Source organism: Eschrichtius robustus, chromosome 14 (assembly GCF_028021215.1).
Source record: "Eschrichtius robustus isolate mEscRob2 chromosome 14, mEscRob2.pri, whole genome shotgun sequence".
In the NCBI taxonomy this organism is placed as follows: domain Eukaryota; kingdom Metazoa; phylum Chordata; class Mammalia; order Artiodactyla; family Eschrichtiidae; genus Eschrichtius; species Eschrichtius robustus.
Window position 1 is genome coordinate 71876376 of NC_090837.1, and position 243793 is coordinate 72120168.

The following is a 243793-nucleotide window of genomic DNA, read 5'->3' on the forward strand; positions in this document are numbered from 1 at the left end:
GTCCTTTGCCACCTTCCTCTTGCCGTCTAAATGCTTATTTGTTCTACTCCAAAGCTTTGGGCTCTAAGGGATTTTTTAAATGACTATTTGGTCAAAACTAACTTTTCCTCCTCTTTTCTTAAAATCTGCAGTGCTAACTCCAGAGTATACCTCCACTGAAATTCAGACACTCTATTTCAAACTTGGCCCTTATTTGTGGGGTATGATGGAGACCAGCCCTTGAGGCAGGGGCCTCCAGCCTGGTGTTAAGTCCTCCCTGACCTGCCTCCTCCAATCAAAAGAACTGGCTGTTTACTGTTAGATCCTGTTGCAGAACCTCTCTATTCTGCTTTTTCTTATGGTGGATCTCATAGAATACGTACAGTAATTCAGATTTCTCAGGCTTCGGAGGCATAAGAATCACTGTTTTTTAAATACTAATGCAAGCTCCATCTCGACTCCCTAAATCATAATCATCGGGGTGGAGCCTAGGAGCCTGTATTAACAAGCTCCCCAAATAATAGTGACGTGGGCCAGAGTTTGAGAACCACTATCCTAGGATGTATGCTGTGTATTTCATTACAGTTGTGCATAGAGAGAGCACTATTTTTAAAAGCCTGGTTAACACAAATCAAATTCCAGCTCTTTGTATTGCTGTTTATTTAATAAATCTGTTTAAGGTTTCTTGATTGTTTAAAAAAAGAAAAAGAAAACACTTGAAATCAGAAGAAAACCAACCTTACCTTTTTTAGGGTGCAAGAGACTGGTTTTTCCGCTATCAGGTTATAAAATACCTTTTGCTGTCCTCTTTGCTGAGCAGTCAAAACATGTGAGGAGTTCAAGTAGACTTTTCTTTAGCTTCTTGCCCAGAAAATGAATGGGAGCATATAGAAATAACTCAGAAGGAAAATAAAAAATTTATCAAAACTGCCCATGAGAAAATAGCATTAGTTAAACTAACTAAAACTGCCCTATCTAATACAGTAGCTATTTTAATTTAAATGTAAAGTTAATTAACATTAAATAAAATTTAAAATTTAGTTCTTTAGCCTCACTAACCACATTTCAGGTGCTCAATAACTGCACGTATTGGACAGCACAGATACAGAATATTCCATCACCACGGAAACTGCTAGTGGACGGTGCTGACATGGGGAAGGGGGGTCTTGTCCTTCTCCTCACTCTGAACTACCTCTCCAACATCAGCATACTTATTTCCCATCTCATCAACGCCCCGTTTCCCTGGCTACCTGAGGGATAGTTCTGCTGTCCAGTTCTGCGATAAAAGACCACACGGTCTTTGCCTGTGTCAAGTTCCCTGATCTAGAAGAAACAGGAAATGATCCTGTGTAGACGTGAAGATCCAGCATGGGCTGGAAGAATTTAGGCCCATCTTAGGTTAGAATCAAACTCACAGTATGATCCTGTGCCCTGAGCAAGGACCAGACTAGCATCAGAAACCAGCACTGGATCCAGCCTAATTCATGGAAGGAGCGGACACTTCCTTGTGCCAAAGCTGGCCTCCCTGCATCAGAGTCACTGCCTCCCAAAGGTCCTTGCCAAAAGGTGGAAGGAGTGAGATGGGAGGTAAGGAGGGCCCCTTTCACTGATAGCCTTGGTCAAAACAGAACTAACACAACTAATTATGCCTATCCTAGCCCTACCAGAAGTGTTGTTATAAGGAATTATCATTTGTTAGCTTGAATCAAACCCTGTACCTTGTTCCTAAGAACTGCCACTCTGTGAACACATTACCTTAATTCAGAACTCAGCCAGAAAGCTAGAACTGTGATATTTACATGTATTTTTGTGTTCTGAGGACTGGCAGTTGTTGATAACTGGAATAAGCTAAGGATATCTCGGTTTAAATTAATACAAGCTCTCTAAAAATGTATATATAATGAAAAATAAAAAGAATTTTTAATTTAAAAAAATTTTGATAAAAACTAATAAAAATTAAAACAAAAAAACATAAAAAGTAAATAAATAAATATAAATTTTAAAAAACAAAAAATAAAGTAAAATTAATTAACTAATACATGTTCTCATTAACAACAGAAGTGTAAATATGGTCCTGACTCATGAACCTGCCAATAATTGCTTCTGAGTTGTGGATAAGATAACCCGACTTTGGGTCTCTGGCCTTAGCACTAATAACTAAATTACGTGGGAGTAATAATACTTCTATTGACCATAGAGATGCATTGATTTATTGGCCTCAGAACTGATGGAGAGTTGAAAGCAATAGAAGTGTAAGCTGTGGTCCCTGCCACCCTCACTGGGAGGCATGGTCGATCGTCACAGGATCAGTGAGGAGCAGTGACACAGCACTGGGAGCTTATCAGTGACCAAAGCCAGGTGCCTGTGCAAGCAGTAGAGCCAGAGAGTGAAGGGTCCAGGAAAGGCATGCTCAGCACGCAGCAGGGAAGGGCTGGTGTATCTCTGGGGATAAAGCAGAAGAATGACTGAGATTTTTCCGTAGAAAGAGAGAGAATTTTAAAAATTAGTAGCACTGATCTTGAAAGATAAGATATGCTAAATCTAAAATGACATCGCATTGTGTTTGTGGGTGCCCTATGAGTTTCTGTACAGTAGTTTTAACGACCGCATTTTCTAAATTGTTTCTGCAGTTACTGAAGTCCCTGCCCGTGGGTGTTGGCCAGATATATGGCTGTGATAATCCGTGGACAGGGGGCATCTTCCTAGGCGCCATCCTCCTCTCCTCCCCACTCATGTGCCTACATGCTGCGGTCGGGTCGTTGCTGGGGATGGCAGCAGGTGAGTGTAAGACTTGTTACCAGATACTGAGCACCTCCTCTGCTCCATCCATTGTCTCAGGCATCTTCTATACCCCAGACCTTTCTTGAAGGTCTGCTTCCAAGGGACCAGTGGGAGTTCTTGGATGACTTCCCCACCCCCAGACTCCTTCCAGAGCATCCTGCATTTAGTCCGAAGTTCTGACTCCTCCTGTCTTGCCTAATAGGCCTCAGTCTTTCAGCTCCATTTGAGAACATCTACGTTGGACTCTGGGGTTTCAACAGCTCTCTAACCTGCATTGCAATTGGAGGAATGTTCATGGCACTCACCTGGCAAACCCACCTCCTGGCTCTTGCCTGCGGTGAGTATCCTGTGCATCTGGGGAATGGTTGCTTATGATTATGGGATCAACATCAAGGACAAACAGTCAGAAAGGACTGTGTGAGAAACTAGAGCAGGAGTTCTAGTTTGAGCCCCCTGCTATCTGCTGAGGATGGGACCAGGGCAACTGGCCTCCGCTCTCTGGGAGGATTTGGGTCTGCTCTGTCTACCTCGTTACTCATTTTGAAGACGAGAGAACCATTTTACAATACGTGTATGTTGGGGGATAGAAACTTGACTTGCCCTATGTTCTTCATACTAATTGTTTGACCCAAGAAACTAAAAGGAAACAAGATAAGTATAGAGTTGGTTCTCCTGGTGAATCAGGTGGTATTAATGGGCCCTTAGAGAATCACCTTAATCCGGCTGTTCTCGAAATGAACTAAACATCAGAATCACCTGGAAGCCTTGTTAAAACCCAGATTGCTGGGTCTCACGCCCAGTCCCTGACTCATTGTTAGAAGTAGGGGGAGGAGTTTGCATTTTCAACAAGGTGCCAGGTGGTGCTGATGCTGTAGCTCTGGGGACCACATTTTGAGAACTACTATATTAATCCTTTCTAACCTCTCTTTTCTAGCCAGACTCAGCCTATGGGAGCTAGAAAGGGTTCTGGAGATCTCCACTCCATCGTTCTCATTTTACTGTTGGGGTTCTACATAAGGGCAGAGAGAGAAAGTGACACACTGAAAGGCATCCATTAGGGGTAAATGTAAGTCCAGAATCCACATTTGCTAACAACTTCCAGAGTTACGCCCACTACACTACTCTCCTTCCCTTTAGTACCATTCAGGCACTTAGGTGAAAACAGACCTCAAGTGCTTTGGATTTGAAAAGCTACCATGGATTTCACTGGCCATTGGAAGGGGAGCTTATTCACTTATAGCTTCTGGCATCCCTAATTCAACACAAATAAAAGTGTGTAAGATAATGTGCTAGAATGAAGGAAATGACACTTCCTTGGGGACAAAGGGGTGGAGGGATATTGGAACATGCAGAAACTTTTGTAATCTCATGGAAATATTTGTCTAGAGTCATTTTATCACCAGATTAATCAATCCAGCCATTATTAAAGTGATGGGCTACATGTCAGGCAGGATTTAGAGTGAGTTCCTGCATTGGACAGGACATGGGATGGAACCAAGGATTTCTAAGGCCTAATCCAATTTTGATTGTCTAATGCTGTAGGAAGATTAACAAAACTCAGGTTGCTGTGGTGTTGCCATTCACATGTCATTTTGTCAGTTTCTTTATAGTTACATAACTATTTCACCTAATAGTCCTGTCAAAATTTTTGCTCATTTTCCCATACTTGTTTAAAGCTTAGGGCAAAGGAGAAGGGTAGAAACAGATTATGTGGCCTCCTGAGCTCACCTGGGTTAGACTCTTTATTCTGAGGTTGGTTTGAGGTTTCAAACCTTTATTCTTTCTGTATTGGCAGTAGCAGCAAATACGTATTAAACACTGATGGTACAACCCAGACAGTACTAGGAAGAGCTAGAGGTTCAGAAGCTTTAGATCCCAGGCGGTTTTCTGTACAGAGAACAGAAGCCAGGTGAGTAAGAGAGAGAAGCCCACGGAGACCACAGGGTGCAGAGCCAGGAAACACCTACAGTGCAGAGTGCGTCCCTGGGGGAACATTATAGTTCAGAATCACCAAAAAGCACCTCCTAGAAAGGGTGGCTTTTCTGTAAGTCCTAAAAAGTAAGAGGAGGAATTCTAGTTGGTAGAAAGCATGGTCTGGGCCAGCATAGGGACAGTCTGAGCACATCCTTAAAGGTAAGCAGAAACTGTCTTGGTCACAGGAGTTGTTGATAAGGTCTGTGAAGGTCTTCACAGACTATGGGAAAGGAAAAGCCAAAGATGTTTACAGATGTGTGTTTCCCAAAGCTGTGATATCACCATTATTTTCTTTCTATACTTCTATAGTTGTACAGGCCTATTGTACCAAACAAAACAAACAAAAATTCAATCAATACAGAAGAGTATAAAGCAAAAAATGAAAATACTCCATCCTACTCCTTAGACAGAACTTTCTTGCCTCCTTCTTATAAGGACCCTGTGATCACATTGGGTCAACCTGGCTAATCCAGGATAATCCTCCATCTCAAGATCTTTAACTTAATCACAACTGCAAAGTCCCTTTTGCCATGTAAGGTGACATATTCACAAGTTCTGGGAATCAGGACATGGACGTCTTTGGGGGCCATTATTCTGCCTATCACATCTCCCTTCCTTTGGATAGATCAGATTTTCATTATTAGTAGAGCATACTGGTTAAGTCAGTATATTGAGTTAGTTAAGAGCCCAGACCCTCCCTGGTGCCCAAATCCCAGCTCTGCCTATTTTAATTTCAATAGATGCCAAATGCACCCCACAAAGGCCGTACCAATTTCCTCTGCCACTGACAGTATATGAGAGTGCCTGTTTCATCCACACTGGGCACTATCAGTCTTTTTCATCTTTGGACATAAAGTTTTGTGACAGACCTCTAGTCCCTCTTATAAAGCAAATCTCACTGTAAAATCACACAGCAAGTTTATGCTTGCCCATATCACCCCGATACTGCCAAACAAAAGATCAACCTTGTCAGCCAAGGTAAATAAATAGCAGACATTTATCACAGAGGTGTTCTTTTATTAGCTCCTATGGCTTTATCAGAAAGAGGACTTGGGAATCACTGATAGAGCCTGGTAAAGCTGCCTTCCCTGTGCCCCTAAGCCAGAAACTGCATGGCCAGGGAACTCCTCAATTTTGTTATTTTATCAGTGCAAACTGTAAACACATTTTGTATCTCTTCTTACAGGTTGGGTTATCATAGTAGGACTCACACATGGTGGTCTGTGGGGAGGGACGTTGTCTATGAAAAACTAGGATCCAGTCCTCCCTTCCACACTCAAGGGCCTTTTCTCTCCCTCAGCTACTCAGAATGCTATCAGGGTCATCACCTCCAAACCATGGTGTACAGAACTTCACCTCTAATGTAAGGCTTTCCCAGCCCAACCCAGCTAGTCCTAAGTGATGGGCAGCAACTGTTAGATAATCTGATACTCTTACTATAGAAAGAAAAGCAACAGGGAATTGAAAGAGCATTACAATATGAGACTCGAGCACCAAAATTGCGTTAATAGGTATTAAGCTATTGCACTTCTAGAAGAGAAATGTCAATAAGGTCTCATGTGCACAAGAGAGTGTCATAGAAAAGCTGGCACTCAGGAGAGAAGGGACAGAGTGTCCCCTGTACTTAGCCAATGGCCAGTGAATATTTCTTGAATGAGTGAATGAATGAATGAACTAAATGTGGGGAAAAGAATGAAATTATCAAAGCCAAGCAAAGAAAATCTTCCAACCCTTCTGCTCAGAGCAGTACTTCCAACCCATGGTGACAGAGATGAGTTTATAGCTGCTGTTTGTGAAAATATATGATTTCATTTGAGATTCATTACCTCCCTGTAAAAAAACTCTTCAAGTTGCCTTTTTACAGATGATGAAACTAGATTCCTAGTTCAGTGATTTGTTGCACAACAAACAAAATTGCAGAACTGGGATTTGAAGCCCAGATCATTTCCAAAGATGAGCCTTTCCCATTAGCATGAGACGATTCAGATGTGAAAGAATTAGGTATACTGTTGAACAAAAAATATCAGGATAAAAATATAAAATATCGGTAAAAGGATGGAAGTCTATAGTAAAGTAAAGGAGGATCACAAGGTCCCTCCTGCCACCGCTGCCCAACTCCCCAGAGTAGCAGATGTGACTTCTCGATGGACTTGAGGACCAGATGATGAGTGTGTCTAACACTGAGTGTTGCTGGCCCAAGTGACCATGTGGCCATTATAAGAAGGTTATTCTTCAGGCTGCCTCTGTGAAACCTAAGGGCTTCCGTGAGCCCCCTTGGGGCCAGGAATTGAGTTAGCTAGTTGAGATCTTTGTTTTTGTTGTTTTACATGGAAAGTCATACATATAACTCAAATTACCTACTCTAATTGTGCTCAAAGTAAATAAAAACAGGATATTAATTAATTGACCTGTATGCCAACCTTAATGGTATTTGGGAAAATGTTATTATGTGGAGGAATCCCAGGTCTGTGTTCAGTTTCTGCCAATTTCTGAGTTACTACATATATATTTATACATATATATATATATATATATATATATATATATATATATATACCATAATTTTTTGGAACTGTGAATTCTAACCATTGATCTGAGAATCCCAGATGCCATGGGATTGTATGCTGTCTCAAGGAACATTCATAAGCTTAATTTTAATTATTATTCTTGGATAAAATAATGGGGAAGTTTATTTACCATGGAAGGCCTTTTCCTTAAGTATTATTAATAATAACAACAAAATAGTACCACAGAAAAGCTACCTTTATTGAGTACTTACTGTGTGCTAAGCCCAAGCATTATCTTCTTCACACTCACACCAACCCGTGAGAGAGAGATTCCTATTACCTCCTTGTACAGGTGAGGAAATGGGGACTTCGAGAGGAGGCATCAAGCTCCTACGGGGTGGATGCTGGGAATTTGAACCCAGAGCCGCTGGCTCTAAGCTCATACTTGTAACCAGGATACTCGGCTCGCTGGTGAAACGCACAAGTTTACATTCCAGGAATTTATACCTAAAGGCAGTCTTTCCTGTAATGAAAAGTGCACCTACCAAGCATTCTTCTTTCCTTTTTTTTGTAGCCCTGTTCACTGCCTATGCTGGAGCTAGCATGTCCAACCTGATGGCTGTGGTGAGTTTGCTTTAATCTCATTTTCTCATCAGTGTGATCGATCAGTTTTCAATGATATGGAAGCCCTCCTGAAGTCCACCTCGGTGGCATCCCGGGGCAGGATCCATGACAGATAGCCATTACTGTCCATCTGCCAGACGCACCTGTCCTCACTTACCCTCCAGCAACACAGTAAACCTTAGTCCAAACTACAATCACCAGGCTTGCTAAAAATATCAGATTGTTTGATTTTAAAAAGTGAAACTTAGGGTGTATAATATATTATCAAGTTCATACTTTAACTCTGAGTGTCAAGAAGTTGACTTTAGAATATCTTTCACTTAAACAGAAAACCAGGACTATGTATTAGTTGATAAATCAGAAAAGGGAGGAAAAGAATAATTGGTTAAAGACCCAGATTTTTTTTTTTAATTAAGCCAACAGTTTTTCATACCCCTTATCTTCTTTTAATCCCCAGTCAGTCATCAGTAAGACTTTTTTAGACCCATGTCCTGGCTGAATTTTTTTTTTTAATAAATTTATTTATTTATTTATTTTTGGCTGCATTGAGTCTTCGTTGCTGTGTGCGGGCTTCAGTAGTTGTGGCATGTGGGCTCAGTAGTTGTGGCTCTTGGGCTCTAGAGCGCAGGCTCAATAGTTATGGTGCACGGGCTTAGTTGCTCCACAGAATGTGGGATCTTCCCGGACCAGGACTCAAACCTGTGTCCCCTGCATTGGCAGACGGATTCTTAACCACTGTGCCACCAGAGAAGTCCCTGGCTGAATTATTTAGTAGCCAAAATGGTTGCCCATTAAGAGCCTCCTGCTACTCTCTCCTTCCTTTGACTTTGTCCTTCCCCTCCCCTGAGGAGCCCAGTATCCCGAGTATTCTGGGGTCCCCCACCTCTCAGTGCTCTTGCTCACCAACCACTGCAGGTGATGCAGGGCCGGTTCATGATAACTTTATCCATGTAGATGTGGTCATGGCTGCCACTGGGTTAGGACAGCATGTAGCCCTCTCAACAGCAGCTTCGAGAGCTTACCTGGGAGGGTCCTTCTGGAGACACAGTATCTTTATGGTGGAATATCAAAGCCCTGTTACAGGCATGATGGGATGCCTTAGAGCTTGTGGGGCCCTTCACATCCCAACAAAGGTTCACAGACCTTGGCCTGTGGGCCAGAATTGGGCAGGCTGCAAAATAGAGTCAGCTAGGGAGATTTTGAAAAATGCAGATCCTCAGGCCCTGTCCCTTGGCATTTCTGGTAGAGTAGATCTTGTATGATGCCTAGGCATCTGTGTTTTTTTAAACTCTTCCAGATGATTGATGTGAAGTCAGGTTTGTGTACCATCACACCCTGGGGGTCCACGTATAGGGCCAAACCTAACCAAGTACATGGTGTGTGCTCAGAATTGCATGAGTTGCCATGGACGCACAGAAGGAAGAGCTACCATCAAGGAGCTTACAGTCTTTTTGAGAGATGGAACAAAAAGAAGTAAAGCAAGTAGAGTCCAAGACCTAGTCTGGGTAGAGGTCAAGGGGAGAGAGGACTGAACTAATCAAAAAATGGCTTTGTGGACCTGATGAGTGGTCAGGAGCCATTGGTGGTTGGCGAAGTGTCATCTCTGGGAGCAAGGTGTCATGTTTGCACTTCCGGTGTAGGAAGTCTGGCTGTATGAGAGGGAGGAAAAGACATACATCAACCCTAAGGAATGCATGCTGACATTTCAGCTGCAGAATGCCCTGAGATCTTAGACTCATTCTCCACAGGGACAAGCAGAGTCCAGAGCAGTGCCCCCAGCGAGTCATCCCCTGAGCTGAATGACAGTGGAGTGAAGCGTGGTTCCTCTGAGATCCTCCAACAGGATCTCAAAGGAACATGTGACTTGTCTCTTTTGCTCCAGGTTGGATTGCCATCTTGTACCTGGCCCTTCTGTTTGGCGACACTACTCTTCCTCCTGCTGACCACGAAAAACCCCAACATCTATAAGATGCCCCTCAGTAAAGTCACTTATCCTGAAGAAAACCGCATCTTCTACCTACAAGCCAAGAAAAGGATGGTTGAAAGCCCTTTGTGAATGCAACCCCCATCCACAGCCATGGTCACAAGTCATTTCTGACTAACTGCCCCAGTTGACTTCGAGGGTCTCAAAACTGTTGTTTTTACTAGTAACAAATTTTATACTAAGCCATCGGTGATCTGTTCTTTTGCTCATTTTGTATTTTTCTTTCAGACTCCAAAACATGCCCAAACAAGTGACAAGACACATCAAGGTGATGTGCTCTGGCTATGGAATTTTAAACCCCAGTGGGGCATTGGCACTGAGACTGTACTGTATTTATAAAGTCAGAATGGTCCACCAGAAAGAGGAAGTAAGACCAAGGCTAATTATTGATATTTATTGATATTCTTGGTGTTTGGTTGTACATGATGTTAACAGTATTAAAAAATTAATCTCTATAAACCAGCTAAGCCTTAAGTGAATGGAATTCAGAGTCACAAAATCAAAGTCAACCCAGAATTCTCAGATAAGCCATTTGGCTTATTTAAAATCAATGCAAGTTACACATTACAGCTGTGGTCAACATCGCAGGGCCCATCACTGAGCTCTTTCCCCAGCTCCTCAGCAGAACCGCCTCCATGCTGTCCCATGTGTGTGACATTCTCTTACAGGAGATGGTCGGTTTGTTTCAGGCTGGCAGAGCTGCAGGAGGGAGAATGGGATCCCATCCTTCAAAATTATTCTGTATTGTCACTTTTCTTGGATATTGCAAAGGATTTTTTAGGTAGTTTATTATCTTTTTTTTAGGAGAATAGATTTGTTTTCAATGAGGTAAAATAAGAGAAGTTCCTGGCTTTACCAGTTCCTAAGTATTAAAAAAAAAAGTTACATTTTTCTAAAATACTCAGCATAGCTATTTTTACTTTAATCTACCTAAACTGATTTTGTAAATGCCACAAAAGCAGAGAATCGAATACCAAATCATCAACATCCAAGGGCCCTTTAAAGTCACATTTTCAATTCATTTAAGGATGTCATATATTATAAAGACTGAAAGTTAATGCCAGATTGCTTCTGGGTGTTTAGAAGTTGTTTAATTCTTACTTTTAAAAACAATCACTATTTTCTGCACACTTACAATATTCTCACTCAGAAACCAATGGTATCTGAACCATCAAAAAGAAATACAGGTAGGGGGCTTCCCTGGTGGCACAGTGGTTAAGAATCCACCTGCCAATGCAGGGGACAGGGGTTCAAGCTTTGGCCCGGGAAGATCCCACATGCCGCAGAGCAACTAAGCCTGTGCGCCATAACTACTGAGCCCATGTGCCACAACTACTAAAGCCTGCACACCTAGAGCCCCTGCTCCACAACAAGAGAAACCACCGCAATAAGCCCACGCACTAAAATGAAGAGTAGCCCCCGCTGACCGCAACTAGAGAAAGCCCGCGTGCAGCAAGAAAGACCCAACGCAGCCAAAAATAAATAAAAATAAAATAAATAAATTTATTTTTTTAAAAAAGAGAAAATCAGGTAAAGGAGTCTCCTGTTTTGCTTTGTTTGTAAGTTATCAGTCCTATAAAGATTCTATAACCAAACATGGGAGTGGGAAGCTCCGGAATTTTGGAGAATTGGAAAGTGACACTGGAATCCTAAAGGTGTTTTCCTCTTTGGGTTTGAAGTACTCAGTGCAAACTATACAGTTTGCTGAATGAACAAACAGAAGAAGGGAAGTAAACCTACAAATATTGTAGGGAAAATTTCACTTCTTCATTTTCTCAGGGAAACACTGTTCCAATTTAAAAACCCTGTGACCAAAGCCTTTTGAAACCATGACTTTGCAGCTGTCATAGAGTCATGTATATTCCTGTGGAAAAACTAAATTTTCAGTGTTGGAACTGAAATCTCCCTTGTTAGGGAATTTGTAAAATAAGAGTCGGGAGGGGGGGACAAAAATGCAAGCAGACCAAAGATCACCAGGACTGGAGACCCTGGGGCATGGTTGAGGGAACCAGAGCCTCTCAGTGTCTCCAAGTCCATGTTCACAGGGAAACCCTAGCGGACTGACCACACGCCCTTTTCCCATGTGCTCACACAGACTTGTAAATAGGAACATTTTAAAACCTTGTACATTGTCTAATTTAAATAGTATTCATTTTCTCAAGCTATTTTTGTTGCTAAGTATTATCCTAATAATTTTAGTGAATATTTTATTGATTTTCCTACGGAGCGCTTGTATTCTTTTCTATTGCCTGTATGACAAATTTCTATGTAAGAATATGAATAAATTATATGCACAGCTCAGTTTTGTGTAAATTTTGTTTAGAAGTCATATATGCCTTTTATAGCCATTGTGTACATTAACAATCACATGCATAGGTATGTATTGCTTATATTTCAATGTACTAGAATCCTTATTCCTTTCTTATACTTCGTAGTCGCACCAGATGCATAGTTGAGAAAACCCTGTTCAATTTCAGATTTATGAGCCCATCCCCTTGGTTATCTCCTCACTCAGGAATTAAAATGCATTACTGAGGACAGTTACAGATGCTCAGGGCACTCTCCTAACACTTGGAGAAGAATATCCTGAGAGCCAGCTTCCATGCATTCCCAGACAGGCCGTGGGTACCCATCAGGACTGACCCTGGGCCGTGACCTGCCTCAGGGGTCAGTGTTCTAGGACAAACTACTGTTCAGAATGTCACCCCCCGAGGATGAAGGCCAGTGCTTGTCTCTGCCTCCTTTCAACCATGGTTAGCATATTTGAAAGAAAACACACTAAAAATGGAAAGTTAGTCCAACCAGTTTCAAAAAGCTGCCCAAACAGGAAACAAAAGGAGGCCACAATGACTTGGCCCCTTGGAGTGCTCTCTGTCAAAACAAAAGCACTCCCACCTATCGTTTCAAGATAATAAATTTTACAAGAGTGATCTGCCTCCTTTGGTATGAAGTAGAAAACAGAGAGAAGGTTTTGAAGCTCTTTTGCTAAAGACTCCAGACACTATATACCTTTCTGAGTTACAGGTGCCAATTTTCTTGCTACCCAGACACTTGATTACTGTGGAATATGTTGAGATTGGAAGGTTAAGCTCCAGGAGATCAGGAATTTCCAAGGGGGCTTCTTACAAACAAGTTTGCAAGAATATTTTCAAGCTTGTTAAGTATAGAACGAGGTTTTATATATGTGACTGTGTTCAGCCTCCCCCTTATCTAACAACTTCCTTCCAAAAAGCTTTTATCTTTAGAGTTAAATATCCTTCTTGAACGTGCATTGACAACCCCCCAGACCATTAGAAGGCTTGTAGATTCACAGCTACAGAGTTCCGTTTGCTAAAAAAATCAGCAATGCAGATCTTGAAGGAATCTAAACAAATATAGTGAATAAAAGACTCTTAAAGAAGTGAATATAAGTCCTATAATAGTCTGCTTTCACAGCTCTTAAAATTGAACTATGAAATACATATAATAGGTCAGAGCAGACATATGCAAAGTCATCTAAAAGAAAAGAATACTTCCAGATCTGACCTTAACCTTATTAAGTATTAACCAGGTAGGTGTTAACATAGCTGAAGCAAGCTTACATCTGATGCAGTAACAGGTCAACCACTGAAACTTAGGATTTGGAGGCAAACATACGCAGGGGTCTTCAGCACAGGGGGTGGTGGTCCAAGAACAGGTGTCAAGGGAGATCCCTGTGGTGGAAAAGGATGCACTGGGGTATCATGGTTTAGCTAATGATCATTTAATCAAGCAGCAAATGCCTCTTATATAATCCTGTATGCACAAGCTATCTGGCTTCCTGTGTAGATTTGTCTTCCAGAGGAAAAATGTACTTGTCCACACTCATGAGTTTCTGATCCTCGATAGTTACATTTCTCATTTTAATTAATAATTTAATTCAGATACATAAGTCTTTTATTTGACAGTATATGTCAACAAAAAGCAAATCACCCATGGTGTTCCAACAAAGTTAAATTTCTGAGGCTACCAAGGTGGGTGGGATTGGGGTTAGTTAGGGAAGGCCTCCCTGAGGACATGACATTTAGGCTGAGACCTAAAAAATAGACTGGAGTTGCGCAGGTGGAGGAAGGTAGAGGATGGAGGGAGCAGAGTTCTTGGTGGAAGAAGTCCTCATGGCCTTTGAGCCTTGAGACAGGAAGGAGATTGGTGCTCTCAAGGAAGGAAAGAAGATCAGTGTGGCTAGAGCATGATGAAGGGAAAAAGCATCAGAGTGAACTCAGAAAACCAGTTAGAAGGCCACTGCAATAGCGCGGAAGAGAGGAGGTTGGATTGGACTCCAGTGGTGGCAGAGGGGATGGAGAGAAGTCCATGGGAATGGAGGGTTATTCTCTTCCCATGCTCCACACTCTTCCTGAACAAGCCCATCTTTCTCAAGCTCCAACCCAGACCCTATGTCCAACTGTCTACAGGGACCATGCCAAAAATGTCCCCTCAGTTTCAACACATCTAGGGCAAAACTCATCTCCTTCAACTATTCTGCTCCCTCCCATGGTGGCTCGGTGGAGGCAGCACCCTCCAGCCAACCACACAAGCCAGAAACACTGTGCCAGCCCTGACTCATTCCCTCACCTCTAGGCGACAGCCACATTCTAGGGATTCTACCTCCTGGACAGCCCCATTCATTCATCAATTGGCAAATATTTATTGAATGACTATTTATTACATAATAGGAACCAGGACTACAATAGTGCACCAGACAGTCATAATTTCTTCCCTCAACCAGAGCTTTATGAGGTGAACTGACAAGTAAATGAGTAGATGGAGGAGTGTGGTGATGAGGATGAGAGATACCAAGTGACAAGTTTGAGGGAAGAGTATTCCACTAACCTCTCCTTTCCAAGAAACAGAAAACAGGAACATATCATTAAATATCAGGCATGCATACCAGTCAGGATGCTTTTGGCTGCCAGCAACAGAATACCTGATAAAAAGTGGTTTAAACAGCATCCTAAAAGTAGGAAGTTCTGTTCCAAGTTCGATGTAGCTGCTCAACGATGTCATCAAGGATGTGACTTCTTTCCACCCATCATCATTCTCAGCATACTCAGATGACTTCGCTTTCATCCTCAGGTTTGTTATCTCATGGTTCCAAAATAGCTGCCTTATTTTCAGACATCACAACCACATCAGGAAGAAGGAGGAAACCAGAGCTGCAAGAGAGTCATTCTCTCACGTTTCTCTCTTCTTATCAGGGAGAAAAATCTTTCCCAGAAGCTCTCCAAAAATACTTTCCCTTGGGACTTCCCTGGTGGTGCAGTGGTTAAGAACCCGCCTGTCAATGCAGGGGACACAGGTTTGATCCCTGGTCCAGGAAGATCCCACATGCCGAGGAGCAACTAAGCCCATGTGCCACAACTACTGAGCCTGCACTCTAGAGCCCATGAGCTACCTCTTGGACAGCCCCCATTCAGTGGGCAACTACTGAAGCCCACTCGCCTAGAGCCTGTGCTCTGCAACAAGAGAAGCCACCACAATGAGAAGCCCGTGCACCCACTCGCCACACGCAGCAACAAGAGCCTATGTGCAGCAACTAAGACCCAACGCAGCCAAAAATAAATAAAATAAAATAAATAGTTTATTAAAAAAATAAAAATACTTTCCCTTGAGTCCTTTTGGCAGAACTGGGTCATATGGCCATTCCTGGCTACAAAGGAGTCTGGGAAAGCATCTATCTGGCACACTTCTATTATTTGCAGGACACTTGTCAGCCTCTATTATTGCAAGTGAGCTCTGCCATATTGCAGCAAAAGCAAGAGGAATGGCTACTGGACAGGCGCCAACATGCCTGCCTCAGTGGTATATGGTACCACTATACAGCATACAGTATCTTTGTGCCCAGACCACACTGGAGAGAGGCCATGGTGACAGACAAGACTGTCTATTTTGGGATTCACAAAGATTTGGGACAGAGACCTAAACTAATACCTTTTACACAGTGATACTTTGCTGAATACTTACTGAAATATTCCCAGAGTACTTTAGATATCCCAGCCTCATACAAGGTTTTATAGCCTCTGACTAATAGGATTCTAAACAAAGGGTGAGACAACCAGTGATAATGATCAAAGCAAGGAAAGTTTAGGGTCCATTCATGTTCTAATCAGCCCTCCTAATCCAACAGCTGAATCCTCTAAATCATTCCACGTTGGAAGGCCCTTTTGGAAACAGCTGAGTTTCAATTCAGTTCCAGCTCAATGAAACACTGAAAACAAATGTCCGACATTTTCTACTTCTTGGTTCCAAATAAACAATGAGAAAGCCAGTTTTTTCCTGTTTGGGTTGGGTCCGTGGGATCCTAGTCCATAGAAGCTTTGAATTATAGCACAGTGACATGCAAGGACTTGAAGGGATAGAAATGAAGCACAGAGGAAAGTTGGCACAATACCAGGAAACCTGGTTAAAATTAAGTCCATCAGACCAAGGAAACAATAGCAGCCAGGACATGAGTTAGTGACCCAAGAGCAAGCACATCTTAGGCCAACAACACAGGCCAGCCACAGGAGGAGCCAATCCAACAAGGAGGACTTTCTACATTCTGAGACCCCAGGTTGGCCTCTCAGTAAGAGGCTAGATCTGTGATAGCAACTAGCCACACACAGCACTTGAAATAAAGCTAGCCCAAATTGAGGTGGGCTTTACATATAAAATACACACTGGATTCAAACATGAAGAACAAAAAAACATGTAAAATATCTCGATAATTTTTTTTTAAGATTTATTATTTATTTATTTATATTTATTTTTGGCTGCGTCAGGTCTTAGTTGCGGCACACAGGATCTTCATTGAGGCTTGCAGGATCTTTAGTTGCAGCGCGCAAGCTCTTTGTTGTGGTCCACGGGCTTCTCTCCAGTTGCGGTGTGTGGGTTTTCTCTTCTCTAGTTGTGGTGCGCAGGCTCCAGGGCATGTGGGCTCTGTAGCTGTGGCGTGTGGGTTCCAGAGCGCGTGGGCTCTGTAGTTTGTGGCACGCAGGCTTTAGTTGAGGCTCGCGAGCTCAGTAGTTGTGGTACGCAGGCTTAGTCGCCTCGCAGCATGTGGGATCTTAGTTCCCTGACCAGGGATCAAACCTGCGTCCCCGAAAAACAAACACCGTATGCTAACACATATATATGGAATCTAAAAAAAAAATATATGGTTCTGAAGAACCTAGGGGCAAGACAGAGATTAAGACGCAGACGTGGAGAGTGGACTTGAGGACACGGGAAGGGGGAGGGGTGGGCTGGGACGAGGTGAGAGAGTGGCACGGACATATATTCACTACCAAATGTAGAATGGATGGCTGGTGGGAAGCAACTGCATAGCACACAGAGATCAGCTTGGTGCTTCGTGACCACTTAGAGGGGTGGGATAGGGAGGGTGGGAGGTAAACACAAGAGGGAGGGGATATGGGGATATATGTATACGTATGGCTGATTCACTTTGTTATACAGCAGAAGCTAATGCACCATTGTAGAGCAATTATACTCCAATAAAGATGTTGAAAAAAAAATCATTATGATGTGACAGCCACCATCATCCATTTTAAAAGTACAAGACAAGCTCTTTAACAATCAGACATTTTACATCATTCCTTTTACTCCTTATAATTATATTTCCATTTCACTTCTCCCACAGAATTTTATCCTGATGTAATACATTGATATTTTTATGCTTGACAGTCTTTTATTGATCACTCTCTCATATATCACAGCTACAAAACATGTACACAAATTTGTTTAAAATTTGTTTCCTATAACCGTAAATAATAAATAATTATTAAAAAAAAAAGTGTCCCCTGCATTGTAAGGTGATTCTTTACCACTGGACCACCAGAGAAGTCCCTCGATAATTATATTGATTAAAAGTTGAGAGGACAATATTTTGGATACAACGGGTTAAATAAAATATATTATTAAATTAATTTTACCTTTAAAAAAATTTTTAATGTGGCCACTAGAAAATTTTAAATTATATATATGACTTGCATTTGTGACTCACATTATATTTCTATTGGGCAGTACTGAGCTAGACCATGCCCAAGCCCTGGGCTCTAAGAGGTACCAAGACCCTAAGATGCCTTCACCAGCAGCCCCCTCCCATAGAGCCTGAAATTTCTCCATTGAAGTCTCAGTAAAAGAGCATTACGCTGTGACAGCAGCAACTCATTAAGATCTCAGATATTAAAGCCCTGGTGGAATTAGTTTATCTGGTCTCTTCCCATCTAATAGCTGGTAAGAACAAATCCTACAGGAAAGAGATTCTAGACAGATTAGTTTTGATGGGAAATCCAAGAAGGTGGTCATCCAGAACTAAGACAGTGATCATGCAAAGGGAGGGAAAGAGGAGGAGAGACAAATAAAAAGAAAGCAAGGACAATGCATGATTAAAACACATTCCCCACTGAGCACATCACCATGAAGAGAAAAGGCAGTAGAAAACAAAAGAGAGAAAAGGCAGTAAGCGAGGACCAGGGAGTTTAATCAGGTGTGTGCCTATGCCAGCAGGGCAGTGTATGGGGTCCATGTGGGTTAAGAAGCAGCTTTGTGTGCCTATGCCAGCAGGGCAGTGTATGGGGTCCATGTGGGTTAAGAAGCAGCTTTCCTCCTCCATGCCATTTAGAACATGGTTACTTCCTCTTCTCCTAATCTTGAAATCCCAGCTTGCCTGCCCTAATGGCCATTTGTTGTTTCCATCTCCCCAACATACTTCCCACCTTCTTCTGGTAACAGCACCTCCCTTTCCTTAGGAAATCTGTTTCTTCCCCATCTATGGGATTCTCTTGGGGCTGCCAGCCTCAACACCCTGCTCCCAGGCACAGGAAAGTCAAAGGACTCAGACCTGGTTTATCATATACGCCAATCCCCTGGCCACAGGGATTGGCCCAGGGAATAGCCCCCTGACCCAAGCTGAGCCAATCAGATTCTGCCCTGCAGGAATTTGAAATCTGAGCAGACATCCAGGATAGAAGGAAATTGGAGCTGGGTCTGACAACAGTGATCTGGAGAAAGGCTCTGAAATACTCGAGTCACCATGGCTTCTCCCCGCAGCCCACCTCCTGAGGCCAGGTGACTATTACTTTCACATAGTGAACTATCCCCATATCTTTCCATTAAACTCACTTGGTACTTAGGTGAGTCAGAATTTGTTTCTGTTGTTGCAACCAACAACCAAAACTGATACAGAATATTGCAAGTGACATACCTAGAAGATGAAATAAGCTAAGATGGGGTGGGGAGCTGAGGGAAGACCCTCACCCCCATAGATCCCCAATCCAGGCTGGGAATCTGATAATCCCTGATACATGGTTAAACTATTAACTGATGTATGTCATGACCCAAACCATGTGTCCCCATGGTGAAAGCTTTAGAAAAGGCTTTGGCAGAAAAATGTTAGCACATTGGAGTACTCTGGTTACTTTTGGGGGCTTACATTAAAGCAGGATGCACGGGCCTGTTGAGATTGTCTTTCTGCCTTTAGCAAATGCAACAGATCCCTGGAGTTGAATAACTGTGCACTCCTCCTGTACACGTTATTAAGCTATTGGTTCTCAGCTCCAAATGCACCCTTCTGCACTCTGCTCTGTGATGCCGGGGCTGGAACTCTGCAACCCCCATTTCTCCCTTGCCTGTTGATTTCTACCGATGAAGTAGATCAGAGGGAGACTGGGAGACAAGATGAAGGGAGAGGGATTCGCTATTTTCATCAGTAGTCTCCAGTTTCTTGTCACTCCCCAAAATCTGACCCAGCAGGCTCCCTGGGAGGTCCCTTCCTTAGCTGAGTTCTGTCCTTGTGCTGAAATTAATGTCCTGACTAGGAAACAGCTATCTGGGAGGATGAAGAGAAATGGGGAAGTCTGATCCCCAGGCTAAATACCTTCTATTATAAATTCACCCCTTGCCAAAAAAGCTTAGTAATTCCTAGCCATGATTAAGTGTCAACTACTAGGGAGTCACCTGGGCACAGAGGCAGTACTGGCTTTAGACCTGAGCAAGAAAGGTCCTGTCCTGATTACCCCCCACCCCCCGCTTTAAAGTGTCCTAATCTGACCTTCCTCTGGCCATGTCCTTCCCCATGGGACTAATAACACGGGCCCAGGGGATATGTCCACCTGGAGCCTGGGACCCTCTTCTAGACCACGCTTCAAGCACCTCAGATCACAGAATGTCCTTCCCAAGTGTCCTACAGCCTGCTTCCTGGGCCCGTGAAGGCCACTTCCCTACGTTATTCTTCTGAGTAGATCCTGAGCTCCCAAGTTACACACCCCTTGACCCCTTGCTGCTGAGAGATGGCTGATGGAGGGTAGGGGCAAACAGAGCTTGGATGTGCTCACTGAGTTGACTACATGAGGGCATGAGGTCCTGTTGAGCAGAGCTGAGTGGAAAGAAAAAGTGGGGGGACCATGGTGTTCTTGCTCCAGCCCCACAAATGTTAGGGGAGGGCCTGACAGAAAGTAAATTGTCCCTGGATCCAAGGCAAAGGCCAGACAAAGCCATTAAACTGAAGACTGGGGGGATGGGCTAAGAGAAGTAAGGCAAGGCTGGAGCCAGACTCAAACATCATGACTCACCAGTCGATGATGCTCCCTCAAATGTAACCGGTGAGAGTTTTATTAAGCTTTATTGCCAGAGACACTGCAGACTGGACAAGCAGAAGCTTATGATTATCAACCTTAAGGCAAACTCAGGCCCCAGAGCCCATGCCAGGAGGGAGTGGGCCTCAAGGCAGGTTAGTCCCAGCAGCAAAACCTGCCCAGTGCCCCTCAGGTGTGGCCGAGGTGAGCCCTGGAGGGAGGGTGCAGCAAGCAGAGCGCAAGGAGACCACACTGGCTGACCGAGGACTCACCCGTGGCCAGGGCAGTGAGTCAACAAACATGTGTACCCACTTACTCACCAGCCAGCAGCCATCATCTCCTGTTCCCTTTCTCCTTTTTTAAGTGGACGTTTTTATTGTTCTCCTGCTCCTCCCCATAATGGCTACATATTGGCTGTGTTGTGGGTGGTACATTTATCCCTTCAGGAGGTCATGAGGAGTACATCCAGACCTGAGGGGGAAGGGTATTCAATAGACTTCTGGGTGTCTCCCATGGGAAGGAGGTCTGAGCAATGCGTTTTACCTTAAGCAGGGACATTTTTGGAATTGTGTATATGGGAAGAAGAGGGTGTGTGAGCTGAGTGGCAAAGTGACTGTCGTCTTTGTCCAGTCTGTGCCCACCTCCCCACCCTGACCCTCTGGTTACAGACCTTGAACCCCTGGCCACTGAGGGAGGCCCATGAGCCAGGTTAGGACAATCACTGCACTTTACCACAGTGATTGATTCAGGAGGTCATACGACAGCAGTTGCTGGAGCCGGTGAGAAAGAACTCCTTTCTTTCACGATGATGCAGCTGCTGAAATGTGAGTTCAAGGCTGTCAGTAGCCACGTTCCCTGCTGTGGGGAGAAAGTCCCCTGGGAGTAGGAGAGAATGAGGAACAGGTAGAGAGAGACAGAGAGTATGCTCTAGAAGGCTCAAGTCCCTGACGTCCCTATAAATTCACTGATTCCTGCGTGTCTTCCTCACCTTTTCTGCTTAAGCTCGTGTAAAAAGTATAACTGTCTCTTTCACCTAAGACTCCCAACTAATCAACCAACCCTGAACATTTGAGTTGAACTTTCTTAAACCATGACCTTTTACAATACTTTTTCATTGTTTGTCTGTCCTTGCCAACCAAATAAATTTTATTGAGCTTTATTTTCAATAGTTTGTATTTCAAAAGAAAATAGATAATTGACTTAATTAGAATTAAGTATGACTGGAGGGATATTTCTGTCTCCTCGTGGATAAGTCTAGAGGTAGGCTGTCCACAGTTGTGTGCCCCCAACTGCTCAGGGACCCAGGCCCCTTCTGTCATTCCCAAGGGAACCTCCCGGTCTCAGGTGACTGTTCTAGATCAGCGGTTCTCAATGAACCGCATTTCCCCCCTGAGAACAGTAGGCAATGTGTGGAGACAATTTTGATTGTCACACCCCGGGTGAGGGGGAGGGGAGGGGTGCCACTGGCATCTAGAGAGTACAGGCCAGGGATGCTGCCAAATGTTGTACAACAGCACACCCTGGAGAATCGTCCAAGCCCAGAGTGTGAATAGTGTCAGGGCAGGGAAACCCTGTCTAAATCTAGCTATAACACCTGTGATCCAGCACTGTTGGTGGGAATGTAAATTGGTGCAGCCACTATGGAAAACAGTACAGAAGTCCCTCAAAAAGCTAAAAATAGAGCTACCATATGATCCAGCAATCCCACTCCTAGGCATATATCCAGACAAAACTATAATTCAAAAAGATACATGCACCCCAATGTTCATAGCAACACTATTTACAATAGCCAAGACATAGAAGCAAACTAAATGTCCATGGACAGATGAATAGATAAAGAAAATGTGGCATACAAATATACATGTGTATATATATATACACGTGTGTGTGTATATATATATATATATACATGTGTGTATATATATACGATGGAATACTACTCAGCCATAAAAAAGAATGAAATAATGCCATTTGTAGCAACATTGTTGGACCTAGAGAATATCATACTAAGTGAAGTAAGTCAGAAAGAGAAAGACAAATACCATATGATATCACTTATATGTGGAATCTAAAATATGACACAAATGAACTTATTTATGAAACAGAAACAGACTCACAGAGGTACAGAACAGACTTGTGGTTGCTAAGTGGCGGGAGGGGTAGATTGGGAGTTGGGATTAGCAGATGCAAATTATTATATATAGGATGGATAAACAACAGGGTCCTACTGTATAGCACAGGGAACTATATTCGATATCCTGTAACAAACCATAATGGAAAAGAACAAAAAAATCTGAAAAAGTGCAAATGACCCAAATGGAGAGAGTGGAGAGGAAAAAGGGAGCTGGCGAGTCCCTGGGGTTGCTTCTGTATGCGGAACAGAGGGAGGTAGAAGAATCAGTGAAGAGAGCAGGTAAATAATTCTGAGTAAACCTCAACTTAATTAAAAATAAATAAATTAAAAAAAATAAAGCACTTTGGGAGGTAGAATTAGGACTTAGTGATCGATTTCATGTGGGGAATAAGACAGAGGAAGTCGTCAAGGATGACTGTCCTGGACAACTGAGGTGGAGGTGACACTCAATGAAAAGCGAAACACAGAAAAGAAGCAAGTTGCAGCAAAATCCTAGTAGAGGTTTCCAGGAGGCAGTTGGCCATAGTGGTCTGGGCCTTAGGAAAGTGATTTGGACTGCAGGTGATAATTCAAACCATGAATCAATAAAATGACCTCAAGGAGTGAGAAGATGAACAAGCGACCCCAGAGAAAACCAGCCTTTAAGCTGCAACAGAAGAAAAAAGGCATTAGAGAGGCCGAGAAGGAGTAACCAGAGAGGTGGGAGGAGAACCAGGAGAGTGGGCACTGCAGAATCCAAAGCAAAACAGATTTAAAGAAGGGAGTGCTAATAGTGGCTTCTGTTTCTGAGAGGTTGTCCATGAGATTCCACAACAAGGAGATCCCTGATGACCTTGGGAGGAAGAGCTTGGCATGGTGGGAGCAAAAGCTGGAGAGCCCTGGATTTAGGGGAGAGTGGGGCACAGGAAGTAGAGACAGTGAGTTGGAAAATGTTCGCTAATCTGTAAATAGTTTTTAAAAAGAGGAAGAGTGCAGCAATTAAAGCTGGATGAGAGATGAGAGAGTGATTATCTTAAAGATGGGAGACACTTGGGATAATTTAAACTGACTTAGATTTTATTGGGCACTCATATGTGATCTCGTTTGAACCTCATAATAACCCCATGAGGAAGTTTTCCCATTTTGCAGATGTGGAATCTGGAACTTAGGCTAAATGACTATTAGAAGGACAGGGAGATTGGTGGTAGGGTTTGGAAAAGACACAGCCAGTCCTTCCTTCCCTGTACTCCGGCTGCCTCTGCATCACACTGGAAGCCAAGGCAGGAAGTGTGGAGAGTAAGAAGGAGAGGAAGATGAGAAGGAAGACTCATACTCCTAAAGTCTCTGTTAGGTGCGGGAACTGGTAGACACTTTATGTTCTTTATCCCCTTCAATAAAATCCCACCACCCTCTGAGGCCGGCACAGTTACAGTTTCACGGTACCCATGAGAAAGGACCCTGAGGCTGAGAAATGTTATATCTTCACCAGGTCACACAGCCAGTAAGTGACAGCATCTGGAATTGAACTTGGTCTGCAGACATTGACCTGCAGTGTTCTCACCACTTGCAGCGAGCCCTTTATCTCAGGTCCCCGGGCCTCTCCTCCAGCAACTGCCACCTGGCCTCCACACCCTCCACATCAGGCTGCTTACAAGTGTTGATTTTACCTCAGTCTGTGCTCATGCAAACCCATGTGACCCCAGGTCTCACCCAGGGGCAGCAGCCCAGCAGCACTGTGAGCTGACGTGCCTGGAAGAAGGGAAGATAAGGGGTAACACACTAGGTCCTTCCCTCCTACTAAATAAGAAGTCACTTAAAAGATCATTTTTATATTAGAAATAAAAATGGAGAACTAGATTCTGCGGTGCCCACTCTCCTGGTTCTCCTCCCACCTCTCTGGTTACTCCTTCTCGGCCTCTCTAATGCCTTTTTTCTTCTGTTGCACCTTAAAGGCTGGTTTTCTCTGGAGTCGCTTGTTCATCTTCTCACTCCTTGAGGTCATTTTATTGATTCATGGTTTGTGAACTAGAACACAAAAATCACATGAATTTCTGAGATAAAACCTGAAATGCCTTGCTTGCAGTTGCCACTTTGGATTCCAACCAGCTCCTGTATAGAATATTTCAGAAGAAAACTATGAAGAACAACTGGTCCCCCTTCATCTCCTGTTTCCCCTGCAGCCCTGGAATGTCCTCCTTCTGCTAACATTTTTTTGAAACATGCTCACCTTCCACGAAGCCCTCGCAGTATCTCCCTTCTGCTGAGCTCCTGTACTAAACCTGCACTTGTCACAGCTGCCTTGGGTTGTCACATTATCCATCTGTGGTGTACAACTCATCTCACTAAGCTGCTTGAGAATAAGGACGGCATCTGCTTACACCTTTGTGCCCCCAAACGTGGAGCAAGATTTCTTTCCAGAGAAATAGAAGCTACAACAGCAGCACCAACTTAGATTTTATTGAGCATTCATATGTGATCTCATTTGAACCTCATAATAACCCCATCTACAGATGCGACAACTGACACTTAGAGAGGCTAAGTGATTCCGGCAAGACAACGTGGGTGGGAAGAGACAGCACCATGCTCATTCCAGAGTCTGTGCTCTCAACCACTGTGCTAAGGAGGTGCTCAATAAATATTTATTGGCTGATTTTTTCTTTTTCTTCTTCTTCCTCTTAAAAAGGCACCAAGTACCATCAAGTGACCTTCAGAGACTCCACATGGACCAGAAGAATCACCCAGCAGAGCCCCACCCCCATTTCTGACCCACAAAATCATCGGATATAAATGGTTATTGATTTAAGCCACTGAGTTTTGGAGTAGCTTGTTCAGCAGCAACAGAAATCTAGGACACCCTCAGGAGGTCTGAAAAAGCCTCCTCCTCATAGTTGGCACTAATGCTTTTTGTGTTATAATCACTGACTGCACATTAGGCAAAGTTTGTGTCTAGTGCCCTCCCAGCTCCTTGTCAATGCCCTTTCTCAAGATCCAGTGCTCTTCTACTGCCACACCCAAGTATCTCCCTGCACACACCCACCCAGATCCCCCTCCTTCAAGATGCCCCACACCTCAGAATCCTTATCTCCATCCCTCTCACCTCCCTTTCCCAATCTCCTGTCATCCTTTCCCTCTCTCCTTTAAGGAGTGTTCCAGGTGTTTGTACTTTAAAGGAGGACTTTGGCAACCCCAAAGGGACTCCAAGTTGGAGGCTAGAAAGAGGTAAATTCAAATGGCATCTTTTGGGGAGGTTTGGGAGGAGAGCTCTTGAACAATCAGCAGTCTCCCTGGTGTGTCTTCTCCATCTTCTGCCCATAGCCTCCTACACGAACCAGAAGACCATCAATTTTACACCAGCTGTGAGAAGATACTTACTCCCACCCCCCACCCCCAGCAGTAGGTTCTCATTAATACTTGCTACCTTCTAAATCTAAAAATGACCCGGGGACTTCCCTGGTGGCACAGTGGTTAAGAGTCCTCCTGCCAATGCAAGGGACACAGGTTCGAGCCCTGGTCTGGGAAGATCCCACATGCCACCGAGCAACTAAGCCTGTGCGCCACAACTACTGAAGCCCACACTCCTAGAGCCCATGCTCTGCAACGAGAGAAGCCACCACAATGAGAATCCTGCGCACTGCAACAAAGAGTAGCCCCCTGCTCGCCGCAGCTAGAGAAAGCCTGTGCACGGCAACGAAGACCCAACACAGCTAAAAATTAAATAAATAAATAAATAACATGTTTTTAAAAATGACTTGACACTTCCTTTCCTTTGAAGTTGAGGTGTTCTTTTCAGGGAGTAAGTCTGTTAGGATAAATAAAACATTAGTATATATAAGTATTTTTCAAAGCGTCTCTGAAACATCAGTCCTTCCCTGGGAAACCTCTCTCTTCCAACCCTGCTCTGATTATTAACTAAGAACCCATTGAAACTGAGATTTCCTTCAGCCCTGCATAACTGGCATTTGAATAAGCCATTAATGGTGTCTAAACAGGCCTTCTTAATAAAAAGGATCACCCTGGAAGATAAATGTCACGCTTCTATTATGCGGCTGCCCATAAAACCCCAGACAGCTTCCTGCTTCCCAGTTTGGACCTCCTGTGCCCACCCAGGGCAGGCGCCATTTCCCCAGTGGCTCAGTCTTTGTCCTAGGTCTCAGGTGTCACACCCTGTGGTCTTACCGAGGTCACTTGAAATTTAAAGGCAGCACCGTATCTGCTGGAGGAGAGGAGGTCTCACAGGCCAGCACACACTTCCCCCCAACGAGAGAATCCCCCCACCCCCGCCTTGGTCATACCTCATTATCCCTCAACTCGCTCCCGTCCTACTCCACTCCCAACCTGGAAAAGCCCTCTCCTTCTGTCCACCCAGCTAAGGGCTACCTATTCCTCCGCAGTCCGCTACAAGCCCCATCTCCTCTCTGAAGCCTCTGTTGCCCACTTAAGTGACCTTTCTTTCCAACACTCACACTGCAGAGGGCAACGTGTGTTTGGTTTGTGTCGTTCCTGGAGGCACCTCCGCGAAGGTGGAGTAGAATGGAGGGCGAACTCTGCCAGCAGTACCGGTCTCCCGACATTAAGTTCGCGGAGGAGAGGAAGTGCGCGCTGCCACATGCCTAGCAAAGGGCGATGTAAATGGCAGACACATGATAAATACTTTCTGGTTCAGTTATTTGTTCATAATATAACTAATAATATTAGTTGCTTAAGGCTGTCGTGGACTGAGGACATCAGGACAGACACGGGAGCCGCGCTCCAAGCTGTAACACTCCGAGAACTCCGCCAGCTTGAGAAACCGCTCCGGGGAAGGATGCTGCCCTCGCTGGGGGCTGGGGGGCCGGCAGGTGGGGACCCCGGCGGGGCGGAACCACGGGTCGGGCAGCGGGCGGGAAGGAAGGGCGCTCGGGCTGCTGCAGAGGCCCGTCCCCGCCATGCCCAGCCCCCTCTGCAAAGTCGCTCTTGCGACCAAGAACTCAAGACCCCCGGAGCCTGCGGCCGGCGCTCGGCGGTGCGAACCCGCGGCCGACGGGGCGGCACCCGGAGCGGCGGAGGCGGGAGCGGGGCCTCGAGTGCGGGGGTCTCGACCGTCCTGCCGGCCCGGGTGGTCACCGTCTGCAAAGACGGCTTTTCCCGGCGGTATCGGGAATCGCCTGCCCCCGTGCTGGCTGAAAACCCGACGGCTTAAATGCATTTTCTTAGGTTCAAACGTTGCCTTCTTTAGGGACCTTTTTAAAAACTGAAATAAGGCCACTTAAGGCCCTCACTAGTCTGGTACTCACGAAACTGCCCAGTCCCTTAAGTCAACAGACCTCCTCAGATGCATAAAACTGCTAAAAATTTCCTTAAGCACACTTGCTCTTTGAAACTCCGTGCCTTTTACATGTTATTCCTTCTTCTGAAACAGCCTTTTTCTTCTAGCTCCTATTTGTCCTTCAAGACTGTTTTAGTGGTCACCTCTTCTAAGAAGGCCTCCTAATACCTCCCTTTCCGGGTCAGGTGCCTCCCCTCTGTGCTCTTTCAGCACTTTAGAAATATCTCTGTTACATTACTTGCCACCTTTATCTGGTCTCTGTCACTGAAAAATTATTTACAACCTAAAAGTTGAGAGTTATGTTTTATTTGGCGGGAATTTTTAGGTCTTCAAGCCTGGGAGGCTGCATCTCAAGTAACCCTGAGAGAACTGCTCGAGGAGGCGAGCAGGGGAGCCAGGATACATAGGAGTTTTGCAGCAAAGGGCAGGTAGTCTGAACGGCAAAATATTATCGTTAATTAAAGAAAACCAGATAGCTCAAGTTAAGGAATTTAGTGCTTTTCTGTGTATGGGAAGAGGCAAGAGTCTGGGCTCGCTGAAATCATTCCTTTGATATGTACCTCAGCTATCTGGGGCCAGTATCCTGTGTTCTCCTGTCCTGAGTTTCCTCAGGGCTCGCTGTGGGTAGTGGCTGCAGTCTGATGGCTGCTAGATGGCAGGTATTCTTTTCCTTCCTGAGTTCCCTCAGGGCTCACCAGCTCACCACAGGCTGTGGCTGCAACTGTTGATGACTATGACATCCTTTATTTCATGATGTGGCAGTCAATATTCCATTCCTCATCCCCAGCAAACTGAGCTGGGTGTCGGCAGAAACTGTTTATTTCTGCACACCCAGTGCCTGACCCAATGCCAGGCACATAGTACATCTCAGTAAACATTGCATGCATGAGGGAATGGATGACTTGAATCCTGGTACCAGCTACCCAAGGGCTCAGAGAATGACTTTTGGTTCTTATTAATCTCTAATCATTGAGAGTTTAATGTTCTTCATGTTATAAATTTCCAATAATTGCTTAATCAATGCTTTATAGCAAATTTATAATCCAGGTTCTTTCACATCTATTAGCCCATTTTCTGGTCTTTCACCGAGTTTGATTTGACAATTGAGGAAACTGGGGGCTTCCTGGCAGAATTGAAGCAGCTCGTTCTCGGAGATGTAATTGGTTTGTCTCGGTGCCTGAATGACATCTACATCTCCAGGGCCAGAGAGGAGTAGAAGATGACGTGTTAAATTGCGCAGTAGCACCAATCACTGGTACAGGAGACCAAAGAAAGGAGAAGTCCTCAGAAGCAGCAGGAGCCAGAGCAAGGTTCAGGGAGAAGGTGGGACTTGAGTGAGGTCACAAAAGATGAATAAACCCCAAATGGATCTGTGGTTCCATTGTCCCCCAAGAGATATTTGGCAATGTCTAGAGACAATCTGGATATCACAACCAATGGCAGGGGCTGGCATCTAGTGGGAAAAAGCCAAGGATGCTGCTAAAAAGTTCTACAGTGCACAACACAGCCCCTGCAACAAAGAATTACCCAGCCCAAAATGTCAATAGTGCTGAAGTTGAGAAACCCTGAAAAAGATGGAGAGAGGAGGGAGAGAAGGCCGGGCAGAGACAATGGTGTGAGCAAAGGCACAGAGGTAGAAATGCGCAACAAGTTACTTGAGAGCAGAGACTGCATCTTCTCTGTATCCTCAACACATCAATATGTGCCTGATGGGTAATTATTTGTTGGATAAATGAATGAACACTGGCCATCCTTGAATCCTATCCTACCTCTTTGGCAGCAAAATCCTCTGCTCAGAATAAAGAAAGAAGTCAGCCTGGCTGATGGTTCTTTTCCTGATTTCACCTGCCCTGCTTTTTTCCTCAACCCGAATCTTCAGAAAAGGAAGGTTGCCTCTCTTACCCAGTTACTCATCTTCCTCAATTCACTTACCTCCTCACACCCAGCCCACTCTCAATACTCATCAAACCTGATGCCTGGTGTCATCCTGCAGGTTTCAGGAAAGGGCGGTGCCAGCCCTTAACCCTCACTAAGCAGGCAGGTAGCAGGTGCTGGGAAACGGTAACCATCCATTTCATCGACTATAGGCCTTTTGTGACTCCCAGCGGCTCAGCCCGACCTCCCAGCCCCCAGCGTGTCACCAGGGTGGAGCCTCAGGCCCAGAGAGTTCCACCCTCTGCTGGAGGACTTTTGAGTAAATGATAGGTGCCCTGTGGGCCCAGATCCATTGAACATCTTTTTATGCATATCCCAATGAGGGCCATCTCCTTAAAATCTAATTGCTTCACAGAACTTAACACCACCCATTTTAATGTGTACAAAGAGTGGCCAGTGAAACTGCTCAGGACAACAAATGTAGGCAGGGCAAGCCCATGCCTCAAGGCATCTGGCTCAGTAAACAACAAGTCCGAGAAACAGCAGAGGATGAAACACCCATCAGCACATGCAAAGCCAAGACCCTGTCTAGTGCCTGCCTCCAATCTGTCTGCTTCCTGATTTTCCCACTCCTGCTCTCTTTTCAGGCCTCATAGCCCTCAAGATATCTCTCTCTCTCCCCCCCCTTATCGAAACACACTTTCACAAGATTTGCTATCAGTCACCAACCCTCAGGCTAGTGTAGCGTGTAGCTCCAGAGGGCTAGAGTCTCTTATCTCTGGTTATAGAAGAAAAAACAGTTTGTCCTCCACAAAATTTATTTCAGGCTCTGGGGCACAGAGAATGTGGGATTTTGTGTGGTGTTTGTGTGGGGTTGGGTGGGGGACCTCCCTGGGATTCCTGAGGGAACAGCATTATCACCTCCTCCACAGAAGCCCAACTCTGACTCTTCTAGATCAATTCATTCCTCAGATGAGCAATATCAGTTCCAAAGGCAAAGTCACATAGCTTAGTGGCAAAAACAGTGTTTAAGTTCAGCTCTGTTCCACCCCAAGGGCTGCAGCCATAACTCCTAAGCAGGGGGAACAGGAAGTGGCACCAAAGAAGACAGAAGTATGCACGCAGATTGAAATCTATTCTCCTGAGCAGGCCTGTCAGTTCAGGCAGGGTAAACGGAGTTTCAGAAGGGCACTCATACACACACGCACGCACGCACGCACGCAGGCAAACACGCAGGCACACGGCCAGATCAAGGGAAGGGCCTGGAATTTCCTCCCCTAATAGACATCATAGAACCAGATGCAGCAAGCTGGCTGGTGGGGATATGGGAGGAGCCTCCATAAGCAATCACATTCTGCGAAGTATTGCCTTATCTCTCTGACAATTTTAAGTTAGAAAAGAGAAACATTAACAAGTAGAAGTGGTGTGGCAACATACTCTGTAATGACCTATATGGGAAAAGAATCTAAAAAAGAGTGGAGGGCTTCCCTGGTGGTGCAGTGGTTGAGAATCTGCCTGCCAATGCAGGGCACACGGATTTGATCCCTGGTCCGGGAAGATCTCACATGCTGCGGAGCAACTAAGCCCGTGCGCCACAACTACTGAGCCTGTGCTCTAGAGCCCATGAGCCACAGCTATTGAGCCTGCGTGCTGAAACTACTGAAGCCCGCGCACCTAGAGCCTGCACTCCACAACGAGAGAAACCACCACAGTGAGAAACCTGTGCACTGCAATGAAGAGTAACCCCCTCTCGCCGCAACTAGAGAAAGCCCGCATGCAGCAAAGAAGACCCAACACAGCCAAAAATAAATAAATAAAATAAATAAAATAAAAAAGAGTGGTTATGAAACAGGAGGGAAGGAGGCCGGGCACAACCTTTGAAAGAATGATATAGCCCAAGGACACGACATAAACTGAATAGAACCAAATGGGTCCAAGATGGCAGACAAGTCGACTTCCATGAGAACTTGAGCCTCAGTATACACTCACGTCAGCAAGTTAAATGACACACCCATAGGTGCCATGACAGTTCCAAGACCAACCATAAGGATCAAAAAGTGGGCAGTGGCCCAATACCTGGAAATCCCCGCCCCTTCCTAAAATAGCTGGAATACTCCTCCCAGTCATTAGCCTATGAAATTACCCACCCCTGTAATAACTGACAACCCCATACACTGGTGCCTTTCTCACCTTCTGAGGTGGCCCACACTCTGTCTGTGGAGTGTTTCTCTCTAAATAAATCCACTTCTTACTTGTCACTTTGTCTCTCACTGAATTCTTTCTGTGATGAGACATCAAGAACCTGAGCTTCATTAAGTCCTGAAACCAGGACCCTGTCTATTGCCTGCCTCCAACCTGTCTGCTTCCTGATTTTCCCACTCAAGTGTGTGATCTCAGTTGGAAGACCGTGGGTTTGGGCTGGATTCGAGTCCCAGCTGCGCAGAGTCAAGTCCCAATCTGGGTTTTGGCCAGGTTCAAGTCCCGGGCGTGTGGGTTCAAGTCCCAATCTGAGGTGCATGGTTTCAGATATATGTATGTGTATAACTGATTCACTTTGCTGTACAGCAGAAACTAACACAACATTGTAAATCAACTATTCTCCAATAAAAATTAATTACAAAAAAATGGTGTGACTTCTCAGTACTTCTGTCTGAGTACAAAGAAAGAACTAGCTGAGGTCATGAAAGTGACAGGAAACTTGGGAGACGGTGATTTCTCTCCTACTGTTGAAAGTGGACTTTAAAATACATAGATGGATTTTAAGATACATACATGGATACATAAATATGTATAGAAAAAATGACAAGCCCACATAAAAAAATATTAACAGTATTTTTCTATGATGCAGGGATTACATTGTTTTATTATTTTATTATTTTTCTCTTTTGGATTTTCTGGATTTTCATGTCTGTTATACTAAACAAAAATTACTTTCATAACAATATATATAATATATAAATATATATGTGTTTTGAAATTAATGATAATAAACAGCCAGGACTTGCCTATCTGTCTCCATCTTACTACTTACCTCTGTTTTGTCCTTTCCCTCACTTTTGCTCTCTCTTGATCTGTCTCATCAAGACAGCCTCTAGGAGGCAGAGTCCCTGGCGCACTGGGCGGTGCGGGTGGCACAGATTGCCCGGCTCTGACCCTGAGGACACCAGGCCGCCTTGTGCACTGCAGGCTACTGCCCTGTACCTCCAGCAGCTCCGGGTCCCCATCACGGAACACCAGCCAGGCAGTTCCAGGGATTTGGATGTCCGTGTCTTTGGGAGACCATTACTTCGCCTGCCACAAGCCATGTGGCTGACAGGGTCTTGGTGCTCCAGCCGGTGTCAGGCCTGAGCCTCTGAGGTGGGAGAGCCGAGTTCAGGACATTGGACCACCAGAGACCTCCCAGCCCAACATAATATTAATTGGCGAGAACTTTCCCATAGATCTCCCTCTCAACGCTAAGACCCAGCTCCACCCAACGACCAGCAAGATCCAGTGCTGGACACCCCATGCCAAACAACTAGCAAGACAGGAACACATTAGCAGAGAGGCTGCCTAAAATCATAATAACTTCACAGATACCCCAAAACACACCACCGGACGCGGTCCTGACCACCAGAAAGACAAGATCCAGCCTCATCCACCAGAATACAGGCATCAGTCCCCTCCAAGAGGAAGCCTACACAACCCACTGAACCAACCTTACCAACTGGGGTCAGACACACAAAAAAACAGGAACTACGAGCACGCAGCCTGCAAAAAGGAGACCCCAAACACAGTAAGTTAAGCAAAATGAGAAGACAGAGAAATACACAGCAGATGAAAGAGCAAGGTAAAAACCCAAAGGACCAAACAAATGAGAGGAAACAGGCAGTCTACCTGAAAAACAATTCAGAGTAATGAGAGTAAAGATGATCCAAAATCTTGGAAACAGAATGGAGAAAATACAAGAAACGTTTATCAAGGACCTAGAAGAAATAAAGAGCAAACAAAAAATGATGAACAACACAATAAATGAAATTAAAAATTCTCTAGAAGGAATCAATAGCAGAATAACTGAGGGAGAAGAACGGATAAGTGACGTGGAAGATAAAATAGTGGAAATAAATACTGCAGAGCAGAATAAAGAAAAAAGAATGAAAAGACTTGAGGAGAGTCTCAGAGACCTCTGGAACAACATTAAACACAACAACATTCGAATTATGGGGGTCCCAGAAAAAGAAGAGAAAAAGAAAGGGACTGAGAAAATATTTGAAGAAATTATAGTTGAAAACTTCCCTAATATGGGAAAAGAAATAGTCAATCAAGTACAGGAAGCTCAGCGAGTCCCATACAGGATAAATCCAAGGAGAAACACACCAAGACACATATTAATCAAACTATCAAAAATTAAATAAAAAGAAAAAACATTAAAAGCAACAAGGGAAAAACAACAAATAACATACAAGGGAATCCCCATAAGGTTAACAGCAGATCTTTCAGCAGAAACTCTGCAAGCCAGAAGGGAGTGGCAGGACATATTTAAACAGATGAAAGGGAAAAACCTACAACCAAGATTACTCTACCCAGCAAGGATCTCATTCAGATACGATGGAGAAATTTAAATCTTTACAGACAAGCAAAACTAACAGAATTCAGCACCACCAAACCAGCTTTACAACAAATGCTAAAGGAACTTTTCTAGGCAGAAAACACAAGAGAAGGAAAAGACCTACAATAACAAACCCAAATCAATTAAGAAAATGGTAATACGAACATACATATTGATAACTACTTTAAATGTAAATGGATTAAATGCTCCAACCAAAAGACATAGACTGGCTGAATGGATACAAAAACAAGACCTGTACATATGCTATCTACAAGAGACCCACTTCAGACCTAGATAAACATGCAGACTGAATGTGAGGGGATGGAAAAAGATATTCCATGCAAATGCAAATCAAAAGAAAGCTGGAGTAGTAATTCTCATATCAGAAAAAATAGACTTTAAAATAAAGAATGTTATGAGAGACAAAAAGGAAATTACATAATGATCAAGATTTCAATCCAAGAAGAAGATAAAACAATTGTAAATATTTATGCACCCAACATAGGAGCACCTCAATACATAAGGCAAATGCTAACAGCCATAAAAGGGGAAATCGACAGTAACACAATCATAGTAGGGGATGTTAACACCCCACTTTCAACAATGGACATATCATCCAAAATGAAAATAAATAAGGAAACACAAGCTTTAAATGACACATTAAACATGATGGACTTAATTGATATTTATAGGACATTCCATCCAAAACAACATAATACAATTTCTTCTCAAGTTCTCATGGAACATATCTTGGGTCACAAATCAAGTCTTGGTAAATTTAAGAAAATTGAAATCATATCAAGTAACTTTTCCGAACACAACACTATGAGGCTAGATATCAATTACAGGAAAGAACTGTAAAAAATACAAACACATGGAGGCTAAACAATACACTACTTAATAACCAAGAGATCACTGAAGAAGTGAAAGAGGAAATCAAAAAATACCTTGAAACAAATGACAACGAAAACACGATGACCCAAAACCTATGGGATGCAGCAAAAGCAGTTCTAAGAAGGAAGTTTATAGCAATACAATCCTACCTCAAGAAACAAGAAACATCTCAAATAAACAACCTAACTTTAAACCTAAAGCAATTAGAGAAAGAAGAACAAAAAAACCCCAAAGTTAGCAGAAGGAAAGAAATCATAAAAATCAGATCAGAAATAAATGAAAAAGAAATGAAGGAAACGATAGCAAAGATCAATAAAACTAAGAGCTGGTTCTTTGAGAAGATAAACAAAATCGATAAACCATTAGCCAGACTCATCAAGAAAAAAAAGGAGAAGACTCAAATCAATAGAATTAGAAATGAAAATGGAGAAGTAGCAACTGATACTGCAGAAATACAAAGGATCATGAGAGATTACTACAAGCAACTATATGCCAATAAAATGGACAATCTGGAAGAAATGGACAAATTCTTAGGAAAGCACAACCTTCTGAGACTGAACCTGGAAGAAATAGAAAATATAAACAGACCAATCACAAGCACTGAAATTGAGACTGTGATTAAACAACTTCCAACTAACAAAAGCCCAGGATCAGATGGCTTCACAGGCAAATTCTATCAAACATTTAGAGAAGAGCTAACACCTATCCCTCTCAAACTGTTCCAAAATATAGCAGAGGGAGGAACACTCCCAAACTCATTCTACAAGGCCACCATCACCCTGATACCAAAACCCGACAAAGATGTCACAGAAAAAGAAAACTACAGGCCAATATCTCTGATGAACATAGATGCAAAAATCCTCAACAAAATACTAGCAAACAGAATCCAACAGCAGATTAAATGGATAATACATCATGAGCAAGTGGGTTTTATCCCACTAATGCAAGGATTCTTCAATATATGCAAATCAATCAATATGATACACCATATTAACAAACTGGAGGATAAAAACCATATGATAATCTCAATAGATGTAGAAAAATCTTCTGACAAAATTCAACACCCATTTGTGATAAAAACCCTCCAGAAAGTAGGCATAGAGGGAACTTACCTCAACATAATAAAGACCATATATGACAAACCCACAGCCAACATCGTTGTCAATGGTGAAAAACTGAAACCATTCCCTCTAATATCAGAAACAAGACAAGGTTGTCCACTCTCATTGCTATTATTCAACATAGTTTGGAAGTTTTAGCAACAGCAATCAGAGAAGAAAAAGAAATAAAAGGAATCCAACCTGGAAAAGAAGAAGTAAAACTGTCACTGTTTGCAGATGACATGAAACTATACATAGAGAATCCTAAAGATGTTACCAGAAAACAACTAGAGCTAATCAATGAATTTGCTAATGTAGCAGGATACAAAAGTAATGCACAGAAATCTCTTGCACTCTTATACACTAATGATGAAATATCTGAAAGAGAACTTAAGGAGACACTCCCATTTACCATTGCAACAAAAAGAATAAAATACCTAGGAATAAACCTACCTAAGGAGACAAAAGACCTGTATGCAGAAAACTATAAGACACTGATGAAAGAAATTAAAGATGATACAAACAGATGGAGAGATATACCATGTTCTTGGACTGGAAGAATCAACATTGTGAAAATGACTATACTACCCAAAGCAATCTGCAGATTCAGTTCAATCCCTATCAATCTACCACTGGCATTTTTCACAGAACTAGAACAAAAAATTTCACAATCTGTATGGAAACACAAAACACTCTGAATAGCCAAAGCAATCTTGAGAAGAAAAACGGAGCTGGGGGAATCAGGCTCCCTGACTTCAGATTATACTACAAAAGTACAGTAATCAAGACAGTATGGTACTGGCACAAAAATAGAAATATAGATCAGTGGAACAGGATAGAAAGCCCAGAGATAAACCCATGCACATATGATCACCTATCTTTGATAAAGGAGGCAAGAGTATACAAAGGAGAAAAGACAGCCTCTTCAATAAGTGGTGCTGGGAAAACTGGACAGCTACAGGGAAAAGAGTGAAATTAGAACACTCCCTAACACCATACAAAAAAATAAACTCAAAATGGATTAAAGACCTAAATGCAAGGCCAGACACTGTAAAGCCCTTAGAGGAAAATATAGGCAGAACACTCTATGACATAAATCACAGCAAGATCCTTTTTGATTCACCTCCTAGAGAAATGGAAATAAAAACAAAAATTAAAAAATGGGACCTAATGAAACTTAAAAGTTTTGAACAGCAAAGGAAACCATAAGGAAGACATAAACACAACTCTCAGAACAGGAGAAAATATTTTCCAATGAAGCAACTGACAAAGGATTAATCTCCAAAATATACAAGCAGTTCATGCAGCTCAATATCAAAAAAACAAACAAACAACCCAATACAAAAATGGACAGAAGACATTTCTCCAGAGAAGATATACAGATTGCCAACAAACACATGAAAGGATGCTCAATATCACTAATCATTATAGAAATGCAAATCAAAACTCCAATGAGGTATCACCTCACACCGGTCAGAATGGCCATCATCAAAAAATCTACAAACAATAAATGCTGGAGAGGGTGTGGAGAAAAGGGAACCCTCTTGCACTGTTGGTGGGAATGTAAATTGATACAGCCACTATGGAGAACAGTATGGAGATTCCTTAAAAAACTAAAAATAGAACCACCATATGACCCAGCAATCTCACTACTGGGCATATACCCTGAGAAAACCATAATTCAAAAGAGTCATGTACCACAATGTTCACTGAGCTCTATTTAGAATAGCCAAGACGTGGAAGCAACCTAAATGTCCACTGACAGATGAATGGATAAAGAAGATATATCCAATGGAATATTACTCAACCGTAAAAAGAAACAAAATTGAGCTATTTGTAGTGAGGTGGACGGACCTAGAGTCTGTCATACAGAGTGAAGTAAGTCAGAAAGAGAAAAACAAATACCGTATGATAACACATATATATGTAATCTAAAAAAAAAAAAAAATGGTTCTGAAGAACCTAGGGTCAGGATAGGAATAAAGATGTAGACGTAGAGAATGGAGTTGAGGACACAGGGAGGGGGAAGGGTAAGCTGGGACGAAGTGATAGAGTGGCATGGACATATATACACTACTAAATGTAAAATAGATAGCTAGTGGGAAGCAGCTGCATAGCACAGGGAGATCAGCTCTGTGCTTTGCGACCACCTAGAGGGGTGCTATCGGGAGGGTGAGAGGGAGACGCAAGAGGTAGAGGATATGGGGATATACGTATACGTACAGCTGATTCACTTTGTTATACAGCAGAAACTAACACAACAATGTAAAGCAATTATACTCCAGTAAAGATGTTAAAAGAAAAATAGACAGCCTCTAGCCTTCGTTCTACAAAGACCCTCTCCACATGACAAGGAAGGTGACCACCAGAGCCTCTGTCACACCTCCCCTCCCCCAGCCGAGCAACCTCAAGGAGAGAGAAGATTTCTCTCTCCCAGCGTCCATAGACAAATCCCAGGCTCTGACCATACTTCAGTCCTCACAGATGAAACCAATCACTGTTGCCAAGAATGTGGGTTCCACAATTAGCCTTTGTCATGACAAGCCTTGTCATGACAATTAGCCCAAATCATGAGCCTTTGCCTGTGGCCAGGTACCTGGATGATATCCCCAGTGCCGACAAACAGCTTAGGTCCATACACACATAATAGAAGAGAGCCAGAAAGCTCCTACTACTCTACCTGAGTTTCTCTCTAGGATCAAATATATTGCACCTTATTGTTTAGAATAAATGTCCAGAGTGTCATCAGATTCACCAACAATAATGATTGATAAATTACGGAAAATAGAACACATGCCAAATGGAGACATATTTCCTTAAGTGAAACAAGTTGTATTTTGAAAGACCCTCTGGAAAATCCCCAACACAGAGCCTGAGTCCCCCTGACACTTCCACGCAAAAGTCTTCTCCTTCTCCAGGGAAGTAAATTTAGATCAATGGTTGTCATTGTCTATTGTTCTTCCATAAGGTCCACCAAGGCCACTGTGACCCTTCCAAGAAACCGGTTGCACATGTGCAGTGAGACAGAGAGCATGAAGCATCTGCAAACCTACCACTCAGTGTCCCTTTTGTTTAGAAGTCATGCTGGCTATGTTTCTAAAAAGAAATCATGGAAAACTTGTCTATCAGTGTTTCAAATAAAAATAAAAGAAGGTTGTGTTTGGATGTCATCTTCAACCCCTAACGTCTGCCCTGAGGGCCATAATAAAAGAATTCAAAACATTCTCACCCCTTCCCCCAGGAATAGTCAGTCAAGGGACAACACTGGCTTCAGGGCAGGCCCTGAACAAGCCTCTGTCCTCTCCTTCACTATGGAGTGAGCTCTTTTTAAACCTGAGAGCGCATTCTGATTGCTGGCAAGCCCCAGGGAAGGGGGGAAGGACAGGGCAGCAACACCAGGCATTAAAACTAACAGGGAGTAAAGGTAAGTGAAACCCCTTGACCAACCTCAGATACTTGGGTTCTCAAAATTCCCATTCATTACAACCAAGGAATTAAAAGAGGACTTGCCTAGGAGGGCTTCCCCAGTTTGGGCTGACCCATAAACAAGGAAATTCGCAAAACTACAGACCTTTTAGTTTCATTTGACTGCCTGCAATATTATAGGATGATTTGTTGCCTAAGACACATGATCCAATATTCCTTTATCAGAATGCCACACTTCAGGGAGAAAGTGTAGCTGGTGTTGGGCACAGGCTCAGACAGTGATGAAGTGCATTTATTGTCATTTGCAAGTGTTCCTTGCAGGGACATTTCTCTCAGGAACCTTGTGGAAGGAATCCAGAGTGGGCATAAACAAACTAGATGTTCTCCTCAAATAGTTAATGTCTAACAAGTCATTCATTCCTGCCACTGCATGGCGGCCACGGTGCAGAACTTGGGAGATGTAAAGATGAAAGACAATTCAATGTTCAATGTTATTTCACAGATGGAACGATGGACTGAAATGAACAAGAGAAAATTTAATGTGAAGTCTTGCATTTCAGTTGTGAAAATTCAAATCATACCATTATGTAGAAGGAAGAGCACATTTATACCCCTCTGCCCACCCTTTCTCAGGCTTCCCCTAAGAAGAAGGAATAGCAATCCTATTGGTGACATTTCAGGATGTAGAGTAGACCATGTCACTATGGTACAAAGATCAAGGTCACTGAGAGTCCCCCATGTACCAGCTCCTGATCAGACCCCATTTGGAGCAGTGCTCAGCTCTAACCCTGCTTACTGGGACACCACTTAAACAGTGAAGGATCTAGGAAGTGACTGTTGGGTTTAGAAAACAGAAGACGTGGGGGTGGTAAGGAGGATGTGGGGAATAAGACAGTTTTTGTAAGGACCTTAGTTCTTGTCAATAATAAAAATCAACTCTGGCTAACTTAGGCAAGAAAGAACCTATTGGTAAACAACAGAAATGACTGGAAGGCTTGGGAACTAGGCTTGGAAAAGAGACTGAAACAGAGAGACTGGGCAGCAAGTGATGCAGCCAATGTGCTGCAGTAAAGAAAGTGGGACTGGAGAGGATGGTCACATTCCAGGTCTCAGGTGAGTCCCTGGGACTGCCACCAAGTGTCAGTTCTTGGCTTCACGCAGGAAAGAATTCAAGAGCAAGCCATAGTAAAGTGAAAGGTTTATTCAGGGAAATGCACACTCCATAGACAGTGTGGGCCATCTCGGAAGGCAAGATGCCCCAGGGGATGGGATTGTCAGTTTTTATAGGGTTGGGTAATTTCATAGGCTAATGAGTGAGAGGATTATTCCAACTATTTGGGGGAAGGGGCGGGGATGTCCAGGAATTGGGTCCCCCACCCACTTTTTGGCCTTTTATGATTGCCCTCGGAACTGTCATGGCACCAGTGAGTGTGTCATTTAGCTTGCTGTTGTCACTTAGCTTGAGCGTATACTGAGGCTCAAGGTCTAGTGGAAGTCAATTCGTCCGCCATCTTGGACCTAGTTAGCTCTAACCAGTTTATGTTGTGCCCTCAACGGCTATGTCATTCTTTTAAAGATTGTTCCCTGCCCCTTTCCTGTCTCAAATGCAGCCCCAGGGGACAGTCTAGTTGGGACAGCAACGTTGGCACTGCTGGTTCCACTGCTGCCTTCTCTGAACTCATCTCCACTACAATGGTTCAGTTATCAATGACTCATTGCTGCATATTGCAGCACTCCCTCCAGGTTCACAGTCCAGAGGGGGATACTCCAACTGACCCAGCCTTGGTCACAGACTGATCTAAAGCTGCCAAGGTCCTGGAGTGGAATTGGCACATTTCAGATACCATGTTGGGAAAGAAAGAAACTTCCCCTAACTCCCAGCCTCCCACTAAGTCCCACAACCTGGGGAATTCTCCCAGAGAAGAGACTGAGAGGCAGCCAAATACAAACCACCACAGGCTAACTATAAATATCTTCAAAATCTGCAAGGCTAGGTTTATTCAACATGGTCCTGAGGGCAGAGCTGGGATCAGGGGAAGCAGATTTCAGCTCAGATAAAGGAAAGCCTCCTTCACCCTGAGAACTGCCCAGACACAGGCAAAGCCACCTCCTGAGAGGCAGCCATCCACACCTCAACTTGCTGGAGCAATTTAGAGCCGACCTCTCCCACTCAGCACATCCTTCTACACATCTCTTCTTGCACCCCAGTTTTCTCACTTGTTAGAGTACAAGCTTCCTTGAAAAAAGAGACTGATTGATTGTATCTACCTTTGTGTCCCACAGCATCTGTTGAGTATAGCACACTTAGAGAAACTGAACAAAAGTTGGTCGCATCAAAATAAGCAGCCCTTTTCCTGCAGCATCCCACTGTGTGGCCCTGAGAGAGGTGCCTGTCATCTCCAAACCTCAATGTCAACTGGTGGTCAGGAATTCTTTTTCCAGCCACATGACCAGCAAGATACTCAGCAAAATATCTCCGTACAGCATATCATTAAAAGGGTGGATTTTTAAAAGGTGCATCCGAGCTGGTGGGAAAGGAAGAGAATTCCCCAGAGACTAGAAGGATTAGAAAAGGCATATCCAGAGGGTTAAGAAAGCACTGGAGTTGGGGTTTACCAGATATCTGCCAATCCCTGGGGCCTAAGGCACATGGGGGTGAGGGGAAGAGAGGGATGAAAGCCTGGGGGAAAAGCAGGGTGGGGGTCATATTAGACATGCCTGCATAAAAGGATGACACCCTCCTGGATGAGCCAGGACAGTTATGTGCCTGCCTGGGCCTTGGCTCTAGATGGAGTCGGGGGGGAAAATACATTTTTTTAAAAAGAGAGAGAAAGAATTTTTAATAAGCTCACAGGCATATGGAATGGCCACAGGGGGTCTGGGCAGCTACAGCCCCCAGAGCAGTCACTCCAGGTACAACAGCTTCATTGATTTTTCACCAGTTTATGATAGAAAATTATGTATGTTGTGACTTAAAAAAAATTGAGAAGCACTGAATTAAGAAAACTAGGATACAGGCCTATACCCTCAAGAAAGAGACCACAGGATATTTTTCTGAAGAATATCCTCAACCCAAGGGGAAATATCTAAAGACACTGGCAGTGCAACAGTCCACTCATATTATCCTATAGTGAAAACCAAAGTTAGCAAGTCCCACCCACACAGTGGGGCTTTAAATTCCCTTTTTAATCCAGCAGACAACCAAGCATCAGTAGATTTTTGAGGAAATCATCTATTATGAAAGACAGACTAAAACAAACAGATTTTCTTAAAAAGCAATGTTGAAGAAACAGAAAGCTATGCAAGGAGAAAAACACTTGAAACATAATGCTATCATTGATAACCTCAGAGAGATTTTTTTTTTAACATTTATTTATTTATTTATTTATTTCGGCTGCACCGGGTCTTAGTTGCAGCACACGGGATCTTTGTAGCGGCGTGTGGGATCTTTAGTTGCAGTATGTGGGCTTCTTAGTTGCAGCATGCAGGCTCTTAGTTGAGGCATGCATGTGGGATCTGTTCCCCAACCACAGATCAAACCCAGGCCTCCTGCATTGGGAGCACAGAGTCTTACCCACTGGACCACCAGGGAAGTCCCAAGAGGTTTTTTAAAGTTAGAGTAATCATGAAGTAAGAACAGGAAACTACAAAAAGTAATTTGGGGGGAACAATAAAATGTTTCTGGGTATTAAAAATATAACTGTAGAATTGAAAATTTGAATATTACGTTTGGAAGATATTGTTGAAGAACTCTTCCAGAAAGTAAAGCAAAATGACAAAGATGGAAAACAGCAGAGAAAGATAATAAAATTAGAAGATGAGTTTAGGAAACTGATATCCATGTAAAGGAATTTGTTTATTCTGATAAACAGAAAAGTAACAATGAAAAGATTCAAGAAAATTTCCCAGAAGTGAAGAACATATTTTCTAGACTGAATGGGCCTACCAGACACCCAGAGTAATACATGATAATAGAGCCACACTAAGGCACAAAATTCAAGACACTGAGGACAAAGAGAAGATGCTTGGGGTGGGGGTGGGGAGGTGGGAAACGAGTTACTTACAAAGTAATAACAATCAGAATGTCATCGGGATTCTCAGCTAAAAGCTAAAGACAATGGAGGAATTCCCTAAAATTATGAAAGAAAATGACTTCAACCTAAAATTCTCTTTTTTTAAGTCATGTTAACTAAGTGTGAAAGTAAAACAAAGATACTTTATATGCAAAAATCTCAAAATAATTTATGCTTTGTGTACCCTTTCTTCAATAATTGCTGAGAAATATGAGCCAAGAGCACAAAGGATTGATTGATGGGAGAAAGAGAAGACATGGGACCCAGGCAAAAAGTCAAGGAAACTGCTAGGTAACTGGAGGGAAGCTATCAAGACAACAGGTGTAGACCCAGCTAGGCAAGCAACCAGTCCCAGTTAGAGCAGGACGGAAGACAACTGGAAAGATATTGTCCAGATAATGGGATTTTTGGAACAAGAATGTGGTTGAACGCATGGAGATCAGATATTCACCAAGGGGGCCAGGGTAGGTTTGGTTTCAATTAGTGACAAATACATAAAAAATGAAGAACATAAAAAGGAAAAAAATATCTTAACCATACAGAACACAAAAAGTACAAGAAAGGCAACATAAACAACTGTGAAAGTACTTATGTCATTATAATATTCATCTAGAAAAAATTACAAGATGTGGAAGGATGAGGAATGGGAACACAACACATGCATTGGGGTGAGAGGGTTCACATGAAAAAGAACTAAATTCTCAAAAAATCAAGTAGCACTATATGCATGTTATTTAGACCTGTGGAGAAAAAGAACAAAATAATCAGTTAAAATTTGAAAGTGGATGGCTCTGAGGATTAAGAAAAAAGGTAAGGTGGAACTGGAAAGGAAAAAACCGCTCTTTTTTATAAAAAGCCTTGTGTATCTATTTACCCTTTAAACTATGTGCATGTTTAAAATTGATAAAATTTATCAATATTTTTACCTTGATAAAAATTACAGCTAAATTAAAAATTTTGAAATATAATTTAAAACAGATATTCATAGCATGGGAGCAAAATATTAGAACAATCCAAATGTTACCAACAGAATGCAATACAGCATTGAAAATGAATGAACTACAGCTAATACATCCATTTGGATAAATCTTAAAAACAAAATATTAAGCAAAAAAAGTGACAAAGCATATATACTGTATAATTCCATTTATATAAACATCAAAACTAAATCTTACTTTCGGGTGCATACGTAGGTGGTAAAATCAAAAGCAAAGGAAGGATTAACTGAAAATTCAGGACTGTGGCTATCTCTTGCAGGGAAGGAGGAGGATGTGATCAAGGAGCATTAAGTAACTACTTAATAATGTTGATTGCTAAGCAAGATGGTAGTACCAAGTGTTTGTTTCATTGTGTGTGTATGTATGTTTTTAACTGTGATATATATATGCAGACAGTCTTTTGTGTTTCAGTTATGTATTGATTCATAACAAGCTACCCAAAAGTTAGTGTCCTAAAACAAAGGTTTAAGATTTTCTTATGATTGTGCTTGTTGCCTGGGCTCAGCTGGAGCTTCTTCTGCTCTCTGTAGTGTTGGCTGGGGTCACTCAAGAGTCTGTGTTTAGCTAAAAGATTGGCTGGGACTGGGAACATCTAAAACAGCTTCACTCACATGTCCGGTGCCCTAACTGGAATAGCTGGCAAGGCTGGGGTCTGACTAAGCCTCCCTCTGTTTACATGGTCTCTGTCCCTTCTGTGGTCCAGCCCAAGCTCCTTTAAATGGCAGCTGGCTTCCAAAGGAGCAAAAGCAGAAGTTGACAGGGCTCTTAAAGTTTAAGGTTGGCAGTCACAGTGTGTCACTTCCACCATATTCTATGGGTAAATGCAAGCCATAAGACCAATACCACCTCTTAATAGGGATGTCTCTATGATGCAGGGATAAGCAGAATTTTTGCAGACAAGAGACTGCAGTAGTATATCAGAGGATCTAAGGATTAACAGGCTTTTAAAAGGTACATTTCATAAGAAAGCACAAGAAATAAGAAGGGAACTATAAAATAAATAAAGGGTTGATTTCATAAAAGTACCACTTCTCCAAAAGTCAATATGTAAAGCTCATGTAATTCCATTTTGAATACCAATGGTTATTTTTTAATTGGATAATTAATTTTTAATTAGATAATTAAAATTTTAATTGGATAATAAAGTTTACAAGCCAGGAAGAAAGCCCTAACCAGAAACTAAATTTGCTGGCACCTTGATCTTGGACTTCCTAGCCTCCAGAGCCATGAGAAATAAATTTCTGTTGTTTAAGCCATCCAGTCTATGGTATTTTGTTATGGCAGCCTAAGCAGATTAAAACACAATATATATGGAATAATGACAAAGAACACATTCTTATCTAAGATTGAGGATATAGAAGCTATAAAAGAAAAAATAGGTATATATGGCCATGAAAAATTGCAAAAAAAACCATGAGCTATTTGAACAGTAAAAGATCTCACAAATAAACAATAGTAAACAATAGCCCAAGGAAAAATATTTCTAATATGGATGATATAAAATTAATACTTAAAATATGCAAACAGAGCTCAAAATGTCATAAGAAAATGACAGTCATCACAGAAAAGTGGACAAATGAAATTAATTTAAAATATCCACAGAGGAGCAAATCCAAATGGCCAACAACATGATAAGATGTTCAAACTCACTATCAGGCATGGAAATAAATGTTACATAATAACTAAATATCACTGTATCTCTTTCTGATGAGCAAAAAAATCAAAAGCTGAAACTCTTACTCCTGATATGGACATAGAGAAACAGTATTCTCCTACATTGCTGGTTGAAATGTAAAGTATCACAACAATTTTGGATAGCCATCTAGTGCTATCACTAAAATTGAAAAAGCTTATGCTCTTTGACCTAACAATCCCACCTCTGGAAATCCATCCTATAGAAATAAAATCACTAGTACATAAGGACATATATTCTGGGGCATTTGTTGCAGCATTATTCACAGTGGGAAAGAAAATGGAATCAAATAGACTGAGGGCTAACTAAGCCTACCAGGCTGCCCACAGTAGTCAGCCCACCACAAAAAAAGGACCCACACAGCCCACATAGGGAGCATATAGATCTGGTGATGAGAGGGGAGTGAACTCCTGAGATGCATAGGACGTCCCCTACAAAAGGCCACTTCTACAAGGTTGGGAAACATAACCAACCTACCAGATACATAAAAGTAAAAACAGCAAGTTAGGCAAAATGAGGTGACAGAGGAACACGTTCCAAATGAAAGAACAAGACAAAGCCACAGAAGAAGAGCTAAGTGAAGGAGAGATAGGCAATCTACCCAAGAAAGAGTACAGGGTAATGATTGTAAAGATGATCAAAGAACTCAGGAGAAGAATGGACCACAGAGTGAGAAGTTAGAAGTTTTTAACAAAGAGTTAGAAAATAGAAAGAACAACCAAACAGAAATGAAGAATACAATAACTGAAATAAAAAATACACTAGAAGAAATCAGCAGTAAACTAAATGATACAGAGAAACGGACAAGCAAGCTGGAAGACAGAGTAGTGGAAATCACTGATGTTGAACAGAAAAAAAAGAAAAAAGAATGGAAAGAAATAAGGAAAGTTTAAGAGATGTCTGGGACAACTTCTAGCACATTAATATTCACATTATAGGGATCCCAGGAGAAGAGAGAGAGAAAGGTGCTGAGAACATATTTGGAAACACAATAGCTGGAAACTTCCCTAACATGAGAAAGGAAGAGACATCCAAATCCAGAAAGCGAAGAGAGTCCCAAAGAGAATCAACACAAAGAGGACCACACAAAGACACACTGTAAATTAAAATGGCAAAAATTAAAGATAAAGAGAGAATATTCAAAGCAGCAGGGGAAAAGCAACAAGTTACATACAAGGGAACTCCCATACAGCTATGAGCTGACTTTTCAGCAGAAACTGCAGGCAAGAAGGAAGTGGCACAATATATTTAAAGTGATGAAAGGAAAAACCTACAACCAAGAATACTCTACACAGCAAGGCTCTCATTTGGATTGGAGGGAGAGCTCAAAAGTTTTACAGACAAGCCAAAGATAAAAGAATTTAGTGACACCAAACCAGCTTAACAAGATATGTTAAAGGAACTTCTCTAAGAAAAATACCCAAAAAAACCCACAATTAGAAACTTGAAAATTGCAAAAAGAAAAAGCTCATCAGTAAAGGCAAATATACAATTAAGGTAGTAAATCATCCACGTACAAAGCTAGCAGAAAAGTTAAAAGAAAAAAGTAGTAAAATCATCTATCCACAATAAACAGTTGAAACACAAAACAATTAGATGTAAAATATGACATCAAAAACAGTAATCATGAAGGCAGGAGAGTACAAACGCAGGGCTGTTAAAATGCAATTGAAATTAAGAGATCAGCAACTTAAAACAATCACACATATATAGAGATTGCTATATATAAACGTCATGGTAACCACAAAACAAAAATCTGTAATAGATACACACAGAAAAAAAACCCAAAAAGAATCCAAACATAAAACTAAAGATAGCCATCAAATCACAAGGGAAGATAACAGAAGAAGAAAAAAGGAAGATGAAAGAACTACAAAAATAATCAAAACCCAATTAACAAAGTGACAATAAGAACATAAATATCAATAATTACTTTAAATGGAAATGGACTAAATGCTCCAATCAAAAGACATAGAGTGGCCGAATGGATACAAAAACAAGACCCATATATATGCTGCCTATAAGAGAATCACTTCAGATTAAAAGACACATACAACTGAAAGTGAGTGGGTGGAAAAAGGTATTTCATGCAAATGGAAATCAAAAGAAAGAGGGTTAGCAATTCTTATATGTGACAAAACAGACTTTAAAACAAAGACTATTACAAGAGACAAAGAAGGACATTACATACTGATCAGGGGATCATTCCAAAAGGAAGATATAACAATTATAAATAAATATGCACCCAACATAGAAGCACCTAAATACACAAAGCAAATATTAACAGACATAAAAGGAGAAATTGATGGTAACACAACAATAGTAGGAGACTTTAACACCCCACTTACATCAATGGATAGATCATCCAGAAAAAAAATTAATAAGAACACTGGCCTTAAATGACACATTAGACCAGGTAGACTTGATAGCTAGATAGATGGATAGATAGATAGATGATAGATAGATAGATAGATGATAGATAGATAGATAGATAGATAGATGATAGAACAGTCCATGAAAAAGCAGCAAAATACACATTCCTTTCATTTCCATGTTCCACTGCACATGGAACAGTCTCCAGGATAGATTACATGACAGGCCACAAAACAAGTCTCAGTAAACTCTAAACTTAAGAAAATTAAAATGAGGGCTTCCCTGGTGGCGCAGTGGTTGAGAATCTGCCTGCCAATGCAGGGGACATGGTTTCAGCCCTGGTCCAGGAAGATCCCACATGCCGCAGAGCAACTAAGCCTGTGCGCCACAACTACTGAGCCTGCGCTCTAGAGCCCACGAGCCACAACTACTGAAGCCCATGTACCACAACTACTGAGTCCACGTGCCACAGCTACTGGAGCCCATGCTCCGCAACAAAAGAAGCCACTGCAATAAGAAGCCCACACACCACAGCAAAGAGTAGCCCCTGCTCAATGCAATTAGAGAAAGCCCACACACGGCAACAAAGACCCAATGCAGCCATAAATAAATAAATAAATAAATTTATATATTAAAAAAGAAATCTATGGGATTCAGCAAAAGCAGTTCTAAGAGAGAAGTTTTATAGTGATACAAGCCTACCTCAGAAAACAACAAAAAAAAATCAAATAAACAACATATAGGTAAACTAAAGGAACTAGAAAAAGAACAAACAAAACCCAAAGTTAGTAGAAGGAAAGAAATCATAAAGATCAGAACAGAAATAAATAAAATAGAGATTTAAAAAAAACAAAAATATCAGTAAAACTAAGAGCTGATTTTTTTAAACACATTATTTATTTATTTATTTGGTTGCACTGGGTCTTAGTTGCAGCAGGCAGGCTCCTTAGTTGTGGCATGTGAACTCTTAGTTGTGACATGCATGTAGGATCTAGTTCCTTGACCAGGGACTGAATCTGGGTCCCCTGCATTGGGAGTGCAGAGTCTTAACCACTGCACCACCAGGGAAGTCCCACTAAGAGCTGATTTTTGAGAAGATAAACAAAATTGATAAACCTTTAGCCAGATTCATCAAGATAAAAAGAGAGAGGGCCCAAATCAATAAAATCAGAAATGAAAAAGGAGAAGTTACAACTGACACCACAGAAATACAAAGAATCATGAGACTACGACAAACAACTATATGCCAATAAAATGGACAGCCTGGAAGAAATGGACAAATTCCTAGAACTTACAATCTCCCAAGACTGAACCAGGAAGAAATACGGAATATCAACAGAACAATTACCAGTAATGAAATTGAATCACTAATTTAAAAAAAAAAAAAACTCCCCAAAACAAACAAAAGTCCAGGAAGAGATGGCCTCACAGGTGAATTCTACCAAATATGTAGGTAAGAGTTAACACCTATCCTTCTCAAACTATTCCCAAAAATTACAGAGGAAGGAATGCTTCCAAACTCATTCTATGAGGCCAGCATCACCCTGATACCAAAACTAGACAAAGGTATCACAAAAAAGAAAATTACAGGCCAATATCACTGATGAACATAAATGTGAAAATCCTCAACAAAATACTAGCAAACCGAACCCAACAATACATTAAATGGATCACACACCATGATCAAGTTGGATTTATCACAGGGATGCAAGGACTTTTCAATATTTGCAAATCAATCAACGTGATACACCATGTTAACAAACTGAAGAATAAAAACCATATGATCATCTCAATAGATGCAGAAAAAGCTAAAAAGCTTTTGACAAAATTCAACATCCATTTATGAAAAAAACTCTCCAGAAAGTGGGCATAGAGGGAACATACCTCAACATAATAAAGGCCATGTATGACAAACCCACAGCTAACATCATACTCAATGGTGAAAAGCTGAAAGTCTTTCCTCTAAGATCAGGAACAAGACAAGGATGCACACTCTTGCTACTTTTACTTAGCATAGTATTGGAAGTCCCAGCCACATCAATCAGACAAGAAAAAGAAATAAAAGGAGGGAATTCCCTGGCAGTCCAGTGGTTAGGACTCCACACTTTCACTGCCATGGGCCCAGGTTCAATCCCTGGTTGGGGAACTAAGATCCCGCAAGCTGCGCAGCATGGCAAAAAAACAAAAAAAAAAGAGAGAGAGAGTAAAGGAATTCATATTGTAAAACTGTCACTCTTACTATACATAGAAAATCCTAAAGACACCACCAGAACACTAGTAGAGCTCATCAATGAATTTGGTAAAGTTGCAGGATACAAAATTAATATGCGTTAATATACATTAATCTGTTGCATTTCTATACACTAATAATGAACTATCAGAAAGTGAAATTAAGGAAGCAATTCCATTTACAATCTTATCAAAAAGAATAAAATACCTAGGAATAAATCTAACTAATGTTTGTACTCAGAAAACTATAAGACACTGATGATAGAAATTGAAGATGACATGAACAGTTGGAAAGATACACTGTGTTCATGGACTGGAAGAAATAATATTGCTAAAATGACAATGCAATCTATGCATTGTCTGCATATCTACAGATTCAATGTAATCCCTATCAAAATACCAATGGCATTTTTCACAGAACTAGAATAAATAATTTTAAAATTTGTATGGAAACATAAAAGACCCCTGATAGCCAAAGCAATCTTGAGAAAGAAAAACAGAGCTGGAGGAATCAGGCTTCCTGACTTCGGACTATACTATAAAGCTACAGTAATCAAAACAGTATGATACAGGCACAAAGACAGACTTATAGACCAAAAGAACAGGATAGAAATCCCAGAAATAAACCCACACACCTATGGTCAATTAATCTATGACAAAGGAGGCAAGAACATACAATGGAGAAAAGACAGTCTCTTCAATAAATCGTGCTGGGAAAACTGGACAGCTACATGTAGAAAAATGAAATTAAAACATTCTTTAACATCATACACAAAAATAAATTCAAAATGTATTAAAGACCCAAATGTAAGACCAGGGCTTCCCTGGTGGCGCAGTGGTTGAGAATCTGCCTGCCAATGCAGGGGACACGGGTTCGAGCCCTGCTCTGGGAAGATCCCACATGCCGCAGAGCAACTAGGCCTGTGAGCCACAATTACTGAGCCTGCGCGTCTGGAGCCTGTGCTCCACAACAAGAGAGGCCGCGATAGTGAGAGGCCTGCGCACCGCGATGAAGAGTGGTCCCCACTTGCCACAACTAGAGAAAGCCCTCGCACAGAAACGAAGACCCAACACAGCCATAAATAAATAAAAAATAAATAAATAAATAAAAAATTTAAATGTAAGACCAGATACTATAAAACTCCTAGAGGAAAACATAGGCAGAACACTCCTTGACATAAATTGCAGCAATAGCTTTTTTGGATCCACCTCCTAGAGTAATGAAAATAAAAACAAAAATAAACAAATGAACCTAATTAAACTTACAAGCTTTTCCACAGCAAAGGAAACCATAAACAAACCAAAAAGACAACCCACAGAATGGGAGAAAATATTTGCAAATGATATGACTGATAAGGGGTTAATACCCAAAATATACAAATAACTCATGCAGCTCAACATCTAAAGAACAAACAACTCAATTAAAAAATGGGCAGAAGACCTGAATAGACATTTTTTTCAAAGAAGATATACAGATGGCCAACAGGCACATGAAAAGAGGCTCAATACTGGTAATTATCAGAGAAATGCAAATCAAAACCACAATGAGATATTACTTCACACCTGCCAGAACGGCTGTCATGAAAAAGATCACAAATAACAAATGTTGATGAGGATGTGGAGAAAAGGAAACCCTTGTATACTGTGGGTGGGAATGTAAATTGGTGCAGCCACTGTGGAAAACATTATGGACATTCCTCAAAGAACTAAAAATAGAAATACAATATAATCCAGGAATTCCACTCCTGGGTATATATCTGAAGAAAACAAAAACATTAATTCAAAGAGACATAAGCACCCTAATGTTCATAGCAGCATTACTTACAATAGCCAAGATATGGAAGCAACCTGTGTCCATCAACAGATAAATGGATAATGAAGAGGTGATGTATATATACACACACATATATATAATTATATATATGTGTGTGTGTGTATACACACACACACACACATACATACATACAATGGAATAACACTCAGCCATAAAAAAGAATGAAATTTTGCCATTTGCAGCAATGTGGTTGGACTTTGAGGGTATTACGCTAAGTGAAATAAGTCAGACAGAGAAAGGCAAATACTGTATGATATCACTTATACACGGAATCTAAAAAAATAAAACAAACTAGTCAATAAAACAAAAAAGTAACAGACTCACAGATATAGAGAACAAAATAGTGGTTACCAGTGTGAAGAGGGAAGGGGGAGGGGTGCAATAGGGGTAGGGGATTAAAATAAAATGTTGTTATGGGATTGTATGAAATCATGTGTGTGAAACTTCTGTAAATTGTGAAGTGCTATAGAATTTAAAATATCTTTCATTCAATAAAAAAAGTTTTATTAAAAAATGAAATAAAAAATGAGTGAATATAACAAAAAAGAAACAGACTCACACATATAGAGAACAAACTAGTGGTTACCAGTGGGGAGAGGAAAGAAGGGAGGGGGAAGATAGGAGAACGGGATTAAAAGGTACAAACTACTATGTATAAAATAAACAAGATACAAGGATATATTGTACAGCACAGGGAATATAGCCAATATTTTATAATAACCATAAATGGAGTATAACCTTTAAAGGTTGTGAATCACTATGTTATACACCTGAAACTTATATAATATTGTAAACCAACTATACCTCAATTAAAAAAATAAAGAAAGAAGAAAAGAAAGCATGGTTAGGTAATAAAACCGAGCAGTCAATAGGTCATAACTTGATTCCTTTTAATAAATTAGCACCAAAATGCTGTATATGTGATTGTTTGTGTTTGAATGTATGTAAATATAAGAATATGCATGTATTTTTGCATATATATTATATACACACACATATATGTCATTCCATAATATGAAGAAATATGGCAGGGTGATGAATAGTAACTATAAAAATGGGTTACCTGATTGTGGGTGCAGGACACTGATGTGGAAGGGGGAAGGGAGGAAAGGGGGAAAGAAGAGCAAACTGACCAAGAAAAATGGGGGGAAAACTGCACACAGATAAGCTTATATATATAAATCATATTTTTTCAGCTATTAAATCTGTGTTTGCAAGAGGTTAGATGTCCAAGGATGTAAATTAAAAGTTTTTTTTTTTTTTTCAAAGCACTAGAGCAGTCACCAAGGCCCTGCAGCCTGGACTGTGGGACAGAAGCAGCAGTTTTACAAAGTCTCTCCCTGCTTTGCAATTACAACAATTACAACAAGAACTGCTTTGCAATTACAACAAGAACAAGAATTTCAAAAATCACAGTGAGATACCACCTCAAGTCTGTTAGAATGGCCATTGTCAAAAAGACAAGAGATATCCAGTGTTGGCAAGGATGCGGAGAAAAGGGAACCCTCATGCACTATTGGTGAGAATGTAAATTGGTGCAGGCACTATGGAAATAGCATGGAGGTTCCTCAAAAATTTAAAAATAGAACCACCATATGATCCAGCTGGGTATATACCTGAAGGAAATGAAATCACTATCTCGAAGAGACATCTGCATCCCTACATCCATTGCAGCATTAGTCACAATAGCCAACATATGGAACCAACCTAAGTGTCCATTGACTGATGAACTGATAAAGAAAATGTGGTGTATATATACAATGAAATATTATCCAACCATAAAAACGAAGGAAATCCTGCCATTTTCAATAACATGAATGAATCTTGAGGGCATTATACTAAGTGAAATAAGTCAGACAGAGAAAGACAAATACTGTATGTTCTCACTTATATGTGGAATTTTAAAAAACAAAACTCAGAGAAACAGAAAGTAGATTGATGGCTACCAGAAATGAGTGGGGGAAATAGGTAAAGGTGATCAAAAGGTATAAACTGCCAGTGATAAGATAAATAAGTCATGGGGATGTAATGTACAGCCTGGTGACTACATTTAACAATATTGTGTTGTATATTTGAAGGTTGCCAAGAGAGTAGATTTTAAATGTTCTTGCACACACACACACACACACAAAAGTAACTATGAGGTGTTGGATATGTTAATCAACCTGATTGTGGTAACCATTTTGCAATATATACGTATATAAAATTACTATGTTGTACACCTTAAACTTGCACAATGTTATATGTCAATTATATCTCAATAAAGTTGCGGGGAAAAAAGAACTTTGATAAGATCTGTGCTTTCAGGGACACAGTCTTGAGCAGACACTCTTCAGCCACCGGCTGGCCTTGATCCCAGAGTCAGGTGACCCAGGTGTTGAGGTCAAAATCACGCCGGAAACCAAAATCAAAGCAACCCCACCCCATGCTCACCCCTGACTCCCAAACCCTTAGAAAGCCCAGCCTCAGCATTCAACAGCATGATCTCCCCCCATTTCTATGATGCCCTGTAGTGTGTGGCAAGAGCATGGGTGTTACGGACCAGACGATACACCTCCCTCTGCCTCTCACTACCTGTGTGCCTGGGTGCATTCCTTATCTTCTCTGAGCCTCTGCTTCTTCATCTGTATAATGGGACTGTTGCTATCTCTCAGCGTTGTTGTGAGAATTTGATTATAAATACGGAACACTCAGAACAAAGTTGGCACTTACTAAAGAGTTGTTGATTCTCTTGCGATAGTTAATATTGTCATTATTTGGGGACAGGCTCGGGGCACTGGCCATGATGGGTAAATCAGGATGTGTAACTTTCCTTGCGATCAAAGAAATATAAGGGTTTTCCCAGCTTGCAAATGACCTCTCAAAATAACCTGGATTTCCATCAAGTGCTGGTGGAAGTGTGATCTGGTATGAACTTTGGGAAAGTAATGAGGTGCAATATAATATATGACTTAAGAATGGGCCTGAAGCTCGTAATGGGGCTGAAGGAATAGAGGTTGGGAAAGGCTCAGCCTGCCTAGGATTAAGGGAAACTGATCCTTTCTGGTAGTCCCACTCCTGAGAATCTGTCCCAAAGGACTTGTGCACCAACATGTTCATTTTAGACCTATTTATAATAACTTAAAAGTGGAAACACCTCAAATATCCAAAAAAACAGGCCCATTTGTTGAGTAAAATAGGCATATACTTTTGACAGGATGTTATGCAGCCATATAACATGACGTTTACAGGAAGAGCTTCAAGATGGCAGAAGAGTAAGATGCAGAGATCACCTTTCTCCCCACAAGTACATCAGAAATACATCTACATGTGGAACAACTACAGAACACCTACTGAATGCCAGCAGAATACCTCAGACCTCCCAAAAGGCAAGAAACTCCCCACGTACTTGGGTAGGGCAAAAGAAAAAACAAAAATAAAAACAGAGACAAAAGAATAGGGATGGGACTTGCACCAGTGGGAGGGAGCTGTGAAGGAGGAAAGGTTTCCACACACTAGGAAGCCCCTTCGCGGGCGGAGATTGCGGGTGGCAGAGGGGGGAAGCTTCGGAGCCACAGAGGAGAGCGCAGCCACAGGGGTGCGGAGGGCAAAGCGGAGAGATTCCCGCACAGAGGATCGGTGCTGACCAGCACTCACCAGCCCGAGAGGCTTGTCTGCTCACCCGCCGGGGCGGGCGGGGCTGGGAGCTGAGGCTCGGGCTTCGGTCGGATCGCAGGGAGAGGACTGGGGTTGGCGGCGTGAACACAGCCTGAAGGGGTTAGCGCACCACAGCTAGCCGGGAGGGAGTCCGGCAAAAAGTCTGGAGCTGCCGAAGAGGCAAGAGACTTTTTCTTGCCTCTTTGTTTCCTGGTGTGCGAGGAGAGGGGATTCAGAGCGCCGCCTAAATGAGCTCCAGAGACGGGCGCGAGCCGCGGCTATCAGCGCGGACCCCAGAGACGGCCATGAGACGCTAAGACTGCTGCTGCCGCCACCAAGAAGCCTGTGTGCGAGCACAGGTCACTATCCACACGTCACCTCCCGGGAGCCTGTGCAGCCCGCCACTGCCAGGGTCCCGTGATCCAGGGACAAGTTCCCCGGGAGAACGCACGGTGCGCCTCAGGCTGCTACAACGTCACGCCGGCCTCTGCCGCCGCAGGCTCGCCCCGCACTCTGTACCCCTCCCTCCCCCCAGCCTGAGTGAGCCAGAGCCCCCGAAGCAGCAGCTCCTTTAACCCCGTCCTGTGTGAGCGAAGAACAGACTTCCTTAGGCGACCTACACGCAGAGTTGGGGCCAAATCCAAAGCTGAACCCCGGGAGCTGTGCGAACAAAGAAGAGAAAGGGAATTTCACCCAGCAACCTCAGGCACAGTGGATTAAATCTTCACAATCAACTTGATGTACCCTGCACCTGTGGAATACCTGAATAGACAACGAATCATCCCAAATTGAGGAGGTGGACTTTGGGAGCAAAGATATATATATTTTTTCCCTTTTTCTCTTTTTCTGAGTGTGTATGTGTATGCTTCTGTGTGTGATTTTGTCTGTATAGCTGTGCTTTTACCATTTGTCCTAGGGTTTGGTCTGTCCGTTTTTGGTTTTTTGGGGTTTTTTTTGTTTTTTTTTTTTTTAATTTTATTTATTTATTTATTCATGGCTGTGTTGGGTCTTCGTTTCTGTCCAAGGGTTTTCCCCAGTTGCGGCAAGCGGGGGCCACTCTTCATCGCGGTGCGCGGGCCTCTCACCATCGCGGCCTCTCCTGTTGCGGAGCACAGGCTCCAGACGCGCAGGCCCAGCAACTGTGGCTCACGGGCCCAGCCGCTCCGCGGCATGTGGGATCCTCCCAGACCAGGGCTCGAACCCATGCCCCCTGCATTGGCAGGCAGATTCTCAACCACTGCGCCACCAGGGAAGCCCCTGGGGGTTTTTTTAGTATAGATTTTAGAGCTTGTTATCATTGGTGGATTTGTTTTTTTGGTTTGGTCGCTCTCTTCTTTCTTTCTTTCTTTTTTTTTTATTACTTTAAAAAAATTTTTAATAACTATTTTTTATTTTAATAACGTTTTTATATTATTTTATTTTATCTTCTTTCTTTCTTTCTTTCTTTCTTTCTTTCTTTCTTTCTTTCTTTCTTTCTTTCTTTTCTCCCTTTTATTCTGAGCTGTGTGGATGACAGGCTCTTGGTGCTCCAGCCAGGCATTATGGCTGTGCCTCTGAGGTGGAAGACCCAAGTTCAGGACACTTGTCCACAAAAGACCTCCCAGCTCCATGTAATATCAAACAGCAAAAATCTCCCAGAGATCTCCATCTCAACGCCAAGACCCAGTTCCACTCAACGAACAGCAAGCTACAGTGCTGGACACCCTATGCCAAACAACTAGCAAGATAGGAACACAACCGCATCCATTAGCAGAGAGGCTGCCTAAAATCATAATAAGGCCACAGACACCCCAAAACACACCACCAGACGTGGACATGCCCACCAGAAAGACAAGATCCAGCCTCATCCACCAGAACACAGGCACTAGTCTCCTCCACCAGGAAGCCTACACAACCCACTGAACCAACCTTAGCCACTATGAACAGACACCAAAAACAACGGGAACTACGAATGTGCAGCCTGCGAAAAGGAGACCCCAAACACAGTAAGTTAAGCAAAATGAGGAGACAGACAAACACACAGCAGATGAAGGAGCAAGGCAAAAACCCACCAGACCTAACAATTGAAGAGGAAATAGGCAGTCTACCTGAAAAAGAATTCAGAATAATGACAGTAAAGATGATCCAAAACCTTGGAAATACAATGGAGAAAATACAAGAAACGTTTAACAAGGACCTAGAAGAACTAAAGAGCAAACAAATGGTGATGAACAACACAATAAATGAAATTTAAAATTCTCTAGAAGGGATCAATAGCAGAATAACTGAGGCAGAAGAACGGATAAGTGACCTGGCAGATAAAATAGTGGAAATAACTACTGCAGAGCAAAATAAAGAAAAAAGAATGAAAAGACTTGAGGAGAGTCTCAGAGACCTCTGGAACAACATTAAACACAACAACATTCGAATTATGGGGGTCCCAGAAGAAGAAGAGAAAAAGAAAGGGACTGAGAAAATATTTGAAGAGATTATAGTTGAAAACTTCCCTAACATGGGAAAGGAAATAGTTAATCAAGTCCAGGAAGCACAGAGAGTCCCATACAGGATACATCCAAGGAGAAACACACCAAGACACATATTAAGCAAACTAGCAAAAATTAAATGCAAAGAAAAAATATTAAAAGAAGCAAGGGAAAAACAACAAATAACACACAAGGGAATCCCCATAAGCTTAACAGCTGATCTTTCAGCAGAAACTCTGCAAGCCAGAAGGGAGTGGCAGGACATATTTAAAGTGATGAAGGACAAAAATCTACAACCAAGATTACTCTACCCAGCAAGGATCTCATTCAGTTTTGATGGAGAAATTAAAAACTTTACAGAAAAGCAAAAGCTAATAGAATTCAGCACCACCAAACCAGCTTTAAAACAAATGCTAAAGGAACTTCTCTAGGCAGGAAACACAAGAGAAGGAAAAGACCTACAATAACAAACCCAAAACAATTAAGAAAATGGTAATAAGAACATACATATCGATAATTGCCTTAAATGTTAATGGATTAAATGCTCCAACCTAAAGACAGAGACTGGCTGAATGGATACAAAAATAAGACCCATATACATGCTATCTACAAGAGACCCACTTCAGACCTAGGGACACATACAGACTGAAAGTGAGGGGATGGAAAAAGATATTCCATGCAAATGGAAATCAAAAGAAAGCTGGAGTAGCAATTCTCATATCAGACAGAATAGACTTTAAAACAAAGACTGTTACAAGAGGCAAGGACACTACATAATGATCAAGGGATCAATCCAAGAAGAACATATAACAATTGTAAATATTTATGCACCCAACATAGGAACACCTCAATACATAAGGCAAATACTAGCAGCCATAAAAGGGGAAATTCACAGTAACACAATCATAGTAGGGGACTTTAACACCCACTTTCACCAATGGACAGATCATCCAAAATGAAAATAAATAAGGAAACACAAGCTTTAAATGATACATTAAACAAGATGGACCTAATTAATATTTATAGGACATTCCATCCAAAAACAACAGAATACACATTCTTCTCAAGTGCTCATGGAACATTCTCCAGGATAGATCATATCTTGGGTCACAAATCAAGCCTTGGTGAATTCTATCAAACATTTAGAGAAGAGCTAACACCTATCCTTCTCAAACTCTTCCAAAATATAACAGAGGGAGGAACACTCCCAAACTCATTCTACGAGGCCACCATCACTCTGATACCAAAACCAGACAAAGATGTCACAAAGAAAGAAAACTACAGGCCAATATCACTGATGAACATAGATGCAAAAATCCTCAACAAAATACTAGCAAACAGAATCCAACAGCACATTAAAATGATCATACATTATGATCAAGTGGAGTTTATCCCAGGAATGCAAGGATTCTTCAATATATGCAGATCAATCAATGTGATACACCATATTAACAAATTGAAGGAGAAAAACCATATGATCATCTCAGTAGATGCAGAGAAAGATTTCAACAAAATTCAACACCCATTTATGATAAAAACCCTCCAGAAAGTAGGCATAGAGGGAACTTTCCTCAACATAATAAAGGCCATATATGACAAACCCACAGCCAACATCGTCCTCAATGGTGAAAAACTGAAACCATTTCCACTAAGATCAGGAACAAGACAAGGTTGCCCACTCTCACCACTATTATTCAACATAGTTTTGGAAGTTTTAGCCACAGCAATCAGAGAAGAAAAAGAAATAAAAGGAATCCAAATTGGAAAAGAAGAAGTAAAGCTGTCACTGTTTGCAGATGACATGATACTATACATAGAGAATCCTAAAGATGCTACCAGAAAACTACTAGAGCTAATCAATGAATTTGGTAAAGTAGCAGGATATAAAATTAATGCACAGAAATCTCTTGAATTCCTATACACTAATGATGAAAAATCTGAAAGTGAAATTAAGAAAACAGTCCCATTTACCACTGCAACAAAAAGAATAAAATACCTAGGAATGAACCTACCTAAGGAGACAAAAGACCTGTATGCAGAAAACTATAACACACTGATGAAAGAAATTAAAGATGATACAGATAGATGGAGAAATATACCATGTTCTTGGACTGGAAGAATCAACGTTGTGAAAATGACTATACCACCCAAAGCAATCTACAGATTCAATGCAATCCCTATCAAACTACCACTGGCATTTTTCACAGAACTAGAACAAAAAATTTCACAATTTGTTTGGAAACACAAAAGACCCCGAATAGCCAAAGCAATCTTGAGAAAGAAAAACGGAGCTGGAGGAATCAGGCTCCCTGACTTCAGACTATACTACAAAGCTACAGTAATCAAGACAGTATGGTACTGGCACAAAAACAGAAATATAGATCAATGGAACAGGATAGAAAGCCCAGAGATAAACCCATGCACATATGATCACCTATCTTTGATAAAGGAGGCAAGAGTATACAAAGGAGAAAAGACAGCCTCTTCAATAAGTGGTGCTGGGAAAACTGGTCAGCTACATGCAAAGGAATGAAATTAGAACACTCCCTAACACCATACAAAAAATAAACTCAAAATGGATTAAAGACCTAAATGTAAGGCCAGACACTATCAAACTCTTAGAGGAAAACATAGGCAGAACATCTTGGACATAAATCACAGCAAGATCCTTCTTGGCCCACCTCCTAAGGAAATGGAAATAAAAACAAAAATAAACAAATGGGACCTAATGAAACTTAAAAGCTTTTGCACAGCAAAGGAAACCATAAACAATACAAAAAGACAACCCTCAGAATGGGAGAAAATATTTGCAAATGAAGCAACTGACAAACGATTAATCTCCAAAATTTACAGGCAGCTCATGCAACTCAATATCCAAAAAACAAACAACCCAATCCGAAAGTGGGCAGAAGACCTAAATATACATTTCTCCAAAGAAGATATACAGATTGCCAACAAATACATGAAAGAATGCTCAAAATCATTAATCATCAGAGAAATGCAAATCAAAACTACAATGAGATATCATCTCACACCAGTCAGAATGGTGATCATCAAAAAATCTAGAAACAATAAATGCTGGAGAGGGTGTGGAGAAAAGGGAACCCTCTTGCACTGTTGGTGGGAATGTAAATTGATACAGCCACTATGGAGAACAGTATGGAGGTTCCTTAAAAAACTAAAAATAGGGGCTTCCCTGGTGGCGCAGTGGTTGAGAGTCTGCCTGCCAATACAGGGGACACGAGTTCGAGCCCTGGTCTGGGAAGATCCCACATGCCGCGGAGCAACTAGGCCCATGAGCCACAATTACTGAGCCTGAGCGTCTGGAGTCTGTGCTCCGCAACAAGAGAGGCCGCGATAGTGAGAGGCCCGCGCACCACGATGAAGAGTGGCCTCCACTTGCTGCAACTAGAGAAAGCCCTTGCACAGAAACGAAGACCCAACACAGCCATAAATAAATAAATAAATAAATAAATAAAATTAAAGAAAAAAAATACCTTGTCTCTAAAAAAAAAAAAAACTAAAAATAGAACTACCATATGACCCAGCAATCCCACTACTGGGCATATACCCTGAGAAAACCATAATTCAAAAAGAGTCATGTACCACAATGTTCATTGCAGCTCTATTTACAATAGCCAGGACATGGAAGCAACCTAAGTGTCCATCAATAGATGAATGGATAAAGAAGATGTGGTACGTATATACAATGGAATATTACTCAGCCATAAAAAGATACTCAAGAACTCAAGAAATTGAGTTATTTGTAGTGAGGTGGATGGACCTACAGTCTGTCATACAGAGTGCAGTTAGTCAGAAAGAGAAAAAGAAATACTGCATGCTAACACATATATATGGAATCAAAAAAAGAAAAAAAATGGTCATGAAGAAACTAGAGGCAAACAGGAATAAAGTCACCTACCTACTAGAGAATGGACTTGAGGATATGGGGAGGGGGAAGGGTAAGCTGGGACAAAGTGAGAGAGTGGCATGGACATATATACACTACCAAACGTAAAATAGATAGCTAGTGAGAAGCAGCCGCATAGCACAGGGAGATCAGCTCGGTGCTTTGAGACCACCTAGAAGTGTGGGATAGGGAGGGCGGGAGAGAGGGAGACACAGGAGGGAAGAGATATGGGGACACATGTGTAGGTATAACTGATTCACTTTGTTATAAAGCAGAAACTAACACACGATTGTAAAGCAATTATACTCCAATAAAGATGTTAAAAATTTTTTTTTAATAAAATAAAATGATGCTTACAAATTTTTATGTCATAGGAAAATCCTACTTGTGTAGGGGTAAGTTTTTAAAGCAGTATAGCAAAGAATATATACTATTTGATCTCATCTACATAAGGAAAAAATAGAGGTAAAAAGAAAGAACTGAAAGAGAACATCCCAAAACATTCCCAGTAGGTAGTAAATTTATGGATGATTTTCTTCAATCTCTTTATCATTTTCTGTACTTTTCATAATTTCTGTAGTGGGCATGCAGCACCCTGATGACTGGGGAGGAAATACTAATATTTAAGAATGAAAACAAAAGCTGGTAAGACATTTCATTGAGCAGTAGCTGCACTTTGTCATTGGAGGTCCTCTTGACAAATGCAAACCCCTCACCCTCGGATCTTGACTCTCCACCCTCCTACACTGCCTTTTCTGCCTGGGGGAAAGCTGCGTCCCTCATGCCATCCAGGAATCAGGTAGGGACCCCTCATGTCCCAGAGCAGGGATGTTTCAGGCTGTGGACAGGCGTGGCGGCGAGCTGAGGCCAAACACCGTCAGAGAACTCTGAGTCCATTGCTCTGATCAGAGAGAGCCTCTCAGAAGGGAGAATGTTGAGAGCTGTTTGGAAGGAGGGGAAAACGTTTGTGGGGAAATCAGATAGGTGAAAAATTTAAAAAGAAGGAGTGAATCAACTCCAAAGCATCCTCCTCCTGCTTTTTTAAATTTGATGGAGGGTGCTGGTGTGTACAAACTTCACAGTTAATGAGAGGAGACTGCACGCAGAGGACCTACCCAGATGTGGAGGGGTGGGTGGTACAAGGGAAAAGATGGCCCTGAGCTGAGTGAAATCTGCAACTTAGAACTGGTGACATTTAGCTATACACCCTCTATCTTCCCTTTCGGTTTTACTCCCCTCCTTTAACCCCCTTCCTCCTCTCCTTCTCTGATTGTTTTAATCCACCTGGAGTACCACCCCAGGAGAGAATAGGAAGTGTGAATGACCATGCATTCTCTTCCCAAGGTCACTGCTAGCTGCTGAAGCTGAACTTAGCCCAGTGAAAGGAAGTGGTGGTTTTTCAGGTTTGGTTTCCAGGGGAGGACTTTGGCACCTCTGTCCTTCAAAGGTTTCCTGGGAAGTGAGGGTAGTGTCCAGGGCAGAGAGAGCTGGGGTCTCTCACCCTCGCTGTGCAGTTCCAGGTCCTGCCCACTCCCACCCTCAGCTCTACGGTGGATCTGGTGAAGGGTTAATGGAAAGTGAGGATGCCTTTGGCCCTGGCACCTCCCCTGCAGTGTCTACTACTCCTGCTCCCAACCTCTCCTGTCTTGACTTCTGTTTCCATAATTCCCCCTCTGGTGAGTGCCCATAAGGAGGAGAGGCCCTTCCATGGTGATTCATGGAATCAGAAGGGTCCTTCAGGTACATTTAATCCATGGCCATGGTTTTATAGAGGAGAAAAGGGAGTCACAGAGGACCTAAGGTATAACAAATGATGGCACTGCCCTTTGAGACTCAGGTCCTTCCCAACAAACATGCAACCGCACCCCATTTTTCCAAGGAAGGGAGAAGAGATGACTAAGCAGGGCCCAGTAGTTCCTGATAACCTCTCCCCACATGGTCCTAGCACCTACCCTCCCCTTCTATCCCATGCCTGCCCTGCGTGACTGAATGACTTAGTACAATTGCACTTGGTTACTCATTTCTAATCACATCCTAGGATCTCATGTCCTCTTGATGGTAAATAAAAGTGAACAGAAGAAGTCACCTAATGACCTGGAACATCAAGTTTATACCTTTCCCAAATCAGAATCAATTTGGTCTAAATCTAGTCAAGTCAGAACCAAGCATTAGCAGATGCCCTGTCCACTTGGCCATTTTCCCCAGTCTCTTAAGGCATAGTGAGTCATTCTCAGGGGCTGGCTTAGCCAAGATGAGTCAGCATCTCCTGTTTGTGTACATGGTCATTACTTTCTCTTTAGAAAAAAAAAGCCCTTGTCTATAGGTGCAATGGGCATTTCAAGTTGAAAAGCATTGACAAAAAATTCCTCCTCTTCAAAAGACATCACCAGGTTTATACAGTGTCTGAAAACCCACCATTCAAGATATTTCTCAGATCAATGACCCTTTATAGAATGTTAGATGAGGCCAAAATAGCATTTTACTAAGTGATAGTCAGTACATCTCAGTGGTTAAGAATTCAGTTTCTGGACTGAGTTCCACTTCTGCTAAGATGAGTAAGCTCTTACTATACCAACGTTACTAAAGATAACAATTATAAGCTCTGAACCAAAAACAAAAAATAGCAAAAACAAAAAAGCCTACCTGAAGGCCCTGGAGAATATACAAAGCAGGCAGAGGGAAAGTGATACTTGGAAGAAGGGAATCATATGAGGTGAGTCTCCTGTTTTTAGTGACTTAGCCTGAAAGCAAGCTGCAGTCAATATCCTGAGGGGTGGCTAAACCTGGTAGAAAACCCACAGTCCTTCTGATCTGAAGAACCAGGGAATAGAGTTTATGGCAACCATAGCTGCTGGAGAATTAGGTGGAAAGGAGAGAAACAGAGAGAAGTTTCAACTTTCATGCGTAAACTCTGCCCAATTTTCTGCCTGACCCCTAATCACCCACATACAGGACAGAATTTAAGCAACCCAGCTAAGGATAAGACAACTGAACTGAGAAAGAGATGGCCCCCCAAAAAACAGAGTTTACAGTTTGAGTCCAACCAAGTTAATTATTTGTTAAAGCAAAAATTTAAAACTCTTTGGGAATACAACAAATCCAGCCTCCACAACATAATAATCACAATATCTGGGACACAACTCAAAATCTCTTGGCATATGAAGAAACAGGAAAACATGACTCATTCTCAAGAGAAAAGAAAATCAACAAAAACCAATCTCAAGGCAAAGATGTTGAGATAATTAGAAAATTACTTTAAAGCAGCAATTTTTACTATGCTGAATGATGAAAATATTGTAAGTCTCTGCAGATAAATAAAAACTACTTTAAAAAGAATCAGTGGTTACCATCACATCAAAAAGACTAAAATACCTAGAAATAAATCTACCTATGGAGGCAAAAGACCTGTACTCCAAAAACTATAAGATGCTGATGAAAGGAATCAAAGATGGCACAAACAGATGGAAAGATATACCATGTTCTTGGATTGGAAACTCAATATTTTCCAAATGACTATACTACCCAAAGCAATTTACAGATTCAATGCAATCCCTATCAAATTACCAATGGCATTTTTCACAGAACTAGAATAAAAAAATCTTAAAATCTGTATGGAAACACAAAAGACCCTGAATAGCCAAAACAATCTTGAGAAAGAAAAACAGAGCTGGAGAAATCAGGCTCCCTGACTTCAGACTGTATATTAAGCTACAGTAATCAAAACAGTATGGTACTGGCACAAAGACAGACTTATACATCAATGGAATAGAAATCCCAGAAATAAACCCATGCACCTATGGTCAATTAATTTATGACAAAGGAAACAAGAACATACAATGGAGAAAATAACAGTCTCTTCAATAAATGGTGCTGGGAAAACTGCACAGCTACATGTAAAAAAAAATGAAATTAGAACATTGTCTAACATCATACACAAAAATAAACTCAAAATGGATTAAAGACCTAAATGTAAGGCCAGATCCTATAAAACTCCTAGAGGAAAACATAGGCAGAACACTCTTTGACATAAATTACAGCAATAGCTTTTTGGATCCACCTCCTAGAGTAATGAAAATAAAAACAAAAATAAACAAATGGGACCTAATGAAACTTAAAAGCTTTTGCACAGCAAAGGAAACCATAAACAAAATGAAAAGACAACTTGAAAGAATGTGAGAAAATATTTGCAAATGATGCAACCAACAAGTGATTAATCTCCAAAATATACAAACAGCTCATGCAGCTCAATATCAAAAAAACAAACAACCCAATCAAAAAAAATGGGAGGAAGATCTAAATAGAGATTTCTCCAAAGACGACATATGGATGGCCAAAAAACACATGAAAAGATTCTCAACATCACTAGTTATTAGAGAAATGCAAATTAAAACTACAATGAGGTATCACCTCACACTGGTCAGAAAGGCCATCAACTAAAAGACTACAAACAATAAATGCTGGAGAGAGAGTGGAGAAAAGGGAGCCCTTCTACACTGTTGATGGGAATGTAAATTGGTACCGCCACTATGGAGAATGGTATGGAGTTTCCTTAAAAAAACTAAAATTAGAGCTACCATATGATCCAGCAACTCCACTCTTGGGCATATATCCAGAAAAGATGAAAGCTCTAATTTGAAAAGATATATGCTTTGGAGGAGGAACCAAGATGGCGGAGTAGAAGGACATGCTCTCACTCCCTCTTGCAGGAACACCAGAATCACAACTAGCTGCTGGACAATCATCGACAGGAAGACACTGGAACTCACCAAAAAAGATACCCCACATGCAGAGACAAAGGAGAAGCCACAATGAGACGGTAGGAGGGGTGCAATCACAGTAAAATCAAATCCCATAACTGGTGGGTGTGTGACTCACAGACTGGTGAACACTTATACCACAGAAGTCCACCCTCTGGAATGAAGGTTCTGAGCCCCATGTCAGGCTTCCCAACCTGGGGGTCCAACAACGGGAGGAGGAATTCCTAGAGAATCAGACTTTGAAGACTAGTGGGAATTGATTGCAGGACTTCGACAGGACTGGGGGAAACAGAGACTCCACTCTTGGAGGGCACACACAAAGTAGTGTGCGCATCGGGACCCAGGGGAAGGATCAGTGACCCCAGGGGAGACTGAACCAGACCTACCTGCTAGTGTTGGAGGGTCTCCTGCAGAGGTGGGGGGTGGCTCTGTTTCACGGTGGGGACAAGGACACTGGCATCAGAAGTTCTGGGAAGTACTCCTTGGCGTGAGCCCTCCCAGAGTCTGTCATTAGACCTGCTGAAGAGCCCAGGTAGGCTCCAGTGTTGGGTTGCCTCAGGCCAAACAACCAATAGGGAGGGAACTCAGCCCCACCCATCAACAGTCAAATGGATTAAAGTTTTACGGAGCTCTGCCCACCAGAGCAATAGTCAGCTCTACCCACCAGCAGTTCCTCCCATCAAACCTTTTAGATAGCCTCACCCACCAGAGGGAAGACAGCAGAAGCAAGAAGAATTACAATCCTGCAGCCTGTGGAACAAGAACCACATTCACAGAAAGATAGACAAGATGAAAACGCAGAGAGCTATATACCAGATGAAGCAACAAGATAAAACCCCAGAAAAACAACTAAATGAAGTGGAGATAGGCAACCTTCCAGAAAAAGAATTCAGAATAATGATAGTGAAGATGATCCAGGACCTCGGAAAAAGAATGGAGGCAAAGATCAAGAAGATGCAAGAAATGTTTAACAAAGACCTAGAAGAATTAAAGAACAAACAAACAGAGATGAACAATACAATAACTGAAAAGAAAATTACACTAGAAGGAGTCAATAGCAGAATAACTGAGGCAGAAGAACGGATAAGTGACCTGGAAGACAGAATGGTGGAATTCACTGCCATGGAACAGAATGAGGAAAAAAGAATGAAAAGAAATGAAGACAGCCTAAGAGACTTCTGGGACAACATTAAATGCAACAACATTCGCATTATAGGGGTCCCAGAAGGAGAAGAGAGAGAGAAAGGACCAGAGAAAATATTTGAAGAGACTATAGTCAAAAATTTCCCTAACATGGGAAAGGAAGTAGCCACCCAAGTCCAGGAAGCGCAGAAAGTCCCATACAGGATAAACCCAAGGAGAAACACGCCGAGACACAGAGTAATCAAAGTGGCAAAAATTAAAGACAAAGAAAAATTATTGAAAGCAGCAAGGGAAAAACGACAAATAACATACAAGGGAACTCCTATAAGGTTAACAGCTGATTTCTCGGCAGAAACTCTACAAGCCAGAAGGGAGTGGCATGATATACTTAAAGTGATGAAAGGGAAGAACCTACAACCAAGATTACTCTACCTGGCAAGGATCTCATTCAGATTCGATGGAGAAATCAAAAGCTTTACAGACAAGCAAAAGCTAAGAGAATTCAGCACCACCAAACCAGCTCTACAACAAATGCTAAAAGAACTTCTCTAAGTGGAAAACACAAGAGAAGAAAAGGACCTACAAAAACAAACCCAAAACAATTAAGAAAATGGTCATAGGAACATACATATCGATAATTACCTTAAACGTGAATGGATTAGATGCTCCAACCAAAAGACACAGGCTTGCTGAATGGATACAAAAACAAGACCTATATATATGCTGTCTACAAGAGACCCACTTCAGACCTAGGGACACAAACAGACTGAAAGTGCAGAGATGGAAAAAGATATTCCATGCAAATGGAAATCAAAAGAAAGCTGGAGTAGCTATACTCATAACAGATAAAATAGACTTTAAAATAAAGAATGTTACAAGAGACAAGGAAGGACACTACATAATGATCAAGGAATCAATCCAAGAAGAAGATATAACAATTATAAATATATATGCACCCAACATAGGAGCACCTCAATACATAAGGCAACTGCTAACAGCTATAAAAGAGGAAATCAACAGTAACACAATAATAGTGGGGGACTTTAACACTTCACTTACACCAATGGACAGATCATCCAAAATGAAAATAAATAAGGAAACAGAAGCTTTAAATAACACAATAGACCAGATAGATTTAACTGATATTTACAGGACATTCCATCCAAAAACAGCAGATTACACTTTCTTCTCAACTGCACACGGAACATTCTCCAGGATAGATCACATCTTGGGTCACAAATCAAGCCTCAGTAAATTTAAGAATATTGAAATCATATCAAGCATCTTTTCTGACCACATCGCTATGAAATTAGAAATGAATTACAGGAAAATAAACGTAAAAACCACAAACACATGGAGGCTAAACAATACTTTACTAAATAACCAAGAGATCACTGAAGAAATCAAAGAGGAAATCAAAAAATACCTAGAGACAAATGACAATGAAAACACGACGATCCAAAACCTATGGGATGCAGCAAAAGCAGTTCTAAGAGGGACGTTTATAGCTATACAAGCCTACCTCAAGAAACAAGAAAAATCTCAAGTAAACAATCTAACCTTACACCTAAAGGAACTAGAGAAAGAAGAACAAACAAAACCCAAAGTTAGTAGAAGGAAAGAAATCATAAAGATCAGAGCAGAAATAAATGAAATAGAAACAAAGAAAACAATAGCAAAGATCAATAAAACTAAAAGCTGGTTCTTGGAGAAGATAAACAAAATTGATAAACCATTAGCCAGACTCCTCAAGAAAAAGAGGGAGAGGACTCAAATCAATAAAATAAGAAATGAAAAAGGAGAAGTTGCAACAGACGCCGCAGAAATACAAAGCATCTCAAGAGACTACTACATGCAACTCTATGCCAATAAAATGGACAACCTGGAAGAAATGGACAAATTCTTAGAAAGGTATAACCCTCCAAGACTGAACCAGGAAGAAATAGAAAATATGAACAGACCGATCACAACTGATGAAATTGAAACTGTGATTGAAAATCTTCCAACAAACAAAAGTCCAGGACCACATGGCTTCACAGGTGAATTCTATCAAACACTTAGAGAAGAGCTAACACCCATCCTTCTCAAACTCTTCCAAAAAATTGCAGAGGATGGAACACTCCCAAACTCATTCTATGAGGCCACCATCACCCTGATACCAAAACCAGACAAACATACTACAAAAAAAGAAAACTACAGACCAATATCACTGATGAATATAGATGCAAAAATCCTCAACAAAATACTAGCAAACAGAATCCAAAAGCACATTAAAAGGATCATACGCCACGATCAAGTGGGATTTATCCCAGGGATGCAAGGATTCTTCAATATACGCAAATCAATCAATGTGATACACCATATTAACAAATTGAAGAATAAAAACCATATGATCATCTCAATAGATGCAGAAAAGCTTTTGACAAAATTCAACACCCATTTATGATAAAAACTCTCTGGAAAGTGGGCATAGAGGGAAACTACCTCAACATAGTAAAGGCCATATATGACAAAACCACAGCAAATATCATTCTCAATGGTGAAAAACTGAAAGCATTTCCTCTAAGATCAGGAAAGAGACAAGGATGTCCACTCTCACCACTATTATTCAACATAGTTTTGGAAGCCCTAGCCACAGCATTCAGAGAAGAAAAAGAAATAAAAGATACAAATTGGAAAAGAAGAAGTAAAACTGTCACTGTTTGCAGATGACATGAGAGTATACATAGATAATCCTAAAGATGTCACCAGAAAACGACTAGAGCTAATCAATAAATTTGATAAAGTTGTAGGATACAAAATTAATGCACAGAAATCTCTGGCATTCCTATACACTAATGATGAAAAATCTGAAAGAGAAATTATGGAAACACTTCCATTTACCATTGCAACAAAAATAATAAAATACCTAGGAATAAACCTACCTAGAGAGACAAAAGACCTGTATGCAGAAAACTATAAGACACTGTTGAAAGAAATTAAGGATGATACCAACAGATGGAGAGATATACCATGTTCTTGGATTGGAAGAATCAATATTGTGAAAATGACTATACTACCCAAAGCAATCTACAGATTCAATGAAATCCCTATCAAATTACCAATGGCATTTTTTTTTTAAGTATTCCCTCTTCCTCACAGCTGCAGCAAAGCAGAGGTTCTTCTTTTTTTTTTTTTAATTTATTTATTTATTTATTTATTTTTGGCTGTGTTGGGTCTTTGTTTCTGTGTGAGGGCTTTCCCTAGTTGTGGCAAGCGGGGGCCACTCTTCATCACGGTGCACGGGCCTCTCACTATCGTGGCCTCTCTTGTTGCGGAACACAGGCTCCAGACGCCCAGGCTCAATAGCTGTGGCTCACGGCCCTAGTTGCTCCGCGGCATGTGGGATCTTCCCAGACCAGGGCTCGAACCCGTGTCCCCTGCATTGGCAGGCAGATTCTCAACCACTGCGCCACCAGGGAAGCCCACCAATGGCATTTTTTACAGAACTAGATCAAATTATCTTAAAATTTGTATGGAGACACAAAAGACCCCGAATAGCCAAAGCAGTCTTGAGGGGAAAAAACGTAACTGGAGGAATCAGGCTCCCTGACTTCAGACTATACTACAAAGCTACAGTAATCAAGGCAATATGGTACTGGCACAAAAACAGAAACATAGATCAATGGAACAAGATAGAAAGCCCAGAGGTAAACCCACGCACCTATGGTCAACTAAACTATGAGAAAGGAGGCAAAGATATACAGTAGAGAAAAGACAGTCTCTTCAATAAGTGGTGCTGGGAAAACTGGACAGCTACATGTAAAAGAATGAAATTAGAACACTCCCTAACACCATACACAAAAATAAACTCAAAACGGATTCAAGACCTAAATGTAGGACCAGACACTATCAAACTCTTAGAGGAAAACATAGGAAGAACACTCTTTGACATAAATCACAGCAAGATCTTTTTTGATCCACCTCCTAGAGTAATGGAAATAAAAAACAAAAGTAAACAAATGGGACCTAATGAAACTTCAAAGCTTTTGCACAGCAAAGGGAACCATAAACAAGACGAAAAGACAACCCTCAGAATGTGAGAAAATATTTGTAAATGAATCAACGGACAAAGGTTTAATCTCCAAAATATATAAACAGCTCATGCAGCTCAACATTAAAGAAACAAACAACCCAATCCAAAAATGGGCAGAAGACCTAAATAGACATTTCTCAAAGAAGACATACAGACGGCCAAGAAGCACATGAAAAGATGTTCAACATCACTAATTATTAGGGAAATGCAAATCAAAACTACAATGAGGTATTACCTCACACCAGTTAGAATGGGCATCATCAGAAAATCTACAAACAACAAATGCTGGAGAGGGTGCGGAGAAAAGGGAACCCTCTTGCACTGTTGGTGGGAATGTAAATTGATACAGCCACTATGGAGAACATTATGGAGGTTCCTTAAAAAACTAAAAATAGAATTACCATATGATCCAGCAATCCCACTACTGGGCATATACCCAGACAAAACCATAATTCAAAAAGACACATGTACCCCAATGTTCATTGCAGCACTCTTTACATTAACCAAGATATGGAAGCAACCTAAATATCCATCAACAGATGAATGGATAAAGAAGTTGTGGTACATATATACAATGGAATATTACTCAGCCATAAAAAAGAATGAAATAATGCCATTTGGAGCAACATGGATGGACCTAGAGATTATCATACTAAGAGAAGTAAGTCAGAGAAAGACAAATATCATATGATATCACTTATATGTGGAATGTAAAAACAGTGATTCCACATATGAACTTATTTACCAAACAGAAACAGACTCACAGACGAAGAAAATAAACTTATGGTTACCAAAGGGGGAGAGAGATAAATTGGGAGTTTGGGATTAAAATATATACACTACTATATATAAATAGATAATCAACAAGGACCTACAGTATAGCACAGGGAACTCTACTCAATATTCTGTAACAACCTATATCAGAAAAGAATCTGAAAAAGAATAGATATATGTATAACTGAAAAAAATAAAAACAGTGTAAACAGAAAAAATAAAATCTCTGTTCTTAAAAAAAAGAATCAATGGAAATTCTAGAACTGAAAAATGCAATATCTAAAATTTTAAAATTAACTTATGGGCTTATCAACAGAACGAAGAAAACAGAGGAAAGAGTCAGTGAATTTAAAGAGAGATCAACATAAAATATCCAATGTGAAGAGTAGAGAGAAAAGTGATAGAGCCTGTAGGATAATATCAAGAGACTTAACACACATGCAATTGGAGTCCTAGAAAGAGAAGAGAGATGAAATAGGGTAGAAAAAAATATTTGAAGAAATAATGACCAAATAATCCACAAATTTGGTGAAAGACATAAATTTGCACACCTAAGAATCTTACAAACCTCAAGCAGGTTAACTAAAATAAAACCATGTCAAAGAATATTAGAGTCAACCTGCTGGAAATCAGTGACAAAGAGAAAATCTTGAAAGCACACAGAGAAAAGAAACATATTACAAAGAGGGCAATAATGATTCAAATGACCACTGATTTCTCATGTCAGAAAGAGTGGAGGCCAGTAGACACTGGATGAACATCTTGCAAGTGCTGAAAGAAAAAAAAAAAACAAAAAAGCTGTGAGCCCGGAATTCTATAGCCAGCAAAAAATATACATCAAATATTCAGACAAATCAAGATTTTTTCATATAAAAGAAAACTAAAAGAATTTGTCACCAGCAGAGCTGCACTAAAGAAATGCTAAAGGAAGTTCTTCAGGCTGAAGAGAAATGATACCAGATGAAAATATGGATCATTAGGAAGGAATTAAGACCATCAAAAATCACGAATATCTATAAAAGACTCCTTAAACTTTCTTTCAAACATATTTGACTATTCAAAGCAAAAATTATAATACTGCATTTATAACTTTTGTAGCTGTATATGTCAGATAAAGGAAATCTTATATGTCAGATGTCATATAAAAGAAATGGGGGGGGGGATAATTGTTGTTTACTACAACAAAATAATTCTGCAAGGAAGAGTCTTGTATGTATATTTTTGCCAACTTTTGTAGGAATATCTAGAAAATGTAGAATTGCTGGATAAGAGAATATACACAATTGCAATCTTGATTGATTATGTCAAACTGTCTCCCAGAAGATGACTAGTTGATACATCTACCAGTATTATTGATAGCCCATTTACCTACCCTCAATAACCCAAGGTTTTAATCTAGCTTTAAAATGTTTGCCAATCTAACAGGTGAAACATGGTAAATCATTTTTGATTTAATCTCTTATCTTTTAGTTACCATTAAGTTTGTCAGCCATTTTTATTTCTTTTCTGAGAACTGTCCTATATCTTATTAATATGTGAAACAAAGAAAACTAGTCTTTATCTACATATGTGCTGCAAATGTTTCCCCTCACTCTGTCATCTGCCTTTTGACTTCTTTTTCATACAAAATATTTAAATTTTCAGATAGCCAAGGTTAAAGTGAAGTTCTTAAAAGGTCAAATTCATGAAAATTTCATTTTATGGTTTCTAAGGTTTTGTCCAAACTTAGAAAGATCTCTACTTCATGACTCATTTTAAAATCACCCATGTTTCCTTCTAACATTTTTATTATTTCAATTTTTACCTTTAGGTAATTGTACTAAGAGGAATATAGATTAAGAATTAAGGACAATAACTGAAATAGAGGGTAAAAAAATAAAAATAATCAATGAAACTAAGAGCTGGTTCTTTGAAAAGATAAACAAAATTGATAAACCTTTAGCCAGATTTATCAAGATAAAAAGAGAGAGGGCTTAAATCAATAAAATCAGAAATTAAAAAGACGTTACAACTGACACCACAGAAATACAAATGATCATAAGAAACTATCACAAACAACTATACGCCAACAAAATGGGCAACCTAGAAGAAACAAATTCTAAGACAAATTCCTAGAAATGTATGATCTCCCAAGACTGAACCAGGAAGAAACAGAAAATATGAACAGACCAATTAGCAGTAATGAAATTGAATCAGTCATTGTTTTTTTAAAAAAAACTCCCAGTAAACAAAAGTCCAGGACCAGACAGTTTCACAGTTGAATTCTACCAAATATTTAGAGAAGAGTTAACACCTATCCTTCTCAAACTATTCAAAAATACTGCAGAGGAAGGAACACTTTTAAACTCATTCTACAAGGCCAGCATCACCCCAATACCAAAACCAGACAAAGATATCACAAAAACCTAAAGTTACAGGCCAATATTACTGATGAACATAGATGCAAAAATTCTCAACAAAATATTAGCAAACCAAATCCAACAATACATTAAAAGGATCATACACCACAATCAAGTGGGATTTATCACAGGAATGCAAGGATTTTTCAATATATGCAAATCAATCAATGTGATACACCACATCAACAAACTGAAGAATAAATACTATATGATCATTTCAATAGATGCAAAGAAAGATAAAAAGCTTTTGAGTGGATAAATTCAACAACCATTTATGATAAAAACTCTCCAGAAAGTGGGCATAGAGTGAACATACCTCAATATAATAAAGGCCATATATGACAAACCCACAGCTAACAACATACTCAATGGTGAAAAGCTAAAAGCATTTCCTCTTAGATCAGGAACAAGACAAAGATGCCCACTCTGGCCACTTCTATTCAAAATAGTATTGGAAGTCCTAGCCAGAGCAATCAGATAAGAAAAAGAAATGAAAGGAATCCAAATTGGAAAAGAAGAGGTAAAACTGTCACTGTTTGCAGATGACATGATACTATACATAGAAAATCCTAAAGACGCAACCAGAAAACTACTAGATCTTATCAATGAACTTGGTAAAGTTGCAGGATACAAAATTAATATACAGAAATCTGTTGCATTTCTATAAACTAACAATGAACTATCAGAAAGAGAAATTAAGGAAACAATCCCACTTACCATTGCATCAAAAAGAATAAAATGCCTAGGAATAAACGTACCTAAGGAGGTAAAAGAACTGTAAGATGCTGATAAAAGAAATTGAAGACAACACAAACAGATGGAAAGATATACTGTGTTCATGGATTGGAAGCATTAATATTGTTAAAATGACCATACTACCCAATGCAATCTACAATCCTTATCAAAATACCAATGTCATTTTTCACAGAGCTAGAATAAATAATTTTTAAAATCTGTATGGAAACACAGAAGACCCCAAATAGCCAAAACAATCTTGAGAAAGAAGAAAAGAGCTGGAGGTATCACACTCCCTGATTTCAGACTGTACTACAAATCTACAGTAATCAAAACAGTATGGTACAGGCACAAAAACAGACACACAGATCAAGGGAACAGAATAGAGAGCCCAGAAATAAACCCACCCACTTATGGTCAATGAATCCATGACAAAAGGAGGCAAGAATATACAGTGGAGAAAAGACAGTCTCTTCAATACATGGTGCTGGGAAAACCGGACAGCTACATCTAAAAGAATGAAATTAGAACATTCTCTAACACCATACACAAAAATAAACTCAAAATGGATTAAAGACCTAAATGAAAGATCAGAAACCATAAAACTCCTAGAAGAAAACATAGTCAGAACACCCTTTAACATAAGTCATAGCAATATTTTTTTGGATCTGTCTCTGAAAGCAAAGGAAACAAAAGCAAAAGCAAACAAATGGAACCTCATTAAACTTGAAACTACCAACGAAAGGAAACCACCGACAAAATGAAACGACAACCTACTGAATGGGACAAAATATTTGCAAATGACATGACTGTTAAGGGGTTAATATCAAAAATATATAAACAGCTCATACAACTCGACATCAAAAAAAGAAAAAACTGTTTTAAAAAATGGGCAGAAGGGGGTCACATGATCAAGGCCAATATGGCCACTGCTGCTGCTGAGCACAGAGGTGCCCTGTGCCCCCAGACTGACAGACGGACAGACAGACATGTAAACCCCAGACTGAAGCACATATAATATAGACTGTGTATGTTTACACTGTTGTGTATAAATGGGACAACTCCTCGCCCTCTACCCCATCCCCTCCCCTCTGGTTGTATGATTTTCTTCTTTTGTTAAGAACACCTGGAAGCAGTGCCTCCTTCAGGGTTGGCTGGGGGCTCAGCCTATCTACCTCTTGGGGTGCCTGCCTCTCCCTCTCCCTCTCCCTCTCCCTCTCCCTCTCCCTCTCCCTCTCCCTCTCCCGTGGTTCCCTTCACTCTCCCATGTGCTCAGTATTCAGTGGTGTATATTTCTTCTCCCAGACATGGGGCACATGACCCAAGTGACAGGATCCTCTCCTTAGTCTTAGCTCCTGGAACTCTTCATAAGGAGTTGGGGGAGGGGGGAGGCGCAGGAAATGGGAACCAAGCTGAAGCAGGGGCTGAGACTGGGGCTGGATGAGGGTGCGCCTCGCTACCCAGCCTTCTGTGGAGAACCTTTCCTGGGATTAGAGCTGCTGTTCCCAGGGGAAAGTGTTGTCTCCCCTGCCCTTCTTTTGGGCCCCATGGTGTGATGCTGTGTCTGTATATTCTATACAAAGGTACTTGTCCTTTCCCTTTGTAAACTACATTTGACATGGATTAAACCAGTATAAACAGCTAAAAAATAAATTAAAAGGGCAGAAGACCTGAATAGACAGTTTTCCAGAGAAGACATACAGATGGCCAACAGGCACATGAAAAGATGCTCAACATCACTAATCATCAGAGAAATGCAAATCAAAACCACAATGAGATATCACCTCATGCTTGCCAGAATGGCTATCCTCAAAAAAACCACAAATAGCAAATGTTATCAAGGATGTGAAGAAAAGGGAACCCTTGTACACTGTTGGTGGGAATGTAAATTGATCTGGCCACTATGGAAAATGGTATGGAGGTTCCCCAGAAAACTAAAAAATAGAACTACCTTATGATTCAGCGATTCCACTCCTGGGTATATAGCTGAAGCAAATGAAAACATTAATTCAAAAAGATATATGCACTTCAGTGTTCATAGCAGCATTATTTACAATAGCCAAGATATGGAAGCAATCTAAGTATCCATCAACAGATGAATATGTAAAGAAGATTTGGTGTATATATACACAATGGAATACTACTTGGCCACAAAAAAGAATGAAATTTTTCCATTTGTAACAACATGGATGGACTTAGAGAGTATTATGTTTAGTGAAATTAGTCAGACAGAGAAAGACAAATACTGTATGATATCATTTATATGTGGAATCTAAAAAATAAAGCAAACTAGTGAATATAATTTTTAAACAAACAGACTCACAGCTATAGAAAACAAACTATGGTTACCAGTGGGAAGAGGGAAGGAAGAACAGGCAAGATAGAGGTAGGGAATTAAGAGGTACAAACTAATACTGTAAAATAAATAAGCTACAGGGATATCTTGTACAGTGTAGGGAATATAGCCAATAATTATAATAACTATAAATAGAGTATAATATTTAAAAATTATGAATCACTGTGTTATACACCTGAAACTTATATAGTGTTGTAAATCAACTATACCTCAATTAAAAAAGAAAGAAAAAAAGAATTAAGGACTATATCCAGCTTTATTTTTTTATCCAAATGACTCAACTGGTTTTCCCAGAATCGATTATTAAAGAATTGATTTCTCTCCAGTGATTTGAAATATATGAACTATTTTATTATATATGCTGTGTTCCCTCTGCTTTGCAGGTGGTTTATGAACTCTCTGCTTTGTTTCATCAATCAACAATGTCTCTCTGAGGAAGGGGAGATTTTAAAAGCATAGAGAGGAAGAGACATGTCTGACATTTTGGAGTTCAAGGCCAGGGAGGAAGCACAGCTTTGGGGTCAGGAGCGCTGTTGGAGCTGCTGGGAAGGAGCAGCAGGAGGAAGGGGAAGATTTGGGGAGCACTAGGCATGCAGAACAGGACAAAGATGGGTGTCTAAGTTACACAATGATATTTTTAAAAGCAATAGTGTTGCCTCCCAAAATGACCAAAACTAACAACGAACACTTGTCCAGGTTCTCAGCGGACCTGCTTTAATGAACAGAAAATGGGTTTGTTAATCAGTTCGCCAAATGTTTCTAAAGCGCTTGAAATCATTTTGACCTCTCATAGGTATCTATTTTCCACTATTATCTTCTGTTTCACTCTTGGAAGCAGGCTGTTGTTTCATCAGAATCTGAATATATGTGTATTCTACATATGCGGGATCCAAAACAAAAAGTTTATAGCAGGCTATTCTGAAGATCATTTGGGTTCCTCCTATGAGCCAGGCCCTGAACGTTATCCCTCATAAACCTCACACTGCGGCCCTTGCAGCAGCAGCAGCAGCAGCAAGAGGAGCCACTATTACCACATGTTACATAGAAAATCAGGAGTATACAAAGTCCCACTGTAGTTAGTGGCAAGGCTGGTGCTCAACCGCAGCACCATCTGCTGCAGAAGCTGTGTTCCCACCGGGATACCACACTGGCTTTCCCCCGTGGTCTAGAGGGCAAAGGTAGGAAATGACACAGAAAGAGGAAAACAACCAGGTTTTCCAGAGAAGAGGAAATGGAAAGAAGACACAGAAAGGAACAAGCAGCCCCCCATCTTCATTCAGAGCCAGCAGTAGGGCATGGCCTCATTTACCCTGACAGAATGACAGAGGAAATAGGGCTTTCTGTCCCTCCTCCCAGCGTGGTGAGAGCTGGGGTCCCACCAACCCACACCCACACTCCAGCTCCTCACATCATGCCCTCCTCTCTGGAAGCCTTGCAGCCGACCCTGTCCCGTGTTCCCTGAATTGGGCCCTTACTCAGCTGGGGTGGGCAGGGAATGAGCTGGTGCTAAGGAATGAGAAACTCCTATCAGCCTGTAACCCTTAGCCCTTCGACTGGAAATTCCTGCATGTTCCACTTACCTTTCCTGCTTGCCTCTATATTTTCACCCACCACCACTCCTGAGGTTTACACCCTGGTTCCACTGACCTAGGAACCAGCTGGGAATTCCTTTCACCAGATTAAACCTGATTAAGAGTCTTAGGTTGCAGAGAGGGCCCTTAAGGTCCCCAGAAACAATCCTGGTTTCATGTTCCAACTCTTCCTTACCTTCTCCCAGGCATTCACACAGGGTGACCACATACAGTTGTGCAGGTTGTATATTGCACAATCTTACTGGGCATGTAAAGCACAATGACCCCTGATTCACATACTTTCACTGTTTGCTCAACTCTGAGGATGCTGGTATTGACTTATAGCTCACACTCAGAGACTGTGTACATACACCCCAATCCCCTCTGCTGGTGACTCCTGGGAAAATCAGGGCAAGGGAACTCAGAACAAAAGGGCAAAATTCTGCCTTTGGTAACTGGGTATACCAAGGCCTTCCCCCATCCCCCATTCCCACACCCCCAGTATTTTTATGTAGCTCCATAAAGCCTTTGAGATATGCTACCAAGGAATTCATAGTACAGAATGTGTCTAAACAAATGGCTACATATCTGGTTTGCCAGGGACAACCCACTTGATGACTATCGTACTGATGGCCCCAACAGTTTAGCAATTGTCCCAGACAAAAGTATCCCAGTTTGGATAATAAATTATATAGTCACCCTAATTATAAACCACAAATGGACCAGCACAGAGAGACTGGGAGAAGGCAGCATCAACTTACTGTCCAATAACACAAACATAAACGTGAAGAACCAAGTCCCTCCCATCAGGAAACTTGCAGAAGCCTCTTAGATAGCCTCATCCACCAGAGGGCAGACAGCAGAAGCAAGAAGAACTACAATCCTGCAACCTGTGGAACAAAAACCACACTCACAGAAAGATAGACAAGATGAAAAGGCAGAGGGCTATGTACCAGATGAAGGAACAAGATAAAAACCCAGAAAAACAACTAAATGAAGTGCAGATAGGCAACCTTCGAGAAAAAGAATTCAGAATAATGATAGTGAAGATGATCTAGGCAAAAGAATGGAGGCAAAAGTCGAGAAGGTACAAGAAATGTTTAACAAAGGTCTAGAAGAATTAAAGAACAAAAAAACAGAGATGAACAATACAATAACTGGAATGAAAAATACACTAGAAGGAATCAATAGCAGAATAACTGAGGCAGAAGAATGGATAAGTGACCTGGAAGACAGAATGGTGGAATTCACTGCTGCGGAACAGAATAAAGAAAAAAGAATGAAAAGAAATGAAGACAGCCTAAGAGACCTCTGGGACAACATTAAAGACAACAACATATGCAATATAGGGGTCCCAGAGGAGAAGAGAGAGAGAAAGGACCCGAGAAAATATTTGAGATTATATGTGAAAACTTCCCTAACATGGGAAAGGAAATAGCCACCCAAGTCCAGGAAGCGCTGAGAGTCCCAGGCAGGATAAACCCAAGGAGAAACACGCCAAGACACAAGATAATCAAATTGACAAAAATTAAACACAAAGAAAAAATATTGAAAGCAACAAGGGAAAAACGACAAATAACATACAAGGGAACTCCCATAAGGTAACAGCTGATTTCTCAGCAGAAACTCTACAAGCCAGAAGGGAGTGGCATGATATATTTAAAGTGATGAAAGGCAAGAACCTACAACCAAGATTACTCTACCCAGCAGGGATCTCATTCAAATTCGACAGAGAAATCCAAATCTTTACAGACAAGCAAAAGCTAAGAGAATTCAGCACCACCAAACCAGCTCTACAACAAATGCTAAAGGAACTTCTCTAAGTAGGAAACACAAAAGAATAAAAGGACGTGCAAAAGTAAACCTAAAACAATTAAGAAAATGGTAATAGGAACATACATATCGATAATTACCTTAAACGTGAATGGATTAAATCCTCCAACCAAAAGACACAGGCTCACAGAATGGATACAAAAACAAGACCCATATATATGCTGTCTACAAGACACCCACTTCAGACCTAGGGACACATACAGACTGAAAGTGAGGGGATGGAAAAAGATATTCAATGCAAATGGATATCAAAAGAAAGCTGGAGTAGCAATACTCATATCAGATAAAATAGACTGTAAAGAATGTTACAAGAGATAAGGAAGGACACTACATAATGATCAAGGGATCAATCCAAGAAGAACATATAACAATTATAAACATATATGCATCCAACATAGGAGCACCTCAATACATAGGGCAACTGCTAACAGCTATAAAAGAGGAAATCGACAGTAACACAGTAATAGTGAGGGACTTTAACACCTCACTTACACCAAAGGACATATCATCCAAACAGAAAATTAATAAGAAACACAAGCTTTAAATGACGCAGCAGACCAGATAGATTTAATTGATATTTCTAGGACATTCCATCCAAAAATAGCAGATTACACTTTCTTCTCAAGTGCACATGGAACATTCTCCAGGATAGATCACATCTTGGGTCACAAATCAAGCCTCAGTAAAGTTAAGAAAACTGAAATCATATCAAGCATCTTTTCTGACCACAAGGCTATGAGATTAGAAATGAATTACAGGGAAAAAAACGTAAAAACCACAAACACACGGAGGGTAAACAATACGTTACTAAATAACCAAGAGATCAATGAAGAAATCAGAGGAAATCAAAAAATACCCACAGACAAATTACAACAAAAACTCAACGATCCAAAAGGTATTGGATGCAGCAAAAGTAGTTCTAAGAGGGAAGTTTTTACCTATACAAGCTTACCTCAAGAAACAAGAAAAATCTCAAATAAACAATCTAACCTTACACCTAAAGGAACTAGAGAAAGAAGAACGAACAAAACCCAAAGTTAGCAGAAGGAAAGAAATCATAAAGATCAGAGCAGAAATAAATGAAATACAAACAAAGAAAACAAGAGCAAAGATCAATAAAACTAAAAGCTGGTTCTTCGAGAACATAAACAAAATTGATAAACCATTAGCCAGAATCATCAAGGAAAAGAGGGAGAGGACTCAAATCAATAAAATTAGAAATGAAAAAGGAGACGTTACGGGCTTCCCTGGTGGCGCAGCGGTTGAGAATCTGCCTGCCAATGCAGGGGACACGGGTTCGAGCCCTGGTCTGGGAGGATCCCACATGCCGCGGAGCGACTAGGCCCGTGAGCCACAATTACTGAGCCGGCGCGTCTGGAGCCTGTGCTCCGCAACAAGAGAGGCCGCGATAGTGAGAGGCCCGCGCACCGCGATGAGGAGTGGCCCCCGCTTGCCGCAACTGGAGAAAGCCCTCACACAGAAACGAAGACCCAACACAGCCATAAGTAAATAAATAAATTAATAAAAAAAAAAAAAAGGAGACGTTACAACAGACACCGCAGAAATACAAAGCATCCTAAGAGACTACTACAAGCAACTCTATGCCAATAAAATGGACAACCTGGAAGAAATGGACAAATTCTTAAAGGTATAACCTTCCAAGACTGAACCAGGAAGAAACAGAAAATATGAACAGACAAATCACAAGTAATGAAATTGAAACTGTGATTTAAAATCTTCCAACAAACAGAAGTCCAGGACCACATGGCTTCACAGGTGAATTCTATCAAACATTTAGAGAAGAGTTAACACCCATCCTTCTCAAACTCTTCCAAAAAATTGGAGAGGAAGGAACACTCCCAAACTCATTCTATGAGACCACCATCATCCTGACACCAAAACCAGACAAAGATGTCACAAAGAATGAAAACTACAGGCCAATATCACTGATGAATATAGATGCAAAAATCCTCAACAAAATACTAGCAAACAGAATCCAACAACACATTAAAAGGATCATACATCACGATCAAGTGGGATTTATCCCAGGGATGCAAGGATTCTTCAATATACGCAAATCAATCAATGTGATACACCATATTAACAAATTGAAGAATAAAAACCATATGATCATCTCAACAGATACAGAAAAAGCTTTTGACAAAATTCAACACCCATTTATGATAAAAACTCTCCGGAAAGTGGGCATAGAGGGAACCTACCTCAACATAGTAAAGGCCATACACGACAAACCCACAGCCAACATCATTCTCAATGATGAAAAACTGAAAGCATTTCCTCTAAGATCAGGAAAGAGACAAGGATGTCCACTCTCGCCACTATTATTCAACATAGTTTTGGAAGTCCTAGTCATGGCAATCAGAGAAGAAAAAGAAATAAAAGGAATCCAAATTGGAAAAGAAGAAGTAAAGCTGTCACTGTTTGCAGGTGACATGATACTATACATAGAGAATAGTAAAGATGCTACCAGAAAACTACTAGAGCTAATCAATGAATTTGGTAAAGTAGCAGGATACAAAATTAATGCACAGAAATCTCTGGCATTCCTATACACTAATGATGAAAAATCTGAAAGTGAAATTAAGAAAACACTCCCATTTAGCACTGCAACAAAAAGAATAAAATATCTAGGAATAAACCTACCTAAGGAGACAAAAGACCTGTATGCAGAAAATTATAAGACACTGATGAAAGAAATTAAAGATGATACGCATAGATGGAGAGATATACCATGTTCTTGGATTGGAAGAATCAACATTGTGAAAATGACTCTACTTCCCAAAGCAATCTACAGATTTAATGCAATCCCTATCAAACTACCACTGGCATTTTTCACAGAACTAGAACAAAAAATGTCACAACCTGTATGGAAACACAAAAGACCCCGAATAGCCAAAGCAATCTTGAGAACGAAAAATGGAGCTGGAAGAATCAGGCTCCCTGACTTCAGACTATACTACAAAGCTACAGTAATCAAGACAGTATGGTACTGGCACAAAAACAGAAATATAGATCAATGGAACAGGATAGAAAGCCCAGAGATAAGCCCACACACATATGGTCACCTTATCTTTGATAAAGGAGGCAAGAGTATACAGTGGAGAAAAGACAGCCTCTTCAATAAGTGGTGCTGGGAAAACTGGACAGGTACATGTAAAAGTATGAAATTAGGACACTCCTTAACACCATACACAGAAATAAACGCAAAATGGATTAAAGACCTAAATGTAAGGCCAGACACCATCAAACTCTTAGAGGAAAACATAGGCAGAACACCCTATGACATAAATCACAGCAAGATCCTTTTCGGCCCAGCTCCTAGAGAAATGGAAATAAAAACAAAAATAAACAAATGGGACCTAATGAAACTTCAAAGCTTTTGCACAGCAAAGGAAGCCATAAAGAAGACCAAAAGACAACCCTCAGAATAGGAGAAAATATTTGCAAATGAAGCAACTGACAAAGGAATAATCTCCAAGATTTACAAGCAGCTCATGCAGCTCAATATCCAAAAAACAAACAACCCAATCCAAAAGTGGGCAGAAGACCTAAATAGACATTTCTCCAAAGAAGATATACAGATTGCCAACAAACACATGAAAGCATGCTCAACATTATTAGTCATTAGAGAAATGCAAATCAAAACTACAACGAGGTATCATCTCACACCAGTCAGAATGGCCATCATCAAAAAATCTAGAAACAATAAATGCTGGAGAGGGTGTGGAGAAAAGGGAACCCTCTTGCACTGTTGGTGGGAATGTAAATTGATACATCCACTATGGAGAACAGTATGAAGGTTCCTTAAAAAACTAAAAATAGAACTACCATACGACCCAGCAATCCCACTACTGGGCATATACCCTGAGAAAACCATAATTCAAAAAGTGTCATGTACCACAATGTTCATTGCAGCTCTATTTACAATAGCCAGGACATGGAAGCAACCTAAGTGTCCATCAACAGATGAATGGATAAAGAAGATGTGGCACATATATACAATGGAATATTACTCAGCCATAAAAAGAAACGAAATTGAGTTATTTGTAATGAGATGGATGGACCTAGAGTCTGTCATACAGAGTGAAGTAAGTCAGAAAGAGAAAAACAAATACCGTATGCTAACACACATATATGGAATCTAAGAAAAAAAAAAAAGTCATGAAAAACCTAGGGGTAAGATGGGAATAAAGACACAGACCTACTAGAGAATGGACTTGAGGATATGGGGAGGGGGAAGGGTAAGTTGTGACAAAGTGAGAGAGTGGCATGGACATATATACAGTACCATACATAAAATAGATAGCTAGTGGGAAGCAGCCGCATAGCACAGGGAGATCAGCTTGGTGTTTTGTGACCACCTAGAGGGGTGGGATAGGGAGGGTGGGAGGGAGGGAGATGCAAGAGGGAAGAGGTATGGGAACATATGTATATGTATAACTGATTCACTTTGTTATAAAGCAGAAACTAACACACCATTGTAAAGCAATTATACTCCAGTAAAGATGTTAAAACAAACAAAAAAAAAAGATGCTACCTGAAAACTACTAGAGCTAATCAATGAATTTGGTAAAGTTGCAGGGTATAAAATTAATGCACAGAAATCTCTTGCATTCCTATACACTAATGATGAAAAATCTGAAAGAGAAATTAAGGAGACACTCCCATTTACCATTGCAACAAAAAGAATAAAATACCTAGGAAGAAACCTACCTAGGGAGACAAAAGACCTGTATGCAGAAAACTATAAGACACTGATGAAAGAAATTAAAGATGATACAAAAAGATGGAAAGATATACCATGTTCTTGGACTGGAAGAGTCAATATTATGAAAATGACTATATTACCCAAAGCAATCTACAGATTCGATGCAATCCCTATCAAATTACCAATGGCATTTTTTACAGAACTAGAACAAAAATCTTAAAATTTGTGTGGAGACACAAAAGATCCCAAATAGCCAAAGCAGTCTTGAGGGGAAAAAAGGGAGCTGGAGGAAACAGACTCCTTGATTTCAGACTATATTACAAAGCTACGGTAATCAAGTCAATATGGTACTGGCACAAAAACAGAAATATAGATCCATGGAACAGGATAGAAAGCCCAGAGTTAAACCCACGCACCTATGGTCAACTAACCTATGACAAAGGAGGCAAGGCTATACAATGGAGAAAAGACAGTCTCTTCAGTAAGTGGTGCTGGGAAAACTGGACAGCTACATGTAAAAGAATGAAATTAGAACACTCCCTAACACCATACACAAAAATAAACTCAAAATGGATTAGAGACCTGAATGTAAGACTGGACACTATAAAACTCTTAGAGGAAAACATAGGAAGAACACTCTTTGATGTAAATCACAGCAAGATCTTTTTTGATCCACCTCCTAGATTAATGGAAATAAAAACAAACAAACAAACACACAAAAAACAAAACAAATAAAGTGAAGAACCATTTAACTGAGCAGCTACTATGTGTATGTACATGTATAAGCTATGCATATATGTATATGTGTTATCGTATATACATATGCATAGATATAACCTTTGTGTGCATGTGTGTGTATACAGTCCTCCTGCTCCTCCTCAAGCCCTGTTGTGATGTGTGGATGGACAGCAGCTCTTCCTGCACCACCTGCCCACCCTTGGCCCTGATTTACGTCTTTCTGGTCCTGAGGCACTGGGGCCTGACACAAGGGCAACAGGAGAGGGTCCCGTCAGTCTCCTGCTGCTGCTGCCCCATCTGCCTCTTCGGAAACCCCTTTTCCAGTTCTCCCACCCTGTCCTGCCTGCTTCCAACCACCCTGGGCCTTAGCCCGGCCCCCCGTCAATCAGCCCTCTAATTAGCCCTTGAGCCAAGCTCTGCCGCCCCCTTTGGCCTTTTAGGCTGGGTTGGGAGGCTCACTGGCTAGCCTCTCATGGAGCAGAAAGTCACATCTTGTCACAATAGGTCCTTGACAGAGAACTTGTGCCAGCATCCTGGCCCATGATCATGGGCAGAGACTCAGTAGGACTTTGCAAGCATCTGATTTTGAAGTCTTTGGAGACCTGAAGACTCCTGGCTTTGAGCTCAGCCATGAACAGGAAAGCTGATAACTCCAATGAGGGGAGAAACCAAAGTCCAAAGATAGGCTATATTTTCACTTGTTCAGACACTTTAGCTTAGGCACTCAGCTCTTCAGAAAGTGTGAATGATAGATTAAAATCTAAACCTGTTCTTTGAGAGCAAGGAGCTCACACTACCAGAGGATGGGCATCCCACAAGCATTTCCTGAGTGTACAATGTCTTGTAAAAATAACAAGGGAAAACAGGTGTATTTTATATTAAGTAATTAGATAACCATGGTCTTGAGGTCCTGTGTGCTAGATGTTGAAGAAGAAAAAAAATGAAAAAAGATGGCCTCTGCTTTTGGGGAGTATCATAAAATGGGGCAGACAGGCTAAAAAAAAAAAAAAAAAAGGGTTTGCAGCACCATAGATGGACCTAGAAAATATTACACTTAGTGAAGTCAGACAGATACTATAATATCACTTATATGTGGAATCTAAAAAATAATATAAATGAATCTGTATACAAAACAAAAACAAACTCACAGACATAGAAAACAAACTTATGGTTACCAAAGGGGAGAGGGAGGGTGGGAGTGACAAATGAGGAGAATGGTATTAACAGACACAAACTAATATACATAAAATAGATAAGAAACAAGGATTTACTGATAGCACAGGGAATTATATCAATATCTTGTAATAACCTATATTGGAATATAATCTGAAAACAATAACTGAATCACTATGCTGTACACCTGAAACTAACAGAATATTGTAAATTAACTACACTTCAATTTTTAAATATTTTTTTTTTTAATTTAAAAACCGTGCTGGCTTAAAATTATTTCTGTCTTTTTATATCATTATGAAACCAATCACAGGTGTTCAGAAAACAAAATGCCCTTAGAAAGATAAAGCAAAATTTTTAATCCCAAAGACACAAAGAAATATTCTAATATTCATTTGGTTAGCCTAAATAATAAATATTAGATTAAAAAAAGGAGAATATGTCAAACCAGGGTGATAAGAGCTCTTATAAGGAAAGCAAAGGGTGCTAAGAAAGGGGCACAAAGGAGGGGCTGTAAACTATGGTTGAGGTAATAAGAACCACACAGACACAGACAAAAATAGTGTTATGATAGAGGGTAAAATGTATGATTCAATTAAGCAAGCACTTATGGTGCACTGGTATGCCAGACATTGTGAAAATCAATCTGAAATACAATAAAAAATCCAAATGTCATCAAAGACTCAGGTCTTTTCTATCCTTCCACTTTGTTCTCCACATGTTGGCTTTTCATGCTGGTAGTTAGGGCCTTATAATCACAAAGTGGCTACCACAGCTCCAGACATCACATCCTAATACTAGGAAAAAAAGAGATGAGGGTTAAAGACTTTCTCTTCACCAGTTTTTCTCTTTTTATCCAGCAATCAAAAACTTTCCCAGAAGTTCCTCAGCAGACTTTCTGTTGTGTTTCGTTTGTCAGAAATGGGCTATGAGACAAAAGCACAGGGAGGAGAAAGGATGATAAATATCTGGTAAAGTAGTTTAGAATTGCCATGGGCTAGGCATATTGTCAACTGAAAAAAAAATGGGATTTCTATTGGCAGAATACTAATATTCATCTGGTCCAGCCCTCCTTCTGGGTACATGAAAGATTGTAGTCTCCTGCCTTCTTGAAGTTACGTGTGGCCAGATGACAGTTCTTGTCAATGAAGTGAAGAATTTAATTTCTAGAACTTGGGTCTCTGTTCCTCTGTATTTGGAAACCCTGAAGCCTAGTGTTGAGGTGTAGGTATCATAAGATGGTTGACTCTGAGATGCAGGGACTATTTGTTACCACATATAACCTAGCTTATCTTTGAGGCATGATTGATGCAGAAATTGATACTAGAAGTGGGGAGCTTCCGTTTAAAAAAAAAACAATCCTAATATTGTGCCTTTGGCTTAGCAGTTTGGTGATAAATAGGCTGAAAAACTGATATTGGAGACTGGAAAGATGGTCAGTTTTTAACTGTGATAACTTGGTAGACAGATCATATACCTAATGTACTTGTTGCTCTAGGAAAAGAGGTTTTAAAAAATTAGAGCATTAGTAGAGTGTGTGTTCATTGTCAAGGTCAAGGTATTACTAGGAAGATATGAACTCAGGAAAGAACTGGCCAGATTACAAGCAGAAGTGAAAGGAAATGAGAACGTCCCAATGCAGGTCTTTGCAGGGTTGGAGAGGACAACTTCTCACTCCAAAGAGCAAAAGATAAGGATGAGAGAACTTTTTAAAATATAGTTATTCAATTGTTCATTTATATCAGTATAGACTCATATTTATTTTACTGTATGGATTATAACCTAATACTATTGTTATTTATTTTGTTCAAATTTATTTTAGCTTTGGACATTAAGAGTTCCTTCAATTTGTCCCCATCCTTTATTTTAGCACTTCCTTAGTTTCTGGTACTACCAGATGACCCAGACACATCTTGTATTTCCCCTGCCCTGGAATCAACTGCTTCTCTCAAGGATCCCTGATTCCTTATATTGGAGAGTTTTATTTAGAAACAAAGATACGGACACTAGGTGTGCCTGTTGATTCAAGGGTATCATGGTGTCTAGACCGCTACTATCCCAGGCACACACATACATTCATTTTTATCTATCTATCTGTACATGTACATTTTAAACCAAGATTTCATACTGATACTTCCAATTCCAATCCAATGTTACAAGGTTCATTCTAGCATTCCCCCTTTCTTAATTGTAATTTTTTCTCCAGCAGAGAGAAATCTGGCTCTCATTATCTACATTAAATCTACTTATTTGTTCAATCTTAGTGTACACATAAGTAGTTTCAGAATCTCTAACCCATATCCCTATGAGAAATTTACTAACTGGAGTACAGTATCTATGTAGAGTTCTTTGTCTTTAACCTTATTCAGTCAAAACTGTTTTCCAAAGTAATTTAAGCTAGTTCTTTATTCTCTCCAGCGGGTTAGGTTATTCTTCTGTAACATATTTAGATGTCCTTGTTGTGACTTATATTCCATTTTGGGTTCCTCCCCCATATCCTCATTGACTTTTTAAATTACATACAGTAAAATTCATTCTTTGCAGTATATAATTCTATGCATTTTGTCAAATGCATAGAGTCACGTGTTCACCACCACAGTCACTATACAAAACGGTTCCATCATCATGAAATTCCCCCATGCAGTTCCATTGTAGTCAACCACTTCCTGAACCCCTACCCTTGGCAACCACTGATCTGTTTTCCATTCCTATAGTTTTGCCTATTCCAGAATATCAGATAAATGGAATCATTCAATATGTACCCTTTTGAGTCTTCTTTCACTTAGCAAAATGCATTTAATCCATCCATGTTGTTGTGTGAATCAGTAGTTTGTTCCTTGTTACCTCTGAGTAGCACTCTCTTGTATGCATGTGCAATACTTTGTCATTCACTGATTGAAGGACATCTGGTTGTTTATAGTGTGCGGTGAGTATGAATACAGGTGCTATAAACGTTTTCACACAGGCTTTTTGTAAACATAAATTTTCATCCCATTTGGGTGAACACCTAGGAGTGGAATTGCTGGGTCATGTGGTAAGTGTATTTTTAACCTTTTAAGAAACTGACAGACTGCCAAAGTGGCCTTGCCATTTTGCATTCCCTCCGGTGAAGCATAAGTGTCCAGCTGTTCTTCTGATCATCAGCATCTGGTATTGTCAGTTTTGTTTATTTTAGTCATTCTAAAAGACGTGTAGTGCTAACCCATTACGAATTTATTTTGCATTTCCCTAATGACTAATGATGTTGAGCATAATCTCATGTACTTATTGGCCATGTGTATATCTTCTTTGGTGAAGTATCTGTTCAAATCTTCTCATTTGGGGTTGATGATGATCATCATCATCATCTTCTCATTGTTGAACTTTGAGAGTTCTCTGTGCATTCTGGCTATAGAGCCTCTGTTAGAGATGTGCTTTCCAAATATTTTCTCCTAGTCTGTAGCTTATCTTTTCATCCTCTTGACAGTGTCTTTTGGAGAGCAAATGTTTTTAATTTTAACAGAATCCAATTTATCAATTTTTTAACATATCCTTTTGGTGTTGCACCTAAATACTCTTTGCCTAACCCGAAGTTACAGAGACTTTTCTCTATGTTTCCTCATAGAAATTTTATAGTTTTACATTTTACATTTAGATCTATGATGTAGTTTTAGTTAATTTTTGTATAAGGTGTGAGTTATGGGTCAAGGTTCTATTTATGTGTGTATGTATGTATGTATGTATGTATGTATGTGGACATACAACTGTTCCAACAGCATTTGCTGAAAAGACTATCCTCTCTCCATTAAATTACCTTATCACTTTTGTCAAAAATCAGTTGCCTATTTACTTTTCTGGACTCTCTACCCTGTTTCATTGATCTTTGTAGCTATCATTTCACCAGTACCACATTATCTTAATTTCTACAGTTTTATATTTGGTCTTGAACTCAGATAATGATAGTCCTTATAATTTGTTCTCTTTTTCAAAAAAAAATCTTGGCTATTCTAGTTCCTTTGTCTTTCCATATAAATTTTAGAATCTGCTTATAGAGATCTACCCAAAAAAACCCATTGATATTTTGATTAAGATTGTGCTGAATTTATAGATTAATTGGGGGAGAATTGACCTGACTTCTTAACAATAATGAAACTTTTGAACAATGAACACAGTATATCTCTCCACGTATTTAAGTCTTGTTTGAAACACTCTGATCAGTGTGTCATAGTTTTCAGCATACAGATCTGGCACATGTTTTTTGTTTTTAGGTTTTTATGTAAGCGCTTGTTGGGGTTTTTTTTTTATGTTATTGTAAATGATTCTGGGATTTTTTAATTTAAAATTCCAACTATTCATTGTTACTATATATAAGTACAATTGATTTCAGTATATTGGCCTTTTATACTATGACCTTTCTAATCTCACTTATTAGTTTTGGGAGGGGTTTTTTGGTCCATTTTTAAAAATTTTTCTATGTAAGTAACCATGTTGTTTGCTAATAGAGACAGTTTATTTCTTCCTTTCCAACTTGTGTATCTTTTATTTCTTTTTCTTGTCTTATTGGACTTACTAGGACTTGTAGTATAAGGTTGAGCAGGAGTGGTTAAAAGACATGCTGGCCTTCTTCCAGTCTCAGGGAGAAAGCATTCAGTCTTTCACTATTAAGTATGATGTTAGCTATAGTTCTTTTGTAGATGCTCTTTATCAGGTTAGGGAACTTTCCTTCTATTCTTAGTTTGCTGAAAGTTATCATGAATTACTGTCCAATTTTGTCAAAAGCTTTTTCTGCATTTATTGAGATAATCATACGATTTTTCCTCTTTAGTCTGTTACTTTAGTGAATTACATTGATTGATTTTTCAAAGTTGAACAAGCCTTGCATTCCTAAAATAAACCACACTTGGTTGTGATGTATTATCCCTTTTGTATAACGCTGAGTTCAATTTGCTAACACTTTTGTTTTAGAATTGTTTGTGCATGAGGGATATTGATCTGTAGTTTTTGTTTCTTGTAGTGTCTTTTTCTGGCATTACCGTAATACTGACCTCATAAAATGAGTTGGGAAATGTGTGCTCCTCTTCCATTTTCTGAAAGAGATTATGAATTGGTATTAGCTCTTTGTTAAATATTGGTAGAATTCACCAAACCATCTGTGCCTAGAGTTTTCTTTGTTGGAAGGTTTTAAACTATGAATCTAATTAGCTTGATATAGTACTATTCAGATTATCTATTTCTTCTAAAGTAAGTTTTGATAGTTCATGTATTTCAAGGAATTGGTTCATTTCATCCAAGTTGTTGAATTTACAGGCATAGAATTATTCATAATATCCTCTTGGTTTTTTTTAACGTCAGTGAATTCTCTAGTAAGGTCCCTTTTTCATTCCTGAATTAACTAAACAGTACTTTCAATAGCTCAAATTCGAATAATTTTGAACTCATATCATGTGCCAGGAGCTATGCTAGACACTGCCCCAGATATATGGAAGAAGGGCTTCCAGGAAGGGTTTACAGTCCAGTTGAGTACTGTGTATTTACACCTCAGCTCTCGGCCTCAAGCCTACATTTCTACACTCTGCTCTAGGTGCTGAAGCTGGGACTCTGCAAACCACATTTCTCAGACACACTTGCTAGCTGATGGAAGGCACTAGAGAGAGGTTAGAAGATGGGAGGAGGGCTTCCAGTCCCTGTTAGTATTGCTCCAGAGCCTTGCAAAAGCTCTAGGTCCAGCCTTCAGCTTCCTTTGGCAATCCAACCTGCGGAACCCCCTCAGAGGTACAGCATCAGCCAGCCGTGTCTCTGCCGCTCCTCATCCCGTAGTCTGAGCATTAGTCACACAGTGCACCCTTCATCCATCTGAACACCAGCTGTGCAGGGGCCCTGCTTCTAAGCTCCTACTCCTCAGTAACCTCGCCTCTTCCTTTCTCCCCACCCCCCCACCAACCTTAGCAGTGGTAGCTACTTCCTGTAGTTACTAATATCTGGGCTATGTCAGAATCTCCTATTTTCTCTTTCATCCTTCAATTGTCTGTATTACCAGCCACCTATACCCAGTCCCCCTCCATGTTCAGCACTTCACAGGGGTTTCATTTTTCTGGCTGGATCCTTATGTTAAGGAAACAAGAGGTACACAGGAAGTGACAAGTGGCCATGGAAGGGGAACGTATCGGGTGGTCAGAGGTTAGTCAAGATAGTCAAAGAGGAAGGCAGAGGAGAGACTCTCACAAAGGCCCCACTCCCCACAGGAGCCTCTCGTTTCAATCCCTGCTACCATCCGTATGCCTGGCCTCCCTCTAAAACCCTGGCCTAAGCATAGACGTGCCTCTTTCCTATGGCTCCTCTCAGCATAGGGAAGATAGGCTGGCCTTTTCTTATTGAGACTGTATTACCAAAAAATACAAACAGCTAAAATTGAATTATATTCATCAATCCTAGAATGTACTTTTTTTACACTTTAACATTTCTGAGATCAGGATACATATTGCAGTCAGTGGCATTTTATAAAAAGCTAGAAATTTTTTTTCTCTCTTAGTGGTACATAATACAAGGGTGTGGGCTTCCCTGGTGGCGCAGTGGTTGAGAATCTGCTTGCCAATTCAGGGGACATGGGTTCAAGCCCTGGTCTGGGAAGATCCCACATGCCGCAAAGCAACTAGGCCCGTGAGCCACAACTACTGAGCCTGCGCGTCTGGAGCCTGTGCTCCGCAACAAGAGAGGCCGCGATAGTGAGAGGCCCGCGCATCGCGATGAAGAGTGGCCCCCACTTGCCACAACTAGAGAAAGGCCTCACACAGAAACGAAGACCCAACACAGCCAAAAATAAATAATAAATAAATAATAAATAAATTTAAAAAAAAAGAAAAACAAGGGTGCATCTTTCAATGACATTTTAGAGTTTATGGAATAAATTATTCTGCAAAGTTTAGTTTTCTGGAGTTATAGCAAATATCTGTGGCAGAGATAGGTAACTATCCATCAACATCTGTTCTCTCTTCCCTGGTAATAAAATTTTAACTTGACCATATGGTTACCTAGTAGTGACCACATTTCCAGGCCTCCGTTGCAGTAGGTGTGGTTGTATGACTAAGTGAGGGCCAATGGGATGTGAGTGGATGTGATGTGTACAATCTTTGGATCCTGGATAAAGAAAAGACAAGCCTTAGACAAGACTTAGAGTTTCTGTCTTTCCCCTTCACACAAGCTAGACCTTGAACAAGCCAGCTTCAACCTTGAAGGCATTAACAACCCCCTGGGGGGAAGGGTAGCAGAGTGACGATATGAAGGGACCCAGATCCCTGAATAACCATGAGAAGTAAGGCCACCTGCCAGTATAAACAGCTCGCCTTGCGACTGATACATGGGAGAGAAGTCACCTTCTATTTTTTTTTTAATCCACTATATTTGGGAATCGCTTTTTTTCCCCAGTAGATTAACCTTTATCTGAACTAAAACACTTCCTCCTACTCAAGGATTGGCTCAGCCTTGCCAGCCCCCAACCTGGCCACTTTTTTGTTCAGTTTCCCGATTATCTCCCTGCGACAGACACCGAGATTCTGCCCCTGTAGCAGGATATTTTATCTGGCATTTTGATGTTCTGAGCATTTTAACATGCTTGGCTGGGTTGATTTGCTTAATAATTTTACTATTTCCCATTTATGCTGCTTGGTAATGTAACCATTGTCAATAATGATTACATTTTGGAGACGATTTTTTCCTTCCATCAATAATCACCACTTCAAAACCTATATGGCCACAGTAAAACAGCTTCACCAAGATGAAAACCCATCCTGGCACACTAAAAATGTGGGAAGGGAAAGAGAGAGGGAAGGAAAGATAGAAGGAGGGAGGGAGAGGGGAGGAGGGAGTGAGGGAGTGAAGGAAGCATAAGAACAGCAGATTTTTCAAAGGGACAGCGGCCACAGGAAAGGGTCCTGCATCTTCCCTGCCCACTTCTCTGTTTCCCGTCCTGGAGAATCATCCGAGTGGTTCCTCTCTTGGTTTTCCACATGACTAAACCCCACGGGTCTCATCTAATCATACTTGGAGCTGCCTGGCTGCCTCTCCCCAGTTCCTCCATCATCCGCAGAGCCCGGCAGGGGTGCAGACCTGGGCACACCGCCCAACCCCTCTCACCTTCCTTCCCCCACACCCACGCCAAGCAGGGGTCTCGCCAGTGGCCTGGCTGAGTGTGGGGCTGCCTGGGGGCTCCATACCTCACAGCATGGAAGGTTCCTTCCAACTCCTGGCCTCCTTGGTGTGCGTCATCCTGATGGGTGAGTTTCCCACTCTGCTCTCTGGTGCATTTTCAGAACAGAATAGATTCTCACAAAATTTTAGGTACGGTCTTCTCTCCCTGCACTCAGGGCAGCTGGGTTGCCAGGGCCTCCAGTCCTGTGGGGAAGGGAGAGCTGCACTTTGGGAGGCTGTGGTGACAGAAGCCAGAAGTTCAAGTCCAGGCTTTGCCTTGGGTTCCTGGTGACCTGAGGCAGTGCCTGGACTCCTCTGGGCCTCAGTGTCTCCACCTGTAGAAAGGTCTCCTGCCCAGGCCTTTGCTGTGAGGATCCAGGGGCACAATGGGCCAGCTCTGGGGAGGACAGCGCAGGCTCTGACAGACTGGGGGTGGTGTTGTCATCCAAGTGCTTTGCTTCTTAACGGGCACGGCCCCGGGAAAGAGGGGAGAGCACACGGCTGTTTGGGGTAAGGGCGGGGTGACTTCACTCGGGGAGTAGGGCAAGTGATCCAGGGCACCCTGACCGCGCAGCAGGAACCCCAAGAAGTGAGTGGGAACTCTTTGCGGCAGGCTTAAGTACCAATGTCACTTCACTTAAGGTCACTTAGCTCAAGGAGTCGGTGTCCCTGGGAACAGTATTTCTCAAAAGGTGGTCATGGACCATCTGCATCAGAATCCCTGGAGTGGCATGCATTTGTTAAAAAGCACGTTCTGGGACTTCCCTGGCGGTCCAGTGGTTAAGACTTTGCCTTCCAATACAGGGAGTGCAGGTTCGATCCCTGGTCGGGGAGCTAAGATCCCACATGCCTCGCGGCCAAAAAACCAAAACTTAAAACAGAAGCAATATTGTAACAAATTCAATAAAGACTTTAAAAATGGTCCACGTCTAGAAAAAAAAAAAAAAAAAAGCACGTTCTTCAGCTCCACCCCCCAGATCTGCAGAATCAGAACATGTCAGGAGCAGGGCCCAGGAATCTGCATGTTCAACCATCTTGGGTGATTCTGATGCACGATGCAGTTGAGGGCCACTGGGATAATGACAAAGGCAACCCTCATGAGCCCCTCTGTCCAGGCCCCAATACTCTCCTCGACCCCACTCAGGCCTGAGACATCCTCATGACTGTGTTCCTGGACTTGGCATCCAGGCCTCCATGTGCACAGTGATTGGCCATCACGTGCCACATGGTGACAGCACTGACATCATGGTGTTCCAAGCTGTTAGTCAGTCTTCCTTGGGTGGGGTCCTATCTCCACGACTGGATTATAAACTCCCACTCCTCAGGCCTTTGATCCTTCCTCTCTAGCATTCAACACGGAGCGGAGCGGAGTTCTGTTCGGGGCTGGATTGAATACTAACAGCAAGTGCCTACATAGCTCTTATTAAGTGCTGGGCACTTTAATTAGTAATTCACGTAAGCATCATAATCCTATGACAAAGGAACTATTATATTCCTTTTTCACAGATGAGAAAACTGAGACACAAAGAGGTTCAGTGGGCGGTGCAGGGTGAAACTGGGATTTGAACTTGGGGGTATGTGGCTCGAGACGGGACCACGCCACCACCTCCTGACCCCATACTGCCCACTGTCCCACCCACAGAGCCCTGTGGTGGGGGCTGATAGGAGATGGGCTTCCTTTTCCCAAGTTGACTTAACTCAGCCATCTTTCTGGATGATTTCGGGTTGGGTCCCACATAGAGGGTGGGGCTGGAAGAGGTGACCCTGCCCACACCTGGGGCAGACAGGAGAACAGGTCAGACAAGGCTGTGAATCCTGGCTCTGCTATTTCCTAACTGTGTGGCCCTGAGCAGGTTACCTAACTTCTCTGAGCCTCGGTAAGTGGGGGTCCCCATCACCTTGCGGGTGCTTGAAGGAGAATTAGGTTATGGGTGGAAGGCCCCCAGCACAGTCCTGGCGCTCAGCGGTTGTGCAGTAAATGGTAGTGAAACGTTGCTCAAGTCACATTGCTTCAAGGAACACTAGGTTTGGGGTTTTTTTTGTTTTGGTTTGGTTTCTTTCTCCTGCTAAGAGTCAGCAGCTATGAATCAGTGAAAGACAAAAAAAAAACTTACGGGAAGCATGAGCAGTCACATGTTCAAGTACAAAAGCCAGACCACACAAATGCTCCAGCTGCATGTCACGACTCCCCAGGGAGGTCGAGCACACGTGGGAGCTATGCAGCTGGGTCGGCGAGGGGACCCCTCTTCTCGTGGCCGGCAGCTTCTTCACCGCTGAGACCAAGAGCTCTTAAACCAGGGTGAGCAGCGTCCCTCTTCCTGAAATCCCTCTGCAGCCTCTCTGTGTGGCAGCGGGCCTGGAAGCGGCCGGAGCCCACGGGGCCTGAGAGCAAGGTGGCCACAGGTCACGGTCCCATCCCTGACACACCTCTGAGCACAGAGCCCAGGGCTGGCCTTTGGCAAAAGTGAAGTGGAGGGATTCATCCAGGAAACCCCCCTCTTCCACTTTCCGCGACTTCTCCCTCACACAGGCGTCCCCCCCACCCAGCACCCTGGGGCAGCCCCTCATCTCCCAGGGGCCCTCACACTCTCTTTTGTCTTTCCTTTCTGTCTCCCCCCAGATCTGCTTTTAGAAAGCGGGGGATGAGGGGTGGTGGGAAGAGCAGTAGTCTGGGAACTCTGGCCACTTAGTGACCTTGGACAAGACCTCCACTGGTCCCCACATCTCTGGTGAGGTGGTGCAGCAGTCACAGCAGCTGTCACCCTTGAGGACTGTCGTGCCAGGCTTGTAACGGCCAGTTCACTTACTCTTCACCACAGCCCTGCAAAGTGGAGGCCCTTTTCCCTGTTTCAGGGAGGCTCGACGAGGTCAGGGCACTTCTGGGTGTCACCGGCTGGATGTGAACTGGAGTCTCCTGAGTGCCAGCCCGGCCCTTGCCACCGCCTACGCCTACGTGCAGTGGGTGGTGAGTCTGGGGCAAAGCTTGGGGCTCAGAGGAACTTACTTTGCTAGCTCTGAACCACTGCAAAAAAACAAACTGAGAAGGCAAGACAATTCACAGCAGTCACCCAAGGACATGGGGCGCTTATCTGGGATGCGGGGAGAGGTCAGGGACTGCTGCCATGGGCCCAGAAGGAAATGGAGGCTGAATGAGCCGGGACACCTCTGCCCCTGCTGGCTCCTGTGGCCAGCAGCTGGGACCGAGAAGTCCTACCCGGGAGGAGGAGGGGTGCAGGGAGCTGGAGCACGGCAGGGACAGGTGGAATCAGAACTCCCAAGAGCAGTGCGCTGCGCGGACACTGCCCCGGGGCTGGCTCCACCCGCGGCTCTGCACCTGTCAGCCCAGGCGAGAGGGTCCAGCTCCACAACCAAGTGGCCAGAGAGGCAAGGATTAAGGGGGAAACAGGACAACCCGAGGGCAGAAGGGGAACAGTCAGGCCTCTCACTGACTTGCGTCTCCCAGCTCCCTAGAGCCTGTGGGGTCTGCTTCGCACCGATGGATGGAATTCCTGGTTCTGCTCCCTCCTCTCCCCTCTGGTCTCTGCCCCATTCTCACTTTTTCTCCCCCTGATAACCTGTCTGGACTATATGCAGGCCCAGAAGGAAGAATTACTGAGAGCAAACTGAGGTGCAGGAGGGAATTGGATGAAAGGCAACTGCCCCAGCTCAGGCCACACACCTAACTGGGGAGGTCCGGTGGCCAAGATGAACATCTGTCTTTGGCCCCAAAACACCCTCTCCTGACCCTTCAGGTGCCGCAATGCCCAAGAAGCCACCCCTGGAGTCACTCCCTGAGAACACCCCTACTAACATGTCCAGCTGTCCCCAAGGAGGGTAGCCCCTTACAGACAGCTGGGCTCATCAGACTGGCTGCCTGTCAGCTGAGTATGTCAGCCCTCCTAGGGGGTGGGGAGCAGATCTCTGAGGGGCTCCACGAGGCGTCGTCTGTCCATGGGGAGCGCCTGCCTGGCATCACCCTTCTCCCCCTCAATGTCCATGCTTGTTTCCTCCAGAAACCTGTCACAAAAAGCCCACCCCAGCAGACCTAATTCTTGTTAAAGCGCCACTCTCTGAGGACACCCCCATTGGCCATTGTCCCATCACAGCCGCCACCACTGGCTTGCTTTCCTATCTGTGGTCCACGGACAGCGACTGCCGCATGCTCAGGTACAAAATCATAAACAGTTCTCTCGCTCGTTAACATAAACGCCATCACACAGAACGCACTGCACACGAGCTACAGAGAGGCTCCCATGCACATCCCTGCCTCCTTCCTCACCAAGGAACTGGTGGGAATCTGGTTTAGCTGCAGCCAAAACCAAGGCCTCTATTTCTGATCCATCCAGATGCCACTTCTGCCCATCCAGGTTCTGCAGATGTTTCTCTTGCCGAGTTCTCGTCCCACCCTGACACCACTGGCACAGGGCTTTGGGATAACAGGTCCAGGGTGAGTTAACTACCCCTCAGTTGACTCGCGATCATGCTTACGTGGAAGCTGGTACCCAGTGCTGCAGCCCCAGCCCTCCCTCAATGAGCATCGTCACCACGGGGGGGCATGAGGGAGCAACGTGGAGAGTTTAGTAAATGGCTGCACAGGACCATCAAGCGTGGATGCCTCTTTCCGAGTAGCTGAGTTTTCTCAACAGCTAATGGCTTACTTTAAGGACCTAAAAGCCGTTCAGTTAATGTTATATTGACATATTTCTAAAATGCTTGCCAGACTTCCTTGTCATTTTTATCCAGATATCATTTTTGGACACAGACTTTTAGATTTAAAATTCTCCTTAGTAAGCATCTAGAGGCAGCATTTGACAGATGAGCCCACTGAGGCCAGAGAGCTATGAGGACTCACCTAAGGTCACAAAGTCAGGGCCAGTCTAGCCAGGGCTACAACCCCAGACAGACGCCTGAGACCCCATGCGAGGGGCACGCCTCTCATGGCAATGAACCTTTCCAAGGTGACTCAGGTCATCCCCGCGAGCCATGTTTCACCAGCCTGCTGCAGTGTCATGATGCCTCAAGGCCCTCTGCACTTACCCCTCCTCTAAAGGGTCCCTTTTGTGCTGTACTTTTATCATTTCTGTCCTGATCGTCACATTATTTTTACTGAAACTTCCTCCCTGACTGAATGCTGATTATCATCCCTTGCTGCTTTCAATGGACTACAAACAGGAGACACTTTCTAGCTTTTCAATCTGTATTTCCCAAGTCTGGGAAGCTAATTAAACAAACTCGTTAGAATCATGTATAAATGAAAAACAAACAATGGCTGAGCAATGGACAGGCTGCAAACACTGAGGCAGCCACTGATTGTCACCATAGCTGTATCCCCAACACTCAGCACAGTATCAAGCACAAGACAGACCCTCAATAAACATCTATTGAGTGAATAAGTACATGAATCAATGACTAGTTTTCAGGTGAGTTAAGGGCAAGGCCTGCGCTATTGCATGACATGTGGTCTAAGGTGCCAAGTTGAGCCACAGATGGTGCAGTTTCCGGCATCAATGTCCCGACCCCACCCCCACCCCGTATCGCCTTGAGTTGTCCGTCCAGAGCCATTCTTCCCCACCACTGGTTAGCACCACCCCCATGCCCCTCCTGGTCCCACTCTCTTTGCACGGCTAGTGAAGGAGGGAACTAACATCGCTGAGCATTTGCTGAGTGTCACCTCTGTCCGGGTGACCTTCACGTGTGACTTCATTCCATCCTCAATCCTATGAGGAAAGTACTATGTACCCCATTTTACAGCAGAGGAGCCTGAGACCTGGGACATTAAGCAACTCGCCCAAAGATCTCCCTGTAAGTGGATGAGCCTAGAACAGTGCCAGGCACAGACTGGGTGCTTGATACAAGCGAGAATGTCACCCATGTCCAGCAGTACCAAAGCTGGAATGCTCTTCACCGTGCCCAGTGGCCCACCATTGAGAGGAGGAATTTTGGACAATGGGAAGAATGTGGGCCTCCTGTTGACCCCCGGAGGTTGATAGACATGAAGCAGGAAGAGTAGAGACCCTATCAAAAGGAGCTGTGGTTCCAGTTCAGGGGGCTGTCCCTGCCCTGTCCTAAGAGACATGCAGGAGCTACCAGAGGGAACAGTAAATGTCCCAGGAGGCTGGGGAGCTTGGATTCCTGCCAAAGCAAATGCATCTGCTCCCTGGGTAATTCCTATTGGGACTTCCCACCTTCACCTCAAGTCCCCTGGGTGAACTCAACCGAAGGTCTCTGTGTAAAAGTGAGGCCAGGTGCCCGTCTCTTGGAACACCATGCAGCAGACAAACAGGAAACACAAATCTCCCCCTAATGGGAGTCAAGACTGTCACACTTGGTGGAAGGGCCACTGTGTGCCCTCTCTCCTCCCAGAGCAGAACCCAGCCAGGGAGGGAGGGGCCCTGACCTGTCATTTGTACCACACTTCAGATGCTCCCAATCTAGGCTGTCATCCTCGAGCAGCACAGAGTCCAGGGACAAGGTCAGAACATGACCCACCTATTGTCGAAATTCAGCCTCTGTTCACTGGTGCCGGATTAAACCTCTCTGGTGGCTCTGCTCTAGGAGACAGAGTTTTGGGTGAAGTAGAAAGAAATAGCATTATTGCTTTGCCAGGCAAAGGGGGCCACAGTGGGCTAATGCCCTCAAAACTGTGTGTCCCGCCCTGGAGGGGGTAGTGAGGAGTCTTACAGTGTTCAAGGAGCAGGGTGTGATCAGCTTGTGGACATTCTTCTGGTTAGTTGGTGGTGAGGTAACCAGGAGTCAGCATCATCAACCTTCCAGCTGGTCTGGGGTCTCCGTGCTTGTGGGCAGCATACAGTTAACTTCTCCCACCTGGTGGCGGTTTCAGTATCTGCAAAACAACTCAAAGGACTTGGCTCAGAATATTATCTATAGTCTTCGAGGAAGAACTAGAGGTCCTTGACTTTGTTTCATGGCTAAAGTATAATTATTTTGTGTTGCTTGACTGTTTTCCTTTCTTTCTGCATTTTCTCACTTTTCTGATTAAATTGATGCTTTGACTACAGTTTTTCTACAGATGAAAGGCAGGTGGAGGACATGGGTGGGGATCTGTTCCGGGAAGACCTCATAGGGTCCTGCTCAGTTACACTCCAAGGGGAAGCCTTGGCTCTGCCTGGTTGGCCAAATGACGTTGCCAAGTCCCTCAGGCTCTCTGAGCCGCAGATCTCCTTCCCGAAAGGGGGGCTAATGACAGCACCCCATGGATTGTTTTGCTTATGGAATAAGATTAGCAATGTCTCCCAACGAGCCGCCAAAGCACCATGTACTCTGACACCCTTATCCTCTCACGCCCTGCAACCTCTATGCTGATGTCCGTACTTCCCTTTTACCTTTTGCCTAGAATGCCTTCAGCCTACTTCAGGGCTTAGCAAATCCCACTCCTTTCTCAAGGCTCTGCTGAGGCGGCAGCTCCTCTCTCATGGGGCTTTCAATCAATCCCTGCCCACCCACCCTTCCTGTCAGTCTGGGCACCCTCCCTTCTGCTCTCTCTCAGCAATTCAATTCAACGTCAACTACTATGTGGCAGGCACGTGCTGGGCAATAGCTGCACAAATATGACCCCCACACATGTTCCCTGCCCTCCCGGAGCTTCTGGGTGCCTGGACGAGAGATACAGTTGAACAGGCAATGCCCATACAGAGAAAGCACTTCTGCCAGCCCTGGGGCATGGGGAAGGGGTGCCAGACCCAGGCTTAGGGCTCAGTGAAGGCCTCCCGCAGTAGGATGACTCAGCGGAGGCCCGGGGACGACTAGGGGGGAGCTGGTGAGTGAAAGGGGCCAGGAACCATGTTCAGACAGAGGGAACATTGTTCATGTCCCTCATCAGAGCACCTGGCAGGCTTTAGTGTGACTACGGGTTCCCAGATCTGTCACCCTTTCTGAGCCGTGAGCTCCAACAGGCTGTTAAGTTATTCTCTTGCTCTTTGTAGCCCTGGCTCTAATCCCAGTGCCTGGCTTCGAGTGGGGAATGTGTCCAATCAATGATGGCCAATTGATGAATGCACAACAGTAAACAATCCCTGGGGAGTCAATGCCTGGCTCTGTGATGCCTGCAAAATGCAGGAGGTCAGAGGAGGCTAAGGTCACAGAGGGTGAGAACGCAGGGAAACTGAGGCAGGGGCTGAGCCTCAAGATTGGGAGATGCTTTCTGCAGCTAGAAGTACTGACTGAACGATCAAAACCTTCAGGAAGGGTTTCTCAAATTTGGAACTAGGCCCTTTGATTATTAACAACTGAACAAACGAGCTCTTACTAGGGAAAGATGTCAAGTCCCCCGCCTGGGTTCAAAAGCATACTTCCACTTGTCCAGAAGAAAGGAGATTTGGCTTAGAAGCAGACTGTGTGAGAAAAAAACCCCAAAAAACCTTGTGGTTTTATTTCATTGCAAGCTCGGCACAATCCCAAAGTGAGGTTTTCTATGAGGCACAGTTCACACAACCCGATTCACACCCCACTCTACCTGGCCCAGCACATCTGGAACACACACCTGGAGCCCCCGGGGTCAGGACACTACACTGCAAGGAGAGTACCAAGCGGGCAGTGAGGATGGAGAGGGGCAGGTGAAGGACTAGGACCTCTGCCAGAGAAGGGGAGGCTTACTGGGTCCAGAATAGCCATGATGGGATCCCGGGAGGGCCATCACAGGAAAGGAAGGCGAAGGCTCCAAAGAGCGATGGGCCGTCATGTGAGGGGCAGGAAACATTGGTTCTGAGCCTTGAATGGTTCTGAATGCCTTGACCTGTAGATTACTCATAGATGGTATGGGTTCCCTGGAGGATGGTCTGCCAGCTGTGGGCTGAGGAGATTCCTGCCCAAGAGACAAGTGGGGCTACCCCACAGAGCAAAGAGCACTGGATGTGGAGTCATGTGATGTGATGCATGTGAAAGAACCTGGTAAATTGCAAAGCCCTTTGGAAATATAGGGGCTGCTGTACTATTCCCTGTAAAGATCCCTTTCCTGAACTGTACCTGGGCACTAGAGGCTAAGCCTGTCCCTCCCTTCTTGAGAAGGCTCCCAGGCCCCCTGACCTGATCCTCCCAGCACTGACACCCATCCACCCACCCCGTTCACCCCACCCCCAAAGAAGCACACATCTGCAACAACAAAGGCAGTGACTCTCTAGCCCTCCGTAAGCTGCAGGCAGAGTGCAGCTTCCAGACCTTAGCTCAACCATACTTCAGAGGCTCACAACATGGGAGGTGAGGAAACTTGAACCCAGAGGCACTTGTGCAAAGCAAGGAGGCAGCATAATGGTCCACCCCTCCCTCAGCTCCCTGTCTGGGCACTGGCCTTTGGGGAAGCCCACTTGGGTTGACTGTAGAGGAATCTCAGCCACCAACTCAACACACCAGCTTCAAAACATACCACCACCTCCCAAGGCCTCAGTTTCCCCTCTGTAAATGGGAGTGTCGCTCTCCTTGGATAAGCCCCACGTTTCCATGCCCTTCGTGCACTAGAGTGCCGCAGTGGGGTCAGGCAGTCCTGAGGTTGAACATCAGCTTTGCCCCATCCTAGCTGTGTGACCTCAGGCCTCAAACTCTCTGTGCCTCGGTTTATAACACGTAACCCGGGGATAACTCTGCTTACGTCTAGGATCATTTGTGAGAACTAAAAGCGATACCACCAGGAACTTGCTCGACACAGAGCTGCACAGTAAGTGCCTTTATTATTGTCACCATCTGGGGGGGTGTCTTGGGACTGTACTGTAACCACGGGATCCCAGGGCTTTTCTGCAGCAGGGCAAGTTCTGATGGGAAAGAGGTTGGGGTCACTGGGTCTGTAAGTGAGGTGGGACCACCCTGAGTGAGGCAAATAGTCCCAGGGAAATGGGGGGAGAGTCCAGGCACCTACAAAGTCACGGGAATCAAAGTCCCAAGAGATGCCCCTCGAGTCCTGGGGTGGGTTTCCAGACCCCCCACCACCACCACGCCCGAGGGCAGGGAGGGCGCTTCCCGAGTCCTGAGGTTTCCAGGTCCCCCGAGGGCGCGGGCAGGGTTGCCGCACGCCCCCTTCCTCTCGCTCGCCCGCCCGCAGGTGCGCCGGCGCAGCGCTGGTCCATGAAGGTGCCGGCCGAGGTGAGTGCGGCGGCGGGCGAGGCGGCAGTGCTGCCCTGCACCTTCACGCACCCGCACCGCCACTACGACGGGCCGCTCACGGCCATCTGGCGCGCGGGCGAGCCGTACACGGGCCCGCAGGTGTTCCGGTGCGCGGCGGCGCGGAGCAGCGAGCTGTGCCAGACGGCGCTCAGCCTGCACGGCCGCTTCCGGCTGCTCGGCAACCCGCGCGGCAACGACCTGTCGCTGCGCGTCGAGCGCCTCGCGCTGGCCGACGACGGCCGCTACTTCTGCCGCGTCGAGTTCGCCGGCGACGCCCACGACCGCTACGAGAGCCGCCACGGCGTCCGGCTCCGCGTGACCGGTGAGCGCGCCGCCCGCCTCCCCGCCGCGTCCGAGGGCTCCCTAGGTGCGGGCTCTGTGCTGGGATCGGAAGGGGTACAACAGGCACACCCCTTTCTCTAGAGCAGGGGCTCTCACACCTGGCGATGGCTATGGGCCACCCGGGAAGTTGTTAAAAATGCCGCCGAATCCTGGCCCCAGGAAGGGCTGGGGCGGCGGGGTGGGGCCTGGGTTGAGCACTGTGATGAAGCTCGTAGAGAGTGAATATGCCCGAACAGCTCTCAGACTAGGGGGGAGAAAAACGAGGAACGGTCAACTTAAATATGGCAAGGACTGCAGTGGGCTGTGTGCACAGAGGGGGTGCACAGCGAGCCCACCAAGTGCCCGGCACTTCTCTAGACCCTGTGGTAGAAAGATGTGGGAACCAGGATCCTAGAGCCGTGGTTCTCAACCCTAGCTGAGCATTGGAATGACCTAAGGAGCTTTGTAAAAATCCCGGAGCCCCCCTGTGGGGGACCCAGGCGTTCTGGGTTGAGTTTGACGCTGCCAAGAACCTCCCATGTGCCCTTGGGCTGGCTGGGCCGCCTCTCTGAGTGCATTTCAGTTTCTTCGCCCTTGTCCGCCCCAGTCCCACAGTCCCACCGATTCAGTGAATCGTCTCAAGTCTAGGTCTTGGTGAGGCTGTCTGGGAGTGGGAGGTGCCCTTCAAATCACTCCAGCAGACTGCCCCCAATCGTGTGCTACCACAAGAGTAACGACGTTTAGAGAGCACTTGCCCAGGCACCCCACTTGTCAAATCTTCTCAACAGCCCCGTAATGACATCCCCATTTTACACGTGAAGAAACTAAGGCACAGAGCGGCGGAATAACTTGCCTAAGGTCACACCGGTACTGGGACCCAGGCATCGTGGCGCCCGAGCGCCTCTTCCTTCCTCTCAGTATCACCCCGCGCCCTCCCCGCTCCCTTCTCCAACCCTCTGGGCCAAGGGGACGGGGAGGGCTGCCCCTTGCCCTTGCCTTTCCCTTTGCCTGCCGCTGCTCTGACCGCACTTCGCTTCCTCCCGCTCCTCCTCGGCCATCGCCCGCAGCCGCCCCGCGGATCGTCAACATCTCGGTGCTGCCTGGCCCGGCGCACACCTTCCACGCGCTCTGCACGGCTGAAGGGGAGCCGCCGCCCGCCCTCGCCTGGTCCGGCCCGGCCCTGGGCAACGGCTCGGCCGCCGTGCCGAGCCCAGGTCAAGATCACGGCCACCAGGTGACCGCCGAGCTGCCCGCGCTGGCCCACGACGGCCGCTACACGTGCGCGGCCTCCAACAGCCTGGGCCGCGCCGAAGCCAGTGTCTACTTGTTCCGTTTCCACGGCGCCTCCGGGGCCTCGGCAATCGCCCTCCCGCTCGGCGCGCTTGGCCTCAAGGTGCTGCTGCTGCTCGGCGTTCTGGCCGCCTGCGCCGCCGCCCGCCGCCGCCTAGGTGGGTGCGCCCCAGGCCAGGGTGGGTGCGAGGGGCGGCAGGGGCCTTCCTCCAGGCTGACCACCTGGCATGACACAAGCGGAACATCACTTACACACCTGTGCATCATCTCACTTTCCTCTCCCTGCATCAAGCCCAGGAGGTGGGAACCAGCGTGAGCCCATTTTACAATCAGGAAGCTGAGGCCAGAAAGGTTAGGGAACTTGCCTCTAGCCTAGAGTCACAGAGATACAGACCCAGACGATATAGCTCTGAGCCCACCTCTTTACCAGCACCCAATAAATGACTCATCCGGAAGGGTTCCGACCACACACAGGCTTTCCCAAATAGCACCATTTCATTCGGTCACAAGCATCCTGAGCAGCTACTATGTGCTGCATAGGTGCTAGGAATACAGAGGTGAATACGACATGCGTGCTGAGGAGTAAGCAGATAATTGCAGTCTGCAGAGAGAAGTGCTATCAGCCCACGTACTACGGAAGCCCAGAGAGTGCGGGCCTCTCTCTGATGGGGCATCCAGACCGGGGGCCGGGAGGGAAGGCTTTACACAAGTAAGGGGAGGCTAAATCAAAAGCTATAAGCAGGTGTGAGCTAGGAAAACAAGGAGCTAATAGTACTCCTAGCAGACAGAACAGCATGTATAAAAGAGTGGAAGCTCGAACTAGCAGGCCGTCTTCAGAAAGCTGCCGTCACCCCTCCCTACTGTCGCTAAGCTGGATGGGAAATTTGCTCTGTGCCCCAGAGAGGAGGCTTCCCAGAGCCTCTCAGACCGCCCAGGTGAGTAACACCAGCCGCAAACTCTCCTGGGATGAAATCCAAAATTTGTCACAGTTGCTCTGGCAACTTTGCTGGGGCCACACTGGCTTTCTGGCAGCATCTTCAAACCCACCAAGCATTCTGTGCTTCAGGGGCCTCAGAGAAGCAGGTCTTCCTGTTAAGTCCGCTCCTCACTCCCTGTCCTCCCCGGTAACTCAGCATCTTTCAGGTCACTTCTTCCCATCCTGCTGGCTAGCTGTTCCCTCCAGACCACTCTCCACATTGGGGCGGGGTGGACAGCGGGGCTTGTAGCCCAGTGGGTACCACGGAGATTCATGCCTCCTCTCTCTCTGTCCCTCACACAGAGTACCCAGTCACCCAGGATACCTCACCACGGTAAGTAAGCTAGCCCAGCCCCACCCTGCCCCACTCTAGTCCCCACCTGGCCAAGGGGTGCAGGCTTCTCATGGAGGGCAGCCTGAGAAGGAAGAATGGGCAAAGGGCTGGGGCTGGGGTCCCAGCCCTGATCAGGGTCCAGGCCCTCCCTGCAGCCTTCCCCCCTACTTCAGTCCACCAAGCCTGGCAGCCAGACCGGGCCACGCTGACCTGCTCCCCACATTCCCAGCACTGTGGCCTCTCAGTGAGACTGTGGGCCTCACACTGGCCTATCTTCCAGACCAGCTGCCTGGTGTCCGTGGTGCTGAAGGGTCATTTTTCTGGGTCTGCCTTATCTCTGCACCTAGCTGTGATCCCTGGAGGCTGTGTTTCCTCTCATAGTGCCCAGCATTCTAGAACAGATCCACCCAAAAGCCACCATTAGGCAGTCATTCTCCCAGACACCCTGCTGAAGGCTTTGCAAGCAAAATGTCATTAGAGGTTCTGAGGGCTTGGTTGAGGGCTCACAGACTCAGCTAGGAAGCATTGACCTTGCCCCCTCTTGGTGTCTGTCCAAGTGAAGGCCTGTGTAGAAGAAAGAATCCAATTCCAAGACCTTGTCCGAGATGCTTGGGGGAGGCTGGCAGGGGATGACAGCCTTTTCTAGGACCCTTTACACAAGCCCGGGCACTCCCATAGCTCCGTTCCCACCTGTGCCTGGGGGCTGGAAGAGCCACATTACCAGCCCAGGCCCCTCTCTGCAGCTGCTCGCTCAGCGATCCCCACATTCTCAAATACCTGTGCAAAGTCCCTCTTCTTTGCTAACTTACTACCCCACCAGGGCACCTAATCAGAAAGCTGGCGGTTGTTCAAATATCTGTTGAGTACCTACCACGTACTGGGTACTGTTTGGGATGCTAAAAGTACAGCAAAAATCCTCCACCTCAGAGAACTCACACCTTAACGTGGAGAATTTTAATAAACATATAAACAAGAGATCTTAGATTGTAAAATAAGAGCTGTGGAAAAAAAAAAAAAGTGGACAAGGCGATGGAGTAAAGCCCCAGGAGAGGGAGGTGCCACTGGGCTGTGGCTGCTTTAGACCAGCATGTCCTCTCTGAGGACACTGAGGAGACCTGAGGCGGGTGCTCAATGGGCAGGCAGGGGTGGTGGGGCGACCAGAAGGAAAAGGCTCACGCGTGACCCAGGAAGAGGGCACGGAGGACAGGCAGGCTGTGGGATTTATTCTGAGTGCGATGGGAGGTCAGTGAATGGTTTAAGCAGACGAGTGGCCCCATCTGAACAGGAGTGGAGGCCAGGAGACCTGTGAGGGCTGTTGACCAAGGCTGCAGCTGGCTAGGTTGCTTGGCTGAAGGTGGCAATAGAGAGGGCGGGGAGATGGGGCAGACAGAGGCAGGGATGGCCAGAGTGGGCAGCACAAGCAAGGGAGGGAGCCAGCAGGTCTGGAGCTGGCACCCTGGGTGCCACCTACTGAGCTGAAGATGGGGGCGTGGTGTGTGGTGAGGATCACACGAGCTCTGTGGACTGTTTATGTTTGAGAGGCCATGAGGATGTCCCGGAAGTCAGGAAAGCTGTTAGGGTTAGCAGGAGGCCCGGCCCGGAGGTCAGGACCCCAGAGATGGTTTTTGAAGCCACAGATGAGATCCCTTTGAGAAGACAGAGACTCTGGGATGCTGTCACCTAGGTGGTCCCCTCCCTGGTCTGCAAGTTCTGCCGCTGCCCTGCCTCCAACCTTCGGTTAGTCTCCAGGCCTTGTTGGATGCAGGCCCCCAAAGCCCCTCTCGTCCCTCCTTCCGCCCCTTCCTGGGCTGTGGTTTGGGCAGTCAGAGACCCCTCCTGTTTGGGTGGTCAGCCAACTTTCTCCTGTCCACAGGCCCCAGGCTCAGGAGTCCAATTATGAAAATTTGAGCCAGATGAGTCCTCAGGGCCCACCAGCAGCCGTGTGTTCACCTTGAGGAGCCCATTGGCCACCGGCATCCCCTGGACACCATGAGGAATGAAGGCCAACATGTGGCTTGGCTGGGATGGCCCTTCCTGGCTCCCAGGCACCTTGGCAGCCCTAGCCTGGTGGCGCCCTGAGGTCAGGATCCTACTCACAGAGGCTCAGAGGTCTCCTACGTGGACTTCTGTCTCCAAGCCCCAGAGATATTTCTGTCAACGGGGCAGCATTTTGCGTGCGCGCGCATGTGTGTGTGTGTGTGTGTTTGTGTGTGTGTGTGTGTGTGTGTGCCCGCACTCGCCCATGAGCCCAGGTGACACTTCTGCAAAGCTCGTCTTGCCATTGCTTACCTAGAACACCATAGTAAAGCAGGCAGGACCCTGGTCAGAGGGGTCTCCAGGCCCAGGCTCCATCCTCGTTCTGTCACCGACTTGCTGTGTGGACCAAGGCACTTTTTTCAATTCTTTGGGTCTCTGTTCGTCCACTGTTGAACCCCGACAGTAACAGTCTTCTCTCCTGGCTTCGGGCTGTCAAGGTCTGAGGAAGCAGTGGATGTGAAGGGACTTGGGGCAGCACAAAGCCGTCTAAAGGTGTGAGCGGTGTTACAGGCTCCTTTCAGAGAGACCTTGGGAGGTCTAAACTTGGACAAGCATAGCACCCACACTGGCCTCGCTGAGAGTAAGGATTCCAGAGGGCAAGCCTGGGTCTGGGCTGTGCCACCCTGTGGTCCCAGGAACATCAAATCAGCAACAAGGAGAAGCCCGGTATCCCTGGCCCCTGGGGTCTCCTCTGTGACTGTCCCACACTCTGCCCTCCTCTCACCCCATCGGCTCTCTGCACTGCCTTCAGCTGGGACCTCTGGGAAAAAGAAACAAAACACCCATCAACTCAAAGCATCTGGAACCCACTGTTCTTAAGGACCAAAATCTGGGAGGTGTGAGGGCAAGTCTGGGCCACAGGGTGTCCGTGGATAAAGCAGCTGCAGCTCTGACCTCTCTACCACCTGCCTCTTCCCTGGATGTGCACTAGCCAAAAGCACCGGCCATTGCCCATTTGCCCGAGTGTTGCCAGGCTGACTGCAGGGTGCTGCCTTCCATCCTCACACTTGATTGTTTTATCTCCCGCAGTCTTTGGGGGCAGGGAGAGGGGGAGGAGGCATGCTTGGGACCTGGGCGAGCTGGCAAAAGGAAAGGGCCACAGAGATATGGGCCTTCAATGGGAACAAACTTTCTTCCCTCCAGAACTTTTCCAGAAGCTGCAGTGGTAATTGGAGTCACCTACAGTGAGCATGGGGTCCTCTCTGATGCTTTCCGGGGAGATGGCATGAAGGCTGAAGGATCTTCACAAGTTAATAAGCAGGGTGGTGGGTTACAAGGCTCCTCACTGGAGCCTTCGCCAGAGCAAAGGGGTGATGGTGGCTCATGGTTAACTTGGGATCCATCCAGGAGCCTGTCTAAGTTGTTAAGAGGTCAGTGGAGTTGGCATTTGTACCTCTTTGTGCAGGGATACTTTGGGCACCTCCATCAAGAGTCCTGTATCGTCAGGGAAGGACACAGGGGTGGTGTGTCTTATACTATCTGCTTGGTCTTTGAGGCCAGTTCCACAGCCAAGAAAAAGTGATAGGAATTATTTCTTATGCATCATTTTGTGCTAGCAGTTGGGCCAGGTGTTTGGGGATATAGAAATGAATAAGGCTGGGCTAGGTCGCGCTGCAGTAACAAACCCAAATCACAGTGGCCGAGAGCAATTAGGGTTTCTTCTCTCCATAGCTGCATGCCTGGCACAGATCGGCAAAGAGCTGTGTGCATCGTACTTACTCAGGGACCCAGGCTCCCGGGGATACACCCTCTCTAACGTGGATTGCTGGGTTGGAGATAAAAAGAAAGCTCTAGAGGGTCTTCCACTTGGGATCATAGTTCACTGGCCAGAACTAGCCACGTGCCCCACTCTCCTGGAGGGGCTGGGCAGCGTGACCCTTCACTGCACCTGGAAGAAGGGAAGCCGGAGCATTTGGGAACAGCCCTGACAACTCCACAGGAGGACTCTCCAGGGGCTCTCACGCTCATGAGCAACACGGACTAGTAAGTGGGAAATCACGTGAGGGCATCAGTCTGCTGGGGGTGCTGTGGAGCACATACAGAGGGGTGAGTGACCCAGTCTTCGGAAGGCTTCCTGGAGGAGGGGACAGGGAGATGGTACACATTGGCCACGCCAATGGGGGAGAATGGAGGTTAGGCGGTAAGAAAAAAAAGTCATTCTAAGCAGAAGGGTCATTCTGAGCAAAGGCCAGGAGGTGGGACACAGGGTGCTGTCTAAGCAGCTGAAAGTTGCTGGAGCACCAGGGTAGAGACAGGTGTGGCTGGAGCCGAGGCCACAGCGTGGAGGCTGCTGGGTGTGGAGGGCTCGGCCCCAGCAGGGATGAGCAGCTGGAGGGAGTCAGGGCGCCCTGCACTGCCTGCACGGCTGCTTTCACTGTCTGACCACTGCTCTGCTCCAGACCCATGACACCTTGGGGCTGGGGTTTCCACCTTCGGACCCTGGGCTCTCAGAGCAGCGTTTCCCAGGTGAGTTCCAAGGATCACCTGTATCAGGAACACCCGGGACGCCTGCTCAACTCCCCATCCTCAGCACCACCTGGACCACCTGAATCACGGGCTCTGAGGGCAGGGTCTTCAGACAAATTATCCAGGGGATTTTGTCCCGAACTTTGTATTATGATCATTTTTCAAATACACACACACAGCTGAAAAAGCAAGATGATCACCCAGGTACCCACCACCTACATTCAACACTTACTAACATTCTGCCCTATTAGCTTAATGCACAAGTGTGTGTATATGTTTATGTGTGTGTGTGTCTGGCTGAACCACTGAGAGTAAACTGCAGGCATCACAGTACTTTACCCTTAAATACCACAGCTGTGTCTCCTGACAAGGGCACTCTCCTCCATAACCTCAAGGCCATTATCACATTTGAGAAAATTAACAATTATTCAATAATATCATCGTACAGCCCACATTCATATTTCCCCAATTGTCCTTTTTTAGCTTGTTGTTTCCAACCAGGGTCCAGTCGACTCCAGGTGATTTTTAGGCAAGATAGGTTGGAGACTCCCTCGGAGTCAGCCTGACTTGTAAGGGTGCTGGCTGCCAACCCGGTGGTCCTTCCTGCGGTGTTTGAGCTCTGGAACAGGGCTTCCTGCGGGCTGCAGCAGCAGCATTCCTCTCTGCTGCAGGGTTCGGACACAGAGATGGACCGTGGGGAGGCACAGTTCAGGAGGGACGGGCACGGTTCCTCTTAACAATTCGCTCACAGTGCCCAGGCAGCCTCCTGCTCAGCCTCCGGATAAAGCAACTGCTAGAGGGAGAAGGGGAAGGTGGTGAGGGGACTGCACTTGACCGTCATCAGACCCCCTGGGCTCACCCCGGAGCCCGGGAGTCCTTCCCAACTCTCCCCTCTCAGAGCACCCAGATGCCATCGGTGGCAAGCCAGGACCAAGCCACAGGCAGCAGGCTCAGTCAGCACAGTGTCCTGGGCCTGCGAAGTGACCTAGGAGATTTGGTGTTTTGGAGACAGGGCTTGGCAGTGTGGTGCAGGGCAGAGCGCTCTGCGGACATGAGAGGGGCTTCTGACACCCTGCAGCTTCCCTCTGTTCCCAGCCGCCCACCAGGCTGCTCCTGGAGGTGACCAGCAGGAGGCAGGGCGACTACTGCCCAGGTGCCTGCCCAGATCCACCAAGAGCCTAGCACACCTTCCCTGCCCTCAAGGAGCTAATAACCTAAATTTTAAATTGAGATGTAGCTCCATGAGAACCGTCCATGAGATAATATACAATGAAGGTAGGCCTGCCTTGGGACAGAAATGACACTGAGTGGGGCTGAGTTTTTACATATATACATATGCCCCCTCACCAGACTGGATGACAGAGCCAGGTGAAGGCAGGGCTCAGCCAGCCAGAGGGCCTTCAGGCCAGGGACCTTACAGACCATGAGTTGGGATCCTGAGCTTAGTCCCACCTCCAGCCTGGCACTTAGGTCCAGTTCCATGCCCTCCACAACAATACCCCTCATTTTCTGCGGGCCCCTGTGATCGTCAAAGTTCCTTCCCTTCCATGATCCCAGGTAGTTCTCACTAAAAACCCAGGAGACAGGCAAGGCTGCAATTATCCCCATTTTAAAATGAGGTAAAAGTCTCAGGGAGGAAAGTGACCTGGCCAGGGTCACACGTGTTTGTGACAGAACAGCTCTGGTCCCAGCTCCTTCCACACGCATGCCTCCTTCTCCTTCCCAGGTTCTCACATGTCTTTCCTCCTCTCCTGTGCTCCTTCCTCTTTGTCATAGTTTATGAGCTAAAGGGAGAAAACACAGTCTGCCAATACAAGGATACAAAATAATTTGGGATTGGAACTCTCTGGTTTTCCAGGGTTTGGGCCTCCAGACCTCCTCTGTCCCCAAGTCCCACATACCAGTGAACTCAGAGGGGCCCCAGGGCTAAAGATTTCCCCGGGAGAGCCCCTGTGGAGACACTCACCTCCACACCTCCACCAGAGGCTGCTGGCTGTGACCTCAGGTGGAGGAGGAGAGAGATGGGGTGGGGAAGGGGAAGGGGGGAGGAAGAGGAAGTGAAGGGAGGGAAGGTAGAGAGAGGGGCCTTAAGAAAGATTAAGGAGGACGTGTCAGGGAGCAGGTCAACTAGAGCAGGCTGAGAGATTCCAAGGGAAGTCTGGTCCAAGCCACAAATTTAGGCCATCATTAAAATATGGTGTCCAGGAGAGAGGCCAGGTTGGCCCCTCTGACCAACAGACGGGGAATGTGGGTCTATCTCCTAAAAGGGTTTAGGCTAGCAAAGGAAGACCAAGAGGGAAGAGGGCTGTCTTCAGAAGAGAAGCAGGTTTTGGAGGAAGATCTTGGCTCCCTATCCTTAGGTGAAGGATTCTCATTTGCCCCATGGTGACATGGACCACTTTGGAGCTGCATTTCTTTGGGCGTTTTCCAGCAAGGAAGCCCACCTGTCTAGAGACAGGTAACCTGATTCCTACACTAGTAGGAGGTGGGACAACTTGCCTCTAAGCCACTTTCCAAAATCCTGTGATCCTGTCTGCAGAAGGAAGCCAAACCCAGACAAGGGCGCAAGGGCTGGGGAGACACACAGGGTGCTGTCCCAGGGAAATCCCGAACTGATGTAATCCCAAAGCAAATGTGCGGGCCCTCTCACCATACTTTGGCCCATTCAAGATGTGTCTTAATGTAATGGAAATGAACACTAAGGAAGAACTCCCTAGCACTCCAACATGAAGTGATCTCTGGAGCAGACTGTGACCAAGCTCAGGTTGCACTGACCTCTCTGGCAGCTTGGCTGCCCTCCCAGAGGCGCCCTGCCCCCCACCCAGGAACTCAGGCAGTGGAAGCCTTTGTGCAGCTTCATGTACCTTCTCCTACTAGTATCACAAGCACATTACAGACCTCAGGGCTCTCCTGAGCTCTCTGGGGTCACCAGGTGGTCCCCATCTATGCCAATTCTTAAACCCCCAAGTTTTAAGTTCTCTTTGAAACTAGAGGCCTCACCCATTGTGGTGAAATGTCACAGAATATAGATTCTACCCATTACAAGCTTTCTAATTTCACATTTTTCTTTTTGTGATTTTTGGATGAAAAGACCTGCCAACCAACTTGCCAAAAATGAGATGTCTACCACACGTAAATTAAATTTGAATCTAGTTTATTTGCAGAATTTTACTTAACCAATTCTCATTTCTTCCTGTGTCTCATCACTATATAAAAACTCATCCTTTGTACAAGCAAGTAAAATGCCAACAATGAATAAGAAGTGAATATTGCACATTTAATGACCAAAATAACTTGTGGTTTTTAAAGGCCACACTAGGCATGTGGGTAGGAAAAAAGAGCTGAACACATTTAAGAAGTATTTGCTGCCACTTGAGTGATTTAAGCCATTGAAAGAAAAATAAATCCTAAACCTCAGTGCTCGGGAGATACTACATCAGTACATTAAAAAATAAAGTTATAATGAACAACATTCCTTAGTGGTTTCATTACCCCAAAATAGGGTCAGTAGTTTTTTTTTCAAGTTATTGTCATCAGAAATCAAGAACCTATCTAGACTGAAGGAAACTTCAACTACCGCTTCTATAGGACACATGATACCTCTATAATGAGAGAGGGTCACCACAGACCAGGATCATCACAGACCAGGACAAGGTCAGTATTAGTGCCTGACTGGATGCCAAGAACTTTGCCCAGCACAACGCAGATGCAAATGGAAGATGACAGGAGGGAACTTTTTTTTAAAGCATCATGCTTATTTTCAGCATTATACTCTCCACGTTGCTTAATAAGACAAACTTAACTAAGCAGAAAATTTTTCAGCTCAAAATAAAATTTTACTAGCTCAGAATAAGGTGTAAAGTTGGTCCAAAATGCAGAGCAGACAGTTTTGAAGGATAAGTGCAAAGTGCCTTATTGTTAGACGTGCAACTGATGATAAACCGAGCTCTGGAGCTTGACTCACCACTGACTGAATGTGCCAACCAGAGGGCACAGCTGCTGAGAGCTGACACTGCCCACATGTCCAGGGAAGCAAGCTTTGCTGCGTGACCCACACTAGTGTGGCCAACCCCCAAAGCAGAGACCAGGCTGAGGGCACATAACCTAAGGAGCCTGCAGGCGGGTGCCACCTTACATGTGTGCCCTGGGTGCCTCATTTGTTTTACCCAAGTCCTGACCCTACTATTTCTGGGCATGGCCCTTTTCTAATAACGTGGGCTAATTTGGGCAGTTTTCCCAAAGGGCAGCCCTGGTAGACATCATGGGGGCAAAGGACTAACTAAAGGCACTAGGCATTTCGTTTGACGAAGGCTGAGGGCTGGGCGGACGGGCAGGGTCAGAGGTGTGATGAAGTATGAAAATGTCCAAAGGTCTGAAGGTCTGTCAGGTGGGGGCGGGAGAACAGCTCCAGCAGATCTATGACCAGCGTTACCAGGAGGCCAGTTTTAGCCCAGTATAAAGCAGAACTACAACCAAGCTCACCAATGGCCACCTGGGCTTGTCCATGAGGGGCGGGACTAGTGGCCACAGGAAAGGGCAGAGGAGAGGCTGGAGGATCAGGGCTGGGATCCCTGCTGAGTGGGAGATGGGACCAGATGAGCTTTAATGCCCCTACTGACTTCAAAAGTCATGATTCTATAACATCTGCTTCGTGCTCCAGAAATTACTCATTTCAGGTTTAAAAATCCAATAGAGGGACTTCCCTGGTGGCGCAGTGGTTAAGAATCTGCCTGCCAATGCAGGGGACACGGGTTCGAGCAACTGGTCCGGGAAGATCCCACATGCCGCAGAGCAACTAAGCCCGTGCGCCACAACTACTGAGCCTGTGCTCCGCAACAAGAGAAGCCACCGCAATGAGAAGGCCGCGCACCGCAATGAAGAGTAGCCCCCACTCGCCACAACTAGAGAAAGACCGTGCGCAGCAATGAAGACCCAACACAGCCAAAAATTAATTAATTAATTAAGTTTTTAAAATCCAATAGAAAACTGTGTCTCACCTTCACTCGAAAGGAAGAAAGGGCATGGACACACTCACTTGCACAACGTGGATACACTGACTGGGAGGAAGGGGGTTGGCACTTGGTTAAGAGAAGGTGGGCTGCTCAGGGGTTTTCATTTTCTGGACCCAGCTTCCCCCACCTCGAAGAACTGAGAGACTCAGGCAACCTCGAGGAGGCAGACGTGACTGTGCCAACAGGCTGATCGTGAAACCACCAGCGACTCGTGCCACGAGCTTCAGGAACATGGAGGGTGGGCCCTGGCCCCATTAGGCTGAGCAGACGCATCAGCAGGACCTCCCTCCCTGGCATCTGTGCCTGCAGCTTTCTGCAGAGTTAGGAAGGGGAGCCAGGAGATCAGGGGGTCGAGTGTGCCTCTCTGGCCCATCCTGTGTGGACTGCAGAAAGGAGAGTGGAGAAGAGAAGAGGTGCTTTTCATCAAGCCCAGGAAGCTGCTCTGCATCCCCATCTGAACCAGAAGCCACTGCTGGCCACGTATGGGGAAAGTCTGCACTAGTGCACCTTCAACGCCGCTCTGGCACATAGGTGCCTTGGTCTTACTGACCCAGGTATCAACATGCAGCACTGGTAACTGTCTCTGAAACAGGCCCTGCGCTCTCTGGAGGTGACTATTTTGCTAACAAAAGCTCATTATTCCTGAAAGCCAGTGGGCAGACCGGTCTATTCTTTCCCAGGAGGCTACAGCAACATTGCCACCTTCTGAACTATCTTAGTGTCGTCAAAGCAATTTCTTAGCCCAGAGCCTCTCATAGGAACCTATGTGGTGAGTAAACCTTCCACTGTTAAGCGTGAGAGGAAGTACTTTTACCGACCATCTCTGATGATCAAGTTACAGTGTCAAAAAAAACATGATATCAGGCATAAAAAAATCTGCATCAACTTTAACAACTGAAATACTTTACAAGATAGTGTGATATCCCTAAAAATCGGATTCTTACCAGCTACAACCAAAGATTGATTTATTTTTTATAATTTTTACAGAGCAAATACATTATAAATATTATAAACCTTCAAAAATTAAGATTAAACATAATTTTCTTTAAATGTATGTACTGTCACTCAAAAATTTCATTCTAGGATACCAATAATTACATCCTCCTCAAAGAAAACAGCACACAGAATATTTCCTGTCATAAAATCTTTGTTGCCAAATCAGCCATGGAACTGTCCACAGCTTCTAAAACGTGTAACAAGGAAAGCTCTGAGATGCGTCCCTCGGAGATGGACACTTAGTGGCCTACAGAACTTGGAGGCTAACAGGGATGATCTTTACCAGAGCATTTCTGTGGGGCAGAACTGTTCTGTCCAACTAAAAAGATTCAAAATAAAGAACAGCTCCTACACAGTTCCAAATGTTGGGGGAAGCACCCCAAAACGATATTTGGAAAGAGATTATCACTCAGTTAATCTATACCCCAATCCCCCTGCTAAAAGCTCTCAGTGACTAAGACATTTTTAGGTAAATAGCCTCGGGCTATAGATAGCCTGCAAACAGAAGACATGTTATGCCAGCTGGACAAACAAATCAATTTTGAGCCAACAGAATTATGAATATGATGACAGAAGTCAAGGTGTGAATTCCGGGGGGTGGGGGGGACATGACAAGAGCAAGCAGATGGCAGCAAAACACGGCAACACTGCAGACAGGCTTTGGTAATGAACGAACTGTTAACAACAGAAGGCACGTGACGATTAAAAAACAGCCAAATTTCAGTTAAGTCTCCTGACCTGACCCAGTTTCCACCGACCAGTGTTTCAGCAGGTTTGCTAGCTTCATTTGAGTTTAAATCTGGGGTGATAAAACAAGCAGGAAACAGAGAGTCAAGTTCTCTGTCTCCGTCTCTCTCAACAGCAGGACCTTCAGATATCAAACTTGCTGTCTGGAAAGAACTGCAAATTTACATGTCTACAGGGGCCAAATAAGATGTGAATGAAGGAGCGGGCTGGGGTAGGACCAAAGGGAATGTACGTCTACAGTGCACTGGAGAGAGGAAGCCCTGTCTACACTCTCAGCCATGGAGATCAAACAAAACACATCTGTGCACGACATGCTCCCCACAGACCGCCAGCACGCGCCTCCGATGTAGACAAATGGCTCCCTCTCTATGAGGACACATGGCTGGATGGAAATGGACTTGTCACCATCTCTGCTGTCCACTATAATCAGGATCAAGTGGTCACATTTTAGACAACGACTCACTTTGATTCAGCATTCTTATCTCCCTTCTGAGAGAAAAATATAATAATTTAAGCTGGTATATTTCCCCACATTTGAGAAACGCAGAAATTTTCAAAGCTTTTTTACTTTGAAGGAACACAACTGGGATTCAAAAGTGAGGGTTCAACACGATTCCCAAAGTAGTTATATCTGGCACAGGAGTCTTGACATTTAAATGAAACAGGAAAAGACAGAAGTGGAGACATACGAAAGCACCCCACCTGGGGTCTCATGAGATGACTGGATATTCGGCAACTGAGAGTGGCTCTCTACCCAAGGAGAACTTCGTAAGTTCTCCTGTTGGATGAACATAAAAATTACAAAGTCCCTGGAACATTTTAAGAGCTAAGGAAACATACACATACACATGTGCACATGCACAACAATTATCTAGTGCCCACCAACTTGCATCTCAGTCAACTAATTCATTGGCCAAACTGCAGTGAAATTGAGCAAAGTTACTTGTGCAACAGCAAAGTTAAATGTAAACATAAACAGCAACAGGTTTATCAAGAGCCTCAGTGTTACTATCGTATGTTGTCCAAATAATGCACTTCTGGATAGAGACAGTTCACAAGAAGAGCCAGGAAGCTTTTCCCATCTTGGAGGCAATGGCCAGGATGCTTTATAAATTGTGCGGCTTGCAATATCTGATCCTGGTATTCAATGTACTGCTTACTTGATGTCAAGGATTCAAGAGCATTCAGAGCCTAAAAGACATGGAAGACAAGAGGGTTAACCACATGCGTATAACATGATTCCCGCAGGTGTAGCACACCTGCCGAAGTCACCTGGTGCAACTGTGAGCCTCCAGGGAAGCCTACAGAACTGGAACTAGATGTCTCAAAGGCAGGCACTGATTAACCACAAGCAGAAGGAGGCCGGCAACCCAAGCTTCTCTGGCGTCTGCCGCCTTCCACATGCAGCCTTCCCTCCTCCTGGCCTCTGCTGTTTCCCAACCCCTCCCCGCAGAGTGCCACTGCTGCAGCCCGGCTGTCTTCCTGCTTTGTCCTCCTTGCCCCAGTGCCAGCACTGCAGCCCTCCCCGCCAGATCATCTACTGCCTCTCTTCCTGGAGACTCAACCGGAAACCACAGGCATCAGCTTTAATTTGCTGTTGGGTTTGTTCTCAGATTACAAAGTAATGTTGTACTAAACCGTGTAACTAGATGAAATTCAGAAGAAACCAGTGGTTAAGTGCTGCTGAGGGTGAATGATAAGGTTGTTCTATCAGCCAACAAACACAACGGACAGATCAAGTTCCTCTGGCTTCCGCCCAACAGAATTGACATATTCCCATGCTTCTCTTCGGGAGTAAAGAAAGAAAACCATTCTTTACTTCCATAATTTTAATTTTTCCTCCCTTCATACTGGGAGAAGAGAAGAGAAAAAGACTGTATCTAGAGAAAACAAACAAAAAATCAGAACAATGGTTCTTGGGGGGTAGGGAGTTTTGTTTTCCAACTATACGAGCTCACCCACCCCTAGCATTCTGAGTGTGAACTGTGAAGTGCCACTCTCCTGCCTCTCTCATTTATGGGGACCACTGCACTAGAGGATATAGATTAAAAGAGGGAATTTGCTTGGCTCAGTAAATAAGGAGCGAGAAGATTTTTTGAGATCGTAAATGAACAGGCAGCTTCGAAATAAATTACCAGGTGGTTTAAGACAGAAGTTTTGGGGTTGAAAATCAACAATGGAAGGGATTTTGGTACCAAGCTAACTGCTGTATGAACGGAGTTAATCTAAGAACAAGAATCAGTGGGAACAGGCACTCCCACTAACCATAGCATCCGTATGTCTCTCTCTTTCTCTCTCTCCCCTTTCTTTTTTAAAAAGAACAGTCTACTTTGACAGTTTGCCTAAGAATAATCATTTTATACAAAGTTGACTTCTTTCCAGTCTGAAAACCCTGATGACAAGTATGTCACCACTTAAGTCTAAAGGAAGGCCGGCAAAGGCTGGCAAGGCCTGGGCGACCTGCTGGCCGCAGCTAAAGCAAAGCTATGCTCCAGGTGCTGGTGGGCACAGGAGAGCAGACTTCTCAAATGCAGCCTGAAATGCATGGCACTGACTTCACAACCGCCCCCTGGGACGCTCATCTGCCCACTTGTGACGGCTCTTATACAACATTAGGGATGCAAATGGTGGTTGTCTAATCAGCCAGTGACAAGTATCGGGTACTGTAAAAACCAAGGTGCCTGTGAAGAACCTGCTGATTTTTTCGCTTCATCTTTGCTCTTAATACCAAGATATCACACTGTACATGGCTGGCTCAGACATGACAATGCTGCAAAAGACAAGAGCTGAGGGGTCTAAGCGTTTACCGTGTACAGAGACAGTACCGCAGAGCAACAAGAGCGTGACACTGGACCCAGACAGGCCCAGTGAATCCCAGCCCCAGCCCTCAGGGGCTGTGTGATTTGGGACAAATTACTTAGTCTCCTTCTGTCTCCATTTCCTCATCCACAAAACCAGGATAATAAAAGTTCGTATTGTATAGGGTTGTTATGAGAATTAGAAGAGTTAAAATTTTAACTCGTTAACATCAAGTGAGTTAAAACTTACAACAGTGCCTGGCATGCAGTAAGCACTCAAGAATGCCAGCCATCATTTTGTATTATATACCTTTGTACCTGGCCAGGCTGTTTATGGGTGAAAATAGTTATGGGAATGGGGGACCACTGCCATGTAGCCTTCCATGTTTTTAGAACAAACAATTTTTCACAGGTACCATTTTGTCCATGTCAGCCAACACTGGTCAACCCCCAGACTCACAAAACAGAACCACCGCCTTGGCTCCAAGTTAAAGCCCAGCTGACCTCTATCGGTCTCAACTGTAGTCTCATCTTCTGTGCCTGTCCCCAGCCCCAGCTTGTGACGGGTCAGCACACAGTCATGTCATCAGAACCAAATTCGATCCTAGATTGGCTTGCCCATGGCCTTGCTTCTTCTACAAGGGTAGTAATAGGGCTCTAGGCAAGTGCCTACAAAAACTGGTTTAAAATCCGAGGCAGATACATGCGTTAACCATTTTCCAGTTAGTAGAGCCCAGCAGACGGTATGCCGTGCTGCTGCCCATCATCATCACCAGGTCATCACGTGTAAAGACTACAGGTGCCACCTCCCCTCCTCCTGTGGAAAACTTCTAGCCCTTAACCACAAAGCTTTTTACTGACCTGCTGAGCTTTCAGGGTCAGATGTAATTCAGAGCCCGGCTTCAAACGGATCTGATCCTTGGCAGGAACCTGAACTGAAAGAAAGGCAGCCATGCCTCGGGCAGCCACTCGGAACCTTAAGTGTTAGGGAGGGATTAGAAGAAGTAAATGACTATTAAAGTAAGCATTTTAAAATAAATACCATATTTTCTATTAAAAAATAAGATGAACACATCTCCAGACCTACTGTTGTTGTTAGCCTCTTCAGGAAAACTGTAAATATGATCAAGGAGTCTTTATTTGCCCTTCCATTATCACCACCCAAACAATGAAAACATAATTCAGTCTCAGGAATGAAAGTGTCGGCAAAGATACAGAATAACTGGAACTCTCAGCCACGGCTGGTGGGAATGTTAAAAATGGTGCAGGTGCTACGGAGAACAGTTCGGCAGTTCCTCAAGAAGTTAAATATAGAGTAACCATGTGACCCAACAATTCCAAAAGAACCGAAAACAGGTGTTCTAACAAACACTTGTAAATAACTTTCACAGCAGCACTATTCACAACAGCCACAGAGTGGATACAACCCAAATGTCTATCAACTGATGAATGGAAAAACAAAATGTGGTGTGTCCATACAATGGAATATTATTCAGTCATAAGAAGGAAATAAGTACCAGCGCATGCTAAAATATGGATGAGCCTTGAAACTTTATGGTAAGTGAAAGAAGCCAGACATAAGAGGCCACGTATTACATGATTCCATTTATATAAGATGCCCAGAACAGGATATATATAAAGTCAGGAATCCATCAGTGGTTGCCAGAGACTTGGGGAAGAGGGGAATAGGGAGTGATTGCTTAGTAGCTACAGGATTTCCTTTTGGGATGACGAAAATGTTCTGGAACAAAACAGTGGTAATGGTTGCAACAACATTGTGAATGTACTAAATGCCACTGAACTGTACATTTTATCTTTTTTTTTTTCTGGTCACACCGCGTGGCATGCGGGATCTTAGTTCCCTGACTAGACAAGGGAACAAACCCACGCCCCCTGCAGTGCAAGCACGGAGTCTTAACCACTGGACTGCCAGGGAAGTCCCTGAATTGTATATTTTAAAAGGGTTAGCATGATAATTTTATGTGATGTGTATTTTACAATTTAAGTGAATCAAATCACACAGTCCTGCTAAATTCTACCACAAACAAAGGAGTACGATGTTCACTGGTTTGGACGGGGTGGCTCCCAAAGTTGCAGCCAGCTATTCCATAAGAATGCTGACATCAGAATAGCAAGAATTCCTTTCAAACCAGATAAGGCCTTTAAAAGAAAACCATGATGCAAATAGTCTTAGGAGATAAACTGGGGCTAGTGGCAAATTCTTTCACACCTTGGAATTTTTAGCAACAAAAACCTGAATGTATTTCTCCTTACTTATCCTTCTAATCAGTTAACTTCCACTCATCTTGACTTAACAATTCTGCTAGACCGAGTCCCTCATGGGACCTGGGTTTCCCTGACAAAGTGTTGGCTGTGAAGCAGCTGACCGGGTATTTTAACCTAACCTTGCACACCGTCACTGGCTCAAAGACAAAAAGCAATGAGTAGTGTGGTCAGGTTACCAAGTCAAAATACAATGAGATACTGCTAAAAAAAAGTCTTTGAACATAAAAGTTGTTTTAAAATGGAAAAAATAAACACCCTTTTTAAAATGTAAAGATGTAATCAGGCTCTGATTGTTTTCTTCTTAATCTCTGGGAGGACCCCAGCTCAGCTCCTAAATAGAAAATCTACCAAGTATCACACCCCCTAGGTATGTGCAGGTGTCTGTGGCCCGTTTAGAAAAGCAAGAGCAGGTGCTTCCTCACCTGTTAGACAAGGGCGACTTCCGGCCCAGCCCAATTGCCCTGAGAATCCCTGAACTGAGCCTCTCCTCGGCCAGCAGGCTCTGACGGCCCTGAAGCATGAGCAGAATTCGAATGACAGACTCCGTCAAGACCGAGTCATTCTGCTCGGTCTGAACCAGGGACAGCTGCAGGACTTGGTGCCACCACAAAAACAGCTTTGCTTCTTCCTGCATAGAGCTGGGGTGGGGGGGAGGAGCAAAATCAAATTCAGAGTAGATTCTTTCCACTCTCATTTAACTGAAAGTCCACACATGAGTTTTAAGTGTAAGGGACATTTAGTACTTTAAAAGCTTAGGCTGACAGGTAATGCTGTTAATAAAGTATTGGGACAATAACGGAACAGCTGACATTTATTGCCCCTTCTACATGCCAGACAGCATATATGAGCGCGACGTCCTTTCACTTAATCAAGTGAGGTAAACGTTGTTGTCCCTACTTAATGGATACGGAAGCTAAAGGTGGTGCTTCAAAATACCTGTTTTAGGAAATAAAAAGCCTGCTCAGAAAGTCGGCCCATGCAAGGAAAATCTTCCTAAAATAGGTGTCACTGTACCTCATAGCCTTGTTTGTTTCTTACGTATCACTTGGGTCTGTGCACTTAAATGGACATTAACTTAAACCCAAATTCAAGCTATCCCAATCCCATGGGTCGGCTGTAGCAGCCGGAGGGCCAACATACCTTGGATACACCTGTTCCAACCACTGGCTTAAGAGAAGCAGCACTTTCATTTCGTTCCTTAGCGTCTGCTCACTATTTAGACACTGAAGCAAGTAGACATAGAGAGTCAAGTAGCTGCCGAGGGACAGGCACTCCTGCAGAAACTCTTCGATGGTGAGCTCGGGAACTTGAAGGGACACCAGAATGGGGCCCCAACCTAAATTCTGATTGAGGAAGCCTAAGAAAAGAACACCAAGAGGTAGAGAAAGGTAAGAGCAAGAATCAAACTATTTAACTACTCTAATGAACCTTTTCACTTTAAAAGCATGTCGAGAAAACACTATGCACATTGACCCTGGAGGGCCTGACAATGCCTCATGGCTTGGCTGGAAGCCCTCACACTAAATGCCTTTGTCCTGGCTACCAGTGCAGAGGGTTAAGAAGTCAGGCATCATGGCTGCATTTTCATAAATCACCTCTTTCACCATATTATGATCATTAAAATCACATGTAGGCACCGCCTATCCCAGTTATCTAAGAATTTTAACTTTACCTAATACCATTTTTAAGTATGTTATGAGTACTTATGCTTTTCCGAGGTATATTATTATTACTCTATCCTTCATAAGCATTTTTTAATTATCAAAGTTTAGTTTGACTCATATCTTGACAGAAATTCTTGAAAATGTTTCACAGATTGAAAAAACAAATTTGATTTTAGCAACAAACAGTAAACAAATTTGGAGCAAGAGTGTTATCCTAATGGTTCTCAATTCTTTGGGGGGAATGGGAGTAAGGTGACATGGTGACACACATAGCACCTTCCACAGGGGGACATGGGAACATGGATTATTCACGTGTTGTCAAGAAAGGGCATGGGCAGGTTGCAGGCACTTCCTAGCATTCTCACTCCAGTACCCTTCGTTCTCCCCTATTGTGTGCATGATGATGTATATCTGGGTAACAGAGTCGAGAAGTACTGCTCTGAGCAATTCTTTTTAACCAGATCAAGCTGTTTCCAGAATGTGAGAGTTTAGAGGTAGGAAATAAGAAGACAAAGCGGGAGTTGGGGCGGGAGGGGAGGTGGGAAGAGAACTCCGTAATATTTTAAAACACATGACAAAATGCAATAAGAGGACATATGAAAAACTTCAACAAGTGACAAAATAGAGAAAATTAATACAGTGCATCATTATTATAAAGATTCTGGTAGATAGCATTTGCTTTTAGAACTATGACTAGGCCTATGACGTACACAATTTGCCTACCATAAAAGGATTGGTCTGACACTCCAAAACCCACATAAAATGAATTAGAGGTTCCCTCCCTTGAAACATGATGGTACCAACATGGGCCAAAATTTCTCATGCTAACTGCACGTCTTTATGAAGAAAACAAACTATATTCTGAAACATCAACAACATTTACAGAGATATTAGAACAGCACAATCCCTCAACAGGAAGGGTCTGGAAAGGTACCTCCTTCAGACAAAGCTTTAATCTTCCTTGGAAAAGATGGGTCTACTGAGAGCCTGACATGACGGTCCTCTTACCCTCTTTGAAGTAAGCAGTGATGCAGGCTTCCGTCGTCTCGGCCATGTGGCGGACGGAAGCCAGGCTCTGGCAGGCGGCTGTTAACAGGGGCAGAACCACCAGCCCATGCACTTTCTGCCCAATCCAGGTCTGGATACTGCCTCGGAGGAACTCTGCTGTTGGGATAGTCGCGTTGTTCATCATCATTAGGACTTCCATAAAGAGGCTGCTGAGGGCCATGTGGCGGGTCTGGCTGTCCAGATCTGAAAGGGAACATAGACAACACGTTTGCAAAAGGCTGCTGGTATGACAATGTGAATGTGATAAAGGGAACAATGGTGCTTCAAACTAGCTGCTCTCCAGGGGCCACAAGGAAAATCCTTCTGTGTTTAGCTTTTAAGGATAGGATGTGGCACATACATACTTTGTAAGAGCAAAGCAGAAACTACTGCGAGATCCTTGGTTACGGCGTGTGGCCAAGCGATACTTTAATAAATAGACAAAATACACAGATCTCAGGAGTCATTTGGTAAACTAATTAGAAACAGCACCTCCACGCCTACCAATGCCAAAGTTGTAAATAATTCTAGAATGATTTACACAGAATGAAGGTTATTATTTAAAACTAAATATAAAAGGAAAGGAAAAACCTTTTTACAGACTCCTAACAGCAGCTCTTATTTCTTTGTTTTTTAAATAAGAAAAATGCACAGACTGGGTCTTTCCAAAATATTAAAAGGTGAAAAAAAGAATACAACACAAGAAAAAGAGCAAATTCATTTTAAAAGAGAACTGCAAATAAGTGACTGAGGTAGATTCCTTCTTCACATCCAAGAATAGAAAATATTTTTCACTGAGGGTGTGTTGAGAAAACTATTCATCAGGCATAATTTTTGAATTGTACACTTTATTTTTATTTGTTTTTTCTTTTTCGGCTGTGGCGCGCAGCTTGCGGGATCTTAGTTTCCCGACCAGGGATTAAACCTGTGGCCCTCGGCAGTCAAATTGCAGGGTCTTAGCCACTGGACGACCAGGGAATTCCCTTCATCAGGCATAATTTTTGCCAACTTTTTCTAATTCTCCTTGAGTTGGGTTCATTGTTTCAAGGGAACAGAATTGTGGCTTTCTCACCTCGAGGCTTTGGTATTTATGTCAACATGAGTGGGGAGGTCTTATCACACGCATCAAACCAAATTCACCCACTTGCACAGTGTACAATAAACCCTAACTTAATGTTATCATAAGATCTACTGATTATCAAGCAAGGAATTTTTTAAGCACTAAATGTGTGTGAATCTACTTTTTTATGTATAAATATTCTTGGTAATAAAGGCCTTATCTCTGAATTCCAGGTGAATAAATTTTTTTTCTGATTTTTAAAAAAATTTTATTTTATTGACGTACAGTTGATTTACAATGTTGTGTTAATTACTGCTATACAGCAAAGTAACTCAGTTATACATATATACATACATATATACATTTTTTTCATATTCTTTTCCATTATGGTTTACCACGGGATATTGAATTTAGTTCCCTGTACTATAGAGTAGAACCTTGTTGTTTATCCATTCTATATATAAGAGTTTGCATCTGTGAATAGCGATTTTAATCTATCTTTTAATTATGACTCATGGGAACAAAAAATGATTGCAATAAGCCTCCTAATAGATCGCAGCCTCTCCCCTTCCCGTTCATCATCAACACAGCCAACAAATGTCGTTCTTAAAAACCAGAACTGATCCCATCACTCTTCTGATTAAGATCTTTCTAGAACGCCCTTCACTCCTTTGCCTGGCTATTATTCAATCTTCATGGCCCAGTTACATATGACCAACTCTAAATCAATTTCTCCAGTATTGCCTGCTAATTCTTCTTTCTTTTTTTTCTTTTAACTAGTTTGCATATCCCGAGCCGAGGGATATGCAAACTAGTAGATGATGTCAAACGTTTAAAAATGGTTGTACCAATTTACTCTGTGATCAGCAGTATATGAGAGTTACACTGATCCACATCCTCACCAACACTTGGTATTGAAAACTTTTTAATTTTAGCTATTCTGGTGGATGTGATAGAGTATGCCATCAAGTTCTTAATTTGCATTTCCCTAAATATTAACAAGGTTTAGCATGTTTTCATATGTTTATTGGTTATTTGAATATTCTCTTTTGTAGAATGTCAATTTAAGGGTCTTGTTCATTTTTTTCTACTGGATTGTCTTTTTCTTCCTTATTTTATCCAGTGTGACAATCTTAGTCATTCATATTTAATGTAATTACTGATGTGAGTGGGTCTAAATCTACTATCTTACTATATGCTTCCAATTTGTCCCTCCAATTCTACATTCCTTTTTCTTTTATTTCCTTTTTTTGGATTATTTCTTATTATTCTACTTTTTCTTTCTTTTAGTTTGGAAATTAAACAAATATTCTTTTAACATTTTCATAGTGGTTATCTTACAAATTACAACATGCATTCTTGATTTTTCAAAGTCTGATGTTAACTGGTTCCCAGACAATGCTAATTTCCTATTACCTTCCCTACTGTTACCATAACCCAACAACACATTACTATTACTGTTCTATAGAGTCAGATTTCATTTAGATTTTCCTATACATTTACCAGTTTCATTGTTCACCCTTAGCCTCCTCCTATTTATCTTCTCTTTATTATCTCTTTCTTTTTAAGCAGATTTTGGTTATATTTTGTGGTTCTTTTTATAATTTCTTAAGCTCAGTGTTTATCTAATTATTTTTCAGCTTTTAGAAATTTTAATATAAACATTTAAGGCCATGAAATTAAGTTTCACTTTAGCTGAATCCCACAAGTTTTGATGCTCTGGTTTTTTTATTCAGTTCTAAATATTTTAAATTTCTGTTATTGTTCCTTTGGTCATCAGTTATTTAAAAGTTTGCTTCTTAATTTCCAATGTATAGTTTTTTCCCTCCTGGTTATATTTTGTTACTGATTTTTAAGTTCATTGCACTGTGGTTAGAATATGTGGTCTATCTGATACCAGTCCTTTGGGATTGATTGAGATGTGCTTTAACCCTAGTAATGGGTCAAGTTTCTTAACTGTTCACTGTGAGACTGATACAGTGTGCATTCTGCACTTACAGGGTATATTATTCTCTACATACTCATTACATCCAGCTGTGCTATTCAGACATCCTATAGTCTTACTGATTTTCTGTCTACCTGATCCATCAGTTAGTGTGAGACATGGGTCAAAATCCCTCACTGTGAGCAAATTTGAAATTTCTCTTCCTAGTTCTGTCAATTTTCACCTTATGCATTTTCTTCCTGGTGAATTGAACCTTGTATCAATTTCCAACGACTCTCTTCATTTCTAATAATGCTTTTTTCTTATTTATTTATGTAAGTAATATGTGTTTTTTATGTATATATGTGTTTTTCATGCAACTTCAGGGCAGGAACACACACAAGAGATTGTCTGGCTTGGTAATGCTTTCTGCCTTACAGTCCTATCTGTCTCATACTGATATAGCTCTACCAGCTTTCTATTTTAATATCTAATGTGACTGCCTTGTAGAAAGCTTTCTATACCCTATGCTTTAGGTATACTTCTTATAAACAGCTTAAAACTGGATGTTGGGGCTTCCCTTGTGGCGCAGTGGTTGGGAATCCGCCTGCCAGTGCAGGGGACACAGGTTCAAGCCCTGGACTGGGAGGGTCCCACAGGCCGTGGAGCAACTAAGCCCATGAGCCACAACTAAAATAAAATTTAAAAAAATAAATACATAAAAAACTGGATGTTGTTGATTATTAATCCAGTCTGACAATCTTCATCTTTTAACCTGAGCATCAGTCCATTTACCTTTACCGATATATTTAAATTTTATCTTTTTATTTTGGCTATTTTTCTTACCTTCTCCATGTTTCTTGCCTTCTTTGGATTGAACAAAATTTGGCCAATCCTTTTTTTTTTTTTATTTAATAATTAATTAATTTATTTTTTGGCTGCGTTGGGTCTTCATTGCTGTGTGTGGGCTTTCTCTAGTTGTAGAGAGCTGGGGCTACTCTTCGTTGCGGTGCATGGGCTTCTCATTGGGGTGGCCTCTCTTGCTGCGGAGCATGGGCTCTAGGCGCGCAGGCTTCAGTAGTTGTGGCGCATGAGCTCAGTAGTTGTGGCTCGTGGGCTCTAGAGCACAGGCTCAGTAGTTGTGGCACATGGGCTTAGCTGCTCCACGGCATGTGGGACCTTCCTGGACCAAGGATCAAACCCGTGTCCCCTGCATTGGCAGGCAGATTCTTAACCACTGTGCCACCAGGGAAGTCCTGGCCAATCCTTATCTCCTTCTACTAACTTGGAACTTACATATTTTATTTCTGCTCTTTTGGTGAATTGCTTAGAATTTTTACCATTCATATTCTATGAAGACATAAATTTAATCAATTTCTTGACCCCCTTCAAACAATATTAAAACCTTAGAATGCTTTTAACTCAACCTCCTTCCTAACTTACATATACTTGTGGTCATATAATTTAATGTTAGCGTTTGCTTTTTAAACCCCTCGATGATTACTGTAGTTTTATATAGGCAGTTTTTGTTTATATTTACCCACATTTCACTACTTTCTCTGCTTACTTTTCCTTCTTGCAATTCAAGCCTTTCACTTGTGATCACTCTACTTCTACCTAAAGAACATGCTTTATTTAGTACTTCCTTTAGTGATGTCCACTGGGACAAACACGCTCACGTTTCAAGGAAAACATCTTTATTTCATTCTCATCCTTGAAAGATGGTTGTTCTTAGTTTACAATCCCAGGTTACAAGTCATCTCCTCACAGCACATTGAAGGTGTCATTCCACTATCTTACAGCCTCCTCCGTTGCCAGTGAGAAGCCGGCTGTCCTTGTAAATGTTGTTCCTTTGTCCCCGGTGCTTCTGCAGTTTCACTTCAGTATGTACAGGTGTGAATTTCTTTCTATCTACCCTGCTTGGGGTTTGCTGGGTTTAATGAATCTAAGGATTGTTGTCTTCCTTTTTCAGGGCAGGTTCATTTCTAACTCATCCTTATCCTGAGTATGCCATCCTGTGTGGTAATGCATGGGAGGTCCTTTCAGGATCCCATCTTAGGCAGGCCCTGGGCTTTATCATCTCCCCTAATCTAAGGAGTGTCAGCAAAAGCCTTCAAGGTAAAAGCCAGCCTCAGTACTCCATCTACTTTTATGGGTTCCTCCTTTTACTTAGTTTCTGACTTCTGAGATTTTCTGCCACCTTGTCAATAAGTTTAATTTTTGGTTTCTTAAAAACATTTTATCCAGCATCCTTAGTTGTTTTCAGCAGGAGAGGCAATCAGGATGTCCAGTCCACCAAACTGCTAGGAACACAAGTTCTCACATGAAGTTTCTTTATAAGCCTACAGGTGATTCTGAAGTGCCCTCCAGTTAGGAGCCAAAACATCCAGGAATGCTGCTCAATGGATGGTCTCTGGTTATCTCCTAATCATTATATCTAGTCATCTAACTTAGCCCTCAGTCCAGTTAACCTAGTCATCTAACTTAGCCCTCAGTCCAGTTAACCTCACACCAGCAACTGACAGTGTCTATGCCTCCTCAACTTCTTACCATTCATGCCACCCACCCCCGCCAGTGCTGAGATGACAAGTGTCCCTATGGTCATCTCTCTGACCACTGCTTCTCTGTAAACAGGAATGACAGTGTCCTGACCATCTTCCTGATCTCAAGATGCCTTATACATAGCAGGAATTCATTTACTGAGTGAATACATGACTCCACCATAGTCACTTACCAGGTGGTTTAAAAACAATGATATCATCCAAGAGCTTACACATTTCCTGTTCAAGGACTGCTAACGTGATTTTTCCATTTTGTTCCAGGGAGATGAGGAATTGTACCATCTGATGAGTGAAAGCTCGGCATTTTGGAACTGCATCCTGACAATAAAAAAAGGATCATTCAAATGAATCCATGCAAGCAGTGTTAACTGGATATTCCCTGGGAGCACAGTACTGCACTGGGAGAGGACAGAGCAGTGAGTCATATGAGGACAGACCCTGTGTTGGGGAAATAAAGATCTTTGGTAATACTTAGACCAGAACCCATGTTCTCCCAAATCCCAGTAGTAGTTTTTATTACATTAATAACAACATTAACTACACACTAAGTACTTGTCAGGAACTTTTCCAAAAACTTTTATGTTCATTTTCTGATCTAATCCTCACAACACTTTGAAGGCAAGGTATTATTATTTCCAAATCAGGTGAGAAAACCAAGGTCAGAATGGCAGTGAGTTGGGGATGTGAGTTTGTCAGACCTCAAACTCATGCTCATAACTTGCTGCCATTCTGTTGCCAATGACATTCAAATCAGTAAACCCACAGCTCACTGTCGGCCCTCAATCCTTTTCACCTCTTGTTAGCATGTGACACTGCTAGTAGGTAAAGGCTTACCAGAAGAAATAAATGAAACTGAAAGACCCAAGAGGCCAAAATGATATACATCCTCCAACTTTTTCTATTGAGCCGTCGCAGGATTCGAGACAGTCCTCAGTAGCACTTACACTACTACCAGCCCTGAAGCACACTCTGCCTTCTAAAGGACCCACTTAACTTACAAGATGTTTCTGGCTGTCAGTAGGAACGGAAAGACCTGCAGACACTTTTAGGAGCTTCACAATTAACTCAGCAGAAGATTCCTTTGCCAGGATGACGGATGGCTGGTAATGGCTGCTGAAATAACCTAGCACACTCTGATATGACACAATATCCACAAGATGCCACGAGAGTGAGCTTGTCTGTCCAAGGAGAGTAAGTAGAGGAGAATCCTAAAAATGAAACACACATTCCTTTAGTTCCAGAGCTCCCATTTTTTCCAGAAATATGCATCTCTACCTAGTCTATGGAGTGACCACTAACATGGCCTGTGATGAGCAGAGAAGAGTTAAGAAGTCAAATAAGTACCTGCTCAAGTTAGGAGTACTCGTGAAAGTAATAACCAAAGTTTTGGCGAAACACATTAAGATTTATAAGCATTCAGAACCCAATTTTCAAAAGAACTCTATGATCTGGTGGTAGAACAAGCAATTAAGGAGATGTAAATTGAAATTGATTTTTATATTTGGTGTGGTTCCCTTAGACTATGAACTATAAAAGAAAATCAGGCACCTAGTTGAAGGCACATCCGTATGCCATGCATATATTCACACTGAAAGAGGCACTAGGGAAACAACTTATAAACCACAACTTCATACAGAGTGAGGATCTAGAGAGCCTTGCCAAGTGTTTATCACAGGCTCTCCAAACTTACTGTTTGATCCACCAGTTGATCTTCCTTTGCCAGTAAAATCATCATGAAAAGGAGGCAGACAATCATGCTCCGGGTCTCTGGGTGGGGACTGGGACTCCAGGCATCAGAGAGCACACTGACCCAGTTGACTTCACAGAGGACAGACCCCAGAAACAAGAAGCAGCTCTTGGGGCTTCCTCGTTCCACCTAAAAGGAAACAATGTTTTTAGCTATGTATCCTGAAAATGTATAGAAATCAATGTTTTCTAAATTATATATCTTTTAAATTATACTTTTTTCCCAGATTATAAAAATCATTCATAACCCTTCTGCCCTCAGAGATTTAGATTATAATATTTTTCCTTCCATGTTCAATGTATGGAACACCTTTCAGCTTGTTTGGAGTTCATTATTTATTCCACTAATTCTTTTTTTTTTTAATTTATTTTATTTATTTTTATTTTTGGCTGTGTTGGGTCTTTGTGGCTCCATGTGGGCTTTCTCTAGTTGCAGTGACCGGGGGCTACTCTTCGTCACCATGCATGGGCTTCTCGTTGCTGTGTCTTCTCTTGTTGCAGAGCACGGGCTCTAGGCGTGCGGGCTTCAGTAGTTGTGGCATGCAGGCTCAGTAGCTGTGGCTTGCGGGCTCTAGAGCGCTGGCTCAGTAGTTGTGGAGCATTGGCTTAGCTGCTCCGCAGCACGTGGGATCTTCCCAGACCAGGGATCGAACCTGTGTCCTGTGCATTGGCAGGCGATTCTTAACCACTGTGCCACCAGGGAAGTCCCTATTCCACTAATTCTTAACAGGAAAGGAATTATCTTCCCTAGTTCCAGCCAGGGTGGCAAATCCCTGCCACAGTTAGTCACTGGTGCTCAAGGGAGCCTACCACAGTCCTCAGATGTGCTGGGCAGGACAAAGGTGATGTATCTACTAGTCACTGGTTCCCAAAGCCGAGTGTGCATCAGAACCACCTGGAGGACTTGCGTGGGATGGGGGTTGGGGGGTACCCATAGAATTTTTAATGTCCTATATCTGGAGTAGGAGCAGGAATTTGTCTTCCTAACAAGTTCTCAGGTGGTACTGATGTTGCTGGCCCTAGGACCATACTTTGAGACCTACTATATTAGCATATATAATTTTTATATGGCCTTTTTAGTGTAATGTTGTGTTATAAATATATCCCCATATCATTAGTCTTTATAATTTTTGATGACTGCATAATGTTTAATTATCCCATTTAAAATATATTGGGGATGGGGGGCAAATGTATTATAAAGTATATAATCAATATCAAAGTTATCTCTTATAAGCCTATTTCAAGTCTGTTTAAAATAAAACATGGCTAGCTATAAATTTTTCCTTTAAAAAGAAGATTAAAAAGCTCAACTCCATTTATAAAATTGCAATCAGTGGAATTTGATGATTCATGTCTTCCAATTAGTACCATCATTATATCATGCTATTTGCTCATCTTCCCTTTTAGAAAATGATTGTTCATCCTCCTTTATAATTTGTTCTCTATCTTCACCCTCGACCCCCTCACAAACATACTTTACTATGCCAGCAAGACTCATGGAACTGAAAGGTTCCCAGCTTCTGGGCAGGGCAAAGTCATCTATCATTAGACTAAAACTCCTAGAGATACAAAATCTATAGCATCCCTTTACAGACCATTCTATTTAATCTGTCATATAGCTAAAGCTGCGCTCTTACTTAAACGCTCTCTTACAGCTCTTTAAACAAAGGTTCAATTCCATATTCATAATGATGATGAATACCTACTTTGTGCCTGTCTCATAGGCTAAACCTAGCTATAAAATCATTCTTAACCTTGTACTTCACTAAGATGACTGTCCTCAGCTTTCCTTAGAGCTCAGCTACAGAGGAGTGGCTGACAAGAGCAGCAGTGGGTGGGGTCTCCACTTACAGCACTAAAAGACTGCAGTACATTTTACTAATTGTCATAAATAACAATGGATCTGCAGTAATTAAAGCACTTAGGGGCTTCCCTGGTGGCTCAGTGGTTGGGAATCCGCCTGCCAATGCAGGAGACACAGGTTCGAACCCTGGTCCGGGAAGATCCCACATGCCGCGGAGCAACTAAGCCCGTGCACCACAACTACTGAGCCTGCGCTCTAGAGCCCACGTGCCACAACTACTGAAGCCCCGCGCACCTAGAGCCCGTGCTCTGCAACAAGAGAAGCCACTGCAATGAGAAGCCCGTGCACCACAATGAAGAGTAGTCCCCGCTCGCAGCAACTGGAGAAAGCCCGCACACGGCAACGAAGACCCAACGCAGCCAAAAATAAACAAGTAAATAATAATTTTTTAAAAAAAGCACTTAGGGCTTCCCTGGGGGCGCAGTGGTTGAGAGTCTGCCTGCCAGTGCAGGGGACATGGGTTCGAGCCCTGGTCTGGGAAGATCCCACATGCCACGGAGCAGCTGGGCCCGTGAGCCACAACTACTGAGCCTGCGCATCTGGAGCCTGTGCTCCGCAGCAAGAGAGGCCGCGATAGTGAGAGGCCCGCGCACCGCGATGAAGAGTGGCCCCCGCTTGCCGCAACTAGAGAAAGCCCTCGCACAGAAACGAAGACCCAACACAGCCAAAAATAAATAAATAAATATAAAAATAAATAAAATTTAAAAAATTTTTTTAAAAAAGCACTTAAAGTGTCTCAATAATAAATGTGAATTAGGTTATGAGTAAACAGAAATGAACTGGTGACTATGAACAAATAAACTGAAATGATCATAAAAAGCTAAGACAAGATTAAAAGTTTTTTTAAAACAAAAACTTAAGAAGAACAGAAATGCCTGACTGGTATGTAAGTGACACTACTGTACCTGTTTTCCGTAACTATTGCTTCTACTGCAAAAACTCCCGCACACTTATTGGGACTTTTTACAGGCCATTTCAGGTCTTTATATGATTATGATGCATTACTGGTTGTTACAATGTACTTCTGTCTCCTACAACCTAATATCCCCTTACATAACTGCTTAAAGAAACTAATGGTTTGAGTACCGATTTACATTCTACTTTAATAGAACATTTAACAAGAAGCAGTTTTAATGATATTATCCTAGAAAAACATGCATTCACAGAAACGCCAAGATTGAGTGTGACAAAGTGATTAAACTATGTATTCACATGACAATATCACCGAAGTCTAGGGGATGACTGCCATATTACAGACAAAAATCTTTCTCTGGGTTTTAAAAATGGTCCTGTAAATGCTGTCCAGTCATCTACTAACACAGTGAAATGATGTCCATAGGATGCTGCTTTACACAAGCACTGTCTGGGCGATACAGAATTCGGGCAGGGTCCACACTGTCACCCACTGCAACTGGGCCTGAAATCCACACTGAACAGGTTGCTCCCAAGAAGCCAGGCTGTGACATAGAGAGTGAAGGGCTTACCTTGAAGAAGGCCTCCATGAGCATCTGGTCAGGATGCAGGTCCCTCCATGGGAGTTTCTGGTAGGCACTGTGAAAAGCATACAGAATGAACTCTGGCATTTTGGGCGCTGTACATGCTTCACAATAATGCATCAGGTGTAACCGAAGGGCTCCGTCATCACCGGGCAAGAGCTTATCTAAAATTGAAAAAGAAAATATAGCTGAAGACCTTTTGGTTTATCTTTAAAACAAATAAATAAAAAACTAACACAAAACACAAATTTGAACTAAACGTCTAAAACCTAACGTTCTCAATAATCACCCAGTTTCAAAGATTTTCACATACCAGGGAAAAACGTGACGGCAGAGTAATAATAAAGAATGGTAATTTACTTACTTGGGTAACTGGGAGGAGCAGCTGGTGTGAAGGAGATGGCAGGGGTGAACAGTTTTTCTCTAAAACTCCTAAATATATGACTTTTTAACTCAAATACACTTCCACAACCACAACCAACTCTAGGCATCCCTTCAGTCTGTTGCCTTCAGCATAAATTCAGTCTCATGCATTTGACACCTCATTCCTTTGGCACCTTGGAGAAATCGAATGTTCCTCAAAAGGAAATGTTCCAGGGACTTCCCTGGTGGCGCAGTGGTTAAGAATCCGCCTGCCAATGCAGGAGACACGGGTTCGATCCCTGGTCCGGGAAGATCCCACATGCCGCCGAGCAACTAAGCCAGTGCGCCACAACTACTGAGCCTGCGCTCTAGAGCCCGCGAGCCACAACTACTGAGCCCACGTGCCTAGAGCCCGTGCTCCGCAACAAGAGAAGCCACTGCAGTGAGAAGCCCGCGCACCGCAACAAAGAGTAGCCCCCACTCACCACAAGTAGAGAAAGCTCATGCTCAACAACAAAGACCCAACACAGCCTAAATAGATAATTTTTAAAAAAAAAAAGGAAATGTTCCAAATGACTAAATCTTAACCCTTGGTGCAGTAAAACTAGACTGTTAACTGTCATTCAAATAAGTCACTCTAAAACAAATTTCACACTCTTCTGTAACCTGAATCACTCAGTATTATCCTCACGAGTATCAATTACTTTAGTGCCCTCAGGAGCATTTAGTCTGAAACAAATTTTTTCAGACTTTCTGGTTCTAAGCAAAGGAATGGAATTTGGTCAAAGAAGAGAGAGCCACATACAACGAGAGCAGAAACCTGATGGGAGTTTCTCAACACGGACTTTTGAAAAATGACTAATGAGCATCAACACACGGTACCAGTCAACTTATCACTGCTAACATTCCTGTGCCTTCAATCCCCAGTCCTCATGAAACAGTGACGTATGTTTTTAACAACCTTTTAAGACAGGGGTGAAGAGTAGCATTTGTTTAAATATGGATAAAAAAAGATAGTTTTGTTTAAATTAGGATGGACACGTAGGAGAAGATGTCTAGGAGGTAATCTCTTAGGACCAGGCCGAGCATCTCTAGTCCCAGCCCAGACACAAATAAGTTCTGTGACCTCAGATGAATTCATTTTGCTTTTCAGGTCCTCATTTTTCTCATCAATAAAAACAGAGAGCTGAATCAGACGATCTCACTAAAAGGCTATAATTTAATACTTCTTCATCTTGCTGTGCATAGTTCTTCTGTTTCCTCTCTCTGAATTGAGCTGCCAATTCTTAATGTTATCTGTGTGCTCTCCTATTCCTAGGCCACTTTTTTATTTTATATACATGGGCCTGTGAGAGTGCTTGCACCTTTAGACTAAGAAACTAAATAATAGCCTTCGTGACAATAATTTTATGCTGAAATATTTGTCTCACTATAAATATGTTGTGGATGGTAATATGCAGCTAGAAGTCTACCTTTCCAATAGAAGAAAAAAAAAAGTGAGTGCTATTAGGATTTCATGTGTTACTCACTGAACCAATACTTTTATCAAGTAGACACTCAGAGTACAGCACTGTCCTGAGTCTTGGGTTGGGGGGAGATAAAAAGAAGAATGTTTCTGTGCCTAGAGTTTATATCTTATAACGGGGGCGGGGGGAGGGGGGAACAGGGAGGGGATCAGATATGTAAAAGGTCAATCAAAAATACTAGATGGGGACTTCCCTGGTGGTCCAGTGGTAAAGAATCCACCTTCCAATCAGGGGACGTGGGTTCGATCCCTGGTCAGGGAACTGAGATCCCACATGCCGCGGGGCAACTGCGGAGCAACTAAGCCCGTGTGCCACAACTAGAGAGCCCGTGTGCACCGCAGCTACTAAGCCTGTGTGCCCTGGAGCCAATGCGCCTCAACTAGAGAGAAGCCCGCGCACCGCAACAAAAGATCCCGCGTGGTGCATCTAAGACCCGATGCAGCCAAATAAATAAATATTAAAATTTAAAAAAAAAAGCTGGATGAGGTACATCCAGACGATGGTATATAATTCAGCACTAAAAAAATGAGCTGTCAAGTCTTGAAAGACATGGAGGAACCTAAGTGCATATACTAAGCGAAAGAAGCCCATCTGGAAAGCTGCATAATGAATGATTCTAACTATATGACATTCTAAAAAGGCTAAGACTATGGAGAAAGTAAAAGAAATCAGTGGTTGCCAAAGGCTGGGGTGGGGGAAGGATGAATAGACAGCACAGAGGATATTTAGGGCAGTGAAACTACTCTGTATGATACTGTAATGGTGGACACACATCATTATACATTTATCCAAACCCAGAGAATGTACAAGCCCCAGCATGAATCCTAACGTACTATGGACTTTGGGTAATAATGTGTCAGTGTAGGTTCGTCGGCTATAACAAATGTACCGCTCTGGTGGGGGATGGTGATAGTGGGTGGGGAGGGGGCTATGCATGTGGAGCAGGGAGGTTAGGGTATATGGAAACTCTCTGTGCTTTCTGCTCAGTTTTGCTGTGAACCTAAAACGACACTAAAAAAAAAGTCTATTTTTGTATATATATAAAATATTGGATGATATATTATTTTATATTATAACATATATATAACTGCTATATATATTTATACATATTATAATATATAGTCTATTATCTGATATGTTATCTACTATATATATTGTATATAAAATACTGGATGACATATTGTTAACTCCAGGACTCAGTGCCACATAAACACATGGTAGCCACGGAGGTGCGCCACTCAGATCTCCCTTCAAACAGAACTTGCCACAGATCAGGCCACAGCACCTTCAGCACCTGAGTGGAGGCCATCCTCCTCCCAAGTAGTCCTCCGCCAACAACTAAGCACAGACCTCGCTGCTTCCGCCCAAGGTAGGATCCTCAATAAAGAATCTTCGCACTAGAACTCCCTAACCATCTGGCCAATACTTTCTCAGAGCTGCCCTGCAGGCTGAGACTCTTCCTACTCTCCCTTTCACGGGTGTTAGGCCTGCACCAAGGTCTGAAGGCTTTCCTTGCCCACCCTTATTCCTCTCCCTCTTATTTTCACAGGCATTACCCCAAATAAATCTCAGCATTCTGGCTCCATCATGGCGTCTGCTTCCCAAGGATTCAAACCGCAACAATGTGCTATAAAGATTTAGAGGCAGGAGAGAAATGTATGCACATAAACAGATATGCAGGAGAATATAAAGGGCCCGAGGCTTCATCCAGGTAGTGGAATCAGCATAAGCAAAGAAGTGGCAGAGGGAAGATCCAAGGACTTTTAGGGAACAGTGAGTAGAGCAGTATGGCTGAATGGAATGCTTCCATAAAAAAACCATCACATAATGTTGAAGTGCTCTGAGCCAGACACATTTGAATGCTGAGCTAAAACATTATTACATTTAAAAGTTTCTGAATAAGAATATAATAGCATACAAACAGAATTTTTGGAAAATCAATCTAGTAAATAGGCAGGAACAGAAATGAGATAGGAAGGACAGTTAGGAGGCCACTGCAAGAATCTGGGTTGGGTGGACCTAATATCCTTACAAGCCTCCCAATACAAAACATTTAGATACACTAAGTAAAATACAACAACTCTGAAAACGCACAGCTACATACATTCAGTGGAAGAAAAGAGGTCAGAAGCAGAGACTAGGAAAGCAGAGTATTAAACTGATGCGGAAGCCTCAGTTGCCCTGGGGCTGTTTGCTTATGTGGGGTTTTCAACAGCACAAGGAAACAGAAAACAAGATCTTCTAAGGACTACACCCTCACTGAAAGGGCAGATAAGGGGGGAGGGGAACGGATCTTCTCTGCCTTAGCCTGGACTGGGAGTCAAGGAGGCAAGAAAGGTGATTGTGATAACTGAGTATGGGGTTTGATTTCATGTATCTGTGTAATGTGAGAAACCCAAAGCCAAGGAATTACACACAGCCAAATGGCAACAAATGCAGATCTTCTCTGGAGGCGTACACCCTCGTCCTAGTCCTCATGGAATTTCCACAGATAAAGTCTCTCTAAATATGGGCTCACAATAGAAAATTACAAAATACACAAGGAAACAAGCCTCTGAAGGAACATCAAACAGAAGCATGAGCCACCCCCCAACAGAAACTTGAGATGATGGAATTACTGCATACAGCTCATAAAGGAAAGTAAGTATGTTTAAACATTTTAAAGTAATAAAAATTGAAATTTTAAATTAAAGAAAGAAGGTGCTATCAAAAAGGATCTGGATAGGGACTTCCCTGGTGGCGCAGTGGTTAAGAATCCACATGCCAATGCAGGGGACACGGGTTCGAGCCCTGGTCCGGGTAGATCCCGCATGCCGCGGAGCAACTAAGCCCGCGAGCCACAACTACTGAGCCCGTGTGCTACAACTATTGAAGCCCGCACGCCTAGAGCCTGTGCTCCACAACAAAGATGAGCCACCGCAATGAGAAGCCCGTGCACCACAATGAAGAGTAGCCCCTGCTTGCCGCAACTAGAGAAAGACCGCGCGCAGCAACGAAGACCCAACACAATCAAAAATAAATAAATAAATAATATTTTAAAAACAAATAAATATTTTTTAAAAGGATCTGGATAAATTTTATAAACAAACATTACTTCTAGAAACTGAAATGAAAAATTCAATGGATTTTTTTTAAAGCAGACTAGACATAGCTGAAGAGATGGAGTAAGCTGGAAGAGAGATCTCAAGAATTTGCCCAGGAGAATTCCCTGGCAGTCCAGTGGTTAGGACTCTGCACTTTCACTGCCGAGGGTGCAGGTTCAATCCCTGGTTGGGGAACTAAGATCCCACAATCCACTCGGTGTGGCCAAAAAAAAAAAGAATTTGCCCAAAATGAAGCAGAAGAAAACACAGCAAAAAAGTGAAAAGTCACAGAAGATAGAATGAGGTTCACCATGGGGGAAAGACAATATTTGAAAAGAGAAAGCCATAACTGATGACACTCAGCACTACCTCCCGAAAAAGATAAGAGGTTACACACTTCACACTAAATAATTGTATGGGTGACCTTTGTTTGGTCAAAGATGACAGCCTACCAAATAAAGTAAAAGTAAATAAAGTAGGAAAGCAGAGGCAAAAGATTAACTGAATTACTTAAGGAAAAAGTGAAAACTAACCAGAGACATGATATAACACCTTCCTACCTTTAAAACTCTGGTGCAATGAGTCAATGCAATCAGTGAACAACTGCACGATGCTTGAGGCCACCACAGAATCACTCTCCAGCCAGGGGTAACGTCGTTGGCTGCTTTAAATAAAAGAAACACACACTTAGAAAGGAAACACTATGATTAAATTACTGTACATCCCAGAGTCTGGGGTTTGCCTAAGTTCTAGAAAACTCTGTGTTATGTAGCCCTAAGACACATTTACAGCACTTTAAAGACTATAAATTCCTGGAGGTGAATTGTAGCTTTTAATATCAATCATATAATTTTATTTACTTTCCTTCCTAACCTTTATTCCAATGTAATTAAGTTTCAGAGTGTGCTATCTAAATAACTATTAAATTAACACCTTTTACAACACATCCAATTTATGCCCATAAACCCATCCCTTGTGTATCTTGGTTACATTTCGAATGCCTTAGAAGACGGCTTTCTCTACCTAAAGCATGGGGGATGAAAAGTCATGTAAAAAAAGATGGTCAAAAATGAACAGAGAGGAAATAACCAAAGGATAAACTCTTTATATGAAATTATTAGTTTCTGAATCTGGTATAGAAAGTTCAATATAAAAATAAATTCCATTAGTTCTTCCTGGAAATAAACAGGAAACCTAAATTATGGTAAGCAGTCTCACGGTCACCACAAAATCCTGAAGCTTGTGGATTGTCTAAGGATAGCCCTCTGGGAAAAGCAAAGACCCAGAACTTTTTCTGTTTCCCTCAATGGGCTCTTGAAGCAGCCTGGATGATACAAACAATCTGGACATGGGGGTCAAAGCTCTACCCTGGTCCCAGTCTAGCCCTCACCAGCTGTGGGATTTGAGCAAGACATTCAAGTTTTCTGAATCTCAGGATCAGATTAATTCATACTTATGAAAACACTTTAAATACTGTGATATATACTGTGTAATTCTTACAGAACTCTGGACATCTACTTTTTGTTTGCTTTTAGAGGAAAAAAGACTCGTAAGGCAACTCCTTGCATTTGGACAGCTCTACACCTCTGTTTTAAATGCTTGTGAAATAATGCTTTCATTTAGTTGCAGAGTTCATGTTAAAACAGCAATTCCCACCCAGTAATTTGAAAGCCCACTTAGTTCCAAAAAAATAACTGATACTAGGTAAAATCAAGTTAGCCTCATATTTTGCAGTGCTATATTATCAAAACCTAATTCAGGAGAACAACATCCGTTTTTCTGAAATTAAATACCAACCTCATTCAACTTCTTTATTGTGGAAAACTGGAAATGAGTGTCCAGTTTTGCTTCAAAATCAATAGCTCTGATCAATCAGACTAACAGTTCCACAAACAGAAAATGTCTTAAGTTTACTTTGTAAAGAAGCGTTCTCTAAATTTAAAGTCAAATCTGTGAATCACCAGCTGGACCAAAACACCATCAGAACTTTGTCCATAAATTTTAAAGAAATTTGAATCATCAGAAAAACTATTTACCTTTCATTGTCCTCTAAAACCAGTATCCATGGCTTAAAGAGCTGGACGATTACTGAATGTAGGGATCTTAGCACTAAAACAAAGCAAAATTTTTATTGACAAGAAACAAGCCCATCAAATGGAGATGGCCAACAGGCACATGAAAAAATGCTCAACATTGCTAATCATCAGGGAAATGTAAATCAAAACCACAATGAGATATCACCTCTCACCTGTCACGATGGCTATCAGCAAAAAGAACACAAACACCAAATGTTGACGAAGATGTGAAGAAAAGGGAACCCTTGTACACTGTTGGTGGGAATGTAAATTGGTGCAGCCACTGTGGAAAACAGTATGGAGGTTTCTCAAAAAACTAAAAATAGAACTACTATACGATCCAGCTATTCCACTCCTGGGTGTATAGCCAAAAAAAACAAAAGCACTAATTCGAAAAGATACTATGCACCCCAATGTTCATAGCAGCATTATTTAAAATTGCCAAGATATGGAAGCAACCTAGGTGTCCATCAACAGATGAATGGATAAAGAAGATGTGGCATACACATACACACACACACACACACACACACACACACACACACACACACACATATACACACAATAAAAAAGAATGAACATTTTCCATATGCAGCAACATATGGAGGGTTTGGAGGGCATTATGATAAGTGAAATAAGTCAGACTGAGAAAGACAAATGCTATATGATACCACTTATATGTGGAATCTAAAAAATAAACTAGTGAATATAACAAAAAAGAAGCAGACTCACAGATATAGGGAACAAACTAGTGGTTACCAGTGGGGAGAGGGAAGGGAGAGGGGCAATATAAGGGTAGGAGGTTAAGAGGTACAAACTATTAGGTATAAAATAAGCTACAGAGATATACTGTACAACACAGGGAATATAGCCAATATTTTATAATAACTATAAATGGAGTATAACCTTTAAAAATTGTGAATCACTATATTATACACCTGTTACTTATATAATATTGTACATCAACTATACTTCAATTAAGAAAAAGAAGAAACAAGTCCACCCTTTGTCAAGATCATTGATAACTATATAGAAAATCTACTTATTATCTGTATATTCATAAACCTATGGTGACATACAAACAACATGTTTAATATAACTAAACACGTTTCAGTTTTCATTTGCTGCCATGAAATTTCTTAAATTGAAGAAGTTTTATTATAACACAATGTCATGGACAATTTTATAACACGCATTTTTTAAAACTAAAAACTTAAATACTCTTAATGAGATAAATAATAGGAAGAAAGAGTTGGAGACTGAAACCTATCTCTTTGTACTTCACCTTACAAAGGAGAGGCAGAAACAAGCTGAAGCAAGCACCCATTGTGTAAGTGAATATAGGTATGACACATATATGGGTTCACACTTGTACTGTGTATTTCCTATTTCTTCTTCATGACACTCAGATATACAGATTCCTCACCAAGTTTTAAATCTCTTAATGTGTCTATTCAAGTCTCTTCTAATGGAAGGTCAGAACACCTAAGCTCCATGTTGCACTAAAGGCATATTACCTGTTTTGCTGCTGGCAGATGGATCTTGGGCCAAGCAGGCCATTTCTGAGTCAAGCAGTCTTTTTACAAGGTAGCCCAAGAGTGTCTTCATATCTGCCATGTAAGGACTCCATTTTGAGAATAAACCAAAACTTTTAAAGTCCAACGTGGATAACCGAAGCTTATAAAAAAAGTTTGAGAGCCAATGTATAGTCTCCATTACCTAGAAAAGAATGACCGGTTTAAAAAATGCTTACTGAATATCTACTTTCAGTAGAATACTACAGTAGACTGTGATGGAGGGCTTTCACTTTGTAATCGAGTTGCAAAGGTATATAGCATATGAAAAGTAAATCAGCAGATTTCAAACTCCTTTTCTAAAGCAAAGGAACCCTTTTTTCAACTAAATTCATGTGGACCGACATCATATAAAATTGATGAAGCTGAGAGCTCTGTGGGACACTGCGTGAAAACCTGCTCGAAGGAGCCAGTGAAGCAGGAGGGTTAAGGTGGGGAGGCGAGGTACACACAGGGGCTGGGGCTGGGCTGTTCCTGAACAGAGAGGCAAGAATCAGACTCTGAGGCATGAGAGAAAGCTGATCCAGGCACAGGAGGTGGGTGCGGGTGGGGGTAGAGGGAACGGGAGATGACTGACAAAGGCAAACACAGGGCTCTTAGAGATAAAAAGATGCGTTGTTAGATATAAATTTTAAATGTGTTCCAGTTGTTTTAAAAACATACAGGGCTTCCCTGGTGGCGCAGTGGTTAAGAATCCTCCCGCCAATGCAGGGGACACAGGTTCGAGCCCTGGTCCGGGAAGATCCCACATGCCGCGGAGCAACTAAGCCCGTGCTCCGCAACTACTGAAGCCTGTGTGCCATAGAGCCCTCAGGCTGCAACTACTGAACCTGCGTGCCACAACTACCGAAGCCTGCGCACCTAGAGCCCGTGCTCTGCAACAAGAGAAGTCACCGCAATGAGAAGCCCGCACACCGCAAGGAAGAGTAGCCCCCGCTCGCCGCAACTAGAGAAAGCCCGAGCGCAGCAACAAGGACCCAATGCAGCCAAGAAAAAAAAAAATTTTTTTTAATAAATTAATTTAAAAAAAAAAAAAAAAACTACAAAGGAAATGGAAAAGAAACGTGCAAAAACTTCAGAGACCAAGAGCTACACACCTGCTTGTCTGACAAGAGAACATCCGGAGAGCTCTGAAGCACCGTGGTCTCAGCAGAAGCTGCCCCCTGCTGGCAGCCTGGGGCGCAGCAGCCCAGGGCTCTTAGGGTGGCTTTCCAACACTCGGGGCTCAGCAGCTGCTCAGCAGAGCCTTACCAGGCAGGGACAGAGGACAGCAAGTCAGCATCCTTCACAAACTAACTTTCAACTTGAATCAAAGAACACATGTACTTTACAAATGAATGAGTATTAAATAAAAATCCAAAACAAATTCATAAAGATCTGTGGTGCAATGTTCATTGCAGCTCTATTTACAATAGCCAGGACATGGAAGTAACCTAACTGTCCAGCGACAGATGAATGGATAAAGAAGATGTGGCACATATATACAATGGAATATCACTCAGCCATAAAAAGGAACGAAACTGAGTTATTTGTAGTGATGTGGATGGACCTAGAGTCTGTCATACAGAGTGAAATAAGTCAGAAAGAGAAAAACAAATACCGTATGCTAACACATATATATGGAATCTAAAAAAAAAAAAAAAAATGGTCATGAAGAACCTAGGGGCAAGATGGGAATAAAGACGCAGACCTACTAGAAAATGGACTTGAGGACATGGGGAGGGGGAAGGGTAAGCTGGGAGAAAGTGAGAGAGTGGCATGGACATATATACACTACCAAATGTAAAATAGATAGCTAGTGGGAAGCAGTCGCAAAGCACGGGGAGATCAGCTCGGTGCTTTGTGACCAGCTAGAAGGGTGGGATAGGGAGGGTGGGAGGGAAGGAGATGCAAGAGGGAAGAGATATGGGGATATATGTCTATGCATAACTGATTCACTTCGTTGTAAAGCAGAAAGTAACACACCATTGTAAAGCAATTATACTCCAATAAAAACGTTAAAAAAAAAAAAAAAAAGATCTGTGGTGAAGAGACCAAAGTTAAGAGAACCTATTGAAAGATCTGTCCACATGGACACTTGACTTTCCGTACTCTTGGTAACCCTACTGGTAGTGAGCACAGCCGAGCCATCTGAGCTGGAATCTGGCGGGGGACTCCCACCTACCAGCCCCTGACTGGGGAATGGTAAAGGTACCATTTTCCTGGCTGGACAATGTGAGAGAGACAACAAAGGACCCATGGTGCAGAATTGCAACTGCAGAGTCTAGGCTCTGTTCAGGAGGAATCTCTTACTCGCCCCTAAAAGTCCACTCCTACACTGGGCAAAACCTAAAGCAACACAGAAACAGTATGCAAAAGTAGAGACTACCAACCAGCACTCTGCTACCTGCAAAACTGACTTCCCAGAGGACAGGAATTATACGCCTTCAGGTCCTTTCCCCCCAGAGGTGGCACAAGGATCAACTAGGACAACACTGGCTCATAGGGGCTGGTCTGAGGGGAAGGATGATGAGGTCAGCTGCACTAGTGGGTGGGAGGTACCTAGGGGACAGTGAAGGGTCTGTGTCCCAATAGCTACTGCGGCCTGGATCTTAGGGCAGAGACCTGGAACACAGCTACAGGTGTGGAGTCATGCACGCCTAGAAGATGTCAGTGAAGCCAGGGAAAACTGCAGTGGGCTCACCCAGGGCAAATCAGACGAGCAAAGGATGAAGCCCTGGTAACACCGCTACGGTGGCCAGGGAGGGATGGAAACCAGGAGGCTGGAGGTTATGGAATCTGACAGAGGTGGTAGTGTTTTCTTAAGCCTGTAACTGAATTACTTTTCCTGGGAAATAAAAATTTCCTGCTAAATCCAAGTCAATGGTTGCCTATATAAACAATTTACAATCTCTTTAAAAGGTTTCAGGGGAAAAAAACCCACAATATATGCTTAACCAGTTTTGAAAATTTAGGGCAAAACTTAGCTATGCAAATGTGCATTAAAAATTATACAAGTACATTTCCCTACCACCATTCTCCACGCACACGGCAACTTGCCTCTGTAGGAAACAATGAACGTTTTGTAGTGCTTTGAAAATGAGACCATACATTTCAGTATTCTTCAGGTAGCCCAATACAAAGATCATTAACTTATTCATTATACTATTTCTATGATGTAACACAAAGACTTGACATAAAGCAAAATTTAGTTTTCCATTACATCTATAAACAGTATGAAGTTTACATGAAAAAAAGTAAATACTATCTCATTTTTCAAATTTCAATAAAATTCCTGCCTAGTGAAATTCCAAAAATAAAAAAGCCTACACTCTTTATTTCTCCTCTGATCTCCAACACTCTGATGGAAAACTGCAGGAGGGGGACAGAAACAGTGGGAATTTGGAAAATTTAATGCTGCTCTCTTTCTCTTGGATAATATAAATACAGTGTATCCTTATACAGGGATAAAATTCATTTGCAAAAAACAAGAGTCAAAAAATTAGGGGGGAAAAAGACTAAATTTATCCACCAGCATATTAAGCATACTGTAAAGGAGCAACTTCCTCCTCTTCCCAAATCTACAGTCACCAGAGTAAGCAGGCCCACCCCAGTTCAGGACAGCTGCACAGTCGAGGTAAAAAGGTAGGTGCACGACTCCAACCCCAATGTCTAAGAGCCGTCTTGCCCAATTAGGGCCCATTCTGACATTTAGGACAATAACTGACCATTTTTACAGACAGCAACCTTTTGGGCATTGTTCACTGAGCACTTTGGGTGAAGATCAGTGATTCTAAACTCCTGCATACTTGCATTATTTTTACATTTTTGGATGACATCTGTAGAATGGTAAATGTCATATTAAACATTCACTGTGATCTAATCAGTCACAATTAAGGCACTTACTTCGCATCAGCAGCCTCAGAATGTCACTGTACTGGTCAGGGAACTGGTAGAGAAGAAGGTAAGTCCAGTGTTTACAGAAAAGATTAAATGGCATCAAAATATCTTCATCTGGTTCAACGCCCCAGGCAGTAAGTGCCAAATGAATGGACTCCAGAAGCCTGGTACGATCAGACAGAGGAGGTTTAGTGGCGTTTAACCATTGCTTAAGATCGAACTAAAAAGAAAAGGAAATAAGAAGCAGTTTTATTTATACTAGAAAATTAATTGAAATAGAGAAAATTATGTGCAAATTTAGTTTGAAAGTCAAAGCTTACCTAGCATTTAGCTTTTTATAAAGATTGAAACTAAAATTTATATACTTAAAAGAATCTAGGCAGTTCAGTAACTGACGGTACCATTATGCCTCCATCTATACTTCAGTCTCTGGGATTGCAGAGGCAGTTTTCTCAGCCCTGCATGCTTTTTTGCAATTTAAAAATCTTGCTGTTAAGTTTTCCCTACAACACAAGGATCAGAACTTCGTAGTTCTTCTTCACTGGTCACAGTGCCACAAACAAGCGGCCACTTTATGGAACTAACTCCATCTAATGGCCATGTTTCAAAGAGTGCATCAGTTAGTGAAAATTCAGAGTATTGATATCACCTTCCAGAATCCCAAACTATAAAACATGGTCTCCCCCATTACAAACTGAGATCAGTCTCCAGGTCCTAAAAAATGCCCAGGTTTTATGACTCACAGATGTCAGAGAAGTACGACTGAAGGCAAAATAGCTAAGGCTCTGAAATTCTCAACTGGTTAAGTAAATTCATTGCCTTGGTCTGAGTTAATATTCTATTAGGAATAAAACAAAGGCAATTTGCTTAGATTGGGCTTATTCTAAATATGAGACACTCTGACATATTATAACTCAATTATCAAACACAATTAAGGCATACATTCAAAAGAAGGATGTACTAAATTATTACTATGAATATTTCAAAACTGTATGAAGTTTTTAAAGAGAGTTTGGGAACTGGTCCTTTTTATACTACATGAGTAAGACTGTCCTATATAACAGAATCAGCGCCCCCAGAAGCAGCAGCTCTGGGATGCTATTTGAAGATGATATCAAATGTGAAAATGGCCTGTCAGTCTCCAGTCCACCTGGAGACAGAGCTCCGAGGGCCGTGCATTTCTGTGGAGCTGGGAAACAACAGCAGTATCTACGTTTCAATGACAACAGCAGGACTGAATGACAGCTCACCTTGGTCAGCAGCATGAAAATCATATCACTGTTGTCCTCACTCAGAAACTTCACCACTTTCTCATACAGCTGTATGAACTCCGCAGGCGTAGCGTTGGGAGTAAAGAAAGGAGACAAGAGAGAGCAGAGCCTTCTGTTCTTCAGAATGGTCTGAAGGACTTTTCTGCATTCTGATTTAGTGCCACTTATAAACACCTTGAAAGAATTAAAAAGGGAGAATGTCATTAAATTCTCCCCTCCCCAACTTTTACTTAAGCACCCAAGTTTTAAGGAATAGTACATAAGGCAAATAGAATTTTTTCTAAATGAGAATATGAAACAATCAAAAGAAATCTAAAATCAACATCGATAAACCTGTCACTTCCAATGTAAGTGATATTAAAAATTCTGGATAATCCATTCATTTCATTTGGACACACCAAAGAAAATGTTTAAAAGATTAAAATACTGGGATAATCTGAATCTGGAAATTTGCAATGTACCCACCATGATTGCTAAGTATTCAAAGTGATTCTGCATTACGTCAAGAAAAAAAACTTCTAGGTTACACATTTTATTGAGATGTGCTTCTAATACTTTTAAAAAGTTAATTTTCACAACTAATATACACACAAGATAACCTCACCTTGTAACTTGGTTCTAATGTTTAAAAGTACTATAATATAAGTGAATATTTAAATAATCTCAGAGTCAGGAAAGCTTTCATAAGCTTGACCAGAGGCAGAAATAATAAAGGGCAAGACTGATAGATTTGAACATATAAAAATTTTTACTTCAATATGGCAAAAAGCATCATAAAATTAAAGAAAAATGACAAAGTAGAAAAATTATACCACATTCCAGATACCAGGTTACCAGTCTGAGGAGCTCTTTCAAAACAATCAAAAAACAAGAAACTCTCCAGCAGAAAACATGCAAAGGACAATACCAGAAAAATCACACAAAAAAATTATTAAACAGCCAATAATCATCCGAAAAGTCAGGCAACTGAACAAGTACTTAAAGAAATACAACTTAAAATAATCACAAAGTACCACTTCCCCTATTAGATTAGCAAGACTTATAAAGAATGATCATTCCTAATGTTAGTTCTAATATGGAGAATAATAAACTCAAACCCTGCTATTATAATGTAAATAGGTACAAACTTCCCAGGAGGACAGTATAATAATATACATCAAATGCTAATCCTTTTGACATAGCAATCATACTTCTAGGAAATTATCCTAGGAAAAACAGCACAATAATTTCACAAAGATATGTAAGAATATTTAGCTCAGGCTTACCGTAGCAAAACAAACAACCTACCTAAATATTCATCCAGAGGGCACTGGCTCAATACATTACAATATATCTATACCATGGAACACTATATATTAAATACCATGATATAGGTCTGTATTTATTATCAAGAATAATGTCTAAAACATGTGTTTGAATGAAAAAAGCAGGTTATAAAACAGCATGTGCTAGTTATTAACTGGGTATTTTTACATATACACACATAAACTAATAGACATAGATACACAAGACAAACTATAATGAAATGTTAGCTATGTAACCAATATCTCCAGGAGATGAGGATTGTGAGAAATTTTTCTTCTTTATACTTTTTTTTTTTAACATCTTTATTGGAATGTAATTGCTTTACAGTGTTTTGTTAGTTTCTGCTGTATAACAAAGTGAATCAGCTATATACATACGTAAACCCCCATATCCCCTCCCCCTTGCGTCTCCCTCCCACCCTCCCTATCCCACCCCTGTAGGTGGTCGCAAAGCACAGAGCTGTTCTCCCTATGCTATGTAGCTGCTTCCCACTAGCTACCTATTTTACATTTGGTAGTGTATATATGCCAATGCTACTCTCTCACTTTGTCCCAGCTTACCATTCTCCCTCCCCGTGTCCTCAAGTCCATTCTCTATGCCTGTATCTTTATTCCTGTCCTGCCCTTAGGTTCATCAGAACCATTTTTTTTTTAGATTCCATATATATGTGTTAGCATATGGTATTTGTTTTTCTCTTTCTGACTTCACTCTGTATGACAGACTCTAGGTCCATCCACCTCACTACAAATGACTCAATTTCGTTTCTTTTTATGGCTGAGTAATATTCCACTGTATATATGTGCCACAGCTTCTTTATCCATTCATCTGTCAATGGACACTTAGGTTGCTTCCATGTGCTGGCTATTGTAAATAGAGCTGCGATGAACATTGTGGCACATGACTCTTTGAAATATGGTTTTCTCAGGGTATATGCCCAGTAGTGGGATTGCTGGGTCATATGGTAGTTCTATTTTTAGTCTTTTAAGGAAGCTCTATACTGTTCTCCATAGTGGCTGTATCAATTTACATTCCCACCAACAGTGCAAGAGGGTTCCCTTTTCTCCATACCCTCTCCAGCATTTACTGTTTGTAGATTTTTTGATGATGGCCATTCTGACTGCTGTGAGGTGATACCTCATGGTAGTTTTGATTTGCATTTCTCTACTGATTAGTGATGTTGAGCATCTTTTCATGTGTTTGTTGGCAATCTGTATATCTTCTTTGGAGAAATCTCTCTTTAGGTCCTCTGCCCATTTTGGATTGGGTTGGGGTTTTTTTTGATATTGAGCTGCATGTATATTTTGGAGATTAATCCTTTGTCAGTTGCTTCGTTTGCAAATATTTTCTCCCATTCTGAGGGTTGTCTTTTCGTTTTTATGGTTTCCTTTGTTGTGTAAAAGCTTTTAAGTTTCATTAGGTCCCATTTGTTTATTTTTATTTTTATTTCCATTTCTCTAGGAGGGGGGATCAAAAAGGATCTTGCTGTGATTTATGTCATAGAGTGTCCTACCTATGTTTTACTCTAAGAGTTTTATACTATCTGGCCTTACATTTAGGTCTTTAATCCATTTTGAGTTTATTTTTGTGTATGGTGTTAGGAAGTGTTCCAATTTCATTCTTTTACATGTAGCTGTCCTGTTTTCCCAGCACCACTTATTGAAGAGGCTGTCTTTTCTCCATTGTATATTCTTGCCTCCTTTATCAAAGATAAGGTGATCATATGTGTCTGGGTTTAACTCTGGGCTTTCTATCCTGTTCCACTGATCTATATTTCTGTTTTTGTGCCAGTACCATACTGTCTTGATTACTGTAGCTTTGTACTATAGTCTGAAGTCAGGGAGCCTGATTCCTCCAGCTCCGTTTTTCTTTCTCAAGATTGCTTTGGCTATTCGGGGTCTTTTGTGTTTCCATACAAATTGTGAAATTCTTTGTTCTAGTTCTGTGAAAAATGCCATTGGTAGTTTGATAGGGATTGCACTGAATCTGCAGATTGCTTTGGGTAGTACAGTCATTTTCACAATGTTGATTCTTCTATTTCAAGAACATAGTATATCTCTCCATCTGTTTATATCATCTTTAATTTCTTTCATCAGTGTCTTATAGTTCTCTGCATAAAGGTCTTTTGTCTCCTTAGGTAGGTTTATTCCTAGGTATTTTATTCTTTTTGTTGCAATAGTAAATGGGAGTGTTTCCATAATTTCTCATTCAGATTTTTCATCATTAGTGTATAGGAATCAAAGGGATTTCTGTGCATTAATTTTGTATCCTGCTACTCTACCAAATTCATTGATTAGCTCTAGTAGTTTTCTGGTAGCATCTTTAGGATTCTCTATGTATAGTATCATGTCATCTGCAAACAGTGACACCTTTACTTCTTCTTTTCTGATTTGGATTCCTTTTATTTCTTTTTCTTCTCTGATTGCTGTGGCTAACACTTCCCAAACTATGTTGAATAATAATGGTGAGAGTGGGCAACCTTGTCTTGTTCTTGATATTAGAGGAAATGGTTTCAGTTTTTCACCATTAAGAACGATGTTGGCTGTGGGTTTGTCCTATATGGTCTTTATATGTTGAGGTAGGTTCTCTCTATGCCTACTTTCTGAAGAGTTTTTATCATAAATGGGTGTTGAATTTTGTCAAAAGCTTTTTCTGCATCTATTGAGATGATCATATGGTTTTTATCCTTCAATTTGTTAATAAGGTGTATCACATTGATTGATTTGCGTATATTGAAGAATCCTTGCATTCCTGGGATAAACCCCACTTGATCATGGTGTATGATCCTTTTAATGTGCTGTTGGATTCTGTTTGCTAGTATTTTGTTGAGGCTTTCTACACCTATGTTCAGAGATATTGACCTGTAGTTTTCTTTTTTTGTGACATCTTTGTCTGGTTTTGGTATCAGAGTGATGGTGGCCTTGTAGAATGAGTTTGGGAGTGTTCCTCCCTCTGTTATATTTTGGAAGAGCTTAAGAAGGATAGGTGTTAGCTCTTCTCTAAATGTTTGAAAGAATTCGTCTGTGAAGTCATCTGGTCCTGGGCTTTTGTTAGTTGGAAGATTTTTAATCACAGTTTCAATTTCAGTGCTTGTGATTGGTCTGTTTATATTTTCTATTTCTTCCTGGTTCAGTCTCAGAAGGTTGTGCTTTTCTAAGAATTTGTCCATTTCTTCCAGGTTGTCCATTTTATTGGCATAGAGTTGCTTGTAGTAGTCTCTTAGGATGCTTTGTATTTCTGCAGTGTCTGTTGTAACTTCTCCTTTTTCATTTCTAATTTTATTGATTTGAGTCCTCTCCCTCTTTTTCTTGATGAGTCTGGCTAATGGTTTATCAATTTTGTTTATCTTCTGAAAGAACCAGCTTTTAGTTTTATTGATCTTTGCTATTGTTTCCTTCATTTGTTTTTCACTTATTTCTGATCTGATCTTTATGATTTCTTTCCTTCTGCTAACTTTGGGTTTTTTTGGTTCTTCTTTCTCTAACTGCTTTAGGTGTAAGGTTAGGTTGTTTGAGATTTTTCTTGTGTCTTGAGGTAGGACTGTATTGCTATAAACTTCCCTCTCAGAACTGCTTTTGCTGCATCCCATAGGTTTTAGGTCATCGTGTTTTCATTGTCATTTGTCTCTAGGTAATTTCTGATTTCCTCTTTGATTTCTTCAGTGATCACTTGGTTATTTAGTAGCATATTGTTTAGCCTCCCTGTGTTTGTATTTTTTACAGTTTTTTTCCTGTAATTGATATCTAGTCTCAGAGCGTTGTGGTCAGAAAAGATACCTGATACGATTTCAATTTTCTTAAATTTACCAAGGCTTCATTTGTGACCCAAGATATGGTCTATCCTGGAGAACGTTCCATGAGCACTTGAGAAGAAAGTGTATTCTGTTGTTTTTGGATGGAATGTCCTATAAATATCAATTAAGTCCATCTTGTTTAATGTGTCACTTCAAGCTTGTGTTTCCTTATTTATTTTCATTTTGGATGATCTGTCCATTGGTGAAAGTGGGGTGTTAAAGTCCCCTACTATGATTGTGTTACTGTCAATTTCCCCTTTTATGGCTGTTAGCATTTGCCTTATGTATTGAGGTGCTCCTATGTTGGGTGCATAAATATTTACAATTGTTATATCTTCTTCTTGGATTGATCCCTTGATCATTATGTAATGTCCTTCTTTGTCTCTTGCAATAGTCTTTATTTTAAAGTCTATTTTGCCTGATATGAGAATTGCTACTCAGCTTTCTTTTGATTTCCATTTGCATGGAATATCTTTTTCCATCCCCTCACTTTCAGTCTGTATGTGTCCCTAGGTCTGAAGTGGGTCTCTTGTAGACAGCATAGGTACAGGTCTTGTTTTTGTATCCATTCATACAGTCTATGTCTTTTGGTTGGAGCATTTAATCCACTTACATTTAAGGTAATTAGCGATATGTCTGTTCCTATTACCATTTTCTTAATTGTTTTGGGTTTGTTTTTGTAGGCCTTTTCTTTCTCTTGTGTTTCCTGCCTAAAGAAGTTCCTTTACCATTTGTTGTAAAGCTGGTTTGGTGGTGCTGAATTCTCTTAGCTTTGCTTGTCTGTAAAGGTTTTAATTTCTCCATCGAATCTGAATGAGATCTTTGCTGGGTAGAGTAATCTTGGATGTAGGTTTTTCCCTTTCATCACTTTAAATATGTCCTGCCACTCCCTTCTGGCTTGCAGAGTTTCTGCTGAAAGATCTGCTGTTAACCTTATGGGGATTCCTTTGTATGTTATTTGTTGCTTTTCCCTTGCTGCTTTTAATATTTTTTCTTTGTATTTAATTTTTGATAGTTTGATTAATATGTGTCTCAGCATGTTTCTCTTTAGGTTTATCCAGTATGGTACTCTCTGTGCTTCCTGGACTTCATTGACTATTTCCTTTCCCATGTTAGGGAAGTTTTCAACTATAATCTCTTCAAATATTTTCTCAGACCCTTTCTTTTTCTCTTCTTCTTCTGGGACCCCTATAATTCGAATGTTGGTGCGTTTAATGTTGTCCCAGAGGTCTCTGAGACTGTCCTCAACTCTTTTCATTCTTTTTTCTTTATTCTGTTCCCTGGCAGTTATTTCCACCATTTTATCTTCCAGCTCACTTATCTGTTCTTCTGCCTCAGTTATTCTGTTATTGACTCCTTCTAGAGTATTTTTAATTTCAGTAATTGTGTTGTTCATCATTGTTTGTTTGCTCTTTAGTTCTTCTAGGTCCTTGTTAAGTGTTTCTTGTATTTTCTCCATTCTGTTTCCAAGATTTTGGATCACCTTTACTATCATTACTCTGAATTCTTTTTCAGGTAGGTTGCCTATTTCATCTTCATTTATTTGGTCTTGTAGGTTTTTACCTTGCTCCTTCGTCTGTAACATTTTTTTGTTGTTTCATTTTTTCTTTTTGATGGGTGGTGCTGTATTCCTGTCTTACTGGTTGATTGGCCTGAGACGTCCAGTACTGGAGTTTGCAGGCAGTTGGATAGAGCTGGGTCTTGGTGCTGAGATGAGGACCTCCGCGAGGTCTCACCCCGATTGATATTCCCTGAAGTCTGAGGTTCTCTGTTAGTCCAGTGGTTTGGACTTGGAGCTCCCACCACAGGCGCTCGGGCCTGACCTCCAGCCTGGGAACCAAGATCCCACAAGCTTCGTGGAGCAGTAAAAGAGAAAAAAGAAAAAAAGGAGCAGTACAATATCAAAGAATAAAAAACAAACAGAATTAGAAAGACAAAAATTATATTAGGAAAAATAAAACTATAACTGAAACAACTGCAACAAGGTAAAATAAAACCACAACAGAAAAAAGAAAAAAAAACTAAAAAAAAAAAGGGCGGGGGGTGGGGGGGGAGGGGGGAACAAGTCAAAGGAGAGAACAATAACAAAGTTTAAAGAGTAAAAGAAAAGTAGAAAAATAAAAGATTTATTAGGAAAAATAAAAATATAAAAGAATTAACAACAATGAATCAACAAGGTAAAACAGAACCCCAATCTAAAAGAGGAAAAAAGGAAAAAAAAAAAAAAAAAGCCTTGGCTATGGGGGCAGAGTTTAGGCAGGGTGGAATTTAGGCAGGGGTGGGGTTTAGGGTGGGGCGGGACCTAGGCAGGTGGGAGATGACGTTTGAGTGTGGGGCGGGGCCTAGGCTCAGGATCCATGCAGCCAGAAAAGGCCTTGGGGGTGGGGCCTAGGCGGGGCGACGTTCAAGCGTGGGGCGGGGCCTCTGCTTAGGACCTGCGCAGAAGGGGAGAGGCAGCACGTGGAAAGGAGGGCCTCTGGAGTGTGGAGTTCTGGAGTTGGTAGGTAGGGCCCTGGGTGAGGGTGTGTGGGTGGGGTTTAGGCCCAGCGCATTGGAGGGGGCCTCCGAGGGTAGAGGTGGCGCCGTGGGTGGGGGTGTAGGGGCGGGGCTTGGGTTCTGCGCAGCAGGAGGGAGGCTCTGAGGGCAGAGGATTAGGCCCGGGAGCCCAACAGGCTTCCCGGTGCCTAAGTGGACAGGAAAAGCACTGGCCCCGTTCCCTTCTGTTCCTTCATGCCCCTCCCCCACCATCTCCCCCAGGGTCTTCCCCGTCGCAGCTGGACCCCTAACCGTGGGTGGGTCCCGCTGGGTGTAGGACTCCTCCCCTCCCCCAGCCACCCCTCAGGGATGCCAGTCCCGGAGGTCTGGCCTTTACTTTTGCTCCTCCTTCCCTCCCTCCCACTCCCTCAGGACCCGCGTGGCTGGAGGGGGCCTAGGTGAGCAGAAGATCAGGCCCGGGATCTCAGCAGGTTCCTGGGGGCCCAAGTGGGCAGGGGAAACCTGGCCATGCTCCCTTTTGATCCTCTGCCCTCCCAATGTTTCCCCGTTTCCCCCTTTCCCCTCCCCCAGCAGCCCCTCGGGCGCCACTCGTGTCCCGCCTCCACTTCTCCTCCCCCTGCACTCCCCCCACACCCCACGTCCTACCCAGTCGCTGGAGGTTCCTCCTGTCCCCTTAGGTGTCCATGGTCCCCCTCCGGTGCCTGGTAGGTGCCCTAGTTGTGAGGAGACGCAAATTCCGCATCCTCCTAGAACATCATCTTGACTCCACCCCCTCTTTACACTTTTTATGCTGTCTGTATTGCTTACAATAAGCACTCAACAATTTTATAATCAGGCAAAAATCTATTCTAAAACATCTATTTTAATATCTGCTCAGTATCACCTCCCTAAAAGTATCCAATAAATAGGTACTTATTTAATTGAATTTGGGTGAGAGTACCTGATTAATTAGTATTTATATGTTTTCCAGCAAGTGGCATTTCTTGCTTTTATGACACATTTCATAAATCTGCATGAATACAATGCCCCTGCCCTTGTTAAATATCCATATATTTAACAGTAAGTCAAATAAGTAAATAAATGGTGACTAGCAACTGGGAGGCAGCGATGGACAGGTGGAGCAAGCACGGAATGCTGAGTCAGAAGACCTGGGGTCCCTCTCAGCTCCAGCACTCACCAGCTGTATTCCTTAGGCAAGTCACTTAATCTTTTAGAGACCAGTTTTCTCATCTTTAAGATGGGAATGCTATCAATCACACAGAGTCACTGTGAGGGTGAAATAAAATAATGAATCAAAAAGAATTTTATAAACAATAAAGAGCTTTGGTAATACCACTGTTAACACAGCATAAGATAGAATCTGATGTCTCCCCAGAGACTTACATATATTAATAATTTAATATCTCTTGTATGAAAAGCAGAATTCCATATCAACAATTCCAACGACATCTTGAGAAGTCAGCAATTCAAAGGGGCTTCTGACTTAGGTAAGACTCTGAACCTATAATATAAGTGTGGAGTCAACCCTGACTGTATGTAATGAGGACACTGTAGGGACTCATCATATGTAAATAAGGCTAAAAACACAGGATAACCTTACCTGTCCCAAGATCTCAATGCATGAAGTAAAGAACTGCCTTGTGGGAGGATGACGCTGGGTCTCATCGCTGACGTAATCCACAACAGTAAAGAAGAGGCTGATGCCAACCTTCTGAACCCCAGGGGTGGGGTGCGACTGGTAGGCATTCACTAAGGCCCTGTGGGAAAATGTAGGTAAGGCTATTGGTCTACAGTAAGAGAATCCAGACCCACAGTGTTTCCCTGATACTCTACATTTCTCAGGCAATATTCTTAAGAGTCCTCAGAGCCCCATATGAATGTCACTTTAGAAATATTTCATGGGATAGCTTCCAACTTGACCCAACAACTTTTCAATACACAGAAGTGATTTTATGTCCTCCTGGGGGGAAAAAATTTAGCCTTTATTAACATTAAATATTTTCATAATTGTATGTAATTCGTAATTTATTACTCAATTTCATGTATTATAATATAAATACATATTTTTAAACACAAGAACCTTGATTTCCCCAAATTTTAAAATCCAAAATACTGACTTAGGTTGAAGAAAAAGATTTTTGTATAGAACAAGATCCTAGAATAAAAGATATCTCTTCTAATTCTCACTCTGTTTTGAGTTTCTTTCCTAGTAAAAGAAACATCAACCTCTTGTTCACCTTATCTCCTCCTCCTTCTCAGACCCCCACCCCCAATCCAACCCACAAAAGGTCTCAATTCCCCTGTCCACACCACCATCCTAATCTACAGGGCGATTCGCTGCTGGTACTAGAACATGCAGTCACCTCTGCAGTAAAAGGCAGAGTCAACCTCCCGTTTCCCAGGTAATGTCCTGGTGGCTTTGGGAAGAAAAAGGAGAGCTCTAAGAGAAACCACAATAGTCAAACGCAAGTTGGCAACTACACCTGAGAGCCCTAGTTCCCCTGAGCAATTCCACTGCCACCTTTGCTCAGTGATGACATCCTGGGTAAATGTGACTTTAATACAAAACTTAAGCACTAAATCTCTCCGTGATTGAATTCTAATACAATGTATCACCTCCTAATTCAAGGGTCAGCAAAATTATTCTACAAAGGGCCAGATATTAAATATTTTATGCTTTATGGGCTATAAATTGTCACTACACTCAACTCTGCCATTGTAGCACAAAAGCCATACACATTAGGTAAATAAATGGGCATGGCTATGTCACAATAAAACTTTACTTATAAAAATAGATGGCAGGTCAGATTTGGCCCAAAGGCCGCTGAGCCCTGTACTAATTAGTGGGTGACTGGTGGCTATAGCAGCATGTATGATTACTGTCAGTAATAACAAATAGTATTTTAAATTATAATGCCCTCAAAACTTACGTAATCAAGTTTTCGGCATGCACAGCGGCTTCCACAATGTTAAGTGATGGTGGTTTAGCAGCTTCTGCTTGCAACTGCTTCACTTCTTTTCGCAAAACATGAAGCTGTTGGCTTATTGCTTCATTCTTATGCAAACCTTCAAACTAACAAAAATTAAAGTGGTCAACAGACTTATTTGCCCCTACAGCTTTCTAGAGCAGATATTTTATTACAAATATCCTGGGTATTTGATAAAGAGAATATTATTACAACTAATATTGTAACTCAAAACTCTCAGTTGATCCTGAGAAGGATGGGGGAAAAAACGTCAAAAACCTATACGAGAATCTCAGGCTTTTCATGAAGAATCAAACTTGAATTAGTTCACTGCTGGTTCAGATCCTTTTGTAGGCTATGTTCTACATCACTCATGCTTCAATGCTCCAATTCTCATCAAAAATAAACTCAGTGTCTCCCACCACTGGGGCTTCTCTTGAAGCACATCAAGCCCCCCTCTGTTGGCCATCCCTCCCCATAACCATAACCCCTCTCTGTTCTCCCAATCCAGAAGCACATATAATTTGACTCAAGACACTGTGGCTGCACGTTTCATCTGCACCACACATAAAAAGAAGATGATACAAATCTGTTAATAAAACAACTGCCATTTTGAAAGGAAGAAAAGATATATACTTATAAAAGAAACACCAAAAATAAGATAAAATACAAGAAGTGCCCAAACCAGTTGCGTGCCTAGGAAAGCGCAATTGACTAATTCAGTGGTTCCTAAAAGCCGGTCTTTGATAAAATTTTTATTGGTTCTCAGTAAAGATGTGAAAAATAAGAAGAATTTATTGAGCTTTTTAAAAAAAAAAACTAAATTTATTTCAATTTTTTTAAAACTATACTTTAAGATTATGTCTTTCCTATTTGAGGGGGTTGTTAATATCCCTTTCTCTAATTAATTGATGGTGACCTATACGATAACTGCTTTGTATGTACATTTTTAATGTCCTTTTTTGCCTGTGGACAGATACAGAGAATATCCTAGGCCCAGGTTGCAATACAGTGTGGCAGTTGTGGGGGACAGGACAGAGGGACAGCCACGAGGAGCTCAACCAAGTAGGGGGTCAGGGCTGAAGAGGGCAGTGTAATCAGACTGGGGAGCAGGGAGGCCTGTCTTAGAGATAACTTTAATGCAGGTTAGGGAATTTGGGCTTATCTTGCAGGCATGGCAGGAAATGCTGAAGAGACCAGAACATTTAGAGAGCAGGAATTTTAAATCCTACATTCTCTTCACATAGTCTTCCCCAATCACTTGGGTGAGCAGTAGAGTCTACATTTTCTTTTATATGCACCTGCCCAAACCCAGACCTCAGCCACCACTGCAGTGATTACAGGTATCCTTTGTTTATAAATAATGTAATTACTTAATTCACAAACTTGCTCAAATGAATCCCTTATATCCCTGCCAGAGTTATTTTCATAAATTCCAGATCAAAAGCTCCTGAAGGGCAATGGTCCTGCTTGTTTTGCTTTACACAGCAGCCCAGTGCAGCACAACTCTGATAGATGGCATGTTGAGCCCCTACTTTTATGATCATAATAACTTTCTTCCACAAAACTCACCAATGTTGTGTTAAAAATCTTTATAAAACTTCTTGTTTTAAAGAAATAATAAGCTGTTACTACGAATCGAAAGGCATAAAAGATGGTTAGCATTTTTTAGCAAAAAAGTATTGTTTAATTTTTAAAAAATGGCATAAAAGTGAATATCCAAGAGCATATAATGTTAACAACAATTACTTCAATTTTTACTACTGGAGAAACAAAAGATTAAAAAAAGTAAATTACTTCCATTAAACCACATAATGAATCAATACAAATATTTTATTTCAAATCTTTCAAATAACAGGCCAATGTTTAATAGCCCAAAATGTGCTCAGGAGTATGTGCAGTCAGCTTTTTTGCCCAATATGTTATCAAGTACAGTTAAACTGGGTCTTTGAGAGTCACAGCCCTTGGCTGACCTGGAGAGAAAGCATCAAAGAGAGGAAAAGAGAGAATCTGAGAGGAGGAAGGAAGACAGTAAGAATGAAGGGAAGTGGAAAGACAATGGGTAATAAAAAAGAGAGGCTCACTTGACTGGGAAATGCAGAGAGAAAAGACTAAAATCACTTTGTAACTTGAACTTTAAAACTGCCACCCCATGTTGTAGAAACTACTGATGCTGAAGAATAAAAGAAAATCAACTAGTTTAGGAAAGTTTAAACTTTCTCACAAAAAAACCCCAAATTATCGTAATTTTCTAGTCTACTTATTTTTGTTCATTGTTCCTACCACTGTTAAAAGTTTTCTTTTCTTACTTGAGGGGAGATGAGAGAGATTGAATGACTACCAGCTCATAATTACAAGAAGCTGTAGACAATAGAACAAAGCAGCATGCTGGAAGCCCGTCCCCTTGAGTCACTATAAGTAGACAAAGAAATACAAAAGTTGCACAAAGCATGTGCTTCAGTAAGCTGTTAAAATAATGTGAGGCCCTCAGTGGGTCTTTTCCATCTTTCATTTCTAGGAATGAGCAAATTTTTCACATGATAATAAATCAGTCCTGGGTCCAGCAAACATGCCCCACAATACCAAAGAACAACAAAAGGAACCCTATTATAAATCACCCCATATCCTCAGGGAATATCACCAAATTATTAGAGGCTTCTGTTAGGAGAGGCGACCACAGAAGAGGCACGTCTCACTTCCCAGAAAATATCTTTGGCTTTTGTATACCCAAAACAAGCTACACATAGTTCAAACATTTGCAGATGCCTGGAAATTTCCAGGGCTTTCCCTCACAGAAAAATTCTACTAAGCAATAAGATATTTTCATGATATAATTTGAAATCTTTACAAAAGAGCCATTGAAATTTATATTTAAAATACGCTTAACATGTTTTAATTTTAGAACTTAAAATTCACACTTGAAATATAAAATTATTTTCCATGAAGTTGATTTTAAAAATTCATCCAATCCAGGAATTCTCTAATCACTGAAAAAGAAGCACTCCTGTCACACTAACTCAGAAAGAAACGGGTACACATGTTAATTCAAATGAGATTTGACCATCATGATCAGCTACTTTTCAAAAATCAGAGCTGAAATAGCCAAAGCAAATGGCCTGGCCATTTCCCAATATTGAATGGAAAAGCACAACTCTTGAATTTAAATAGATGCGGGCTTGAATTCCAACTGAGCCACTTACTAGCTGTGTGAGTTTGACAAGTCTCTGAGTCTCTCTGAACCTGCTTTCTCTTCCTCATTCTGTGAAGCTAAATGAAAAACATAAGCAAAGCCCCTAGCAGATTACCTGGAATGTGAGAGTGCCCAAGCAAGGGATAAGAAATACTTGAACAGGGCTGAGAAATAAAGTAGTGCACTGAAGTATGACCAGCCTTACTGCTTTCCAAGATCGAATGCCCGGGAGACACTTGTATTAGAGTAAAAAGGTAAGTGGAGCAGTGTGTGGTATTTAAGTCAGGATTTTGTATGGAAAGCATTAAACTGGCCAATTAAGCATTAAATTGGCCAAAGGTAAGCAGGATCAAAAATGACTGCCAATTTCTAGTAGGAAAAAGTTCCAACTTCCATGTCTTCCACAGCCAGATAATATCTTCAGGGAGATCATTATGAAGGGTATGTATCCATCATTCATTCCTTCTAACACATCCATTCTGTGACACTGACTGTGTGAAGCACTGACAACATAAACATGAAAAAGACAAGATCCTGACCCTCAGGTAACTCAAAATCTGTTAAAGGCTACAGAACTAATCCTAACACAAAACGAGCTGTAATACAGTCTAACAAGTGGTATGCTTGTGGCTCTCACTGACTGATTCGGGGGTGTTAAAGGGTACCTATCATGTGCCAAGAGCCATTCTAGGTGGTACTGGTAATACAGATGAATAAGGACAGGAGCTCGATTCCCAAAGAGGTTACAGTCTGGTAGGCAAAATAGCAGGTAACTACAACAGCATTCATGCTCAAGCTGCGATAAGAGGAGGGAATATCTCAGTCTGACTAGAGGAGTCAAGAAGACCTCAAGAAAAGATGCTGCCTGAACCAAGGAATGAAGGGATGAGCAGAAGCTCAGAAATGAGTGGGGGAGAACAAATAACAGCATCTGCTAAGAACAAATGCATGTCATGTTTGCAGAACAGAAAAGGTCTAAATTGCTAGAAAATAGAAGGTTTGGAGAGTGGGAGAGAGGGTAAATGATGTTGCTAGAAAAAGATTAAGAACAGATTATGGAGGGTCCTAAGAGACACACTCCTTTTAGATACTAGAGAACCAACGTGGGATTTTAGCCCGGAAATGTGATCAGATTTGTGTTTAAAAAGATGAATGGTGGAAAATGAACTAGATAGAGAGAAAGACTATGGACAGGAAGGCTGCTGTATTAGTTCAGGGGAGAAGAGATGTGGGCCGACCATAGGGCAATGGCAATACAAACAGAGAAAGGCATACATTGAAAGCCATTTCAAAGGCAGAACCAATATGACTTGGAAAGCAACTAGATAGGAAGTATAGGGGTGGGGGTGGGGGGGGATGTGGATACTGATGCCTCGGTCTCCATCTTGGGAGCCCAGGTAAGTGGAATTACAGAAAAAACAGGTTTGACAGGTAAAGATGAGATTAGTTTAGGACCTAAAGAGTTTGAGGTATCTATGGGACATTCATAGAACGTTAAGTAAGCAAGAAGAAGTCTAGACCTAGAACTCAAGAGAGAAATCTGGACTAGACAAACAGAACAGGAGTCATCAACATATGGACTGACCCTTCGGGGGGTCATGGACTGTTGAGGATTGACTGAATCTATGAACTCTCCAGGAAAAAAAAATTTCTATACACTTTCACGGTCTTCTCTGGCCCACTAAAGACCCTTCACAAACCCCAAAAGAAGAACTCCAGCACAGACAAAAGGAAAAAGCAGCTGGTATCACAGTGAAGAAGGGAATCAGGAGTAGAACCAAGCACAACCAGCAATCCAAGCGTTGAGGAACCCTGGAGGAAACTGAGAAGTGGCTAGAGATCCGAGGAATCTAGAAGAGGCCTCATGATGTTCAGCATCACCAGATGATAGAATGATGTCAAACAGGATCAACACTACTAATCACAACCACGAGGTGGTCACTGGACGCCTGAATATGGAGGGGCTACAGTTTTACATTGTAAGAATAACACAATCTACCTTCTTCAGGAATACTCTCTCCCAGTGACAGTTTCTTGATGAGCCGTAAACACTCAGAACTCACCTTCCCTACCCCTGACAAACACCTCTCTTCCTACAAACTAAAGTCATCCATTCGTGTAATGGACAGCATTAGACTCAAGTACAATATTTAACAAAAAATCAGAGCAAACCTAACTGACTTGCTTAGATAACGCCCAAGCTTCACGGCAGGTAGAGTTTTAACTTTCCTCCACTTTGCTCTTAGCCATTAATGAGTAGCAAAAAAAAATTTTATCTTCAGTTCCTAGAAGTATCAACCAGTAAATACTGCCCAGGACAGCTGGAATTAGCAATTACTGTATAATTTTCCAAAGAAATCCTATTTAAGTCTCAGACTACGAAAGTTGCTTGCTGTCTTTACATTTTTAATTCCCCTGGCACATCTGCATCATCAGGCAAAATAATGGCTGGAGTAGTACTGTTGATACTGATACTTCTAGGAGCCATCAGTGGGAGTTCCCAAGCTTCTGGATTTTCCAAATGATGGGACTTCCCAAACTGAAAGTCAGGGCACTGGGCAACAAGTAAGGCCAGCAGAAAATTAAAATGTGCTTTAAGAAAACTTGGATATTTCTAATGAGGTTATGGCCACAAAACACAGTTATTTTTCAAATTCTTTAAGCTTCTATAAAATCTCCTCTATTTTTGCTGTCTGTCCTTTCTTGTTTTTTTACTTCTTCCTTCAAGCAATCTTAGCATCTACCAATTTTTCTTTTGAAAAGTATTTTTTGTGTTGTCTGTAAAAGCAAAATCTAAGGCATATTCATTTTAATCCCTATCATAGATCATCTTCTTTCTGATCTCCTTCCAATCAAAATTATTTTGAAGGTATTTTAGAAAAGGTGTACCTTTTTATTTCAGAATTAACAAACTAAAGGTTATAAAAGAAATTTGAATTCAAGGGTTCAGATAAATCAAGACTATAATCCCTTTTTCTGAAAAGGAAAAAAGACAGGTCACTGGTAGGCTTAGAATTAAAGCTCCCAGGTCTGCCTAGTGGTATTTTCCACCGCCAAGACCCTGCAATTTAATAGGAGGTCAAGCAATCAGACCTGTTCTTTGGCTGGGACAGCAAATATTTACAACTCTTCAAACAGTAAGCTATTAGCCAGAATTGGAAAGACATTTCTTTGTACTTATCTCAGTAGTCCCTTAAAAAAAGGCATTTTAGGAGAATTCCCTTCTCTATATAGAATTAACAGCCTGACAAAGATATGTAATTTCAAAATATGGAAAAATACCATATTTGTAAAAACACAGATTGGTAATAAAATGTCCCTTTTTTATTATAACTGGATACATTTTCAGCCTTTTTCCCACCAACTCAAACTCCACCCTCAGCTGGCAAACTTTTCTTCCGGTTTTATTATTTTAGCAAGTGATCCTTCTTAAACACCTCTACCTTAGTCTTGCTAAAGCATTAGCAACTGGGGGAATAAAAACACACCAAAAGAAAATTAACTTCATAAGGTACCTGGCCAAAGATATTATCTCAGTATTTAGGAATCTCACATTCCAGGCCAAATTTCTTAATACAGGCATACAACTATGTTGAAAAAAATTAGAAATGAATTTTGAAGGTAATAAAAAATATGAGTATAAAAAATTATTTCAGAGAAGACATTTTAAGAAAACAGTCTCCTAGAAGAAACTGATGAAAAATACATTAGAACTGTTAAAATATGGACTGGCACAAAAAGAAGGGAAATTTTTGAAAGACAACCAAGAGTCAGTAAAATAAATACCCCAATTTGTAAAAAGCTAACAAAAAAAGAGGAGCTATTTTTGTGCAAGTGTAGTCAAGGAGCAGGTAGCGCCTGTCTCCAAGCATTTCTTTCCCAGCTCACGGAATACTGAATTCACTTGCAGAAAGAGTACCGTGCAGTGACTAAGGAGCATGCACTCTGCAGCTGGAATGCCTGGGCCTTCCTGGTTTTGCCACTCACTGGCAGCGTCACCTTGGATATGTAACTTAACCTCTCTATGCCTCTATTTCTTCACTTGGAAAATACAGACAATAAAGATACCCACCTTACAGTATTGTGGTGAGGATAAAACAAGTTCTGTAAAGTGTTTAGACTCTACCTGGCATAAAGTGAGCGCTATGACATACTGGCTAAGGCTAACCTTCCATTCTGAAGTCCTTACGATGTCATAGACCCAACTTTGGCCTGTTAGCAAGCTCCACCCAACTGATCTGCTTTTCGCACGTGCCTCCCACCTTTGTCTTCAGTGGCTCCCCACTACCCGCAGCATTCAGCCAGAGCCCCCACGTGATGACCTTTCCAATGTGAGTTCCAACCTTTCCAACATGAATCACGCCCCCCAAAAAAACAACCGAAACAGATCGATTGAGCCATTGGCCCCTAGGTGAAGTCATGGTGACCCCGTTCCCGCATTCCTTCTAACTGAATCCAAACTATCATCACCAAAATCTTTTAACACTAGCTTGAGCCCCTCTCTCCAAGAATCATCTCAATTATTCCCCTTTTCTTTTCATTTCTATCTTGACTATCTGTCTTACAAGACTCATCAGCACTTATGGAAATAAGTGATTAGCTTTGTGTGTATCTTCACTCTCCCCAAAACTATTAAATGTTTTGGGACATGGATGATGTACTAAATACTTCTTTCAGTCTTCCTCAATGATATGCCAATATTAGGGACGCAAATGAAATTCTCTGAATTATGAAGAGACTTAATCTTACCTGAACTGTTACAACTCCTGCTCCTTGGCACTTCTTGCCACTACTGCCTCTACACTCCAAATGTAGCGTGGTCTGTTCTTCTCGATTAACATACTGCTTGGGCATTGTGTCCAACAGCTCACTGTCCAGCACAACCTGCTGAGATTCCCGAAGAGCTGCAGTTCTGAAAAACATCATCGGTAGGTTAAAAAAAAAAAAAGTCTTAGGAAAGATTTTATGATAAGTGATAAAGGCTTCCAGTCATCCCCAGCCTGCATTAGAGAACGATAAGGCACAAGAATTCCACAGTAACAAAAAACCAAAGGTGTGTGTGCCAAGACTTACCCAAACCCTCTCCCTGGCAGTGAGCAGGAAGGAAAGGAAAAAGGAAAGGAAGGAAAGGAAGGAAAAGTAAGACAACTTTTTAGCCAGAAACAAAGCTCCATTTAGAATCTGTGTTATATCAACAATGTTTTTTTAAATGAACCCTTAAATGCAGAAGAGCAAATGAGAATTCCATCCTGATTTAATCATCCTAAAGGGGGACCTTATTTGTAAGTATCAGTGACTTTTTAGATATTAGCAATTCAAACTGAGATGTGGAAGACATGGAAAGCTAGGTGTTTACATGGGTGTCAACACTGTTTTAACTGTACTGATTATTACAGTGATGTGCAGGCGGCCTGTGTGGTGCATGTGCAAACAACACACATACGATACATGACTAAACCAAAGACAACCAAGGGATAAAGGGCCAATAAGAGATTGATTCCCATGGGCTTTGCGAAGATAAACTCTTTCACTTTATAAATAAAACAGACTCTACACGCACTCCTCCTCACAGGATCACAAGCTACAATCAAAACCTTATACAGTTGATCATTCTGTATCCACTGTGAACTCAAAATACTAAAATGACTTTCCCACACTTCGATCAAGTATCTGTGTCAATTTTTAAAAGAATATGGAGAGTAAGAGAGCAAAGCAGTGACAAAAGAGAGTAAATCTCATTTCATTCCCTTTTAACACCATCTTTCCAGTATCAGAAGATTTCCTCAGGAAAAGCGTAAGAAAAAAATTTAGCTGGCACTGCTGACACTTGGAAATGCCACAAGAAACTGTACAATTTATATAGTCCATGAAAGCACCATGTAATTTCCACATGAAATTAAAAGACTTGTCACAACTTGGTTAACTAAGGTAACCATCTGAGCCAGTCTGGTCAAATTACCCTGGTGGTGAGAAGGCTAATGAAGAAGCTCTCCTAGGTGCTACTCATCAGGCTGTCAAAGTAGCAAGCACAGAAGCATGATCCTGGAGGGCTTGTGGTCTTACCTGGCCTGCTGCCGCAGCAGATTCAGGTCTGTGCGTACCAGCTGGATGGCGTCCTTCTGACTCAGGATCGAGGCTGAGGAAATAACTGGCACAGGAGGCCTCATTGGCTGCAGAACAAGGGGAGGTTGGGGGTCCTCGTGCTTCCGCAGGTTACTTAAAACCCTTTCTTTAGCTGAAAAAAAAGTCATATTTACTGAGTAATGGCTACTACTAGGTCATAATGTACTACAAAACTAATCTGTTACCTTCATAAAGAATGTTACAGATCTGAAGAATAGTTGTTTAAATCATCAGAGGCCTAAATGAATAAAATTATCTTTTGTTCCTTGCCAGTTTTGAGGGATCACCCACCAGCCTAATAATACTCTACCAGGAGCTGGGAGCTCAGGAGCATGTGATATGATTAAATAGAATTCTTATCCTCAAAAAGTCTTGATGATAGTCAAAGACCTACTGCTCACAATCTTAAATTATCACCCTAGACAGCTTTGCATAACATGCTAAGGTGTTTGGACTTGACACTACTGTAAAAGGGATCTACTGAATAACTCTAAGCAAGCTTTAGAAAGATGGTAGCTATCATCTGGACAGTGGACTGGGGAAATGGGGCAGGTAGCCCAGTTAAGAGTTTAATGCAATCATCCAAATAAACTTCATAGGAATAGGAGAAAGAGGAATGGGCATTATGGAATGAAGCTGAGTAAAAAGTCCTGCATTAGGCCAAGGTTTGAACAGGAGGGTGGAGAGTAGTAGAGTTAAAATAAATGAAGACATGGGCATGAACTCCTACAGAACTTATATTTATGTAGTCATACAGTCATTCATTCATTCATTTGTTCATTCACTCAAAAACTGATTTACGAGTCCAAATAAGAAATCATGTACCATATAAGAAAAATAAAGGTAAAAAACGGTAAATCTGTACCATGCAACTTTGCACTAGATTTCACATGATCTCATACTGGTCAATCCAACTTAAATGTTTATATTTCTACACTTAGTACACAGCTGAATACACAGTAGGTGTCCAACAAATTCCTATCTTCCCTTCCTTTCTTTTCACTACACTATCCACATACCACACAGCTCATAGGGACTGAAGAACATGAAGAAAAATGCTGCCATGTAAGATAGCAGAGGTCGGGAGAGGTCAAGGGAATTTCAAGTCAGTAAGTCAACAAAGTACTTAAGGGACTACTCTGAATTTCCGATTTCATTCCAGATATAGCATTCAATTTTCTATTCTTGTTAAGAAAAATTAAAGAAAACTTAATAGCCATGACTTTACTTGGCATAAGAAAACTTGTATTGTTTGTAATCCAAACAGATGGAATTTAACATTCCAAACAGGTCAAGTCCAGGACCGTCCCTTATAGCTGGGGTTTTTCCACTAGAACTACCACTCTATGCACAGAATGTAACAAAGCTGGATATTCACCATGGGGTAAGACTCCTGACTATGTTCAAGTTTCTTTCAAGCACCATTAGGTCATGACTCTAAAGGAAAATGGGGGTGGGGGAGGTGGGGAGGGTCTTTTTCTAACCCAATATAACTTATTACGAAAGAAAAATCAAGGGTGGTGCTTTAAATACAAAACAAAAGACAGAAAAAAACTTAATTCAGAGCATATTTAACTATAATCACAACTCTGGACCACAACTGACAAAAAGTTACAAAGCCAACAAATTTAAGAAAAAGAAGTTGGTGTCGTAAGTATACAATAACCTATGAAGAGCTGCTGAAATTTTTCCTACAATCACAATCACAAGTTCCATCGTTTGATATAATCATCATCTAACCTGCTCTCATCTGAGAAAAACCTGAAACTAATTATTTAAAAATCTAGGCTTTAATTTTATTTAGAACTGCAACCTGTAGTGATCGCCAGAAACAAGACAAGTGGTGAAGAGCAGGGTCTCTGAAGCCTGCTCTTCAAAGCCCCAGCTTTGTGACTTCAGAAAGTTACCTAATCACCATACACTTCAGGTTCCTTATCGGCTCAATGCAAACCCCAAATAATTAAATTCTAGCTTTTACTTTACATGTTGTAAGTCAATTAAAATGTCTTTTTAAAGCATCATGGAGAAAATGAACCACAAGCTACCTAATCACTTTCCCAATACCAATTTACAGGAAATACAGGGGACAGAAAAACATATTAAACTATACCACAAAGGTATAATTAGCAACATCCAGACGGGGGAAACTCCATGGCAAGAGTCATGCCTCAGTGTGGGCCAATGAGATGTAACTGGAAAGTCTATGAGCAGCTTCCTGAAAGAGTCCTTAAAAGAGGGAGACTTCCCTACCCGCTGAATGGAATGCAAATGTGACAGCTTAAGCTTAAGCAGCCACCTTGAACCATAAGTGGATGCCAGATGTGAACACAGTGAGACAGCAAGATAGGAGGAGCACGGGTCCTTGAAGGCTTTCAGGCCATAAAGCTACTGCTCTGAACTGCCTGCCTCCAGACTTCTTTTACATGGAAAAAAAATCCCTATCTTATTTAAGTCCTCACTGTTTTTGGAATTTCTCTCATTCAAAGCATAACCTAACCCCAAGTGGTTAACAAGTTAACAATGAACTCCTAAAAAAGCAGTTCTCACTGAGGGGTACACTTTGTGAACCTTAACCCTCAGTGGCTCTGATTCACTCACTCACCCATTCATTCACTCATTCATTCACTCACTCATTCATTCAAAGGGTCTGATGCTCACTCACACAACTCACCCAACAAAGGATCAGTGAAGTCCAGCGGCACTGACGAACTGCAGGGTGTAGAATGGGACTCAAGCTTGGCCTGCATCCACAGACTAATGGTTTCCTGAAACTCATAATGTATGCGCTCCATGTTCAAATACTCCATCCACAGGTCCTAAAATGGAACCACAGAACTTTAACTTTCAGAGATGAATCACATATTCACATATAAAACTGTATATTTAACTTTAAAGTGAACCCATAAGTTTCAACATGAGGTGGTCCACTCCAAGTTCTCCAAGCATTAGGATAAATCGCATTTAAAATGGGCACTCTAGGGAATTCCCTGGCAGTACAGTGGTTAGGACTTGGCACTTGAACTGCCTAGGGCCCGGGTTCAATCCCTGGTCAGGGAACTAAGATCCTGCAAGCCGCGTGGTGTGGCCAAATAAATAAATTAAAAAATAAAATGTCTAACAACCTTAGGAATCTCAAAACTTTTTGATTGCGTACCATGACTGGAAAAAATTATTACAACAGCCTCACTAAATGTATATTTATAAATTACATACATATACTACTGAACTAATATAAGACATAGGTAAAAAAAACAAAAACAAATTTTAAAGAGATAAAAAATAAATATATTGAAAATAATTGGATCTGGATTATATCAAGCCCTAGGTCCCAATACCAACTTACAGGAAATACAGGGGACAGAAAAACATATTAAACTACACCACAAACATATAATCAGCAAAATCCAAACTGTGGGGAAGCTCTATGGACAAACTACCCAGTTTCTTCAACAAATAAATTGCACTTTAAAAAAAAGGATAAGGGGAGGACCTATAGATTTAAACAGATTAATAAGAACTATCAACCAATTACAAAATGCAGACTCTGATTCAAACAAACTGTAAAAGTAAATAAAAACAAAACTTTTATGACATTTGTAAGAGCACTGGAAATTTGAACACTGTCTAGATATTCGATATTAAGAAATTACTGTTAATATATTTCAGATGTAAATGCTCTTGGGTTATGCTATTATTTTTTTTTAATAAATTTATTTATTTATTTATTTTTGGCTCTGTTGGGTCTTCGTTGCTGTGCGTGGGCTTTCTCTAGCTGCAGTGAGTGGGGGCTACTCTTCGTTGCGGTGCGTGGGCTTCTCATTGTCATGGCTTCTCTTGTTGCAGAGCACGGGCTCTAGGCGCTCAGGCTTCAGTAGTTGTGGCACGTGGGCTCAGTAGTTGTGGCTTGCAGGCTCCAGAGCTCAGGCTCAGTAGTTGTGGCACACGGGCTTAATTGCTCCGCAGCATGTGGGATCTTGCCCAGCCAGGGCTTGAACCTGTGTCCCTTGCACTGGCAGGCAGATTCTTAACCACTGCGCCACCAGGGATGCCCTGTTATTTTTTTTAATCTTCCTCTTTTAAAATACGTATCAAATGCCCTCTAGGATTAGCTCCAACATGGTGGTGGGATTGGATTGGCTATAGGTGAAACTAGACACATGATACATACAGGCAGAGGGAGAAGGGCATGTCTATTATACTATTCTATTTTTCTGTATGATTGAATTTTTCATTACAAAAGGTAAAATAAATAAGTAAATAGATATGATTGACCAAAAATAATAGAAACAGAAATTCCAGTATTTTCCTCCCACTCTCCAGTGAGCTGTCTTGCATATTTTGCATATTTGTCTTGCATAAAATATATGTCTGGCATATATTTCACTCTGGTGATGACTACATATTAGAATGGTGGACTGCCATTAGTAAAAAAGAAAGTCAACTATCAATGAACACCAAAAACTACTTCAAACAGTAATAGCTGATGAGCAGATATGGACTGTGGTTTTGTGGACGATGGTTTTCTTTTTTTTTTCTGATTTTGAGTGTTCTAAAGGATACCTATAAATGTAAAAATGTTTCAGGCTTCTCAATTAGCACACTCCCATGAAGTCCTAAATCGTTATTTCCAAACCAATCATGTCACAAGGCATTCCAGACTCAGAGAAGGAACTCCAAAGTCATCCTGATCACAAGCCTGGATCTTGGACGCACCAAACTGTTTGAGGTGCTGTACCAGACGCTCCTACTGTGTATACACATCTCCTTTAATTGGGGTCTGGATGTCACTTTCTCCACCTCTGTGCTAACGTACTGTTGACAGAGGCTAACAATTAGAAAAGAATACAGAGAATTAACAATGGGTAAGCAGAGATGTTTCAGAAACCACTAAAAGACAGAATAACTCTGAACCTGAATTACTGATTCAAAATACGAGCTATAAAATTAAAAGGCCAGCAGAAACTAACACAACCATTGTAAAACAACTATACTCCAATAAAAAATATTTTTTAATAAATAAATAAAAATTTTTAAAAAATCAAATGGCAAGCAAAGACTTTTAAAAAAAAAAGAAAGCAATTAACCGTGTAGATGCTGGGGAACCAAGATAAATATCAGAGAACCAAGAAAGCTATGATTAATTTTTTAAAACACTGACCAAGTACCTACTACATGCAAATTCTCAGATAAGGCTTTGGGTTGTGGAGTATAAAGAAGAGATGAGTATGGACCTGCACTCAAAAGATCTCAGGATACCATGACCATTTGTGTATTTTTCCTATTTCTCTGGCCCTGTATTCTCAGCCTTATTTCTCTGTGCCTTTCAATGTTACTTCTCAGTTCCATCTTCAGTCCTCTTCTTAATCCAAATACTCTATTACCATTACACCCACATTTCCTACACTACCCCATTCCTGAACTCTAGACCTGTATATCCCCTCCCCACCAACTCTTTAATAAGAGCTCTCCTTGAAGCCCCTCAGGCACTTCCTCTTCCAGTACTGTAAACAGCAGGTGCCCAAGCTACGAATTTGGAAGTCCTTGTACTATCTGATCTGCCCTACAACTGTATCAATCCTAATCTAAAAATCCTATTGATTCTACTAATTCTTCTTCAATATATATATATATATATATTTTTAAACATCTTTATTGAAGTATAAGTGCCTTACAATGGTGTGTTAGCTTCTGCTTTATAACAAAGTGTATCAGTTATACATATACAATATGTTCCCATATCTCTTCCCTCTTGCATCTCCCTCCCTCCCACCCTCCCCATCCCACCCCTCTAGGTGGTCACAAAGCACCGAGCTGATCTCCCTGTGCTATGCGGCTGCTTCCCACTAGCTATCTATTTTACATTTGGTAGTGTATATATGTCCATGACACTCTCTCACCCTGTCACATCTCACCCCTCCCCCTCCCCATATCCTCAAGTCCATTCTCTAGTAGGTCTGTGTCTTTATTCCCGTCTTGCCACTAGGTTCTTCATGGCCTTTTTTTTTTTTCCTTAGATTCCATATATATGTGTTAGCATACTGTATTTGTTTTTCTCTTTCTGACTTACTTCACTCTGTATGACAGACTCTAGGTCCATCCACATCACTACAAATAACTCCGTTTCGTTCCTTTTTATGGCTGAGTAATATTCCATTGTATATATGTGCCACATCTTCTTTATCCATTTATCTGTCAGTGGGCATTTAGGTTGCTTCCATGTCCTGGCTATTGTAAATAGAGCTGCAATGAACATTTTGGTACATGACTCTTTTTGAACTATGGTTTTCTCAGGGTATATGCCCAGTAGTGGGATTGCTGGGTCGTATGGTAGTTCTATTTGTAGTTTTTTAAGGAACCTCCATACTGTTCTCCAGAGTGGCTGTATCAATTTACATTCCCACCAACAGTGCAAGAGTGTTCCCTTTCCTCCACACCCTCTCCAGCATTTATTGTTTCTAGATTTTTTGATGATGGCCATTCTGACCGGTGTGAGATGATATCTCATTGTAGTTTTGATTTGCATTTCTCTAATGATTAATGATGTTGAGCATTCTTTCATGTGTCTGTTGGCAATCTGTATATCTTCTTTGGAGAAATGTCTATTTAGGTCTTCTGCCCATTTTTGGATTGGGTTGTTTGTTTTTTTGTTATTGAGCTGCATGAGCTCAATATATTTTTAATTCATCCATTTATTTAACTACTCCTGCTATTTCAATAGCTCTTCAAACAAAGACTTTGGAAAAAGACGTCCTGCTGGTAACATCCTCTCTGCCACTCCACATCACCATATCTTCCTTTCAACCTGAGAACTCCCATTTGTCCTTTAGGGCTCAGTTCAAAGGTCACACTCCAGCCTCAGTCTGAATCATGTGCCATTTGTGCATGTTTCCACAGCACCCTGTGCATTCCACCCCCACAGTCTTCATCACCTGATGAAATAATTATTTAGTCCCCCATTTGACAGTAAGCACCTTAAAGGCAGAGACTGCATCAAGTTTCTTTTCATCTTTGGTATTAGATGCCTGACACCTTAAAGGCATTCAATAGATACTCACAGAAGGAAGGGAAGGAAAGAAGAAAGAAGAAAAGAGAAGAAGGAAAGACAAAGAACATAGAAGAAAGTGAACGACACCTACTAGAGATGAAATAGTATATACAGTGTGGAAGCAACTAGGTTTAAAGACCCAAATTGAAGTCTCTGAAGTCTTAGAGGATCCTAAATCCCATCCAATGTTGGGGGACAATGCCCAGTAGAGTTCAACCCCTAGAAAAAAGAAACTGGAACAGGAGAGATATGCCTACACACACACATCTACATACACACACACACACACACACACACACACACACACACACTCACACAAATGATAGCTACAGAAGCTTAGAGAAAACTCATAAGTTTTGGCCTAAAAAAGACCACAGACATCTTTGCTTGGGTACTAGGGAGAGAACAAATTAGGATATGTGAAGACTAGAATTGAGTATCTCCAAAAGGGCAACCAAAACTGTGACAGCTACAAGTAAGTCATCTCCAAAGGCAAACAAAGGTGAACTCCCTATCTCCATGCTACTAACTTGCTATACAACGTATGAATCTTAACAATCTTAACAAATTCTTACACAGTTTTATGGGAGTAGAGATGACTGCTTAAAAGTGTTCAGCTGCTGATGATTTAAAACAAGGAAGAATACAGTCAGAGAAAGGCTGTGTTTATGAGGCTGTAGAAGGTCCCAGAATGAGCTTCAAGCCTTCAGGTGAGGCCATAGTGGGGTCAGAGATTCAAAAGGAAATAATCCTACAAAAAAATCACTTATATATTGACAAAACCACAAGAACAATGACCATCCCAGTGACCCGATTTCCGTATCAACAAGGGGTTTTACCATTAGGTTATAAAAGTGACCAATTCAAATTACAGTTAGATATGCTAAGAGAGACATTGCCATAGTTTTACCTGCTGATTCTGCATCACTTTTGCTAGCCTGTGAATATCATAATGCTTTGGCAGAGAAGGGATATACGTATCTCCTTTTTGAAAATTCTCATCTTCTAGCCATAATATATATACATTGAAGAGCCTAAAAGAAAAAAACATAATTACATAAAATACAAAAAGATGTGCAGGCAAACGAAGTTTCTTACACCTCTAGGAGCACTGGCACCAAAAGATAAAAGTTCGGAAGCACATAACACAGAAAATGTTTCCAACCACCACACTCCCAAGAAGGGCCAGCAAGGGAGAAAGGTCACAAATCATTTAAATACGATGCAATAATTGCTAAAACAAGAGGAGTGAAGAAAGGGCTCTGTGAACTCTATTACTAAAGAGGGTTAAATACAGTACACAGAAAAAAATAACTGGAGAAGGTGACTTTAACACAGACCAAGGATCTGAATTTCAAGCTTTTCTTTCCTGGACAATCAGTCACAGTGAGCCTTGGTGCTTGGAAAAGTTTAGATAGCATTCAAATAAACACCTTTTCTGTCTTTCAGAGAAAATATTAAAAGCCATTTTAAACTTATGCATTGGAAGAACCTGCCAGCTTTAGGCTCAATGACAATCCCCTGCCTCAAAGAATCACAAATAGAACCCATAGCATGTATGCACCCTGTTCCCATGAAGAAGGAACAGAAGAAAGCTAAAAACAGGAAAAAAAAAAATTCTCTATTTTCCAGTAAAAACTTTTTAAAAAATTTAATGATGCTTCCTTTGTTTTTATTTTGTTTTGTTTTTACAAGGAAGACAGTCCATTTAGCTCAGATCACTGGTATTTTAAGCAGTTGTTTGCAGCAACAGGTACCAGAGTAGTCTACAGCACACAAATTACAAACAAAGTACCAGGTGGGGACCAGAAGGTGTGGCTGGACTTTTCTCAATAAAGTGGAAAAATACCGCCTTTACCCTGGCAGCAGTCTATGTAGGAAGAGACCCAGGGACAGAGCTTTGAGGCTCTTAAACAGGAGAGGCTGTGACGGAGCTCTCTTCCAGCTTGACTGGGTTATATGTCTACTTCACAACATACCAAAGGAGGGCAAAAGGGAACATCAAAGACTTTCTTAGCTGATCTAAATGTTCAAAGATAAAGCCTTCCCAATGGTTAAGCCCAGCTAAAAATACATTTTCCTTCAAGCAAGGAAGAGACAGGGAGAAATCATTCTGGAGGCTGAGAGAAGCCCTAAGGCTTTGAGGTCAATCAAGCCTGAAGCCTGAGTGCTGGATCGAAACACTGGGTTCCCTCACCGAGACATCTGTATTCACTTTGTATTCAGAGTTCATTATTAAGAGCCGTTTTTATTAAGTCTTATTTATAAGACTAATATCTCGTTTACATCAAGCTTACAAATGAAGGGTGAAAGAACAGTGTGAAGGGGACACACACTTACCTCAGAGTTCTTAACCTTTTAGGGGATGCAAATATTAAGCCTATTTTTAGAAGCAGTTTTGGAAGATTATGAATCCACCGCACCCCAGGTGGATCCCACAATCCCCTAGAGGGCCTATGAATCTCACTTAAAGAACCCTGCCTGGGTCGTTTATTTCTTTTAGAGAACTATCCTAGCAGGCTTTACTAGTTGTTAACCTGCTATTATCACTTCTTTGGGTTTGTTTCTGTTGTTAAATAAAGAAATAGAAGAGGTCACCAGCCCTCCGGTTTAAGAGCTTTCACTCAGACTCCAGGCACTTCACAGGGGTACATCCAAATTGCTGATTCACTCTCATAAGAAACACAAAAGAGAAACATTACAGGATGCAAACCTATAGTCAAAACCACCTTCCATATTCAATCTAACAGGTTAAGAGAATAACATCCAGCAGCTGTAACACAAATCAAAGAGCTGGCACAAGTACCTGTGCTGCAAACAACAACATAAATGGCTAAATAGCCATGCCTCACCTCACGAGCTCCGTGTGCAGTTCTGGTGAAGTCAGGTAAGCAGGGGTGCCAGCCTGGGTCGCTGGCAGCCCTTCACTGCCCTCTGCTGGAACTCGGAGGGCCTTGCTCGCAGCATGGTGGAAGTCAGCCACCTCAGTCAGACGCCTCTTCATTTCTTTCAGCAAATTGATATGAGCAGGGCTTTGAAAAAACCTTCTTCCAATACAACCATCTATGGGTAGCCTTAAAAAATGCAAGCACAGATCACAACAGGATCAACACAAGATGCTCTTTCTCTGTGACACAAAATTACAGTCTGTTAAGTCAGTTTATTAAATTAATACATACTATCTCTATCTCAATGGTTATAATGAGGCTCCAACAAGATGGCGCATACAAAAGCAGTTTTTAAAAGAACGAAATGCAATGCAAATTCAAGACACTGTCACCACTTAGAGGTACAGAAGAGATTAAAGATAGTCCCTTTTCTTAAAGAACTTGCAATCTGGTAGAAAACAGAAGTGCTGAAGAATCAACATCCGTATGTTTCAAAGGGGTGAGTTAAGGGAGTGCAGGTGAACTAGACACAGAGCTGGAGCCAGACAGCGATGGTCAGTGACAGTGAGCAGCCACAGCTGGCCAGAGTCCCTTCACATCCAGCAGAAATGCTGGACTTCCCCCAGGCACTGCCTGGCCTTTGTCCACAGCGGCACTACCCATCACCAGTCCCCTGGAACATGCTCCACCATGGCCACACAAGCAGCCTCAGCTTGGGACAGTCTCTCCCTTTGCAGCTCCAGAAGCTCTCTGCTTAACCTTGCAGGGTCCCAGGGTGTTGTCTTCACCAAACTGGGTATGGGGGGTGGTAAAGAGACAGCGGCCACAAGATACCCTGAACTCAGAAAAGGTCTAGTCTAATAGACGTGAAACAGGAAAGGAGGGAGGCTCCTAGCCAGAGAATGACCCTAACTCCCATGCCACAGTGTGAGAACACAGAGCTGCAGAGCAATGCAAAGGCAGGAACTGATTCACAGAAACTTACTACTACTCTGGGTACCATACCCATATTGCGGTCCTGGGCGGTGAAGATACAGGAGGAAGAACTTCTGCCAAATGAGTGGCAGAAGAGGATGGTCAGAAGGCGTGACGAGAGCCTGGTGGGCCCAACGATAAATCAGCAGCCTCTGGAGGGACGGGACGATGGGGAGTTTCAGCTGAGCCTGGGCTTTCTACAAAAGAGGCGGGCTTTGAGCAACCATGTAATGACCACAATTGCAAACAGTCACTTCCTAAGTGATTCAAATGAAATGCTGAACATGGTGTTTTTGAATCAATAAGAAAAAAGAAAAGTCATATAAACCTTACTTCTCCAACCCGCTAGCTAACACTTTAACCTTAGTAGCAAGACATGTAGGGCAGCTTTTTTTCAAGAATTTCACAGACCCCAGAATTGGACTGGGTCTTAAGCATCACCTAGTCTAATCTCACTTCCATGCCTTTCCATTCCTTTGCATGTAAAACACTATAGTGCAAGAATAATATAAAAGCCAAAGTAAATTTTATCAACCTCTTGAAAATTGAGATTTTTTTTTTTTTTTGGCCACGCCGCATGACATGTGGGATCTCAGTTCCGTGACGAGGGGTCAGACCTGCGCCCCCTGCATTGGAAGTGCAGAATCTTAACCACTGAACCACCAGGGAAGTCCCAAAAATTTAGATTTTAAATGGACGTTCAAGAATGATAAATCCCTTGACAGGCTCTGAAATCCAAAAGCAAAGTCTATACTATAGGACCTGAAAATAGAAAGTCTTTAATTCTAAAGCCTCATTCCAGTCTTTCTCACACTTTAGTTCGCCTAAGGATCAGCTAGGGAGTTTTTAAAAATAAATTCCTGATCCCACTCCAGACTCAGAATCCCAGAGGTTGGGGTCCAGGAATCCGATTTTTAACAAGCTCTCTAGGGGATTCTGCTGCTTTAAAACAAAGGCAATCCCCTTTATACATGCAATGAACACAGCCTCAAATTATTAGGTTGTGACTCTCAATGTTAAAAGAACCTTGGGAAGGAGGTATACACTTCAGTTACACCATGTTAAGCATTAGTTTGGTTATTGTGCTTTCCAAACATTCACAACAAAAGAAAACACAGAAGTCCAAAAGCTATAGGTGAACCCATCAGCATCAAAGTGTCAACCACCTTCTACCACTCAAATGCAGAACGCTATTTGCACCTTCAGAGCTTGGTCAGGGGTAAATGCAGAGTTTGTAACCAATTCCCCTTCAACAACTCTTCGGAGCTGGGAGTCTTCTTCAAAGATGGATTCCATGTTCAGGACTGTCCATGCAAACCACACCTACAATAACACCAGGTAAAGATGAGGGGAATGAGCTACTAACTCAGACAGACAAAATACATCCTCACATTCCACAAATAAACATTACAGTTCCTAAAATTAACATAGTTTTTATACCTATTTCTACTCTTATCACAGATATAAATTTACATGAAATAGGCCACTGAAAACTGTTAAATTACTTTAGAAAGGTTACTTTAGTAAAAGATGTTTGTTTGCTCAACTTTAGTGGGCAGGTTCCGTATGCACGAGGGACAGGAAAGAGGGCCAGACGTGAGCTCTGCCCTTAAGAAGTTTTGCATTCACCAGAGGAGACAAGACTAATATAAGTAACCAAAATGTAAAGTGAGAAGTGTGAGTACTGAATCAGGGGTCGAGTGCTATGGGAAACCAGAGGAGGTAGGGTGGGATCAGAGAAGGTAAATATACCACAGAAGACTCTAGGCAGAGACTGGAGGGGAAGGCATGCCTGGTAAGAGAATCAGCTAAGCAAAAGATGGAAACTCCAGAGATGTATGCAGATAACAGCATGGAGCGTGTTTCAGCTGGACCACAAGAGGTATGAGGAAGAGCAGGAGGTAAGTGTGTGATGCGAAGCTGAAGGATGTTACTACTAATTTAAGTGATAAAACAGAGACATAATGGGACACACAAAGTCCTGAGAGGTGGTGATAATGATGAAAGTAATGCTGCGAATTAATGATAATGATGATAACTATGACAGCCAACACCTAGCAAACACTGTTCTAAGCGCTTTACACGTAGGTGCGATCATTATTCCCATTTGACTGTTGAGGAAACTGAGGACAAAGAGGTTAGCCAGCTGCCCAAGGCACAGCGCTAGCAAATGGCAGAACCAAGGCTGAACCCCGGGTGGTCTGGCTCCAGTGTCCACGCTTAAACGCTCTGCCCTGCAGCTGGGCAGGCTCTGCAGTCAGGCAGTTGGAGTCTGACGCTGAGCCAGCCACTTGACTCCATAAAACCTCAGTTAACACCTCTGTGAGACAGGAATAGCAACAGCACAAGCTCAGCAGAGGGCGACTGTGAGGATTAAATGAAAAAGTATTCCTATGCATAGAAAGGGTTAAAAGATGTTAGTTATTTTAGACTATTAGTAATGTAGGTAAGGATGATAACAATACTGAAGTTCAAAAAGATAACAAATGGTCCACAGCGGGTTTCCTACCTGAGTGGGTGTGGCCAAGCCCTCCACAAAGGAAGGAGTGATGTTGCCTGCCACGATCCAGCTCACCAAAGAAGAGAGCAGACTCCGGTCACAGTGGTAGCCCAAAGCATTCTACACCAGGGGGAGCATGTGGAGCAGAGAGTGGAGGCTTTAAAAAACACAATCAATGAGCTTTTCAAGAATATCAGCAATTACCTTACTACAATGGAAGATTCTGGTAAGACACAGATCTCAGTAATTAGTCCACCAGCAGTTACAATCCCAGGCTGCGCATTACAGCCAAATGTAACGAGCAGCGCTCCTCCTGGGGTGTCCTTCCTTTGGCTTTAGGAGGATCTGCACTTAGCAGACTACGGTTACTGGATAAGACACTGTTAAGGCAGAGCTTTAAAAAGGCAGTGGCCACAGAGCAGTACTGAGAAGGGTGCATGTGGGGGAACCTCCTTAGAAGACTACTATCTAGCTGACGACTGAATGATAAATTCTCTAACAGGTTTACCTTATGTTGCTGGTAGAGCAATTTCTGCACACAGTCTTCCTGCATCAGCTGAAAAGCTGTTTTACACAAATGGTCCATGAGGAAGAGGATGGGTTGTTCTCGGTACCAAAGATGTTGGCTTATAAGAGCCTGAACCCAGAACTCTAATACGGCAACCGGGCCCACTTCATTGAGCTGAGTGCTTACAGAGATGTGGGCCTGCGGAGAAAGGGCTCAGGTGACGTGAAAGGTAATAACCGGCCTCCCATTTTTAAAACACTAATAAAATAATACCTACCTCCACTACAAAACCCAGATCTGTTGACCTTCTTGGTCAAAAGCACTGTGCCAAGTGCTTTGAAATGACCAACACATAGACATGTTAGCACAGGGGTGTTTGATTGGGAAGGCGGGGAAGGGTGTACTTAGGGGCTGACAGGGCCCTGACCTGGATCATGCTGTTGAGAAGCTTCACGTTGTCCCCATGGCTGGCTCCTGTCAGGTGCTGTGCCACCTTGTGGGTGACCTGCTGCGTGACACCCTGAGGGACACCGATGTCCAAGTGTAGGAACAGGAGGAGGTGTGACAGAAACCTGCCGAGCACATAGGACAACGCACTTTACCTTCCAATCGGAAGTCAACAGAATTTCCAGTGGCTAATTACTTAAGAGAAACAAAAAATACTGACGTGTCCCATTTTTAAACCAAAGCTCTATTTAGGGATTCTGATAAATCTTCAGGAATTTCAGAAGAATAAAGTTTTCCAGTTTGACGTGGGTTAAATCTACCCATGTAGTGAACAGACCTAAGACACACAAACCCGTGCAAGTTAAAGAGCATTAGAGGGAAAACACCCAAAGCGCTGCTCTATCCCCTCCCAACCCCCACTAACGAGAGTAGAGATGTCTACAGAATCACTCTGCAATCTTTCATGGGGTGTCAACTCCACATAAAGTGGCATATGGAACACTGCGGGGGGTGGGGCACGGATACCACCACATTTAAATCACGGACATGCCCTCGGTTCCCTGGGTGCACCAGGCTCCGTCCTCTCTCAGGGCCTTTCCCTCTGCTGGGTTTTCTGCCTGAAACACTTCCCCACATCTAACCTGGCAAACTCCTACTCATCCTTCCCATCTCATCTGCAATGTCCCTTCCTCAGAGACTTCCTGACCCCTCCCCGCCACCTAAAATACGTCTAACCCATTAACCTCCCTCATAGCACCATTGTTTTCCTTCGTGGCACTTAAAATTGGTAACTGCATCCTGAGGACATGACCACTTCCTATGTGTCTGAGGGCAATGCCTGACCCTCCTGGCGCCCCATCGTACAGACGGTGGCAGCACAGAGGTTACTGCTGAGTGAGGGTGCTTCCCATTTCACAGGAGGTACAGCACAGGCCAAACTCCACTCTAGTAGAAAGGGAAAGCTATGACAGGAGAGGCGCAATGAAGCCCTGTAAGAGTTCAGAGGACAGAGCTAGCGCAGGCATTAGAGGGCAAAGGGAGAGACACAGAGGAGGAAACATCTGAAATGGAGCCTAGAAAGATTTACCTTTACTCAAAATTTAACAACTCCAGGGGGGGGAAAACAGCCCATTCAATCTAATTTTAAAATCTCTCAAAATCGCAAAAATCTAAAGACAATTTATTAAAATTGTTCCAGGCAGGCATCAAATTGCCTGTGTATCACTTAATCCTTACACTCAGCCTGTATGAGAAATGGCATTATCTCATCATACAAGTAAAGAAACCGAGGCTCTGAAAAGTGAAGGAACTCACCTGTGTTCACACTAGGAGAGCGATGGAGTGAGGACACAACTCAAGCCTGACCACCCTGAAAGCCATGCACCAACCAGAACACAAGTGGTCCCAGACTTGCTCAGGGCCTAGAGTGCTAATTTTTCCAAAAAAGGTCCCTAGGCCCTAACCCATTCCTACTGAAGCAGACTCTCCAGGGGAGGAGCTGGGAACCCATACTTAATAAGCTCCCTCCCGTGATTCTCATCCCCAGGCAAGTCTGCGACACACTGTTTGAAATGACACACAATGGGAAAACTGTAAGGTCCCCCTCATGCCTTTGGACGTACTACCTGTCCCCTGCCATACAGGCCTCCTCCACATCAGGCCTCACCTCCCCCTTCCTCGCTCTTCAAAAGGCTCCAGCCAGATGACCTCCTCCCGGCTCCCTGGACAGGTATTTTTCTTCCCACCTCTGTGCCTCCACTCAGCTTCTCCCCAACCTGGTCCTCTCCAAACCCTCCTCTCACCCCCTACGGATACTGAAAAAGCCCTGTCTTGCCATGTCCTCTCCACTGGCCCAACACCTACCTGCACTCCGAAGCTCAATTAGAAACGTACCTCTTGGGACTTCGCTGGTGGTACAGTGGTTAAGAATCCACCTGCCAATGCAGGGGACACGGGTTCAAGCCCTGGGCCGGGAAGATCCCACATGCCGCGGAGCAACTAAGTCCATGTGCCACAACTACTGAGCCTGTGCTCTAGAGCCCATGAGCCACAACTACTGAAGCCCACAAGCCACAACTACTGAAGCCCGCATGCCTAGAGCCCGTGCTCCGCAACAAGAGAAGCCACCACAATGAGAAGCCCGCACACGACAACGAAGAGTAGCCCCCGCTCGCCACAACTAGAGAAAGCCCACGCGCAGCAATGAAGACCCAACGCAGCCAAATAAATAAATTTATTTTTTTAAAAAAAGAAGAAACCCACAAAGTCATATTTGTGGGTCATCTGTTGCTTCTGTTCACTGAGCATCCTCTGTCTCCCTTCTGCTAACACATCCTCTCATTAGGGGAACTGTCCTTCCTCCATGCTATAGAGTTGTGGCAGAGAGGGTCTCTCAATACAGAATCCCTATACACCTTCCTCTCAGGACTGGTCAATCCCACTGGTCAAGGTGACAGGCTCAGGGAGAGCACATGAGTAAGTCACACCAATCGGAATCATTATAAGGAACAAGGATAAAGAAAAACATTTGCCTTTCCCATGGGAAACTAGGATGATGCCTGGTTCTCTCTGTAGCCATGTACTTTCATTCCCCTGGAAAAAGTACACCTGCAAGAGAAGGTTTGAAAGACAGAGAAGCAGGGCCAAGGGACCTGGGAGGGTAGATAAACAGAAAGGGAAATACTAACCCAGGGCCTCTCAGCTTTGCAACTACTGCCATGTTGGGATGGCTGATTCCTGGGAGAGGCTCTCCTGTGCACTGTGGGATGTTTAGCACTATCCCTGACCTCTGTGCACTAGATTTAAGTAGCAGCCCTCCTCAATCCCCCTACAACCCCCTCTCCCAACCACCTGCCCTACCTGCCCCACCCCACCAGGTTGTGACAACCAAAATGATCTCTAGACATTACCAAATGTCCCCTGAGGGTCAAAACCCCTCTAGTTGAGAACCACCACTTTAGAATGACCTGTTGTTATCAAGAGCCTTTTTCCCCAATCACATGAGCCAATATATTCCCTTCCTGGTAAAACAAGTGTGCACTGAATTTTCATCATGTGCAATTAAGAATCTTGATTCGTATCCATCCTTAATTCCTTCCCTCCCCAAGCAGCTATTTCTTTTACCCTAATTCCATATACTTTTACCACATACAGTTGACCCTTGAACCCACAGGGTTAGTGGTACTGACCCACCATGTAGTTGAAAATTCATGTATAACTTTTGACTCCCCCCAAAGCTTTACTAATAGTCTACTGTTGACCAGAAGCTTTACCAGTAATATAAACTGTCGATTAACACATATTTTGTATGTTATATGTATGATATACTATATTCTTACCATAAAGTGAGCTAGAGAAAAGAAAATATTACGAAAATCATAAGGAAAATACATTTACAGTATTGTACTGTATCTATTGATACTGTAAGTTTACATCATCTGTTTACAAGATGAATCACCTGTCAGTACCTACATCAATATTGTCTTATATGTTATAAAACACTGTAGATGCTATACATGCTAACACTAGACATCAAAAACGAAAAGACGATGTGAAAAAGAAATTCATATTTATTTACAGGTAGAACAATTCCTGCATTGATAATGAAGAAGCAGCAATATGATTGCTTTATGGTAGCCTAGTATAATCAATACGATTGTTTCACAATCGTCTAGCCTATATACTAATGAATGAATCGTTGTAAAAATTTTGTGGCATAGAGTATGACAGTCACATTCATAATACAGTATTAGAAACACTGTTACATTTTTTAAAAAACCACTTACCTGTGATGACAGCCTGATATAGTTTCTCGATTACGAGAGAGGCATACTGTACGGTAGTATAATTCTTTGAAAGCAAAGTTATAAAACAGTAAGAAAAACACAGTATTAATTTTATATTAAATCTCTCTCACCTTATGCCTATGCAAGGATAGGCTATCCACTTCAATACCAGTCTGGCACAGCATGTGCTACATGATGAATACTTAGGTGATGATGATGATGATGACACAAAAACATCTCATACAGTCCTGGCCATACGGTTGTCAGATTTTCACACAAAGACACACATATACACAACAGGTAAGTTTATCAATTGTACAGCATAATGATCATTTATTATGCATTAAGTGGAAGTGGATCATCATAAAGGTCTTCATCCTCATTAGCGTCATGTTGAGTAGGCTGAGGGGGAAGAAGAGGGGTTGGTCTTGCTGTCTCAGGGTGGCAGACCCGGAAGAGGTGGAGGAGGTGGAAGGGAAGGAGGAGAGGGAGGCACACCTAGTGTAACTTTATAGAAATATATCGAAATTTCTGACCTCTTTGTTTTTTCATTTCTCCAAAAATGTTTCTATACGGTATCAATTCTTCCCCCGTTTGCTTTAGTTTCAGTGCTCGTATCATAGAAGGGTCCATGTCATAAAAGAAATCAAAATCAGTCTTGAATAATCAGAACCTTCTGGCAGATTGTCTAACGTTAATGCTTTCTGGCACTGCTTCTTCTACGTCTTCTTCCTCATCATCTGGCACCGGTTCAGAAGCACTCACGTCAATCAAGTCATCTTCTGTTAACTCCTCTGGTGTGGTGACTATTAGTTCTTGAATTTCTCTAAGATCCAAATCTTGAAACCTTTCCCCCACTCCCAGCCCCAACTTCTTTGCCATATCTACCATCCCTTTCATGATTTCCTTGATTGGCTTTGTCATAAATCATGAAGTCATGCACATCTGGACACAGTTTTCTCCAGCAGGAATTTGTTTTGGGCTTGATGGCTTTCATGGTTTTCTATAACAACAATGGCATCTTCAATGGTATATTCCTTCCAGACTTTCAGGATGTTCTATCAGGGTTCTATTCCATAGTGCTGACAATCCTTTCCATAGAGTACCATGTACAATGAGCCTTAAAGGTCCTTATGACCCCTTGACCTAGAAACTGAATTAGAGACGTTGTCTGTGGGGGCAAAGAGACTGCTGTGACACCTTCGGTGTTGAACTCATGGGGTCTGTGTGGCCATGGGTACTGTCCGATACCAAAAGAACTTTAAAAGGCAGTCCTGTACTGGCAAGGCACTTCTTGACTTCAAGGACAAACCATTGATGGAAACAATCAAAAAAAAAGGGTTCTCGCTGTCCAGGCCTTGTACAACCAAGAGACTGGCAGCTGGTGTTTATCTTTTCCCTTCAAGGCTGGGGGGTTAACAGCTTTACAGATAAGGGCAGTCCTAATCGTAAACCCAACTACATTTACACGAAACAGTATAGTTAGCCTATCCCTTCGTGCCTTCAATCCTGGTGCTTGCTTCTCTTCCTTGCTAATAAACGTCCTTTGTGGCATTTTTTTTCCCCAGAATAGGGCACTTTCATCTGCACTAAAAACCTGTTCCGGCAGATATCCTTTCTCCTCGATGATTTTTGTAATGGCATCTGGGAACTCGTCTGCTGCCTCTTGGTCGACAGAAGCTGCTTCTCCTGTTATCTTGACATTTTTTAAGCCAAACTTCTTTCTAAAATTATCAAACCATCCTGTGCTGGCATTAAATTCTTCAGCTTTAGATCTTTCACCTTCCTTTTGCTTTAAGTTATCATATAATGACTTTGATTTTTCTCTATTCATATTAGGGTCTATAGGTATGACTTTCTCATAGCCATCCTGCGCTCCACACAAAAGCTACATTTTCAATATGAGATAAAAAGGTATTTCACAAAAAGTACAACATTTCAGAGCCCGCTGGTGTAGCTGCAGTGACAGCTTCATGAATTTCCCTTTCTTTTTTTACAATGGTTCCTACTCTGGATTCATTTATCTTGAAATGACAGGAAGTGCAGCTGCAGACTTCAATCTATGGTACATATCAAGCAATTCAACTTTTTCTTGTAATGTCATGACTTTTCTCTGCTTCTTGGGAGCACTTCCAGAATCATTAGAGGCACTTCATATGGGTCCCATGGTGTTATTTAAGGCACTAAACACAATGAAAATGACGCGAGAACCGCAAGAGGTCACTTTTTACTGAGATGCACAATTTACTGGAGAGACACACCGCTCAGTCGGAGAAGATTAGCGTCACAAAGCATGTTAGGCGGATACTCAACACTTGAGCTCACCTTCATAGCAACAGGAGGTGGCTACAAAATTATTACAGTAGTACAGTATGCAGTTGTAATTTAATACTGCACCTTTACGTCTGTTTATTTCTCTCAACCATGAATGGCATCATGTATGGTCTGTGTTTGTGTGTGTAAGTTTTGATAAATTTTAACTTTTTATAATAGATTTGTATATATTTTATGGTAGTAGATGATAGAATAGACTACTATCTACATTTATTTTATACATTCATGACATACTTTTTTCTTAATTTTTTTCAATATGTATAGGCTACATTAGTTCATCTGTGAGTTTTTTCAAATTGTCACAAATCTCCAAAAAATTTTCCAGTGTATTTATTAAAAAATATCCTCGTATGAGTGGACCTGCACAGTTCAAACCCGTGTGGTTCAAGGGTCAACTGTAATGCAAATGCAATCTATATGCCCTAGCATGGCCTTGTCAATATTTTGCTTCATAACTTTGTGATTACCTCAGAAGTCTTATTTTCTCCACAAGATTATCAATGTCTCATGTGATGAGCACCTTCCTGTGTATCTTCTCTGTTTATAATACTGCCCCATGCACACTGCAATTAAAAGCAACGTGTTTTGCTATTGCTACAACAGCAAAGCCATTTGCTGCTCAAGGTCAGAAGCACTATTCCCAGTTTCATGGAAACCACCACCCTTTTCAATACTAATAAGCTATAAGCAATCCAAAATTAAATGACAAAGGGAAGTATCTTTCATGACAATAAAACTAGAATCATTATTAGAGTCACTGTTCATCACTCTGCATTCTAAAATAGGCAGGAAGTTTTCTGCCTCATAAAAAATACACTATTGAGGGCTTCCCTGGTGGTGCAGTGGTTAGGAATCCGCCTGCCAATGCAGGGGACAGGGGTTCGTGCACCGGTCCAGGAAGATCCCACATGCTGCGGAGCGGCTAGGCCCGTGAGCCACAACTACTGAGCCTGCGTGTCTGGAGCCTGTGCTCCGCAACGGGAGAGGCCACGACAGTGAGAGGCCCGCGCACCGCGATGAAGAGTGGCCCCCGCTCGCCGCAACTGGAGAAAGCCCTTGCACGAAAACGAAGACCCAACACAGCCAAAAATAATAAATGATAAAAAAATTCAAAAATTTAAAAATTAAAAAAAATACACTATTGAAATATCATTCCCTATATTATACCTGAGAAACCAGAGAACATAGTCATTTTGTACTCGCTGGGCTGTTCTCCACTTACTGCTCATTCTTTAGAAGGTAATACTGGCAAGGGTAGAACAAAGGCAGAATCTTATCCAGGACATGGACCACTGTTTTCAAATGCCTCGACTGGACCAGAATTCCCAAGAGTGGGATGCCTTCTGCACAGAACTTCTCAATGCTATGGAAAAAGAAAAAGGCAATGAGCATATGAGGTAGCCAGTTCATAAACTGATGTTCTTCCAATGCACTATCAGCCTACACACTACCCAGATTATCTCAGGTCTCCAACACATTTATGCATACCCAAACTTCACACAGAAATGCTAGAATCAGAACTCTAGAAGTACAAAGGAACTTAAAAGTTCATTTATATTATCATTTTATACGAAAGAAAGGTGAAGTATCATGGCCCAATTCACACAGTTTCCTGGTATAGGGTCAAATTGAGGACCCAGGTTTGCAAATTTCTAGTCCAGAGCCCTGGCCACTTCGCTTCTCAAATGGTGCTTCTTCTAAGAGTCACGGGGCTCTCATTGTCTACGTAGTCCCACAAGGTATTATAGCAAAGATTCAAAAATGAGCTCAATCTGTCTGTATAATCTGGCAGAATTTTTCTGAAATCAATGTGGCCTAGAAATTTACTTATTTTTTTGACTCTTCAGAGAATCTATCCTTAAGAAATAACCTCAAATATGGAAGAAAATATGACAGATGATCCATGTAAAAATGTACTTTTCAGAATTATTCGTAATTGTAAACTCAGAGGCATAAATGACTTAATGTAAATTCTGGAAAAATCCATTCAATGGGAATATTACGGAATCATCTTAAAAGTATGCATATGATGGCCAAGGGCAATATGGAAAAATATTTCTGCTAAAATGGTACTAGGAAAAAACAAAACTTTATACTTCTAACTGTAACTACTAGTAAAGAAGAGTTATACTGTACAGACGGGAAAAACAGGGATAATGTCACACTAAAATGCTCATTGTGTTGGAGTGGTAAAAAAGAGTGTGTTTTCCTCCATTTTCCTAATTCTATAGTTTAGTTACATCGCTTTAATTCTGGGGGGAAAAAAATCTTTTCAAAAAATAAAAGTAATAATGCAAAGGTTACGCCCTAAGGGAAACATTTACAATATTAGAAGTAAAAAACAAAGGATATATAAAATTATGCATATAGTACAGCTTTAAAAAAGATCCAAGGAAAACATATTGAATAAAAATAAACAGAAAAAAAAGCAATGTTTTATTACGATGAGAAAGATTCTGGGTGATTTTTTTTGACTACTGTTCTCTGTATTATCTATGACTTTATATTCATGTACAACTTATGTCCTTCACACTCTGCCCCCAACCCTAAGCCCATTCATAAGATTGTTTTAAGTTGGTTCTAGAATCATCCCAGATGACCACAGTGGAGTTCAGCCCCAAAAAGAAACACTCTCACCCTCACACCCACTCAGGATTCAGGAATCAGCACTAAACCAGTATCTATTTTAGAGAGGACTCACAGCAGTATTAGTGAATAAAGAGCTACAATTCCAGAATAAATATAATTAGAGAAATCATGAAACGATTAAGTTCAGAGTACTACACTCAAAGAATCCACATACCAGACACTGTTCTAAGCACGTTAAACGTCTTATAACTCACTTAAGCCTCATAAAGTAAGTCTGATACTATTATTATTCCCATTTCATAGATGAGGAACCTGAGGTACAGGGAACTGTAAATGACACTAGAGCTACTAGAAACGATGTAAAGAGTGCCTTCCAAAGGGCCTATGTAACATCTCTCCCCTTCCTAGTACATCAATTCTACCCTCTTTAACTGGCTTTCAAATTTGTCCATAATTACCTGGTGACCTCCATTCACCAACAGGAAACACAGGCTTCAGCCAGGAGAGTTTTGTCAACACTTCCCCTTCCCTCCCCCTCCTCCACCCAACCAGATAGATACCTGGTGGAATGAAATATGGAGGGGAGGAGGGGGGGTGGGGAGGAAGAAATAGGTGAGGGAGGTTAAGAGGTACAAACTTCCAATTGCAAAATAAATGAGCTATGGGTATGAAATGTACAGTGTGGAGAATACAGTCAGTAACTATGTAATATTTTTGTATGGTGACATATCGTAACCAGCCTTATCGGGTGATCAGTTAGAAATGTATAGAAATGTTGAATCCCTATGTTGTGTGACAGGAACTAACATAGTGTTTTAGGTCAGTTACACTTCAAAAACAAATAAACAGGGCTTCCCTGGTGGCGGAGTGGTTAAGAATCCACCTGTCAATGCAGGGTACACAGGTTCAAGCCCTGGTCTGGGATGATCCCACATGCCGTGGAGCAACTAAGCCCATGCGCCACAACTACTGAGCCTGCGCTCTAGAGCCCGTGAGCCACAACTACTGAAGCCTGCATGCTTAGAGTTCATGCTCTGCAACAAGAGAAGCCACTGCAATGAGCAGCCCACTCGCTGCAACTAGAGAAAGGCCACGTGCAGCAATGAAGACCCAACGCAGCCAAAAATAAATAAATACATAAAACAAACAAACTCATAGAAAAAGAGATCAGATTTGTGGTTACTAGAGGCTGAGGGGAGGTGGGGTGGGGTGGAGGGACGGGAAATTGGATAAAGGTGGTCAAAAGGTACAATCTTCCAGTTATCAGATAAATAAATACTAGGGATATACTGTCATGTACATGATAATATAATTAACACTGGTGTACATTATATATAAAAGTTGTTAAGAGAGTAAATCCCAAATGTTCTCATCAAAGAAAAAAAAATATTTCTTCCTATTTCTTTTTTTTTTAATAGATCTTTATTGGAGTATAATTGCTTCATAATACTGTGTTAATTTCTGCTGTATAACAAAGTGAATCAGCCATACATATATCCCCATATCCCCTCCCTCTTAAGCCTCCTTCCCATCCTCCCTATTCTTCCTATTTCTTTAATTTTGCATCTATATGAGATGATGGATGTTCACTAAGCTATACATTTCATGATGTATCTAAGTCAAATCATTATGCCGTACACCTTAAATTTATACAGTGCTGTATGTCAATTATATCTCAATAAAACTGGAAGAAAAAAAAGAAATACCTATGAAGTAGAAGTTCTGGAAATACAAAGATAAACAAGACAACGCCCCTACCATGTCCCTACCATTAAGGAACACACTGTCCCAAAGGAGGAGGAGAAACGATTACACCTTAAGCACCCTGCTCAGAAGGCACAGGTGCTGCAGGGCAGGAGTGGGTGGCCCTTGGGCAGAATCTTCAACACCGTGGGCACTGATCACCTGGGGAAGGTAAGAGTCACCACTCTGCTCCTTAGCCCAGGACATCTTCTCTAATTAATAAGACTCCTCTCCAAAGCTTAGCTCCTCCATGAGGGTATCCTGCTCTAGTGATCTCTCCTTACTTTAAATTCTTTCTGCCCATACTCTTGAGAGGTTCTCAATCTAGGCTGTACATTAGAATCACCTGGAGAACTGGCCCCTAGATCAGTTAGATCAGGATTCTCACTCTCTTCCCTGTATTGGTATTTTTAGAATCACTGCAAAAGTGATTCTAAATGGTGGTCAGGATTAAGAACCAGAGCTCTATTGGTATCATCCAGCCCATGATTATATTCTTCAGTACTGCCAATTGTTTTACGTCTCCTGTGTCCACTAAGCTGTCAACAACCTGAGGACAGCTATCTAACAATTCCATATCTCTCCTACTTCACAGCACAGGCTGAAGACTAATAGCTCACAGGACAACTGGCATGCCACTGAAAATATACTGAATGTGGAAGAAGATGTTGAAATCAGGTTGCTAAAAAGGTGTTACAGTGAATCTAAAACACAAGAATCAGAAAGTATAGGCCAAAGATGTTTTAGAAAACTGGATAGGCTAAATAAAATTAATACATTGTAGGAAAATGATCCTTAAAGAAAAGGATTTTTAACTACCTGAGAATTCATGCATTCAGTTACTTACTGCACCAGATTCAGTCTTCATCACTAGGGATAAAATACCACAAGACAAATATGGTTCCTGAGTCCTAACCTCATAGAATGTCTCTGATAAAATTAAACAGACAACTACAATATAGTGTGATAAATGCTACAATGGAAGAAACAGACACAGCTATGGGCTCATACAAGAGAGGCACTTGACCTGATCAGGCATTTCATCCCCTTGGGTAGGTTTAGGGTTAGCTTCCTTTATACCTGGGAAGGCTGGGTTGGGCTGCCATCACTTTAAACAAAATTCAGTACAGGTGACCAATTATTTCTTTTTGACCACTATTCTGAGGAAGAGACTCTGTCTACTGCTGACATAAATATTCCACGCTGGATGATAGGTATAACTCTCTTGATAATGCAACAAGGTGATTTTCTGTTACAAATCCATCTTATATGAATTTGGGCAGCATTTCCCCGTGATGAGCTATTAATCGAGGCTTATTATTTGGCCCTGATTACCCCTAGATAGATGTGATGGAGGCCTCAGACCTTGGGATGTGAAAGATGAGATTCCAGAATCACTGACTACAGGTTCAGCAACCCTAGAAGTTCAACACAAACACTGTACCTGTGGCCCACAGCTGTCATAGCTAAGCCCAGATAACAGCCAATGGGCATGCCCGCCTTAACAGCCTTCAAGAGAGGATGAAACGTGGGTGACTCTGTCACTTCAGGCACAGCGCTGGAGAACGGAACAGTTGCACAATTCTGCTGTATTCCATAATCATTTTTGTGCAGTTTTAACCTCAAGATCAAGTTCCAGGCCCATTGGTTAAATGAGGTCTCAGGTGTCTCTCCATATCGAACAATACTGGCCAAATATGAAACCTAAAACAATTATTTATTTTAAACCACATTAGTCACATACACATTAAATCAGTAAGCTCACCCACCCATCTCTTTTTGTGATCAACAATGCCGTCAAAAGAAAGGACATAATGCTTACTGGTACTCAGTGTTTACAGTGCTAAATTAAAGCAGTTTCTCACTCACAACTGACCACTTCTGCTTATTTGCTAGTCACTTTGTGAACCTGATCTGGGTCAGCTCAAGCAAGAGTAATAATATGAAAGTTGGTATGCAACAAATCGTGTGCTAGTAAAAAAATTTAACAACCAGTTGGAGCATGGGGGCTGATTTATAAGGGTTTGCCCACTTTGGTAGCATAAAAACTCCCACCATGGTCAACTTCAAGCCACCAGCAGGTTAACAACCAGACCTGCAAAGTTCCTAAAAATGTAATAATCAGTTCTCCAAGCCAGTATGAGCCAGCTCCAGCACACCGCTGTAGCTCAACTCAAATTCCATAATACTAAAATGGTCATATGGAGGCTACTTCTTAAAGAAAAATCTTTCTCCAACCATAGAACTCAATTTCAATATCTTAAATTGCCAGAAATGTTCTTAGGAAACCTAAGGGTAAATATTGTAACTTTATCCACCCAGGTCATTTATAATAAAGGTTTACGTCCTCAATACATAAAAGAAGGAAATACCTGCTTCATACTTTCAGAAAGAAGCCCAGCATATGGCTTCTGTGCAAGGTACTTCTGGTACGCCTCAAGAATCATTAAAGCTACTTCAGCATGGACTGCTTGATCCAGATGAAGAGTCCCCTTTTAAAGAGAAAAATCATCACAAACATGTCATCTTGATTTTTTTTGGTTACACCTTTGAACTAAAAGATCAGTCAGCATAGTAAAAAAGAACCTTGGATGCAGAAGTTTAATTTTCCAAAGCTCACACCCCCTAACAGTGAAATTATAAAATGACAATAGGAAAAAGAATTGAAATCTTTAAAGAACCACTACACTGCCCCAGTTAGGTGTGAGCCCGAGTCGTCCCCAATCCCAGTCATAAAAGGTATCTTTGAATGCAACCCCCAACCCCCACCCTAAAATCTCCATAAATACTTTGGGTTACAAGTTTAAGGGCATTGTTAAGAACCAGGAAGATGTTGAATTATTATTAACTAAACAGAAAGATACTTAACAATTTAAGTCTACATTCCCTTTTCTTGTTCTGTCATCAGTGAAAATATAAAAAGTACTCAACAGCACAGGTAAAATACTCCTTCAGGAGCTTGAAGCTGCCTACCAAATTTCCCACCCAATCTTCCTTTACAGCCTGAAGAAATATATTCCCTAAGCCTCCCAGAGAAGAGCACTTTCCGAACGCTAACAAAAGAACAAGAAGAGGGCTTCCTTGGTGGTGCAGTGGTTAAGAATCCGCCTGCCAATGCAGGGGACATGGGTTTGAACCCTGGTCCGGGAAGATCCCAGATGCCGCTGAGCAACTAAGCCCATGTGCCACAACTACTGAGCCTGCACTCTAGAGCCCACGAGACACAACTACTGAGCCCACACCACAACTACTGAAGCCCGCACGCCTAGAGCCCGTGCTCCGCAACAAGAGAAGCCACTGCAATGAGAAGCCTGCGCACAGCAACGAAGAGTAGTCCCCGCTCGCCACAACTAGAGAAAGCCTGCGCGCAGCAACGAAGACCAAAGGTAGCCCAAAATAAATAAATAAAGTAAATAAATCTATTTATTAAAAAAAAAAAAGTTGCTACTTTAAATGAATGAGGAGACACTCGAGGAGACTATGCATGCAGCTCTCTGGAAGAGGGAGGCTGGGGCTTCTGTTCACAAGTCAGAGAAGGCGAAGGCAGAGAAGAGCCCCCTGCAGCTCTCACCCACCAGCACTTGAGTGAGAAAAGACCCGGATGAGCCCATGAGCAGACCAGGTGGTCAGGGACACCCTGGAGGAAAAGCTCCCTGGTTTCAGTTTCCTCATCTGTACAACAGGGGTCATGTTCACGCCAAGCATACAAGACGGCTGAGAGGACTAGATGACTCGCTCAGAACAAAAGCTGGCAGATAGTTAGAGAGGGCTGAGTTCTCTTCCATTTTCCCTTTAAAATGTTTAAATATTTTGATCAAGAAGCTAACTAATAAGGCCTAGGGTAAAAAGGCAGAAAGATCTTAACAGTCAAAATGCCTTGATATTGCATCTTTGGAGACATATGATAGGTAGCAAACTCTTAATAATAATAAACTATTATGAACAAAAACTACCACCACTAAGACCTTAACATGTGCCTAGAACTGCCCTCAATGTTTTACGTGTCCTAGCTTGCTGAAACCTTACAACAGCCCTCTGAGGTAAGCCTGTTAATGTGAATGCGTACAGATGAGCAACTGAGGCCAGAGAGCTCAGGAAGCTTGCTCAGGGTCACACAGCCAGGAGGTGGCAGAGCTGGGATTAGAACCCAGGCAGGCTGGCTCAGAGCTCAGGCTCTTCACCAGTGCACAGTGTTTCGGAAGACAAGTCTGGCAATGACACACAATACGAAATGTACAAGGAAAAAGGACCAGAGGTAAGAGTGGCAATTAGGAGGAACTGCAGTAAATAGCCAGAAATAAAACAACAGAAACAAATGATCCAAGGAAAAAGGGAAGAATTTTCAGTGTGGAGCAATTTATCTTCACTTAGAGGATGCTCACTCTGCGAAACAGAACTAATTAGAGAAGATCCTAAACTCTGACGCAGCTAAAAGAATTTGCAGACCTCGCAAATGATACTCAAAAATGTTAATGTTTTGAGAAAATGTTTCTTTGAAACTGATGTGTGTGGACCCTCCAGTCTCTAGGGAACAGTTTTAATACATACCTGTTCACCAAATCCCCAATTTAGTCCTTCTAGAATAACACAGGCCAATTTATTCTTCACTGTTGTCAGGTTATAATTCAATAACCAATCCCGAATCACAGCTATCTCAGAGGCAGAAGGTCGCCAAAGATACAAAGGTAGTTCTTTAAACAAGTATAAAGAAACCTTATTTAAAAGAAAATGATAATAGTTAAAATCAAGACTTAAGGACAATCCTGTATTACTAAAATACTATATTATTAAAGGGCTTACAAAATTTTTCTCCAAAAGGAAGTGGGGTTTTGTTTTTTAGACAGTGAAATGAACAACCAAATCAAATGAATATTAAAACTAATGAACACCAAAAGCACATTTTGCAATCCTTTGTAAAGGTCAAGATTTTTTCATATGTAAACTGGTACACTTCCATTTAAAAAAATCACCATAGTAAGATCCAAATTTAAAGTCATGATAAATCAGTGGAAAGTCATTCATTTTACAAAAAGACTTAGCACTTTAATTATTTCTTCTATGTCATTTAAAAAATTATTTCTATTACCTTCAAAGCATTTCAGGAAGAAGATACAAGGAGTGGATAGGGGTAAAGATGAAACAAGATCAACCAAGAGTTGGTATTTGTTGAAACTGGATGATAGGTACATAGCAATTCATTACACTGTTCTCTACTTTTTATATATTTGAAAGATTATATAATAAAAGCTTTTTAAAATCCTGTACAGAAAGTCCATAGCACCACTTTTAAATAACATATCCATGTGCAAATTAAGATAAATCTGGGTTCACTTAATACAGTTTGGTTTAAGTAAGCCTAATCAGAAGAGCAGTTCATAAATAATGTCTAGAATAGTGCTGTCCAATGGAAATCTAATGCAAGCCACACATGTAATTTTTATTTTTCTAATAGCCATTTTTAAAAGTCAAAAGAAACAGGTAAAATTAATTTTAACAATATGTATCATTCAATCCAGTATGTCCAAAATAGTATTCCAACATGTAGTCATCACAAAAGACTACTCAGATATATTATTCTTTTGTTCATACTAAGTCTTGGAAACCCAGTGAGTATTTTACACTTACAGCACATCACAATTTGGATGAGCCACATTACAAGGGTCTATAGTCACATATGCCTGGTGGTTACTGTACTGGACAACTCAGCTCTAGAACATATAACCAAGCATTTTTCAGGTTCCTGCACTACTCCGAATTGGAGGCAAAACAAAATTTGAAAGAACGGGAAAAAAAACTTGAAAGACGAGTAGAACGAATGAATTTTAAAAAGACCCTTTCTTTCCTCTGCATGTGTAGTGCGTGTGTGCAGTTAGCTAAATTTTCATAAGGATTTGTTAATAAAGGTCTTGAATATGCTGAATAAAATGGTAAACTAGCAATCTAACAAATAGAAAAATACTTCTTTAGCCTGTAAGCATCTGACAAAAAGAACAAAATAATGGTACTAGAACAATGAGTATAGCAATAAGATCTGTCCAGAAAACCAACTATCACCAGCTACACAAAATAATGGTATAGCATATATCTACACATCAAGAATAAAAGTGAAGCTACCAAGAAAGTTCTCAGGGACATTAAAAAGGGAACATTACAAAAACTCTTTGCCAGTAAATTCAACTAGTTAGATGAAATGGAAAAATCCCTTTAAAAACATAACTTAAATATATGTACATGTATAGCTGATTCACTTTGTTATAAAGCAGAAACTAACACACCACTGTAAAGCAATTATACTCCAATAAAGATGTTTTTAAAAAAACAAACATAACTTAACAAAACTGACTCAGAAAAAAATAAAAATCTGTATGTTTAAAATTTTGAATTTGTTATCAAAACACAAAGAAAACCCTAGGCCCAGATGATTTCACTGGTAAACTCTACCAAACATTCAAGGAAGAATTCTAGCAATCTTACAAAAATTCTTTCAAAAAACAGAAGAGGAGGAAATGCTTCCCAACTCGTGTTACAAGGCCAACATGACCCTAAAACCAAAACCTAACAAAGATATAACAAGAAAATAAAATTACAGATCAATATCTGTCATGAATATATATGCAAAAATCCTCAACAAAAAATATTATCAAATTGAACCTAACAATACATAAAAAGAATAATATACCATGATCAAGTTGTTTTTATTTCAGGAAACAATGATGGTTCAACATGTGAAAACCAGTCAATGAAATTCACCACGTTAACAGAAAAAAGGATAAAAATCATATGACCACCTCAATGCATGAAGAAAAAACAAGTAAATACCCATTCATGCAAAAAAAAAAAATTCAGCAAGCTGGAAGTAGGAATTTCTCAGCCTACCAGAGAGTGTAAATGAAAAGCCTACAGCTACCATTATACTAAACGGTGAACTTTGGAACCCTTTCTACTATGATAAGGAACAAGACAAGGATGTCCACTTTTACTAACTCTATTCCATATTGTAATGAAAAGCCTAGTGCAAAAAAAGAAATGATTAAAAAGAAAGAATCCTAATAAGAATTCCCAACAAAACAGAATTTAAAGAGTGTATTTTAAAATATATTTATGCTTTCACTGAAAGTCAGAAAATCACTAATTTTACCTGAAGAGGATGTTAGGAAGATGCATGAATTTCACTAACAAAAGTAGAATGTCCTCTGAAGTGAACCCATGTTTCAAATTATAAAAAAGACCAATAGGAAAATATGTTATCCATTGGCAGGTTGTCATCAAAACTTATCTTGAGTTCTTTACTTTGAGATGTCCCCAAAGGCTTGGTCCTTATCAACAACTATTCCTAACCCAGAGCAATATCCATACATCTACATACAGCACAAAGGACTGTTCTTCTCCTGCTGGGCCTCTAGAAAAAGTTACCTTCAGACACACCCCAGGTGTGTCAATAAAAATTTAGGTCCACAGCCACAGCTCATTCCCAGGCTCTGGAGCTAGGAGCTGATTTCAGACTAGCCCAAGGTCACAGCAAAAATATTCAAAGCCATCATATTCATCTGAAGGCAAGGGGGCTTGAATAAGTTCCTCCAAAAATGTCAGCAAGTTCACAGAACACAAAGGAACCATATATTTAAACAGAGAGTGGGGGCATCTTTTAAAAGATGTGCTCTAAAAAACATTATGGTTCTAATTTGTACACTTACTGTTAAGCATATTTCTGGGCACAATTTATTACTAAAAGTATTATGACCTAATTAAAAATGTAAGTGTGGCCAAACCCAGAAAAACACTTGTCAGATAAAGGTCATGAACTCAATCAAACTGAAAGAATCATATGACCCACTGTAGACTTCTCTGGAAATCAATCCATTAGATGATCACTAAAAAAGGAACAACCAAAAACTTGCTGTCTGCAAATGAAAACCCCTTCACCTCAATATAATTGTATCCCAGTGGGATACAATGTTTACTTAAATAGAAAAAGTACCATGTACTGCTGCTATGGAAAACAGTATGGTGCTTCCTCAAAAAATTAAAAATAGAATTAACATATGAACCAGCAATTCTACTTCTGAGTACATACCCAAAAGAATTTAAAGCAGAGTCTCAAAGAGACATTTGTACACTCATGTTCATTGCAGCATAATTCAAATAGCCAAAAGATAGAAGCAACCCAAGTTCCATCAGCAGATGAATGGATAAACAAAATGTGGTATATACATACAATAGAATATTATTCAGGCTTAAAAAGGGAAGAAATTCTGACACATGTTATAACATGCATGAACCTTGAGGTCATAATACTAAGTGAAATAAGCCATACAGAAAGGAACAAATACTGTATGATTCCACTTCTGTGAGGTACCTAGAGTAGTCAAACTCAAAGAGACAGAAAGTAGAGTACTGGCTGCCAGGAGCTGGGAGGGAGTGGGGAGTTAGTTTTTAATGGGTACAGAGTTTCAGTTTTACAAGCTGAAAGAGTTCTGTGGATGGATGGTGGTGATGGTAGGTAACAAAACAATGTGAGTGTACTTAATGCCACTTAACTGAAAAATGGTTAATACCGTGTGTTTCATGTTGTGTATAATTTACAATTAAATTTCGTTTAATGTAAAAAAAATATATATATATATACTTTGCCAAGTAGAGCATGATATATCATGTATTCTTCATTTAGAAAAAAATATGTCTCATAAACCAATCTGTCACTGAATCTGCTCACTCATGAATGTGATGAAGTATTAGCAGTTATCAGTCATCTACCCTACAGGGGTGATGCAGTGACTATAAGATGGAAAGGCCCTGTGCAAACATAAGCCCAGAGAAAGACACTATAACTTTAAACATTCCTCCTGAAGTTATGACACATGACCACCTGCCATTAGAAAAATTCACTCATTACAGCCTTATTATAGATGATGAAGAAAATCTTCAGTTAGTGTATGTTTTTAAAAATGATACACTCATACAATACTACTTGGCCATGGATGAACCTGGAAAACATCATGCTAAGTGAAAGAAGACAGTCACAAATGACCACATATTTTGTAATTCCATTTATATAAAATGTCCAGAATAGGTAAATCTATAGAGACAAAGTAGACTGTGGTTGCTCAGGGCTGGAAGGGATGGAAGTCTGACAGCTAAATGGTATGTGGTTTCTTTCTGAGGTGATGAAAATGTTCTAAAAATAACTGTGGTGATAGTTACACATATGTGTGAATATACTAAAAACCACTGACTTGTACACTTTAAAGAGATGAATTGTATGGTATGTGAATTATATCACAATAAAGCTGTTTTTAAAAACTACACAAAGATTACTAAAGGGATTGTGACAAATGACAGAACTAAACGATATACATCCAGCTCAACTTAAATTAGTTCTAATTTTGTTTTTGATTGATTTAAAGCAAGCCTTCTTTCTAAATCAGAGCTGTTTCTTCCAAGAAAAAAACATAAGAATTATGGAGGCAAAACAAAATTATGAAATAAAAACTATGAATTAACTATAAGCTATAATTAAAGTAAAAACCTGTTACTGAAGGAGGTGCGAAGGTCACTTTGAGGAGATTAAGAGAAACAACCCACAGTTTTTTATAAGCAGTGGCCAACCCCAAGCAGGCACAGTGAACCTGAGACACAATAAATGTTTTCTTCACCCTGTTGTGCCCGTGTGACTCAGTCATCCCAACGACCTTACTATTTTTCCCACTGCTCCAATACTCCAGGGCTTAAATGAACAACAACAACAAAAAAAAAAAAAAAAACGGAAACAAAACAAACAAAATCAGTGTTCTTACCATTCCAACCTGGTCAATGGTGTCTTGAACTCTATCCAGAAGGACAGAAATTATCTCAGGGTGAACAGCTGTGATGGCCCCTAAAAGCTCTCGACCAACCTTCGAAAAAGTTTCTCTGGTGGACAGGGTGACATAAGATACCTAAAGTGGGAGGGGGGTAAGATGGCATTTTTAATACCAATTTATCAGTAAAAAACCTTTCCATACTTTATTTAGGAGGTTTTCAAGTAAAGTAGAAAGAATCTCAGATGAAGCCTTGGCTCACACCATGTACAAAAAGATGTCAAAACTTCAGAGAGCACAACTTCAGAGAGCAGAGTGTCTGGAAGGTGGGGGAAGAGGGCATGGAGGAGAAAAGCAACTGTTTAACAATGACTTTAAGTGCTGGATTCAGAAAGCAATTCCAGAGTCCTCAGAGCAATTAAGTAATCCCTCTATATTAAAACTTTTCTAAATTTAAGGAAACCAATAACATGATGAAAATCAGAATGCATTTCATGGAAATATCTACTGTCTCCAAAAAAAAAAAAAAAATGAGATCCTCAATTACAAGAGCTTCTAAAATATCAATGTTTACCAACTCTTCTTAAACAATGGGTTCGAAACTACAGGTTACAATCCAATCATGCCAATGGCCAGCAGTTTTTGGTTTTTCTTAATACAATGGAAGAGAACAGAAAAATAAGAGAGTAGAATAAAACAGAACAGAAAAATATGAGAGTGCATCACAGTAAGATTAAGTATTGCTTCAATTTCACACATGTGTGTACACACACACACAGAGGATCAGAATGTAGTTTTTACCGTGAGAACTGGTCAAAACACTTGAAATATCACTCAAGAGCATAAATATTACTTTAGCAATGGATCTTGAGAATGCCATTCAAGACATGTGAAAATATACATCCTCCTCTCAATTTTTACAGACAATGAAGATAGTTTGGAATTCCAGATCCATCTAGGCCTTAATCTCATGCATGGTTACAAAGTACAAGAATAGGAACAGCTTAATAGGATATTTGATCCTGGTAAAGAACTTTAGATTACCCAGTTCTGTCATTCTCAAACTGGAGTATTGAGGGGAATGATAATAAATCTTCAAATATAATTTTACTTAAATTTGGAGGAAATTCTTTTACGAAGATAAACAGATAAATGACAGCCTACAGTGAAAATGTGTATTTAAAAAAATATATATATAAAACTCCAAATAATGTTTTGGCAACCATGTGAGTTATGTCCCTCAACTCATGGGGTCCAAAGTTCACTCTCTTCCACCATTAGAGATGGCTCAGCGAAAAAGTGAAGAAAGCAAGGATCTCATCCCAGCCTATCATTTTACAGATGAAGAAACTGAAGCCCAGAGAGGTAAGGTGTCTTTTCTGATGTGAGATAGACAATGAGCAGCAGAGCTAAAACAAAGCCAGATCGTTTAACTCTAGGTTCAGTACTATTTCCACCATCTCATTTCAATTGGCTGGGAAGCCAGGTTTCCATGTTCCTCGCAGGGTCAGACGAGTGGAAGTGAGGGGGGCGGGTCCGGCGCAGAGGGAGAGAAAAGTATAGAAACTACAAATGTCAGGCAGTGCCTGACTGTCTGTTCCTTACCAAAACTCATACATCAAATGACAAGAGATAGCAGGGGGAAATGGAATGGGTATGATTCATATTTTCAGTACTCCTTAGAGATGATCTCCTTCCACAAGTGCAGACAATACAAGATTGTCACATTTTTTTTAAAAGCAATCCCAAAAGAATCAATGGATGGACAATCCAAAAGAAAATGTTTTTAGCTGATTCCTAAAACTTAATATTCTAACCTCATATATCTCCAGAACAATAATTTTTATGAAGTCTTCATCCACATTGGTTCTTCTGGCCTGAGCCATCTGAGCAAAAGTAGTTAGAAGGCAAATCTCTTCCGAGCTATTCATGGAAGAAAGACACTTCTCAAAGTTCACAAAATGTTCTGGGTCTACAAGTTCAAGAAAATTAAAGTGGGGAGAGAATAAACATATATCACTTTAATTACTCCTCTAGAGAGAAAGAAGATATAAAATTAAAAGACATTAAGAAATATTTAAAGATACCAAACATCTTTGTTCCAGAATGGATTTCTATAGGCATCAGGAAGAAGGCTGGGCCAGATGACATTCCAACTCTAATATAATGTTGCCTCAGGAATATTTAACAAGCTTCTGTTTCCTCATCTGTCTCAAAAGTTTATTTAAGATCAGATGCTATGTGACTGGTGAAGTGCTTTGTCAACTGCAAAGCACTGTTACTATCACTAGACAAGACATCCTCAACAGCACACTTGAAGCTACTTGGTAACTGTCAGCCAAATGAATGACAACCCTATTAATGGAAAACTGCTAAGACTAGCAAACTACTCAGTACCAACATGGCATTCCACACAAAAAATATTTGCTTATAAATGGAAATTCAGGGCAAGATGTTAGCTATAATCATGACTGAAATACTGATGAATATGATTAACAATATCTATGTTTTGCCTATCCCTCAGAGAATGTTCTGTAAGCAATATTACATTTTGTCACTAGAGGGCAGTCTTGATTATCAGCTTTGCCATATGTGACAGAAAACTAAATGCTGCAAAGGCAAAGTTGTGTAGAGGGAAGAAAATAGTCTGTTTAAAAAATATATTCCCAATGGAACTTTTCACAGAAAGAAGGCAACAAGCCAACAATTCCTTTGATATGTTTACACATTTGAGAAATCAAAGGTAGTTCATCAAATTTCCAGTATTTTCAAAATAACTCCATGGGGCATTTACCAACCCAATTTTCATTTCCTATCCCCAAATTGGGTTTATAATAGAATTTACTATCCAGAGCATTTGAAGAATACTGGAAATTGGAATCATCATTCTAGTAAGTCAAACGACAAAGCAGTCTTAAATTTCAAAATGATTACACATGAGTACAGAGTAAAACATTCTCTCTCAGTACTTCTAAAAGCAAAAAGAATAAAGCCAGGAAGAGAAAAGGCACACAAGGTAGGAAAGGTGGATGCTGCATATTTGGGCTGTACCTTGGAGGCGCTTCTTACACTCGGCAGGCAGGAGGGCAGTACACAGCTTTTCCAGATTCCCGCTCCCCACCTGGTGCATGAGGTAGAAGAGCTTCCAGAGCATCTGAACAGACAGTGTCCCGAAGGGCATTTCCGACATAAACAGCCAAATGCCAAGTCTGCATGTTTTCAGAAAAGCAGGAATAATTTTATGTATCAGTCAACTTCACCATACTAAGAAAGTAGACAAAAAAATTCTTAAATCACACTACAGCAATTTTTCTACCATGCTTCAGTCATAAACACCTAGAGAATGGATAACAATAACAGCAAATACACATAAAGCACTTAGTCTGTGCCAGGCACTGTTCTATCACCACATCATCTATTTATCAGCTCATTCCATCCTCACTATAACCAAGGCAAGCACTATTATTGACATTATCCCCAATTTACACATGAGGCTACTAGAACACACAGAGGGTAATAAGAGGCAGAATTGGGTGCTGAACCAAAGATCCTTTTAAGATCCGGGCAACAGAGAGGCTGCTTAGACTGGATGTATGTATGTGCCTGAGCATGCGCACAGGTACATGTGTACACACAGAGACACGTGCAGTTGGGGGCTGGGGGGAGAAGGGGAATCAAAAGCCCTCCGTGACTCCTCACTCATCACCAGATGAAGTTCAAACTCCTTCAAGCTCCAAGTTCAAAGGCTTCCACAAAATAGCTCAGACCCATATTCCCAACCACAGCCCTCTCTGCATTCATATAGACCACTCCTGAACAAGCTTGGAGAGAACTCCCCAACTCCAAGCTGCCATCCCTCCATTTGTGAACCCTCCCGTGATGTCCTCCTCAGCACTATTATGAAATTCTAACCATACTTGACTATGGCATTACCCTTTTATCAGTGTTTCTCACACCATAGTGGGCAGAAAAATCCCCTGAGACTTTGTGGAAAATGCAGAATCCTAAGGCCCCCCTAAGAGTTTCTGAGTTTGCAGGTCATAGCTGGGGCCCAAGAATCTGCACTTTTTCACAGTCACCCCAGATGACTCGGACTCAAGTGGTCCTTAAACCGCACAGTGAGAAACATAAATGTGTAATTTATGTACACATACTAGTGTACAGCAATTTGAGAGCAGAAACCAAGTTTTTGCATAAACCAGTGTGTAACCCTGAATCTTTTTTTTTCATTATCCAGTACCTAAACCAGTATCTCAAAAACAATCAGTACTCAATAAATGCTTAATAATATTTTGTTATATGAATTTTATCTCAATAAAAAAATCTAAAAAAGAAAAACAGGGAGGTACTCAAAACTGTTGCTGTATTTTGGGCAAAACTATAATTTAACCAATTATAAATAATGTTTATTAGGAAAAAAATAAATTAAATAGTGCATGCTTAACCCATGTCTGCAGCCCACCAGGCCACTAGTGGTCTGAACCACCACTGACCTCAACTCTGAAAAGCAACAGCTAGATAACTGAGCCAGAGTTAAAGAAACTTCTCTAAGTTCAAGTGGGTCAGGCTTCTCTCTTATTAAATAATTATCCCAACGCCTCGCATGGGACTTGATCTTCTTGTATAAAGGATCCCAAAATAATGAGGCCTTAAAAGTAATGTCATAAGACAGTAAATATTTCCAGCTACAAAACTTCCTATATGGCAGACATGAAGTAAGTCTGGCTTAGGTCTTTGTTGTCTATCTTTTGGTTTGGGTTTGTTTTGTTTTAGGTTGGGGGAATAGCTACTGTCAGAAATTTCCACTGGAGTGCCAAATAAATTTAAATTTCATGGCTTTAAATACCTGGTTCTCATATGATGTATTTCTAAAATAAACTATACTCAAGAACAATAGCTCTCAGCATTTTCAAATTTAAAACAATTATCTGTGTGAATTACATATATAATATTACAGGAGGGGCTCACAACTCAGCGTATAGGACCTAGTAAGGAACCAGAGAATTTCCTCTAGAAAAGCTTTGCCTCTCAGCTAAACAAACACAAGATCAGGTGACAGGAGATCAGAGATGGAAGACTTTTCCCGAGCACCAGGCCAGCTTCAGTGAGCAGGTGCTACTGCGTTGAACCCCTGGCAGAGTTCTGCACAGGATTTGGTACACCTTGTGAGACCACCAAATTATGGACAAGAATAATCTAAAGATAAATTTCTAAGCCCAAGTTCTCTTTATCTTAGACCTACACCTTCTGAGTGCCTAAGAGTAGTTTTAAGACTTAGAGTCCTGACCTTTCTCTAAATCAGCAGTTTTTCTGTTCCTCACCTGAAACTACACAAAAACAACCACCACCTACATTTGAGAAATGCTTTATGGTTTAAAAAGTCTTTCCACATATGATTGCATTTCATCCTTATACCCATGAGGTCGATGGGTAGGATCGCCATCATCATCTCCAATTTATAGATGAACAAAGTGAGACCACAAATATTAAGTGACTTGCCCAAAGTAACAGTCTTGGCAGACCAGTACTCGAACCCACTACACAACACACATAAATAAGGGGCTGATTCTTCCAATCCAAGAACATGGTATATTTTTCCATCTGTTTAGGTCATCTTTGATTTCTTTCATCAGCGTTTTATAGTTTTCTGAGTACAAGTCTTTCATGTGAAAATGACTATACTATGCAAAGCAATCTACAGATTCAATGCAATCTCTATCAAACTACCAATGGCATTCTTCACAGGATTAAAACTAAAAATTTTACAATTTGTATGGAAACACAAAAGACCCCAAATAGCCAAAGCAATCTTAAGAAAAACAGGGCTGGAGGACTTCAAACTATACCACAAAGCCACCGTAATCAAGACAATATGGTACTGGCACAAAAACAGAAATATAGATCAATGGTACAGGATAGAAAGCCCAGAGATAAACCCACGCACATATGGTCACCTAATTTACAACAAAGGAGGCAAGAACATACAATGGAGAAAAGACAGCCTCTTCAATAAGTGGTGCTGGGAAAACTGGACAGCTACATGTAAAAGAATGAAATTAGAATACTACCTAACACCATACACAAAAATAAACTCCAAATGGATGAAAGACCTAAATGTAAGACCAGACACTATGAAACTCTTAGAAGAAAACACAGGAAACACACTTTGACATAAACCACAGCAACATCCTTTTTGACCCACCTCCTAGAGTAACGGAAATAAAAACAAAAATAAACAAATGGGACTTAATGAAACTTAAAAGCTTTTGCACAGCAAAGGAAACCATAAACAAGAGGAAAAGACAACCCTCAGAATGGGAGAAAATATCTGCAAATGAAACAACAAAGGGTTAATCTCCAAAATATACCAACAGCTCATGGAGCTCAATATCAAAAAACAAACAATCCGGGCTTCCCTGGTGGCACAGTGGTTGAGAATCTGCCTGCCAATGCAGGGGACACGGGTTCGAGCCCTGGTCTGGGAAGATCCCACATGCCGTGGAGCAACTAGGCCCGTGAGCCACAACTACTGAGCCTGCGCGTCTGGAGCCTGTGCTCCACAACGAGAGGCCGTGATAGTGAGAGGCCCGCACACCGCGATGAAGAGTGGCCCCCACTTGCCGCAACTAGAGAAAGCCCTCGCACAGAAACGAAGACCCAACACAGCCAAAAATAAATAAATTAATTAATTTAAAAAAAAAAAAAAACAAACAATCCAGTTAAAAAGTGGGCAGAAGACCTAAATAGACATTTCACCAAGGAAGATATACAGATGGCCAAGAGGCACATGAAAACATGCTCAACATCACTAATTATTAGAGAAATGCAAATCAAAACTACAATGAAAAACTACTACCTCACGCCAGTCAAAATGGCCAGTATCAAAAAATCTAGAAACAATAAATGCTGGAAAGGGTGTGGTGAAAAGGGAACCCTCCTGCACTGTGGGTGGGAATGTAAATCGATACAGCCACTATGGTGAACAGTATGGAGGTTCCTTAAAAAACTAAAAACAGAACTACCATATGACCCAGCAATCCCACTACTGGGCATATACCCTGAGAAAACCATAGTTCAAAAAGAGACATGTACCACAATGTTCATTACAGCTCTATTTACAATAGCCAGGATATGGAATCAACCTAAGTGTCCATCGACAGATGAATGGATAAAGAAGATGTGGCACATATATACAATGGAATATTACTCAGCCATAAAAAGAAATGAAATTGAGTTATTTGTAGTGAGGTGGGTGGACCTAGAGTCTGTCATACAGAGTGCAGTAAGTCAGAAAGAGAAAAACAAATACCATATGCTAATGCATATATATGGAATCTAAAAAAAAAAAAAAAAAAATGGTACTGATGAACCTAGTTGCAGGGCAGGAATAAAGAGGTGGACATAGAGAATGGACTTGAGGACATGAGGTGGGAGGGCGAAGCTGGGGCGAAGTGAGAGTAGCATCGACATATATACACTATCAAATGTAAAACAGTTGGCTGGTGGGAAGCAGCCGCATAGCACAGGGAGATCGGCTCCGTGCTTTGCGATGACCTAGAGGGGTGGGATAGGGAGGTTCAAGAGGGAGGGGATATGGGGACATGTGTATGCATATGGCTGATTCACTCTGGTGTACAACAGAAACTAACAGAGTACTGTGAAGCAATCATACTCCAATAAAGATCTATTAAAGATGCGAAAAAGATAAATAAAAATAAGGGGCTGAGACTATGAGGCCCATGGCAAGAGTGTCAACAGCTCAGAAGGCAGCAGAAGTAGGGGGTGGGGGGTGGGCAGCAGTTCATGAGTGGAGCCGGGTGGGGCGGGAGGCCACTCATCTCCTCTCGGAGGGCACAGTGCTGCAGCAGAACCTGCTCCCACACTTGGCCAGGAGCTCAGGGAAGATAGTGCAGGGTGAGCTGCCATGCCCCCACCTCTGCTTCAAATGAATCCTAGGCTGTAAGCAGCAGCAAAGACGGCATGATCAGAACACAGCCAAGACAGGGGACCCGGACCCAAGATAGTCCTAGACCTTGAAACCCAGAGAGTGAGACAACTTGCACAATGTACTGAGTGCCTACTCTGCCTCACTGGGGGCACTAGAGTTGGGTGTGAAATACAATTCATCCCCTGGTCAAAGTTACCTCAAAAGTTCAGGAGAAACTGAAAGAAACCTGAAAGAGAGATCATTTCAGGCAATACTACACAAAAGGAAACTAAAGCCCAAGAATTAAGCCAAGATAAGAAATAGATGAAATACATTGACACTATTGTAAGAGTTCTATTTCAGTCAATGAGTTTCACTCCAATCTTTCTTACTAGCCAGGGAGCTATTTCTCAACAATTATCATCATACTTCTTACCTTTTGGCTTTCAGCACATGTAGTACAGCTCTCAAAAAGAGCTCATCAAACTCAACCTGTAGTTTCTCCACAGAGTAGGGCTGCAGGGCCAATCCCGAGCCTTGGTTGTGGCTCACATACTGGGCCCAGTGGTCACTCACATAACCAAGGATCATCCTGAGAGTGAGGAAAGACAATGCAGCACTTGGCATGAAGGCACTCAACACCAGCATCTTTACATTACATTTGCAGCATTACTTTATTCAACACGTATTTATTGAGCACTCACTATCTTCTAGGCTCTAAAGGGGACGCAATGGAGGGAAAAAACCCTACCCTCATGGAGCTTACATTTAGTGGAGGGCAAACAGACAATAAACCAAATAAAGTAAAATATGCAGTCTGTCACATGGTTATAAATGACTCTGAGAAAAATCAGTAGGAGAGGGAAATGAAGTTTCCCTGGAGTGTGGCAGAGGAGGGGCCTCACTGAAGAGGGACACGTGAGTAAAGACTGGATGCAGTCTCAGGACTACCTAAGGGAAGGACATCCAGGTAGAAGAAGCAACCAGTGCGAAGGCTCCGAGGGGTGGTCGGTATGTTGGAGGAACAGCAAGGCAGCCAACGTGCTAAGGCAAAGTAAGTGAGGGAGAGAATGGCTGAAGAGGAAATCGAAAAAGTGACAGGAAACCAGACCATGAAGGGTCCTGTAGGCCACTGTGAACACTCTGGCTTTTACTCGGAATGAGACTGGGAGCAGCAGGGTCTGAGCAGAGGAGTGATATGAGCTGAGTCGTGATTTACAAGAAACACTGGTGGCTGTTCTGAGAATAAGCTGGGGGTGGGGTGCGCAAGGGAGCAAGGGCAAAAGCAGGAAAACAAGTCAGGTGGCTGTTGTGATAATCGGTGAGAAATAGCTAAAGATGAACTACGGTGGTAGCAGTGAACATGGTGAGAAGAGGCTGGATTCTAGAAATAGCATGTTTCATTGATTCAAAGGATGCACACCTTTCACGCTTTAATCTCTACAACTGGAATGTCATTAAAATTGATGACATGTCGTCATTTGGCAGCATTTTTTCTTTCTTAGTGGTGCACAAAATATACCTTAGGTTTGATGAAAGATGGTGTTTTGAAGGTAGAGATGACAGAACTGACCATCAGACTGGGTGTGGGGTGTAAAAAGAAAAGCCAGGGATGATGCCAGTGCTCTGGCCTGAGCAACTGGAAGAATAAAGTTGCCACTTACTGAGACTGAGAAGACTGTGAGAGGAGCAGTTTGAGAGGTGGGGAAAGAGGGCCCATTTGGGGATTATTAAACTATAATGATCATGAGTCAGCCAAGTGGAGGTGCTGAGTGGGCAGCTGGATATACAAGCTTACAAGAAAGGTAGAGGCTGGAAATAGATCTCGGAATTTTAACTGTATTTAGATGATATTTAAAGACATTAGAATAGATGGAATCCCAAGAAGCAAGTTTGGATAAAGAGGTCCAGGGATGAAGCCCTGAGGCATTCCAACATTAAGAAGTCTGGGAGGTGAGAATGAAACAACCAAGAGGGCAGAAAATGAACAGCCAGTGAAACTGAGGAGAAACCAGGAGAACATGGTATCCTGGAAGTCAAGCAAAGAAAATGCTTTAAGGAAAAGTGACCAACCATGACAAAGGCTGCTGTGTGAACTGTGTGAGAGGTAAAGCAAGATGACGACTGAGAGGTGGCCACTGGATTAGTTAGAAGCACAAAGTTCATTAGCAACCTTCATTCTTCAGAGCTATTTGGGTAGTGTTGGGGGCGAAAGCCTGACTGTGCAGAGTTCAAGAATTTCAGGGCATCCTCTGTCATTTACCTGGCTTTATGAAGCTGAAGGATACGTATCTAAAATAATTAAAGTCAATTATGTTTTGGAAACAAAAGTATGGGAGTGGGAGAAGTTTTACAGTTTTTTGGAAGTTTTCTTTCAAGGTAAGGAGGTTGGAAGAAATAGCAGTGTATTTATATACACTGTAAAGACAGAAAAATTGATGATACAGAAAAGAGGATACAAAATTAATTCAATGAAAAGCAGTGCATTTCTCAGAATTTACTCATATTTGATAGTAAAAACATAAACCTACCTTTCATGCAAATAAATGATAATGCTTTCCCAATTCAAATACAGTGGCCACTGATGAAATCTTTATAATTTTCTTTAAATGGTATTTTATAGAAATTACAATTACAGTAAATAAGAGAGAAAACAGAGAAATAATAATGCAAAAGAGCTACTGCCAATTTTCCACAGCTACACGACAATTCCCAGGCAAAAGCTAGGAGGTAGAAGAGAGTAAAGGAAGGGGAAAGACCCTGTATTTTCTTTGACCCCTTCTCTCTGGCCAAGTTCAACCCAGCAGCTGCTCTGAGGATCTTGACTCCAAGAACAACTGTCTAGCAAACCAGTTTGAGATTTGAGATAATTAACCAAATATTCTGACTGGAAGTATTTATTTTAAATTCCCAAGGGGTAGATGGTGAAGAAAAAAAATTCTTACTTTTATGAGAAATAAGACCTGAACTATACCACTACAATGCCCATCATCCCAATTATACAGTGTCTGTGACTGACCAGGGTGAAAGTTAACCAAAACAGACGAACCAAGAGCAGTATTACCTGATCATATAACCAATTCGCTTGACAAACTGCCTATAGCGTGCTCTATTGAAGGTTTCTAACCCCACAGCCAGAAGTTCCACTAAGGAGTTAGCAAAGGCAAAAATTTTCATCATCTCTTGAGGTATTGTTGTTTCAGGTAAATAATCACCTAGAAGTTAATCAAAGAAAAGGAAAAAAATTATAATTACTATGGAAAAACACTGAAAGATATGGATGTCAGTATATTAATGAGGAAAGAAAGCCAAGATAGAGAATCCCCATTGCTCTGGCTCCTATGTCAATATAAAATGGGAAACTTGAGACAAAGTGCAAAATTAAAACCATTTATTAAAGCTGGGCTATGTGCAAGCTGGTCAACCTTATGCATGTAAGCACCAGGGAGGAAACTACAATCACAAGAGAAAGGAAGGAAGCCTCGCCACGGTGACGCAATCATCTCTGTATAGTACAGCCAGGCATGGCATGGGGAACCCGAATCAGGAGCCCGCACAAGACAAGACTTGATGCTAAGTCCCTGTATTTGAGCTTGCCCCTACCACATTTTACATATGACAAAAGGAATTAGTCTACCTTTTGCTTTAAACCCAAGAAGATGTTGAAAGAGTTCATGAAATGGGAACTGTGATAGAAGAATAACCAAGTCATCTTCATTAAGGAGAATCCAACTAGTCTCAGGGTCTTCATCCTAAGGGAAAAGATGCAGAATCATGTCAGCTGATTTGACCAGATGACACCATGGTCTAGAGTTACAGGAGCTGAATTACCACAGGTCTCAGTGGTACACGTGTGGTATTCTCATGAGTCCTCCTAGACTTCTCCTCCAGGACACAGATTTATACTGTCAGTTCTATTAGATGACCTGTAAATCCCTTAAAATTGCAAGCACAATTTTATGTGTATCTGAGTCATATCCATTCTTCAGTGGCTGAAACCGCTCTCAATTAAATTTCCATCCCAAAGAAGATGAAAAATAATTCCTCTAGAATAGGGATCTTACTATAAATCTCAGTGATTTGACAACATCAATTAAAGAACCATTCACTAAGAGTCCAAGTTATTTTATCTACAAGCCTCTTCTTGCCCCAAAATTAAGGCCTACTGCCGTACTTAACTGACTTACCAAGAAGCAATTAGCATTTGCTATGGATAACCAAAGTTCTGTTGTCAATTAGTGTTGGTGAAAACAGGATAAAAATAACAGTGGTCATACACAGGGATCACATAGGGGAAATAGCTGGAGTTTTTTGTTTGATACAGAGCACTAAAGTCTCCTTAGAAACCAAATTGATTTGTGTCCTAAGATACGCTACATTCAAAAGGGAATACTGTAAAAAGATGCAGAGATTCTGAAGAATTATCACCTCAGTTTCAACAAGGGAGTAATGCAATTCATTCATAATTTCCTGAAGCCACTCATTTTTACCCTCTTACACGTCCTAAATGGCTAGCAAACAAGAGCCTCAGAAATTCTCCCTAGAGCAGTCCTCAGCTCCAGCTGTACATCAGAATCAACCATGGAGGCTTTTAAACATTTGGATGTCTGGGTGTGGGCCAGGGCAAGGTTTTTAAGTTGCCCAGGTGTTTCTAATATACAGCCGGTGTCAAGAAACCACTGACATGGACGATTCACAGTGCCTTCCGCCCATGGCCTTTTCTGAGTCAACGGCAGAAACTCCCAGCATTCCCTCCCCAGGCTCTTGAATCCACTCAACATCCAGTGAGTGCTAACCAGGAGCCAGGCACAATTTCAGAGTCCTTAACGATTACCTGCCTTTAGGATTAAACGCAGGAAACCTACCAGAAAAAAAGACTTCTCTCTTAGGAGAAACCAGTCTTGGAAGAAAAAAAAAAAACCTGCTCCATCACAATCTTTAAAAGACCCATTTGGGACTTCCCTGGCAGCCCAGGGGTTAAGACTCGGCACTTCCAACGCAGTGATGCAGAGGACATAGGTTCAATCTTTGGTTGGGGAACTAAGATCCCACATGCCGTGTGGCGAGGCCAAAAAAAAAGAAAAAATACCAATTTGCACCAGCTCCTGAGAAGCTGTCTCCAGATGACTGTTCAATCTCTAGCAAAGAAGTCTGCGTGGCCACATCATTTACCATCATCTCACCACCTCCTACAAGTCCCAGGACGAGCACAATGAGTGTGAAGGGGCTCCTGCTTCTGAATGAACACCTGGGTAAATACACAGACACGATCCCACAGCTGCCACGCTGTCATTCTAAGGAGTGTCCACTGCAAACTTTCAACTCCTTTTGAAGAGAAGGGGTTTCAGTAAATTTAGTCCCTGGCCAACCTTGGACAAACACATCAAATCAGGATTTGGACCATAAAAACACACTAGACAGGGCCAATAACTAGCTGGAAAAAAAAAATGCCTTAGCAATACACTAACCACGTATATAGTAGAAAGGAAAGTCAATAAATGTTATCTTGAGAAACTGGGGGTTTTTTCGTTTGTTTTGTGCGGTTTTTTTGTTTGTTTGTTTGTTTTGGCCAATGTTGTTCAGCATGTGGGATCTTAGCTCCCTGACCAGGGATCGAACCCGGGCCCCCTGCAGTGGAAACGCAGAGTCCCAACCACTGGACCACCAGGGAATTCCCAAGAAACTGGGTTTTGATCATTAAATTCTCACCAAAAACAGAAAATCATCCTCCATCTTTCAAATGAGAAGATCTAGATAAGAAGTTTGTAAGCGTTAAAGCAGAACCTTGGTAAGATACAGCTCTTTGTTACACAGACTCAGAGTAACTGTAGGTGAGACCTCAAGCCCAGAAAATTGTTGCTGCATAAAATAAAATCCTAATATAAAGTGTACATAATATGTAAACACTTCCAGGTTCCAGATTCTCCCAGCTGCACAGGGAGACGGTCTAGAGAAGGGTGGCAGCAGAGACACTGGCTCAGAGCACAGGCTCTGCATTTAATGACATGTGATTTGGGACAAATTCCCTCAACCCCACCCGCACCTGTTTCCTCATCTCTAAAAGGGGGATGAAAACAGTACTTGCCTCGTGGGGCTGTTGGGAGAATTAAATGGGCTAATACGTGAGAAGTGCTTAGAACAATACTTGGCATGTAAAAAGAAGAGCTCAGAAATGATTAATCAAAATGCTGTCGACATGACGAGTTACCTCTTCTCCTCCCTCATCTACTAGTGTCCACGTCCCCGATGCAGGCCCCGAGGAGGATGGATTCCGCTCACTGGGCTTCATGTGGCACAGGAACTCGGCTCGATTTCTAAAGGACAAGGGAAATCACTCCAATCACCTAAACATAAACACAGAAAGCCCACTGCGTGCATTCTGGATCATCTACTCGCCCTGAAGAAGAGTCAGACATCAACCCAATCTTCAAATGGTTTGAATTAGTAAATAAGAAATCATAACTGGCTAAAACTCAAGGAGACCAAAGCTTCGCTAATCGTGGTGTAGAGACCACAGCCATTCTGGGTCAATAATGATGAGGAACCGCAGAGAAGCAGTTACGCCAGCACAGTGCCCGCCCACAGCGGGGCCTCAGTACACCCAGGACCACACAGTACCTGAACTCTAACCGGCTCACAAAGTGTTCAGGAAACATGCTTTACTGAAAAAAGGATAATCTGCAGGTAATGGAGAAGCTGGTTTAGGGGGAAAAGTACACCTAAACACCACGGGTAGGAGCAGCCCCTATATCCAGGCGGTGAGAGGGAGGAATCTGGGGGAATTCCTGCCAGCCAGGCTTTCACAAGGTGCTGGCTGGACCTGACGAGTCAGTGTAACCAGAGAAGTTTCTTCTCTGAGACCACCACCCAGTTCTCAGCTCTCTACTCCTTCCTCTCTGGCCTAACTCTGAAAATTCATCCATTCCCTCCTTTCACCAGGAGCTCTCCTCCAAGACTTCCAGTTTCCAACCTGAGGGGCTCCAGTCCTGCAGCTCCACATGTCCACTGATAGTTGTCACTCGTACGTGTCCACTTGCAAACCCCAATGACCTCAAATTTTCCTCCTTACCCAACGGCTCTCCTTTCTGTCTTTTCGGTCTGTTGGGGCTGCCAACACCCTCTCAGTCACTCAGACTCAGAGTCTACAGAGTTAGGTCTGAGCCACCCTTGCCCACATTTTCTTATTTAATCAGCTACTTAATCCTTTCCTGGGAAGATGACCTTCCCATTCCCCACTTTCTCCTTCCCACTACCAGCACCAATTGAGGCTGGGGGCAGATAGGCTTTCCTGGATCAAGAGCCAGTGGTAGTAACACAGTTCAAGGTCACCTGTACACACCTCTGCCTTCTCCCCCCACTTAAGGATGTGCCCTCTTGATGCTGGATTCGGTTCCAGAGCCAGGAGAGCCAGATGTCTGCAACCGCAGACAAGTCAATGCAAGAAATGAAGCAAAAGCGCATCTTCTTCTGCCTCCAGTCCATCCTAATCTTCCTTAAATACAACTTTTACCCCTTTTCAAAAACCCTCAATTGCTACAAAGGCCAGACCATCTCAAGTATCTGTCTTAATTTCAAGGTCTTCTATAACCAGACTCACCCTAGTTGTTCATCTTTATTATCACCCCTCCCACACCCCTTCACTCCAGCCAAGCTGCTCTCCGAACTGCCCCCTGCACAGCTATCCTTCCCTGTACTGTGGGCCACTGCTCACTGTTCTCCCACCTACAGTGCCCTCCCTACTCCTCTCCTGCTGAAATCAGTTCCATTCTTCAAACCCAGCTCATCCACCTGGAACCCTCTGACTACTCCACTCTACTCTCTTTACTCTCTTCATTTCTACTGCATCAATCATAGCTTCACACAATTTAGCACTTGAATCTCTTTGACTGCGCTTTTTTTTTCCTCTGCCACTAAATCTCTCCTTCTAAGGAAGAGATCATCCTTTTTTTCTCCCCACAGCACCACAATGACATATATGACAGGAGTGGCAAATCCACTAAAAAGGAGGATCCGATAAAGTTAGTCAGTTTTTAAAAAAAAGCAGTTAAAAGGGTCACTTTGGGACAAAGGGTATTAAACCCAAAGAAAACCTGCAATGTGAAATTTTGGAATGCTGACTCTTCCCTTAGCAACTGTTTGGATCTGGGCAGTTTAGGAAGCCAATTGTTTGATAGAACATTTTCATTTCTACTTCACGAAGCTCTTCCACACTTACTTGACAGGAGACATTAGCAGGGCAAGGGACTGCATAAAATGAAAGACCCCTGATGGGTTATTCAACACTTTGATCTGAAATCAGAAAAGGAAAAGGCATACTGTAGAAAACCAACAACCCAAGTATCCATAACCTTAGTTCACCAGAATTTTGACAAAGGGAGCTGTTAAGGAAACAAAGATGGAACTGGCACCTCATCCACAAGAGTGAGAACACCTGTGGGTTACCTGGCAGTACTGACTGGGCTGTACTCAGAGAACAGAGGTAGCTGAGCCATTTACATTAATTACCTGAAACAATATGGGCAGGAGGAGTATACTGCTATCTTAATCCAAAGATAAATAAAAACAAAAAATCTTCCTTCTACCTAAAAAGATTCAAGTTTCTTGCCACCAGAAATACTAAAGAAAAGGTAACATGGAGAATGACCTGGCATACATCTGGCTCATAGCCACCTATCTGAGGGGTTGCTATGAGTAACAACACAACCCAAAGGCAAGCAGCAGAGACGCCTAAATTGATCGCACAGACCTGAGATCTCTGCTAATATTAAAGAACTTTGAGATGCTTGTGGCTTCTTTTTTATCTGTACCAACTGTAGTGTGAGATGGATTAATTTAGGACGTTGCGTTGAATATTACAGAAAAAAGTCCTAGCAAGCCTTACTGCACAGAAATTTTACAGAATTAAATACTACTAAACCTACCAAGCCAGACTACAACTGAACTTTTGCAATTCCATCTTAATTTCATCAATTTTGGGTGGTCCAAGAAGTTGCAGCATAATAACTCCTACGAATACAGACTGGATATATCCCAATAATTTTATTTTAAATATCAGTATTTTTAAAGTAGGCTTATTTTTTAAAGCAACTTCTTCAGGAAAAATGTTTAACAAAATCGCCTCCCATTCTCTTCAACATTAGAAGGCCATTCATCATACCTGGATGAAAGGAACAGCCCATTTACTAACACCAGCCGGGCATCGAAGAATATGGTTTAGAAGGAAGAGGTGATCTCCAGGACAGCCAACTCTTTGTAACACTGACACCTGAACAATAAAGGATGTATAGTTTTACTATTTACAAAGACGAATGTTTTTAAGAGTCTAATGAAATCACTTATCCGATATTTAAATACATGTGATCTTTCAAAAGAGTAACCATACATAAGATATACCACTGACTGGTTGAGTTTCTACCACAGAGGTACACAGAGGCCTACGAACCTATGAGCACTCTGATAAAAATATCATAAGTAGTTTCTCTGCAAACCCAATTTTTATTATCTGGCAAATTACAAATCACTAATGTTCCTGGCCACACGTGAATAGATATAAGTCAAGTAGTTTAATCTATTCCCAGTTTGTAATAGTTTCTCAAATCCAAGTAACTATGCTTAGAACCTCAGCCCATATCTAAGCATGCTAGCATGAACCTAAAAAAAGCACCCAAGGCAGCTCCATTGAGAAACATAACCAGTAAACAACCTCTCCCCCTGTAACACACCTGATATCTTTCCTGAAGTTCCCAAATCCTGATTCCTTTTATTTCCCTTAAAAACATTGTTTTAAAGTATAACTAAGTACAGCATTAAACATAAGATGATAAAAAAGTGATATGAACAACTTTTAGCTCACATACCTATGTTCTGAATATACATCTAGTCTTAAATTTAGCATGCTTCCCACATTTCCATCTCCTCCTAAGTCGAAAGCCAAAGACCATTTAACATAAACTTTATCAGACAGAAAAGCACTGTGTGCTTAATAATGCACTAGATAAGAATAACTTATTTCCACATGTCATGAGCAAAGAAAACGTCACTAACATATTAAACAAACTAGCTGAAGAAGCTATTAAAGAAAAACCTATAAGGAAACAGGAGATAATTCTTAAATTATCAGGGAAATAAAGGACAGTATACTATGTCTATTTCCTTACCAATTTCTGCAGCCAGAGAAGAATATCGTCATGGAACTGAGTATCTTCATTAACTCTCCTGGTGAACATGAATAAGACACTAATGCACTCCTTTAGCTGACACAGATCAGAGGGAATGCTTTCTACCTGTTTAGAAGCTATAAATTAAAAAGAGGATTAAATGAGTCCCATATAAATAGTATTTGTGGGAGAATTTTTAGTGTCTCTACTTAAATAAATAAGTAAACTATTTAAAATATTTAATTCAGATGAAAATCCAAGGAGAAAAGTTACATCAAAATATCTGAGTTTCTACTAAATACGTAAACCGAAAAAAGTATTTAACCTCGTGAAGTATTTCAAAGCAAGAAAAAATTAACTTCATCAAAATTTTTTATTTAAAAATCAGCAAATCTCTGGCCTAGCCCCAGCTCTCTGATTAGTTATGAAAACGATAAGGGGGAAGGATTTTTTTATTTTAAATGATCCTAGTATCTCTCCAAGAAATAAAAATTGCATAAGTAATACTTATCATATAGTAAAGGCTAATTTCTTTTTTTTTTTAAATAAATTTATTTATTTATTTATTTTTGGCCACGTTGGGTCTTCGTTGCTGCGCACGGGCTTTCTCTAGTTGCGGCAAGCGGGGGCTACTCTTCATTGCGGTGCACGGGCTTCTCATTGCGGTGGCTTCTCTTGTTGTGGAGCACAGGCCCTAGGCGCATGGGCTTCAGTAGCTGTGGCGTGCGGGCCTCAGTAGTTGTGGCTCACGGGCTCTAGAGCGCAGGCTCAGTAGTTGTAGCGCACGGGCTTAGCTGCTCCGCGGCATGTGGGATCTTCCCAGACTAGGGCTCGAACCTGTGTCCCCTGCATTGGCAGGCGGATTCTTAACCACTGAGCCACCAAGAAAGCCCAAGGCTAATTTCTTAAAACCCAAAATAAGATGAAAAATTCAGAACATTATAAATGCTCTGATGAAAATTAAACACCCCAACAAAATGGACAAGCAAAAATAAAGTGCAACAGACAGAGAATGAAAAAGTATTGTGATTATTAGTTTTAGAATCAAAAACTATATTTGGACTTGAATTGGTAACGAGCACATAAATTAGGACAGTAAGAGACATTAATGATAAAAAGTAAACTTTCGGCTTCCTAGAGAAGCAGAGAATGACAGCCCACGGCGTAGGGAGACCTGGCACTGCTCCCAAGAAATGTTATTAAGGCAGATCTCAGTCCTATATTGGGGGAGGTAAGGTAAAACAGCAAGCACAAATTATCCCTTATAATATCAGCACACAGTAGATTCAACCAGATTGTATGCCTCAATTCTTTTTATATTTTAGACCACAAGAAAGAGTGAGACTTTCATTACTTACACACCTTGGCCTTCCTGATGAATTGCTAAAGATCTCAGAACAGCCGAACTATTGAGTAATGTGTAGATGTAAGACTCCACTTGCAACCGTGAGAGCACAGAAGTGTAAGAATGCAGCGCCAAGGTCTGGTGGAGGTGCTCAGCTTTGGCATCAAACAGTTTTTTTAGCTCTCCCAGTGCATTTTCATTCATCTCCACTCTCTGGTAGCGATGATGGCCTGAAACTTTCACTTGATCAGCACAGATACCCTAGCAGTGGGCAAAAGGGTAAGATATGAAGCCAGTTACTCTTTGCTCTTGAAGCCTGTATACAATACACAGGCTTCGGTACCATCTTCAAAGAGCTTACAAATCACAGTGAGGGAACAATACTACCACGTAGAAAACAATAAAGCTACTATACAACCAGGTGCCAATCACAAAGGCATCACAAGTTCAGAGACGAGAAGAGAAACCCTAAAACGCAGTAGGTGGGGAAAGGTGCAAGAAAACAATAGAGCTTGTCTCTAAGACCCTCATGATTGATGACCTTACCTTCTACTTTATAAACACTGAGGTCAATGTGATATCCCTCAACTTCAAGAGACCTCAAAACATCTCTGTACTTAACCTCACCATTCTTTGTGATTCTGCTCAAAACAAACCCCTCCTTTCCAATACTACCCCTCCAACTGTTTTCTTGATTCTATTCTCTCTTCTTCAGTATTTTCAAGTTTCCCTCTCCACAGGATCCTTCCTATCTACAAAGAGATACACAGGTCTCCAAGGAATGACGATTAGGGTTGGGGGAAATCACCCGTTTCTCCCTGACATCTCTTCCATCTTCCCTTCGCTGCTAGACTTGTCAAGAGTGGCCTTCTCTTCCTCGCCATCCCTCCCAGGCCACTATGCAATGGCTTTCCTGATGGCACCTTGGCCTCCCTAGGGTCACATCTTATTGCCTTCCCTATTTTCTCATTTCCTCTTGACCTCGTTCCATGGATCCTCCTCCCCTTGACACTCTCTACCCATTAGATGTTCCTGGCATTATGCCTGAGGTCACAAGCTAAACAGCCCACGGGCTGAATCTGACCTGGAGACATGACTTGCTTTGGCCTCTACTGTGCATGAGTGAGTGAGTGAGAGTGTGTGTGTGTGTGTGTGTGTGTGTGTGTGTGGATTTAGTTGCCAACATTTACAAACCAGGATCCCTCACATAAAAATCCAGGTTTCTAGCTTCTCTTAGAAAAATATAAGATGTGGCAATGCTGAACCAATATAACCTCACAGCAACAATCAACTATAACACAAGAGCAGCTCCCCCTGCTGGACCAGGCATGAGCTTACCCAGTGATCACCGTCCCACTCGACCTGTTTCACTTCTCCAGGTTACCTGCCCGGCCCCTGTGGGCACATGACACTATGACTCCTGCTCTCAATTACTATGGGCTAAGACAGGGTCAGTGGGTAAAAGGAGCAGACTCCAGACCTCAATGGCATCACAGGAATAGCAGCTCCACTGCAAATTCCCCAGGCTCCTGCAAGCTTTACAGAACACTAGTCAATATACCTGTACAGACAACTGTTCCTCCTTGAAGTGCCACAGTCGACTTTTGGCATTTTGGCAATCAGACATCAGAGCAAGGAGCTCAGCTTCAGCCAGCAGCAGCTGCTTCCTACAGCGAGAGTAGTTCAAAAGCAACTCATAAAATTCATGCCTGTCCTGATGAGCCATGCTGTCAAATTCTTCTAAATATGACTCAACATTTTCCAGCCATGAACCAGGCTCAAAGACTTTTAGCTGTTCTTCAGTAAATGGTACTACTTCTGGTTGAGATGGGAGCTCCGGGTAGAGTCGCTCATTACGAAGCAAGGGTTTCACTGCCACCAAAGCCGGTACATACCCAGCAGTTTCAGCTGGCAACTGGGGATACAGTTTTTTCCCTCTAGGTGGCTGAAAAATGTCTTTGGCTTCACAAGAACTCTGCAAGCCAACATTTTGTAGCACCTCTGAAGAAAGACCCAAGGCTTCTTTGTCTTCTCTCCTATTCTGAGTATCTCTGACCTTCAAATTTTCCACTTCCTGCTGAATATAAGAAACATTAGATTGCAGTGTGCTTTCCAAAGGTCCACATTGTACCAGTTTATCTTCCTCCATTTCTGCAATGTTCTCGGGGGGTTCTACTTTGGTTCCGACATTGCCTCCAGGATCGACCTTCGGCTTGACCGCATCATCTCCAGCACAGGCTCTGATCTCCTCTCCCTCCTTTAGACTCTCTGTTTTACATGTCAGGGACTCTTCATTGCTTAGAGTTAAGGAGGTGAGTGGTACATCAAACATTTCACTCTCGTTTTGTTGACTAGCATCATTCTGGAGCTGGGAATCAGTTAACTCCTTTAGATGGTCTCCTTTGAATTCACAAGCTGGGGTAGGGACTTCCAGCTCTCTGGAGGTTTTTGGAAGGGAGCCTTCATCAGACTCTTCCCTCTGAAGGGTTTCATATTTCTTCTTTTCCTAAAAACAAGATTTATAATGTGAAATAATTCATAACAATAACTGATGCTTTCAACATGAGGAATTTTTAAATTGTATAAAAAAATCTAAGTTCACTTCATAAGCAGTGTGTTTCATATTTCATATTATTCAATTTTGAGAATGCCGAATTTGGGAGATTCACTAGTCTAATCCCTACAGAGGAAGACATGAGAATGAGCAACAAATTATGATTCAAGAATGGAGAAGGAAAGTCTTAATTAGGCTGTTCTCCATTCTGCTAGAGGTTAAGTAAGAGAGAACAGTCTCCAAGTATCTTAGGCTTCAACAGGTTTGCATCCTGACAAACATATTTATTCAAATTTCAGGCAGAAAAAGTCAGGACAACTTGAGCAATGAAATAAATAACTATAGTACTGGATTATAACCTCAGAATAAAATAAATATCCATGAGTCCATACTCACGTAACTAAATATATAAACATATATATATATATGTATTTTTTTCTTAATGGACAAGAAGTGGCACTCTTCCTTACAGAAGTCCAATTAATAAATGTAGATGGAATGAGAAAAACAGAAAATCACGATTAGAACACCATGGTAATAACTGCCACAGGCAAGAGGCAAGATCTACTAAGTAATGAAAGTGAGTGAAAATTTAAGCAGAAGCAGAATATTTGTATAGTCTCAAAGTATCCCCTAAATATTTAGTAATTACAAAGGGAAAAATCGTAAGTTTCAGTGGAGAATCCTGGCAGTCAACACCTTAACCAAGTGATCAGGGTCACTATAACCAGTAATACATCCCCATACGATGTTCTGAGAAGGCTTATCCCCTCTTCAGTACTCTTTCTAATAATGTATAACCTCAATCTAAGCATGAGAAAACACCAGACAAAAACCCAAATTAAGGAAAAGTCTACAAAATAACTGAAGTGTTGTGATCATCAAAGAAAAGACAAGACTGAGGAACTATCAAAAGACTGGAGAAAACTATTAGAGACATGACAACTGAATGCAATGTAGGATCCTGGATTGGACACTGGAACAGAAAAAGGACATTAGCAAGAAAACTGGTGAAATTCAAAAGAGTTCTATATTTTAGTTAATAGCATTGTACCAATGTTAATTTGTTGGTTGTGATAAGTGTTCTACAACACAGAATTTACAGTTACATAACACAAGAAGATGCTAGATGAAAGGCATATGGAACTCTCTGTATTATATTTGTAACTTATTAAATCCAAAATTAATTCCAAAAAAACCAAAAACCAAAAAAAAGTTAACCATTTAAAAAACAAGATAAAATAAATTATGGTTTTTTTAATGAAGTATCTCTGGCATTAACACACAAACTAGATACATAGGAAAGAAGCCTGGATAAAAAAGAAAAAAAAATGGAAATATTTATTATTTATTTATTTAAATAAAATTGTTACATCCAAAGAAACTAAAAAATGACTGACTCACTCAAATACTTCCCTCACTATAAATTTTTTTTTTTTTTTAATGTGGGGTGTTTTTTGGCTGTGTTGGGTCTTCGTTGCTTCACGCGGGCTTTCTCTAGTTGCGGCGAGCGGGGGCTACTCTTCACTGTGGTGCAAGGGCTTCTCATTGTGGTGGCTTCTCTTGTTGAGAAGCACGGGCTCTACATGCGCGGGCTTCAGCAGTTGCAGCACGTGGGCTCAGTAGTTGTGTCTCGCGGGCTCTAGAGCACAGGCTCGGTAGTTGTGGCGCACGGGCTTAGTTGCTCCGCGGCCTGTGGGATCTTCCCGGACCAGGGCTCGAACCCATATCCCCTGCATTGGCAGGCGGATTCTTAACCACTGCGCCACCAGGGAACCCCCGCTGTGAAATTTTAAGGAAGGCAAAATGATGGTTACAAAGTTATCAGTGATTTTGGATTATGTTGTCCAGCAAACGTCCAGCAAAAAAAAGCTGACAAGTAAATAGCCAAAAAAGTAAAACATTTATATGCACCTAATATTAGGAAGAAAAGACAAATGTTTCTGAAATGGAATTTGAGCTCAACTTGCTGGTAATGAACTACCAAATGTTTACAAATGGTAGTGATGCAAGAAGCAATGTGTCCCTCCAAAATTACTTTAATCTGCACTGTGAACCGTGGATATCAGATTCAGAGAACAGCCACACAATGCATACAAACCACTTTGCCAAACTGCCTAAAATCATGAATACCAGGAAAGCATTACATGAGTATTTATAAGAAAATGAAAAAATGGGTCCAATTACACTGCAATGATGTTTAGCACACTAGCTATAATAAATAGGTTTGTCAGATTGAGAGGTCAGAAAAAGAAAATTAGGAGAGGGAGGCCAATGGTTACTATAGTGGGAGAAATACTGGTGTACTGGTCAGGGCAGAGGCCAAATTTTAGTGAGCTGAACAATCACGAAATGAAATTAAGAAAACAATTTCATTTATAATGAACAGAGAACAAAATACTTAGGGATAAGCTTAACAAAAGAAATGTAAAATTTATACTCTGAATATTACAAAACAAAATTTGAAAGAAATTAAAGACTAATAAGTGAAAACACATTCCATTTTCATGGATCAGATCACAATATTGTTAATATGGCAATACTCCTCAAATTGATATACAAATTCAACACGATCTCTATCAAAATCCCAGCTGCCTTTTTTGCAGAAAATGACAAGCTGATCCTTAACTTCATAAGGAAATGCAAGGAACCCAGAATAGATGAAACAATCCTGAAAAAGAAGAACAAAGTTGGAGATCTCATGCTTCGCAATTTCAAAATCTACTACAAAATTACAATAATAAAGACAGTGTGGTTCTAGCACATGGACAGACAAACAGATGAATGAAACAGAGCTGAGAATCCAGAAATAAACTTTTTTTTTTATTAACATTTTTTATTTCTTGTCTTTTTTTTTTCAAGTTGTTGGGAGCTTTTTATTTATTTCTTTTAACGTCTTTATTGGAGTATAATTGCTTTACAGTGGTGTGTTAGTTTCTGCTGTAAAACAAAGTGAATCAGCTATATGTATACATATACCCCATATCTCCTCCCTCTTGCGTCTCGCTCCCACCATCCCTATCCCACCCCTCTAGGTGGACACAAAGCAACAAGCAGATTTCCCTGTGCTATGCAGCTGCTTCCAATAGCTATCTGTTTTACATTTGGTAGTGTATATATGTCCATGCCACTCTCTCACTTCATCCCAGCTTACCTTTCCCCCGCCCCATATCCACAAGTCCATTCTCTACAACACCGTCTTTATTCCTGTCCTGCCCCTAGGTTTTTTGTTTGTTTTTTTTTAACATCTTTATTGGAGAATAATTGCTTTACAATGGTGTGTTAGTTTCTGCTTTATCATGTACCACAATGTTCACTGCAGCTCTGTGTACAATAGCCAGGACACGGAAGCAACCTAAGTGTCCATCAATAGATGAATGGATAAAGAAGATGTGGCACATATATACAATGGAATATTACTCAGCCATAAAAAGAAATGAAATTGAGTTATTTGTAGTGAGGTGGATGGCCCTAGAGTCTGTACATACAGAGTGAAGTAAGTCAGAAAGAGAAAAACAAATACCATATGCTAACACATATATATGGAATCTAAAAAAACAAAAAAAAAAAAGGTCATGAAGAACCTAGGGGCAAGACGGGAATAAAGACGCAGACCTACTAGAGAATGGACTTGAGGATACGGGAAGGGGGAAGGGTAAGCTGGCACAAAGTGAGAGAGTGGCATGGACATATATACACTACCAAATGTAAAATAGCTAGTGGGAAGCAGCCGCATAGCACAGGGAGATCAGCTCGGTGCTTTGTGACCACCTACAGGGGTGGGAGAGGGAGGATGGGAGGGAGGGAGACACAAGAGGGAAGAGATATGGGGATATATGTATATGTATAACTGATTCACTTTGTTATAAAGCAGAAATAAACTCTTATATTTAAGGTCAATTGATTTTCAACAAGGATGCCACGACAATTCAATGGGGAAAGAACAGCCTTCAGCAAATGGTGCTAAACAACTGGATATCCAAAGAATAAAATTGTACCCCTATCTTATATCATATACAAAAATTAACAAAAAGGATCATAGACCTAACATAAGATCTAAAACTTCTAAACTTTTCAAAAAAAACATAGGAGTAAATCTTAGTGACCTTGGTTTAGGCAAAGCCTTGTTAGACATGACACCAAAAGCATAGCAACAAAAGAAAAAAGTAGATAAATTGGACTTCATAAAAATTTTAAGATTTTGTGCTGAAAATCAAAATATGAAGAAAGTGGAAAGACAACCCCACAGAATGGAAGAAAATGTCTTCAAATCAATTATCGTATAAGGGCCTTATATACAGAATAAAAAGAAAAGAACTCTTGTAACTCAAGAATAAAAAGACGAACAATCCAATTTAAAAATGGGCAAAGGATCTGAACAGACATTTCTCCAAAGATAATACAAATGGCACATAAAAAGATGCTTAACATTATTAGTCATCAGAGAAATGCAAATCAAAATCACAATGAGGTAACATATCACACCCACTAAGATGACTAAAGTCAGATGATTATAAGTGTTGACAAGGATGTAGAAAAATTAGTACCCTCAAACACTGCTGGTGGGAAGCAAACATGATGCTTCTCTATGCAAAAGAGTTTGGCATTCTGAACCATGGTGATGGTGACACAATCTTGGATCATACCAAAAACCACTGTATTATACACTTTAAATAAGTATAGTGTGTGAATTATACCTCAATAAAGCTGTTAGATGAAAAGATGGAAGATTTTAAAAACTCAGAGAGTTGAGAAATAAATGAAAAGTAAGGAAGTAGAGACGGGAATGTGAAATAGAGGGAGAAAATTTTAGTTGTCTTTTCTTAAACTGTAAGAGACCTCTGGGGGTGTTAAATGTTAACTGGAAGAGAAGATAGGGAGCTGGAAGTAGGCCAAGATGGGCCACAAGATCAAGGGCACAGCAAATAAACACACCTCCTCCAACCCACAGGCCACCTCAGGCTTCCTCTCCAGCCTGTCCCTCAGGTAGTTTTTAACTTCCCTTTGCCAAGGGAAGTTGTTGCCCAACTCTGACCCCACCAAACCACTTCCTCTTTCCCTACTCCATGACCGCCCTTGCAATTTCAAATTCTTCCCCTCAACTAAATAAAATGAAGTCTCCAGCTGCTACTATCAAACTTGCAGGCCCACATCCAGCAGATCTACCTTCCTGGGAATAATCACAACCATAACAGCAACAGATAATGTGGTTAGATAATCAATTAAAGAATTTTTTAAACCTTCCTAATGCTCCCAGGGAAGAACACATAAGACTTTGGGCTTTATTTCCCTTGGGGGTGGAACTCAGTGCTTCTCTGTTTAATTCTCCACCTGTGTTGTTACGAAGTTAGGTCCAAAGAGGAATTAACCTGGGGTTGCCCCAGGAAAGGAGGTGAGGGAAAGGAGAGAAAAGCTGGTAATTCGATTCAAAGAATGGACTGGCCAGATCAGAGAAGGAAGGCGGAAGGAAAGGATGAACAACTGCGAGACACACAACTGTTTGAGAGGGTAGCAAAGGCCTGACCCTGCCCCTCACAGATCCCTGGATAGGACAGGATGTCTGGGGTGCATATGCGGAGGGAAAAGGGATTCACTGTGTTCATCACCAACGCCATGGCCTCTAAGCAGTGGTGAGCTCCCTGTGGCTCAATTCACTTCTCCAAAGCACAGAATAGCAGAGCAGGTCCTGAAAGGTCTCCTAGCCTCCAGCCTCTGCCCTACCACCAATTCATCCCAAACACCACTATAAGACTGGTCTCCCTAAAACACTACCCTGAACACCACAAAAACAATCACAGCTCTCCACTTAATGAAAGTCTGACTCTTAACTTCGGCACTCAGTGCCTTTGATGACTCAGTTATGATCCTGTCCCAAGACAAAATCTTCAATGACCACATCAACCCTTCCGCAGCACATGCTTTACTCTGAACTCTGCAGTGTGTACTTGCCATCTGACCCTGGTCACGTGCTACCACATATGGTTATTTATCTTTATGTTGTGTCCCCTAAATGACCACAAATATCTTGAGACCAGAGAATATATCTTATGCCTTTTTGGATCTGATCTGCTTCTGATTTTCAACACTTTGTTCAATAAACATTTCTTAAAACAATAATGATGACTTATAATTCACAAGAATTTACTGAGTACCAACTGTATGCTGAGCTCCTAGGTACTAGCATCCTAAAATGAAGAAATTATTGAATTATCCAACAAATGTGCTCCAGCACATTCAGAAGTTTATTTTTATATGCCTCGCAGAAAGCAAAGGGACTATCCAATGAATTCAGAGGAAACTGAACTTTTATGCCAAAATCTGAATCAAATTTTACACTTAAGATACAAAATTTCATTTAAAAACAAAAAAGAAAGCCAACTTCCAATTACTTTGCCTACTTGAGTTAACCAGAGATAAAGATTAGAACCTACTGTATATATAACAATCATTATAGATCACAGAATAAAATTCAAACAGAACTCCATGTGTATCAAGTTGTGTGTGCAAAAATTAGTGCTTACATAATTTTATTTTAACCAAAAGACATGTTTCTTACAACTGAAAATGGCCTAGAGATTAATATTTCTTGATTTTTGATCTCTACATAAGTTACATACAGGTAGAGAACCAATTTTAAAATAATTCCACAGGAGAAAAAATAATCAAGAAGTTATACAGAAACAGAAGAGTTGTTAATAAACATAGAAAGACATACTTAACCATACATTACAGTGAATATGCCCTAGAGTGTTGGTGTATGTGTGCGGAAAAAACATAAAGAGCACATAACAAACTGCTACCAACAGTTATCTCCAAGAGATGGAATTCAGGGCATTTCATTTCTGTGTTGTATACTTCTCTCTCTGTGTGTATATACTCATACATACACACTTTTTTTAAGCAATGAGCACTTTTGTAATCAGAAAAAAAGTTTTGTTTTTTTTTTTAAGTTCTAGAAAATAAATGGTCACTTTCCATTCATCACTTGCAGTTCTTCCTCTTTAAACTGTACTAAGTAAAAAAATTACAACTCCTTTCCATCCTTAAAAATATTAATGAGCTACTTCTTCATAAATGATAATGGTTCAATTTTACACACTACATAGAATACTTTAGTGGGATTACTTTATTTTTTTTTCATAATTCTGAAAATATTTATTAGGTAACTATTACTGTATGTTAGGCATAGTTCTAGTACATGGGGTACATGAAGTGAACCAAACAGGCAAAGCTCCTTGGCCATGGGATTACTTTAAATGCAGGGTCTGTTTATCATGAATGTCTGTATCCACAGCACTTAGCACAATGCCTGGCACAGAATAGATAAAAAGGGCTTGGACACATGAGTCCAACTATCAGCTCAAGAGCTCTCAGGGCAATTTTACCCACTCTCCTTGGGATGCACAAGAATGCTTTACAAGTAAAAAGGAGAAGGATGGGGATTATACATTTTGCTGAGAATACAACATCTCCTCCTAGCTGCCACTTCTTTTGTGTTGCTGTTAACAATCTTACTTCACGTATCAGCAGCACTTTCCATGCTTGATCTCTTCCTCTTCCTTTCATACACTTTTTTCTCTCAGCTTCTAGGACCCCAAACATATACTACCTCATCGGTCACTCCTCACACTCCTTTGTTGATTCCTCCGCCTCTCCCCGCAAAATTGGAGTGCCCTTGGGTTCTGTTCTTGCCACCTTTTTATACTACACTTGCTCCTAAGGTAACCTAGTTCAGTCTCTGGTTTTAAATAACTATCTATATGCTGATGACCCCAAATCTTTTATCTCTCCCAAACTCTAGATCCACATATCCAATCCATTTGGATGTCTGAGAGACATTTGTTTCAAAATTAGCATGTCCTAAACTGAACTCCTGATCTGTCCCCAAAAGCTGTCCTACTGGGCTTCCCTGGTGGCGCAGTGGTTGAGAATCTGCCTGCCAATGCAGGGGACACGGGTTCAAGCCCTGGTCTGGGAAGATCCCACATGCCGCGGAGCAACTAGGCCCGTGAGCCACAATTGTTGAGCCTGCGCGGCTGGAGCCTGTGCTCCGCAACAAGAGAGGCCACGACAGTGAGAGACCGGCGCACCGTGATGAAGCCCCCACTTGCCGCAACTAGAGAAAGCCCTCGCACAGAAACGAATACCCAACACAGCCATAAATAAATAAATAAATAAATAAATAAATAAATAAATAAATAAATAAATAAATAAATAAATAAATAAATAAATAAATAAATAAATAAATAAATAAATAAATAAATAAATAAATAAATAAATAAATAAATAAATAAAATTAAAAAAAAAAAAAAGCTGTCCTACTCACTGCCTCCTCCATCTCAGAGTCACCCCTGACTGTTTCCTCATATCCCATCCAAACCACCAACAAATAGTCTTGGCTAGATCTTCAGAAACTCCCAAACTGCAAACACTTCTCACCACTTCTGCTTTACAACTCTGGTCCAAGCCACCATCACCTCCTACCTGGATCACAGCAAACATCTCTTAGATGGTCTCTCTGCTCGTACTCTTGCTCCCTTACAGTCTGTTCTCAACAAAGCAAGCACAGTGACCCTTTAAAATAACTTAGATCATATCACTCCTCGGCTTGAAACCCTGAGGTGATTCCATATTTCACTCAAAGTACAATCCTTACAATGGCCTACAAGGCCCTACACGACCTGGCCCTGTGTCACCTTCCTGACTTCATCCCAAATACTCTCCCCTCACGCACTCCACCCTAACGACACTGCTACTGCCTTAAGGCATTTGCCCCAGGTGTTCCCAAGATCCAAATGGCTAACTCCCACATCTCTTTCATGTCTTTACTTAAATTTCACCTTCAGTAAGGACTACCTTGACTGCCTATATAAAAATCACAACCCGGACTTCCCTGGTGGCGCAGTGGTTAAGAATCCACCTGCCAATGCAGGGGACACGGGTTCGAGCCCTGGCCCGGGAAGATCCCACATGCTGCCGAGCAACTAAGCCCGTGCGCCACAACTACTGAGCCTGTGCTCTAGAGCCCATGAGCCACAACTACTGAAGCCTGTGTGCCTAGAGCCCGTGCTCCGCAACAAGAGAAGCCACCGCAATGAGAAGCCCCGCAACAAAGAGTAGCCCCCACTCGCCGCAACTAGAGAAAGCCTGCGCACAGCAACAAAGACCCAACACAGCCAAAAATAAATAAATAAATAAACTTATTTTTTTTAAAAAAATCACAACCCATCCTAATCACCAGTACTCAACTCCTTACTCTGTTCCTCTTCTTCTTTTTCCATAGCACTTGTCATCTTCTAATATATTATACATTTTATTTATTTTTTTATGGAGTTTTCTGTTTGTCTGTCTTCTCCTTCTAGAATGCAAGCTACGTTAAGGCCAGGTTCTTTTTTTTATTTTTCCTCTGTTTACATCCCAAGTGCTTAGAACAGTTTCTGGGACATAGTGGGTGATCGATGAGTGTTTATTCAACAAATAAATGGATCTTAGGAGGCACAAAAGGATTTAAATAATATAGAACATCCCCCAACTTCACTCCTATAATCACTCATGGGAAGGAGGGACTAAGAGGTAGAAATCATCTAGGCCAAGAAGCAAGAGGCGATGAGGATTTAAAGGTCTCTGTTTCTGTTATCAGTTTTCTGGGACACATCTCAGTCTATCCTTAGCAATTACAATATGCTCTTACGATTAATGAGTTGTCAGCATTCAGAATTTAGTATTAATTGCAAAAATACTTTCCATGACTATAAAATATACTGCTTCTGCAGAGTAAATCCAAACTAAAAATCTACTGTTCTTAAACCATAATCTACCATGATCAACGAAGTCAGGATCCTCCAAGGTGGGTGAAACTAATCAGGACTATCTCTTAGGTATCAAGTGATAAGCACCAGATAACCACAAACTAGCAATGTGAGCTCATCTTCCAAATGATTAACATTAAGGAATATAGGTCAGCTGCTGGGTCAAACTATCTAAAGGCAAAAGCACATGACACTCCTCACTTCCTGAAATGAGCCTTGGAACTACTTTATGGTTCCATAAACAGTAACCAAATCACACCACAATGGTAAAGGTTTCATTAATGTAGGACTTCATGATCATAACCAAACCATAACCAGCACTAAGTAATAAATCTATTTACTCTAAGAGAAGAATCAATTTTCTAAACTGAGAAGTATGAGGGCGTTGTTGATGTCGTGGACTTTTTCCATTTGTTTTCTCATACTATTTAGAGGAAATTTACCAGAGTAAATTCTTCTGAGTGACAAAGCTTGGAAATATTCTTCAATACTGGTATTTTTTCCTTCATTCAACAAACATTATCAAATGCCTACAAGGGCTGTAAAGGGTATTAGGAAAAAGGTCCCTCCCTCACTGAGCTCACAGTCTAAGGGAGAAGAGAGATGTTAACAAAGTAACTGCAAGTGAGATGAGTGACACAAAGGGGTGCAGAGCGCTACTAGGGGGGGCTGGGGGGGGGGTAATGTGGGTGATGTGGGTGATGAGGGTGATGAGGTTTAAGCAGAGACCTCATGAATGAGCAAAGGCCCTAAAGCAGGAAAGGACACATACACGGTTGAGAATCAAAAGAGACAGTAGTGAAGACCAGAGGCTGAGGAGAAAGACAGAATCCAGAGAGTTTAGGGCCCTGAGTCCATACCTGGGACTCTTGGACCCTGGGCAATGGGAAATCTTTGAAAGGCTTTAAGTAGGAGAGCAATCATTTTGGGGTTTTGTTTATAAAAATATCAGTCCAGCTTTAGTTTAGAGAATGGGCAGCAAGAATGAACTTGGAAAGGCCATTTTAGCAAAAATCCAAGAAATCTTCCTTGGAGGATGGTGGAGTTAGTCAGGATGGAGAGAAATGGGCAGAATCAAGAGAATAGTTACAAAATACAGCTGGTAAGCCTTAGTGACTGACTAGATTTGAAAGATGACTAAAAGTATGTCAGGGATTTCTGGTTTGATCAAATACCTCTGGAATGAAGGCCTCTTTATCAATTTTAAAAGATAAAAAATAAATTTATGTTTGTGTAGCGAGGTTGCCCACAATGTGTCAATAAAATGAGCAATTGGGGACTTCCCTCGTGGCGCTGTGGTAAAGAATCCGCCTTACAATGCAGGGGATGCGGGTTTCATCCCAGGTCAAGGAACTAAGATCCCACATGCCAGGGGGCAACTAAGCCTGTGCGCCACAACTACTGAGTTTGCGGGTCTCAACTAGAGCCCAGGCGCCGTGAAGCCTGCGCACCACAACCACAACTAGAGGAGAGAAAACCCACATGCCACAACTAGAGAGAAGCCTGCACGCCGCAACGAAAAGACCCCACACGCCTCAGCAAAGATCCCACGTGTCGCAACTAAGACCTGACACAGCCAAAAAAGTAAATAAATAATAAATAAATCTTAAAAAAAATAAAATGAGCAATTGGTTTTTCATGATGGATTTAAGTTTTTTAATTTTTTATTTTAGAAAATCTGTTCTAAACAAAATAACAGAGAATCCTCTTAATTGACCATTTTGAAGTATTTATAACATTCTATCTATAGACACACATAGATATATAGAACAATTATTAAGCTACTGGACTGAGAATTAAGATATTGGGCTTTAACTTGAGTCTCTTACTGACTGCATGACTTCTGGCTTATCATTTAAGTTATCTAGGCTTTAGTTTCATCATTCATTTTGAAAAAAAAAACCCTACAGATTGAGAATTAAGATTCTGCTCTCTATAGATGGTTTACATGTTACATGTTTACATGTTATACACTACTGTATTCTAGGTTCAGGGACCTTATGTATGGCTGACCAATGGCTTTTTACTTCCTCCTCTATTTAGATAGTCCTTTACCAGCCCAATACAATGCAAAATTACTTCTCTTAAAAATGTTTCTGAAATTAGTAGCAAAATGGCTTTCTCCCCAGAGTAATTCCTCACAGACCTGGGTACACTGATGCACGTAACTCCACTACAGTTTTTTTTAAAAAGGCATCATAATGAAAGGGATCTACATAAGTCACTTACAGCTTATTAAATATGGTAGCTTTGAACACGAGTCTCCTGTTAAAATCTTGTTCTCATGAGAAAACCTTATTTTTGTAACATTTTTAAGTTACACCTGCTCTGGAACATCACCTACTTGTAGGAAAGGAAATTTCCTGTATTTTTAATACCACCTTCATTATTTCCTTAATATAAAATCAGTTTCAGGTAAGCCAAAATTATATATGTCCAGCTATCCACGGGCAGCATTTAATCTGTTCACTGTAAAATAAATGTCATTTCAGAAAACATATGGGAACGAAATGAAAGCCAGACTGCGCCTGAAAACAAGACAAATCAACTTTAAATCACACCAATACCACACGTTAGTATAATCCAGGAAACCCAGAAAATTCAGATCTGTTCCTGCTGTATGAGTCCCGCTCTGGTTTAATTTCTGGTCATTCGTGCCCCATCATAAACAACCAGGATAATGAGAAATAAACAGCAGCAGCACCACTGTCATCTTGCATTTTTAAATTGAAAAGGCACATCACTACAGTCTACTTTCTGTCTCTATCTGTAAAGCTCTTCCAAAGGATATTCTTGAGTGGAGGAGGGGTCCTTTCCCTCTTTATGGGAAGAGGGACTGAAAATGTTCACAGATTATAAAGGAGAAAAAGAGAGTTAAAGATGAGACTGGGAAGAGAAAAGCTGCTTCACGATAGGAATCTAGACCCGGGTGAGGAAAGTCAAGAAAGGAGCAGAAAAGGAAGAGCCTACTGAGGTCACAGGAGGAAAAAGAAAAAAAAAGGGCTCCTGACAAAGTCCGGCAGAGGAACGTGAAGGAGGAACAGAGGAACAAGTATGGTGTCAATGGGTGGGGGGATCAAATACGGGCAGGTGGGGACAGAGGATGAGAGGGGCTCAGGGTACGGGCAGAGAGGGCTGGAGAGGCCGAAGAGAAGAAAAAAGAGAGCGCACCTGCCAGGGCCTGGGAAGGATGGGATGGGCGGGTTCCCTCACCTTGGTTTTAGTCCGGCTGGCCTTGGCCTTGGCCCTGGCCCGGCGCGGGGGCCTCACCGCCTCGGCCATAGACCCTGCGATGGCAACGTCGCCGCTTGTTTTTGTCAAAAGTCTGCGCTTTCCACAACCTGCCCAGTTCCAGCCTCCGGACTGTCACGTGATCGAATCTCCACCATTCCCGCGGGTGGGGCGGCAACTCGGAGCCTCTACGGGCAGCAAAGTAGGACAAACTACTCCGGGAGCCCTTTTCACTGGAGGATGGTGCCCCCCCCTCCCCTTACGTCTAGGCCCCACCCCCTGACCCGGCAAGCGCACCGGGCTCCGGCCCCGCTTGCCAGTGGCTTGGGCTCGTGTTGGGTCCCGGCGTTACTCCCCGAACTGAGATCACGTACTTCTTGCTGGCTCCGCCGAGCCGCACTCGGTCTAGGC

General features: G+C 41.9%; 3 protein-coding genes across 4 annotated transcripts in view; 2 read left to right on the forward strand and 1 right to left on the reverse strand.

Annotated features, from left to right (window-relative positions):
• Positions 1–9921, forward strand: part of SLC14A1 (solute carrier family 14 member 1 (Kidd blood group)) — an 18890-nt gene extending 8969 nt beyond the window's left edge. Inside the window, exons 6-9 of the mRNA XM_068562777.1 lie at positions 2610–2757; positions 2963–3097; positions 7816–7865; positions 9748–9921. Coding sequence (XP_068418878.1) covers positions 2610–2757; positions 2963–3097; positions 7816–7865; positions 9748–9921 — 507 coding nt within the window. The remainder of the gene's footprint in view (positions 1–2609; positions 2758–2962; positions 3098–7815; positions 7866–9747) is intronic.
• Positions 9922–29372: 19451 nt separating this feature from the next.
• SIGLEC15 (sialic acid binding Ig like lectin 15) lies at positions 29373–112358 on the forward strand. Its single transcript, XM_068562453.1, has 7 exons — positions 29373–29516; positions 97272–97458; positions 106980–107039; positions 107421–107804; positions 108871–109251; positions 110373–110403; positions 112277–112358. Exons 1-7 carry the CDS (start codon positions 29373–29375, stop codon positions 112356–112358), a joined length of 1269 nt encoding a protein of 422 aa, XP_068418554.1.
• Positions 112359–120894: 8536 nt separating this feature from the next.
• On the reverse strand, positions 120895–243462 carry EPG5 (ectopic P-granules 5 autophagy tethering factor). Of its 2 annotated transcripts, none has more exons than XM_068562558.1 (44): positions 243365–243462; positions 229350–230294; positions 227806–228049; positions 226444–226580; positions 225444–225551; positions 224502–224575; positions 222495–222600; positions 219924–220038; positions 219351–219501; positions 216723–216878; positions 211411–211568; positions 210177–210331; positions 208357–208497; positions 203111–203275; positions 200935–201054; positions 200007–200266; positions 195453–195593; positions 188092–188236; positions 187665–187862; positions 187166–187276; positions 185857–185979; positions 184687–184853; positions 183646–183867; positions 181704–181827; positions 176420–176564; positions 173689–173860; positions 172375–172537; positions 164400–164542; positions 163070–163226; positions 153858–154052; positions 152614–152827; positions 149826–149974; positions 148672–148873; positions 147116–147188; positions 145640–145743; positions 140096–140271; positions 136692–136877; positions 136000–136209; positions 135175–135319; positions 129418–129660; positions 127886–128102; positions 127168–127383; positions 125321–125435; positions 120895–122852 (listed from the first exon to the last, which is right to left on the reverse strand). In XM_068562558.1, exons 1-44 carry the CDS (start codon positions 243431–243433, stop codon positions 122670–122672), a joined length of 7743 nt encoding a protein of 2580 aa, XP_068418659.1. In that variant the 5' UTR covers positions 243434–243462; the 3' UTR covers positions 120895–122669. The 2 variants fall into 2 exon arrangements, with proteins under 2 accessions (XP_068418659.1, XP_068418658.1); XM_068562557.1 differs by having other exon boundaries at positions 243323–243462.
• Positions 243463–243793: the final 331 nt, after the last annotated feature.

Bases quoted from the DNA above. Each gene is read 5' to 3' on its own strand.
- EPG5 (XM_068562557.1), bottom strand. From the start codon at position 243,433: ATGGCCGAGGCGGTGAGGCCCCCGCGCCGGGCCAGGGCCAAGGCCAAG. The intron at 228,050-229,349 runs GTATATTGACTA...GCCCACTGCTAG, and splicing joins AGGAACAGTTGTCTGTACAG to GGTATCTGTGCTGATCAAGT. The intron at 195,594-200,006 runs GTACAGTGTTTG...CTTTTTCCATAG, and splicing joins ATGACAGCTGTGGGCCACAG to CATTGAGAAGTTCTGTGCAG.
- SIGLEC15 (XM_068562453.1), top strand. From the start codon at position 29,373: ATGTCAATAGTGCTGAAGTTGAGAAACCCTGAAAAAGATGGAGAGAGG. The intron at 109,252-110,372 runs GTGGGTGCGCCC...TCCCTCACACAG, and splicing joins CGCCGCCCGCCGCCGCCTAG to AGTACCCAGTCACCCAGGAT. The intron at 110,404-112,276 runs GTAAGTAAGCTA...TCCTGTCCACAG, and splicing joins ACCCAGGATACCTCACCACG to GCCCCAGGCTCAGGAGTCCA.